The 282,226-nt window shown below is 37.9% G+C and overlaps 2 protein-coding genes and 2 pseudogenes across 11 annotated transcripts; 3 read left to right on the top strand and 1 right to left on the bottom strand.

The window, feature by feature from the left end:
• Positions 1–9,227: 9,227 nt before the first annotated feature.
• On the bottom strand, positions 9,228–91,219 carry NUP205 (nucleoporin 205). The gene is made up of 43 exons (XM_065883681.1): positions 91,192–91,219; positions 84,048–84,190; positions 82,640–82,811; positions 80,258–80,402; positions 79,711–79,870; positions 78,692–78,920; positions 77,301–77,465; positions 72,534–72,709; positions 69,787–69,903; positions 69,469–69,606; positions 67,445–67,595; positions 66,194–66,399; positions 64,094–64,276; positions 62,925–62,975; positions 62,194–62,403; positions 59,106–59,205; positions 58,523–58,660; positions 56,966–57,155; positions 55,860–55,980; positions 53,781–53,862; positions 53,346–53,510; positions 52,891–53,015; positions 49,815–49,929; positions 45,746–45,895; positions 45,106–45,177; positions 44,588–44,745; positions 43,989–44,069; positions 42,985–43,176; positions 42,213–42,480; positions 42,022–42,120; positions 34,468–34,616; positions 33,346–33,537; positions 32,330–32,451; positions 30,672–30,810; positions 28,469–28,595; positions 23,369–23,445; positions 21,226–21,354; positions 20,878–21,004; positions 13,462–13,628; positions 11,406–11,529; positions 10,810–10,938; positions 10,144–10,217; positions 9,228–9,572 (listed from the first exon to the last, which is right to left on the bottom strand). Exons 1-43 carry the CDS (start codon positions 91,217–91,219, stop codon positions 9,420–9,422), a joined length of 6,039 nt encoding a protein of 2,012 aa, XP_065739753.1. The 3' UTR covers positions 9,228–9,419.
• LOC136127847 (ras-related C3 botulinum toxin substrate 1 pseudogene) lies at positions 46,202–46,757 on the top strand (annotated as a pseudogene).
• Positions 91,220–126,571: 35,352 nt separating the features above from the next.
• On the top strand, positions 126,572–268,461 carry CNOT4 (CCR4-NOT transcription complex subunit 4). 10 transcript variants are annotated; one of them, XM_065883348.1, is made up of 11 exons: positions 126,572–126,770; positions 187,565–187,830; positions 202,176–202,373; positions 209,991–210,077; positions 210,843–210,944; positions 211,691–211,816; positions 214,565–214,698; positions 233,029–233,086; positions 235,676–235,925; positions 236,821–237,321; positions 267,903–268,461. In XM_065883348.1, exons 2-11 carry the CDS (start codon positions 187,657–187,659, stop codon positions 268,202–268,204), a joined length of 1,932 nt encoding a protein of 643 aa, XP_065739420.1. In that variant the 5' UTR covers positions 126,572–126,770; positions 187,565–187,656; the 3' UTR covers positions 268,205–268,461. The 10 variants fall into 10 exon arrangements, with proteins under 10 accessions (XP_065739420.1, XP_065739421.1, XP_065739417.1 ...); XM_065883349.1 differs by having other exon boundaries at positions 126,606–126,770; positions 214,565–214,689; XM_065883345.1 differs by lacking the exon at positions 126,572–126,770 and adding an exon at positions 267,007–267,219 and having other exon boundaries at positions 187,657–187,830; positions 202,176–202,307; positions 214,565–214,689; positions 267,903–268,204.
• On the top strand, positions 218,567–223,825 carry LOC136128496 (signal transducer and activator of transcription 2-like; annotated as a pseudogene).
• Positions 268,462–282,226: the final 13,765 nt, after the last annotated feature.

Here is a 282,226-nt window from a genome sequence, read left to right as displayed (position 1 = left end):
AATCACCTGTGGAGCTTTTGCGATATACTCCACTGGGGGCCCACGCAGAGTTGTATTTTTCAAAAGCTCCACAGATAATGCTGTGTAACCTGCGTTGAGGATCTGTGATAGAGGTTAAGATGGAGGCCTTTGGAGTCTGGCACAGCTGGGTTCGATTCATGACTGCCGTGCACTTCCTGGGGCAGCCAGAAACGAGTTACTTAACCTCCCTGAAGTTTGCTTTTCTTCAGTGTAAATGGGGCTAGCACCAGCTCCCTTGCTGAATTGTAGGGGGATCAAATGAGACAAAGTAAGGGATCCATAAATGCTTGTCTTGTGTCAGGTGTGGACAGTGAGCTCTGGAAGACCTCTTCCTGGCCTCTCTGCACACAGAGCTGCCACCTCCTACTCCTGGTCTTCGAATCCCTCTACAACCTCCATCAACACACACACTTACAAAGTAAGACCACCGTCTTCTCTTTGCTCTCAGCCTTTTGAATTCACCCTTATCTGCTATATTAAGTAGAACTCTGGTTTCAAATAGTAAAAACAAAATCATATTAGCTTAAACCAAATGAAAGTGTATTATACAGTAGACAACAAGGAGGAATAGGAAAGCTATTAGGAATTAAGCAGCATTTTCTCTCCATTTCTGCCCTTCTCCATACATGTCTCATTGTTCTCTCTCTTTGCTTTATATTTTTTTTCTGCTTTCCAGAATATGGCCACTGTTACTTAAATTTACTCATTAAATGGTCCATCCAATAGAAAGACTGGATCACTCTTTCATTACTATTTTCAGATACCTGGGAAAGGAATGATGATTGGTGTCAGTTGCTTTCCAATCAATTGTAACTAGAAGGGACAGGGTCTCTTTGAACTGAAGTGGCTGCCAAGAGGAAGGAGATGCTGGTAGATGGCTGTAACACACTCTACTTTCCAATATGTCTAGGTTAAAACTTGAGTCAGTCAAGTCTTGACCAGGGCTTCTCAAAATTAATATGCATTCAGATAACCTGGGGATCTTGTTAAACTGCAGAATCGAATTCAACATATCTGAGTTGGGTCCTGAGAGTCGGTATTTCTACTAAGCTCCTAAGAGATGCTGCTACTAGTGGTCTGTGAACCATGCTTTGAGTTACAAGACACCAGACTATAAGCTACATGAGGGTGAGGACTGTATTTGGTTCACAACTCCATTCCTAGTGCCCAGAAAGTGAACACAATATTTATTGAAATTCCTTGTATAAAACCTTGTCTCCTTACAGATAAAGCCTTAAATGAAGTCTGGCTTTTCCCCTAAGGCCTTTTCAAAGGCTCTCTCTCCATAACCCCAAATAACCACGAGGCATGGAAAAGGCAGGATTCTTTGACTACTTTCAGGTTATTACTTAAATGTTCTCATATTTTAAAAACCTCCTTTAAAATTCATGTCTTCCCTCTACCCCTTCACAGTGCCTTAACTTACTGACTTCCTTAGGCAGTCCCCCCATTCACTGAAGGTTTGGCATCTAACAGCCTTCCATTCAGTCGACTCCAAGCTATCATCATCATGGGTGACTTCAAAGGCCATGAACATTTGTATGTTCAAAGAATCCTTACCTCTAATGACTTTGATCCTCACACCACTTCAGCAATCCACCATCATGTTCATAACCCACACTTTGTCACCTCCTGGACCTGCTCCACCTGTGAAGCATTACATTTCAAAATCCTACCTTCTATCCTATCAACTCTTTGACCTTAGCCAGATGTCCAGTCTCTCAGCTGTTCCATATTCTCACAAGCTATGAGCTTCCTCCTGGCTTCACCCTTTTCTGTCTGGTCTAAACCCCCAAGAGATCAGAACTTCAATCAAGGACCATTAGCCTCAAATTTCATATCCATTGCCATTCTGTGATACTTGCATTTCAAAATTTTAATTCTTGATCAGTCTGCCTTTTTCAGTTCCATACCAGTGATTCTGAGCATCAAACACGTATAACATGGATCATTCAACAAATGATATTGATCTAATGAGGTTCACTGTTATTTTTCCACCTGGAAAGAATAATGTTGGGTTCCTACTTCACACTTTACACATAAATAAGTTACAATAAGTAACAACCTAAACAAAACAAAGCAAAACAAAAAAAATATTAATATCACTAAAAAGGGAGAAATTCTTTTATAATTTCCAAATTTGAAGGTTTTTCACATGATCCACATGGTACAAAACCCAGAAGCCATAAAAGAAAAGACTGATAAAATCAACTACATACAAATAAAAAATTTTCTGTATGGCAGAAAGGAAGAAGGAAAAACATTATTTGTAAAATAAGTGACAAGGCCTAATTTTCTTTATGTAAAGAGCTCCCACAATTCATTGAGACCAACAATCCAAGAAAATGTGGTCAAAGGATATGAACAGCTCATAGAAAAGGAAATACAAATGGCTCAAACATATGGAAAGATACTCAGTGACATTCACACTAAGAGAAATGTAAATTACTACCATAATGAGGTGTCATTTTTCTCCTGATTAGCAAAAATCAAAAAGCTTGATTATACACTGTATTGGAAAAAGTAGGGAAACAGGCATAGCCATACAGTACTAATGGGGATACAAATTTTTGTTGTTGGTGGGTTTTTTTTGGCTGCATTGGGTCTTTGTTGCTGCATGTGAGCTTTCTCTAGTTGCGGCGAGCAGGGGCTACTCTTCGTTGCGGTGTGTGGGCTTCTCATCGCGGTGGCTTCTCTTGTTGCACAGCACAGGTTCTAGGCGCGTGGGCTTCAGTAGTTGTGGCTCGCAGGCTCCAGAGCACAGGCTCAGTAGTTGTGGTGCACGGGCTTAGCTGTCCCGCAGCATGTGGGATCTTCCAGGACCACGGCTCGAACCCGTGTCCCCTTCATTGTAGGCGGATTCTTAACCGCTGAAGTACCAGGGAAGTCCGGAAACAAACTGTTAAAAACTTCTGTGGAGGACAATTTGGCCAAAACTATCAGAAGTGTAAATGAGCATATCCTTTATCTCAGCAATCGCATGAACTTGTGTATATTCAAAAACATTCATCATGGCAAAAAAAAAAAAAAAAAAGAAATGTTAATAAGTAACTGAGTAAATCATGCTATGTACATACTTTGAAATACTGTGTGTATATGTGTGTTTGTGAGAGAGACAGAAAGAAAGGGAGAGGCTTTATATGTGTTGATATAGAAGGATCTTCAGTATAAGTGGAAAAAAGCAAAGTGTTAGTATGGCAAATAGAAAAAGAAGAAAGAAAGAAAAACATCATTTGTACCTATGACAAGGGACTAGTGCCTTTATATAAAGAACTCCTACATATCTGAGGCATATGACAGAGGCAATATTACCGATCGGTGAGAAAGCACGGGCTATTCAATGAATCATAAAAAGAAAACTGGGAAAAAAGTAAGTAAAGTAAAACTAGATCATGGACATCCACATGCAAAAAATGAATCTAGACACAGACCCTTCACCAAAATTAATCAAAATGGATCATAGACCTAAATATATAACACAAAACTATAAAACTCCTAAAAGATAACATAGGAGAAAACCTACATAATCTTAGGTATAGTGGTGCCTTTTTCGATACAACACCAAACACACAATCCATGAACGAAATAAATGATAAGCTAGATTTTAATAAAATTTAAAACTTCTGCTCTGCAAAAGACATTATCAACAGAGATAGAAGACAAGCCATCAACTGGGAGAAAACATTTGCAAAAGATGAATCTGATACAGGACTGTTATCCAAAATACACAAAGAACTTTAAAACTCAACAATAAGAAAACAAACAACCTGATTTTAAAATGGATCAAAGACCTTTATAGACACCTCACCGAAGAAGATATACAGATGGCAAATAAACATATGAAAAGATGTTTCACATCATATGTCATCAGGGAAATGCAAATTAAAACAACAATGAGATACCACTACACATCAATTAGAATGGCCAAAATCCAGATCACTGATAGCAGCACCAAATGCTGGAGAGGATGTGGAACAACAGGAACTCTCATACACTGTTGGTGGGAATGCAAAATGGTACAGCCACTTTGGAACAGTTTAGTGGTTTCTTACAAAACTGAACATACTCTTAGCATATGATCCAGCAATCGTGCTCCTTGGTATTTACCCAAAGGAGTTGAAAACTTATGTCCACACAAAAACCTGCACATGGATGTTTACAGCAGCTTGGATCATAATTGCCAAAACTTGGAAACAACCAGGATGTCCTTCAGTAGGTGAATGCATAAGTAAACTGGTATATCCAGATAACGGAATACTATTCAGTGCTTAAAAGAAAAAAAACAAGAGCTATCAAGCCATGAAAAGACATGGAGGAAGCTTAAATGCACATTACTAAGTGAAAAAAGCTAATCTGAAAAGGCTACTTACTATATGATTCCAACTATATGACATTCTGCAAAAGGTAACTATATGACATTATGGAGACAATAAAAAGGTCGTTGGTTGCCAGGGCGGGTGGAGAAATGATTAGGCACAGGCAAATTGCGGAGGATTTTTAGAGCAGTGAAAATACGATGTACGATGTTACAATGAAGGACATATGTCATTATACATTTGTCCAAACCCATAGAATGTACAACACCAAGAGTGAACCCTAAGATAAAAACCATGGACTTCAGCTGATTATGATGTGTCAGTGTAGGATGTAGGAACATCCTTGGTAAAAATGTACCTGGTGAGTGATGTTGGTAACAGGGGAGACTATGCAGGCGTAGCTATAGGGAGTATTTGGGAAATCTCTGTATCTTCCTCTTAATTTTGTTGTAAAACAGAAATTGCTCTTGGGGCTTCCCTGGTGGCGCAGTGGTTGAGAGTCCGCCTGCCGATGCAGGGGACACGGGATCGTGCCCCGGTCCGGGAAGATCCCACATGCCGCGGAGCGGCTGGGCCCGTGAGCCATGGCCGCTGAGCCTGCGCGTCCGGAGCCTGTGCTCCACAACGGGAGAGGCCACAACAGTGAGAGGCACGCGTACCGCAAAAAAAAAAAAAAAAATTGCTCTTAAAAAAAGTATGACAACTGGAAGTGTTATCAATGGTGTGGACGAACAGGAGCTCTCCCTATGGGTAGGAGAAAATTGGTACGATCCCTAAGAAAAATATTGCAATGTCTAGTGAAATTGAAGCATTTAATCTCCAACTCAGGATTTCCATTTCTATTTGCATAATCCAGAGAAGCCCTCTTATATGTATGATAATCATTATTGCAGCACTGATGGTAATAGCAAAATATTGGGAACTTAAATGTCTACCAGCTCACCAATAGTAGAATGAATAAATTAGGGTATTTGTAAAATGCAATACTATAATTCCATAAGTATAATAAATGAGCATGAGGGATTATCAAAAACACAATGCTAAACAAAACAAGAAAACCAACCTTCAAATTGCTTCATAATATGATGACATACTACGATGACACAGACGGTCCAGTTGTCAAGACTCCACGCTTCCAATGCAGGGGGCACGGGTTCCATCCCTGGTCAGGGAACTAAGATCCCGCACCACATGCAGTGCAGCCAAAGAAAAGAAAAAAAAATAACCTGATGATACACATATATAAATTAACAACCTGCAAAACAATACTTTGTAATGCCTATGAATATACATATGTAGTGGAAGTATAAAGCATAAATGGGAAAGAACAACAACGAATGCTTGATAATGTTTATCTCCGAGAAGGAGGGAGGGGAATGGGATCAGAGAATTCACAGGAACCTCAACTGTATCTATATATTTTTTTAATTGAAGTATAGCTAACTTACAATACTGTCTTAGTTTCAGGTGTACAGCATAGTGATGTGATTCAGTAGTTTTGCAGATCACATTCCATTATAGGTCATTATAAGATAATGGGTATGATTTTCTGTGCTAAACCATATATCCTTGTTGCTTATCTATTTTATATAGTTTGTACAATATCTGTTAATCCCATACCCCTAATTTGTCCCTCCCCCTCTCTCTCCCCTTTGGTAATCACAGGTTTGTCTTCTGTATCTGAGTCTGTTTCTGTCTCACATATACATTCATTTGTATTATTTTTTAGATTCCACGTATAAATGCTAGCATATATTTGTCTTTCATTGTCTGGCATTTCACTAAGCATAATATTCTCTAAGTCCACCTATGTGCCTGCAAGTGGCAGTATTTCATTCTTTTCTATGGTTAATATTCCATTGTATATATACCACATCTTCTTAATCCAATTGTCTGTTGATGGGCACTTGGGTTACATCCATGTCTTGGCTATTGTAAATGGTGCTTCTATGACCATTGGGGTGCATGTACCTTTTTGAATTAGTGTTTTCATTTTTTCTGGATATATATCCAGGAGTGGAACTGCTGGATCATATGATAGTTCTATTTTTAGTTTTTTAAGGAAATTCCACACTGTTTTCCATAGTGGCTGCACCAATTTACATTCCCCATATTTCTTTCTTTAGAAAGAGCTATAGCAAATATAATTAATTTTAAGATTTGATAAAATTAGCTGTATGAAATGATAGAGTGAACAGAACACCCAGATGGGCGTTTATTACCTTGACTATATTATTTGTATGACTGAAACAGTATGCAATTTAATAAAAATATTTAATTGGAATGAATGATAAAAGCTATGGTTGAAAGATTTTTTAGAAACAAGATATTCATGGTCTCAGCATATCAAGCCACAGATTACTCATTGCAATGGGAAACAGAGAACCTTTACAATAGAGACGGTTTGTCGAATACTACCATAACCAAATGATCAAACAATATAATGGGACAAACTGATACGTACCTCCTGATATGACACGCCGAGGCATATCACCTGAATAATTGCAGTATTCTTGACAAAAATGTTTAACCTGAATCTAATAAAGAAAAACCAAATACCCTTTTCAAAACAGCTAAAAAAAGTTAATGTTGTAAAAGACCCTCTCCTCCCCCAAAAGACAGAGGAACTGTTTCAGAATGAAGGACGCTAAAGAGATAATTAAATGTAACGTGTGATAATTAAATCCTGGGTTTAAAAAAAAGTTCTAAAAGTACATTTTCGGGGCAACTGAGACAATGTGAATATGGACTAAACATTACAAAATATTGTTGGGAATTCCCTGGTGGTCCAGTGGTTAGGACTCCTTGCTCTCACTGCCAAAGGCCCAGGTTCAATCCCCGGTCAGGGAACTAAGATCCCACAAGCTGTGAGATACAGCCAAAAAAATTTTAAAAGGTAAACATCTTTAAGTGTGATAATTGTACTGTGGTTAGGAAGGAAATATCCTTGTTCTTACCTGCTGAAATATTTAGTGATAAAGTGTCATGATGTCTACGACCTACTTTTAAATAGTTAAGGAAGCAAACCAGTATATATACATATTAAAAAAAGAGATAAAGCAAATGTTCAAAATATTGATAACTGATGAAGCTAGGTGAAAGGTATATGGGTTCATTACTTTTCTTTCAACTTTTATGAAGATTCAAAGTTTGTCAAAATAAGTTGGGAAAACAAGAGACAAATACTTAGAAAAGACTAGATTGTGTATGACTGCGTTTATAAATAGCTCAGCTAAAGCTCAGACAGCTATATTTAAACATCACTAATTTATCAAAACTAAAACACTAATAACTAGGAAGAAGGTACTCACCTCTTTTTGATTTTCTAATTCCACCAAACTAATTAACTCAGTAAAAACAACATATTAAGATCCTATATTTATTATTGTTGAGGAACAGATGAATCTACCTTTAAATGCTAAAACATTTTTAAACAAGCCATCTAAAATCTCTTTCAATCTCCTTTGCTTTGCTGAAGAGCACATGCTGCATCCAACAGCCTCTCTCCACGCCCCAGGAAACAGTGCCGAGTCAGGCGGCGTGTGCCTTGAGTGCTAGCCTCTCCCCATCGTATTTATTACACAAACAGCATTTCTGGTCAGTCTTTTAAAGTAGCATACGTGCAGCTGCAATCCTTCCTTCTCCTCCCTCCCACACACTTCTCCACTGCCCTAACTTTTGACCCCCAGTCTGCTGTAATTTTGGAAGAAATGATGGGAAAACAAAATAAAGAAGCTTAGTAAATCCCAAATCTTAACTAATTCCAAATTAGCTAATATCTCTGTCCTGCAGAAGGCTTCACACTTCAGAGGTTTATAAGATGCTTTGAATCTGTGCCCCAGGCTCTTTTTGATTATTTCTGTGTTCATGCCTGTGTTCCACATGATAAAGTTTACCATATGCCTCAGCAGTGGAGCAACAGCCAGTATTACTATATCTTGGACCAGTTAATTATTCATTCACATCCCTCTAAGAATGCTCTTTATTAACAGGATGCTTTACAGCTAAGGCTTGATATCTATAAGTGGTAGGCAGTAGATTAATTTCAAAATACAATAACAATGACAAAGCCTTTTATAAATGCTTAAAAAGCCATGGAAATTTTATTATAAGGGTAAAACCCCCATAACACCATAGAACTAAGTGTTAATTTTCTGCCACTACCTTAGAGTCAAGACTCTTTCCCCTCTCAGCAGTCTCTTCTATATATCAGGCTGAAATAATTTTTGGCTGGAAACAGGAAAACGGACTTTCAGATGAGGTAGTCACATGCACATAAATACTATCAGGCAAGAAACAGAGTGGTGATTGGGTAAATTCTTTTTCTCTAACTGCAGCCATCCTATTAACTATATGAGAAATACAGGCAGATGATTTATTTGAAAAGTTCCACAAATATTTTAAGGAACAAATGCAAGTGATTATTTTATCATTTACATGCAGAAAAGAAAAAATAATTTTAGTAAAGAGATGGCTTGACTTTAAAGAGCATTATCATAAAAAGTGTAATGTAGGGCTTCCCTGGTGGCGCAGTGGTTGAGAGTCCGCCTGCCGACGCAGGGGACATGGGTTCGTGCCCCGGTCCGGGAAGATCCCACATGCCACGGAGCGGCTGGGCCCGTGAGCCATGGCCACTGAGCCTGTGCTCCGCAACGGGAGAGGCCACAACAGTGAGAGGCCCACGTACCACACACACACACACACACACACAAAAGTGTAATGTAGCTACAAAGAGAGAAGAAATTAGAATTTTCAGACCATGGCTTTAATTTAGCATTCCGAATAATACCCCTGGGGGGAAACCATCACTGTGGAAGGATTATTTGTTGAATTCCTGATAATATTGACCATATTCTAGATAAAATTTCAAGAGACTGACCACATATTTGTTTTTTTTAAAAAGTATTTATTTATTTTTTACTAGTGAGGATGAAACCAGGCAAAGAAGTTTACAGAAAAGAAGTCCATATATAAAGAAAGAAATAGCAAAATATCCTTTGGTCATAATTTAGAAAGAAACTATAAAAAGGAGACAGTTTCCCCCAATTCCTCTCTTCCTCAGAAGAGCATAAGCACGGGCTCTCAGTTCCGTGATATCCTCAGCAAGCCTCGGATACGTCTGACAAGAGCTTGTATGAAACTATAGCGAGATCGAACTTTTGAATACAATCCTTCAATGTCCAGAAGTTTCTTTTGTAGTGATTCTCCAAAAGCACTGATGGCATCAGCCTGAAGCTACAGGTAATGCAGGTGACATTTCATTATTAAGTAGTCTCAAATATTTCTTTTATTCTATGTCTTCCTATTTTAAATACCTTTGAATTTTTGTAATGTGGTCCTTTCCCATGTGCCAAATTAACTCAACATTCACATTTTCCACCCTAGAATTTACTGGTATGATACTAATGTTTTTCCTTCTTTCCCTTGTTGTATAAATGCGTAAAACTTAAAATTTGCTTTAAATAGCAATAGCTATTGATATACGGAGTTTCCAGGTCATGATGCTTACCTTTACTGAACTCTTACTATGTTCTAGGCACTACCCTACGAGTCTCACACATGAAGCCTCATTTAATTCTGACAAAATGCTTAGAGGTTGAATTATCATTCCCATTTCTGAGCTGAGGAAATGGAGGCTCAGAAGCTAAGTAAATTGTTCTGAGTCACGTAGCTAATAGGTGGCTATGCTAGAATTCAAACCAGGTCTTTGGATGCAAACTTGAAAACTATTATCTTACTAATATACCAGGCTTTCCCTTTTTACTTTCAAAAAAAAAAAAAAAAGAGTATGAGAATAGAACCTTACCTGGTCTATATCATGTTGGCTCACTATAGTCAGCCCACTTCTAAAATCCAGATTGCTTTCTGAAGCGAAGGAATCTAGAGATAAAGACACAGTCAAACCAGCTCTGCAGGTGTGTGTCTACTACACAATGGAAGAACCCGATGACAATGAACCACAGCACTGTGAAAAGCATGGGTCAAGACTGAGAACTCTATTTCAGCTTTCAGTAAATGGAAGCCCCTAGGAAGCACTTCACTGTTCTAGGCCAGGGTTCTCAAGCTTTCCTTCTGTTTCTTGCCACCTAAGGGATCCAATACACGCTCATTAGTCACAGAAGGTCCCTCGAGCAACAAGAATCATGGCCTAGGCTGACCCATTTCCATTCTTCTGGAAAATTATTTGTGACCAGAGGACTCTGGACCTGGGTCAGCCATTAACTGCAAGAAGCTGAGAAGCAGCTGAAGGCAGCCTCTACAATGCTCTTGTGCTCCACACAATTTCCCAAGGACAGAAGGGAAAATACAAAACATAGCTATGCCTAGTAACTAAGTAGCTCTTGATTACCTAGTCCACCCTGTGACTGTTCAGTAACCTGAACAGTAAAAAGCAGATTAAATGTAACTAGTTTTTTAAGGTGCTAAAATCTATAGGCATTTATGGTTCACTAATTTTCAGAATAAAGTTTACCTTGTAGCCTTCTGCTTTTAAATAAGGTCCTGGAGGCAAATAAGGAGTCTTGAGAATCCGTGGGTGTGCAATGTAACAAGTAGTACTCCAGATGGCGCCAGAGAATAAACAGGCAGGTCTCTGTGATAACTATCGAGAGCTCAGATTAAAGGAAAACAATCTCATCACATGATTTTGCAAAACAGTTTCTGAGCAGGAGGGAAAAGAAGAGACTGCACCATTCAGTGATGTACCACAGCCTCAGTCTAATAAACTGGACGTAAGGTCTCTCCAGAAAGCAGCAAGATGTGCTGAGAGGAAGGAGGTGGAAACTGTGGGATGCTGTGCCAGCACAGCCTTCAGTGTCCTTGTCTCCTGTCCGGACAGAACGTGTCTGTGTATATTATGAGGATTACTAGTTACTCTAAAAGGTAAGAAAAATATTTTCAATTTAGAAATATACCACACATTTAACTAGAAAAAAACTAACAGTAATTATGCCCCTTTCCATATGATTTTGATACCCAAATAATGTGAAAATAAGTAAACAGTTCCCACATTTGAAAATTCTCTTAAAGGTCACCCTTCCAGCCCCACTATGATTCCATTAAGGATACAAGAACAAAGGGAAAGCAGTTTAGCTCGATTGTTGATCAGCTTCACCAAACGGCGTCTTGCTAGAACATATTTCTGTGTAGTGGAGATTTTATCAACACCAGCAGGCATCACAGACTGACACAACTAAGAAAAAAAACAAACACAGTATTAAGAATGACATATATTGTAACAAAAATTTAATGAAAATCTATATACTGTAAGTAGTCACTTGTGATACGTACTGTGAAAAACGTTCAAATAAATTTAAACATCCTTGCAGACAGGAGTTAATTATCTAATTAGGAAGCTAGTTATTTTAAAAAACGAGAGCCAAAGAAGCAGTTGAATTCACAAATGAACGTTCATCTGCTGCTTTTTGAAAGTCCAGTCCCTGAAACAGACATTTCCAATCTGCTGAGGGGCCAACCAATCCTGAATTTCTTGTCAAATTAAAACAAAACAAAACAGTGGGATTTCCAAGCAGTAAGTGTCACAATGCCGCGTGGAGAATTTCTGTAACAGCTGTCGGGTATCTTCTGAAGAAAATGTGAATTAGACTTGTAGAGCATAATAAATATATGATCATCAACCAGAACCTCCCCTGATCCCTTCTCCATCTGGCATACTTGCAAGCACAGTGGGTCAATTTAATGTGCAGACACTGGGTTTGGCAGCAGGTGTTCTACAGTGGGACTGGTGGAGTGCCACATGCTTTACCGTGATGCTGCAGCTCCTCCTGTGTGTACTAGCATCACCCATAAGCTGTGCACGACGGGGAAGGACTGCCAGGTGTAAACTACACAATTTCAGGGGTTACCTGAACCCAGTCAATAACACCTGCCTCAACCTGTACTTGCTAGCTGTGTGGCTGTGGATAAGTTAGTCTGTCTTTCAGTGCCTCAGCTTCCTCATCTGAGAAATGGGAGACACAATATCTGCCTAAGGTATTCAGGTAGAATATGTAGCTCATGGCTTGGCACATCATAAACTCTCAATAAATGTCCCCTAGAATTATAAGAATGGTAAAAGGGAGTAGGCTCTGACTACTCTTAAGAGTGACATGGTGTTTTTCAGAAAACCTGGTGTGAACCAGGAATGGCAAAATGGCTCAACATGCAGGCTGCCACAAAAGACACCATGAAGCTTCAGCACTGGCCAAGCGAAGCCTTATAGCTCAGCTGTGCCACATGGAAAGAAAGAGCAGGCCCAGTAACTCAGCATCTTTAGTTACAATAAGTGCCAGGGTATGATTCTGGATCATTGAGAGAAGGTAGTCAAGTCTGATACGCCATCTCATTTGTCTGAAAAATTCACTTAACAGATACTGAAAATGCTGAAGGAACAGAGACATCTTACCTAAGGAGTCACTTCTAACTGAAAAAGCACCTGCACCTAAGTTTCTCAGCACAGATTTTTAGAGTCTAAATTACCAAACTCTTTATGCAAAGGCCAGCTACCGAAATTTCTACTGAATAGCAGGTGGTTTTCTTGAACAGGTACAACTTCCTGTCACTCAGTCACGAGTTTCTATGCTCATGAAGTGTGCTGCTTAGGTGAGGAGCTCTTCTTCAAGCCACACAGAGCTTTGAGTCATTGTAATTCCTTTCATCTCACTGCACGCATCATCTTTACCTACAAGTCTGACACCAGACCCCTGGTCCTTATCAGTAAAAACAATGGCTTCTCAAAAGTCTCCATCGCTTGGGACTTCCCTGGTGGTCCAGTGGTAAAGAATCTGCCTTACAATGCAGGGGGCGCAGGTTCCATCCCTGGTCAGGAAACTAGGATCCCACACACCGCGGGGCAGCTGAGCCCGCAGGCCAAAACTGGTGAGCGTGCGCCTCAACTGGGGAGCCTGCGTGCCGCAAACTGCAGAGCCCAGGCGCTCTGGAGCCCACGAGCCACAACTAGAGAGAGAAGGCCTGCACACCACAATGCGAGAGACCCGCACACCACAACGAAGAGCCCGAGTGCCGCAACTAAGACCCGACGCAGCCAAAAATAAATAAAATAAATAAATAATAAAATAACTCTTAAAAAAATAAAAGTATCTACCGCTCATTATAAGATTTATACCTCTTTTATCTCATCTGGGGGAAGTTGCTCCACGTTCTGTAGCTTGTTGACACTCCGTCGATGACTGTCATAATAGCTGAAGAAATCATTAGCGCTCTGTTTCAGCAGGTAGACAATAATGCCCAAACCAGGTAGGCGCCAGTATGGAACCACTGGAGCTTGGGTATCTAATAGAGTTGATAAAAAACAATGTTCTACTTATAGCCATTTCATATGAATCTCAAATGACCTGTTTTTTTAAAAAAAGGAAAGCCCAGGAATTTAAGGGCATGTAAACTATTATTAAAACCAATCCAAGACTACTTTTAAATACCACTGACAGTTCAAAGGAGTGGTTAGGAGCTACTGTAATGAGGTAGGTACATAAGGCTGGAGCCTTGAGACAATAAGGAGATCTGGCTGATGGACACTGAGACAGCTTACCCTTTACTGGGTGAAGACCTCTTTGAGAACTCTATAGAAGTTATAAACCTTTACACCTGTCTCTCCACCACCCCACACCCCGTGCACACAAATACAGTTTATAGTTTCCTGACCCCAGGTGAATAACTCCTGCCTCGTCCTGTGGCTCTACTTATATGGACTCATTTCCAGTCTGCATCTTTCTGGTTGCTGAGTTCCCAGATCAAAGTTATTCTTCCAAAGAGACAAGGAGAACGCTAACAAATAGTTAAAAAATAGATAATTAAATTTAAAGTTTAGTGAGTCTTCTACCACAATAACTCCATTTGGATAGCAAAACAAAATGACCTGCCTTTTACTTGACTTTCTGATGAAGGTATAAAAGAAAAACGTGATGTTGGAAAAGCTGTTTGTAGAGGGAAGAAAAACAAGGCGAGCAATAATGTTCCTATTCTATTGATAGAGATGGTTTGTGTGGTGCAAGTAAAGCAATTTCCTCTTGTGACTGAGGGATTTCTTTGAGAAACACCTTGGTAATTTCAGGTTTAATTTGGAGATAATCTTTGTTTAATGGCCCCAACTGCCATGAACACTGAAGGAGAGATCTACATTTGCTTCCTTCACTGCCACCCCCTTGAACTTTGCTCCAAAGTGCAATCTCATAGACCTTCATGTGGAGGGGAAAAGAGAAAAGAGTCCCTTGTCAGTGGATTCTGCCACCAAAAAAATATCCTATACTCATCTGATTTGCCAATTCTCCTTCACCAGTCTCAGTGAAGATATGACAATCTTTATGATACAGGTCATCACAGAGAGCCTTCTTCTAGTGAAATTAGGTATGCCGGTCCCCAGACAACATTTGTGTGACCTCAACTTGGTAGGAAGCTATCCATAAATATGATGGTCTAATGCTGAGAGTATTCCAAATCACTTCAGGAGTTCTTATACACTAACTTGCTTAAGCCTAGAAAATATTAAGAGCATTCAGAGGCACCAGACTTAGACATCAGATGAGGATGGCCCATGAGATATCTAACTACAGAAACAGATTCTGCAGAAAAGACCATGAAGTCAAAGAAGTGGAAGTGCTACAGAAAAGGGTCCCTTGATCACAGGTAATAGTAAATATACTAGAGGATAACAATAATACAAGAGCAATAATAAGAATAATAATAGCTAACACTGATGTCATGCCAAGCACCAGGCACTTTACACATATTAACACATTTAATCCTTACAATAATTCATCAGAGGGAGCTTGTTATTACTTCCACTTTATAGACAAGGAAACTGAGGCACAAAGAGATAAGTCATTTTTCTTAAGTCACTTGTAGCACTGGGATTTAAATCCAGGCAGTTCATCATCAGTCTGTGCTCTTAACCACTAGGTTAAACTATCTCTCTATAACTAAATATTCTAGAACCTACAAGATACTTACCCATTCATATGTCTAGAATTGGCAGAGAAGAATATGCTTATTAACCCTTAAAAAAGTCTGAAGAAAAATAAAGACCAATTTATAAGGTTTCATAAAGTTCATCTTTAAGTATTAAAGATCAAAAAACAACATGGTATGCAAAAGATTGGCTCAAAATGATAAGAAACTAATGAAATTTTAATAATTATTAGTGATATTAATGTTTTGAAGAATAAATGACAAAATTACAATTTCGTTTAAAAAATCTTATGCTCAGGTTAAATTTGTTTTAAAAAGTTAGATTCAAAGGGGAAGAAAAGGATTGCCCTCTTGAGGCAGTTAGAGGTCTGCATCAAGCTATAGACCTACAGGGATTAGTAAACAGATTCATGCTCATTTACAAACTCCCAGACAGAAAGGGGACACAGCAGGTTAAATGTCACTGCTATGTGGTAGGAAAACCACTCTTCTGAATGAAAAGGGGTCTCTGAGTAGGATTCCCAGTCATTCCATGCCCCTCCAAGTGAAGAAGACCTCCTTTTTCCTATTTGCTGAGCCACCTGAACTAGCACTTTTCCCGCATGCCGGTGAGGCTGCACCTTTGTAGTCTAGTGATCTTCCTGGCAGCAAATTTCTTGAATATAGGAGAAAGCTAGAACTATGTAGAATTAATTTGCTTAACTAAGTCAAAGAAATTGTTTTATATATCCAGTTTGAATGATTTAAGCACTTTACTCCATAAAATATTACTATAAATCTTTATTTTTTTAATTTCTTTAAGAAATTAAAATTTAAGAAATTAAAATTTCATTTCTTTAAGAAATTTCTTTAAGACATACTCTCACCCAAGGCTACTCCAAATGAATCACTGAATAACAGGTATTTTTAAGTAAAGGTATCTTATTAGGTTTTAAGAACTTCTGTTCCCAAATATGTCAAACTAAGACCATATCAGACAACAGCCCACTCCCTGCTCATGGCAGAAAATAAAAAACCTAGACATAACACAAAAAATAACTACCTAAAGTTACCAAAGTAAACAGAAGCAGACAGATGCTGGTAGGGAGTGCAGGCGCACTGGGAAGAGGGCAGATGGAACCGGTACAACTCTAAGCTCGCAGCTCATGGCCTTCGGCCTGGGGCTAAGTACACCCAGCAGTAGCACAAGCAACACAATGCAGAAGCAGGAGTGCTGATGGAAAAAGCACAGTCATTAACGCCTGACAAACCGAAAAAACAGCAGCTGAGAAGCCGGGAAACCATGACCAGTGAAGAAAGTTTTAGGGGAATCCCAGAAGAGTAGAGAGGGGATCCCTATAGCTACCCACATCACTAACTGACCCCTGAACCATGCACGTAACACACTCAAAACATCTCAGCTAAAGGCAAAAGACATAAACTGACGCAGCACCTGTCACCCAAGAATCAGTGTTCACAGGTCAAAACAGCCAAGGTAATTAAGCCAAAACAAAAGAAGAACACCAAACAGGGAAAAAATAATGGAATCTAGAAGCTTCAAACCTTTGTAATGTTCAGTATACAATTTTAAATACCCAACATATAAACAACTAAGAAAATGGAACACATTCTCAAGAGACAAGAAAACCAAGCAAGTCTAATCCCTGATAAACCAGATGTTGGTAACTAATGAATGAGCGTTTTAAAGTAGCTATTATAACTGGGGGAAAACAAACAATGAAAACATAGTTAATCTCAGTAAAGAAAATAAAAATGAGATAAGAGAATCAAACAAAAATTCTAAAACTGAAAAACACAATTTCTGAAATAAAAATATTCACTGGATATATTTTGCCAAATAGAGCTTATTGAGGAAAGAATAAATGAACTTGAAGATAAAGCAACTGAAGTGGTCAAAAAGCACAAACTTCCAGTTTTAAGATAAATAAGCACTAGGGATGTAATGTACCATGCAATAAATATAATTCACACTGCTCTATGTCATGCATAAAAATTGTTAGGAGAGTAAATCCTAAGGGTCCTCGTCACAAGGAAAAAAATTTTTCCCCTTTTATTTTGTGTCTATATGAGATGATGGATGTTCACTAAACTTATTGTGATAACCATTTCATGATGCATGTAAGTCAGATCATTATGCTGTACATCTTAAACTTATACAGTGCTGTATGTCAATTATATCTCAATAAAACTGGAAGAAAAAAATTCCAGTCTTCCATTATCTGTAAATATAGTTGCTAACGTAAAATTTACATATTCATGATACCAAGATATAAACAAAAAATTACAAGGAGGAATGGTTGCAAAAAATAAATGATCTTCCCATTACATTTACCTTCAGGGCCTTGAAATCATGCTAACATACATAAAATGCAATGCAACTTTACATGAGATAGTAAATCAAATAATTAAAAAGTATAGCAGGGGCTTCCCTGGTGGCGCAGTGGTTGAGAGTCTGCCTGCCGATGCAGGGGACACGGGTTCGTGCCCCGGTCCGGGAAGATCCCACATGCCGCGGAACGGCTGGGCCCGTGAGCCATGGCCGCTGAGCCTGCGCATCCGGAGCCTGGGGGGCTCCACAAAGGGAGAGGCTACAACAGTGGGAGGCCCGCGTGCCGCAAAAAAAAGTATAGCAAATGTTCTCATCCTATTTCTTATAAATAAAGAGCATTACAAAAAAAAAACATAGTATCAAATCATCTAATATATGTTTGAAGAGAAAGGGGCTGAAAATATTTGAAGAAAAAAAAGAGTCAAAATTTCCCCAAAATTGTATAGATAAAAAATTCTCAACAACACTAAACGGAATAAAAACAAAGATGCCCACACCAAGGCACGTTAACAGTCAAACTGTTTAAAGAGGAAGAGCACATCTCAAGAGCAGCAACAGAAAAACAACACTTTACATATAGAGGAACAATATTCCCATCAATGACTGACTTCTCATTATAAATCATGGAAGACAAAAGAAAGTGAAACCATATCTTTAAAGTACAGAAAGCACAAAACTACCAGCTCAGAATTCTATATCCAGCAGAATTATCCTGCAAGAATGAAGGCAAAATCAAGACATTTTCAATAAAAGAAAGTTAAGAGAATTCATCACTAACAAACCCATACTTATGTAAGAAATTTTTCGGCCTGAAGGGAAATGGCACCACGTGGAAACTCTGATCATTGAGAAAGAATAAGGAGCATCAAATGTGTTTAATATCTAAATAAATGCAAAAGACTTTTTTTCTTTTTACCCTTTTGTTCTTTACTTATAAAGCATTAAATTGTTTGAAATAAAAATTATTGTCTAAGGGAATTTATAGTGTATGTAGATGTAATACATGTAACAATTACAACGTAAAAGAAGGGGGGAATGTGGGCCTATACAGTTGTAAGAGTTGTAAATTTTGAATGAAGTGGTACTATATTAACAATAAATAGGCTGTGAAAAACGATGGCAATTCCTAAAAAAAAAAAAATAATACAAAGAAGTGTAGGTAAAAACCCAATGGTAAAATTAAAATCAAATTCTATAAAACAGACTTTTTTTAAAAGCAGGTAAGGAAAAACAAAAACAAAAAAACAGAGAAAGGAGGTAGAAAGCAATTAATAAGTAGAAAACCATTAAATGATAGACCCAAGTCCAATCATATCAATAATTATATTAAATATTAAAGGACTAAACACACCACTAAAAGCAGAGATAGTCAAAATGGATTAAAGAAAAAAAAGACTCAACTCTCTGCTGTGTACAAGAGATGCACTTTAAACATAAAAACATGGATAGGATGAAAATAAATGGACAGAAAGAAATAAACCATGTAAACCATAAGATATTTTGAAAAAGAAGAACAAGGCTAGAGGATTTAAACCACCTGATTTCAAGACTTACTGTTGATATAAAGCTATTGAAGAATAAGTATATAAAGACAGTGTGGTATTAGAGAAAGAACAGACATGCAGATTAATGGAACAGAATAGAGAGTCCAAAAATAAACCCAAATTTATGTGGTCAATTGATTTTTGAGAAAAGGTATCAAAGTAATCCAAACAGAAAAAGATAATGTTTTCAACAAATAGTACTAAAACTGGACACAGGCTCATCACTAGTCATCAAGGAAATGCAAATTAAAATCACAGTGACATATCACAACACAACCACTAGAATGGCTGACAAACCAAGCATTGGCAAGCATGTGGATCAGCTAGAACTCTTATACATGGCTGGTAGGAATGCAAAATGACTGTACTTTGTAAAACAGAATGGCAGTATCTTATTTAGTTAAACATACCACAGAAGCCAGCAATTGCATTCTTAGGCATCTAATCAAAAGATATGAAAACATTATGTCCACATAAAGATTTATATCCAAATATTCATAGTAGCATTATTCACAATAGCTAAAAATCTGGAAATAACCCAAATGTCTATCAACTAGTGAAGAGATATATTATGGTATATTTTTAATATGGAATACCAGCCAGAAATAAAAAGGAACAAAATAGTAATACACACATGGATGGATTTCAAAAACACTGAGCTAAATGAAAGAAGTCGAAACACAAAAAACACTACATTATTGTATGATTCCATTTATATAGAATTCTGGAAAAGGCAAAATAATAGACACCTTGACCAGGGGTCAAAGGAAACAATCACATGCAAAGGGACAAGAAGAAACTTTTAAGGATGAGGGAATTATTCTATATTTTGGTTGTGGTAGTGGTTACACACTGCATAAAATTACAAAAAGCACTCAAAACTGTACACCTAAGATGGGTATATTTTGTTGTATGTAAATAAAAAACCTCAATGAAAACATTTTTCTTAATCCCACTTGCTAGGACATTTTATAATGGAGTTAGACAAACAAGAGTTCTTGGTATAACATATTTTTTCATAATATTATTCTATTAAATAGATATTTTACATGATTAAGCAATTTTCAGAGAAAATAAGATCCTGAAGACAATGAAAATGTGACAAAATGATTCGCAGAAATCTCAAACATAAGGTTTCTTGAGATCATCACCAGTCCATCACAATACAACCACCAAGATCCAAATGGGCTTTGGCTTTTGAATGTCCCATGGGACAAAAGCTTTAACCAATCCATAATCCGGCCTCATATTCCTAATCTTCCCTACTGGGTCACTAGGGAATCATAGGCTACATCAGTTTACTAACTATCGAAATTTTACTTTGCTATGTTACAGAAATTTGGAGCTAAATACAAAACCTGAGACACTAAATTCAGCTTAACATGATTTAACATACAAACTGTCTATTTTCATACTTTGCACCTGGCTAGTTTACTCTCCAATCCTAGAGCCTTTTGGGTCTCACATGCTACATAAAACTATACTCTCCCCACACGGCTCTTCCAGATTCATCCTCAGAAAATCTTAAATTTCTCTATTCTTTCCAGTTCTCCAGCTGTATCCACAGGTCTGACAAGAGTACCTCCTCATCACTCCTTCTTAAAGAAGTCGTTTTAAAAATTTCCCATTCATTACTCATGGTAAAAAAAAAAAAAAATTGCATCTTACTGGGGCCAACTAGAGCTTGTCATAATCCTGGCAACTTAATTCCTCAAATACAGAAAGAAAGAACTAGCTAGCTCACCTTGCCGGGGCCCATCTCTATTAATGGTTTCTGACAGGCTAGGGGTGAAGAGACACACAGCATGCTGAAAGGTAGGGGAACTCTGTAACATGAGTGACTGGCAATATTCCATGACATTGGCACAAATCTACAAAGGAAGAACAAGCAGTAACAAAAATATTAGCTCCTCAAATGCCTCATATCATGGAAATCCAGATTTGAAGGAGAACAAAGTTATAGATCAGTTTGTAAAATTACAACAAAGTTACAAATCAATTTGTAAAATTACCCACATCTATTATTTTCCTCAAATATCTCCAAAAACATAAAAAGCTTAAAGAATAGCTATACAACTCTCACTCCTCTTACCTGCTGCATAGCCAGTTCGATCTCATCTTTCTTGCTCACTCTATCCCCCTCCACATTATCATCTTGAAATTTAAACTGACGCAGTCTGTCGGAGCCACCAAAGCGACTTAGTAGTCCTAAGCACTGGCGCTAAGGAAAGAAAAGATACTTTCTTATTCATATCTAGTTGTATATGTTTAAAGTTAGTGACCTATCTTTCTTGAGGGAGATAAAAAAGAAAAACTCAGTGGGGAGTGAAATCACTCTTTAAAGCATCTAATTTCTTACTTCCAACTGACTCAACTAAAGTTAGCAATATTAAAATTTACCTTTCTGCAAATGTATTTACTTGGCAGACAACTCATTAAAAGAATATTAATTCTTTTAGCAGTTAACCCCGACTAAAATCTAAGTGCTTGCCAAAGATTTTTTGTATCACACCAAATAATTCCTTAGTAGATTCCCATTAAATAAATACTAATCAATAAACAATGAGAAGCAAAATGAGATGGCAAACAGAAGCAGATTTGTGATAATTTTGTCTACTAAGGCTCAAATTTAAAGGCTCTTACTCCTGTGGCTGCTTCTGGGGACTTCAGAAAGGAGTTGGGAACACAGAAGAAACCTTGGCAGATAAATCGCAAAACTCATTTGTTTGAAATGTTGGTACTTTTCACCTGAGAATATAATTGTTCCTAAGGTTCTCAGTGGGAAAGGATAAGCTTTGCAAAATTGGCAGTATGTCCAGAATCAGAGATGTGGGTTCCAATTACAGGTACATGACTTTTTGCTATATGTCCTGGGACAAGTTACTTAACTTCCTCAAGCCTCTGTGTTCATATTTCTAGAGTGATAATAGCAATTCCTACCTTATAAGATTATTGTTAGGATTACCTGAGACATTGAATTGTATTTAAAGTGCTTAGTACAGTGTTCTGCACATAGTAAGTGCACAATAAAAACACGTTTAAAACATTGGTATTACACATACACACATTCACCCCTACATATATACATCCATATATATTATATAATATCTAACTTAAACTGATGTTAGTTTAAATAATAAGTATGGATAAGGCAAAACATACTAAGGAGATTATAATGTAAATTTAATTTGTCAAAATACTCTTTTTAAATCTTAAAACTGGCTGTTTGCTATTCTTACAGACAAAAACAGATGCACTATCACATTTCCAGAGGCTACCTTATGAAAGATGCATCAAAAATATTTTTTTCTCCCCACCAATGAAAAAAGTTAGAAGGCTTAAAAAAACAAAATAAAACAGAGTATTTTGGCTTGGTTAGAGAGAGTACAAGCCTTTCTGGAGTGCTATTTGACAATGACTCAAAATGTACTACTTGTATACCCATGCACGCAGTGATAACAATTATGCTGATGGCAGCATTTTTCTTTTGGAAACTTGAAAAACAGCTCATGAAAAGAGGACTGTTTAAGAAAATTACTGTATCAAAAATAATGGAATATAAATATAATTCTTCTGCAGCCAAAAAAAAGTGAAGGTGCTCAAATCAAAGCAGGCCAGGAGGCTCCCAGAAAGACTGCGATAAAATATCTAATTGATAAGCTATCTACTCTGTTTGAATATATTGAAAAGAGATTACATAACTGGAGGAGAGTTTGGGAATAAATTAGAAATAAGTACATAAAACCAAGCAAATAAAAAAAAGAAACACTTACTCTAGGAAAAACAATGTTGTATAGAAAAGTAAAATATGGTCCATCCATGGCTTATTCATAAATGACATTTCATAGTAATAAAAATATAACACTAAATATTAATCTAATCGAAATTATGATATGATTAGAGTTGGGGGTGGGGACACGTTACAAGAGAGGTATGTATTGTATGACAGAAGAACGGGAGTAAAGAGATCTAAATTCTCATCCTTCTCGATAGAAGGTCAACAGATGACTCTTAAAATTGGAAAATCAAGTAGTAGTAACATAAGCATATTATTTAGAGATATGAAAGAATCAATTAAAACCGTCGCTGGGTTTACCCAAATTCAGGGAGCAGAATGCGGAGGATCAGTGAGAGGACTGTTGTATTTTCTTACAAGTCTTATAGCTGCTCTTTAAAGAAGTAAAAAAAAATTTTTAATTTGAAAAATAAAAAAGAAGTAAGAAAGAATCAGTTACCTGGAATCTTCCAATATGTCCTTGTAGCTCCATTAGAGATCCTTCATTAACATCAACATCAAGTTCACTTAGTATACCTATAAAATTTGGAATGCTTTTAAATGTAGTGTTATAATCAAAAAATTAAAAACATTAAAAAACCAGGAATGGTAGTTTTACTATTTTATATTTATATATGTATAAATATATATATATTTATATATGTATAAATATATATTTTTTTATATATATATATGCATAAATAGACACAGACTCTGCCATGAAGGAGGTTTGAGAAATATGACTTTACAAAGATTGTGTACCACCACACAATATGTAAGTGTACCACACCACATATTCAGTCATATGCAAGCTAAATCTAGACTGAATCAGTAATTCAAAAAGGCACTTCAAAGTTTTTGAGAAAAATCGACTTTTTATTTATAAACATAGAAGTTAAAATTTTCTAAACTCAGCAGTAAATTACTTTCTCATGTAACAGTTCAGAATATAAAACACTAAAAATGAAATGCATTTTTTTTCTTTTATCTCATCTATGTATTGTACCATTTGATTTTTTTTCTTTTCCCTTAGGCAAAGTACAGTTTACATATACACAAAAAAGTTGCCATTCAATTTCTCAGTTTGGACCCATTACGAAATTCCTAAAGCTGATCAACCTTTTATAGTACCGTGGACTCCCTTTATTTCTATTGAGCCCTCCAAGCAAACCCATGGGTCATTCTCTCCACTGGTTTATTTCTTTGTTCTATGACTGTAGCCATGAGGAGAACCCAGCTGATCCTGTCCCAGCCACCCTAACTATCCATGTGTTTTCACAATCCCTTTAATCCATTTCTTACTTCCAAGCATACACTCCATAGCACATAACCTGGAACCTTATCCTTTGCTCCTTATAATGACAAGCCTTCCTCCTTTTAGATTTCTCAGCCCATCAACCTCTACACAAACCTACAGAAAATACTCATATCACTTGGCACATGCTGGCTTGTTACCTCACCTGCGCCTCACTGCTCCACTAGCTCCTTTCCCTTTCCCACCTCCACCTCCACGGGGAGTAGGCTCCCAGAATCACTTTATTTAATTACTTTCTAAAATTTACCCTACCGCAGAGGATTTTTCTGCACTATCTACAAATGTGTTCAGGTCTCCCTTGTACTCCAAAACAAAACAAAACCAAGTAAAACCCTGGTTAATATCAAATTCTTGAAATATTTTTTTCTCCATTTGTTGCTCATGATTCTTATGCCCTCCTTTTCCATCTTAACCCCTTGAAAGCTGGAGTTTGCACTTAACACTACCATGGAACTTTGGCTTTTTCCTGTTTGTCCTTAATCTTTCTGATCTCTGCAACCTGTGTTGCTGTTCCCCAGTTCTTTCATTCCTCCTGCACACCAACTGCTGCCTCTATTTTAAAAAACTAGCAATTCTCAGATTCTTTTTTCTTTTGGCAGCACCGAGTGGCACGCGGAGCTTCCCCAATCAAGGATCGAACCCGTGTCCCCTGCAGTGAAAGCACAGTCTTAACCACTGGACCACCAGGGAAGTCCAATTCTCAGATTCTTAAGACCTTTCTGCTACATGCCACCTGAGTGCTGTGGACCATATATATCATCCTCAACTCCAAAACACTTTACAGAATATCTGTGGGTCACAGATAAAAAATTAACCTGATGATAAGTAGTTGAGGAGGTACAACATATCTGGTACTGGGCTAAGCATTTAGGACAAAAACCATATAGTAAAATTACAGGATAATATAAAACCATATGTAATCAAGGGCTGAACTGGGCAGAGTAGGGTTAAGAGGAGTATAAATTATTTTTTAAAGTTATTTTAAAAAATTAGGAGGGTATTTGGCATTATCTTTTAAAATTATTTTAAAGTGTGTGTGTGTATATATATATACACGTATGTAATGGTATATATGTATGTACATATATATATATAGATATATATATAGATATATATAAAAGTATATTTATATCTGACAAAGCACTGCCAGGAACTTACCAAGCCTACCAGCTCAAATATATAAAAATGTATATGTATACGTATACACACACACACACACACACACAAAGTTATTAAATGCCATACTGTTTGACATTTTTAAAAAGATCGGAAACAGTCAACGTGTCATAGGGGTCTGGGTAACCACCTCACAATTGGAAAACTATTCCACCAATTAAAGAGTCAGGTAGGAACTATACATGCCGATGAGAAAAAATCCCCAAGACACAGTGTGGGGAAAAATTTACAGAGCAGTGTGTATGGTATTTCATTTGTGTAGGGAGGAAAAAATTTTTACACCACGAGCAGAGAAACTGCTAGAAAAACAAAGTATAAATTGATAATTGGTTCCTTTTAGGGAGCAGGAATTGCTGGTCAGGGTGCTTTATTCTTTTATTTTGTTTGAATATACCATGAGCATGTTAAAATAAACTGTGCCTTTCTGAAGATAATTTTAATACAGTGACAGGGTTAAATGCTGCTATTAGTAAAATACAGAATATTTCAAGTATTTTTAAAAAGTAACGAAAGGGGACTTCCCTGGTGGCGCAGTGGTTGAGAGTCCGCCTGCCGATGCAGGGGACACGGGTTCGTGCCCCGGTCCGGGAAGATCCCACATGCCGCGGAGCGGCTGGGCCCGTGAGCCATGGCCGCTGAGCCTGCGCGTCCGGAGCCTGTGCTCCGCAACGGGAGAGGCCACAGCAGTGAGAGGCCCGTGTACCGCAAAAAAAAAAAAGGAACGAAAGGAAAATTCATCGATAAAATCACCTTGCCAGAGGATCTGATAAAAGGTAAATTCTCTCTGTACTAACTCAGGACTTCTGGATTAAGATGGCAGAATGAAGTAGTATCATAGAATGTCCCTTCTATAATCAACCTACAAATAAATGAAATTCACCAAAAAGGGAAAGGGGCCAACTTACACCATAAATACTAAAGCATGGTGGTGCTTAAGGGAAAAAAAAAGGGGAGATGAAGAAAATTCCAGGGGAGTAAGTAGCATAATTCAACTCATGACCCTCATCCCACCCCTCAGAAGCAATACAGAGAAAAGAAGATAAGCCAACAAACTCTTGCAAATTCTCATGGAGACCCCACAATTTGCGAAGAAGCACATTCAGGTGATTAAGTAAATTAAGTAATTAGGAGAAACCAAGGTAAAAACCATTTGGAGAAGAACCACTACATAGCACTATGGGACCTTAGTAAAGGCAAGGGTGGCCTGTCTTGGTATCATCTCAGGACACTGGAATGAAGTGGGGAAATGAACATAATAAGCACACAGGACTAAGACACTCCAAGGCTGGGTGGAGTTGACCCTGGGATCTCCACAGAATGAGCACAGTCTCTAAGTACCTTAATATGCACTGCACTCTGCCCTTCCAAACTCTCTCCTTCTCCCAACACAAAGGGCTCAGGCACTGAGGCATGCCCAGAGAGGAAAAAATATTGCGGGTGTTGGGGCAGAAACAGAAGTTGGCCTCAGACTTCTCCACAGCAATATAAAGATGGAGGTAGTATAGGCTAGTAGTTAAGCACACAGACTCAGAAGCCACACTGCATGAAAAACCCTACAGTATTATTTGTGTGACTTTGGACAAGTTGACCTCTCTGTGCCTCAGTTTCCTCATTTGTAAAAAAAATATGACATTATTATTAATAGTAGGCCATGCTTTCATTCAAGAATAAAGGCAACCTTTAGATGTTTGTAAACATTAGAGAGTTCAGGGAAGATTATATACTTTTTCTTAGGGGAGGAGACCTCAATACAAATTAAAAACACCATGAGATAAATCAAAAGAAAGAACTCAGAAATGGTGAAGCTATAGGAGGAAAAAAAAGAATTGGTGTTTTTCTGTGAATCCATGTAAATATACAAGTATAACTAAATAGCTGAAGTTATTATGGTTACAAGACTGAATATAAATGATATTTACTTGATAAAGTAAAAATAATACAAGCAAACAACATGAGGGTGGAAGAAGAAGTGTAAAATAACTCATTACTTCATCTTTCACATCAGGAGTTAGTTGATTCTGTCTAAATTTTTTTTTTTTTTTTGCCATATGTGGGCCTCTCACTGTTGTGGCCTCTCCCGTTGCGAAGAACAGACTCCAGACGCGCAGGTTCAGCGGCCGTGGCTCACGGGCCCAGCCGCTCCGCGGGATGTGGGATCCTCCCGGACCGGGGCACGAACCCGTGTCCCCTGCATTGGCAGGCGGACTCTCAACCACTGCGCCACCAGGGAAGCCCCCTGTCTAAAATTTATACGTAGTAAAAAAAAATTTTTTTAATGACCAAAATATCTTAGTAGTTTATCATAATCTTTTTTTCTTCTTAATCATAATGATCTTTTAAGAACTAATATCTCTTGTACACTTGTAGTAAAGAAACATTTGTCTGGAATTCATCAATGTCTTCAGTTTCTCTTCAATTAGTTTTTCATCTGTAAAGTTCACGTAAAATTAAATAGCTGTTTTCTAAAACTGAATGTAAAAGGTATCCCATTCTCGTAAAGTACCTCTGTATTTCTGTTTCTCTCCACCGCCCCTCCCCCGCACCAATACATACATCTACATAGAGCAATGTTTGAAAAGCTACTTATCTATGTTAACATTTGATAATTTCTAGATAGTGGGATTTGAGTGTTAATTATTTTCTTGAACTTTTTGAATTTTTTATACTGACCATATATCACTTTTATAAACATATTACTTCAAATAAAGGCAGTTAAGGGGACTTCCCTGGTGGTCCAGTGGTTAAAAATCCACCTTCCGATGCAAGGGACGCAGCTTCAGTCGCTGGTCGGGGAACTAAGATCCCACATGCCGCGGGGCAACTAAGCCCACATGCCGCAGCAGAGGATCCCACATACCGCAACAAAGATCCCGCGTGCCTCGACTAAGACCCGACGAAGCCAAAAATGAAATAAATAACAATAATTTTTTTTAAAAAAGGCAGTTAACTCTGTTAGTTCCAATCTCAAATAAGTCATATATAGCTGCAAAGTAATAATAACCTCATTCTATTAAGTGTATGTCAGTCTGTAAAGCACTGGTAAAAATCCATTCAACATAATCAACTCACCAGGAAGTGCTGCTTTACTTATAATTCCTGTCAGCAGAGCCAATTCCTGCAAAGACCCAGCACTAACATCCTGACAGCGCAGGATTGCTTGTATGGTGTCAGAATGAGAAATGAGAAACTGCAACACCTAAGACGAAGAAAAGGAGGGGAAATGGAAAAACAGAGGTGGAAGAGTAGAAAATTGTATTATAAATTTATATCCATCTGTTTAATAACATTGAAGCAAGTAATTTAATGTAATGAAGAATATTAGATAAGCAGTTGTCTTTTGCATTTACGTAGTTTATTTCTTCAAGAAGCAAACATCTAACTAAATTTCGTAAGAAAGCTAAAGATAAGGATTATTTCAAAGTTTAGAGATTAATACATTTAGAAGCTACTATAGAAGAGTATAATATAACTTGGAACTACTGTATGAAAACTATTATTTGACCCCTATTTTTTTTTATTTTTGTCTAAATGGAACTAGAACATGAATTTAAAATGAGTGTGTTCAGAAATGACTTACTGGGACTTCCCTGGTGACTCAGTAGTTAAGAATCCGCCTGCCAATGCAGGGGACATGAGTTCGAGCCCTGGTCCGGGAAGATCCCACATGCCGCAGAGTGACTAAGCCTGTGCGCCACAACTACTAAGCCTGCGCTCTAGGGCCCACGAGCCACAGATACTGAGCCCACGTGCCACAACTGCTGAAGCCCATGCGCCTAGAGCCCGTGCTCTGCAACGAGAAGCCACTGCAATGAGAAGCCCACACACTGCAACAACGAAGAGTAGCCCCCGCTCACCCCAACTACAGAAAGCCTGCGCGCAGCAACGAAGACCCAATGCAGCCAAAAATAAATAAATTTATTTTTAAAAAATGACTTACTGAATTCAAGTTTGCTCTGTGAAAGTCTGACTAGTGTGACATGGGGACAATCACATAAAAGCTTTTGTCTAACTCTCCTTTTGATATGATGAAAATAAATGAGATACAAATCTTGACCTCTAAACTCTGCCCTTTCACCTTAGCATTTTACAGTGTACCACCATAGAAGACTCTACTCATTTTCACATTCCAACATCTTCTTAACTGGATTATAGATTCCCTGAAGGCAGGGACTACACCACAACTGGCTGAACATTTGAATCTCTCAGGAACTGTGCCACTTTTATTTTTTAATACAAATTCCTGGCCATCATTGTTGGACATGTTGGACATTGTTGGACATGTTGGACATTGTTGGACATTGTTGTCCATCATTGTTGGACATGAAACTCAGTAATCTGTATTTTTTAAAGAACCTACTCAAGTAATTCCACTATGCTCAGTATAAGACTGGCCTTGTATCACAATGTCCCACTTCTTCTAAAAAACCTTAATCTCGAGAAAGTAGAAGACAAAGTTTTTGAGTGTTAAAGAACTGACTCAAAGGCCGCATATGAAAGGGGTAGAATGTCACTTAGACTAACGCAATATAAAATCAGGTAGCACACTAGAAACAGCAGCATTCTATCTTGGGAAGGTATGCCTGAAGACTGATGGCAGGGAAAGCAGATAAAATCACCATAAATTATTAGGATGTGTCCTAATTCCTGAGGGTATCATAATTATAGAGCAACACAATAAAAAACTGCAGATTCTTAGTGATAAGCCTAATTAATCAGTAAAAGGTTAAATTGTATATTGCATTATTAGTCTAAGAAACAAACATATTTTTGAAGATTTCACTGAAAAGCAGTAAAAATAAAACTAATTTATGGTGTTTGAAGGAAAAATATTTTATTAGAAACTCACTTATTTAAATTACTCATTCTTTAAACATCACAACTAAATGTGGCATCATCATCTATCTTTTGTATTTTCTGCAAAGTCTAATAAAGGAACAGCATTCTCTAATAAATACCTGGTTAAATTACATTTTAGAAGACAGCTTATTTCTATCACAATAAGTGCTTCCTTTTGCACAACAACAAATTTAGATCTCTTGCCTTCTATCTCACTATTCTATTAATTAGCTGTGGTGTTTCATTCAAACAAGAGTACAAAAACAGACCGATAAAGTTCAGAGCAAAGTGCAAGGGGTCTATTTTCAATACCCAGCTCTGCCACAAACAGAACGGTTAAGGTAAATTCACGTTAAGCGTTCTATGCCTAGGGCTTCTGCATTTGTAAAATAAAGATTTTGCACTTGATGATTTCTACACTAAGGATTCCTCTTACCTGACCTGCTGCCTGCAAGTGCTGGGCCATACTAGACGTGAGGATGACCTGGCACAAGCGGAGAGCTGGAAGCAGAATCTGGCGGTATCGGTCCACTGGAGTAGGGATGAACACTGGGGCATCTCTCAGGCCAAACATGCTTGATTTGCATCCAGTGAACAAGGAGAGAGCAACAATCCAACAGTTAAAACAGTCCCCGACCATCTCCACGGCAAACAATCACAGGTGGCTAATTAAGATGTGAAGCTACTAATGAGGACTCTGTATCCCAGAGGTATAGTTAGTGAAAAAATCTGAATTTTTAAAAATCTTCGTAAAGAATAATTGCATAAACTTGAAAAGACAGTGCTAAAATTCCCCAAACATACTTATTCTACTCTAAATATTCCCTTGGGCCACAGAGACTATATGTGAGAAACAGACAGAAACAAAAGTTACTCTCCCCAAATTTCCCTCTTGTACACCCAAAGCCAAAAATGAATCTACATTGTCCATTACATAAAATAAAACAAGATTTTAAAAATTAAAATGAGATTGTAAAATCACTTAACCTTTAAGATGAGGTCTCAGAACACTATTAATAAACTATTATTTATTGTAAATATTTCTATTTAAATTTTTGAACAAAAAAAATGGTTGCCTGTTGAAGAGAAGAGAATGAAAGCAGAATATGGAAATAAAAAGAAATAACAGAAAGGCTTTCCAAAGGCAGGCAATAATAATGTGTCATGAACTGAGGAATACAATTTACTCAATCCTCTTCACCTAAGGTGAAAGTAATAACTCTCGTGTTTAAAACCTTAGAAAGTTATACTAAAAAAATTTTCTTTTCTAGAAGTAAAATATTTCTATAGTTAAGCCTGAAAAACTCAAACATACAATTTGGCAATGGATCTTTTGAGGAAAATTACTCAAACTGACCTAAATTGTTATTTAACAGTAGGAGGGTATGCTATAGGCCCTAACAATGCTGCAGCCATGTAGACAAAAAAGAAAAAATTTATATTCAAAGTCAACTGAGAAATCTGCTAGAAAGTTTGAAACTTAAAATAATTTCACTTGAAGCTTTCAAATTAGCAAGCAGTTGGTAAAATGTTAAAATGAGAAAAATATAAAATACTATTCAAGTCATCAAGAAAAGAAAATCCACAACAAATTATAATTTTATTACAATACTTTAAAAGACCAGTATAACTGAAAACATGTACTTCTACTAAACAGAACAATAAAGTTGGGAAGAAAAACGTCTAACAAAATGCTCTCCCATTTCCCTCTTATGTTACTGCTCTAAAATGGAAAGCACTAGGTCCCTACCCACTTTTACCATTATTAGCAACTTTCATTTATTAGTTAATGGCAGGGGTATATGACCAAACAAAACCATCAAGATGAGAGTACTGCTCCAACAGAATTATAAACGGCAAAATTATGTTTGAAATTTTTTTTTTTCCCTTAATAATCCTTTACTGGTAACTTTAAAAAAAGCGGCACGGGGTGGGGATGGTGGTGTGATGAATTGGGCAATTGGGATTGACATGTATACACTGATGTGTATAAAACAGATGACTAATAAGAACCTGCTATATAAAAAAAAATGAATAAAATTAAATTTTAAAAAAAACCATAAAAAAAATAAATAAATTGATATGGATGCTTACCCCTGTGGGTCCATTTCTGGGCGCATGTCATAGACTTGGCATTGTGCCAGCCTCACAATCACCCCAGACCTCAGCAGCTCTAAAGCGCCCTGTTGTATCTTGGCCACTCTTGTGAGAAATGCCTAAGAAGTTATGAAACAAAAATCATCAGTACAGAGATCAGAGCCAAGCGTCTCACATTAAAATGAGACTTTCTCATAGCACATTTCTGATCTGTAATCACCGGTGAAGAGAAATTCTGAGCTAGCTAGGAAGGGGCATATTATACCACCTTAACCATAGGATTTTTATGAGGAGTAAACGGCACAACGTATCTGAAGTGCTACATACGCCTTGCAAGGATTAAGCATTCAACTAAATCATCATGTGGGCTTATGGAGGGCAGGGAAGATTGTTTTGCTCACAGCTGTATCTCTACTACCTAGTGCCATACCTGGCATGTAACAGATATTTAATAAATACTTGTTGAATAAATGAATGAAGGAAGGAAAACAGAATTAATGAAGAATCTAAGACTTTAGTGCTTCTCTTATTGTGACATTTGTGGTATTTTTAAGCAGGAGGAAACAGAAATTAAAACAGATTTGGAGGAAGGGAAATGAATTATAGACACTGTACCGAAAAATCCTGTGTTTAAAGTAGAAGCAGCACATCTACATTGGAATTTCAACAGGCAACTAACAGTCTGATTTTCGTTGCGGAAGGACATTTTTGCTCACTCTTCTCCTCATAGACCACTGGGTGTCATGCGGCTTTGCCACCACCAGCAATCGAAGTGAGTAAGCAGCAGTCTCAGTACCCAACTAACCCTCTCAGGATCATTTCAACTCAACTTTGGCATGCTCAGAAGATACAGTTCTAGCACATGTGCCCAAATTTAAAACTCCTTAGAAATGATTACAGTTTGTATGATAGAAACATGCAAAATGCAGGCCACGTTAATTTTCTTTAATATATCCTTAACCTCAAGAGGAAGTGACCTGTTGATCTAACTTCAAGTGAATATAAAGCCTTACCATTTTGGATTCGTATGTATAAAGGGCTTTTAAAAGGGGAGGCTGTGGAGTGAGTAAGCTCTGCAAAGTACGGTCATCTTCTACCAAGCTGTCCACAAGCACCTTCAAATAGCCACTGTTAGAAAGATACAGAAGCCACTGCTGCTGCTTATCTACGGAGACAATCCGATCAAGTAGAGCCAGTGCCAGCATCTGACGGAAGAACACATCAAAATCCAAAATGTGGAGATGGCTACCAAAATCAACAACAGTAACTCCCTTTATCTGGAAATGTTTAAAAGTTTTCTTACAAGGAGAATGGTTGCCTGCAATACAATTCTCTCTTTTTTTTTTTTGAGAAAAATGTATGTATGTATCCAGAATCTTGATTTATTAATAAAAGAAAAAATTTCAGGGTAAAGTTACATTTCTGAAACAAAACCTAACACATTAAAATAATGGCATTAAATATATTTTAGCAAAATCTAAACATTACTTGCTGGAGGAAAGGGATTTTTAAAAATAGCTTTTCCCCCCGCTAATTGTAAAGTTTCACATGCTCCTTGTAGAAAACAGAAAACTTATACAGAAAATACATTATCTGAGAAACACAGATTACTTTGTTCTATGTCTTCCCAAATATTTTTTTAACATAATTGAGAGCGTACTACATGATTCAAACGCTATGTAATTTTCCACCAGCAGGGAATTATCTTCTCACTGTATTATCACCAGTATGACATAATATTTTAAAGACATATAAATGCAAATACTCATTGAAAAAGCAGAGAAAGATACACTCAGTATAAAAGCTACGTATCCAGTATTCTCTTATGCCAAGATCTTGATTAACCAGCATCTCTGCTGGTTAATTTCTACCAGTGTAAGGCAAATCTCAAAATTAGCAAAAAGATTATTCTGAGGGTACAGTCTGAACAAATAAAGGATTCTGAACGTAAGTAAACAAAACATATGAGTGAACAAAACAGAAATTCAAAATTATAGTAAATAAGAAAATTCACTAAAATATATTACAGAAAATAATTCCCAATATATAACATACATTTGAAAAGCTGATCTAGTTTATGCCTTAATAAGTCAAAATATCTATCCAATTATAATACTAAGCAGGAGTTACTGTACCCTTCCAATCTCATGACCATCACAAGCATCTCGACAGACCACTTCCATGAGGGCAGCACCATAGCTCTCAATGATGGCTATGTTTTCTCGCTGTAATTTACTAAACACATCTTCAGGGGCGGTCAGCCTTTCCCACATGGTTTTCTTGGCTAAAGGGTTACAATAGAAGACATATAAAACACTCCAGCACAAAGCAGTTTGGTAACTGAGTAATTACACCTCATACATGACGACAACAGAAAAATCCTTCCATTATTGCCTGCACACAAAGACCCATCAACCAATGAGTCTAGGCAGGTAAACTTTAAGAACACAATGCACTATGCCATGCATGTACACTGAGAACAATGGTATTAGGAAAAGGATAAACTATCCTTAAAGAAATCAAAATGAACTATGAAACCCCAGGAGAAACATTCCTGTATTTATTCCACTAATCAATCTGGTTTTATCTTTTACTGAGATCTATGAGAATTTGGCTACAAAGGAGCAGGTACAAAGTAGACAAAGATCTGCTTCCAAAAAACAGATATTTTATTCTTTTATATTTTTTAATTGAAATATTTATTAAAAAGAAAAGGTATACTCATTATGAAGATAATTTAAATTAATTAAATTTAATTTAATTCAAGGAACACTGATAAAGATAGGATCATATGCTTTACATAGATTCCTGTAAACCTTTTAGAAAAGTTTCATAAATACACTACATAAAGCAATAATCTGTATTTGAAACTAATCTTATGACTTTTCCCCAACTAGCACATGGTAGCAGGTTTTTTTTTTAACATCTTTATTGGAGTATAATTGCTTTACACTGGTGCGTCTCCAGTGTAAAGCAATTAAAAGTTTTTATAAGCTTACATTCGATGTGAGGATGTAAGCTTATAAAAAGCGTCTCCCTCCCACCCTCCCTATCCCACCCCTCTAGGTGGTCACAAAGCATCAAGCTGATCTCCCTGTGCTATGCAGCTGCTTCCCACTAGCTAACTATTTTACATTTGGTAGTGTATATATGTCAACGGTAGCAGTTTTTAAACTGAGGAAAGATTCTCAAGACAGGGTGATCAGAATGGAGGGCAAAACAAAGCAGGTTTAACCATGAAAAATAAAAATAACACACAAGGGCTTCCCTGGTGGCACAGTGGTTGAGAGTCCGCCTGCCGATCCAGGGGACACGGGTTCGTGCCCCGGTCCGGGAAGTTCCCGCATGCCGCGGAGTGGCTAGGCCTGTGAGCCATGGCCGCTGAGCCTGTGCGTCCAGAGCCTGTGCCCCACAACGGGAGAGGCCACAACAGTGAGAGGCCCGCGTACCACAAAAAAAAAGTACACACAAGGTGGCCTATATTCCACTATAAAGTTTGCAGCAGTCAAACCTTCAGAGTTTTTTTTTTTTAATTTTGTTTGTTTGTTTATTTTTTCCCTAAAATATCTTTACCACTACTCTGATTTTATTTTAGTCATAGTTAATTTCCAATAGTGTCAAAACAGGGTATGAGATTATTTTCTCAGCCGTGTCACTTCCTTTGGTCACCTGGTCCCATCTACTTCTATTTCACCTCCCTCCACTCTCCACCTCCACCCCAACGCTGCCACCACACTAGCCCTCAAATTCAGCACTTCCTTCAGTCTCAGGATCTTTGCACTAGCTGTTCTTTATATTCTTCCCCAGATCTTAGCATGACTGCCTCCTCTTCATCATTTCAGCCTCTATCAAATATCACTTCCTCAACTACATCCCAGCTTCCCTCCTCCTCCCACCCCACACACAATATATCACAGTACAATTTTATCTTCTCCACAGTACTTATTTATCAGATTTACTCAAATTATGTTATTTTTTAGTTTCCATGCTTGTATCTCTGTCTCCTCACATCGAATGTAAGCTTATTAACAATGGGATTCTGTCTTGTCTACCACTGTTTCTCCAGAATTTAGCACAGTGTCTAGCACATAGTAGAAGCTCAAATATTAATTACTGATTGATTGACAGCTTAAAGGCAAGTTTAGAAACTTTGCTCCAGGGATGCCACCAGATGCTCTCAGGGTGGGGTACCATGGTGGGTGGGTTTTCAGGAACCCAGCCTGAAGAGCTATGGCATCTCCTCTTCTGTTTTATGCATAGGACTGCCACAAAATTATCTGAATAAGGGCTTTGGACAAAAGTCTGAAAGCCACCACTTTATAGGTTTAACATTTTTTAGCCATGAATTCCTTAGTTCAAACATTCTTATGTAAATGCAACCCCACCAGAAGAGTCCAGCAAAACTCTTAATTTCTTTTCTCTTCTTAACTCTTATAAAACTTGTAATTTATACTTGGGGTTGGCAAACTAAGGCTTGTGGGAAAAATGTGATCTCCCACTTGTTTTTGTAAATAAAATTTTAATGCAACATAACATACGTCTCTGGCTTCTTTTGCACAATAATAGCAGAGTTGAGTAGTTGCAACAGAGAACATATGGCTTGCAAAGTCTGAATTAGTTATTATCTGGCCCTGTACAGAAAAGGCTTGCTGGCATCTGGTCTATATCATCCAATTTAAGGCTTATTGTTTTATAAACACATATATTGCCATTTTTACTAGGATAAAAGATTTTATGAAAGCAAGAACCCAATTAATGTTTCCTGCTTCCTGGAACAACTAAAAATAATCAACCACCAAATTATTACTGATTTTTGTTTGTATTGTAAAAAGGGGAAATAATCTAAATGTCTAAAAATGGGTAGGCTAAATAAATTATGGTATATCCATAAGTGGCAAAATCTATACAGGTATTAAAAATGTTACTTAATAAGGCAGGAAAAGCTGATAAATTACTAAATAGAGAGAAAAGGGAAGATTTAAATCAATAAAAAAAGATGGCTGGCTATAACCAAAATGTCGTGATAATTATCTTAGAAGGTAAAATGTGTGACTTTTCCTTTTGTTTATTAGTGTGTCCTAAATTTCCTATAATCAATATTTATTTTTAAATAAAAAAATAAAAGCTACAAGATTTTTTTTTTTTTTTCCAGTACGCGGGCCTCTCACTGCTGTGGCCTCTCCCGTTGCGGAGCACAGGCTCTGGACGCACAGGCTCAGCGGCCATGGCTCACAGGCCTAGCCACTCCGCGGCATGTGGGATCTTCCCGGACCGGGGCACGAACCCGTGTCCCCTGCATTGGCAGGTGGACTCTCAACCACTGCGCCACCAGCGAAGCCCTAAAAGATATTTTTAAAATATCTGATTATGAATTTTTAGCCAGGTTCTAAGGTTCTAGGACCTGACTCGGGTTGTAAAAAAAATAAAAGGAGTGGTGAGAAATGTACATCTAAATTCACATCAAGCATAAAGCCTGCACCCACTACACACATATATATAGCCTCAGCTGGTATTTTAATTTTTTTTTTATTTTTATTTTTTGGCCACACTACACAGCATGCAGGATCTTAGTTCCCCGACCAGGGATGGAACCCACGCCCTCAGCAGTGAAAGTGCGGCGTCCTAACCACTGGACTGCCAGGGAATTCCTGTAGCTGATACTGTTTTGTTTTGTTTTTTTTGCGGTATGCGGGCCTCTCACTGTTGTGGCCTCTCCCGTTGCGGAGCACAGGCTCCGGACGCACAGGCTCCGGACGCACGGGCTCAGCAGCCATGGCTCACGGGCCCAGCCACTCCGCGGCATGTGGTATCTTCCCGGACCGGGACACGAACCCGTGTCCCCTGCATCGGCAGGCTCTCAACCACTGTGCCACCTGGGAAGCCCCTGGTACTGTATTTTTAAGTCACTTATTGGAGTCAGATTCACAAGAACGGAGTTAACAACAGGCAAGATGCTCTATGAAATCCTTTTAGTCCCACTACTTTATGACTAAAATCAGAGGTGTACTTGTACTATAATTCTAGATCATACTAACACCTAGACCATAAAAACTGAAAATCTCATGATAGAATCCTAAAAAATTTAATAATGGCAAGAGATTATCTTTTCTAATCTCTTTTAAAAAGATGATTGGATGTTACGGTTTAATAAACAAAGAACAAAAGGAATATTCTTGATCAGAAGTCGCAACAGCCCAGAAGAATTATGAGCAGAGCAGAAAATTCTTCATTCTTATTATAATTCCTAATTCTTATTTATAAATAAAAGATACTACCGAGTACCATTAACTCGTCAAACTTAAAAAGAAAAGCCAGTTTAGAAGAAAATAGAACATATGAGAAAAACTTATAATAAAAGTACTTAAAATTACAATTCAAAAAAATTTTTTTTTCAAGAGTACTTAAAATTACAATTCAAAAAATTTTTAAATTAAAAATTCTAACTGACATCTTCCATACAGCTATATCAATCAACTATAAATTAAAGTTGAATGATAAGCTCCTAGAAAATAGAAAGTTAAAAATGAATCTGTTTTAAAAACAATATAATCCATTTTACTGAAATTACAACAAAACATACAAACAGGGCTAATCTCACAGAAATAAAATTAAGGAGGATGCACTATATCCTCTACACTGAGGTGTTAGCATAACTTTATAGGTTGGCTTTATAAACTTTTATTGAAAACATTAATCTGATTAAAAATATGCTGAAAAGTATATATCTTTGTCATTATCAATCTGTTTTTAAATGTGAAATATTTTTATAATACCAGAGCTTAAGGAACAGATCAATAGAGAAATTAAGAACATAATAATTGGGGTTCACATTAAACATTTAGGCTCTGGTCAAATTATCCACTTTTTCTTTCTAGTGGTCACTGGTAGAAAAGAGAGAGAATAAAAAGGTGAAAAAAATACAAAGAGAGATATTTGTGATGTCAATGGCTGTCAACTAAGCCCCAGGAATTACATATGCAAAAACAATGTCAGATTTGAACTACACTGTTCTTAATTAAGGAAACATGTAAGATCCTCCAAATAATTTTATCAGAAAAAATATTGGGTTGGCCAAAAGGTTCATTTGGGTTTTTCCGTATCATCTTACAGAAAAACCCAAATGAACTTTTGGGCCAACCCAATATATGCTTTGGTTCCTCCCCAGATCTACTGCATTGCCAGCTCAAAGTGATAGGATCCACCCATATGGATTTTCAGAAAATTAACTATATGCTTAAGAGACATTTGAATTTCCTTTTCCCTAAACTGCTCATATCCTTTGCCCATTTTTCTGTTGGGTTATTGATTTGTAGATGCTCTTTATTTATTAGAAATTAGTCATTTGTGATATGAGCTACAAATACATTGCTGATACTGAATTCTAATTCTCAGATCTGTCAAAAAGAAGCAAGTCACTTAGCCTCTCTAAGTCAGATTCCTTTTATACCAAACAGGGAAAATGGCTGCCCAGTATTCAGTACATATGTTTATGTAAAAATAAAGAAAAAGTGGTATGAAAAAATAAGTATATAAACATTAAAAATTCAGGTTTTGTTTTAAAACAACAGAAAATAGGTACACTAGCACAAAAGTATGTGCTCAACAAATATTTATTAAATATAATATTTCTAATTTGAAAATTAAAAACACTAGTATCTAGGGAATAAAGTACTTTGCTATCTATCTAAAACAAGTCAAAATAAGCAGTAATTACGACTAAGAAAAAAAAGCTATTTAAGGGATAAAATTGCTCTAAAAATAGATCATTTGAAAATTAAAAACAAAGGAGAGGGACTTCCCTGGTGGCACAGTGGTTAAGACTCCACGCTCCCGGTGCAGGGGGCCCGGGTTCGATCTCTGGTCAGGGAACCAGATCCCACATGCATGCCACAACTAAGGAGCTGGCGAGCCACAACTAAGACCCGGAACAACCAAAATAAGAAAAATAAATAATAATAATAATAAAAAGATAACAGATTTTTTTTTAAAAAAAGGAGAATCTTCTTTTATGGTCACACTGCTTTTACCACATCTTGATAATGACTTCTTAAAAAGCACGTTGTAGAGCTCCACCTAGTGGTTAAGTGGTGATTTTTGCCAATTCAACTAAATACAACGTTAAAAACTTTTTTTAGTCAAGAGGAAAATGGGGGAGGTGTATTGGCAGATTATCTCTCTTAAAAAAAGATCCTACTTCTTTAAAAAGTTTCTCTGAACTATTATTTTTAACGACCTTAAAAATATTTTTGTGTATTATTTATGCTGGTAGGAAATTCCTATAAATACATCATTTGGCTATTATTACATTCTAAGAGAGATATTATACAAAAATATATAGCCAGTAATGAATAATATGAGATAATCTAAGTCTTACACACAGAGTGGTTTTTAAGAATCTGTGTTCAGGACTTCCCTGGTGGCGCAGTGGTTAAGAATCTGCCTGCCAATGCAGGGGACACGGGTTCGAGCCCTGGTCCGGGAAGATACCACATGCCACGGAACAACTAAACCTGTGCACCACAACTACTGAGCCTGTGCTCTAGAGCCCGCGTGCCACAACTACTGAAGCCCACGTGCCTAGAGCCCGTGCTCCGCAACAAGAGAAGCCACCGCAATGAGAAGCCCACGCACTGCGAAAAAGAGTAGCCCCCCGCTTGCCACAACTAGAGAAAGCCCACGCGCAGCAACAAAGGCCCAACGCAGCCAAAAACAGATAAATAAATTTATAAAAAAACAAAATAACAAATACTCATTAAGGTTCTCAGAAAGCACAAGGAGCCCATTATGAGAAGGTACTTATGACAAGTTCTTAAATAGCAGAGTAACTCTGGCAAAGAGTATTATACGCTGGTCTCCTGAATAGTTAAAAACATTTTTCACATTTGGCAATGAAAGAATCCATATTATTAACTCTTATTTAAAAATGCTAACTATATGGGAATTCTTTGGCAGTCCAGTAGTTAGGACTCCGTGCTCTCCCTGCCAAGGGCCTGGGTTCAGTCCCTGGTTGAGCGGTACAGCCAAAAAAAGATAACTATAGTTTACAAAGTTGATTTATCATTGTTTTAAATACACAGATCTTTGACCAAGAAATTCTACTCCTTGGAATTTATCCAAGAAAAACTTCACATTAGTACAAAAAGACATATGTATACTACTGATGAGAATTTAAACTGGTAGAAGGCCATTTGGTAGAATCTATTAAAATAAAAACGTGCACCCTCTTTCACATGGAAATTCCACCATGAAGTATCCTTCTTGAGAAATATATAGGCATATAAAAGAATATTTGATGCAGCTTTTTTGTGATAGTAAAAAATTAGAAACAATTTAAACACTTATGAATAAGGCAAATGGTTAAACAAATGGTACTTCTATACTATGGAATAACAAAGCTATTTTAAAAGATATGTACTGTATGTATTGTTCAATGGGACCAGAGGTGAGTGGGAGTTACAAAAATATATAAGCTAAAGTAGTATTTGAGGGTCTGCGCTTACATTACTTTTGTACTATTGTCACAATTTTAGAAAACTAAACATTCTTCCTTGACTTTAGAGCAAGCACTTTGATTCCATAAAGACTCATTTATTATAGCTTTGCTGAGCCAAAAGATGAAAAGGTGATTTTTTTTTTAAATTTAAAGTAACCAATCTCTAAACACAGAAAAGACAGAAATCTAATTCTACCTGCTTCTAAGGTGTCTGGTTCATCCGGTCTCTGGGCAATCTGTAAGTAATAAAGCAGAGAGCCATACAGGTGTGTCCTCACTCGCTGGAATCCGCCACCTAGGAAAATATGGTAGCGTAAAAACCTTTTTTCAAATGAAGTTAAAACAAATACAGAAGTTGTAAGTTATAGAAAATTTAGATGAAAAAACCTGTCTTCAAAATGAAGTCTAACAGTTTCTTCAATATGATATGAAGTGAAGAATCTCCAATAGAAGCAAACCCCACCACTGCATTCTCTGCAGGCGGAGGTGAGGTGAAAGAGTTATCAAGCACAAAAGCATAATGAGCCTCTCCGGGTCCCAAGACTACTGGTTGCTTCTGTTCTGTGCGAACGGCTTGGCTTAGGTGAGCGGTCAGGGTGAACACAGCACCTGCTACCACTGGCATTAACTCCTGTGCTGCTTCATCATCCAGTATCTTAAAGCAGAAAGACAAATCAGAGTGAGCACCCTGCTTTCAGCTACAGTCATTAACATGTCTTATACATTTAGCTTTTCAATTACCATAAGAATATAAGAATGGAATTGTATTGTTCAAAGACAGTAGAAGCTAATACACAAAAAGAAATTTAAATAGAATGCTGGGTAACATGTTCTTAACCAGAAGGGAGCCCTATCAGAATTCCCTAGAGGTTTTTCATGGAAATTAACATAATGGCCTCACCACTAGAGTCTCCCATTCAGTAGGTCTAGGGTAAGATGTGTCATGTAGATTTTTTAAAAGCTTCCTAGAAAATTCTGATACACACTCTGGTTGAGAACCATTACTGTACAGAGTTAATACCTTTTCTCAAGAAAAGTCTTAACACTGGCATTGCACAACTCTGTTTACTCCAAATGGGAAAAAAAGAGTGGCAACCTATATGTTTAAATGATATAAATATTCATTTGGCAGTATAAAGTAACTTATGAAGCATGTCACCTTATCATGCACATCTTGTAAAATATCACGAATAATCAGCTGTCGATCCTCTGCCTGAATGAGGTCCTGAGGGCAAGCTGTCAGTATAATTTCTACCAGCTGCCTCCATGACTCCAGAGCATGCCGTTTTGCATGAAGACACTGCAACAATTTGTTTCTTCCTACCACGTACTGAAGTATAGTGCTGATTTCCTAAAGCCACAGAAATTGAATTGCAAGGTTAACACACAGGCAAATAACGTCTTTTAACCAACAGGTTCCTATTTTTAACACTGTCAGTTAATCCGAAAACATTTATAGAATACTCCGGAAACCTTCCACATGCTTGCAAGTCAGCAGATAACTTTTCACATTATACTGGTAGCCAGAGCTATGAAAAATAATAAATAAGGCTGTGTGTGTATGTGCACGCACGTGCGCATGTGTAAGGCAGAGGGCAGAGGTGATGTGCGTGGAAATGAGTTTTTAACCCCATCTTCTTTTTTCTTGCAACTGTCTAGTTATACTTACTCTGGAACACTAGAGTTCCCTAAAACCCAAGTTCAATGGCATGTTTCCTTGATGTGTCTTTTATTTCTTTGCCTCTTGCTTTGACCTCACCAACTGTGTTTCCATGAATGTGGTTCTTCCCACCTGCTCTCTGACCCGAATCACCCCATTTGTGGTGACAAATGACTCCTTCCTCGCTGATAGGGAGCAAGTGAACTCTATTACACAATATGAAAAGGTTACAAAATCCTCAACTAACTTAGCAGAAAAGATGTTATTTCTTCTGGCATCCAGACATTAACTTCAGTTCAGCTTTTAACAGTCACAAAGTCAAAAGTGAAAGATACAATTAAAATTTCACAAAGTCAAAAGTGAAAGATACAATTAAAATTTAACTTCTAAGTAGTTTACTAAAAATGAACTAGAAGTCAATTCACTGTTTTGTCTTCTAACTGGCAATTTAAGTAGTTAAGTAGTTAAAAGGTTAAAACTAACATATATTCAACAGGGCTTACCTCCATTAGTAGAGGTCTCTGTCCTATGGCTGCCATACCCTGAAGGGCATTTACTTCGGCTACAAGAACTCTATGAAGAAGCTATATAATTGAGAAATGAGAGAAAAATAAGACCATTTCAGACACTGGTAGAACAATAACCTAGCAATTACTCTAAACTGCCCTAGACGGAAAAGTTTCAGATACCTTTATATATAATCTAATAGTGGCACTGTCCAAGTTTCTGTCAAAAACAGTATATCCCTCACATGCTGGAGAGTGATACCAAAGAGCGTCTATGGCAGGAAAGTTAGTGGAACTGCACGGGATAGCTTCTTCCTACTAGTGAGGTGATTACCATTTACCTGGTAGAGAGTTAAATGGGTAAAACCACTCCATTGTGATAGCTGGGTAGCATGACTACTAAGAGGTAGGTGATAGGGAACCTTTTATAGAGGCAAAATTAGTGTGGCCTATTCAGTTTTCTTTCCTGACTGTTTGAAAAGTGAAAACCAGTCCAATAAACCAATATCTCTATTAGAAAATAAAAAGTTATTTTTTCCTTAACGACTCAAAGTCTGAACCACTTGATACCGCACATGCTCTAAAGCAATGCTCACCTTGACATTGCAGACTGTCTGTCCCCGTAAATTCTTGTGTTCACAGTTAGCAATAACTTGTTCAATCTGGGCCCGATCAAAGAAATCCAATTGCAAAGGCTCGGGGATCTCCTGACTGAAGTCAATGGAGTCGAGAATACTGAGAATTTTTCGACGTACTAGAAATAATAAAAAGTAGTTCTATTTCACTTGGGACACTGAAGAGAAGAGCTAACCACCGTACTCAGCTCACCCTCTAAGGCAGCACTATGTTCAGAAAGGACATCAGTCTGGAAATTGAAGACTGTGTTGAAATCTAAATTGGATTTCATTTCTAATACATTCATTCGCAAAAATATTGTTTTCCCATACTATCATCTTAGTTATAAAAAAAATTTTTTTGATGACAAACAATCCTTTATATAGCTTTTCTACATCAGTTCAGAATTTGCAGATGCAGGCATTAATTACCTCTTGAGATTTTATGCAATTTAATATATACGTATCTACAAATTTATTACAAATTCAAAGGGCTTTACCTTTTGTAGTAGTATCAAAGTGCAGGAACCCAGAGACAGACCGATTTTCATCTTCTATTCCTCCTTCCCCATCTGTTGGAGCATCAGTAATAAAAATCAGAAAAAGAACAACACACTTATAAAATTTATTTGGAAATAACAAACATAAGGTATTTTATTTCTAAGTCACTGTTTCTAGGTCAAAGAGCCCCTTGCAAACGGATAATTAAAATGCAAAGATGATGAGGACTTATCAACAACATTCATCTAACTCTTTCCATCTCTGAGATCCACTTCACAATTGTACAGAGCATAATCAGAACTCCAAGAGAGGCAGGACCCAACCATGCCAGTGAGATGACTAGAAAAGCATATGCTTAATTTGCATGTAAAATACGTATTAGAATATCTTGGGTCATGCTGGCTCAGTGTGACAAACTCCACTGTGTATCTGTGTCTATGAATACAGCAAAATGTGAATGCTCCAAATAACAATAAAATTGCAATTATGGGTGATTTTGTGTTTTAAGGAAAAGAATTCTAAAGGCAGAAAGAACTTGTTTGGCCTACAATCACATACTAACCATAAGGTTCAGATTTGTGCTTGCATTCACACAGACCAGTCAGCAGCATAACAATACTAACGCCAACACATGTTCACCTGAGTATGGTTTCACTGGCATGTCATCCAGTAGGAGGTGAAGGAGCCTCTGGGTGTGTGACCGTTGGCGATTCAGAGAAGTCACCCTTAGTTCTATTGAGGCAGTCTTCATCAGCCATGACATTTGGTTCAGCATAGATATTTCATATTCTGGAATTGAAATATGAATGTTTAGTTTCCCAGTATAATAACACAAGATCAGAACAGACCTAAAATCCATAACTCACCAGATATTTTCCCATGTAACATAGTCAATATTTTATGAAAATTGGCACCATAATAATTTATCGCTCTAGAAAATTAAAAAAGAAAAAAACAGATGCCAAGGGAGAAAAAATAAACTAGTATATGTGTATGAAAGTTGAGCAAAAGCAACTGAAGAACAAAAAAGAATCAAGTTTCTGTCAACAGAATAATTTCACACAGACGTAGAGGATTCTGAGTCTACCATACCAGATGCAGGCCATCAAGTGTGTGGTGGCGGGAGACGGCGCAGTAGGTAAAGCTTGCCTCCTCATCAGTTACACGACCAATGCCTTTCCTGGAGAGTATACCCCACTGTCTTTGACAACTATTCTGCCAATGTTATGGCGGATGGAAAACTGGTGAATCTGGGCTTGTGGGATACAGGTGGACAAGATGATTATGACCTATTACGTCCCCTATCCTATCCGCAAACGGATTCTTAATTTGCTTTTCTCTTGTGAGTCCTGAAAATGTTCGTGCAAAGTGGTACCCTGAAGTGTGACACCACTGTCCCAACACTCCTATCATCCTGGTGGGGACGAAACTTGATCTGAGGGATGATAAAGACACGATTGAGAAACTGAAGAAGAAGCTGACACCCATCACCTACCCACAGGCCTTGGCCATGGCCAAGGAGATCGGTGGCATCAAATGCCGCTCGGCGCTCACACAGCGAGGCCTCAAGACAGTTTTTGATGAAGCTATCTGGGCAGTTCTCTGCCCACCTCCCGTCAAGCAGAGAAAGAGAAAATGCCTGCTGTTGTGAATGTCTGGGCCCCTCCTGCCTGTCCCGTCCCCCCAGGACACTTTGTACGCTTTGCTCAAACGGTGGAGACTTTGCACTCAATGCCAAGTTTTTGTTACAGATTAGTTTTTCCATAAAACCATTCTGAACCAATCGGTAATTTCCAGGTTTTGTCTGTTTAAAGTACTTTCACATTCTATTAAAGTTTAGCCCTAAAATGGCAAGCTTCCTTAAAGCCTTATTTTTCAAAGCCCCTATTCTTGCTCAGATTAAGAGTTGCCAAAATACCTTGTGAACTAAGTTGCACTGCTGGGCTAAGAACACTAACCACTAAACTGTTTAAAGACCTTTGTTTGGAAGAGACTGTAGCTTCTGAGGCAGGAGATGCAGACGCTCGCTCCTGAGTTTCAGACGTGAAGAGCAGTACAGCCTCCTTCCTGAAACGCTGTCATTTAATGCATCCTGATTTACCAGCCCATGTTCACTACCTAACATTGTACTTTACATCATAATGAATGAATGTAACAGCTCAGCTCTTTGGATCAATCTTTTTGATTTCATAGTGAGTTTTTTGAACAAATTAGTGTATTAGCTTTTGTGAGATTTTGAACAGAGCTCTTACTCCCATGCTCCCTCCGATGAAGCATTCTGCTCTGGCCGTGGGTGCACTGGGTGGAGTGTGTGGAACACTTGTGATCAGATGAAGACAGTATTTTAACAAAATATGGAAATTTACACTACATTGTATACGTAATAATTAAACTATGAAAAGTGTCACAGGTAAAAGTTTTAAAAGGTTAATTTCTGTCAAATGCAGTAGGTGATGAAGAAAGGTCAGTATTATCAGTACGTGTTTTCTTAAGCTTTTCCTTTTCTTTAAACCTGCCTATCCCTCCTGAAATTGGGCATTTAATGCATCTTTGATCTGGTCATTCTCATAGTTGCAAACTTAGTATAAGTGCTTTTCTTATAGAACCCCCCCCTTTTTTTTTTTTTACAAATTTATTTATTTTATCTATTTATTTTTGGCTGCATTGGGTCTTCATTGCTGCTCGCAGTCTTTCTATAGTTGCAGCGAGCGGGAACTACTCTTTGTTGCGGTGCGTGGGCTTCTCATTGCAGTGGCTTCTCCCGTTGTGGAGCACGGGCTCTAGGCACGTGGGCCCAGCAGTTGTGGCTTGTGGGCTCTAGAGTGCAGGCTCAGTAGTCGTGGCGCACAGGCTTAGTTGCTCTGTGGCATGTGGGATCTTCCCAGACCAGGGCTTGAACCCGTGTCCCCTGCATTGGCAGGTGGACTCTTAACCACCGCGCCACCAGGGAAGCCCCTAGAACCCCTTCTTAATGAGCAATATGCCTCCTTGTATTATAAAATCTTTCTGAATATGCATTAAAAAATTTTTTTGTAGATTAGTAAAAGTGCATTCCTGTTTTCATGTTACTTTATTCAAAGCCAATAAGTGCTTTCCTTGGTCTTCTAGTAACTAGGTATAAAAATCATGTGCTGCAGCTTTACAGTTTTTAAAATACTTTAGATATTCTTAAACTGTAAACCTTGCCAGATCACCGACACTGCACCTGGACTAATAACACTGATCCCCCACCGCTTGCCTCACTGAGTGCACACACACTTCCTGTCTTTGCCCGAACGATGTTCCTTGGGGTCTGTGAGGCTCTGTAAACCCTGTGCTCATGCTAACGAAGTTCTGCACAACTTACCCACTGGCAAGAATATGAGCTTGGACCTTTCAACCACTAGAACAAAATCGTTTAAGCTGACAGTTGCAGAATGGTGGAGTGTTTTTACATTGATCTTTTGCTAATGCAATTAGCAGTATGTTTTGTATGTATGACTTAATAAATCCTTGAATCATGAAAATAAAAAAGAAAACTCAAGTAATTCGCAAATATTTAACTTGTTAAAAAAAAACTACCATAAAATTTGATTCTTATTTCAGAAACAAATACATTTTTAAAAACTAAAATAAAACTAAATTGCATAATTTTATGATGTCTTGAGATTATGAAGGACATTTGGTCTAATATATAATTAGGACTGGGAATCCCTTATACAATATAAGTTTTTGAATCCAATATTATTTCAATATGCCTGGCTTTGAAGTCCTAAATTAGGACAGTTTTATAAATATAAAATTCACCAAACACTACTACTACTGCTAGTAATAATGATTACAAGCAAAGCTAGATCAATTTTTAAAAAGTAGAAACCATAACAGGCAAGATATTAACTGTTTTTTTCTAATTAGGTATTAAAAAGGGTTTCTTAAAAACCTTGTAAACAAAATCTTAGGGCTAAAAATAAAATACACTTATTATGAAAATGAAGTGAAAATTTTCTACCACTAGGTAATTCCCAACAGTCTCTCACACCATACTCTAAAAAGTAAATAGAAGCTGATAACTACTAGTAATGGAAATTTATTATAAAATTTGTGAGCCTAGATTTCCTAAAACATAAAGAAGATACAAAATAAACTTTAAAAAACCTCAATAAAACCACTACTGTCTGGATATAATATGAACTCAGAACACTTATAACTTGATCAAAAAGAAAATTATATAAAATAGAATCCTATAAAACATAGGTAGCCTGGGATAACTGTGTTGATCAGGCCAATAAACTAAAGTTATAGTTTCCATCGTAATTAGTTTTCTATTTTTCATTTCAAGACCTGAATTCGTTTCAATACATACACAAGAAACAAAAGTAAAACAGATTTTTATGAAACAATTTCACTCAAAAAAATCTAAATTTCCAGAATCTTCTTATATATTTTCTTATCCCTTCAACACAATTTTAAATTTTTATTTGTTAGTAAATGGATCAAATTCCATCCTTAACAGGCTATTTTAAAATAATTTTATGCTGGCAGTTAAAACATCAGGTTTCTCAAGAACAAATTACAAAAGCAACCCAAAGGAACACAGAAGCAAAGTAATAAAATGAGAACAGAATTCCACAAATTCTAAAACCGCTACCCCCAACTGTTATGAAATTAAAAATCACTCAACACATACTTTACAGATTTGTTTTAATAATAAGGGAAAATAATGTCCTACCTTTGTTAGAAAATGGTAAATGTTGCAACTGAGAAAATAAGAAGTCCTGGCTGGTTCTCAAGTATCTCATAGTAGGACCAGATGTATCAGAGCATGCACATAACTGATATATCACCTAAAGAATTACAGTAAAATAAGAAAACTGCCAAATCAGCTTTTTATATTATACATTTTAAGAAAAAAGGCAAACTTAAACCTACTAAGTGGAAACTAAGACCCATTAGCAACTAAAGCAAAATGGATAAACACATATACATATAAAATAAAAGCTCAGAGTTACAAGCTGTTCTTGGCACACTAACTCAAAATATACTGGAATACAATTGGAAAATGCTGACAACAGTATTATGGGACTAATCTTGAAATCACCCTAAATATATTAATATTGAGTTGGCCAAAAAGTTTGTTCGGGTTTTTCCGTAAAACCTTATGAAAAACCCAAACGACATTTTTGGCCAACTCCAATATATATACATGTAGTTAATTAACAGTTTTAGTATTTTAACTATTATTAGTAGCAAATTACTCAGAAGTAACTTCTAAAAACCAAAGTTATGTATTAATCAGTTGATAAAAACTTTGGGATCAGAGAATCCCTTGCAGGCATCTAACTCTATGTATTCCCAAAGAGCAATGGTTCAGTATTCACCAATTCAGTGTTCGCTGTGACTATACAACTAGTAATGACAACAGACTGTAAATTCAATTTGTGTCTAGAAATACAGTCTTAAGAAAAATATAAAATAACAAAAGGTAACTAAAGATGTTGAGTAAAGCAAAGTAAAAAGACTAGAAACAACCTAATGTAATTTATACTGTAGCAGCATAGAAAGTTTACGGGGGGGTGGGGGGGACACAAAACTGTATGTCTACCGAACATACCTAAATAAATAACATGTATACCCAAGGAAAAGATAAGAAGGGAACACAAGGTAAAGCTTAAGTACTTGCAGATGTATGCTTGTCTTTCAAACAGCTTTGATATTGTTTTTGACACTCTATAAATACTGAACTTCTCAAAACAAAACCAAGTTATTCATATTAGATGGTAAGTTAAGAAGATTCAAGAACAGATGCTCAAATATGCTCAGATATGGGAGAGGTAATACTATTAGAGGGAGAAGGACACAACAGTGAGTTCCAAAAGCATGAAGAGCCACTTTGCAAGGGTTTGCGTGATACATTTCCTAGTTCCCAAGACCAGGTAGGAAAAATTTCCATCGTTAAAGTGAAGAGAGCAAAGGCACAAGATTCAGTGTCAACTCTTCAACCAGAAGACCTCATACTGCTGGATGATGAAAGTATCAGTAAGGCCCAAATTATTTCCCTTCCATATGATCAAATTTATTTATTTATTTATTTTGATCAAATTTGTTTTTAAACTAACAAGCTCTTCTTAGAGGTTTAATTTTTTCCTGAAGCATAGTGAAGTATAAACCTAGAGGTTGGAACTTCCCTGGTGGCGCCATGGTTAAGAATCTGCCTGCCAAAGCTGGGGACACAGGTTCGTCCCCTGGTCCAGAAGATCCCACATGCCGCAAAGCAACTAAGCCTGTGCGCCACAACTGCTGATCCTGCGCTCTAGAGCCCGCGCGCCTAGAGCCCGTGCTCCGCAACCAGAGAAGCCACCGCAATGAGAAGCCCGTGCACCGCAAGAAAGAGTAGCTCCTGCTCGCCGCAACTAGAGAAAGCATGCACACAGCAACGAAGACCCAACACAGCCTAAATAAATAAACAAGCAAACAAACAAATAAATAAATAAACCTAGAGGTAAAGGAAGCCTCTTTCATTAAAAATGGAGCAGTGCTTCTTGTTAAAATGCAGATTCTGACTCAGCAGGTCTGGAGTGGGGCCTGAGATTCTGCGCTAACAAGCTTCCAAGAGGTGATGCTGATGATGCTGGTCCACATTTTGAGTAGCAAAGTCATAGAGCACGTGTAATAAACTGGCGGACTGCTGGTTTAGACATGTTTTGTTTGGCCAGTACAGTGTTTCGAAAAGCAGAGGATCTGGCAAACCAGGGCCTGCATCCCAACAGGGTAAAAATGAGCAGGGGCTGAGTAGCAGGGCATGTGCTCTCCAGTCTGCCAGATTCTCCTCTCCCTCCCCTCCCCATCTATTTGTCTTAAATCTGGTTTCATTCACTTACTTCACCTGCCTAACTCCTTTAGCCCAGATGATTAACCTTATCAATTGCTTCTACCTAAATATGTCAAAATCTGTAACACTGTGCTAAAATATACATCAAGTTTGTTCCCAAATTAAGGGATTCAAAGGAAGACCTAGCTGTAGTACTCAGAAGTAAAGGGCTGTTTGGATAGCTAGAGGATAGAGGAAAACAGTAAAGAATTACAAAAAGAAAAACAGGAAAATAACAAAGAAAAATCTCCATGTTACTAGAAGTTAATGGCGCATTTCTTATCATGAAAATGAGAATCAGGGTGTCACTTAAATTGAGAAATTAGTCGTATCTTATAAAGCCTAGTTCTTAAAATACTTATTAAATGAATAAAACAAGAAATAAACAAAAGAATAAAACACAAGACAACAGTTCTCATTACAGTTTAAACTTACATTAATTTCACTGTCTACCACCTTACATATAGCTATAGGGCTGCATAATTTACATGGTTCTTAAAAAGTACTTTCACTTACATTCTTGCATTCTCATGTAAGTCTCACAACAGCCCATTTCACAGATTTAAAAACTCAGAGAAGTTTCATGGCATGCCCAAGGTGACGTAGCTAGTTAAGGGGCAGAGATAGGAACCAGAGGTCTTCTGACTCAAATCTACTACTCTCATCACCAAAAAGAAACAACTTGAAACACAGCATCCTTGAAAAGTTCCCACATTATCTGGTCTAAATGCATCCAACTTCCCTTATTTTTCAAGTGATCAACATATAGGATCATGTAGATCTACAGGATTTTTATCCATAAATGAAAGACTGGTCAAACCGCTAAATGAAACTCATTTCAATTCAGTCATACTGTTATACTTTCATATCTGCGATGGAATCAAACATCTAATTAAGCTTCTTCTCCTAGGTGCTACAAAGTACAGCCTCTGTATACCTGGTAACACAGCTCAGCGAGTTGAGGAGATTCTCTCACTGCCACCGGGCCTGTTCTCCCTTCAGTTCCCTTCTCCAAGATGTTTAAGATGGCATGAAGGCAGGTCCGAGGGCAACCTAACACTCCTGCATAAAACCAAAAGGAAATTCAGCTTCTCTTTTCAAATTTCTGCATTAAAAACCTTAATACCTTTATAAAACTTAAATTCCATATACATATACCCTACCATAAACATCCTTTCAAATATTGATACAGAAAATGTATTAAATACTAACTTTTCAAGGCTTAGTTTGTCCACACTTGATGTAAGTCCTAAAGATTGGCCCATCACATTACCTTTCATACATTATTTATTTCTTTCAATGAATTATCCCATGAGCCTGGAATTCAATAAATGACCATTTAGCAACATAAATATGAAAAGAAATAAATGCCTATGTGTCTTATGGCTATACCTGGGTCTTGAAGGTTTGTGGTACTGACAGGTTTCTTCAATTCAAAGCCCAATAGGTAGAGAGCAAGATTTGGTGGATTGCGTTCCAAAGAGGTGATGAGAAGATTCAAGATGTGGATTCTTGTTTCATGACGGATTCCAGCTAATTTCTTTTCAAGTTCTGATCCTTAATGTGGAAATCACAAAACAATGAAAAGTTAACATATAACAAATGGAAAAATATAAAACTTGTATCCCAAACCTCCATGTTTTCTTTAGTTTTAGTTTACTTGATTAGCTATTACATTAAGTTCAGATTTAAGAGGTTTCCCAAAAGCCTTATATACTTTTATGCTAGCAAATTCTCAAATTTCTCTTACATCACCACTAGACATCCAACAGTTTTCTTTACAGTAAGCATTTACATAAAAAATATACATGTTAATCTAAAACATACCCTCTTCTAGACGTACAAATTCTTCTGTATCTTCACTATCCAAACACTCCACAAATCCAGCCATCAGCTTCTGACTTACACTCTGAAGTCATATAAAGATTTTAAAATGACTAAATATTAGAGAAACTATGATAAATATGATATATATTTATAAACACTTTTCTATAAAGAAAAAAGGCAAATCTGCTCCAAGGAAAGTATTTAGGTTTTAGTTACATTTTTAATTAATATAAAACTGAGTTCCTTAACTGAGTGCCATTTAGCTTGCTATAGAAATAAAGAAACAAAAACTTTTAAAGTTTATTGGTTTTAAAACTTGCTTCACTAATTTTCTTTCCCAAAGAATCAAACTAGTTTTTTTAAAAAATAACATTAAATTGCTACTTCATAACTTCTTCATTATATACTCAATGCTATCAGATCTTAACTAAAATATAAAATAAAATTCTCATCTTCTCTCTTTAGAAATGTACACATACACCAGTTTTTTTTTTTTTTTTTTTTTTTTTTTTCTCTTTTGCGGTATGCGGGCCTCTCACTGCTGTGGCCTCTTCCGTCGCGGAGCACAGGCTCCGGACGCGCAGGCCCAGCGGCCACGGCTCACGGACGCAGCCGCTCCGCGGCATGTGGGATCCCCCCGGACCAGGGCACGAACCCGTGTCCCCTGCATCGGCAGGCGGACTCTCAACCACTGCGCCACCAGGGAAGCCCCTACACCAGTTTTTTATTTCTGGGCTGAGAGACTAGATACTACTTTACCTCCTTTAAGAACTCTAGCAGGAATGGGGACTTCCCTGGTGGTTCAGTGGTAAAAAATCCGTCTTCCAATGCAGGGGACACGGGTTTGTTCCCTGGTCAGGGAACTAAGATCCCACATGCCGCAGGGAAACTAAGCCCGCGCGCCTCAACTAGAGAGCCTGCATGCCACAGACTACACAGCTCACATGCTCTGGAGCCCGTGCACCACAACTAGAGAGAGAAAACCTGCACGCCACAACTAGAGAGAAGCCCGCGTGCCAAAACGAAGAGCCCGTGCGACACAACTAAGACCCAACGCAGCCAAAAAAAAAAATAAAAATAAACAGATACACTTAAAAAAAAAACAAATAAGAAACAAGAACTCTAGCAGGATGCTAAAATTGGTAATAACAATTCATACTCAAATGAATGCCAGCAAACTGAAAATCTTCATTCAACATCCCCTAATTAATTATGTGGTTTCATGAACTTCATCCAAAAACCAGATTAGACATCTATATTTTACTATAAATAATGGTTCTCAACTTGGGCAGTACTGCCACTCCAGAAGGCACTTAGAAATATGTGGGGGCATTCTGAGTCATCACAACTAGAGATTACTACTGACAGACAGTGGCAGGGAACCAGGGATGCTAAGAGTTCTGCAATTTGAGGGACAGTTACACATGAAATGAAGATCTGTCCCACCCAGAATGCCAGAAGAGTCCCTGTTTCAAAACACGGAAAGACAATAATATTCTTCAACTAGCAAAAGCAGTGATTACCAGCATAAAATACAAAAGGACAAATGTCTATAAAGAGAAAGAAAAACAGCAGATTCCCCAATTATAGCTATTCAGTGAATAGAAAGAGAACTATTATAAATTGGACTAAAAGAGGAAAACATCTAAAAACCTTCTCCAGTGTATCAAATGAAGTGACACAAATGTGGGTCACCAAAAAGCCATAGAAGTAGACAACTCACAACAGTGAAATCAGAATTGCAGAGGCTCACTCACCACTGAGGAAGGGTGAAACAAAGGATGCAAAAAACAAACAGAAGTTGCACTTACAAACCTAATAATCACTTTAATGTGCCTGGAGTAGCAACAGTCTCATTAGGCCATACAGTCACATACCATAATACAGAGTATAATCACATACTATAGTGTATGTAGTATCACTGGGAATGGTATTATCGTCAAACACAAATCACAGCCCAGCACATGGGTAGGCTTTCATCCATCATATACAGATATATTTACTCTCAGAATTTTTCCACATACAAGAATAAGATGTACTCAGGAAATACCAAAAAATAACAACAACAAAATCAGTTACCTGGTCATGTGTGAAATCTCCAACCAATTTTATCTGAATATTGGAATTGCAAGAGATACAGCAGAGGATCTTGGCACTTTCAAAAGCCAATTCTGGATTAGTATTGCCATGATATAGGTATCTTTAAAACAAGAGAACATTTGAGGAACTATGTGATGAAATTTTTGCTTCTTACTATTCTCGATACAGAACATTTAGGATCAGGGCTTCCCCTACTCATACAGCACTTTTGGGTAAATTAGACAAAGGTTTCCCCTTCTAACTAGATGTAACCTGTCACAGGTTGAATCATGTTTTCCCAAAATTCATATGTTGATAGCCAAACCTAGAATGACCTTATCTGGAAATAGAGTCTTTGAAGATATAATTAACCAAGCTAAGATGAGGTCATCAAGGAGAATCCTAATCCAATGACTGATAACCTTATAAAAACGGGAAATGTGGACACAGACACACACACAGGGAGAATGCCATGTAAAGGTGAAGGCAGAGATTGGGAGATGCTTCCACAAGTCATGGAACACCAAGCACTGCCAGCAAACCACCAGAAGTTCAGACTATACAATGAAAAGTTTGCTCCCCAGTCCTATCCTCCAAACATCCAATTTCCCAAGAGGAGACAAATAATATTAAGATTATGTCATTTTGTACTTAGAAATTTTTAGGACATAGAGTAAGTTAGAAAGGGACTTCCCTGGTGACGCAGTGGTTAAGACTCAGTGCTCCCAATGCAGGGGCCCTGGGTTCGATCCCTGGTCAAGGAACTAGATCCCACATGCATGCTGCAACTAAGACTTCACATGCCACAACTAAGGAGCCCACAAGCTGCAACTATGGAGCACGCCTGCTGCAACTAAGACCCAGTGAACCAAATAAATAAAATAATTTTTTTTAAATGTACTTAAAAAAAAAAGAGTAAGTTAAAAAGAAGAGAAAGATTATAAGGTTCAGAGTAATTAAAATCAGAGAAGCAAAAGAAGATAATAATAAAATGAGACAAAAAAAAATTTTAAGCGATGCATTAGGGATCTGACCAGATTTGGAAATCAAAGCTAGAATGCCATCTCATTCATTTCATCATTTCTCTACCTACAAATGCAACTTACCTGGCAATGTTCACCACATTATCAGCCTTCTTAGTTCTGGGATTGATTCCCTGCAATAGCTGTTCTAAAGGACAGACTATTAGAGCCAGCTGACTCTCTCTTAGAAGATCCATAAAGAGGTTTTCCTTTTGCAGAGTAAGATTGAGAAGTGCAAGGCAATGTTGCACTGCTTTCTCCAGGTGTTTCTTCCCTATAGAGCAAAATCAAAATTAGAAAGTTCTACATGAATCTTAGAAACTCATAATCAATTCTTAGGAAAACAAGATAAAGGACAAGTTCCAGATTCAAAAAGACCTCAAGTTTTCAAACCTTCAGCAGTAAGTTTACAAGACTCCTCACCCAGACAAGTCATGGTAACTTTTGTGACTCAGATTACTTTAATGCCATGGCTTCTCAGTAATTTTTCCTGTATCCTTTCCCTGATTATTTAGAGCAATGGTTCTCGGATGGGAGTGAGCTTGGCCCCAGAGGACATATAGCAATATCTGGAGACACTTTAGGTTGTCACAACAAGGGATGTGCTGCAGGCATCTAGTGGGTAGAGGACAAGAGGACAGCCTCTACATTAAAGAATTATTCTACCAAAGGTGCCAATGGTGCTGAGGCCAAGAAACTGATTTAAAATAATACATAACCATTGTGGAAAATCTGGAAAATAAAGAAGCAGAAAATATAAACAAGAGTCACCTATAATCCCACCATTCAAATTGAAAATACATGTGCTCTGGAGCCAAACTGCCTAAGTTCAAACCACAGCCCTGACCCTGGAGAAAGATGTGAAACCTCTTTATGCATCAATTTCCTTATTCATTACATGGAAATAATATCATCTACCACATAGGGCTTTTGTACAGGTTACATGTATTAATACATGTAACGTGCTTTTAAAATTGCCAAATGCAGGGCTTCCCTGGTGGCGCAGTGGTTGAGAGCCCGCCTGCTGATTCAGGGGACGCAGGTTCGTGCCCAGGTCCGGGAAGATCCCACATGCCGCGGAGCAGCTGGGCCCGTGAGCCATGGCCGCTGAGCCTGCGCGTCTGGAGCCTGTGCTCCGCAACGGGAGAGGCCACAACAGTGAGAGGCCCGCGTTCGGCAAAAAAAAAAAAAAATTGACAAATGCATAGTAAGCACTCAATAAATGATAATAACTACTAGTAATAGTAAATGAAATTTATTGAACACTATGTACCACGTCCAATAGCAAGGGCTTTTACAAATACTGTGAAGAAAACAAAACAAAGACTAAAATTTAATTAAATTAATTAAATTAAAAAATTTTAAGTTAGACATGTTAAAGATGTTAAAGTGATAAGAGATAATTATGATTACCTACCAAAGATCCTGCAATAAGACAGTTATAATGAGAGTCTCTGTACTTTAGTCTGCTTTCACTTTTAATATACTTTCATTGTATGACTCACTAAAACAACACTGTAGATACAGAGAAAATCTTACAGTGGAAAGGAAGTTCAGAGGTCATCTACTTCAAACCTTCAGTTTACAAAAGACAAAACCAGCAAAACTGTTTTCAATATATGAAGACATTCAGGCACATACCAGGGAAAGGAGCATAGGTATCAAGCTGCTTAACGCCTTCCTCCAGTAAACTAAGAGCAAGCTCCAACATTGGTGACTCATTCAGAAGATGATACATCAGACTAAATCCTGGTGGCTTATAGGCTATGATTTCTTCTCCTAAATAGAACATAACATAGTGCAAAAGATGGTGAATTAGTATTTTTGTCACACCCTTGATTTCTATGAAATATGTGAGATTTGTAAATTAAATGGTATCTAAACAGATGAAGGCAAGTTTCAATTTCGAGACAGTGACACCAACTATATACAGTGGTAATTTCCAAAAGAGCTGATCTGCACATAGCAGTTAGTTCACATGTTATATGTTAACTCACTGAAGAATCTGTAAGGCAATGTTCTTACTCCTCCATTCAGTGAAATTTTACTTTATTTTATCTTGCTCAGAACAATCAAAATGACTTAAACAATGCACCAAAAAACATAAAATTATAATTTAACTTATAACCAGAAACAATTTATAGCTTATGTATAATAATTTATAAATTATAAATAGGCTTATAAATAGCTGACACCTTGTTTGAAAGTGACAGAATTAAATTACCTTGTAGTTCCACAAACTGGTCTACAAAATCTTCAAGTTGAGGTTCATAGTCTCCGAGCAATTTATAAAACACCGCCAAAACAACCTCAGCGACTTCCCACTATAGAAAAACATAAATATTTCAATAACAGTAACAGTTCAAGGTGATAACCTTGCTAAGTTTTTCATTCCTCCTACTTTTCTCTAGAAAATGAGTGACGTCCCCTTTCTACTTTATTTATGCTAAGCAATATAGAAATCCCAGTTCATTTTGCTTTGTTTTGCTAAAGAACAATGGATTGGTTAATTTTTCAAGGTAAAACATTTGTAAAAGCATTAGTCTAAAAGAAACATTTCTATAGCAGATATTTGGGCTTTGTTAACAAATCTAAAGCACTCAGTATCTAGCCATAGTCAATTTATAATTAAACAACACCAGATTTGAACACCTCTCCAAAGTGTCAAATATTTCAGTTTCTCTAAGAATCTCAGCTGGACAGGATCGGAGAAATCATCTCATTTAATCAACACTTATTTTGCAGGTGAAGCAAGTGAAGCTCAGAGCAGTGAATGATATCCCCAAGACCATAAAGCTTGGAAGCAAACGTGCTGGAGGTCCAGCCCTGCACTTCTAATTCCCAGACCAGTGTTCATGGCTCTAGCCAAAGTTAAGAATCAAAAAAAAAAAAGTTAAGAATCACTGGTAGGCTTCCCCCAAATGACCTCATTATCACCTCTTTGTTTAAAATGTTTTTAAAAGCTAAGTAACAACAAGGAAAAATATTTATGCCAAAGGGAAAATATATATAACTGTACAGACAATAAAATTAAACTGCTTAAAAAATCCACTGCATGGAATTTTAATGAGGCTGAGTTTGGTAACTGTACATGGTGGTTTTTTAAATATTACTTTAGTCATTATTTCCACTGCACATTATTTTATCACGGCTGATTTTGAAAATTGGGATAATCATTTTTAAATTATTTTTAAAAAATTATTTACTTTTCTCTATTTTCCAAATTTTTCAAAATAATTTGTTTAAATGAAAAATGCTTATCACCACATAATAATGGATTTTAGGATTAATAAATATACACACTGCCTCTAACACTCTGTTTATAGTTATTCATCTCAATCCAAAGCACTGTTTTTGAGAAGCTAGTGTTCTAAAATACAAAGATGTAAGTTAAACCTTAAGAAGACTTCCTAGTGAAATAAATTCACAAAATTGAGGGAAAATTTCTTAGGGTAATATGTGGGGAAATAAATGGTAGCTGGGAAGAGCAGCAGTGCTAGAAATATAGAAATGCATGGGTGAAAAATAATAAACACGGAAACAAAGTTGCTGACTAAAGCTCTAAACCGTTAGGTCATAATGACCTTTGTAAGAAAAGGCAAATAAGGGCTTCCCTGGTGGCGCAGTGGTTGAGAGTCTGCCTGCCGATGCAGGGGACGCGGGTTCGTGCCCCGGTCTGGGAGGATCCCACGTGCCGCGGAGCGGCTGGGCCTGCGAGCCATGGCCGCTGGGCCTGCGCGTCCGGAGCCTGTGCTCTGCAACGGGAGACGCCGCAACAGAGGGAGGCCCGCGTACCGCAAAAAAAAATAATAATAATAAAATAAAATATCCTTGGATGTTTAAAAAAAAAAAGAAAAGGCAAATAAGATATTTAAAAGAAATGCCAAAAAGTATCAGAACATTTTGTTGAAGAGATTGCAATTATCAGCATCCATTATTCATCTGAAATGACTTCTATTAATGAGGCATGGCTGCTGTTATAGTTTTCATCCAATAAGGAAACATATGTTAATAAGGTAATTCTAGGGCTTCAATAAAATGTATGCCCCTCTCAGTGTTTATTTCTACCACATGAGAAGCAAAACTTCTAAGGCAACTGACAAAAAATAAACTTGTTATTTGGGACTAAATATTAGAAACAAACTATGTCCAATGATAAGGCAATGAAAAATAAACTATGCTAGATACAAGTAATGATTATGCAGTCATTAAAAAGACTGTTTTCAAAGAATCTTTAAGAGCATGAAAAAAATCCTCATAATACTATATTTGTGGCCAAAAAGGGATACAAGCTAATGCAGCTCATTATCTCAGTTTAGGTAGATATGCATAAGAAAAAGAATAATAGTTAACCTTCCCTTGGCAACAGGATTATGGGTGATATAATGTCTTCATATATTTTTCTATATTTTCCTAATTTCCAAAATTAGCATGAACTATACTATTTTATAGTCAATAATACAACAAATAAACCCAACAGGTTCAAAAACAGCAAACTATAAAAATAAAGCAGAAATGTCCCTACAAGATATATCCAAGGGTAGTCTGTGAACCAATAAACAGTATTATAGACTAAAGTGAATTACATCAGAACCTGGAAGGGTTTCTTACATAGCTTAGTGGTTATGAGCTTGGATCTGGAATCAGAGTCCTAGGTTCAAATCCTGGTCCTGAACCTTAACCAAGTTCCTTAACTTTGCTAAGCCTCCATCTGTAAAATGGGAATATTAATAGTACCTGCCTCACAGTAATATTAGAATTACATAAGCTGATATATACATTTAGCTCAGTTGTGAGTGTACTGCAACCAGAGCAAATATGTACATAAATGTCAGTGCTCCCTCAGCCGCTATCCACTGCAAACATACCTAATGAATCACAATATGCCTTTCCACTAAACCAGACTCCACAACTCAGAAGTGCTACTAATCATTAGAAATTAGTGTGCAAGTTCAAACTCATTTCAATCCCTAACCAAAATCATCCCAATAAAGAATAGTGTGTTTCCAACTGCCAACGGTGTAACACTTTTGGTTCAATTTTGGTCAAAATTTGTTCAATTAAGGATCTAAATGACTATGACTTCATATTAATTAAATTACTGATCACTAAAAAGTCACTGCTTTGGTTTTAATGCCTTAATTTATTTTTTAATGCATATAAACCAATCAGACCATGGATATGTCAGTATAAGACTATGAATTTTACTAACTTTCAAAAGCTAAAATGAGCTTATAGCATCTTGTACCTCTAATAAAAGAAAAAGCAGCAATAAATGAGTAAGGAGACAAAAGTTTTTCTCTGAACATAACCTTTTCAGCTGCTCTCCGGTAAGCTCTTGTACGGAATCGGAGAAACACAGAATCTCTAAGGAACTGCAAATAAGGGTCAAAGCCGGGAGGCCGCAGTCCAGCGCCCAAATTAGAAGGAAAGGAGCTCTCCACCAGGGTACTAATTAGCTGGCAAAAGGCACGAGTTAATGGGTATTCTTCACATCGGGATTCTATCTCATTTAGTTCCACCTTCCAAAGAAAAATAAAGGAAATTCGGTAACATAAAACCATCAGCTATAAAGTGCAAAGCATTTTTCAGACATTAACTCATTAATATCGGTATAATATCACACCCAAAGACCCACACAGATATTATCATTTTTTATTTAGAGGTAAAGACACAAAAGTTACAAATGGAAACCTTAAATGTTTCTTTAAAAAAGAGGAAGGGAGCGTACAGAGAAGAAAAGAAACTAAAACAAGTAAATCCTCACTTTAGGGTTGACCCAAGTAGCCTAATTAAACTGAGTTCAAACCAAACTTTCAGTTTGGATGGCTGCCATCTAACATGCCTTTCCAACTCTGAAACCAAAAGTATTTTGATTTCTTTCATAAAAAGTTTCATCTCCATTTCAACACAAAAAACCCTCAAATGAAAATACATTAAAGTTGAAAATTACAGAACCCTAATAGGGTAAGAATATTTTTTCTTAGTCTTTTTATCATGTGAATGTATGAATATAGCATTTAAACTAAAAGGAAAGCTTTACCTCAATACCAATAGCTTGCCTCTGGCTTGGAACTCTTACGGTTTGCAGTACCTTAAAATAATAAGAATTAGATGTTAGGAGCACTCATTTATCAATGAAAAGAAGCAGCTTTGCAATAATAGTCATATACAACACCCACCACATTCTACATCTTACAATGTCGATCAGAAATGACAACTGAGAAGTCTCTGATGAACTTTCACTAGCAATTGCGTCCAGGTTCAGGGAGAACTCCCAATTACCTGGGCTTCAGAAAACTGGTAATTTCTAAGTGCACACAAGATGTGTTTTCAGCAACTTTCCTCTCAGATATTTCAGGGATGAACCTTAAAAGGATTTATGAGAGGAAACCTCACCCAAACACACTTCATCTTAGGTATAAAGAAGCACTCAGGACAATTAAGTACTGACACACTCATGAATGAAAAAATGAAGTATCAACACTAAACTAAAAGTGGCCAAGCCTCCAGCACACACCAACTCCCTTAATTTTTGTTTTTATAAAGTATCATTAACATCTTCAGGACACGTATGTCACAAAACAACTAGAATACTGCTTCAAAACAGTAGTTTTACCAATGTGTCAGAATCATAGGCTCCCTTATGTGGTATTATTTCTAAGACAAACATATATTCCTCCTAACCATTTTACTAGAAAAATCTCTATAGGACACATTCTTATTTTCCTTTTTTTAACTTTACCACATATAGAATAACTCTATCTTGACATAAAAATTCCAACAGGGCTTATAACTAAAGAAATAAGAGTTGATAGAGACACTTCACTCGTCTGCTGTAAGACAGGAAGGGCACAGAAGGAAGCAGCAAAACAAATAGGCATCTCCCACATTTAATGAGTACAGATGACTTCGGAAGCCTTCTACCAGCCTAGTGTCAAAGACAGAGTTGAGGAATTTATTAATCTTACAAACACTGAAAAATAAAGAGAAGAACCAATCTCCAGTAACCCAGTGAAGCTGTCAGCTGATCCAAGAGAAAAACCCAAGCCTGTTAGTTTCTGACGCTATACTTAGTACCAAAATCATAACTTTCTATCTGTGAAGTTCGTGGTATACTATACGTTTCAACTGGATGCACTTGCTTGTACAATATTATCAAATCTCACTTCCAAACTGTAATAATGTAAATAAGAGAGCTCATAATACTACCTGAGTGTATTCCAACGACTGCCAGAGAGAAGCAGCAATTTCAGGAGATTTTCCAAACGCTGCAAGTGTCTTCAGTAGTTCGGCCTTTAATACAGGAGGGATACTGCATTGCAGGAGTCCCAGAATCACCACCACGGGGGTCCACTGAGGATGTTCACAGAGTGCCAAACGAGCATTTTCACTCTGAGTATTGAATTGAAAAGAACAAGAGAGACTTTCCATTTTCAAAAGCTAAGAAAAATGACCAGTAATCATCTAAACTGCTAACACTTACACTGAGTATTCATAGGCTTAATACACACTAAAACAAAGATAAGCCTACGGCAAATGCTTGAACTCTACCAGTAGATCAAATCAGATCACTAGCTCAGTCGGTGTAAAAAATGGAGAAACAATAATCCTTGTAGAATTACTTTGACAGCTCTAAGAATGGAAAATAATAGATACAAACAGAGAAAGTCTTCCAGGGTCACATAAATCTTACATAGGCATTTAACATCTTTTCTGGAACAATGTTAGATATGAATGAATAAAATACCTTGTCCTTTACTGAGAAAAAAATGGAAATACACACACATGCACACACACGCACACACGCACACAGTATCAAGTATCACTCCATTTTAATTCAACAAGAAATAATTACAAACTTTATGTTTCGACCTTTAATACTATTTAGCATTACTGGGAAAACCAGTAAGTTAGAAGACACTCTTCCTATCCTCTGGAGAGAATGTCAGACTAAGGAACTTAGCTTTGCTCTAGTGAACAAAAGAAACAACTAGAAGAGCAAATGGGACCTAATTAAACTTAAAAGCTTTTGCACAGTAAAGGAAACCCTAGACAAAACGAAGACTACCTACTGAATGGGAGAAAATATTTGTAAATGATATGACCAATAAGGGGTTAATATCCAAAATATATAAATAGCTCACACAACTTAACATCACAAAAACAAACAACACGACTAAAAATGGGCAGAAGTCCTGAAAAGACACTTCTCCAAAAATGACATGCAGATGGCCAACAGGCACATGAAAAGACGCTCAACGTCACTAATCATCAGGGAAATGCAAATCAAAACACCTCACTCCTGTCAGAATGACTATCATTAAAAAAAAGAACACAAAGGCGAGAATATGGAGAAAAGAAAACTCTCCTACACTGTTGGTGGGAATGTAAATTGTGCAGCCACCATGGAAAACAGTATGGAGGGTTCTCAAAAAACTAAAAACAGAACTACCATATGACCCCACAATTCTACTCCTCGGTATACACTCGAAAAAAACAAAAACACTAATTTGAAAAGATACAAGCACCCCAATGTTCACAGCAGCATTACTTACAATTGCCAAGATACGGAAGCAACCTAACTGTCCATCAAAAGATAAATGGATTAAGAAGATATGATATATATATATATATATATATGTATATATGAGAGAGAAAAAATATTCAGTAAATTTTCTTTTTAATTAAAAATACTCTTTATGTGTATATATATATATGTATATACACAAGAACCTATATATCCACACCTATGCTAGGAAACCTTCTAGAAGGATGTGTATCCAACAGCTCATTCTTTTTTTTTTTTTTGCAGTATGCAGGCCTCTCACTGTTGTGGCCTCTCCCCTTGCAGAGCACGGGCTCCGGACGCGCAGGCTAAGCGGCCATGGCTCACGGGCCCAGCCGCTCCGTGGCATGTGGGATCTTCCCAGGCCGGGCCACGAACCCGCGTCCCCTGCATCGGCAGGCGGACTCTCAACCACTGCGCCACCAGGGAAGCCCCAACAGCTCATTCTTATTTGCCCTTCTGATTATTTTCTTTCAGGCTTAGGCTATTATTTTCATACACATTTATGGCAGTAAGCAGGGGCTACCAGAACTATACCCTCTAAAGGTGAAGAAACAAAGAACTTAAGAATAGCATAAAATACTAACCACAAAAAAAAAATAAAAAAACAGAACGCCAAATATATATGCTAAATTTATCACTCATAAACTTTAAGCATTATAAGGAAACTTGGGGGCTCCTTACAATGCCACTGTGTTAGAACACAAAGTTACATTCTCACATGCAGTGGGTGGGTTACCTACCCAAGTAATGATGGTAGATGTGAGCTGTAAAAAAGCAATCAACCCGTCCTGCTCCTTCTGGGTGATGCCACGTGAAGGAAGGTGACGGTACTGGACACTATCTGCACTCGGAAGATCCTTCCGGAGGTGTTCATGGTAAAGCATCAAGGAGTGAAAGAAATGTTCCCAGGAAACAGGACTGCCGCCTGCCCCCTGAATATTTTCAACTGTAAAGAGACACAGCATAGAATTTCCTTTCAAAATTGTCTAAGCATTTGCTTGGAAATGGAGGAAGAAAATAAATTTAAAACAATAAACTTTGTTTGCCTTTGTCCTAGATAAGCTGTGTGTTGAAAATGGGTTAGAAACCCTCTTTAAACTAAACTCTGGATCAATTTATCCCTGGGACTAAAACTGGGTGGTGCCCATGTAATGCAAAGGTAAATTACTTTGGATGTCAGTTACCTACTTCGAATCCAGGACAGTACTCTGTGTTGTCATGTAACTATACAAGGCTGCTTTTCCCATGAGTAGTTCCCAAATGTTGAGCTTAAATTAAATTCCCAAAGAGAGAGAGAACTACAAACTAGATTTGCAAATTACAGTACTCTATTACATACCAAGCACTGAGAGCAAAAGCCGAGCAGATAAGACAAGGAAGGCTTGACAGAATAGTCAAAACACAGGTCTTGGAGCCAGACAGATCTCAGTTCCAATCATGGCTTCCCTGTGACTCGTGACCTTCGGTAAATTACTTAACTTTGCTAAACCTCAGTTTCCTCACGTGTAAAAACAAAGTAATAATATCTACCTGACAGAGGTGTTTAATAAATATTTCTTTCTCTTCCCTTTTGTACTATTTTTGGTGTAACCAGACTCCAGTCTGAAAATTAAGTGAGGAAATTGGGAGAGGGTTGAGAGAAAAACTGTAAGAACAGAAATTTAGAAAATAAGGACTTATGAAGATAAAGAAATCAAACTTATGTAGCAAAGGTGTATATTTTGCTTTGAGCACCAGATATGTTCTTAAAAATGTATATTAATTCTCATTTCTTAAACTGAACTGTATTTTATAAAGCAAATGGTAACTCTCCAGTCTGTGAGACCATAATCAAAGCATTCGCCATACATAAAACCAGCAGTGGGCTTCTCTCTGTTATAAAAATAACGTATACGCCCAGTAGAACCTAGCACGTATAACCAATATGCTTTAATAGGTAGAAGGATACTGAATGTCACAACAAACTTAGACAACAACTAGATTTTTCTTACCGTGACTGCTACCATTGACTTTGAGTAGACTAAAACAGTAGTGGGCACACTGGGGCCCATTAGCCAATCCCTGGAGCATTTTCAAATAAGGAATATAAATAGTTGGAGGCAACAGGTCACCCATTTGCCTAACAAACTTTGACAAGACAACCTGAAATAGGGAAAAACCAACAGTTTACATAAAGCATATCTTAACTTTAAGCCAACATGGACTAGCTAATAAAGACTACATATGAACTAAAATGAATTATGTACTCTCATTTAACTCCCCACCCAAGACAAAATAATCTGGTATTCTATTTATGAAAAATTGCATTTTCAAGTTTGTCATTAGCAATTTAATGCAATTATAGAATATCTTTGTGAACATAAAGTACATTTTTATAAACATTGTAATGTCACAAAACGTAAGACTACTCACATTCTAAATATGTAAAACAACTGAAGAAATTTACTCATTTAAAATTAACTAGCAAATTCAAAGGTACACTTAGAACCCAGAGTTCCTAAATCCCAGTCAAATTTAGTATGAAGATCTAGGAACCTGAAATAACTTTTTATAGTAACCTAAACATATTCTGTTTTGTGTTCTGGCCAATACATGTTCCTACACTCCTGTTCTCTAAGTCTACTTCTTAGATTTCTCTTTTCTCTTGCTTATGCCTTAAATCTATTATCAACAACTAAACATATTATTCAGACTAATTAGTTGGAACTCAGAACCAAAAATGTTACAGATCTCTGGAAATTATTGTTAAATCTGTTAGGTATAACAATTTTATGATTATACAGAAAAAATATCCTTATTTTTAAGAGATACTAACTTAACCAGTGAGAGGTGAAAGGTCATGCTGCCTATAATTTACTTTAAAATAACCCAGCAAAATAAAAGCAGTAGAAATAACAAGAATGGAAGTGAACATGGCAAGATGTTAACAGCTATTAAATTAAGATGTTGGGGAATTCCCTGGTGGTCCAGTGGTTAAGACTCCATGCTCTCACTGCTGAGGGCCCGGGTTCAATCCCTGGTTGGGGAACTAAGGGACCACAAGTCGCAAGGCAAAAAAAAAAAAAAATTCTTCTGGGGAAATTCCCTGGCAGTCCAGTGGTGAGGACTCCACCCTTCTACTGCAGGGGGCACAGGTTTGATCCCTGGGAACTAAGATCCCACATACCGCAACGCAGTCAATAAATAAATGATTAAATGGAAAGGGGCATTTGCTGTAAAAAAATAAAAATAAATTAAGATGTTGGGTGTTTATTATAATTATTCTCTCTTCCATATGTTTGAAAATTTTCATAATGGAAATTTCTTTTAATATTTATAAACTTTTAATAAACCCTTCTCCAAAACTTTTTAAATGGAAAAAAGTGAAACAATAAATGTAAGAAATACAGTTAAAAAAAGGGGGGGTCCTGATCTTAGACCCTAGCTAGCATAAATGAAAATTGTATTATATGGCATGAAAACATCTAGAACAGAAAATCCCAAAGAGATGAAGACAGATATGGCAATCCATCTGATTTGCTGCTGCACAGCACCCTTTAGTTACTACAGGATATAAAATGGACTTTTTCCTACATTATCTACTGACTCATAGGCATTCTGTCATTAATTATAACTTCTAAGCCTTTTTCCTGTAGTATTTTTACCTCTCCTATGTTCCTCAACTTGCTAAGAATGATGTATATTCTTTGTCATGCCTATAGAGGACAGAGTAAGTTAATAAATACTAATTAAATCCAAGTAAGTGACTCATAAAGAAACTAGACACTTTTCTGTGTCTAATGCTTCGATGCATAGCTAGTATCTAATAAAAGGCTGACTATATAAATTCCAAAATGATCAGATCAATTTAAGAGTTTCAATTTCCTTAAATAAAAGGAAAAAGTATAAATGTCTAAAGGTTACAATAGTGTTCATTTGCACGAACAGCAATAACAGCAGGAAATACCATTTTTCATGTTTTTAAGATTTCCAGTTACCATCCCACAGTACAAAAGCAGAAAAACTAGGAGCTCACCTGGCGCTGAGGGGGTCGCTGATGAGCCACCCCAAGGTAAGAACCCAGGATAGTGGAAGTCTGAAGAGGCTCTGAGGGACACCAGTATTCTAGTGCAAGCTCCAAATTAAAAGGATTCTTTTTATATAGCTCACCTATCTGCAAACAGTAAACAAAGACTGTGGGAAAATGCCTGTAACTCAAATTACTTTTAAATAAAAATTTACATTTTTATTGAATTCACTTGTATATTTAAGATATTAGATCTGAAATTTTCCAAAGGTAGGGAAAAAATAACGGAGAGAGGGAGATGATAGTCCATCCAATATAACAACTTACCAAGAGCATTAATTGTTCCAGATCCCTTCTAAGTGAAATGGGGGGTTCGTTGCCCATCTGCATACTCATGTGAATCATTCGAGCATCTTCATCTGCCCGATTCCTCAACTGCTTCACCTATTAAATTTATTATATAGTTTATATGTAAATTTATTATATGGGTTAATAATAATGAAATGAGAAAATCAGGCAACTGTCTAAAAGTGATTACATAAAAGAAAAATATTGTTTAAATATCTATTCCACTTTAATAATGTGAAGAAATATGCTAGGAATTTTACTGCAATATTAATCATAATTTATAATATCTTAAGACTTCAATGCATTTTCCACTACAGATAAGTTAATTTTAACTAAAGTGTTTCTCAATTACTGACATTTTGGGTAGGATACTTCTTCACTAGGTTGGATGATTCTAAACATTACAGGACATTTAGCATCCCTGGTACTACCTACTAACTACTAATACCACCACTATAGTCATGTAATGAGCAAAACTAGCTCCCTAAACATTTGCTAATTAAACAATGTACTTGTAAATAACTCAGCAATCAAAGAAGTCTCAAGGAAAACTACAAAATACATTAAATAGAATAAAAATGAAAACACAACATATCAAACTTTGTGTGACCCAGTTAAAACAGAAATCACAGATAAATTTATAACATTAAATGCCCATAGTAGGAAAAAATAAAGGTTTCAAATCAATAATCTAAGCTTCTGTGGTAAAAAACTGAAATGATTAGGGCAAATTAAAACCCAAGCAGAGAGGAAAAAAATAATAAAAGCAGAAATCAATAACAGTGAAAGAAAATATAAGAAAATCAATAAAGCCAAAGGCTGGCTCATTGGAGAGATCAATGAGATTGATAAATCTCTAGCCAGGTTAAGAAAAAAGGGAGAAGACACAAATTAACCAATATTAGGGATGAAAGAAGAAACATCACTACAGATCATACAGACATAAAAAGTATGATATTAGGAATACTAGGAATAACTTTATGCCAATCGATTTGATAACTGGAATGAAACAAATTCACTGACAGACACAAACCTTCAAAGCTCATTTAAGAAGACATAGATAACCTAAATAGTACTGTATCTATTAACAAAATTGTGTGAATAAGTTCATTGTTTACCCTATTCAAGTCACATATGACTTTTGTTTATTCAAACTCCTCTCAGCCTTTATCTTTCCAGATGACCACTATCTTTCCATAGTAAAAGTCCCTTCTGGACTAATAACTAGGAAAAAGTTAAAGCCTTAACCCTTTCTAAGGCTTCATTTCCACAAATGTAAAATGAAAGGATTTCTTCCAATTCCAAAATTCTATGATGTTCATCTACCACATCCTTCAAGGCTGATGAGGTCTCAAGTTACCTGTTAAACACTCCTTGACTATTCCAGTCCTGAGTGAGCTATCCTTAGCCTAAGAAATCCACTGTAATTTACTGTCTATACCTGTCATTTACTTACTGTTACTACCTGTATTTTTCTGTGTATATCTCATTTCTCCAATTAGACACCAGGGGTCCCCAACCCCCAGGCCGTGGACCAGTAGTGGTCCGTGGCCTGTTAGGAACCGGGCCGCACAGCAGGTGAGCAGCGGACAATAAGAGAAGCTTCATTTGCCGCTCCCCATCGCTCGCATTACTGCCTGAACCAACCCCCCCCAACCCCCTCCCCCCGCTTCCGTGGAAAAATTATCTTCCACGAAACCAGTCCCTGGTGCCAAAAAGGTTGGGGACCGCTGAACTTGACTATATATTCTTTGCTGGCAGGGAATCAATCTCCTACTTATTTGTTTTCTTCACAATTCCTAGCATGGTTACCTGGAATACAGGAGAAACTCAATGAACACTTGATTCATTATATCATGAGTAAGCACTTCATTCCTTGTTTGCTACCATTCTGGGTAGTTTTTCCATTTGCCTTATGTTTTTCAGTAGGTATGATATCAGAACTGCACATTGGTATTACAAGTGTAGACCCTTCGGGTGCTTTTTTTATGCACACACACACACAAAAGGCAGTTTTATAGGACTTTACCCCCTCCTTTACTTCCTGCCACCACTCTGATGGCTTCCTTGACACAAAATGGCACAAAGAACATACGCTATGTAGGAACTGTCTGAAATGGCTCTAAGAATTCCTTTTTGGATCAAAGTTATAGCTTGAGCACTTTATTCAAATGTAACCTCACTAAAGGTAGGCAGGGCCCCTGGGCCTTGTTATTAAGAAAAAAAGTAACCTTTGCCTTAGTGTCTTAAACCCATCACTTTACCCGTATCTATGTGGAGGTCTATTTATACACTATAATTAAGAGTCTAAACAATTATCTATGAAACTATAAAACTGGAGATTCTCCACTATACCTCTTCCAAATCATGTATAAAAGGCATTAAATAAGACAACCTTAGCACTGATTCTCCAGGGTAGCATGAAGTTAATAATTTTCTCCCCACAGAAGCATTTTCATTTGCCTATTATTTTCTCACTACAAACAATTCTCAACGCCAAATGTCTTCCTTTTAGCTTGTTCTCAGTTAATGGGTCTTACATTATTTCATTTTCATGAATCACAAACTAATTCACAAGCTGTAACATAACAACTACTGCCAAGTATTAGTCTACAGTAAAAGGTTTTATTAGTTTCCAAAACATAAAGTTGGTTAATTAGTCAATTTTAAATTATTTTATAAAATTCTTCTACTACTTTTTACTCATCCTACATTATTACACTTACCTTCATTGGCATAAGTGCCAGGAAATCTGTAATGAGATTATGGATTCTACGAATATAAAATTCCTCCTGATAGAAGTTTTCTGACACCACTACGGATTCAGTGAGGAACAGGAAAACACTGTCTGCAATTGCAAGCTCTGCCATTGCTTCATCTGCTTCTGTGAATTCAGCCAGAGCTAGGAACATATTTAGAAAAACAGCACATGGAGGAAAAATTACTAAACTAGATTATAGTATCTCAAAATATTCTGCTGATAGTTCAAAATTCAGATCTCTTCTCAACCTTCTAATATGTTCTGTACACAAAATAAGACAGTGTGTAACTGTAACTGACTCACAAACCCCAAAGAACTACAGAAAAAGTACATTAGAAAATCATCTACTCTTCACAATAACATCGAGAGTGATAAAAAAAATTACTTAAGGGATTTTCCTGGTGGCGCAGTGGTTAAGAATCCGCCTGCCAATTCAGGGGACACAGGTTTGAGCCCTGGATGGGGAAGATCCCACATGCCACGGAGGGACTAAGCCCGTACACCACAAATACTGAGCCTGTGCTCTAGAGCCCGCAAGCCACAACTACTGAGCCTGCGTGCCACAGCTACTGAAGCCTGCACGCCTAGAGCCCATGCTCCACAACAAGAGAAGCCACCGCAGTGAGAAGCCCCTGCACCACAATGAAGACTAGCCGCCACTCGCCGCAATTAGAGAAAGCACGCACACAGCAATGAAGGCCCAACGCAGCCAAAAATGAATAAATAAATATATTTTTTAAAAAAATTACTAGGTAATTTTGTGATAATCTGTCTTTGAAAAAGAAATGTTAAATAGCTTATTCTGCTTCACTGTCATAAAGACCAAATACATTCTGTTACTTAAAGTACACTTTCAATGCCTTGAAAAGGGTCAGGAATAGATATAAACCAGGATAGTCTCAACCAGAGGAAAAGAGATTGGTTGGTTTTTCCTTTTTTTGTTTATGTGTTGTTTTGCATTTTGAAATAAAGCCTGCATATCTACCCATATCATACAAACTCCTTGAGAACAAAATAGTTTCTTAATTCTTTATTACTACTAACAGTAATGATTACTAAAATTATTAATTATTAATATTAATTAAATATTAATAACTAGTTCCAAGCCTTCACTTGAATTCAGAAATACTGAAATTAAGAACTATTTCTTTTTCCCGATTTTTTTTTTTTAAACATCTTTATTGGGGTATAATTGCTTTACAATGGTGTGTTAGTTTCTGCTTTATAACAAAGTGAATCAGCTATACATATACATATGTTCCCATATGTCTTCCCTCTTGCAAGAACTATTTCTTGAAGACTACTTACTTGGGTAATAAAGCACACTAATATCTTAATGTAAATTGAGTTTTATCATCTCAAAACAGTATATAAAAATTTCAATCAGTTTAGTAAAATTCAAAACATACTTTTTATAAAATAATGTAATAAACATATTTTATAAAATGTCCAGAAGTCTACAAAAAGAGTAGGAACTAATTTTTCAAAATTCACATCTTTGTTAAAACTCGTCTGGATTATTTCAAGAAATGACCATTTCTGCAACATAAGCTATTCATCTTTTCTAGTAATTTTTAAAATATAAATTAACAGATTAAAATGTATACTTTAAAATGTTCATTATAGCGAATTCTCTGGTGGTTCAGTAGTTAGGACTCCACGCTTTCACTGCTGAGGGCCTGGGTTCAATCCCTGGTCAGGGAACTAAGATACCGCGAGCCATGCAGCACAGCCAAAAAAAAAGAAAAACATTCATTATAATACCCCTAATTTTAAAGATTATAAAAGGTTATGAGCATGTAAAACTAAAGAGATTAAGTAGCCAAAGATCTAGGACTTGAAACTAGGTCTGGATTCCTATTCTTATCTAGTGAAGTATATAGTATTTTCTACTGTGCCTCTCAAGATTAGGCCAATGGTACAGTAATTTACAGTATATGAATTTGATTAACTATCACATAGCTACTTAAAAGTATACAGTAATTTTATGCCAGAAAAGTACTGAAATAAGACTTGTAAATGAATAAGAGGTATAGCTGAGAAACAGAATTTGTACATGATTGTAAATGTCTAATTCTCCATCTACCAGCTTTAATATAAAAAATACTTGGCCAGGGACTTCCCTGGTGGCTCAGTGGTTAAGAATCCACCTGCCAATGCAGGGGACACGGGTTCGAGCCCTGGTCCAGGAAGATCCCACATGCCATGGAGCAACTAAGCCTGTGCACCACAACTACTGAGCCCACACGTCACAATTACTGAAGCGCATGCACCTAGAGTCCATGCTCCACAAGAGAAGCCACTGCAATGAGAAGCCTGCGCACCACAGCAAAGAGTAGCCCCCACTCCCCAAAACTAGAGAAAGCCCATGCACAGCAACGAAAACCCAATGCAGCCAAAAATAAATAAAGAAATAAATTTATTTATTAAAAATTTAAAAATACTTGGCCAAAGAAAAACTTGTAACACAAAAAAAACTTTCCACAGCAGTCTTGAGAGAAAAAAACGGAGCTGGAGGAATCAGACTCCCTGACTTCAGACTATACTACAAAGCTACAGTAGTCAAGACAATATGGTACTGGCACAAAAACACAAATATAGATCAATGGAACAGGATAGAAAGCCCACACAGAAACCCATGCACCTATGATCAACTAATCTATGACAAAGGAGGCAAAGATATACAATGGAGAAAAGACAGTCTCTTCAATAAGTGGTGCTGGGAAAACTGGACAGCTACACGTAAAAGAATGAAATTAGAACACTCCCTAATACCATACACAAAAATAAACTCAAAATGGATTAGAGACCTAAATGTAAGACCAGACACTATAAAACTCTTAGAGGAAAACACAGGCAGAACACTGTATGACATAAATCACAGCAAGACCCTTTTTGACCCACCTCCTAGAGAAAGGGAAATAAAAACAAAAATAAATAAATGGGACCTAATGAAACTCAAAAGCTTTTGCAAAGCGAAGGAGGCTACAAACAAGATGAAAAGACAACCCTCAGCATGGGAGAAAATATTTGCAAATGAATCAATGGACAAAGGATTAATCTCCAAAATATATAAACAGCTCAAGCAGCTCAATATTAAAAAAACAAACAACACAATCCAAAAATGGGCAGAAGACCTAAATAGACATTTCTCCAAAGAAGACATACAGATGGCCAAGAAGCACATGAGAAGCTGCTCAACATCACTAATTATTAGAGAAATGCAAATCAAAACTACAATGAGGTACCACCTCACACCATTTAGAATGGGCTTATCAGAAAATCTACAAACAACAAATGCTGGAGAAGGTGTGGAGAAAAGGGAACCTCTTGCACTGTTGGTGGGAATGTAAATTGATACAGCCACTATGGAGAACAGTATGGAGGCTCCTTAAAAAACTAAGAGAATTACCATATGACCCAGCAATCCCACTACTGGGCATATACCCAGAGAAAACCATAATTCAAAAAGACACATGCACCCCAATGTTCATTGCAGCACTATTTAAAATAGCCAGGTCATGGGAGCAACCTAAATGCCCATCGACAAACGAATGGATAAAGAAGATGTGGTACATATATACAATGGAGTATTACTCAGCCATAAAAAGGAACAAACAGGGTCATTTGCAGAGATGTGGATGGATCTAGAGACTGTCATACAAGGGAAGTAAGACAGAAAGAGAAAGACAAATATCGTATATTAACGCACATATGTGGAACCTAGAAAAATGGTACAGATGAACTGGTTTGCAGGGCAGAAATAGAGACAGATGTAGAGAACAAACGTATGGACACCAAAGGGGGAAACTGGCCGGGGGGTGGTGGTGGTGGGATGAATTGGGAGATATGGATTGACACATATACGCTAATATGCATAAAACAGATAACTAATAAGAACCTGCTGTAGAAAAAATAAATAAAATAAATTTCAAAAATTAAAAAAAAAAATCTTTCCACAGCCCACTTGGGAACAGCATGAGACTAGAGAACAAAATGTTCTGGAATCATACAATTGATAAGATACTGGAATCTGCTGACACTCTAAGACTAAGAAACATTGACATGGACTGTAAACTTTAATAAAACCTTTCCAGATTTACAGTAGAAACCTACAGAAGTGACAATTTTCAGGCCTTCAAATTACAACAAAAGCATAGCTCTCATCCTGTTAGAGTAAACCACTATTAGTATGATAATTACATGCACGTAAACAGCAGAAGAGGATATGCTATAGTGGGTAACAGATTGTCAGAAGTCAGATTCCACATCCATTATTGACTGAACCAAATATCACCTAATATACTGTAATTTAAAATAACAGTAGTTTTTAATCTGACACAATGTAAGAAAAATTAGTCTGTCTGTGAACAAAACCAAAAAGAAAAATGTAAAAAAAATATATTGTTATACTGTCATTTCAAATTTAAAACTCTTAAGGAAAAAAAGAAGCTAAAAGAGAATTGTCAGTGGCTGCAAGAAAGGGAAAAAAATTTTCAAATAATTTCTTTTGGGAGACAAGAAAAAAGGAAAAGGTCCGTACTTCTCAATACAAAATTTCAATTACCACAACTCTAGGTATCTTCCTAGGCTCATGCTTATACATGTCAAAGATAACACCTTTTCCTTACACGGCACAGTCAAAAAAAAAAAAAGATAACACCTTTTCTGAAATGCCATTAAACGCTGATATGTCATTTTCTCATAACAAAATGACCTACAATCAGTTTACCTGTCACATCAGGGAGCTGAGATATCCCCCTCAACGCCAGTGCCCAGGCAAGTCTCACAGTGGCTTGCAGACCCGGCAGTTTCCAAGGCTGTGAGTCTTGAAGACGAGAGTGAATTGTTGCAATGTATTGTCTCTCTGTCAACAGTGGAAGTTGATGAATCATATCTGAAAACAAAAATAGACAACTATACCAAAGTAGAGAAATTTTCACTTTTGATATATAGGAATAATGTCTAAGAATCAGAAAGTCAGAGTATTCCCATCAAAAAATTATGACTAATTATAATTAATGTTTGAAATAATAAGTATACTATCATAAAAACAGACTACACCTACTTAATTCTGTGATTCATTTCATTCAATACAGGAAATCTGACCAATGCATTAACTGGCAGCATTCCTATATGAGAAGCACAGGTACTGCTTGTTATGTGACACACAATGTACTATGTGACAATTCGATTGGAGGTAAGGGGTAGTTTTATTTTAAATAAGCCTTTTGTAATGGCTAAGGATGATCACCAAAGAGGAGTGGGAAGTGTCTGGTCTCCTCACATACCTAACGAAAGGAGACAGGGATGATACAATCAAAAGCGGACAGCGGACAACTGTTGGAATAATTATAAATATTTATGACATTAAATGGCAATAAGCTTCCTTTGTGGGAATCATTTTTGAGATCCTCGGTTCTAAGCAGTAACTGTTTACAAGGTTACCAAGAGAAATTTTATCTACTTCACAGAAAAAAAGAAAGTTAAAGATAATATATTACTAAAAATTATAGTTATCCTCCCTTAGAATGAAAGGTTTAAAATGTGAATAGTAAAGAAACAAGCAAGTGGGGGACTTCCCTGGTTGCGCAGTGGTTAAGACTCTGCGCTCCCAATGCGGGGGGCCCAGGTTCGATCCTTGGCCAGGGAACTAGATCCCACATGCATGCCGCAACTAAGAGTTTGCATGCCGCAACTAAGGAACGGGAGAGCCACAACTAAGCAGTCCACCTGCCACAACTAAGGAGTCCATGTGCCGCAAATAAGGAGCCCACCTGCCGCAACTAAGACCTGGCACAACCAAATAAATAAATTAATTAAAAAAAAAAAACAAACAAGCAAGTAAATTAGGCATGCCTAACTCAACAAACATATTGCAAATCCTTTAGCACGTTCCCATTCCAAAACCTCAAAAGATAACAGAAATATCTAACGGGGCTGCAATTACTCTAAAAATGTGATCTTATATCTAAATATTCAAATATGGATGAATTACACACAAAGGAATAAAATATACTATTTTTATCTTAGTTGTTAAAAAAATCACCCTTCTTAAATGTTATCTCCACAATTAAATCTGATTTTTGAAATAAATGTATTAATAGGTACAAAATCCAATACCATCACGTTCCTCTGTGCTTTGTTCTATAAAACTGATATCAAAGCAGTACAGAAGTGCCATAAGAAGAGCCAGATTCACTGCATCCAACGAGCCATTAGCCTCAACAGTCACTCTTTCCAAATGTCCAATAAGGAGCAGAGTGTCATCTTTGCCTAAAGGTGATTGGCAAGCCCAGGCAAAAAGGCTTTCTGCCAGAGACTGCCTGCACTCCTTGATGAGATCAGAAACCTAGAAATAAAGATGAATGATTATCGGTATAAATAAATTACACTGAAGCCTGATCTTATTCCAAAATGTAAACTATGTATCATAAAGGCAAACTATATAAATGTATCTGAATCCATAGGCGACCCTAAAATCTCACCTCTGCAATTCTGAACAAACCCTACTATTAATTCCTCAATCTTAAGTCCCAACCTCCTCTATAGGACAATTTCTTAAAGGCCTCGGGGCTTCCCTGGTGGTGCAGTGGTTAAGAATCAGCCTGCCAATGCAGGGGACACGGGTTCAAGCCCTGGTCTGGGAAGATCCCACATGCCATGGCGCAACTAAGCCCGTGCGTCACAACTATTGAGCCTGTGCTCTAGAGCCCACGAGCCGTAACTACTGAGCCCGCATGCCACAACTACTGAAGCCCACGAACTTAGAGCCCATGCTCTGCAACAAGAGAAGCCACCACAATGAGAAGCCCGCACACCGCAACAAAGAGTAGCCCCTGCTCGCCGCAACTAGAGGAAGCCTGCGCACAGCAATAAAGACCCAACGCAGCCAAAAATAAATTAAAAAAAAAAATTTCTTAAAGGGCTCATTCCAGAAAAAGTGCTAGCATGGCACATAGTGCCTAGAAAGAGGCTGAAACAAGTGCAAGTCAATTTCATGGACACAACTGCCTATACACTTTCCTAGGCATTGTTAATTTTCCTATGCCTGTATTAGAAGAATGTTCTAAGTGACATGACTTTTCTGCCTCCAAGATGTGACACAGACAACCCGTGAATTGATGTCATTGAACCCTTGCCTCTTTTCGATGTTTTTCACTGCCTAAACCTCTCTCACGCTGTAGTTTCTCAAACTCGTTGTTAACATCAATCTGTGACACAAGAGTAAGAACTTTGTAAGTCAATCCTTGCTCCATCAGCTCATCAGTAAACCGTGTTGTCATGGAAACCAGCTCTGGACTGTAATGAAAATAATCAATAAAGTTATAATGAACAGTAATGTTTATACTTTCTCATCACATGGATATAGCAAACACTCTTTTGATGATAATGTTAGGTTACTGGAAACAACCAGGATGAGTTATAACCTAGCTCTTGCCATTCTTTTTAGATCTTTGTGTTTCAATAAACTTCTAACCATAAATAACTGAATTACCTTTCATTTGTAAACAAAATAAAGCAGGTTTAAACTGTTGTGTCATTCTTGGCAGAATAAGGGAGTGATTTATTACTCAACTTAGGTTATACACTTAAATTATACATACTAAAGTGAATTTTTGTTTCTAAAATTATAATTCTTCAAGCAATTTCTAATTAACCCCTTGAAATCCTAGCATGCAAACAGACCTGAGTTCGAGGGTCCATGTCTTTCCTCGTCGAGACTGTATCAAGGCTTTCAGGGAATTTGCAATGCACCGCTTTCCATCCCAGTATAAAAGAACAGCTACTAAGCCTCTGGTGAGGCCAGGAAAATGTGGTTGCTGGTGCTCTCCTAGGAAAGGAAGTTGAGAAATAATTTAGTAAATAAACACATATGTGTTTAGGCTGAGACAAAAATCACTATACCAATGTTCAGTTCAAAGAAATCACAGAACCTTAGGGTTTAAAGGGTCTTAAGAGTCCTCTACTTGGGCTTCCCTGGTGGCGCAGTGGTTGAGAATCCTACTGCCAATGCAGGGGACACGGGTTCGTGCCCCGGTCTGGGAAAATCCCACGTGCCGCGGAGCAGCTGGGCCCGTGAGCCATGGCCGCTGAGCCTGCGCGCCTGAAGCCTGTGCTCCCCGGCGGGAGAGGCCACAGCTGTGAGAGGCCCACGTACCGCCAAAAAAAAAAAAAAAGTCCTCTACTTCAAACATCTACCCATTGTTTTATCTCTTTCACAAAAAGTCTTTCAAATATTTGTATGTTTCTTCCCCTAGTAAATTAAATAACATTTTCATATGTTTCAGCTTTCACTGGCCCTTTTTTTTTCGGTACGCAGGCCTCTCACTGTTGTGGCCTTTCCTGTTGCGGAGCACAGGCTCCAGACGCGCAGGTTCAGCGGCCATGGCTCATGGGCCCAGCCGCTCCGCGGCATGTGGGATCTTCCCGGACCGGGGCACGAACCCATGTCCCCTGCATTGGCAGGCGGACTCTCAACCACTGCGCCACCAGGGAAGCCCTACTCGCCCTTTTAAACTGCTCTCCTTTGAATAAGTTCTACTTTGTCTTTTCTGAACTACGTTGCCTATAGTTTGTTTCATTTCCTATGGTAATTTTCACCCCTTGGCCCAATCGCTCTTACACTCTACTCCCTTCTGTTCCCCAAATTCATCTCACTGCCTCACACCTCTTACAGGCGATTTCTTCTGTCTAGATGCCCTCTGTCTTCCTGAGTGCACACCTACTCCACCTGACATATGCCTACTCATTTTTCAACAACTACCGTAAGCCTCGTTATCTTTGTGGACTTCCCTGTACAACCTGAGGTCAATTTAAATGCCTCCCCTCTGGACCATCCCTAAACCAAGCATTAATCTACTTAATGGTGGCATAGTTATTGGTTTCCATGTCTTTCTCAATTACTAGACCATGAGCTCCTTTACACTAGTTGAAGTTTTATTCATCTTTATATCCCTGGAGTCTTAACACAGTGCCTGGCCCATAATATGCACAGAAAAAATAACTGTTAAATGAAGTTTTGAGTTAAACTCAAAATTCAAGCATGTCCAGTTAACATCTGCATCACAGAACGGGAAAACGACCTTAGTCATTCTCAATATCATATTTCTTTTAATGCAGGCTTAGGTCAAAAAGGATTCTGGCAGCCACATGCTATCTTCAGACATATTAGACTTTCTTTCAATTAAAATGCCCACCTGGCTTCTTCACATGGTTCCCTTGCTATAATTAAAATGAACTGCTTATTTTATGGAAATTTCAATCTTTTCTCTCTACAGCAGCCAGAGAAATAATTTCAGTTATTCTGGATTCTGCAACTCCTGCTTAAAGCCCCTGCCAACAGCCTCCCACTGTAATTAGAATAAAATCCAAATAATCTTCATGGCCTGCAAGACTATGATCCAACTCCTGCTCTGTCCTCGTCTTCCTTCATTCTCCCTAGTTCTGATGTTCCAGCCACAGTGGTCTTTGTATCCTTCAGCAGGCCTTTATTCGCACCTTGAGCTGTCTGGAACACCCTTCCCCAACAACTCTGGTATCTTGTCATCATGCAGGTCGCAGATCAAATGTCCCAATCTCAGAGAGGCCTCCCCTAAGTACCCTACTTACAGGTGCCCCCTATCATCCCCCATGTCTCTATATCCCACTGCCTTGTTTTATTTTCTTCCTAGAACTCAGTATTATCGAAATTATCTTATTCTTTACTCATTATCTGAATCACCCCCTCAAAACGAAACTCCAAAAAAGCAGTGACCTTACCTTCTTACTCATTATATGACAATAAATGCTTTCAGCTACAAAACTTCTGAGATGCAGTCATTCTTTGCTAGCCAATTACCATGAAAAAGTCTATCTTAAAACAGTTAAATTTCCTTTAACAACTCTAATCACTAAACTAAAGCCTTCCCATTAGTCAAAGATAAACAAAAGGAAACACTGTGAATATCAAATAAACTACACCTTTAGAAACTATTTTGGAATCTAAATGATATAGTATTTTAAATTACAAGTGAATAATTTTACATTTATGTACTACCTTACCATAGGTTCAGTTAAATGTCAACCTACCAGCAAGGAGAAGCTCAACAGCTGCCAATTCACCAATATCAAAAAGGTCACTGAGGATAAAGGCTTCTTTAATAAGCTGTTCAGGAAGAAGTCGGGTTCCCTGTTGACCCTGGATAGCAACTCCTTCTGTACTGGCTTTCTGAACCTTCTCATGTTGTTGAACATTTTTGGGCTACAACAATAAAAATAAATAAATAGGATCATGTAATGACAATAGCACATGGAGACAAGGTAAATTGTTACCTAGAGAAGTTTATTCACACGGCAGTCTGGTAAAGTGACAAACAGGAGTATTGCTTATTAGATAAAGGTCTAACTATCAGATATAGTTAGACCTTTATGAGGTAACATTTTACATCACTTTCAACTTTTTATACTGTTATTACCTTCTCAATAACTGCTTCTGCTAAACTCTGAACTAAAAAATGTTGAGAAATCACACAGAATAGCATACTATTTTTCAAATGTCTAAGAAACTTTCCAAGTATATCTTTAATAAATATAAAAACAATAAATCTTCAAGTGGGAAATAGCAAATCAAAAAAAATTATAGAATTAATTAGTAGGGCTAATGATAGCTTATTAGTATGTTACTTTAAAATGTAGTCTTATTTGCAAAAAGGCTTACTTGGTGCAAATATTTAACAAATAACATATAGTATAGAATTACTTGATAGATCATAAAATCTTAGGTATTTACACCTTGAAAAATGCCATACAGTCATTTAATTCAACTGCTCTATTAACAGAATGGGAAAACTGATGCCCAGATAAGTCAGGTGACTTGCCTGTGGTCATACAACTCTTTAGTGGTAGAGCCAAGACTGGAACTCAGCTCAACTGGCTCCCAGGCTAGGGCTCTTAAATAGTTCTTAGATGGTCTTGCTGGTCTATAAAAAAAAATTGTCAAGCAGCAGGGAAAGGAGCTTCCAAATATGAATCCCTGCCACTGAAGTACTCTACCCCTGGTTGAAAAGTACGTCAAGATGCAGTGATTAACAATATGTAAGAATTAACTGCTAACACAACTTACATAGCATTATGAAGAGTTAAAATGTTGAAGTGTACCTGGGAATAAATAAAATAATCAATCTTACTAAGCTTAGACAGATTAACTATAAGTCAGAAATTCCAAGGAGGCTCATATTTCTGAAATATACGGAACTTTCTAAATTGTATTCAAATACTATTAAGATATCTCCTAGCTAGAGATAAATACAATATTAACGTCTATGGAGAAGAGAAAAAAGATAATAATTGCTCCCAGGAAACTTCCATTTTTAGAAAAAACTTGAATCAATGGACTAGAACAAGTAACATTTCATTTACATGCATTAAGAATTTACTTGCTCCTTCAATCTTTAAAGGAAAAAGCAAATCCAAGAAGCAAAAAAAGAAAATTTCCTACTGGGTTTCTGAACAATGAGATGAAGTCAGGTTTGTGTTTCTTCAAAATCATGTCAAGAAGGTGAACAGCTTCAGGTTGTCTTCTCCAAAGAGCATTTCCCACAGTCTGCCAAATGTCTTTGTAAGGACCCCACAGACTAGCAGCTTAAAGAAAAAAAATAAAAATCAGCATCAAATAAAACATATATTTGGAAAATAAGGTAAGGTTATCGTCTATACATTTTAGTCATGCTCACAGCTCCTTTTTTTTTTTTGCTCACAGCTACTTTTAAATATAAGGAGTTATATACACAAACCAAAGATTAATATAAAAGAATATTAGAATTCACAAGCAATAATATAAATGTCATTTTACCTAACTTAATATAAAGTAAATCCTGACTTTAAATTGGAATATCAGCTGAACCTGGTTTTCTCACTTAATATTAGCTATGTGACATGGAGTGAGAAAATAACCTCTTTGAAGTTCAGTTTCCTTTTATATAAAATGGGGAGATCACCTGCTTCATAGGGTTGAATGAATTAAATGAGATAAACTAGGTAAAATATACAATATAGTGTCTGGCATATCATAGTCACTCAATAAATGTAACTGCCTTTCCTTCCCTCCCTATCATCCAGAGAAAAAGCAAGAATCGGGGGGAAAAAATCAGATTCTATAAAACTTGGAAGCTGAAAAAATACGTTTTTGTTTTGGCTGGGACACTAGCTATTAAAAAACAACATAGAAATATGGAATTCTTTTGTAAACTCATATAAAAAGGATCACATTTTCCTTTGTAAAGGTAATAACAATAATAAGTAATACTTAGAGAGCTTTTGCTACTAAGCATGGTTAGAAAAACACGACCTGGAAGCCCAAAGTTTCTGTTTGCAAACAATCAGATATGGCACCCCTGTGTTTATAAAGACTCTGAAAGAGAAACTAATCAAAACCACTCACTCACTCAACAGATGAACTAACAATAGCTTAAACCGTAAAGGGTGGTCTGCAAACATGTTTAACTGCCATCTGAGAAAACACAAATCCCACTAAAGTCACCAGAACAGTCAGAATGACATGCAAGATAACCTAACTAAATGCATTACAATCTTATGAAAATGTTGTCAGAAGAAGGCAATTTACTGGGCAAATTTTTTTTTTTTAAAAAGGATGTGCAGGGACTTCCCCAGTGGCTCGGTGGTTAAGAAACCACCTGCCAATGCGGGGGACATGGGTTCGAGCCCTGGTCCGGGAAGATCCCATATGTGGTGGAGCACCTAAGCCTGTGTGCCACAACTACGGGAGCCCACGTGCCCAGAGCCCGTGCTTCGCAACAAAAGAAGCCACCGCAATGAGAAGCCCATGCGCTGCAACGAAGAGTAGCCCCCGCTTGCTGCAACTAGAGAAAGCCCGTGCACAGCAAAGAAGACTGAGCACAGCCAAAAATAAATAAATAAATAAGTAAGTTTAAAAAAAAAAAAAAAAAAAGGATGTGCAGGTTGGGCTTCCCTGGTGGCGCAGTGGTTGAGAGTCCGCCTGCCAATGCAGAGGACACGGGTTCGTGCCCCGGTCCGGGAAGATGCCACATGCTGCGGAGCGCCTGGGCCCGTAAGCCATGGCTGCTGAGCCTGAGCGTCCGGAGCCTGTGCTCCGCAACGGGAGAGGCCACAACAGTGAGAGGTCCACATACAGCAAAAAAAAAAAAAAGGATGTACAGGGAGAGGATAGACTAAACCAGTCAAGCTGGATCAGCCATTCACTCAACAAACATTTACTGAGGGTCATGCATGTACCAGGGACTACAGAGCAAGCAAGACAGACAGGATCCCAGGCCTCAGAGAACTAAAGATTGACAAGAAAGACAGGTATTAAATGCAGGATTCAAAACACAACTAACTACCAGGGCTTCCCTAGTGGCACAGTGGTTAAGAATCCGCCTGCCAATGCAGGGGACAAGGGTTCGAGCCCTTGTCCAGGAAGATCCCACATGCCACGGAGCAACTAAGCCCGTGGGCCACAACTGCTGAACCTGCACTCTAGAGCCCGCGAGCCACAACTACTGAAGCCCGTGCGCCTACAGCCCGTGCTCTGCAGCAACAGAAGCCACCGCAATGAGAAGCCTGCGCACTGCAACGAAGAGTAGCCCCTACTCGCCGCAACTAGAGAAAGCCCACGCACAGCAACGAAGACCCAACACAGACAAAAATAAAAATTAAAAAAAAAAAAACAACAGAACTACCAGTCTAAGGGAGAGGTACAGAGTGCTATGTGAACATATAAAAGGAAGACTCTAACCTAATCTGAAGGGCAGAGCAGGAAGTTTTGCATCAGGTCTTTGGTGTGGGGATGTGGAGGAATGGGAATCACCATGTCTAGACCTTACATAGAGACAACCAACCAACTCCCTGCTTTGCTTCTCCTGTTTTGATCCTAAACTTGCCAATCTTCTAATGAAAAATGTAGCTTGTCATATAAATTTCTAGAATTAAAAATGTGCTGATGAAATGAGTATCCATGCAGATGTAATTCCCACTAAAGATCAATTAATTGACATACTGGTTTATATATCTGTCTTTTCCCAATGTGATCAGAGAACATCAATTCCATAGTTGGAATCTACTCAACTGTGGATACACTAACAAACATCACAGTTCCAGGCCTGCCAAAATGAGGACCTGACCCTGGATCCTGGTGACTGCCTGTGAGGTGCTAGTTGGATGGTGACTAACTGACTTCCCTAGAGATCATCTTCTTGGCTCTTTCCAGCCGCAAAGGACAAAGTAGGTTTGAGCCTTGTATTCCTGACCAAGATGGAAATTTTCCTGTTAGTAAATGGGAATGTTTCAAGTAGTAGATGACAAAATGAAATTGGACAATGGTGTGACCAATGGACTAACTAGAATATGAAGTGTCAGGACCCAAGGATGTTGGGTAGTAAGCTACTCATGAGGTGATGGAACCTTAACCAGGATGAGGGCAGTAAAGTAGAAAGGCAAAGTCTGTTGGTAGAGTCAGAACTGGTAACTGATTGGCACAGGGGATGAAGGAAAGTTATCAAAAACGACTTGTAGGCAAATGTGAAACTTGCCTTACCACAGGTATTTTTAAATCCTGACAAAAAGCGAACAAAAGTAAACTGTCTATAAAAGTAATACTCAATAGAACCCCTGAAGAATAACTTTCTTTGCACTATACATACTTAGTTTGAATAAGCTCAGTGAATTCTAGAGAGAATTCCACTTCCCCCCATTTGTGGGGAGGCATCCAATAACTGATCAAAAATCTACACTAAAAAACCCCACAGATACCAGCCTCCTGAGTCCATCATTAACATCAACACATCACAGAAGGTAGTTGCAACAAAGATTTATATTCATTATGTCTTTGGTTTGACTAATTTTGGTAAATATCTCCCTGTTATTGATTACAGATGAAAGGAGGCTATAATTTTTCCAAATTACTAAACATGTATTTTTAACATAAGTCATTTGCTTGTTTGAGAATACATTTACTTTCCTAAATTTTAGGAATACCTCCAGCAAGTCAAATTTATTCACTCATTCATCATGTACTAGGTATGGGTAAGCTCACAGCGTAGTGAGGAAGCACATTTACCATATAGTCATACAAAAGGGCAATATCCATTATGGATGTGCTATGAAGGTGAAGTACCCAGGGCAACGATCACATAATAGGGGAATGTGACCTAGCCAGGGAGATCAGGGAAGGGAAGGATTCACTGAACAAGTGATAACTGGGCTGAAATGTGAAGGATAAAAGTAGGAGTGGGAGGGGCTTCCCCGGTGGCGCCGTGGTTGGGAGTCCACCTGCTGATGCAGGGGACACGAGTTCATGCCCCGGTCTGGGAAGATCCCACATGCCGCAGAGCGGCTGGGCCCGTGAGCCATGGCCGCTGAACCTGCGCGTCTGGAGCCTGTGCTCCGCAACAGGAGAGGCCACAACAGTGAGAGGCCCCCGTCCCGCAAAAAACAGAAAAAAAAAAAAAAAGTAGAAGTGGGAGGTGGTGGATGTACACTCCAGGAAAAGAGGAGTTCCCGAGGCAAGAGGAAATGCTGCACTCTCAAACCCCTGAAAATGCCGAGAGCGAGAGTACCAAGAAGGGATCAGCAAGGGAGGCAACTGCCATACCATGCAGGGCTTACCTGCCCATGTTAAGGATTTGGGTCTTTACCCTAAAAGATCAAGGAGATAGATTTCAAGTGTCTGGTGGACTTAGTGAAACAGAAAAGCATGTAAATGTTGAGAGCTGTTCAGGAGGATGGGAACAGACTAGAGTGGGTAGAGGAGGAGAAGGTATGGCAACAGAGTCTGAACACTGATGTATCTTTGAAAGGTTTGACTGTGAAGAGGAGCAAGAGGACAGTAACTGGAATGAGGCATGAGATCAAGATAAAGATTTGGGCAATTAGTGGAAAGAAGAGGAACAAAAGAGAGAGGAGGGGATAATGGGGAGAAGAGTGTAAAGGGCAGGATTTACCTTAGACAGGAAGATACAGGGAAACTGACTCGAAAGAGTACAGATACATCTAGGTTTGTAGGTTCAAGGGTGAAAAAAAGAGTTCATGCCTGTTGGCTTTTATTTTCTCTGTGACTAGGAGACTGAGGGATTAGTTGGAGCTTAAAGATTTGAGGAGTGTGGAAAAGGTCTGAAATACACAATGCTATGAACAGGACAGGGGTTACCAGACAGCCATCCAAGGATTGTCAGTGTAATGGTTGCTTACTCACAAGCCTATAGGTCTACTCAGCCGGGCTGCTACAGGTCACAATACTAGTAAATCATGCCACTGAAACTCAGGCATAGGCCTTCAAACTCTACCTCTACTTTCTTCCCCTTCTACAACTCTGAGATGTTTATTTTTTTTTTAATTATGGTAAAAAAAAAAAGCGCATAACATAGAATTTGCCATCTTAAAAACGTTTTGAAGTGTGCAGTTCACACTGCTGTACAACAGATCTCCAGAACTCTTTCATCCTGCAAAACTGAAATTTCGTACCTGTTAACTCCCCATTTCCCCCTCCCACCAACCTCTGGCAACCAACATTCTTTGTTTCTATTACTTTCAATCCCTCATACAAGTAGAATCATACAGTATTCGTCTTTTTGTTACTAGCTTACTTAGCAGAATGTCTTCAAGGTTGATTCATGCTGAGCATAAGACAGGATTTCCTTCTTAACGCTTAATAACATTTCATTATATATCTATAGACCACACTGTTTACCAATTCACTCATCAATGGGCATTTGGGTTGCTTCGCTGCACGTTTACTTTTTTTAAAAAAATATTCTCCTGACTGGGCTCTTAAAAATGTTTCCTTTCGGGCTGCCCTGGTGGCGCAGTGGTGGAGAGTCCGCCTGCCGATGCAGGGGACACGGGTTCGTGCCCCGGTCCGGGAAGATCCCACATGCCGCGGAGCGGCTGGGCCCCTGAGCCATGGCCGCTGAGCCTGCGCGTCCGGAGCCTGTGCTCCGCAGCGGGAGAAGCCACAACAGTGAGAGGCCCGCGTACCGCAAAAAAAAATGTTTCTTTTCTATGTAGCCAATTAAACACTCCTGCCACAAGGCCTTGTTATACAATGTATACTCTTTGCAACTGTTGGCAACTCCTTTTCCTTCAATGATTTATGTTTAATGATAGTAACTTAAGACAAGTACATACTAAAGTATATAACCACACATACTAAAGAAAAGTATATAACCACACATACAACACACAAGCCTTGTTTTAAGTTTACATCTGTGTGGGAGGGCAGGACAGCAGTACTAAGGAAGTAATTTCACTACTAACATTTAGATATATGGAAATATTATGTAATGAAATGAATTAGGTTTTGCTTAAGTAGGAGCATGTAGACGTTTAAGTATCAAAGACTGGCTTCAAATCATTAGCTGTATAACCTTGGAGAAGTTACTTAACCACTCTAAGACTCTATTTCCAAACCTGTAAAATGGGGTGTTTAATAGCAGCTACCCCAGAGTTGTATAAAGGGGACTAAATAAGATGAAAGTACAATGCTTAGTCCAGTGGCTGCGAAAAAGGAGGTACTTGATAAACATAATCATTCATTATTATAAAACAATTTATCGTAGTGTTTCCGAAATGGTTTGATTTGCAAAAGTCAGGTTTAGACAAGTTTTCAAGAATATCAGTCGTGTGAAAAGAACAAACTAGCAACAAAAAGACTGTATAAGGATGGAAAGAAAAGGCGCCCAGAAAAGACTCCTCTTGAGTGAGATCCTCTACAAGCATTTACCACACAGACGTGCTCTTAACCGCCCATTAAGTTTAGTACGGCTCAATCAAGGCATTCTGAGCAGGAAATTCTTCATTTTCAGGCCCGCTCCGGCCGCTGCAGCACTGTTGGCATCCTTGGCCCGCCCACGAGGAGCCAGCGGTGCATCCCAGGAATTGTGACAGTCAAAATGCACCCACTCTTTCAAACGCCCCGATGGAGACGGGGGGGTTCCGCCCCTGATAGAGAATTGCCCAGAGGACCCAATCCAAACCTTCCAGAGTTTCTTTACTCCCTTCTAGATTCTGCCCCTCCCCGAAGATCTACAGCTCCGAAGGTACAGGAGCATCCAGGGGCGGGCCACACACGCAGAGCTGGGAGTCACGGCACTCCTGGGCCACCTTCCGGATTGCAGGCTTCATAATCAAGGGGCCTCTCTTCCTGTAGGACCCCACCCACCCACCCAACCTCCAAGAAGGGCCCCAGTGTCCATTTTGAGGTGCGAGTTTTCAGCCTGCGCTCGTGGCTGAAAAATATCTCAGGTCTCCCGGCCTCATTGCCGGAGAACTGCAAATCCTGCAGGAATTCGGACCGCAGACACATAATGGGGTGGGGAATGGAAGGGACCAGACTCGGCCCTGGGCTGCGAGAACTGCACGCCCGGTTCCAGGGGACCAAGCCTCCGTGCCTCGATCCTTAAGCCCCAACGCTAGGGCTAGAGCCGCAGCGCCGACGCGCGCCATTCAAACTGGGGAGGGGCGGGACTCTAGGCCCAAAGCTAGGGAGAAGCGGGAACTATGCACAAGTGCGGACCTGGACTCCGAGGAACCTCACTGCCCACGTCTCTGCCTGAAGAACGGACCAGCACCCTGCCCCACAGCTTGCCTTCTGGCCCGGCCGTACCTACCCGAATTTACCGCCAACAGCGTCGCCATCTTGGAGGCGAACTAACGGAGCCCTCCCGCCGCACGGAAGCCCCAGAAGAGGGTGAGGCTGCCCGGGGCCACGCCTAATCAGAAAGATACCACGCTGTCCCTTCCGAAATGCACGCTCGACCGACACAGGCGTACAAATACTCCAAAATCTGTTCTAAGTCACAGACGTCAATTTTCGCCGGGATTGACGAAAATTCCCATTTAAGTCAGGCAAGGGTAAGACCCGAGGTCCTCGAGTTGACGTTAATCGTGCAGTGCATCCTGGGACTTGTAGTTTATTTCTAGTGATTCAAGTTGGTTAGCTGGAACAGAAAAAGACCGCTTATTGAAATGACGCCCACTTATGATATTATGAAAGCCGTAAATCCAAATAATTATCTCCATTTCAAATTAAATCTTCCTTGCGTTACTCCCTTACTTTGGGGAGTGGAGTGGGGTGTAAGGTGTCTAAACCTCAAAACTCCATTTGATGGGTTGCAAACTAAGTTCATTACATTTCATCTACTGTATATACCAGTGTATTGCGTCAATATAGTTGCATGCAGTTAAACAATCATAACTTTTTATTATGAAAATTTCAGATGTATACAAAATTAGAATAATGAACGACCAGCTTCAATAGCTGGTCAGTTCCTGTTCCTCACCCCCAACACAGGAGATTATTTTGAAGCAATTTGCTGACATATCATATCATAAACACCAAATATTTTTCTACCTAAGCACCCCAAATAACTGGACCTACTTTTTTCACTTGCTAAATTTTAGTTTGCTAATTTTCAAACTAAAATACAGTCATTAGCATTTGCTATCATATGCCAGATAATTATTAAGAATTTATTAAGAATTTGCTTTCAAACAACAAGGTCCTACGGTATAGCACAAGGAACTATATTCAATATCCTGTGATAACCATAATGGAAAAATATAGGAAAAAGAATGTATGTATATATGTGTATAACTGAGCCACTTTGTTGTACAGCAGTAATTAACACAACATTGTAACTCAACTATACTTCAATAAAAAATAAATTAAAAATGAATTTGCTATCATATACCAGATATTTATTAAGAATATTTGTTAAGAATGTTGTTGTTGTTACATTATCTCATTTAATCCCTGAAACAATCCTACTAGGGAAATATAATTATAGCTGCTTACTTCATAGATGTTCCATGTACCTCACAACCTCACTTTATCAACTCCTCCAACATTCCACTGAGATTGGGAGAAAATAGAGTTTATAGTCTCATTTCACTACTGGAAATCAGAATTAAATAATTTAAACAAAATCACAGAGTACATTGTTAAGAATAGCAAGCATATTCGTTCTTCTGAACAAATAATATTGAATGACACAATGTCCATTAGGTGGAACACAAAAGTCACGGGTAATTTTTTTGAAAGTCACTGTTATATAGAGACAAATGCCGGATTACAGTGAAAGTGGTCTTAAGGAGTGAAGGGGAAGAGAGAATGAAAAGGTAAAGGGATTTTTTCCGAAGTTTAACATGAAAGTGAGAAAAATATTGAGCAGAAACTTGGCAGGAAGTGGCATTCAAAGAAGATTTTCTTTCTCAGCACAACTATTATGAGCCTTCCCCTCACACACTCTTTAAGCCCACACATTTCCCTCTTGGTAGATCACTTTCGATGAAGGAAATCTAACTTCCTGCAACTCCCCCTCACCCATCATCTCACATAACAGGCATGCTCTCGCTTGATTGAGGTTTACTCAATCCACAGCAATTGGGTTATTAGCTCCTCTAAAACGGCTCTCAGCATGGTCACCAGTGATCGATTGTCAAATCCCACAAGCACTTTTCCGAATACCTTAGAAATTCTTTTCTCCCTTGACTTATGGGGCACCACCCCTCCTAGTTTTCCTCCTGTCTTTATAGTTCTCCTTTTTAAGTTTCCTATATGGCCTTCTCTTTCTTTTAAATAAATTTATTTATTTTATCTATTTATTTTGGGCTGTGTTGGGTCTTCGTTGCTGCTTGTGGGCTTTCTCTGGTGGGGCTACTCTTCATTGCGGTGCGCGGGCTTCTCATTGCAGTGGCTTCTCTTGTTGTGGAGCACCGGCTCTAGGCGCGTGGGCTTCCGTACTTGCGGTATGCAGGCTCATGTAGTTGTGGCTCACGGGCTCTAGAGCACAGGCTCACTAGTTGTGGTGCACAGGCTTAGTTGCTCTGCAGCATGTGGGATCTTCCCAGACCAGGGATTGAACCCGTGTCCCCTGCATTGGCAAGCCGATTCTTAACAACTGCGCCACCAGGGAAGCACCTTCTCTTTCTCTTCTCATCATTAAATGTTGTTCTTCCCTTTTGGTCATTCCCAGCCTCTATTCTACCATTCTACATGCTTCTGGGATCTATGGCTTCTTACCACCACCTGTTTGTTAATGAATTTTGTACTTGTATCTTTAATCCAGTCCTCTCTCCTAGGATTCAGATTTGTATATCCAACTTGTCTACCCACAACTTCTATTGACTGTCATACAGGCATCTCAAAATCAATTGATCCAAAGCTTAAATGAGCACTTTTCTCACAAAACTCAGTCCCCTGTATCTACTCAGTTGCCAAAGTTGGAAACTTGGGATTCACTCCATATTTTTCCTTCAATTGCCATATCCTATTCACCTTGCCTCATAAATATTTCTGGAGTCCTTTTTCTTTTCTCTGCTCTCTATGCCACTGTTCCATTGATGCCTCATCTTCTTATACCTGGTATTTTGCAATAGCTTTCTCAAGGGTCTTCCTGATTTCCATCTCACCCCTTCTCATGGTCTCCCAAAGTGATATTCAAATACACAAATCATATCATGTACGTGCCCTAATCAAAATTTCTCAGTGACCTAGTTCCTATGGGTAACATTTGAAACTTCTTAGGAAGGCACTCATGCCACTTCCTGATCTGGTTCCGCCTCCTTCTTCAACCTCCTCACGCTTATTCTCCCTCAAGTGCCCTTTACTCTAATCACTCTGAACTATTTGTTATTCCCCAGGTACAACATGCTTTCTGGTACGTACTTGTACATCTGCTTTCCTATCTGCCTGGAATACCTATCTTTCTTTCTATGTCCCTCTGTCAACCACCCACAAATTTACCACCACCCACGTCCCTGAATTCAAGCCATTATGTAATCATCTGCCACACTGAATCTGGGTGGGCCTTCTGACTTGCTTGGACCAAAACAGTACAGTGGAAGTGGCGTTGGGTGAGTTCCAAGCCTGGCATTTGAGAGGCCTTGCTGCTTCCACTTTTGCTTTTTACTGCCCTGAGATATCATGAAAGGAAACCCCAGCCAGCCTCCCTGAGAATGAAAGACCAGGAGGAGAGAAGCCTAGCCAGCCTCCAGCCGTTCCAGCTGAACCAGCTGAGATGCTAGACATGAGTGAGGCCATCTCGGATGCTCTAGTCCTAGTTGAGTCATCACTTGACTGCAGTGGGTAAGTGAGTCCAGCCCAGAGTTCGGAATTGTGAGCAAGTAAAAGGCTGCTGTTTTAGACCACAGTTTTGTGGTTTGTTATGTTCAATAAACAATTGATTTACTCCCAGAGAGCAACAGCTATGTCTTTTTACATTTGTATTCCCTGCTGCTGCCACATCCCTGGCTTACAGTCACAATTCAGGAAAAAACAAGTAGCACACCTTGGTGCTTGCAAGATCTACGGGCGGAGAGAGAGGCCACTTGTATGCGATTGTGGCTAAGAGCACAGACCCTAAAGCTAGGCTTCCTGTATTCAAATTCTGTGTCCCTTACTTATTAGCTGTGAAACCCTCCTTAGTGGCTCAGTTTTCTCATCTCGAAAGGCGGGTGATAATATTAGTATCTACACTGTAGAGTCATTAAGAGGCTTATTCATAAAGTGCTTAGACTGTGCCTGACATTTAGTGCTCTGTGAGTGCTGTTTAAACAAAAATAAACTTTTTCTAAGGCAAAATAAGTGCTAAGTGGAGGTATACTCAATTAATTAGGAGGAGTTTAACCAAGTTGTGAGAGTGCACTGCAAACATGGAAGTAATAGCAATTAACCAATTTGTGATTTATCTGGGGTGAGGGGTAGAACTGTGCCCTAGTCTAATTGATCCATTGTTTGTAACTTCCTTCATTGCTCCAATTAATTGTTTTAACTGTATACACAAAATTCTTTGAAATCTTAAAATAAGAACAGTTAATTCTTTTTTCTTTCTTGAAAAAAATGAAGTATAATTACATACATTACATTAGTTTCAGGTGTACAGCATAATGGCTCAACACTTGTGTGTACTGCAAAATGATCACCGTATAAGTCTAGTTAACATGGTCACCATACACAGTTATAGAATCCTTTTTCTTGTGATGAGAGCTTTTAAGATTTACTGTCTTAACTTTCATATGTGCAATACAGTATTATTAACTATAGTCACCATGCTGTAATTCCATCCCAGTGGCTTATTGATTTTATAACTGGGAAGCTTGTATATTTTGACTCCCTTCACCCATTTCACTTATCCCCCAACTTCTGCCTCTGGTAACCACCAATCTGTTCTTTGTATCTATGACGTTTGGTTGATTTTTGTGTGTTTTTTTTGGCTGCACCACATGGCTTGCGGGATCTTAGTTCCTGGACTGGGGATTGAACCCTGGGCTCCCGGCAATGAAAGAGCTGAGTCTTAACCACTGGACCGCTAGGGAATTAATTCCCTGTTTGCTGTTTTTTTTTAAGACTCCACATATAAGTGAGATCATATAGTACTTATCTTTGTCTGTCTGACTTATTTCACTTAGCATAATGCCCTCAAGGTCCATCCATGTTGCTGCAAATGACAAGATGTCATTCTTTTTTTTGGGGGGGCACGTTGTTTCCATATCTTGACTGTTGTAAATAAGACTGCAATGAACATGGGGATGTAGATATCTTTCCAGGACAGTTAACTCTTATTTGGAGTCCAGGAAATAAAAATTGGAAAATTACATGAAGGAAGTGGCACATGAATGGACAGATGCTAGAATTTTACATGGTCACGAGAGCGTATGGGGGCTGGGAGTGGGGGAACAGATCAGTGAAAAAGTGACAAAGTCCAAGGTTTCACATTTACAGAGCTGCCAGAATTCCTCTGGACAAGGCTTAGAAATTTAGGTGAGTTTCAAGTTCTGTGATTTTCCATATCCTGCTAGTGGAGGACTCCAGGCATGACAGATTCACCGTCATGTTTGCCCCCAGTCAGTGGCCAGCTGTGGGTTTACAGTGGCAGAACTACTGGCCTTGGAACACTGGCAGTCTCTGGTGGAGTAGGAAACAAATTTTCCCCAGATTTTCCCTGAGAGAGTCGCAACCACAATGCAGCAAATGACTCTGTGTAAAAGCCTCCCTTCGAAGGCAGGATAATTCCAACAGCCCCCTAACTGGTCTTCCTGCCTCCAGTCCCACTCATTTCCAGTTTACCTTCCACAGTGTGACCAGAGGGTCCACTTCATCCTCCCCCTAAAACCCTTCAAGTTCTTGTCACTATCCTGAGGACAAGTCCACACTTCTTACAATGGAATAGAAGGCAGTTCTTGACCTGGTCCCTTCAGACCTCTTCAATTATACTTACACCTACTCCCCTTCGGCGCTTTAGTGATTACTGGGTTACTTAGATACACACTCTGAGCCTCTTCAGCTCCTGGAGCCCTTTACCAGGGCAGCTCCCCTCTTCATGGGGTATTCCCTCTAGCTGCTGGAGCCACACCTTCTTCCCTCCAAATCTTTGTTGGCACTATCTTCTCGTTCAGGAATAACTTTAGCCCCTTCATCTGGTTACTCTTCTCAGGCATCACTTCCGCCCCGCCCCTCCTACCTCAGCCTGGACTACACACCATCCTGTGCTCTCCAATAATGTACTATAATTTCCCAAAAGTTTGTCTGTCCTTCTGGACTGAAAGCTGCACGCAGAAGAGTAGAGGCAGCTAGTAGCCAACAAACGTTTGTTGAATGAATAAAGGTAAGGAAAGGTCAAGCTGCTGCCTTCTACCCATTGCCAGACTATACCGTGGGCTCCTTGAAAACGGCTTCATATACCACCATCTCTCTTGCAAGTGCCTGAAAACTCTTGGAAAAGAAGGCTGGTCCCTCTTTTCCTCATGCATGGATTGCCAATATGGACCTGAAGGGGATAGGGTATTCCATACTTCACTATATGAAAAACACCAGGGCTCCAGCTAAGGAATTAGCTGGTTGAATCCTCTTGAGAGGTTTTCCTATACATACATGTGAGAACTTGTGTCCTGACAGGAGGCATGTGCCACAGAGGTGTGTGACATAGAACAGGAAAACGAGCAGGAGCAAAGGAGTGTAAAAGTGCTGGTGGCAAAGTCAATTTACCTGATCAAAAAAGAGTCTGGGTTGTATTCTGGGAATTAGCATGAATACTTGGCTCCAGTCTTGGGCAGCAGTGTGTGAAGGACAGTGGGGAGTTACTGAGGAAAGCAGAGCTCTGTCTGAGTGTGATGAAAAAGCAGGGCATTCATCCTATCAGAAGAATACTCAAATGAAACTATGTACAAGGAACAAGAAAGCATTAATTGAAATAAACTACCGTACTGTTCAGGACATGATGTAAACTCAGAAACAAAGGACAATAGGAAACATTCCCAAGTGCAAACAAATGCAAAATAAATAAATTAGAGAAAGAAGATTTTAAGACACCAGATTACCGTGAAGCTGTTGTGTGTGTCATATCTCTGCTTCCATTTTGGCCTAGGGCCATTCTTCAGTGATGTGTATTGTGTATCTTCTCTTCCTGCTTCATGGAAGAGCTGAGATTTTAGGAAGGAACTAATCAGCAGTGTAAGGTTTACATGCTGGTGGAGTTGAGGAGAGACTTTTGAGACAGGTTGCCCTGAATCTAAATTTCTACCTTGGGCTTCCCTGATGGCGCAGTGGTTAAGAATCCTCCTGCCAATGCAAGGGACACAGGTTCGAGCCCTGGTCCGGGAAGATTCCACATGCCGTGGAGCAACTAAGCCCATGCACCACAACTACTGAGCCTGCGCTCTAGAGCCCAGAAGCGACAACTACTGCGCCTCAACTACTGAAGCCCATGCGCCTAGAGCCCGTGCTCTGCAGCAAGAGAAGCCACCTCAATGAGAAGCCCACACACCACAACAAAGAGTAGCCCCCACTTGCTGCAAATAGAGAAAGCCCGTGTGCAGCAACAAAGACCCAATGCAGCCAATAAATAAATAAATTTACTTAAAAAAAATAAAATCTTAAATTTCTACCTTGCCAGTGACTCACTGTGTGATAGTAAGCAAGTTTTTCAACCTCTCTGAGTTTCCTCATCCATTAAAATAGAAATAATACTTTCCCTGAATTGCTGTGAGGATTCAGTAAAATAACATATGAATTTAATATAAAACACTTAGAAGATATTCCGCTGTTGTCATAGGACGATCAGTATAAAGAACAATGAGGGTAAAATATGGCGATTAAATAAAGAAAAAAGGAGCCATTGAATGAGTGTCTGATAAAGATACATTGTATTAATTGCAGTCAGCCCTCTGTATCCGTGGGTTCCACAACTAAGGATCTAACCAACAACAGATCAAAAATATTGGGGGAAAAAAAATTACAGAAAGTTCTAGAAAGCAAAACTTGTATTTGCCTTGTGCTGGCAACTATTTGGATAGTATTTACATTGTATTAGGTATTACAAGTAATTTAGAGATGATTTAAAGTATGGTTGGGGGGAGGACATGTGTAGGTTATATGCAAATTCTATGCCATTTTATATAAGGGACTTGAGCATCCTCAGAATTTAGTATTGGTGGAGGGTCCTGGAACCAATCCCCTGTGAATACCCAGGGGTGACTGTGTTAATAATAGCATAGCATCAATGAACTCTTTTAATGAGGCTCTCATGGCAGCGTTAACTCAGCCATGTTGCATAACCTTATACATTTTAATTTACACATTTCATTTAATAAGCATATAAGTAGTAATAAGGCTAATTTAGATGCTTTTAAAATTAGACAGAAAATTAATGTAGCTTCTAGAACTTAGTTGAGTATATTGTGATTTTAAGATTTTTTTTTTTTTTTTTTTTTTTTAAGATTTTTTAAAAGTATATTTATTTATTTTATTTTTGGCTGTGTTGGGTCTTCGTTGCTGCGCGCTGGCTTTCTCTAGTTGCAGCGAGCGGGGGCTACTCTTTGTTGCGGTGCGAAGGCTTCTCACTGCAGCGGCTTCTCTTGCTTCAGAGCACGGGCTCTAGGCGCATGGGCTTCAGTAGTTGAGGCTCAGTAGTTGTCGCTTGTGGGCTCTAGAGCACAGGCTCAGTAGTTGTGGCTCACGGGCTTAGTTGCTCTGCGGCATGTGGAATCTTCCCGGAGCAGGGCTCGAACCCATGTCACCTGCATTGGCAGGTGGTTTCTTAACCACTGCACCAGGGAAGTCCTGATTTTAAGATTTTTAATCTCCAGTCATAAGCGTGACAATGCCAAAGCAAGATAATCATTTTTAAAATGTAGTTTTTTTTGAAAAAAGGTACTTTCTAGCATTAAAATATTGTTGCTTCTTGGTTTCTAAAGTTACACCTGCACAGCACCTAGACCAAGTCTGGGTATTCATTATTTTTAATTGTGATAAAATAAACATAACCTAAAATTATGACCATGTTTAGGTGTACAGTTCTGTGGCATTAAGTGCATTCACACTGTTCTCAAAGCATCACCACCATCCATCTCCAGAACTTTTTCATCTTTCCCATCCAAACTTTGTACCCATTAAACAACTCCCTATTCTCCCTTCTTCCCAGCCTATGGGCAACCACCATTCTACTTTCTGATTCTATGAATTTGACTACTCTAGGTACCTCATATAAGACGAATCATACAATACTTGTCCTTTTGTTACTGGTTTATTTTCACTTATCATAATGTCAGTGTTCATCCATGTTGTAGCAGTTATCAGAACTTCCTTCTTTTTTAAGGTTAAATAATAGCCCCTTGTATGTGTAGACCACATTTTGTTTACCCATTCATCTGTTGGACACCTGGGTTGCTTCCACCTTTTGACTATGGTGAATAATGCTGCTATGAACATGGGTGTACAAATATTTCCAGTTCCTACATTCAATTATTCTGGAATTATACCCAGAAGTGGAATTGTTGGATCATATGGTAATTCTGTGTTTATTTTTTGAGGAATCACCATAACGTTTCCACAGCAGCTGCACCATTTTACATTCCCACCAAACAGTGCACAAGCTTTTCAATTTCCCCACATTCTCATCAATACTTGTTATTTTCATTTTTTTGATAATAGCCATCCTAATGGGTATGAAGTGGTAACTCATTTGGTTTTTATTTGCATTTCCATAGTGATTAATGATGTGAAACATCTTTTCATGTGCTTATTGGCTGTTTATATATTTTCTTTGGAAAAATGTCTATTCAAGTCCTTGGTCCATTTTTTAATTTGATTTTTTGTTGTTGTTGGATTTTTAAAGTTCTTTATATATTGTGGATATGAATCCCTTCTCAGCTATTCATGTTTTGGTTTCATTTTATATGTATTTGATTTTTTACTGCATTATTTTAAAAACTATCATCACTCCACAAGTGACCAGGAAAAGTTGTTAATTATGTTCACAGTTGTTGGAGAGTCTCCTTACTTTGTTCATTTTTCAAACAGTGAAAGTATAAAAGAGAAAGTTTAAATCAGCATAATCCCAGAATTTTTTTTGTTGACAATGTTAGGAAACCTTGGTTATGATTCAATCCTAAAGCTAGCCAATGCTTATGAAAATTCAGTCCATCTTCCTGAGTTCAGACAGAACAAGGCATAAATACGACAGAGAAGAACACATCTCCCAATAAATACCATCTCTCTCAAAAAGATGATTATAAATTTAGGAAATATATGCAGACAGGAGGTTTGAATCTACTGTTTAAGTATAATATAAATAAGAGGCATTAAGTACTTTTTAAATGTAAAAGTCACTGGTATCATTTCATAGTTGTAAATAAGTTCTGTAAAGTCATAAGGAGATATAGGAAGGAAATAGTATGTCAAGACTTCAAAAGGAAGGTGACCCTTTGATAGGAGTAAATACAGGCCAAATCATAAAATAGTAACTCCTACTAAAATATATGTTCTGTGTGGTCAGGGATACTTATTTTATTCACTCTTGTCTCTGAAGTACCTAGAACAGTACCTAGCACCTCACAGCAGGCAATCAATAAATATTTGTTGAATGAATGAATATACAGTAGAAAAATGTTGGTGCACAAGGCAGAGTGAGATTGAGAGAGAAAAAACTACTGAGAAGGACCCAAGGAGAAAAAAATCACAAGCAAAATTAGAAGATATTTTAAACCGAATGAAAGTTAAGCATGTCTTACTCAATATTTTATAATAACCTACACTATTGGTGGGAATGTAAATTGCTACAGCCACTATGGAGAGCAGTATGGAGGTTCCTCAAAAGACTGAAAATAGAGTTACCATATGATCCAGCAATCCCACTCTTGGGCATATTTCCCAACAAAACTATAATTCAAAAAGATACATGCACCCCTATGTTCATAGCAGCACTATTTACAATAGCCAAGACGTGGAAACAACCTAAATGTCCATCGACAGACGAATGGATAAAGAAGATGTGTTATATATATATATATATATACAATGAATACTACTCAGCCATAAAAAGAATGAAATAATGCCATTTGCAGCAACATGGATGGACCTAGAGATTATATACTAAGTGAAGTAAGTCAGAAAAAGAAAGATGAATATCATATGATACTCTTATGCGTGGCATCTAAAAATTGATACAAATGAACTTATATTTACAAAACAGAGAGAGACTCAAAGACATAGAAGACAAACTTATAGTTACTAAAGCAGGTAGTGGGAGGGTGGGGAGATAAATTAGGAGTTTGGGAGTAACATATACACACTTATATATAAAATAGATAAACAACAAGGTCCTACTGTATAGCATGGGGAATTATACTCAATATCTTGTAATAACCTATAATGAAAAAGAATCTGAAAATGAATATATACATGTATAACTGAATCATATTGCTGTACACTTGAAACTAACACATTGTAAATTAACTATACCTCACTAAAAAATAAAGAAAAAGAAAAGAAGAAAGAAAAAAAAGGAAAGGTATAAAATCCTTTCAACAACGAAAACCAGTCCAAGACCTGAACATAGATGTGAGTGGCAGTACTACCTACAATTATGCAGGGCGACATTTCTACTTAGGGCCAACCAAAAGAGATTAGAGTAACAACACCTGCATCTAGGCCTCCCCAGAGGTCACTCCTGCAACAGGCCTTCTTGGCCTTCTTGACCTCTAACTCATCTCAGCATTATCGCCCCTACCCCTAAACTGCTCACTGGTGGGTGACCTAACAGAGCTCTGGGAAGCATTTCCCTTTTTGCTGTTCTGGTAGGAAACTTGGATCAGTAGCAAGCGGAAAAATCTCCAGGGAGAAACCTCACTTGCAGGGGCTGCTGCTGGCCTCCTGGCTCCTGGGTGTTTCAGATCATGACTCTAATTTGCAGAATCCTCATTTCACCCGCAACCCAATCAGTCCTGGACATCTGCTGGAGGTGGAACTGCGTCCTTATAGCTAACCTTAATTTGCTGAATGTGAAATATGCAGCTGAGTAGCACAGTTAAACTTTGGGGCATAGGCTGTTAGCTGCACAGGTGACTCATTCTCTCATTTTGTCCTGCCCAGAGTGAGAAAGACCACTGTTGCTCAACAGGGTAAAGGCAAGGTGAGGTTCAGGGCGGAGGCAGTTCAAGCAAGGTGCTACCCATCACCTAGGGCCTGAGCAGAGACCGGGAAAAAACTGCAGCAAGGGAAGGCCCCCAGCAGGGTTTGGAGGATAACGGGAGACAGAGCCTGGGGCCATTGCCAGGAAATGTGAAAGCCAGGAAGTTGTTGCAGAGGGCAGCTGGCAGCCTAACCCTGAATCTAGAGGTGCTACCGATGCATCATCCCAAACTGGACCATCACAGTGTGATGCCAACTAGCATTAAGATGATTTGACTCTGATTTTGAAATTGCAAGCTGTCACACATTAGTAGATCTTGAAATCAATTTATTGGGCCTATGCCTCAATATTTTTTTACTGAAAAAAGATAGAATACAACAAAGTATCAGTGTCTCATGAGTAATAAGGGTATGTTCTGATTTGTAAAAATTTTGTTTCAGCTCTATTTTGCGTGGTGTAAACTAGGTCTCCATGTAAAATGTACTTCCGACTAGGGGTCATGCCAACAAAGTTTGCTAGCAATGGCTAATTCCCCTCGCTCTGATTTTTTGCAATCCCGTCAAATAATCTATTGACTTGAATTTAGCTACCCATGTAAAAAGATGACATTAATCAATAAACACAAGAATTCAGTTGCCTGACTGTTTTATTTTTCATTGTGAATTAATAAATGGCATTTTGATTCTACTATTATCACTCTCTTGTGAATTTTTCTAGCATGAGTCAACTCCTTACTGCCCACATTCCACTGCGTAACTAATAAAACAGATTTCTAAGTCAACCAATGCGAGGACTCTGTATCAGAACGGGGTTATTTCAAAGCAATCACATCCTTACTGATCTTTTCCCTGCCCTCTGACCTGCCTCCCATCTATCTTCCACCCAGCAGCCAGGGTGATTTTTTAAAACATAAATCCAGTCATTGCAGCCCCTGCTTAGAACTTTTAAAGGTGTTTAACTGCATTAAGTTGAACCAAGTGAAATAGAAATCTAGCAGGACTCTGTGGGGCTCCTGGGCTCAGAAGCCTTTCTGTGTCCCCTGTTACTTGTTTATAGGGAATAGAATCCAGCCTCCATGACCTTCCCTGAGTCCCAAAGGGCAGATTGGAAGGGTTGCTAATCAGAGAATGGAGGGGATGCAGAGACACAGCAAGAGCAGCCAGAAACAATAGTGCAGCCTTGGGACAGGGTCCTGGTTCAGCCTCAAGGGATACACATAACAACATCTTTGAGCTCTTTACAGGACTAAAATCCCCAACAAATAGAAGATGTTATTATTCTTCATTCCAGAAGAAGACCACCTGAGGCCAGATTAAAGGAGTGCAGGCGCTGCATACACCCTAATCTTTATCAGCAATCCCGCCCTTGAACCATTGTTGTAAAACCGCTCACCAAATCTTCCCGGGTTGGGACACACAGTTTTGAGGGGCACGAGCCTGCTGTGTCCCCCTTTGCCTGACAAAGTAATAAAGCTATTCTTTTCTACTTCATCCAAAACTCTGTCTCCAAGATTCAGTAGGCACCGGTGCACAGAGGCTATGTTTTCAGCATCAAAATCACTGGTCAAAAGTGAAAATCAACAATTTTATGTTGATCAATCTAATAAAAATAAAACAGAGGGCTTCCCTCGTGGTGCAGTGGTTGAGAGTCCGCCTGCTGATGCAGGGGACATGGGTTCGTGCCCCGGTCTGGGAAGATCCCACATGCCGCGGAGCGGCTGGGCCTGTGAGCCATGGCCGCTGAGCCTGCACGTCTGGAGCTTGCGCTCCGCAACGGGAGAGGCCACAATAGTGAGAGGCGCGCGTACCACAAAAAAACCCAAAAAACAGAAACTCCTCCCCTATAAGGACTTGTATGATCTGGATCCAATCTTGTCTCTTTGTTTTACGCATGTTCATATCTTCATCATGCGATGGTTTTCCTTTTTTTTCTTTTGACAACCCACAATAAGAAATACATTTACATCATCATCCAGGATCCACATGTATATAAGAAAATGTAATGTGCTTCTGGCCTTGATTGCAACATTACTTCCTAAGAGAAGTTTTCTTTAACCAACTTATGTAAATGGATCCCACCCCATCCTTGATTCTCTATCATTGCATCCTATTAATTTTGTATAGTACTTAGCATAATCTGAAGTTCCACATTTACTTACTTACTTGTGAGAAAAAGTAGCCCCCTGATATCCACGAGCTGGTCAGATATAATCACTTAGGCCTTGGTGTTGCTGTGAGTTGGCCCAGTGCTCATAACTAGGTCTTGATGTTTTCCCACTGAACATAAACAATGTCACACAATATCAACAGCAGATAAAGGCACTCTGTGACCATGATGAATCAAGACCAAACTAAGACCACTCTGTAATCACATCTGAATAGGAGAGAAAATGATAACATTTTCCAAGCTATAAAATGCCAAATATCCTCCCTCCAGCTAATGTGAGTGACTGTCACTTCTTTCCCAGCTACAGTTTTAGCCTTACTCCAGTCTGCCCTCCCTATAGATAAGACAGATTGATATGATGAATCATAGAATTATTCCTGCTTCCTGAAAGCACCCAATCCAGACCAAACCTCTGTTTCCTTGAACCCTCCCCCAAATTACCCAAACAAAATCCAAATCTTTTAAGTCCTTTCTAAAACCTTCTTACTGAAACGACCCTCGTTTCCCCATGGTGTTATTAACCCATTTGCAACAATGAGTTAATAAACTCAGCTTGTTCAGCGATACCTGTGTTCCTGGTATATTGTTCACCAATATATTCCCTGGACTTTTCACAGTGCCTGGTACTTATGAGGTGCTTAATAAATATCTTAAATAAATAAATGAGAATAATTTGTTAGTTTCCACCTTCCTGGGCAGAGGTGGGGGACCTGTCTGGGTGACTGGCTGACCTTCCCAGGACACTGTTCTGCATTGCTGTGTGACTTCATAGCTGTTAGCTTTTCCTAAACTATTGGTGCTCTCTTCTCTGATCCTCTGTCCTACAAGACAGAGGGGTTTTCAATTCTTTTAAACATGTTCAAACCAAATTCTTCCATGATCTTGGCTTTCTGAGTTCTCAGTGCTTAAATGTTCTCTGGATGGCAACAGGCAAAGCCCAGCTCTCACCTCTGGGTCTGCAGAGTGGTCCACTGCAATGCTCTTTCCAAGCAAGAATTTTTTTGACAAACCTCTCCTGACTCCCTCACTCACCCAACCTGGTTTCTAGTATAATAGTTTATCTCTGTGTTGAGGTTCACTGTTATGCATCCATAATTTTAAATTATTTTTTTCTGATTGTAACAATAACACATGCTCATCACTGAGCATTTAGAAAATACAAACTAGTTCAAGGAATAAAAACTGAAATTAGCTGTAATCCCATCGTTAGAGATCTTGCTTTAACTCCAGCTGGACATATTGATATTAATATAAATTATTAATACTATGCATTTACATTGTTTCTTATGTGTAGTTTTTTTGGGGGGCTGAGCAGGATCCTAGTTCCCCAACCAGGGATCAAACCCAGGCCCCCTGCAATGGGAGTGTAGAGTCCTTAACCACTGAACTGCCACTGAAGTCCCTCTTATGTTCTTTATCATTAAATATTCTTCGAAATCATCATTTTCAACTTTGTCATTCTGCTCAGAGAACATTTATGTACTAAGAATTCAAAAGCCAGTGTATTAATCCAGTGCATGGATATACAGTCCTAAATTTATGTAGCTGAGCTTCTAATACTGAATATTTAGATTTCTTCTAATTTTTCATTGTTATAAATACTTTGATGAATATCTTTATGTATGAATCTTTGTCCATATTCTTTAGAAAGGTTTCCTAGCAGTAACATTATTAGTTTAACATGCATGAATTCTTAAATGCTCTCAATAGATATTGCAAAATTGTTTTAAAGAATTTACTTTCCTTCCATAGAATGAACCTGATTCTCCAACCTTCACCCACACTAAGTATTATAACTTTTAAATGTATGTTATTAGGTAGTTTTTTTTTTAAGTGATATCTAATTTTAACTTGCATTTTTTATTGCTGGTCAAGTTCGGTAATTTGTTGAAATATATTTCTTTAGGAATCCAAATAGTCTCCCTACCTTATGTTTAAAAACATAATTAAATAAATCATAATACCTTAAAAATAATGTCAGCTAGTCATTTTCTCACATAAACTATTTATTATAGGACCCCCGTAAATATGAAACAAAAAGGAAACAAGTCTGATACTGAGATAATATTTTAAATCAAAACTGTGGTGGAAAAGTCAGGATATGCAGTTGCCATATTTATATTCCATGTTGAATTCAGAATTATTGGTGGGGGAAGAAATTGCCAGGTCGTAATTTCAAGGGATGAGGATTTAGAAAAAGACTTCTATAAAATTTGCATATTTATTATGTGCTACTGGGTTAAGCTATGACTAAGATTAGAGACATGAGGGAAGAGAAGGAAGTGTATTCCAGACAGAAATACAACTCTGCCAAAGGTTCAAAAATACCCAGACATTTCCCCAGTGGTGTTTTGCAATTCTTCATATTTGCATTTTTCTCATTACAAAGACCCTAGCTTGCAGCAAGAGCTATTTTACCCCCTCAAAATTCTCTGAACAAAACTGCCTGGATCCAGATCTCTATTTTTACCCTCCCATGAAACTCTTTTTGAATAAATCACTTGATCTAAGTGTGTGAAGTACGCTCTGAGCTCTGAATAGCTTCAATTATATTACACTCTATTCAGGTAAATTCAATCCAACAAACATTTATTGAGAACCCACCATGAAAAACAAACAAAAAAAGAGATCCGTTGGAATAACAGATATATCGACACATAACTTCAATACACCATGACTCTCTATGTGATACAGATGGAAATAAAGGACCATAGAAATACAGATAAGGGACAGAAAGAAAAACTCCTCTTACCTCTTTTCCTTTTGTCGAATGGGTGGTTCAAAGGTTTTTCAGGAAGTAAAGGAGAGAGAGAAGAAACAGAACAGGGTAAAAAGGAAGAAAACAATTTTAGTTTCTTTCCCATACCCACAAACCTACCCCTCTCACAATTTAAACCCTAGTTAGGCCTCTGAGATTGATCTGGAATTGATGTAAGTAGCCAAAGCTTTGGGGCAGATGGCTGAGGATTTATTGGGCAACATGAATGGGCCACAGGAGTGACCAGCTATGTGGAAAACTAGATCAGATATTCTAAGAGGTATATTCATGTGGTTGTATTTCTAATTTTCTTACCACCTGGTTGAGATATGATTCATATGTAAAAAGCTGTACATATTTAATGTATACAACTTGATGAGTTTGGGTTAAGTATATACCTGTGAAACCACCACCATCAAAGCCATAAATATATCCCACATTTTCCTCCCACCTCCCTCATTAGTATTATTATTGTTATTTGTGTGTGTATGTGTGTATGTGATAAGAACACTTAAGGATTATCCTCTTAGAAAAATATGGAGCTGGAGGAATCAGGCTCCCAGACTTCAGACTATACTACAAAGCTACAGTAATCAAGACAATATGGTACTGGCACAAAAACAGAAATATAGATCAATGAAACAGGAAAGAAAGCCCAGAAAGAAATCCATACACCTATGGCCAACTAATCTATGACAAAGGAGACAAGGATATACAATGGAGAAAAGAGAGTTTCTTCAATAAGTGGTGCTGGAAAAACTGGACAGCTACATGTAAAAGAATGAAATTAGAACACTCCCTAACACCATGCACAAAAATAAACTCAAAATGGATAAGGGACCTAAATGCAAGACCAGATACTATAAAATTCTTAGAGGAAAACATAGGAAGAACACTCTTTGACATAAATCACAGCAAGGTCTTTTTTGATCCACCTCCTAGAGTAATGGAAATAAAACCAAAAATAAACAAATGGGACCTAATGAAACTTCAAAGCTTTTGCACAGCAAAGGAAATAATAAACAAGACGAAAAGACAACCCTCAGCATGGGTGAAAATATTTGCAAACAAATCAACGAACAAAGGATTAATCTCCAAAATATATAAACAGCTCATGCAGCTCAATATTAAAAAAAACAAACAACACAATCCAAAAATGGGCAGAAAACCTAAATAGACATTTCTCCAAAGAAGACAGACAGATGGCCAAGGAGCACATGAAAAGCTGCTCAACATCACTAATTATTAGAGAAATGCAAATCAAAACTACAGTGAGGTGCCATTTCACACCAGTTAGAATGAGCATCATCAGAAAATCTACAAACAACAAATGCTGGAGAGGGTGTGGAGAAAAGGGAACCCTCTTGCACTGTTGGTGGGAATGTAAATTGATACAGCCACTATGGAGAACAGTATGGAGGTTCCTTAAAAAACTAAGAATAGAATTACCATATGACCCAGCAATCCCACTACTGGGCATATACCCTGAGAAAACCCTAATTCAAAAAGACACATGCACCCCAATGTTCATTGCAGCACTTTTTACAATAGGCAGGTCATGGAAGCAACCTAAATGCCCATCAACAGACGAATGGATAAAGAAGGTGTGGTACATATATACAACAGAATATTACTCAGCCATAAAAAGGAATGAAATTGGGTCATTTGTAGAGACGTGGATGGATCTAGAGTGTCATACAGAGTGAAGTAAGTCAGAAAGAGAAAAACAAATATCGTATATTAACGCATATATGTGGAACCTAGAAAAATGGTGCAGATGAACCGGTTTGCAGGGCAGCAATTGAGACACAGATGTAGAGAACAAACGTATGGACACCAAGGGGGGAATGCAGCGGGGTTGGTGGTGGTGATGGGATGAATTGGGAGATTGGGATTGACATATATACACTAATATGTATAAAATAGGTAACTAATAAGAACCTGCTGTATAAAAAATAAACAAAATTAAATTTAAAAATTAAAAAAAAAAGAATTACCCTCTTAGCAAATTTTAACTAATCAGTAGTTACCTATAGGCACTATTCTGTATAGCAGATCTCCAGAACTTAATTATCTCACATAATTGAAACTTCGTACCCTTCAACCATTACCTCCTCATCCCCCTCTCCCCCCGGCTCCCGGCAATCACTTCTACTCTCTGCTTCTATGAGCTTGACTATTTTAGATTCCACATATAAGGGAGATCAGCTGTATTTCTAATTGAATGGATCTTTACAGGTTACAAAGTCCTCCTTCCTTCCTATGTATTCTCATCTGTCCTCGTAACAACTCGGTAAATGAGGAGTTTTATTTATTTATTTATTTTATTTATTTATTTATTTTTGGCTGTGTTGGGTCTTTGTTGCTGCGCGTGGGCTTTCTCTAGTTGCAGTGAGTGGGGGCTACTCTTCGTTGCAGTGCGCGGGCTTCTCATTGCAGTGGCTTCTCTCGTTGCAGAGCACGGGCTCTAGGCACGTGGGCTTCAGTAGTTGCCGCATGCGGGCTCAGTAGTTGTGGTGCACGGGCTTAGTTGCTCTGCAGCATGTGGGATCTTCCCTGATCAGGGCTCAAACCCGTGTCCCCTGCATTGGCAGGCAGGCAGATTCTCAACCACTGCGCCACCAGGGAAGCCCAAATGAGGAGTTATTATTCTCCAGTTTTACAGATGAGTAAACTGAAGATCAGACAAATTAGGTGACTTGCCCAAGACCAGAAAGTCTTGCCATCCAGAAAGTGGCACAGCCAGGCATGAAACCTAAGTCTTCTTACTGCAAGTTGGGTGCTCTTTCAAGAAGCGGAAAGCCAAAATACATTAGAAGGCATGCTGGTATTATCCATGCATGCAATGGCTCCAGCTTCTAGCATTTTAAAGATCCCTTTTAAAACCTGTACTAAAAGCTGGACTTCAAGAACTTCCCTGGTAGTCCAGTGGTTAAGACTTTGCTTTCCAATGCAGCAGGTGCGGGTTCGATCCCTGGCTGGGGAGCTGAGATCCCACATGCCTCAGGCAAAAAAAAAAAAAAAAAAAAAAAAAAAATGAAACTAACAAACGTAAAACAGAAGTAAAATTGTAACAAATTCAATAAAGACTTTAAAAATGGTCCACATCGAAAAGAAAAAACTTATAAAAAAAAAAAACTTAAAAAAAAGCTAGACTTCAAAGGGGAGGAAGTAAGGAGGAAGTTTTTAGTTATACCACGGATTTAGGCAAAAGATGCAGGAAAAACATAACGCTCTAAAATGCTCTAAAATTTTCACCTGTCTCATAAAAGGAGAAGTAAAGCTGAAGAAGAGAGCTAGATAAGATCAACTACAACAGAGACTTCCGTGGTGGCACAGTAGTTAAGAATCTGCCTGCCACTGCAGGAGATACAGGTTCGAGCCCTGGTCCAGGAAGATCCCACATGACACAGAGCAACTAAGCCCATGCTCTGCAACACGAGGAACCACTGCAATGAGAAGCCTGCCTGCAACTAGAGAAAAGAAAGCCCACGCACAGCAAGAAAGACCCAACGCAGCCAAAAATAAAGAAATGTATATTTTTAAAAAAAAGATCAACTACGACAGTATTATCATATTATCATCCTACTTTCAATTATTACTTATTATTAAGTAATAATACTAATACTCAAGTAATACTCATTATTAAGACACTTAAAATGTACTTACAATATTCCAGGTACTGTTTAAGTAACTTAGATGTGTAAACTCATTGAATCCGCACTACGACTCTAAGAGGCAGGTACAATTATGATTCCCATTTTGTAGATGAGGAACCTGAGGTACAGAGAGGTTAAGTAAGTTGCTCAAGTTCACATAAGCAGTAAGCGACAGAGATCCATGATACAGACCCAGAAAGCTGGGCTTCTCAGGGCCACTTAACCACTATACTGTACTGCCCCTCTGGTGCCTGCAAAGCTCCTCCCAAGAACAGCCAGACTTCCATTTGACATAGGCTAGGGATGTTCCTCCACACTGTGCTCCCATAATGCCTTATACATTCCTGGCCAAAATACTCCTCACATTTTCTGTTATCACGTGTTTAATTGTGTCTTTCTCCGTCGTCTTAAAGTTAAGGCGGCAGATTCTGTGACTCTCTTATTAACCACTGTAACCCAAGCATCAGGCTCAATGCCTGGACCATAGTAGTTGCTCAATGCATATTTGTTAAACTATTGAGTTAAATTAATCTAACAAGCACTTCTATAATGTTTACTATGGGCCAGGCACTGTTCAAAGAGCAAATATTAACACCCTATGAAGCATTACGTACTATTTTACAGATAAGGAAACTGAGGCACAGAGAAGTTGAATGATTGGAACAAGGTCACACACTAGTAATAAGTAACAAAGTCAAGATTAAAAGTCAGGCAGTCTGACTCCAGAGTCCACATTACTACTAAACTGAATAAATACATAAATGGATGAATGAAACATCTATCTGTATGCACTATGTAATCTGGGACTGCTGTTCCTTAGGCTTTTGTGGTCAATTAGCTTTCCTAGTGGCTTCTTGATGGCTCACACTTATTTTTCACTGGCTTCCCCCAGTGGAAAGATGATGAACATTACAATTGCAACTTGGCTGAGTAAAGTACCAGATATTTCTGTCTCAGTTACGCTGCTTTTTATTTAGTCTCTACAAATGTCCCAAGGTGGAAATAGCTGTCTAAATTTTTGGAAAAGAACGAAAGAACTGGATTTTCACAGCATTGCTAGATGTCAGTAGAGTGCCAAATGGGAAAAAAAGGCTAAAAGAATGATTTTATTTCCAAACATGCAGCATTATTTTGCTGAAATCCCTCAGGTCCCAAGTAAATTTTGTGATAAAATGTTGAAACAAAATTAAATATACATATTTAAAATATTCAAACAAACTTCTATGACATTTTCTGCAGTTTATTACTTACTTGATTTGTCCTACAAAAGCTTGTGGCATGAAAATAGGATCTGGGTTTCTTAAAAATTATTTAATACCTACTGGAATATTGGGAGGAATAAAAGCCATAGTTTGGAAGTAAATGTGCCCGAACATAAAAAAATTTTTTTAAATTCTTGAGTCTCTTTACTGGTATTTCAAGGACTTAGAATGAGAAAATCACACAGAACTGTGTTCTCAGTGATGGAGCAAGAGTTATTATAGTCAAGTTTATATTTTCTCCCACTTTATTCTCATCAGAATATGAAACCTGTTTGCAGCATATGGGCCACTTCAGTGTGTAGCACTGGCCCTGGTATCCCCACAGGTGTTCAATAAATACTTGTTGAAGAGAGAGTAACATAGAAGGTTAGATATCCAACTCCTGTGTTCTAGAATGGCTCTTCCAAAATGCAGATCAGCTTCTCCAAAGAGATAAAAGTGAAACCCCAAATCCTGTTTTCCCCGAAGTTTTTGTGGCAATCAAACCCAAATGAGAAATCAGAAACCATGAACCCAAAGTCTTTAAATGGAGTTGTTTCTCAAGGTCTTTCAGATGAATCATAAATTATTATGGTTTTTGTCTCTGTGTCTGAATTTCCCCCAAGTAGAAATAATTTATTTTATTTTGGTACCACATTGAGCATGAAATGAAAAGAATCTCTCCCTCTCACCTCTTTCCCCAGGCAACAGATTCCTTCTCCAGAGGGAATTACTATTACTAGTTTTTTATATATCCTTCTGAAGACATTCTTTGCACATACATAAAATGTTTTTTCACAAATGATAATATACCATACACATACTTCTTGTCTCTCTTTTTCACATACCAGGACATGATGGACATGGCTCCACACCAGCATATATGGATCTATATCATTCTTTACATGAACTACACAGAGTTCCACTATATGAATATACTATAATTTCTTTAGCCAGTCTACTATCATTGGACATTTAGAATTTTTATAAGCAATTACCAGCTATTATAAACAATACTGAAAAGAATGTACCTAAACATACAGACCACAGGTGTTTCAGAGGGAAAATAATACTAGGTAAACACAGGAAAAAAAGGCTCTTTGAAATCCTTTTAGGGGTACTTATTTTCAAATTTTTAAAAAAAGGAAAAAAATTTAAATCTCTAGTAATTTAGTAGGACATTGAAGTATAATAGAAATTAGAGGTTTGTAACATGCAGAAGAAAACTGGATTTTTTTGGAATGAATGTTCTCTTTATGAATAGGTTGGTTTAAGAATTAAGTGAAGGGCTTCCCCGGTGGCGCAGTGGTTGAGAGTCCGCCTGCCGATGCAGGGCACACGGGTTTGTGCCCCGGTCTGGGGAGACCCCACGTGCCGCAGCGCGGCTGGGCCCGTGAGCCATGGCCGCTGAACCTGCGCGTCCGGAGCCTGTGCTCTGCAACGGGAGAAGCCACAACAGTGAGAGGGCCGTGTACCACGAAAAAAAAAAAAAAAAGTTAAGTGAAGTGTTTGGATAGCAGCACAAGACGGTTGAAGTGAAACAACTTTAGCTACATGTGTGCAGATTTTTCCATTGTACAAAAGCCTTAAAGCTGGAAAAGGTATAAAACGTGGGACTACAAGTTTGAAATGATTAAGGCTGGGAGAAGGGTCTTAGTCATGAAAACAAAGTAGAATGAACAGGTTCAAATCGTTTTGCAGAGAAGCATGGCAAAGGGAAAGGCAGAGAACAAGAGCAAAAGAGTTATAATGGAACTAAGGGCAAGTCTTGAGTTGAAAAGAAAGGCTAACTATCCAGAGGATGGCTATACAATGATCAGTCCAAATAGGGTCAGCATGAAATCCATGGAAGGCTCTTTGCCAAAGTGATTTTGCATCTCCATGACCGATCCTGATTCTTTCAACTTGGAGGAGTATCAGCCAGGGGAAGCCAGTGGCAACAAAGCAAAAATACCAATCAATATGCCACCAAGTTTTGCCTGAGTATCTGGACAGCTAAAGACCATGCATGTGACCTAGGGTCTGCAATTGGATGCTCTTTCTAGGACTCTGAGTGATGCAAGGAGGAAGGGTTAGTCAGATTTACTTGTGGCAGTATGCAACAGAGGCAACAGAACAATGGTGATGGATGCGATGCCCGTGACATTTGTGTTCTTAACCAGACTGCTTCAGCTGCCAGCCCCCTGGTTCCTGCCTGTTTTCTGCATTTCCAAGCCAGCTGAGTGAGTCATCCAATGTTCTTCTAATACATTTATTTTCCACTTTTGTTAGCCAGGACCCATCACTGTTCTTTGTCTTCAAGAACCCCAACTGATACAGTGAATGTGAAATGATTGGGGCCAGCCTCTGAAAGAAATAAGGACAAGGGCAGAGATCCCCAGAACTGGGTCCTAAAAGGGAAAACCTCTGACACTGGGCTATAGACTTGGTCTCAACATGCAAGGCCAGAAAAGTAAAAAGCAGGGCAAAGGTACATAAGGGCTGCACTGGTCTCTGGGGATTAGATAACACTCCTTCCTTCCGATGAGGTTAAGACTATTGGAGGATAAATGTCTGAATGCTCTTCTCTCCAGCAAATGGGAGCTGGTTGCATGCAGGAGAGGGCAAGGCCAGAGAGTGAAGAGGAAATTGATGAAGATATCCAGGGTAAAACTGCAGATTCCAAGTCCAATTGTTCAAGGGGAGCTTGGTGGAAGGCGGCAAAGGATCTCTAACTTGGAAACAGTAAGACGCTAAAAGCAGGCTGAGTGATTCTTTGTGAAACTAGTACAGAGGGAGTTGAGCCCTTGAACTCATTTGCTTTCCTCGCTGCCATATCCTCAGTGGTGCCTGGCACATTGTAAGTCCTCAATAAGTATTTGTTGAATGAATGAAAGAATCTTTAAAATTGGACACCCACCGTTAGTTGGCACTTCATCAGGGCACCTCATGTAGGTAGGATGGGATAATATTTGGGGTTTCAATCTAGACCTGTCTGATTCCAAAGTCCAAATTCTTAATCATTGGTACATATTATTTACTTCTTGGACTCCAGCAGCAGTAATTGCTCAGGGTTTTGCCACCTGCCAAGCCACGTGAAGGCTCCCATCATGGCTACTAGTGCTCACCAAGCTGTCACTTGCCGTAGTTGCCATCGCCTCCCTCTCTGAGCATCATCATGGAAGATAGGCTGGATTATTCAAGGTGCCAAAGCTCCTCTGCATTCTGGGCAAATGTGCTTTGGATGTCATGCTTTATGAATGAGTATTAATGACATGTATGCTCGTATATCAATGTCTCACAGAGATTTTAGGGACACTGCTCTTTCAGAGTTGACTCAGCTCACACTTCCTCCTCTCCCTGGTACATACACCTGCACTTGGGTGCCCACATTACTCAGATATGAGTTTATGGAGGGGGCTGAACTGGGACACAAATCTGAGTAACACACATGAGTCAGTATCATCCCCTGTTCCTCCAATGACTAAGGCTCTGTTACAATCCTGTATACCAGGTTCTTCCCTGGAGACTCATGTCTCTCAGGAGATTTTTGGGGATCTTCTACAGGTAGAATTCTGGTGGCCATCCCTCGGTCTCCCAGAGGCATCATACTTGTATGAATCCTAGCAGTAGATACAAATGAGATTCTCCTTGGGGTCCTTCTTGGACAAAATTAGCAGTTTCAATCACATATAATAAATTCTCTTTAAACTTCCATGCAATAAAATCAATAAGATGAAAAAAATTTTAAATCAAGTTTCCATTTTATATGTAAAAAGCAAAATGATAGTTATAGAAAGCAGGTCTGCAGTTGTTTGAGAATTGCATAGGAGGAGAGGATTGACTGCAAAGGGGTAAGAGGAGACTTATTAGGGTGAGGGCACTGTCCTATATCATGATCCTGCTGGGGGTTATATGATTGTATATCTGTTGTATGAGTTTAGAGTCTTCAGAAGCGGACCCAGAGGTAAGAACTTGGGTGAAATTAGTCATGTGGGAGATGGTTCCAGGAAGTGCAGAAGTACAGGAGAAGTATAGAAAGTAAGAGAGGAAAGAGAGAAAAAGTGCACATTAATGATCAGTTTACCGTAGTGGGCAACTGGTGCTCAATCCTGCTTTGTTTTGACTTGAGGTATATTCCGTAATCTCTCAGTGTTTCTTAGACATTTTAATTTAAACATTACCTTTAGGATTAATTTAATTAATGTTAGTTTCCTCCAGAGGATTTTTGTTTTCTTCTACCAAGTACCTGATGGTACTAGAAGTCAAGGGCAAGACTGGGTTACTGAGATGACCCACTGAAGGCTACCTACCCTTTTTACCTACTTTTTGAAGTAGGGCATTTCAGGGCCCCCAGCCAAGGGCAGAGAGTCTCCACCTTCAGATGTGTTGAATTCCAACCCCTGTTCCTTAAACCCCAGGTGTCCATGAAGCTACTCCACTTTTCAGCTGTTCCCCTCAGATTAGCAAATGGCACCAGGGTAAAATCAGTAGCTCTTTAGCATATTTAACAAGAGGGGGATCTTTTTTTAAAAATTTATTTAATTAAGTTTTTTGGCTGCATCAGGTCTTAGTTACGAGCACGCGGGGTCTTTGCGGAGGCATGTGGGATCTTTCGTTGCGGTGTGTTGTGTGGGTCTTCTCTAGTTGCGGCACATGGGCTCCAGGACGCATGGGCTCTGTAGTTTGCGGCACGTGGGCTCTCTCATTCAGGCGCATGGGCTCAGTAGTTGTGGCTCGTGGGCTTAGTTGACCCACGGCATGTGGGATCTTAGTTCCCCGACCAGGGATTGAACCCGCATCCCCTGTATTGGAAGGTGGATTCTTTACCCCTGGACCACCAGTTATGTCTTTGATGCTTTTTAGTAAATGCTTCTGGTATTTATCCAACTTTTTTTCAGTTGCCTTCAGTGAAGGGATAAAGGGAATCATATCTAATGAGGCCCCAAAAGCCAGGAAGTAGAGTGAAGAGAGGCAAATCTGGATGGTCCTAGAGGTTCATTCCTGTCCCTCTTGCAGTATTGTGGTAGATTAGATTACTGTTCAGCAAATATTCATTCCACCCAATAAGAGGAGTCTACTTCCCAGCCCTTTTTTGTTTTGTTTTTAGCAGAGTAGCATGTAGGACCTTAGTACCCAGACCAGGGATCCAACTTGCACCCCCTGTATTGGAAGGGTGGAGTCTTAACCACTGGACTGCCAGGAAAGTCCCTTTCCCAGCTCTTTTGATGTTGAACTTGGCTGTGTGACTTGCTTTGACTACCGAGATGTTGCCAAATGTGTTTGCACATTTGGACTTGCCCTCCTGCATCTATCTCCCCAATTGCCATGAGAACTTTCCTCAGGAAGCTGCTGCCCCTTCAGCCTGGGCCCCAGAATGAACACACATGAAAGCAGTCCTGAGCCCAGCCTACAGAAGAGCCAGCCCCAAGTGGACTTGCAGCTGAAAGCAGAGCCACCCAGATGACCCCGGTTTAGATACATTGACCCCAAGCTGACCTATAGTTGTATGAGAGAAAACAAATGATAAGTCTTTTAAGTCACTGCATTTGTGGGTGGGGTTTGTTACACAGCACTTTTGCTGCAATAGATAATCATACAGGTAGCCTAACACGAAGCTGGCTCAGCAGATGCAAGTTATCGCAACAGATTAAAAAAAAGGCTATTATCGGAATCTGAGCTCCAGAAGCTTTACTTTTCTCACAGGTCATTCCCCAACCAGGAGGTTCTCATTGTTACATAATTGCCTAGATGCCCCCCATTTCCCATTTTGTATAAGTAGTTAAAACATCAGAGGAGTGTGGTCCCTCACCTGGAAAACTCCTTTTCGGGGTATACCCACTCTATTTATGCCAGGCTTAAGCATGCGCCCGTGCGGGATAATGAGGAATAATGCTCGTGCTGCATCTCCAGAATGTTTTCCCCACTAAATCTTATTTTGTATTTATACTACACAGAACTAGGAGTGTGTGTGGGCCTCTGCTCGCTTTGCACAATAAGGGGAAAGGTTGGTCAGAATCGTCTTGTATGCTGTTACCAAAAACCAGAAATCCCAATCTCTCTGTTGAAAACCAATCACCCAAATTTAACAAATATCACGGTTTTATCATGTGCATTTTTTGCAGTTTCATATTGATATTGTTGATATATAGGAATGCTGCTGATTTTTGTATGTTGATATTGTATTCAACGACCTTGCTGAATCCTCTTTAGTTTTCATTGTTCATATATTCTCTTGAATTTTCTATGCTGACAATCATAATATTTGTATATAATGAGAGGGGTTTTTTTCCTTTTTCTTCCTAGTTCTTGTATCTCTTGTTTCATTTTGATGTCTTTTTGCATCGGCTAGATCCCCCAGTATGATGCTGGATGGTAACTATGATAACAGGACATCCTTGCTGTGTTTTAAAGAAAATGCTTTAAAAATTCCACTATTATGTGTAATGTTTGCCGGAGGTTTCTAGTGGATTAAGGAAGTTCTTTTTTATTCCTGTTTTGCTAAAGTATATATTTTAATAATTGAACATTGCCTTTTATTGAGAGCTTTTTCTGCAACTATTAGAATGATCATATATATTTTCTATTTTAATCTGTCGATGCGGTAAATAATACTGCATTTATCTCCATAAGTGAAGGAGTTGAATAAGAGAGGCATTATCGATTTCTTGAATGATTGGCAAAATAAGCCTGTAAAATTATTCAGACTTGGTGCCTTTCAGCAAGGGAAACCTGATTACTATTCAATTTTTTCATGAGTATGTCCCTGAATAATATAATTGTTTTCACCGTGAAAGAAATCACACAAAGGAGAGTACAAAATGCATTTGCATCTCTTAAAAATAATGGTAACATGAACACCTGTAGGTCTACAAGATAGATTAAGAAATAACATCAGTTCTTTAGAAGTTCCCTGTGTAACCCTCCAAGGTCATGTCCCTTTTTCTCCGTGTAGGGATAACCATGTCCTGAATTTCGTATAAAATATATTCTTATTTTTCTTTGTAATTTTAACTCTACCTATATATCCCTGGATAACATTATTTAGTTCTGCCTATTTTTGAACTTCATATAAAATGTATCATACTGTTATATGTTCATCTGTGATTTTCTTCCTTTGTCCTATATCTTGTTTTTGAAATTCATTCTTTGAAATTGAAATGTATACCTGTAGTTATTCCTCTTTTTTTTGCTGTATAGTAATACACTGTATTAAATTACTCAATTTATCCATTTTACTATTGATTTACATTTGAGCTATTTCCAGTGTTCTTTAAAAAAATTAATTAATTTTATTTGATTATTTATTTTTGGCTGCTATTTTCAGCAAAGAACTTGCCAGCCAGCTACTTATCTTGGTAAAAAAACTTTTATTGGAACCAGGGCCAGAATTAGTGGGAGGAAAGGGAGGCAGGGTTGTGTAAAACTCAGGGTCAGATTTTGTCTTTATTTTACATTTTAATATTTTGTTCATCATGGATTTGTTTTGCATTAATGTTGATTTTTAAAAAGTGTTCTATCAAAATGTTATTTACCTTGATGACTGCATCTTTGAGTGCTTGCTTAAATTTTGTGCCCAAGGCAAGTGTCTCCCTCACCTCATCCTAGTTCCAGCCCTGCCATAGTCTAAACTACTTATTATCTCCAGGCGGTACTTTTGCAATCGCTTCCTAACTGGTCTCTCCACTTGTATATTTGCCACCCATCTTTGATCCATTCTCCGTGTGGCTGCCCCCCTTGATCTTTTGAAAAGACAAACTGATTATGTCACTTCTCTTTTTCAAACCATTCAGTTGTTTCTCTCTTTTTTTTTAAATTAATTAACTTATTTTTGGCTGCCTTGTCTTTTCGTTGCTGCTTGCGGGCTTTCTCTAGCTGCAGAGACCCGGGGCTACTCTTTGTTGTGGTGCGCGGGCTTCGCATTGCGGTGGCTTCTCTTTGCTGAGGAGCACGGGCTCAGGCGCGCGGGCTTCAGTAGTTGTGGTGCACGGAGTTGTAGTCGCTCCGTGGCATGTGGGATCTTCCTGCACCAGGGGTCGAACCCGTGTCCCCTGCATTGGCAGGCAGATTCTTTAACCCCTGTGCCACCAGGGAAGTCCCCAATTGTCTCTTAATCTAGAACAAAATCCAAATTCCATGTAAAACCCTCCTTCGTCTGGATTTTACCTTCTTCCCTAACTTCATCTCCTACCACTCTTTTGCACAGGCTCCGGACGCGCAGGCTCAGCGGCCATGGCTCACAGGCCCAGCCGCGGATGTGGGATCTTCCCAGACTGGGGCGCGAACCCGCATCCCCTGCATCGGCAGGCAGACTCTCAACCACCGCGCCACCAGAGAAGCCCCTCCTACCACTCTTTGAATGTTACAACTTCACTGGTTAACTTTCCATTCCTGGAATATGCTAAATTCATTCCTGCATTGGGGTCTTAGCCCAGGCCATTCTTTAAATGGGTGATCCCTTCCAATTTCATATTGTCATCTCTTTAGAGAGGCTGTCTAAAGTAAATTCTTTCCTGATATATCTATTACTCTGTTCTTTTTCCTTCTTAATCCAACAAATAAGTAGAGTTTTACTTGCTTATTATTTAACTTATATTCTGTGTTTTCTCTTAAACCCTAAGATCTTTGAGGGAGCTTAGTGCTTTGCTCACTTACATATACCCAATATTTAGCACTCAAATATTAAATAATTAAAACTAGAAAAGATAAATAATAACAATAAAACTCCAAGCAAATGGATTTTTGGAAAAAAAGCCTCACATATAAAGTGGCATTAATATTCATTAATATTAAAGCAATCTGGTCATAACAAGGACCATAAAACTGATCATTTCCTTTGGCCCAGTAGGTCTACATTTGAGACTATATCCTAAGAATATAACTTGAAATTTTTATTTATTTAAAAATCCATATATTAATAATTTGTGAAGGTTGGAAAAATGGGAAACAACCTCTGTTTTCATTCTCCTTCTCCAGCCTAGATAAGCCAAACTGTAAGTTGTTTCTTTGGCAGAACCCAAGCAGAAAAGCATTATTAGAGAAAAACCACTAAGTTGGGCAAAATACAATCAGCATGAATTTAAGTTCACCAGTCTCAGATGGGCAATCATTATTTCCCTGAAATGCTGTTGTTTTTCTGGTGAAGCTGTTCTTCTCTCTACAGATGCTATTTTAATAGTCACCATTCTCCTTGGACCAAAGAAGCCACCATCTACAAGGCCATTTAAGTCAGAAAACATGAGAGCTATTCATGGGAACGCCTCCTCCTTATCTATTACATCACCAAGTCCTATTGTTTCAACCTCACGAAATATCTCTTGAACTCATCACCTCTCTTCTATCTTCACTGCCACCACAATCAGAACCAAGAATATTCTCTTAATTAGTTGCTCCATTTTCATTCTTGCTTTACTCCTATCCATTCACCACACAGCAGAGTGACCTATTTTTTAAATGTATAAAACTAATTCATACACATAATAGATCAATATAGCAATTCATAAAGGCAAAGTTGTATACTCCCTCCACCCCTTTCCAACTGCAGTCCCCCCAAGTAAGCAATCACACACAAAATATTTGATGTGTTCGTATTCTCCCATTCTTTTTTCTGTGCTATAGATAAACATTGATTGATTCTTTTTTATTTCTAAAAAAATGGGTAACATTATACACAATATATCATGTTATAATTTACTTATTTATTCTTTACCTAATAACATGTCATGGACATTCTTTCAGGTCAATATATAGTTCTTTCCCTTTCTCTTTTTCATATAGCTATGTATTATTCCAGAGAATGGAAGTACAAAAATCAAGTTAATAACTTCCTCAGTGATGAACATTCAGTAGCATTTTCTTCTAAAAATGTAAATGAGATCATGCCTCTTTCTTCAAAGGCTTTCCTTTTCCCATGGAAGAAGATCCACATTTCCTACCATGGCCTGCAAGGCTCTGGAATGATAAGGCCCTTGCCTCTATTTAATCCACCTTACACCCCACCTCCGCTTGCTTGCCATAACTCACACTAACATTCTAGTAAGGTTTTTTCCACCTCATTCATAATCCCTGCATATTTTCTACTCTTAACCTGTAAAGATCTTCCCTGACTAGCCTCCTCTTGCTCACCAATCTAAATTAGGTTCCCCTCAAAATAATTCCATTTGCAGCAACAAGGATGCAACTAGAGATTATCATACTAAGTAAGTCAGAAAGACAGGGACAAATACCATATGATATCACTTATATGTGAATCTAGAACATGGCACAAATGAACCTATCTACAGGGCAGAGATAGACTCACAGACATGGAGATTGGACTTGTGGTTGTTGCAGGGTAGGGAGAGGGATGGACTGGGAGTTTGGAGTTGGGAGAGGCAAACTATAAAAAAAGAAAAAAGAAAACAAATTAGGTTCCCCTCTTAGACAGTCTCATAACATCTTGTAAACACCTTCACAGTACTCATCACCAGTTATAATAATCTATAAGAAATTATATGTATATACTTGTATTTACTTATTTATTTAAAATTTATTTATTTATTTATTTTTGGCTGCATTGGGTCTTCGTTGCTGCATGCAGGCTTCCTCTAGTTGCGGGAGCTACTCTTCGTTGTGGTGCGTGGGCTTCTCACTGTGGTGGCTTCTCCTGTTGTGGAGCTCGGGCTGTAGGTGCACGGGCTTCAGTAGTTATGGCTCGCGGGCTCTAGAGCGCAGGATCAGTAGTTGTGGCACACGGGCTTAGTTGCTCCGCGGCATGTGGGATCTTCCCGGACCAGGGCTTGAACCCATGTCCCCTGCATTGGCAGGCGGATTCTTAACCACTGCGCCACCAGGGAAGGCTCACTTGTATTTATTTAAATGTCTGATGATTTCATCTCTGCCTCCTCCACGAGGCACCCTGCTCTATGAGGACAGAGACAGTGTTTTGCTGTACCACCATCACCTAGCACAATACTCAAAGGTAAAAAACATTTATGGAGTGAATGAATGGTATGTCCTACACCAAGGAATCATTAGGCAGCTAGAATTGCATATTAATTAACCTTTTAAATGATATGTGTTACATGGATGTCTATATGAAATTACACATACAACATACACACACATATATATGAAAAATTTGTAAAACAGTGTAAAAGGAGCATTGGCCTGGGAGGATAGTGGCTCTGTCACTAATTAGGTGGTGACCTAGGAAATGTCACTTCCTTACTGTTAGTCTCCAGGAATAAATGACTGTCAGTAGGTATGGGATTGCCCCCTAGTGTTGGATACTCTGAGAGGTACTATTGACCTTTAGAGGGTAGGGGCCAGGTAAGCTAGACTTTCTGCAAAACAGGGGACTGTTCCTTACATGAAAAATTATTTTGTGTCCCTCATGACTTTTAAAGAGGGCTCTTTTTTTAAAATTAAATTAATTTATTTTTGGCTGCGTTGGGTCTTCATTGCTGTGTGCAGGTTTTCTCTAGTTGCGGTGCGCGGGCTTCTCATTGGAGTGGCTTCTCTTGTTGCGGAGCACGGGCTCTAGGTGTGGGGGCTTCAGTAGTTGTGGCACGTGGGCTCAGTAGTTGTGGTTCGCGGGCTTAGTTGCTCTGGCATGTGGGATATTCCCGGACCAGGGCTCAAACCCGTGTCCTCTGCATTGGCAGGCAGATTCTTAACCACTGCGCCACCAGGGAAGCCCATCCCTCATGACTTTTAAATGCCCCCAGTGCAGGTGAGAAACCTGTATATATGATCCGTGCCTAAAACCTGACCTATTTTGCATATGAACACAAAGCTGTTTTAAATTATTACAGAACTCTAAAAGTGAGTGTTTTAGGAATGCATCTACACTGGACACTGAGGACAGATTAGTGTTGTCACCAGAGGTGGTCAATCACCATACTTGTGTCAGTTGGTATTTGGAGCTTTCACATTCATGGGGATTTATAAGTGCCAGCAAATGAAGATTTGATTATATTTTCTAGAATTGTCATGTCTGAGCATTTATATATTGAAATACAAAACATTGTATTATAAATTACTTTTATATCATATATAGGACATTATTTTGATTTAAAACAAGATCATGTGTGTAGATGAAATTCATAAATTATCCATGAATTTCATTTTAGGCTAATACAAGAGATATTGTAAAGATACTGTTCTTAAAAAAAGGTGTGTAGGATAAGATGATGGATTAGATGATGATTAAGATCCTTTCCAGTCTTAATGTGGTGCTTCTTATCTTTAATAATGGTAAGGATTCTGTTTATTTTGTTCTTTTCGTTACTTGGTTTACATTTCACTGTAAAATTGGTAATATAAAAAACACACATTAAAATAATACATGTCTCCTATACTGAATGTTTAAATAGTTACCTAAAGGTGGTGAATCCAAATGATTTCCCAAGTTTCCTTGCTAGGTAATAATCTCATGATTCTACAATTTCAAATTTTTGGTGAATTGTGAGTTTATTACATATTTTAAGTTTTCACCAAATAATTGACTCTAGGCTTTATAGTAAAGCACAAAGAACTAATGTATTGTTAAAAAATGAAATGAAACTTCTCACTATGAGATTAAGTTCACAGATTTTATACTGAAACCTTCCCCTATTCTCCTTCTGTTTAGAATTTTTCATCAGTTACAATATACTATGCATTTCAATCATATGTTCTATAAATTGCCTCATCTCCCTTTTCTGTCACCCCAACACACACACTAGAATAGACACAGGAATTCCTAGAATAGGAACAGGGAATTTTTTCTATTTTGCTCACCGTCTCCTCCCCATGTATAGAACAGTGCCGGGCACACACGAGGAGCTCAATGAGTATTTGTTGTATGAATGGGTGAAGAATACACACAATAAGCAAAAACGACTGCGTCGAGCGCCACTTCCACCAGAATTCTAGGAGGCATGTGGGAGGGACCAGTAAATTGACTGATTTTTTTGTGTATGTGTGTGACTGATTTTTGAGATTGAGGATTCCTCGGCGCTCGTAGAAATTGCTAACGCGTTCTTATATTTGTTGGGATGTATTGATGTGTGAAGGGTTTGTGAACTCCGCGCGCAGAGCTGTGCGGGCTGGAAATCGAACTAACAATCTGCAAAGTCCGCATACTGTTCTCAAATTTATATCATTAGAAACACATTTTTGTAAACGCGTGGGTATTCCCTTCTCTTGTACTTCTGTAAAGGACAATTTAGGATATCTCTTCACTGGAGATTAATGGTGAGGACTGGATCAAGGGTGGTGACTCCAAAACGCGCAAACAGTGGCAACGAGTTAACACTTTTCTTAAACAAACGCCAATTCAGTATCCAATTCCCACTCTAGATCAAATCCCGCGCTCCTCCTACCTCCAACCTGACTGTACCCCGCCCTCTTTAATACCCATGGTGGGCAGAGCAGAGAACGGTCTCGGTTCCCCCAAAATTGGTTACGCCCGCCCCGAGTTTTGGTCTCCCATATTTGAGCAAACACCGAGGAAACGGAACCACTAACGACGGCCGCCGACCAAATGACAGCGGAGCAGCACACGCGGGTCAAGAAGGTAGCAAAACACGAAGAAAGGCAATAGTGTAACAGGCACGTTAGGTGGACGATCCCATCCACCCTCGGAGTGAGAACACCAACTCCCGGCTTGCCTCTGGGCTGTTACCCTCCGAGGACTACAACTCCCAGGATGCTGCGGGAGCAGCACCCCCCCCGCCGCTCCTCCCGCCCCTCCCCCGCCCCTCCCTGTCGGATCGGCGTGCGCCTGCGCACCGGAGGCCGGAGGAGTCTTACCCTAATGTAAGATGGTGGCCCGTCTGGCTGTGGAACCCACCGAAAGCTGAGAGTCTCTCTCTCAGCCGTAAAGGTCGGACTCGCTGAAGCAATCAGGCCCGTTTCTGAAGAGTTTTTTCCCCGACACTCGTTCAGTGGTCTCTTGTGAGGACGCGGCAACGCGTGGAATCGGATAAGGGAAAAGCGAGGCAAGGCAGGCGGGTGAGTCTGTGTGGGGCTGGGCTTAGGGGAAACCCGGGGCTCACCGGCTACGAGAGAGCGGAGGCTTCGCTGGGACTGTGCAGGCCGCACCCCCCTTTCTCCCCACCCCCCGCCTCATCTTCAGCCTCCTTCTCGGTCTTCCTCCTCCTCCTCCTCTTCCTCCCTCTCCCCTCTACGCCACAGCAGTTACCGCCGGGAAAAGGGAGCGGGGCAGAAGGCTGCGCGGCGGCGAGCCTCGACTGCTTCAAAAATCTCTTCAATTGGGCAGCCGAGGCGGCTGCTCGTCTTCAGTGCTCTCCCCTACGTTTTTGTAGGGGCAGGAATCTTAGGTCTCAGGACTCCCTGTTTTCCCAACCCCCTTGCCCCTCTCTGATGTCCTTCTCCAGTGGCTCCCGTCTCCCAAGACCGAAGCCATCACTTCCACTGTGACCCGTGGTGCTCATTAATCCCACTGCTCGTTGCCCACTCGGTCCTGCAAGCGCTTGTTTTTTGCTCCGCTGCTACCACTGTGGAGTTAGCCTTTGCTCCCCCCTGGTGCTTGCCATTAGTCCCCAGCCTATCTGCTACCCTAGAGCTTCTTCCGATTTGCAGTCTTTCCTTTAACCACATCTGTCATTTTAAAGCTGCCCCTTAAGTATCTAGATTATGCTGCTGCTCGTTCTGACCCACCTGTTTCACAGCGTTCTTGGGTATTGTCCGTTCCTTCCCTCTTTCCTATACAGATTCTTTCAGCATACACTTCCAGAAAAAAAGGGATGCCCCGTGTTGGCCCCTGAAAAGTCAAGGAAGTTGGGAAGTGAATGAAGTGAGGTAGGATACTGTTAAACATTTTGAGTGAAGCTCGTTTATTCAGGCTACTCCGGAGAGGAGCGTCTTCGTTTTGCTTTCAATGATCTATTTGTGGATTATTCGCTCTGTTGGGACGTGTTTTTTTTTTTTTTTTTTTTTCATTTTGGACCGGTTTCTCCATGCTACCAAGCATTCTTCTGAATTGAGTCTCCCCAGGATACTTAATGTGGGCTCTGATTATACCAACAAATATTAGCCTGGGCATTTAAAAATAAGATAAATCTGGCACACAACCAAATTCATCTGTGAGCTCCACAAGCAAATATAAGTGGTGTTTTGATTATATGCAGGTTATATGTGGGTTACAGATTCCTTCCAAATTGAGAATTGATTATTGACTCAGTTTTATTGATGTTCAGCTTAATTGATGACATTTTATTTATAGTTTGAGTGGAAATTTCCTCTCCAGCTAATATCTGACTGACTTGATATTTTTGGATTTGGGAAGTTCTTTCTTTTAACATATCTAGAATGGTAGGTATCTGAATAAATTGTCTTCTCTTGAAAACCATTAGGTCTATAAGCAAAGGAAAAATCGATTTTTTTTTTCAAAACTAAATCTCATTTTTTCCATAGAAAAGAAGGGGGCTGGGAAAGAAATGACAAAGCTGTGCACATAAATGCATTTGGTAACACTCAGTGTCATTATTATTTACATTAAAAAGCAGAAAACTAGAAGCCAGTGGTGGCTTATGATGTCTGTTTTGTGAAGAAGGAGCTTTTGCTATAATCAGACTACTGTGAAGTAAAGAATTACCAGAAAAACGAACAGGATTACATAGATCAGATACATACATCTCAAATTTAAACGTAAATAAGACATTGTGTTCTTAAGATGTATGTAAAAATATTAAGTCATAGTAGCAATCTCATGCAGCAGTATACCTCTTATTTGCAAAAGTAATAATACCTCAAGTGTAAATATAAATGCATATAGTTGTCCATTAAATCACTTTTGGATATTACTGCATAATTGTGATTTTTTTTTTCATAATTGTGATTTTTTTACAGATTTTATCTGTAATACTTGATGGAATCTTACATTTGACATTATATTCACTTGATTGTGATAAATGGTCTGTTTCATCAAATGTAAACCGAGGTTAGGAAAGCTGTTTATAAAACTTCATTTTTCCTTTCAGCCACTTAAGCCACAATTTGGGGAAACTAAATAAATCCCGACTTTTCTGAGAATTGGAAGCAATTTATATAGCAAACCTTGTCCTAAGTTATGACCTGAGATTTTTTTTAAAAAAGTATTACTTACTTTTAGTTTATCAGTAGGAATATATTTAATACAATTGATCTTCAACTCTAAGCAAAAAATTTATTTCATTTTTCTTTGTAATACACTGGTGGAGAAGCTTTCCACTTTGAACAAGCCTAACACACGAGTTTAGAAACCCTTGGCAGTCATACTTGGCTGAATTGTAAGCAGTGTGTTCTAGGAGAGGACTGTTTGTCTGGCAGAAGAGGGTAAATGATTTTAATACATCTTTTCTTTTGTAAAGATATTTTGCTTCAATAAAAGCATTCTCAAGTAATTTTCTCCACTCTATAGTTTTTTTCCTGCCATCATCAAATTCTTAGTTTCAGCACTGTGAAGTCAAAATGAATTTACTTTGGGATCTTTAACACATGTGAAGAAGATATCTAAAGTTCTTTGATATTTTGATAGGAAATACAGAGCTGAGAGTTCAAAGTATTTTTGTATGGTTTAACTTTTTTTTATTTTTATATATTTATTTATCCTTGGCTGTGTTGGGTCTTCGTTGCTGCACGCGGGCTTTCTCTAGTTGCCGTGAGTGGGGGCTACTCTTAGTTGCGGTGCGCGGGCTTCTCATCGCAATGGCTTCTCTTGTTGCCGAGCACGGGGTCTAGGCGTACGGGCTTCAGTAGTTGTGGCTCGCGGGCCCTAGAGCGCAGGCTCAGTAGTTGCAGCGCACGGGCTTTGTTGCTCCGTGGCATGTGGGATCTTCCCGGACCAGGGCTCGAAACATATCTCCTGCATTGGCAGGCAGATTCTTAATCAGTGCGCCACCAGGGAAGCCCGTGTGATTTAACTTCTTAAATGTAACATTTTGAGTATTGTAGCTTCATAATTTCGTGGGGTTCTTTTTTTTGGATAGTTTGGAATACTTTCTGCCGGTTTCAGTAGTTGAATTCTTCAATTGAATAGATTATTTCTACAGAAGCGTTTTTGAACATGAGTTACTTGAGGTTGACTTGTTATGAAATTTGTTTTCATAAAGTTCCATAGACAAATCTTTAATTTTATTAGGATGAGACAGTTATAATCAAATGGCAAAATACAGAAAAATTGTTTTGTAATGCCCTTCAACTTCAGTCTGATTGGAGCACTAGTGATAACTTGCAGTTTATTACTTTGTAAAAGAAAGAGGGCATTGCTTAAGGATGAACTCCTTGCATTAGGGGAGTTTTATTTTTAAAATGATGTTATATGTATCAATATAATGAAAACATATCTTCTCAGTTTAAGCAGTATGATTTTAGGAATCTTCCCTTTCTCTCCTTCGCTACTCCTGCTTTAAGGTTAAGCTACACTCTTCATTAGAAAAAAGTTTCTTTTTTTTTGGTGCCTGCAGATAGCACTTGATTGAATCTATTTCAACTCAATGTTATTATTTTTTTTTTTAATTTTTTTAAAAGTTATTTATTTATTTATTTATTTATTTAGGCTGCATTGGGTCTCCATTGCTGCATGCAGGCTTTCTCTAGTTGAGGCAAGCGGGGGCTACTCTTCATTGCGGAGCGCGGGCCTCTCGTTGCCGTGGCTTCTCTTGTCGTGAAGCAGGAGCTCCAGGCACGTGGGCTTCAGTAGTTGTGGCTCGCAGGCTCTAGAGCGCAGGCTCAGTAGCTGTGGTGTACAGGCTTAGCTGTTCCCCAGCATATGGGATCTTGCCGGACCAGGGCTCGAACCCGTGTACCCTGCATTGGCAGGCAGATTCTTAACCACTGTGCCACTAGGGAAGCCCAATGTTATTATTTTTATAGACCATTCAAATGAAATAGAAAGTTTTAGTTTATGAAAACTTAAACCTCTGCTGAAAATTCAGTTAGCTTTCTGTCATTAAGTATAGTACTGTCTTGACTTTTTGTGAAGGAAGTTACATTCATCTCAGTTAGTTCTAAAGAAAAACAGTAGGGAAATAGGTTATAGAGATTTTTAGTGCTCTAGAAATAGTGTAACTAGAATGTACTACATACTTTTCTCAAAGGATTTCTTAATCTAAGTGGAACTTGTAAATGGTTTTCATCCCACTGGAATAGCATGTATTGGATAAAACTTGTTAACACATTTTGAGATTTAAAATATTTTGTGTTACCTCAGAGATATTAGGAAAAATCTGCAAATGCCCATTCTTATATAAAATGTGGCAATACCACTGATATTTAAAGAGAGTAATATTTTTTTCTCAAAAGTTGAGAGTACACAAATTATAAAGATGGCATAATTTTACTCACTTACTTAGTGATGCAATGAAAGAAGATAGTGGGACTGTTAATCCTATATTTAGTGGTTTTCTGAAAGACCTTTTTTCAGAATTGTTTTTAATCTGATATTTATGTGGCCTTCTTTATTAGAAAAGATTGTGTAGTAAATGTCAACTTTTTCACGTGTAGTAATATTAATCCTATGGGTTTTGTCACATTTCTTTTTTGTAGCATGATTCTTTTATTTTTTAATCAGAAAGTAGTTTATAGAAGAGAAAATTTCAACACTATTTTGGCGCCTTAGATTAGCCTTACCGTAACTGTTTTTCTTTTACTAGAAGAGAGAAATTACATGCTACTAAAAAGAAGATGATTACTTTCACTTGCTAGGAAAATGAAACTTTAAAGATAGGGCAAGTACAAGGCAATTTGAGTATGAGTTTATTTTTCTCCTAAGGAGTTTATATGTGAGGATGGTTTCATTCTTTCTAAACTCTGTTTATACAAGAGAGTTGTCCTGTTTTAAACTTTAATTGCATTGGGTGACGGGCAGATGATGTATTGCTATTGGGATAAAGCTTGCTATTTGTATACATCGGATATCTGTTCACAATCAAATATGTTATTTAGTTATGGTATCTAAAACCTCCCCTCTTGAGTATTTAGAGAAAATAGGGAGAAGGGGAAATCAGAATAATCAGATTGGTTTGTATATATGCCTAAAACCAGTTTTGGGGAAAAAAAAGTCAAGGCAAAGAAGCAGTGTAATTAGAAGACTAAAATGCCAGCATTTAAAGATAGATGTTTGTATCACTGCTTTTGGAAGGAATTAGTGAACGATGATGTAGGGAAATAATGGTTGAATTTTGAAGAGTAGTTATAGACTGAAATATCAAAGGGGTGGAGCTATATGTTCTCATTAAGCCAAATATCTGGAATTTCTTAAGCATATTTTTCAGTTCTCAGAATAAAGAGGAAGTGCTAATTTTCCTGATTATTTAAGAACCTACTAAATCAATCCCTGTTAAGGGCAGTTGGTGTCTTCAGATAGTGAATTTCTTGAAATAACATTGGCTGATTCGGGTTATTGAACATTGATTTTAGCAACTTTTTTTGTTTTTATTTTCTGCCTTTCATATTATGCTTTTTCTTTTTTTTTTTTTAACAGTGTTTTGTGATTTTCAGCTATTGTTTGGGTGGACCCTTTTGTGAATGCTGTAATTGAATGAAAACTTGAAATATAAGCAGTATTGCTTTTTTTTTTTAGCATCTTTATTGGAGTATAATTGCTTTACAATGGTGTGTTAGTTTCTGCTTTATAACAAAGTGAATCAGTTATACATATACATGTTCCCGTATCTCTTCCCTCTTGCGTCTCCCTCCCTCCCACCCTCCCTATCCCACCCCTCTAGGTGGTCACAAACCACCTAGCTGATCTCCCTGTGCTATGCGGCTGCTTCCCACTAGCTATCTATTTTACGTTTGGTAGTGTATATATGTCCATGCCATTCTCTCACTTTGTCACAGCTTACCCTTCCCCCTCCCCATATCCTCAAGTTCATGCTCTAGTAGGTCTGTCTTTATTCCTGTCTTACCCCTAGGTACTTCATGACCTTTTTTTTTTTCTTCCATATATATGTGTTAGCATACGGTATTTGTTTTTCTCTTTCTGACTTTCTTCACTCTGTATGACAGACTCTAGGTCCATCCACCTCACTACAAATAACTCAATTTCGTTTCTTTCTATGGCTGAGTAATATTCCATTGTATATATGTGCCACATCTTCTTTATCCATTCATCTGTTGATGGACACTTAGGTTGCTTCCGTGTCCTGGCTATTGTAAATAGAGCTGCAATGAACATTTTGGTACATGACTCTTTTTGAATTATGGTTTTCTCAGGGTATATGCCCAGTAGTGGGATTGCTGGGTCATCTGGTAGTTCTATTTTTAGTTTTTTAAGGAATCTCCATACTGTTCTCCATAGTGGCTGTATCAATTTACATTCCCACCAGCAGTGCAAGAGTGTTCCCTTTTCTCCACACCCTCTCCAGCATTTATTGTTTCCAGATTTTTTGATGATGGCCATTCAGACTGGTGTGAGGTGATATCTCATTGTAGTTTTGATTTGCATTTCTCCAATGATTAATGATGTTGAGCATTCTTTCATGTGTTTGTTGGCAATCTGTATATCTTCTTTGGAGAAATGTCTGTTTAGGTCTTCTGCCCATTTTTGGATTGGGTTGTTTGTTTTTTTGTTATTGAGCTACATGAGCTGCTTGTAAATTTTGGAGATTAATCCTTTGTCAGTTGCTTCATTTGCAAATATTTTCTCCCATTCTGAGGGTTGTCTTTTGGTCTTGTTTATGGTTTCCTTTGCTGTGCAAAAAGCTTTGAAGTTTCATTAGATCCCATTTGTTTATTTTTGTTTTTATTTCCATTTCTCTAGGAGGTGGGTCAAAAAGGATCTTGCTGTGATATATGTCATAGAGTGTTCTGCCTATGTTTTCCTCTAAGAGTTTGATAGTGTCTGGCCTTACATTTAGGTCTTTAATCCATTTTGAGTTTATTTTTGTCTATGGTGTTAGGGAGTGTTCTAATTTCAGCAGTATTGCTTTTGGTAGTAAGATTAATTTTTCTTTTGATGGAGATCCCCTCCATTTCGATTAGATTTTTTCCTTTAATTTTAAAATTAATTCTTAGTTGAGAATTAGCTCTTACAAGTTCCCTGTCAAATTAGATCTTTCCAGAATTCTTTTTCATACTTTAAATGGGGACTTAGGTATTTGTTGGGTAAAGAAAAGTGTTATGATATGCCTTGGTTTTGTCATTTAAAATGAAGTAAAGACATTATTAGTGTTAAAAAATTGACTTATTAACAAGAAAAATTTTAAACAAAAGTAGACACAAATCTCTATGTGTGTGTCACTTCAAAGATCATCAACTCATAGTCAATCTGGGTTTACCTATGCCCCCACTTAGTTTACCTATGCCCCCACTTAGTTTACTCTTTGACCTGGATTATTTTGAAGCAAATTCTTGTCATCACAATTATTTCATTTGTACTAGAACTCTTTTTGACATATAATATCCTTGATTTTTTAAAAAAATCAGGATTATTCAATCAATTTTTCAAATAGTCTTTAAGTACTTATTATAGACCTACTTCTTGGGAGATGGCCCAGCCTCTTCTAAGAGTTTATTATCTTGTTGGGTATACTTTCATAATAATACAACTAGCACTATCCAAAGCATTATACAACTAACGCTTTGATACATGGGTCTGAGTCCATTATGTTAGTATAGGGTTATCTAGGAGTAGGGCTTCCTTGAGAAAGTGGGACTTGTATAAAGAATATGTACTGTCTGCATAGGCAGATCATCTTCAGAAGGAGAACATTCCATATGTTCCATGTGGGGCTTGGAAGCAGGAGCAAACACTTGGTGGGAACCAGCATGATGTGAGAGAGGTGTAAGGAGTCTGATCTCAGTAGAATAAGGTGTTAATTTCTGAGAATGGTGTCAGAGAAATTAGTATGCTAGAGTAGGGCTAGATTATGAGGTGTATTCAGTGTCAGGTTGAATCTGATCAGCTACGGTAAGGAGCCAGTAGTTGGTTGGGGGCAGGAGATGACATGATGAAAGTACTCTTTAGAAAAGGATTCCTTCTTCAGTAGTATGCAGCATATTTTGGGGTTGACAGTTGAATGTGAAAAATTAATGAGTAGGCCATGAGTAGAGATGTTGGTGTGGATATTCTACACGATTTGGCACCTAATTGATTCCATCTTCTCTTCAGTCCTTATATCCAGAAACGACAACAAGGTTTTGGAGAATAGAGGACTGAAGAAATGTCTATTTGTCTTTGATAGTAAACTGCAATTTGTTATCCAAGCCCAGCTTTTGAAAAGGAAGTGATGCATGATTACTCAAATAACAATCTCAAGAAAATTCAGCAGAAAATAGCTAGTAGTGTTTTCAAATAATTTTAGATATGTATTCACTGGGAGTTTGGAAAATAAAGAAAATCTTTATTACATGATAATGAGATGGAACATATTTCATTTGTAAAAGGGAAATTGATGCCTCATCTGCTTCTTATGTGTGTAAGAGTTCAGAAGAAGTATTAGGAAATGTATATTTGAACAGCTTGTAACCAGTATATATTACTGGATAGCTTTAAAGTTTAATAATGACCTGATTAATGCAGAAGGAATGGCATAAAATTCTGATGAATAGGGCACTAATATTGTCAGCCCCAACCTCCTTTAAGGATGGATAAGGATAGGTCAGCAGGCCAAAGAGGAATGTAGGGACATTATTAAGTGAGAGTTTATTCTTTGATTTATTTTGATATACTTTGTTTTGCAAAGGTATTATTAAAAACAGATCTGGTTACACAAAAGCCATATTTATTTTATTTGAAAATGTTTTTTTAAGTTCTCAGACCCTTGAAGTTATTCTTTTCTTTGTTTTGGTTTGTTCACTCTTCATTAAACCAACTTCCTTCATCTATTGTGTATTTCTGGATAGCATGCTTGCTTTGTTTTGTGAAGGATAATTTCATTTGTTATCTTAAAGCAGCAGGGGAAAAGTAGATTTCTTGTTTCTGGCTTTGTAAATAGTAGATGAATAATACTGTATTGCCATTGTTCTCTTCCTGCTTCCCTCATTCCCTTTCTACAATATTTAGCATGTGGATCTCAAGAATTCTTATAGTTGAGTCTGAAAACATATCAAGCTTAGGTGCTTACAGCTTCAAAATTTAATTTACCTTAATTTACCAATCATTTTCTTTCCTATTATTATAAAAGGTATAACCTACAATAATGCCATGGACCTTTCGGGTACTTGGGAAATATTAATAAGGATAAAGATAATGATGCAATATAGTGCATTGTTGGGAAATATGTGTTTTTCATGGATGTTCCCTCCATCCTAAACCTCCTTAATCCTGGTGATGTGACAGAACTATTTTTCACATTTTTTTCCTTCTTTATCTAGCGGGTTATGCGTACTATCTAATATGGTCACTGGAATAGAAAGCTATTGCCTTCTGCTTGGGTATGTTTTAACAGAGCCTTTAATATTTTAATTGTGGATTTAAGATTGAATTGCTGTCGCCTTTGTGCAGGAGAATCTTGCGGAGGATTATGCTTCTTTCTCATTACCACCCAGTGTATGTGGGAAGGAAGTAAATATCAAATATGCAGTATAGGAGAACCTTAGTATTTGAGAATATTTTCAGTGGTAGCTGCCAATCCATTCTTTTCCCCAAGAACTTTTAATTTAATGCCTTGAGTGTGGAGCCGCTTGAAAGTGTCACAGTGGGTGGTGGAGGGGAGAGGAGAAAATGGTTCCATGCTCCAAAAATCTCTCCCAGATTTTAACAACTTGAATTAATCTCAAATTATTAGTATTTTGCATAGTTTTATTCATGAAATTCTTGGGAGGGAGCCCTTTTGTGTGAGTGGCTTTGGGGTGTCTTGGGTAGCTGGGAGGGCAGGTGCATTTCAAACCTAGGAAGAGGGAGGAGAGGCAGAAAATACAGTGAAACACTTCAAATTCTAGTAATGACCACGGTGCATTTTTGCCTAAGGCATTGATGGCACTGGCTCCTTTGCTGCCTTTGGCTACATACTTTAGGTTTTCTTTTCTAAGTTAGGCTTCTAGTTGGGAAGGCTACAGACTTTAGCCTTTTCTAAGTCAGACTAGCATCCTTGTCCAGGCTTGTGCATTTTAACCTCTCTAGCTCAAAACCTGACCATTTTTGTGTCTTTTATCTGCCAGAAGGAAGGGGGAAATGGGAAAGAGAAGAAAATGATATGTGTGATACTCCTCATTTTGCTCATGTATTGGCGTAAGGTTATTCTAAGATTGTTTTATAGAAGAACCTCTTCCTTTCATTTTTAATTTTATGTAATCAGTTATAAAGTAGTTTCATGAATTTACTAAATTAATACTTAGAAATCTTTTAAAATGTCCTTTAGCAATAGAGTTGGTGATAGGTTGAAGAGTACTGATGTTAGATGCTTCGTGGTACTTTCTTGGAATTTCTTGCTTCTACTAAAATCTTTTCTGTTGTCCTGGACCTAGTCCTAGATGTGAACTTTGCTTCTAAAAAGTAAAGCTAGTAGTCTTTTTTAAGGTCGTTACCATCCCTGCACTGTATTCAAATCTGTTTGATCCTAATGAAAACAAGTATGACAGTAAGATACTTTAATATAGCTGTGCTAACAAAAGAACATTTGTTAGTCATGTGTCGCCCTCTATTTTTTTGTCATGCCTAGCAAGTTTTCAGCAGCTTTGGAGAACTCTGAATAATATATGATGTGTTTGTGTTTACAGATTGTGCTTTTTATTATATACTACTAAATTCTGTAATTTTTAAAACTTGACATTATATTAAAGGAAATATTGCTCTTGGAGTAACGGGCTAACTTAAATGATTTTTTTTATAGTTGAACATAGTTTTCATTGGTCTATAGATTTGCTTGCCAGCCCTCTCAATTCCCCCTATTTTTATTTATGGCTTCTGCTGGGAGCATGCAGTTTAGTATGGAACCAGACTGCCTGAGCCTGAATCTTACTCCTACCACTTCTTGTCAGACCTAGGGCAAGTTACCTTATGCTGTCTGGACCTCAGCTTCCTCATTTGTAGAATGCAGCTATTAAGATTGTTGTGTGGAATAAATGAGTTAATGTATATAAAGTGCATGGAATAGCGTTTGGCATATAGTAAGCCCTGGATACGTGTTTGCTGTTTTTATGTTTGAAAGAATTTTTTAATAATCTGTTTTTGAAGACTTATCTTTTATTCAGTGTACTTTTTAATGTCTGGGTAGTAGACATATGTTTTTAGTAGTTACTTGACCAGCTGGAAACACAGGTAATGTGTTTTAGGGGGTAATCAAAGGACTGACCTACCTGGAATTCTTTTGAATCAAAGAGTAATGGAAAATGAACCTGGACAGGTATGATAGAAAATAATTATGGAGTATTTTGAACTAAGGCAGAGAAATTTAGATGTGGTTGATAAGAGGGGAATCATTGCAATCACTGCAGGTTTGTTTGTTTTAAGTCAGGGGTGTGATGTGTTTAAAATAGTATTTAGGGGAAGATGGTTTTGAGTGTCCTTGGTAGCATAGAATTATTTGATTTTACGTGGATAAGAGGATTTTTTTTTTTGGTCTATTCTGTTCACTGATATATCCAAAGTGACCCAAATAGTGCCTGGTAGATAGTAGGTGCTCAATAAATACTTATTGGATGAATAAACCTTAAGGGGGACTGAGTTAACAGAGACAAGCACAAAGGAAAGTAAGCTTTTGGATACCTACCTTTAAAGGGTAGAAGTGAAAAAGTTTGTTCTTTTAAAATATTTGTTTATTTATTTGGCTGCGTCGGGTCTTTGTTGCAGCACGCGGGATCTTCATTGCGGCACGCAGGCTTCTCTCTAGTTGTGGCGCACAGGCTCCAGAGTGTTCAGACTTAGTTGCTCCACGGCATGTGGAATCTTAGTTTCCTTACCAGGGATCAAACCCATGTCCCCTGCATTGGAAGGTGGATTCTTAACCACTGAACCACCAGGGAAGTCCCTGAAAAAGGTATTATTAAAGGAACAATTAGAGAGGTAAAAGGAAGATGGAAAAGTTTGTCTCAGAAAACAAAGGAAGAGATTTTCTGGGAGAGAGAAGTCACGGGGATAGGAAGATCTAGGATGATACCACTTCAACTTCAAGAAGAAAAAAGGAATTTACATAGTTCAATGCAACATTCAAGCAAAATGAGAATAGAGAAAGCCCTTTGGCTTGTGTGTGACAATCACTAATCACATGAGAGCGATTTCAGTAGACTGAGAATGTAAATCAGATTGGCGGGAAGTTAAGAAGGATGTTAAGTAGAGACTGTAGCTAAAGACTATTCAGTAGTAGGTAATGACTATAAAAATGGCAAGAAGACAAATTATAATAGCAGCTTTCACAGTTATTGAATGTGTAATATGAGAGATTCTATTTATTAGAAATGAGAAAACTTGAGGCAGTCTTTGTGCTGAATGTTCTTAAGTTTCACAGTACAGAAGACTTATTACACATGCTGCTTCAGGGCTCTGCTACTTGCTAACTCTGTAATCTTGAAGAAAGTTGCTTAATCTTTTGTGCCTCAGTTTTCTTCCTTGTGAATGATGGAGATCTATTTCATAGATCTGTTATGTTCATAGATCTATGTTATTTCATAGATCTGTTAGATTACTTAATCTTTTTAAAACTCTTAAAACAATGCTTGGTATATAGTAAATATTTGATAAATATTAGCTGTTATTATCATCCACTGCTGAAGTAACGTAGAGAGTAGGATTGGACAATAGAAGAGAAGAAATAGGAAAAAAAAATAATAAAATTATTGCCAAGTAGTGGTAAGAACTAAATGGAAAAGCCTTAGAATCTTTGCTCTGACTGTCCCTCTGCCTGGAGAACACTTATCTAATTACTACATAGCTGTCTCAACTCCCTCAGAACTTTGTTCACATGATGTCCTTTTCACTAAGGCTTGCCCTATTTATTTACAGTTAGCATCCAGGCCCCTCTCCCCTAATATTAATATTTGCATTTTAAAGCTTTTTTTTCTATAATACTTATCTCCAAACATATCATATAATCCACTTAACTCATTATATATGCTGTTAGTTGTTGATCTCCATCTACTAGGATGGGGATGTTTGTTCTTTGATGTAGCCCAGGTTCTTGGAATAGTACTTGGTACATAGTAGGTGCTCAGTATATGCTCATTGAATGAGTAACTTATTTTACCATTGAAGTGGGGTGGATGGGGCAATCAGTTTAAGTGGTGGTGGGGATACATTTTTGGAGGAGAGCCAATTTTCTGAGATTGATGGACACTACATAGAAGTTGATCTCAGAGGCTTTGTCTTCTCCAATGGGTTTTCTGAGTCCATTTTGGTACTGGTTTTCCTGGAAATCACTTGGGATACTCATATAGCTGAGGAAAAAAAATGTAAGATGTATCTCTTTTTTTTCCCTATAATAATTATATTTTATATTTGATTAACTAATAAAAGCTTATATTTGTGTGCTTATTAGAATCTAGGAACTGTTCTAACTTCTTTATATTATTAATTTTTAAAAACTCTACAGCCTTACAAGTACATTACAGTTTCCTTGTAAGCTGTCATTAGGGGTGAAGGAAAAGCCCTTTGCACTGAGACAAAGGGCAGTGCTTCCCCAGATTTTTGTGTTCCACTGACAGGGAGCTTCTGATACCTCCCTCTAGCAGTCACAGCCTAGACACTACTGCTTGCCTAAAGTCCATCAGGACTAATCTCATTATATCTTTTATCCCTTTTTATGTCAGTTACTACCATCCTCCCAGGTGACAGTTCATGTCTCACACTTGAATCCTCACAATTTTCTGAATATTTCTTATCTTTTCACTCCTCTCCATCATCAGCAAAATTTCTTGTATCCTTGTTTTTTTTTCCTGAACACTTCCTCTACTTTCTACTTTTCTGAAGACACTGCCTTGTACGTGTTGGCTATAATGTTTTTCATTTTTTTCTTATATACTATCATCAGGGGTCAGTGAGGAGTCCTTGCACTGAGATTTAAGACTGCATTTCCCATTCTGACCTCTTCCATGGAATAGGAGTCAAAAAGTGAGCCTGGTTATATTGTTCAAAAACCCTTATGTTTGCTGGCATTTCTTGCATTCTGAGTTACTCATCTCTTCTTCACTTCTAGATCTTAACTTACTGTCATTCTTGCTAGTAACACTATCCCTTTTTTTTTTTTTTTTTTTTTTTTTATGGTAAGCAGGCCTCCCACTGCTGTGGCCTCCCGTTGCGGAGCACAGGCTCCGGACGCGCAGGCTCAGCGGCCATGGCTCACGGGCCCAGCCGCTCTGCGGCATGCGGGATCCTCCCGGACCGGGGCACGAACCCGTGTCCCCTGCATCGGCAGGCGGACTCTCAACCACTGCGCCACCAGGGAAGCCCAACGCTATCCCTTTTTAAATTCTTGGTAATTTCAACATATACCATCTGTGTTGCTTCTATTACTGTGACCTCTTAAGTTCTAAAATTCTTTAATGATCTTGCTCTCCGCCCTATGTCAGTCACCACTCCATGGTCATATCTTTCTTTTTTTGGCCACACCTCATGGCATGTGGGATCCCAGTTGCCCAACCAGGGATCGAACACATGACCCCTGCAATGGTAGCACAGAGTGCTAACCACTGGCCCTCCAGGGAAGTCCCCATGGTCATATCTTACACCTTGTTATTACCAATAACATGAACCCCCACCCCACCATGACTTGCAGTTCATGCAGCCCCTCTCTGACCACCATCCGTCTTTTCAGCTCCTTCCACGTACTTCCCAACTCAATAAGCTTACTATCATTAGGACCTCCAGTCCAGTTTCTATTCCCTTTGCACTGTCCTTTGCCACCCTTGATTTCCTTTCTTCCCTTCTTACCTAGTGTATTACATTCATTACCTAGGTATCAATCATTATATTCATTTGCTTTCATTGGCCTCACCTCTCTTGCTCCTTTCTTGCTTCTTCATACTTTCTTGGCGAAACCTTAACCCTAGTTAAATCAGATTCTCTGAGTTCTTCATGTCTGCACCTGTGCAGCCGACAGGGACTAAAGACTGAAAGTTACTGAAAAGCCCTTAATATTGTCTGGAAATTGTAGTCTATTTCCTTAGTCCATTTGGTTTCCCCTCTCCTAGATGACCTAGTTTATACCTTTGCCTTTCTCCTCAAACTTCCAACTGTCCTCATACTCACTCTCAGTTTTTGGACCTGCTTTCTACTTCATTGAGAAAATAGAAGCAGTCAGAAGAATATTTATAGACTCCACCACCTATGTACCTACTGATATGACATTGCCTGCCTTCTATTACTATGGATGAATTGTCTTTGGTTCTGTCTAATCCCAGTTCCTCTGACTAATGCATTAGAGCCCATCCCCTTTCATTTACTTTAGACAGTACTCCAGCAATTCTCCTCCCTCTCTGTACATCCTCAGTTCTTCCTTCTCTTCTGGATCATTCCCATCAGTGTACAGGCATACTGTTTTTCTCATCATAAAAATATCTTCTCTTGATCACTATTCCTTGCTCTTTTTTATTTCCATTGCTATAGAACCTCTTAAAGCATTGTCTAAGTGCACTTGTTCTAATTGTTTTCTCATGTTCTTTCTTAAGCCTATTCCAATCAGGCTTTTGCCCCTACCACTATACTAACATTTTTTTGTTCAGGTCTCCCAACAATGACATTATTAAATCTAGTAGTCAGTTCTTTGTCTTATGCAATCAGTCTACATTTGACAAAGTTACTTTCTTCTTCCTCTTTGATACACTTGTTTCACATGCCTTTTAGGATACCACATTCTTTTGGTTTTCTTCAAAACTCATTGGCTGCTCCTTCTTAGTCTTTCTTGTAGATCCCAGACAGGGCTTACTCCTTGATTATCTTTATCTGCTCTCACTCCCTTGGTGATCTCTGCTAGTTTCATGGCTTTGAATTCTAAATATTGATGAGACTCAAATTTATTTCTCTAGTCCAGACCACTCTCCTGAACTCCAGATTTGTATGCCCAGTTGCCTACTCACTATCTCCGTTTGAATAATTATTAAACATCTCAAACTCAACATGTGCAAAATGGAATTCTTGCTCTTCCCCCCACCAAGTCTGCCCTTTCATACCTGCATCACCCACAAAGCCTTCCTCATCTTAGTTGTTGGCAGCTTCAAGTTGCTCAGGATAGAAACCTTGGTAAAATCATTCTTGATTCTCTTGTTCTCACATCCCACATTCATTTCATCAGGAAGTTGTTGGCTCTACCTTTAAAACATACCCGGAATTCAACCAGTTTTTCCCATCTCCATAGCTGTCATCATCTCTTGCTGGGTAATTGCAACAACCTTTTAACCAACTTCCCTGCTTTTACCCTTTTCTTTATAGTCTGTTAACTAACAGCTGTCAGAATGATCCTTTGAAAACATAAATGAGATGGCAAGATTTGCTCTGAGTTTAAGAAATTTCATGAATTGATAAGATTAGAGATTATTCTAGTCTATCTTATCTTACTAAATCTTGAAGGCACATTTAATGTAGTCTTTGATTATGCCAATTTTTATGGCATAAAATTGGATGGGGAAGTTGTCATTGCTGGATCATGGCCTGCTGCTTTTCTCCTCACTAACCCTCCTCTCCTCTACCCTATACACAGAAAGACTTGACACCTATCTCCCAGAGGAAATTGGAAAGAGAAGCTATGAGTTGGTTGCTATTGCAGAAAGTTGCTTTGAGTAGAAGACTGGACCACCCTTTTAAAATAGAGATCTGTGGGGACTTCCCTGGTGGTCCAGTGGTTAATTCTCCATGCTCGCATTGCAGGGGGCACGGGTTTGATCCCTGGTTGGGGAACTAAGATCCCAGATGCCACGTAGCGTGGCCAAAAAAAAAAATAGAGATCTGTTGTTATTTCACTGCTACCTCTAACCTCCTTTAGCAATACTTGCTTTCTCCCCAACCCCTGCCAAATTAAGTGTCCACCCTCTACTCCTGCCCTTTCTGTTTTTCCCTACTTCCAGATGGATATATTGTATTTCTTAAGACTTTTGGCTCTATTTGAATTAGTATTTTATACTCTAAACTCTTTTCAGATATCTTGATAACCCATTCTTAAGTCTCTGATGTGAGTTGGTTTTACTTTTATTCATAAAGGTTCCAGCAGAATGATGCTGAACATGACAGTAAAAGGGAAATTGGTACAAATAGGTGAAGAAGACATCATGTGTAAAATTGTGGGGAAAATGAAAGATATGTTTTTTGGGTACTCTGAATGCACTTGTCATAATGCTAATGATTTCTAGAGGAGTTATACTGTAATGCAACATATAAAGAAGCTTGGAGATTAGTTGAAAAAAGAACTTCACAGTTCATTTCCTTTATGTCTTTACTTCTGTTCTCTGAAGGCAAATGTTCTTTAATTAGTTTTCTTTTGATTTCCTTTCAGAGTGTTCTCTTATACTGGGATCAGCAATGATATTACAAGTTGTGATATTGTGTATACATTACTACTGATATCAGATCTTTTCTTATTATGGTGCATAGTACCATAGATTGGTACCAAGAGATTGGTCTGAAGGTAGATACATGCCTGTTTTCTCAAGCTGTTTCATAGACTTGTGTTGTTCAGTATGGTATTTACAAGCTACATGTTGGCTGTTGAGCACTTGAGATGTAGCTAGTCTGAATTAAGATGTGTACTCAGTGTAAAATAATGATTACATGTTGAGTTCATAATATTTTGGATATATTGGGTTAAATAAAATTAATTACTGGTTCTTTTTTCTTAATGTGGCTGGTAGAAAATTTAAAATTCTGTGTATGGTTTACATTATATTTCTCTTTGACAATGCTGTCTTATACTTACCTTTCTTTTTGTCCTAACACTTTGAGTATTTTAACTCAGTTAATAATCTGTTATGTATTCACTAAAAATGATTTTGGTATTATGTATTATAAAGGATTTTTTCCTGAAGTTTAATACTTTTATGTTGCTATCCTTCTTAGTATTCACTTTCTTAAGCTCTGAGTTGTCTTTTTTTTTTTTCAACCTTTTGACTTTTGTCATACCCTTCTCATGGTACTACATAGGCATAAGTGATTCTTTCTGTATATTGCCTGGGAAAATTTTGGAGGAATTTAAAAGTTGATCTTTTATTTACTTCTTAAAATAATATTAGGACTACTAATAGTGTATTTTACAAATCATTCTGTTACTAATGTAAAATTTTAAAATTTAAAGTAAAGGCAGTTTGTATCTGGTAAAAAAGAAAATGGATTGAAAATTTCACATGTGAGGAAAGACTGATTGAACATACAAATAAATTTGTATGATTGAGCAAACAAATAAACAAGCAAAAAATACCTGCACTGACTTAGTCTGTTGTTACAGGTTTTTGTTTTTTTTTTTTTTTTTGGTGGTACGCGGGCCTCTCACTGCTGTGGCCCCTCCCGTCGCGGAGCACAGGCTCTGGATGCGCAGGCTCAGCAGCCATGGCTCACGGGCCCAGCCGCTCCGCGGCATGTGGGATCTTCCCAGACCGGGGCACGAACCCGTGTCCGCTGCGCCGGCAGGCGGACTCTCAACCGCAGCCCCACCAGGGAAGCCCATGTTACAGGTTTTATACACTTTCATAAACTTGGACCTTAGCATCATTACTATTGTTTTTCCCTCTGTGTTATAGTCCTTTAAGGATTTAAGCTTATGATTTTATTACTCTTACCTTTTTTGATCTGTTGAAAAAAAGATTCATACTGGGTTCAGTGAATCCTTTATTTAGGGTTAAGCCTTGAACTGTGTTTAAACCCAAGTGGTGTATAGCTCAGATCTGGGTAGTTTTTAAGTGAAAAACTGATTTGGGTAGCTGTGGATTATTTAAAGGGGGATTTTGATTTCTGAGCTCCAAAATATATTTCAAAGTAATCCATGATATGTTGTTACCATAAAGGTATTAATAAAAATGGGTTTGTTAGGCATTTGAAAATAACTTATTTACTAGAGAGCTATTTTATTAGTTTCACCTACTCAGAGAGTCCACAGCACCTAGGTGTTGAAAATTATGTAAAAGCACATTCAGAAGAAAGTGTATAAGAAACAAGTTTGGGCCAAAGGCTTGAATTTTTAAAAAAATTTAATTTAATTTATGTATGCATCTATTTATTTTTTTGCGATACGTGGGCCTCTCACTGTTGTGGCCTCTCCCGTTGCAGAGCACAGGTTCCGGACGCGCAGGCTCAGTGGCCATGGCTCATGGGCCCAGCCGCTCTGCGGCATGTGGGATCCTCATGGACCGGGGCACGAACCCGTGTCCCCTGCATCGGCAGGCGGACTCTCAACCACCGCGCCACCAGGGAAGCCCCTAATTTTATTTTTTATACAGCAGGTTCTTTTTTTTAATAAATATATTTATTTTATTTATTTTATTTTTGACTGCATTGGGTCTTTGTTGCCGTTTGTGGGCTTTCTCAAGTTGTGGTGAGCATGGGCTACTCTTCATTGCAGTGTGCAGGCTTCTCATCGTGGTGGCTTCTCTTGTTGCGGAGCACGGGCTCCAGGAGCGCTGGCTTCAGTAGTTGTGGCACGTGAGCTCAGTAGTTGCGGCACGTGAGCTCAGTAGTTGTGGCTCGCAGGCTCTAGAGCGCAGGCTCAGTAGTTGTGGCGTACAGGCTTAGTTGCTCTGCGGCATGTGGGATCTTTCTGCACCAGGGATAGAACCCGTGTCTGCTGCATTTGCAGATTCCTAACTACACTAATATGTATTTTATACATATTAGTGCATATATGTCAATCCCAATCTCCCAATTCATCCCACTACCACAAATCCCGCCCCCCCCTTTTCCCCCTTGATGTCCATACGTTTGTTCTCTACATCTGTGTCTCTATTTCTGCCTTGCAAACTGGTTCATCTGTACCATTTTTCTAGATTCCACATATATGCGTTAATATATGATATTTGTTTTTCTCTTTCTGCCTTATTCACTCTGTATGACAGTCTCTAGGTTCTTTTTTTAATGACTGGAATTGATAAAAAGTAGGTTTGAAAATGACAATTAGGGGAGAAAAGATAAAAGATATCTAGGGAGAAAAGATAGAGAAATAGAGATAATAGGGATTGTGGGAAAGAAGAAGAAAAGTGAGCTCACTAAAGTTCACATTCTTAGATGCTCAGTGGAAGGATAATTTTGATAGACTCTTTGATAGAGTGAAACAAAGATTTTGCTACCTGTCAAGTTTCTGTATCTTAGAATACCCTATTAACCTGTTTGGTTCCTCCTAAGTTTTGAGGCTAGGCCTGATTTCTGTTGGCTGTGCAGACTTAGATTTGGGTTGATCTATAAGAATAATTTGTGAATCCATCTGTGTTGTTTATATCAAATGTTTGTACTTTTTTATTGCTGAGTAGTATTTCATGGTGTGGATATATCACAGTTTATTCGGGTTTTCAGTGTTTTTGGCTTTTACTAATTGAGTTGTTATGAACGTTTGTGTACAGATTTTTGCGTTAATAGACGTTTCCATTTCTCTGGGATAAATGCCCAAGAGCACACTTATTGGATCATCAGGTAAGTGCATATTTAGTTTTAAAAGAAACTGTAAGACTATTTTCTAGAGTTGCTGTATGATTTTGCATTTCCACAAGCATTGTATTAGTGATTCAGTTTCTCTGCGTTCTAATCAAAGTGGGTGTGTGTTAGTCCTGTTTTTTATTGTAGTCATTCAGATAGATGTGTAATGATATCTCATTGTAGTTTTAATTTGCATTTCCTTACGGTTAAAGATGTAGAACATCTTTTCATGTGCTTATTGGTCATTTGTAATCCTCTTTGGTGAAATGTCTGTTGACGTCTTTTGCCCATTTTCTAATTTGAGGGCTTTTTTGGCCTTGAGTTGTGAGTTCTTTATATATTCTAGATACAAGTACTTTGTCAAGTATGTGGTTTGCAAATATTTTTTCTCAGTCTATAGCTTGTCTTTTCATCTTCTTCATAGGGCTGTTCACAGAGCAAAAGTTTTAAATTTTGATGGGGGCCAGTATGTTAGTTCTTTGTTTTATGTATTGTGCTTTTTGTGTCAAGTCTAAGAACTCTTTACCTAGTCCTAAGTCTTGAAGATTTTCTCTTAAGTTTTTTCCTAAAAGTTTTAGAATTTTACATTTTATGTTTAAGTGTATGATCCATTTTGAGCTACTTTATGTATAAGATATGAGGTTTAGGTTGAGGATTTTTTTTTTTCTTTTTAGTCCATTTGTTGGAAAGGCTGTCTTTCCTCTATTGAATTGCTTGCATACTGTTGTCAACAATTAGTTGGGCATATTTGTGTGGGCCTATTTCTGGGTTTTCTTTTCTGTTCCATCCATCCATATGTCTATCTCTCCATCAGTACCACACTGTTTTGTTTTGTTTTAATTTATTTTTTTATACAGCAGGTTCTTATTAGTTATTTATTTTATACATATTAGGGTTATATGTCAATCCCGATCTCCCAATTCATCCCACCACCGCCCCCCTACCCTGAGTACCACAGTGTTTTGATTACTGTAGCTATATAGTAAGCCTCAATATCAGGAAAAGCGATTCCTCCCACTTAATTCTTATTTTTCAAAATTGCTTTAGGTCTTGTAGGATCTCCTCTCCATACAGATTTTAGAGTAAGCTTATTTATACCTATAAAAAATCTTTCTGTGACTTTGCTAAGAATTACATCTATATCAATTATGGAGTATTGTTCTTTACTATGTTGTGTCTTCTAGTCAGTGAACATGCTAAGTCTCCAGTTCTTTAGGTCTTCTTTGATTTTGTTTATCAGCATTTTGTAATTTTCAGTATACAGACCTTGCACATTTTGTTAGATTTATAGCTAAGTATTTCATTTTCTTTGGAGTGATTTTAAATGGCATTGTATTTGTAATTTAGGTTTTCACATGTTTATTATTAGTATATAGAAATGTGGTTGATTTTTATGTATTAATCTTGTATCCTCTGACCGTGCAGAACTCACTTATTAGTTCTAGGGCATTTTTTGGATAGATTCCTTGGTATTTTCTAGGTGGAAAGTCATGTCATCTGCAAACAGGGACATATTTTTTTCTTCTGTTCCAATCTGTTTGCCTTTCATTTCCTTTTCTTAACCTTATTTGCTAGCTGGAAATTCCATTAACTATGTTGAAAGAGATTGGTGAGAACAGCCATTCTTGCCTTGAACTTGAGCTTATGGGGGAAATACATAGTTTTCACTGTTAAGTTGTGATATTAGCTACGGGGGAAGCATGGAAACTATTAAGTTGTGATGTTAGCTATGGGTTTTTTAATATATATTCTTTACCAAGTTGAGGAAGTTCTCTATTCCTAGTTTACTGAGAATTTTTGTTTTGAATTTGGTTAAATGCTTTTCTCTCAATTGATATGATCATATAATTTTTCTTCTTTAGCCCTTTTATCTCGTGGATTACAGCGATTGATTTTCAAATGTTGAACCAGCCTTGCACCTAGAATAAATCCCAGTAGTCTTTTTATATGTTTCTGGATTTTATTTGCTAACATAGTGTTTAGGATATTTGCATCTAAGTTCATGAGGAATAGTGGTCTGAAGTGTTTATATTTTTTGGTACCGTGTCTGGTTTTGATGCCAGAGTAATATTGGCCTCATAAAATGAGTTGGGAAGTGTTCCTTCACTTTTCTGGAAGATGGTATAAAAATAGAACTAATTCTTTAAATTTTTGGTAAGATTCTCCAGTGAAGCCATCTGGACCAGGGGATTTCTTTTTCCTGAGCTTCTGAGCTATGGATTCAATTTTTTTTTTTTAATGCTTAAAGGATTATTCAGATTATCTGTTTCATCTGTATTGAGTTTTGGTGATGTGTGGTTTTTTAAAAAATTGTTTGTTTTTATCTTTTTTCTTTCCGTTTTATTGAGATATAATTGACATATAGCGCTGTGTAAGGTTAAGGTGTACAGCATAATTTCACTTACATCAGAAATGATTATCACAATAAATTTAGTGAACATCCATCATCTCATGTAGGTACAAAATTAAAGAAATTAAAAAAATTTTTTCCCTGTGATGAGAACTCTTAGGATTTACTCTCTTAACAACTTTCATATATAACATACAGCAGTATTTTATTCATCATGTTGTACCTTACAACCCTAGTATTTATTTACCTTAAAACTGGAAATTTGTACCTTTTGACCACCTTCATCCAGTTCACCCTCCCCCCAACCTCCTGCCTCTAGTAACCACAGATCTCATCTCTTTTTTATGAGGTTGTTTGTTTTTGAAGTATAACTGACTTACAATACTACTTTAGTTCCTTTTATACAACGTAACGATTATATATTTCTATACACGTCAAAATAATCACCATGATGTCTAGTTATGATATGTCACCATACAAAGATATTTACATGGTTGTTTATTGTATTCCCCACATGATGTATGGTTTTTTAAGAATTTTTCTAAGTTGTTGAATTTATGAGTATGAAGTTGTTCTCAGTATTTCCTTATTGTCCTTTTAGTGGCTGAGAGATCTGTAGTGATCCCCTGTTTCCTTCTGATATGCTTCCAGTCTTTGCTCTTTTTGTTAGTCTTGCTAGAGGTTTATCAGTTTATCTTCTGTTTTCAATCTTATTGATCTCTGCTCTTTATTTTCTTCCTTCTGCTTGCTTTGAGTTTATTTTCCTCTTCTTTTTGTAGTTTATTGCAATAGGAACTAAGATTATCGACTTATGGCCTTTTTTCCCTAGTGTAAACATTTAGCGCTATAAATTTTCCTCTGGGCACTGCTTTAGCTGTGTTTCACACATTTTGATATGTCGTATTTTCATTTTCACTTAGCTCTATGTATTTTTTAAATTTTCTTTGAGTCTTCCTCTTTGGCTCATGGATTATTCAGTAGTATCTTTGTTAAATTTCCAAGTGTATGGAGATTTATTGAATTCCAGTTGGATTCCATTATGGTCAGAGAACATAATCTGTATGATATCAGTTCTTTGAAATTTGTTGAGGTTTTATGGCCCAGGATATTATTTATCTAGATGAATGTTCTATGGGTCCTTGAAAAGAATATATGTTCTCCTACTTTTTAAAAAAAATAATAAATTTATTTAATTATTTATTTTTTGGCTGTGTTGGGTCTTTGTTGTGGCGAGTACAGGCTACTCTTTGTTGTGGTGTGCAGGCTTCTCATTGCAGTGGCTTCTCTTGTTGCGGAGCATGGGCTCTAGGTGCATGGGCTTCAGTAGTTGTGGAGCGCGGGCTTCAGTAGTTGTGGCTCGTGGGATCTAGAGCTCAGGCTCAGTAGTTGTGGCGCACAGGCTTAGTTGCTCTGCGGCATGTGGGATCTTCCTGGACCAGGGATTGAACCTATGTCCCCTGCGTTGGCAGGTGTATTCTTAACCACTGCACCACCAGGAAAGTCCCCTCCTACTTATTTTTGACTCTACATAGTCTTACTGGAATACCACCTACCTCTCCCTATGCAACTCTCTTCTTACTCCCTGCCGCATCCATTCTGTTTGGTTCATGTTCCTTATTATTGGTTTGTATAGCATCATTAACATTTATTCTTATTTTCTCCCTTTATAATTTTTTATTTCTCATAAATTCTTTATTTTTATGTACCATGTCTCATTTGATGTTTTCTGTAGTTTTAAACAAAATTTAATATTCTTTGTTCTAAATAGTCACTAGTTTTTATGTTGGCAATGTAATTTGTGCTTACACTAGTGGCAAATTGACCTTGAAATGTTACTACTTCAAGGTGAAATATGGTGTGTGTTTTTATTTTTCTTTAAAAAGGCAATCACAAAGTATGATTCTGTGGATAAACTTAGACTGAATAGGAATTATGTGCTAGGCATATTGCTCTGCATTAAATGGGAGGAAAATTTGTGTTCTCAAGGCACTTCATGGGGCACAAGATGAACACTTATGCAATGTTTCTAATAGTATAAGACAGCAGACACCAGCTGCTTAATGGAGAAGTACTATAGAAATTCAGAAAAGGAGTAATTAAAGAATGTGGGCAGGATTAATTTGTGTGGTCTTGTGAAAAGAATAATACGATTGACCCTTGAACAATGTGATGGTTAGGGACACCGACCTCCATGCAGTCGAAAATCCACATATAAAGAAAATTAAAAAAAAAGAAAATCCGTGTATAATTTACAGTTGGCCCTCAATATATGCAGTTCTTCCATTTCTGAGATTTCTCTTTATCTGAGGTTTTGCGTTTGCGGGTTCAACCAACAGCAGATCATGTAGTACTGTAGCATTTACTGTTGAAAAAATTTGCATGTAAGTGGACCTGTGCAGTTCAAACCCATGTTGTTCAAGGGCCAACTGTATTTCAATGAGTGGTAGACGGAGTGGGAAAGGAAGTTGTAGTGAAACTGGGGAACATTATATAAGGGGACTGCTGAACAAAAATGAGTATGACCTGTGAGAGAGAGTGAGGGGGACGTTTTGTGAGGCAGTGGGTTATTCAGTAGTTGACCATTGAACAACTTGGGGGTTTGTGGTGCCTAACTTTACAGTTGGCCCTTCATATCCCCAGTTCCAAATCCGAGGATTCAACCAACTGCAGATTGTGTACTGTAGTATTTATTGGAAGAAAATCCATGTATAAGTGGATCCCCAGTTCAAACCCATGTTGATCAAGGGTCAGCTCTACTAACAAGTAGGGGGAGGGTTCCAAATACAAGAAAGAGCTTCAATTTGAGCAGGAGGCAATAGCAGATTTAAAGGTTCTCATTCTGAAGAGTGACTTGAAGAATGGAGTATAAAGCGTTGGCATAACTTGAGAGCTTGTTGGAAAAGCAAATTTTAATACCTTACCTCAGACCTACAGAATCAGAATCTACATTTTTAAAAAAAAATATTTATTTTGGCTGCACGGGGTCTTAGTTGCAGCATGCGGGATCCTTAGTTGCGGCATGCGGGATCTAGTTCTCTGAACAGGGATCAAACCCGGGCCCCCTGCATTGGGAGCACAGAGTCCCAACCACTAGACCACCAGGGAAGTCCCAGAATCTACATTTTTAATAAGATATTCAAGTGATTTGTATGCATGATCAAGTTTAATAAGCACTGGTCTGAAGGGAGGTTAATCAGACAGAACTGTGTGTGAATTGGATTCTAGAGGAGAGAGATTTCATGTAGATCCTATATTAGTTATCCAGTTGAAATGGCGACCAAAGGGCATATAAGAGAGTCTTATTAAAGGAATACAATCAGTAGGATTTAATGACCTTTTTAAAGGGTTTAGAGAATGGAGACTGCTAAATTGAAGATTATGATCAAGTTTTGGCACTGGGCAACTGAAAACTGGGTGGGCCATTGACAGGAAATAAAAAGCCTGGGTGGCATAAAAAACTGATTATTCTTTGGTCTCAGGCTACTAGAACTTTTTGTTAATGGAAAATCGGCATAATAAGTAACACTGGAGAAAATCTTGAAGAACGAATGGAAAAAACTTATAATTACAAAATCCTAAAATAAACAGCATTTTCATTATTTTTGCATGTTATCTTGATTTTTTATTAATATGTGAACTTGTTTTTGTATTGTTGTATACTTTATTTATTTATTTGTTTATTTATTTTAACTTTTGGCTGCGTTGGGTCTCTGTTGCTGCACGGGGCTTTCTCTAGTTGCGGTAAGCAGGGTCTACTCTTTGTTGCAGTGCGTGGGCTTCTCATTGCAGTGGCTTCTCTTGTTGCAGAGCACGGGCTCTAGGGCACGTGGGCTTTAGTAGTTGTGGCTCATGGGCTTAGTTGCTCCGCAGCATGTGGGATCTTCCCGGACCAGGGCTCGAACCTGTGTCCGCTGCATTGGCAGGCAGATTCTTAACCACTGCGCCACCAGGGAAGTCCCTGTTGTATACTTTAAATGTTTATTATATAAATGTTTTATATTTCTTCATAATTTAATTAATTTAAAGTACTTTTCCCATTATAAAATACATACTCTCACCCAAATTTTTAAAAATGCAAATTAAAAATAGCAATGATTCCAGTATTTACATTTTAGATTGGTAAGGATTAAAATGTTTGGTCCTAATAGGCTTTAGTGAGAATATAAATTGGTGCAACTTTTATATATACATACACACACACATTTACTTATTTATTTATTTTTGGCTGCATTGGGTCTTCACTGATGCGGGCAATCTGTCTCTAGTTGCGGCAAGCTGGGGCTACTCTTCGAAGCGGTGCACAGGCTTCTCATTGCGGTGGCTTCTCTTGTTGCGGAGCACAGGCTCTAGGCATAGGGGCTTCCGTAGTTGTGGCACATGGGCTCAGTAGTTATGGCTCGCGGGCTCTAGAGCGCCGGCTCAGTACTTGTGGTGCACAGACTTAGTTGGTCCATGGCATGTGGGATCTTCCCGGACCAAGGCTCGAACCCATCCATGTCCCCTGCATAGGCAGGCAGATTCTTAACCACTGCGCCACCAGGGAAGTACTGGTGCAACTTTTTTTTTTGCGGTACGCGGGCCTCTCACTGTTGTGGCCTCTCCCGTTGTGGAGCACAGGCTCCAGACGCGCAGGCTCAGCAGCCATGGCTCACGGGCCTAGCTGCTGCATGGCATGTGGGATCTTCCCAGACTGGGGCACGAACCCATGTCCCCTGCATCGGCAGGTGGACTCTCAACCACTGCATCACCAGGGAAGCCCCGGTGCAACTTTTTAAAGGGCAATTTGCCAGTGTTCGTCAAAATTAAAAATTGCACATACCATTCTTGATCTAGCAATTTCACGTCTAGGAATGTGTTCTGCAAATATACTGTCTCTAGTTCAGTTAATCTACAAGGCTGATTTGTCACATACACCAATTCTTTGTATCTATGTATTCAGGAAAATATTTTTCTAATGAATATATACAAAAGAGCATTTTTTATTTCATAGGAGAATTTTTCAGTTTACTCTGATTTCTTTCCAGTCCTTTGAAGAGTTATTTTATGTTTCTTTTCTAGCATTTTGATATTTTTAGGATTCTTTTGTCAGTTTCAAAAGGCATTTACCAGGCTTGGGTTTTATGTATTTGACTAAAATTTACAGTTATTTATATTGGATGGAATGATTTTAATAGCTTTTGAAGATTTTTGATGGGATTTGGTTTACAATTTTTCCCCCATCATTTTAAGGAATATTGGAAGCTAAGGGTCATAGGTTAGTTGATTTTTATGAATACATTTAATATTCAGAAAAACATTTCACAATCGGTAATTATTACTTCACTGTAAATCTTACATGTATTTTTCAGATATCTGAAAAATATCTAGAACAACCACATCAGTAAGAAATGCTAATATCTTGGTTATTAATCGCTATAAAAATTAAGAATGTCTTCATTGAGGCCTTGGGGAATAATAATAAAATTACCTAAAGACTGGAATAATGAAATATTTCATTCAAACAAGCGTGTGGAAGAACTTGAAAAAGTGGCCTAAATCTTGCCACAAAAGACAGATTAGTAAATTTAATGACTAGAAATACAAAACTAACAAATCTGTTTATTAATAAACATAAGATACTTATAGAAATATTTATAAATAAGTATGAGATATCTATATTTATTATATTAATAAATATACGTATTCTTACATATAGATAACTGTAAGTACAGATATATCTATTAAATTAAAAATAATTTATACATACAGGCTATACTATAAATACATATAACAATGTATTAGTCAACCAATATGGTATATATTAATATAAAATATAATCAGGATCATGTGTCTGATTTGTTCAGATCATTGAGATGAATATATAAATTTGGCAATTTCAGTGAATTTATTATTCAGCAGACTGAATTTTGGAGAATTGGTTGGTTTCTGATATACTAACATACTGGAACATATGTTCAAGGGTGTATATTGCAGTATTGTAATACCAAAAGACTGAAATTAATGTCAGTAGGGCTTGTTAAATTATGTGTGCATCTATATGATGGAATATGTTGTAGCCATGGAAAGGAAAGAAGTAGAGATATATGTATTAAGATAGAAAAATTTCTAGTGTCTGTTAAGTGAAAAGGGAAGGTTCAGAACAATGCACACAGTCCTTTTCATTTTCAGTTTAAAAAGGAGATGCATATGAGTATATGCTTATATATACATTGAATATATCTGGAAGAATACATAAGAATTATTTACAGTGGTTGCCACTAGGGCCCTAAAAGGTGGAAACAAAATTAATAGGTACCCTTATTGTGTTTTAATTTTGATCAGTTTTACTAACTAGTAAAAGTAAAATTAAACATTTACAGCATATATTCACTGTAGAAAATGTGAAAATGACATGTAGAAGTCTCCCAAAGCTGACGCTTGTTAAACATTTTGCTTTACTGTGTTTCCTTTCAATCTTTTTATTTTCTCTCTATATATTTTTTGTATTAGTTTATTTACTGCAACATTAGTGTTTGTTGTATACACTTTACCATACTTTCTGAAATAAGATGGGGATGTAAAATAAACTTATAAGAGCCAGTATTAAACATAATATTCCATTATGTTTCTGATGGGAAGGCAGTATGGTTGTGTATGTTACCACATTGATTTCCTGGGTTGATGGCTGATCTTGGTGGGTTGGGTGCGTAATGTCTTCCACATGGTTGCATGTATGTCACTCTTAAAGCTCCCTAGTGGGTTGAAGACAGAGCCTCCCGGGGTAGGAAAACTTTCCCCTCATTGGACTTCTGGGTATTTCTGTTTTTGATGTTAGAGTGTACCCTTTTTTTTTTTATACAGAGGTTCTTATTAGTCATCAGTTTTATACACATCAGTGTGTACATGTCAATCCCAATTGCCCAGTTCATCAAGAGTGTACCTTTTTAATTGAGTATCATTTTGACCCAGTGGACATACTGATCCTCCAAGGATACTGCAAATGCAAGCGTTTCAATCAGTTACACCAACATGAATGAATTTTAATTAGATTATTTTCTGTGGAAAACTGTATTAAATCATTTAAATTTATTGGCCAGTTTCTTACATAGTGACATTAAAATTTGTTTGACTTTCTTTTTCTAGGTTTTTTTTTTTACTCAAATTATTTTTACTGGGATTTATTCTTTTCCTTTTACACTTTAGAATAAACATACAATTTATTGATTAGATTTTTATTCTTAATTTTGAGGATTATAGCTTTGGTATTTGTTAGTTTTCATTTGAAGTTGCTTCTACCAAATTCACTTTTCCTACATTTTTTTTTTTTTTTTTTTTTTTTTTTTTGCGGTACGCGGGCCTCTCACTCTTGTGGCCTCTCCCGTTGCGGAGCACAGGCTACGGACGCGCAGGCTCAGCGGCCATGGCTCACGGGCCCAGCCGCTCCACGGCATGTGGGATCTTCCCGGACCGTGGCACGAACCCATGTCCTCTGCATCGGCAGGCGGACTCTCAACCACTGCGCCACCAGGGAAGCCCTTCCTACATTTTGTACACTGAAATTTAGTCAAGAAGAGTTGACCCATCAGTTTTTAGTAGGATGTTTTACCATGTGCAGTTTTTGTCATGGTCTGCTTAATTTCGTTTATTAACTCTGCCATTAATATTCTTTATGAATTGGGCAAAAAGCTGATGCTGTATTTCCTAGCTAATCAATGAAAAAGTTGTAAGCAACTTCTGTTTGATACTATAGGACTGCTAACTCTGTGATGTTCACTGAGTCTCAGAATTCTTTCAGTTCTTTTGTTATTTCAGCTCTTCTTCACCCTAAAAGCATTGGGCATGATTTTGACCTTTTATTTTGGAGGCTTCCTGTTCCAATGATAAGATTTTAAAATGTAGAATTCTGTCTGCATGTGACTTATTCATATCTTTGATAAAGTTTTGTTCCGTAGTTGCTATTGGTTATTCTACCACATAGATAAAGCCTTCGGAGTAGTGCAAGACAGTTTCGATCTTGGAAATACTGATCTTCACACTGACTGAAATCAGACTTCAGCTGGTTTAAATTGACTGCAAAATTATATTAACTGGACTCTCGAGTGCTAGGCAAGGTCGAAACAACTTATATTTCTTTTAGCTAAATTATTTGCTTAAGCTGTGTTTCCAGACATGAAAATACTGGAGCAGAGGACATCATTATATAAGGCTTTTGCATTGTCTTTGCATTGTATTCAATCCTATTTTCAAAAGGATTGAATCAATTTATAATGCCATCAGCAGTGTATAAACACCTCAATTTCAATGTATTTTCTTTAGAATTAGTTATCATTATTTGAAAATATTAACTAGGAGTAAAATGGTCTTGTGGAGTTATATTTTCATTTGATTTGTGTAGAAATTCAATAGGAACAACAAATTAGAAGCGGCATGGGAAAATGTTAACTCCTAACTAGAGCATTTGGTTATGCAGCCTTCACTACATTATTGTTTTGAATCAAAACAGCTTTAAAAGTTAAGATTGGTTATTAGCATAATGAAAGAGAGTGTCCCTGGAATGAATGTCATGAAGAGTACTGTTGTACTGTTGGAACAGAGGAGTTCTTTTGTCTTATGTCCCTCTAGGCTCAGAATAGAATAATATGCTTCTTTTATCCAGGAGTTTGACAGTCACTGTGCTTAAATCTGTCTGTGTGTCTGCTTGGTTCAGTCAATTAAAAAATAACTGTTTGTTTCTTTGCCAAGTTAGTAATGCCATAATATAATTTGCAAGGAAGTGAATAAAAAACTATTTTTGTCATGTTTTAATAGCTTTTCTTGTTTATTCTTTTATATTTAACAAGAAAATTAGTGTACCCCCACTTTTATTGTTTTTGAATGTAGTTTTTAAAACTATAAGTAATTTAAGAGAAACTTAGAAATAATCTTTTAAATTCAGCACATCACTACTTCAGTTGTTAGAAGGTAAGGAATACTTAAATAGGTTAAGTGAATACTTTTATTTACTTTCCCATTTATGATACTTTTAAGACTTATTCAGCCTCCAAGCCATCCAACAATTTTATTAAAACCTGATTCTAAGGCAGGTTAATCACTTTTTTTAATATTAGCAAGATAAGAAATTATAATTGCATCTTTTAAAAGATTTATTTTTAACTGTTGTTTAAAATTTCTTATAATTTGTGAGGTGGATACTTAAGTTTCTTTTTTTTTTTTTCTCTGTTTAATTTCTTGTGGAGCCAATCATTATCTTTAGAGCTAGTTTGAAAGGGTTGCTTAAGTGCTATTAGATGCTTTCTGCCATCACTTACTTGTAGTGAGGAACCTTTGATATGCTATATAACAAGAGCTCATTTGGCTACTAAGTGTGCCTTCCAGCTCTGTGCTAGGTGTAGGGACACTGCCTTCAAGGCACTGGCATGTAGGCTAGCTGAATTACAAGATTCACAGATATAACGTAAGAAAATTATGAGTAATACAAATCATTGTGTACATAGGAGCTGAATAAAGAGAAGGAAAAGAATAATCAATAATTTACTTTCACGGCTATTTTCTACCTTTAACTTTGCTTATCCCTTGGTGATTTTGCTTCCCCAAACATAATTTTATCAGATCTCTTTAAAATTAGTCTTAACATGATTTTTTCGTAAGTACTTAACTTATTTACAATTTTAGTACCAGTTGTGAAGGTGCAGCTTCTAGGCCTGTGTCACTACTCTCATAATAATTCATAATTGCAAAGTATTCTATAGTTTAATAATTTTTTTGAGGAATCTCAAGTTTTATAAGATAGGTGCCTTATAAAGTCACTTACAATAGAAAAGTTTCTTTAAAATATCAAGTTTTTCCAGTAGTTTGAGTGGTCTCTGATTGGTTTTGCATGCATAGCGACTTTTTATCAACTAGAATCCCCTATCTCTATTCCAGTCCACAGACCAATGGTACGTGGGCCTCTCACTGTTGTGGCCTCTTCCATTGCGGGGCACAGGCTCCGGACGCGCAGGCTCAGCGGCCATGGCTCACGGGCCTAGCCGCTCCGCGGCATGTGAGATCTTCCCGGACCGGGGCACAAACCCGTGTCCCCTGTATCGGCAGGCGGACTCTCAACCACTGCGCCACCAGGGAAACCCCTAAGTGGAATAATTTCTTGTACTTAGCATAATGCTTCTGAGATTGTGCATGTCGTATCTATCAGCAGTTCCTTTTTACTGCTGAGTAGTATTGTAGTATTCCATTGAATAAATATACCGCAGTTTGTTTATCCATTCATATATTGGTGGACATTTGGGTTGTTTTCAGTTTGGCAACTGTGAATAAAGCTGTTTATGAACATTCATGTATAAGCTCTTATGGACATGTGTTTTCATTTTTTCTTGGGTAAATATCTAGAATTGGAATTGCTAGGTTATATGGTAAGTGTCTGATTAAAAAATGTTTTCCCAAGGCCAGTGTTTAGAGGGGAATGGAAGTGAGAGACACCTTAAAAGGCCATACCATGGGGCTTCCCTGGTGGCGCAGTGGTTGGGAGTCCGCCTGCCAATGCAGGTGGCGCGGGTTTGTGTCCCGGTCCGGGAGGATCCCGCGTGCCGTGGAGCGGCTGGGCCCGTGAGCCGTGGCCGCTGGGCCTGCGAGTCCGGGGCCTGTGCTCCGCAGCGGGAGGGGCTGCAGCGGTGAGAGGCCCGCGTACCGAAAAAAAAAGTCTATACCATGAATGACCTTCTAGGTCATATTAAAGAAGATTTATCCCGAGTACAGTATAAAGCCATGGAAGGGTTTAAGAGGAGAGAGTAAAATTATCAAGTATATAATTTTACTCTGACCGCTCTTTGAAGAGTGGATTAAAGGTGAGGCTGAAGAAGGAAGATCTTGTGAAGAGGACTCTTTTATTGCAAATGACATAAAACTTGACCCAAACTGGCTTAAACACAAGGAGAATATTTTGGGTCACATAAATGAGAAAGCCCAGGTAGTATCATCAAAACCTTAAATATTAAATATGTATCTGAGTTTAAAATTTATATTTTAATAGCCCTCATATCACTGAACTCTAGATAGGGTTATTCAAGTGACCCCCATGCTTAGGAAAGTGCATTGTGTATATTAGATGCTCAGTAAATATTTTAATGAATGAATGAATGTTCTTGGGCATCGCTGAGAGTCATATTGAGAGTCATTCTTAAAACCTCTTTCTCTTCCTTTCTCTAACATCTAGTCTATCCTCCTGCCAGAATATTTCTCAAACTTGTTCACTTTTCTCAGTCTCTACTGTAACTATGCTCTTTTTTCTCCTGCCTCTCTCTCGAGTATCTTCATGGTCTTTATATGCATCCCTTTCTCCACTGCAGTCTCTATAAGGTTGGAATCACTCTGGTCTTGGTCCTGTGGCCTCATTTCTTTCTCTCTGCCCTTCCCTGGGTATAAGGTAGATTTTTTAAAAAAGGAAGGTTAAAGGTGTGGTATTTGGAGTAAGGCGTGGGGTTTTAAGTGATTGTGATATACAGTGAGCTACATACTGATTTGCTTTAAGGAGAAAGTAGAAAATATACCAGTGGTTATTATAAAACTTCAGGGAAGGAATAGATATGTAAAATTTGAAGGAAAATTTCTAGTAGAGTTCTTTCTGGTTTGCTTGAGAATTGGGAAAATATATTATTTCTTTGCTTTCAGTCTACAAATTAAATATCCAAAATATAATCTTAATGTACATATCAAGTAATCTGTAACCATTTTATTTTTCCAAGCCAATAAATGACTTTAAAATCTGTAAAGGAGATGAAGAAAAGAAATGTGTGCGGCCTAAATCAGTTAAAGTACCAGCATTTATACTTTCTTTTTGCTCTTGACTTCATCATTACCACTCCACCCTTTATTTTCCTCAGACATTCAGATTTTCTGGAAAGTTTACATCTTTACATCACAGACTGTTAACTAAAAAGGGTTGACTCATAGTGATGATGGGGAAAATCACAGCAGCATGGAGTAGACAGAATTGCACAGTAGTTTGCACAGCTATGTTTAGAACATAGCTGATTTATTTTTAAATCTGGAAGAACCTGAAATTTGCCTGTGTAAATAGAGTAAAGGTCATTGAGTGTATAATAAATTTATTAGTCATTACTTTTTCTCCCCCAAGCAACAACAACTTCATTATGATTATCAACATCATCATCATCTTCTTCAGTGCCTAGCACTGTATCTGACACATAGTAGGTACATAGGATTTGCTGCTCTAAAAGTGATGAACTTCAGTTCCCTGGAAAATTCACAGATGGTGAAAGATAAAGTAAACACTGCTAAAAATGCTCAGTCCTAGAAATGGAAATGTATTTTAGGGAGGAGTAAGAATTTGGTCTAAATATCTAGTCTATATAAAGTTCTTTTTTTTAAAATGTGAATTTATTTCTTGTCATTTATCTTTTTTCTAGACATTTAAATATAGCATGTAAACCTGCCCCAACCAGTGATCATTGTATTGTAGTAATACGACGTTTTTCAAGTGTATTTTTCTGAAAAACTTTGTACTTAAAAATTTTTTAATTTACCTTTAGTCACACAAGCTATGAATTTTTAGAAAAATTCAAACTGTGCAAATAAAGCAAAGTCCCTCTTAATTGAACCCCACTGCCCTCTGCCCATCCAGATCACTTAGATAGCTAACTCCTCTGGTCAGTTTGGCATTTATACTTCTGAGATTTTATACATACACACAAATACACACACTTAAAAAAGTGTTTAAAATTATAGTTTCCCTTAAGTGAGTTTTAGGAAGCTTTCTGCACTTTCTCATCTGGTTTTATTACATATATGATACAGCACTCTTGGTTTATGTAACCAAGTCCTATCCTTTTATTTAAGATTAATTTACTAAAACTAGACAGCAGCAGCCTAGAAAATAAGCCAGACTTATCTAAGAATCTGCTTTAGTAGCCAAGCTGTCTTCCATATCACCTTTGGTAATTTATGCCATCAATAGCAATCCTAATGTATTAGATACAGTGTGTATACAAAGAAGTACTCTGCTAATTCAGACTCTCCTCCAGTCTAAATTAGGAAAACTGTGTTTGTATAGGAAAAACTTTTTTTATACAGTAACTTTTTAGATTTTTCTAGCTATTTAACACTAAAATTAAGAGCCATTTGTTAACATTAAATGTCAAAACATTGGGCTTTATTAAATAAATCTTACAATTTTCTTGAGAATGGTGACAATTTTGAATTTTAGAATCACAAGATGCTGGATTATCAGTAAATGTTTCCTAAGTAACATTTTATTTTATTCCTATTTTTGGCCATTATATAATCCCCTTAAAATACTTTGTGCTTAATTGTAGGAGGTTTAATCAATTTGCATTTTTAGAATTTTTAGAACCAGGAGAGACCTCAGTGATTTATCTAATACAGTCCCTTTATAATACAAAGAAGCCTCAGGCCCCTAGAAAGTCAATAACTTGATCAGTTTCCCAAAACTAGTTATTGTAAGAATCAGAACTGTAACCTAGATCTCCTGCTATATATACCTTATTTTCTGACCCTTTCTAACTTTGAGTTTAATTGACATAGAGAATGAGCTCAGTATTTGCATGTTTGTTTCTTTAATTGGTAAGAAAATCTGCCAAAACCTATAACGGCCAAAAGTAGTTTGGGAAAGTGAAATTTCCTGTGAGAAAGAGTCTTAAGTCTTTGTCTTAGTGATATGTGGTTGATAATTATCCAGTCTTTTATTATTCCATCTCTTTTTTACTTCTCTCCCTTCTCCTTTCTCTCTTTGAGTGCAGATAGCAAGACTGTAAAGTAGACCTATTATAGGGAGATTGGACCTAGGGAGACAGGGTCAAACTGGAGTAGGTTAATTATGTTTTGTAACTTTCCATACTGGTTCTGATGTTCCAGCCCAGTCACTAGAAACCAAAGGAACCAAAACCAGATTTTTAGAAGCATCCCCGACTTAACCAAAGTTGGCAGTGTTATAAACGTATTGAATTCTCTTTCCATTAGTTTTCCAGCCTACACCTGTAAAGTCTATCTTCTGTGTTTTCTTTTTTAAAAAACTCCTTTTATCCTTCTTCAAACATTGTTTGCTTAGTAATTTTTTTTTTACAAAGGAACATAAAATATAAAGTGAATATACTCATAAGGCAGATATTCTTTTAATTCTTTGAAAGGTCACTGGTAAACAACTTACTTTTTAATATCATCTTTATTGTATTTCTTCCACTTGTTTTTTATAAAGATTTTATAGGTAAAGCGAGGACACGCTATGGAATAAGATGGGTACAATTAGGTGACAATGTTTATTCTTATAGCTGTGAGTCATTATGTAGCCACAGTTGGGAGTACAGTGTTTGTTGGCAGTAGCCTTTCAAAGAGTATCTTCTGAATATTTGGTAAAAGTAGTTGAAGAGTTATGAACATTAGCAAAACCACTGATTCTGATATGCACCTTTAAAATTGTTCATCTGTGAACAAACTGTGGCCTGCAGACCAAATCCTGTCCACGGACTGTTTTTGTAAGGTCCATGAGCTAAGAATGGTTTTTAACATTTTTAAAAGTTTGTAAAAACAAAACAAAACAAAAAAAGAATATGCAATAAAGATTGTACGTGGCCCTCAATGCCTAAAATATTTACTATCTGGCCTTTGAAGAAAACAGTTGTCGATAGCTGAACAGAATCATAGAGAAGGCTCTAAATGGTCATAAAGAACCATTTTAAGCCATTCAGATTTACAGTAAAAATAATAGAAATGAAGAAAATCGGGGCTTCCCTGGTGGCGCAGTGGTTGGGAGTCCGCCTGCCGATGCAGGGGACATGGGTTCGTACCTGGGTCTGGGAAGATCCCACATGCCGCGGAGCGGCTGGGCCCCGTGAGCCATGACCGCCGAGCCTGCGCATCCGGAGCCTCTGCTCCGCGGTAGGAGAGGCCGCAGCGATGAGAGGCCCGGTACCGCAAAAAAAAAAAAAAGAAAGAAAGAAAGAAAGAAAATCAACACAGATGGACTGTTTGTTATAATATTGTTCACAGTAATAAAAAGTTGGAAACAAATTTTTAGTAACGGCACTAATTAAATAAATTACAGGACATCTGTATAGAAAAATATTACACATTGAGTGACATCACCCATGACTTATGCAAGGGAAGATATGAATTGCATTAAGCAGGGGGCTAGATTCCAGAACAGTGTGCAGGATGATCCTCCCCCTTTCAAAACACACAGACATTTATAATATGTACTTCAGGTGTGTGGGTACAGAAAACTTTATATACTAGAATATTGGATTGTGGATGACTTACACATTTTTTTTTGAATTGTTGCAGTTTTGTAACTGCTAATTATTTTATAGTGAAATTAAATAATTGACTTTTTGGTATAGAAAAAAATTAAACTTGAATAGAGTTTTAAGTCACAAAGTTCTAGAAGAGATAATATATTAATATGTAACCTAGTATTAGAAGTATGGATACTCTGATGAAACTTAGAAGTCTTTGGACAAATGAAAGAAAATAGAACTGCTGTCAAAATCCTCTTAATATATTATCCTTGGACAGTCAGTAGGCTGAACATGTAACAATGGCATTTCAATGGGCTATTCAAAGAAAATAATACAATTTTGTATCATAGAGAACACTCCCACAAAAGAGTTGTTGGTGTCCCTAAATTTTGATTTAGACCATGAAATTTAGATTAAAATGGCACTTCTTTCCTTCACCTCCCTTTTCTTCTTTTCCTTTGCAGAGTGCATAATTGAGGGACAGTTCATATAAAAGTAAACATTTGACCTTTTACATATGTATGCACACTTGTCTCCGACACCCAGATCAAGATATGGAACATTTACAGTCACTTTAGATAGTTCACTTTTGCCTCCTTCCAGTCAGTATCACCGTTCCCACTAAGAAGCAAGCATTCTGACTTTTGATTAGCTTTGCCTATTCTCAGACTTTCTGTAATGAAACCTTGTACCCCTTTGTGCTTGGCTCCTTCCTCTCGACATAATACTTTTGAGATTTATCAAAGTAGTTATTTGTATTAGTAGTATCTTTTCTGTTGAGAAGTAGTATTCCATTGTATGAATATAGCACAGTTTATCCACTCTTCTGTTGATGGACATTTGAATCATTTCCTTTTTTCGTGGGGGAGGGAGGGGAAGCTATTATGAATAATGCTATGAACATTCTTGTACAAATCTTTTTGTAGGCATATGCACTCATTTCACTTGAATATATATCTAGGAGAGGATTTTCTGGGTTATAGGGTAGGTGTGTGTTTAACTTTATTAAAAACTGCTAGTTTCCAGAAATAGTTGTCCCATTTTATGCTCTAATCAAAATATGGCAGTTTTTTAAAAAAATTAATTAATTAAAAAAAATTTTGGCTGTGTTGGGTCTTTGCTGCACATGGGCTTTTCTCTAGTTGCGGCGAGCAGGGGCTACTCTTCGTTGTGGTGCGCGGGCTTCTCTTGTTGCAGAGCACGGGCTCTAGGCGCGCAAGCTTCAGTAGCTGTGGCACTTGGGCTCAGTAGTTGTGGCTCGCAGGCTCTAGAGCGCAGGCTCAGTAGTTGTGGTGCACGGGCTTAGTTGCTCTGCGGCACGTGGGAATCTTCCCGGACCAGGGCTCGAACCCGTGTCCCCTGCATTGGCAGGCGATTCTTGACCGCTGCGCCACCAGGGAAGCCCAAAATATGGCAGTTATAGTTGCTTCATGTCCTCACTAACACTTGGAATTGATTATAGCTATTCTGGTGATTGTGTAGTGATGTCTCAATGTAGTTTTAATTTGCTTTTCTCTGATGACCAGTGGTGTTGAACATATTAAGTGCTTATTGACCATTTGTGTAAATTGTACTGTCTTTTATTATTAATTTGTAGGAGTTCTTTATGTATTTTGGATATGGATTCTTTGTTAGATGTGTTGTGATTGTTTTCTTGCAATATTAGCTTGCCTTTTCACTTCATTATTGGCATCTTTTGATGTGCAGAAGGCTTTAATTTTGATGAAGTCTGTAATATCAATTAAAAAGTTTATGTTTATTGCCTTTTGTGTGCTGAGAAATCTTTTCCCTGCCCCAAAGTCATGAAGATATTCTCCTAAATATTCCTCTAAAAGCTTTATGTATATTCTCATTTACTTTTTAATTGAATTATTTGTTCCTTTATTTTTTGTAGGAATTTTTCATACAGTTGAGATACGAGTCTTTTGTCAACAATATATATCAATAGCTTGGCACGCAAATTTAAATCTGTGATTCACCTGAAATTAATTATGTATATGATGTTAGGTAGAGGTTCACTTTTTCCCACATCGATATTCAGTTTCTTCAATATCATATATGGAAAGCACCTGTCTTTCTCTGAATTTTATTGGTGTCTGTCCAAAAATTAATTATCAAGAATGCCAGCACTGTTTTTACTTACTGTAACTTCACACTGAGTTTTGAAATCTGGTTGTGTAAGTTCTCCAACTTTGTTCTTCTTCAAGATTGCTTGAGTATTTTAATTCCTTTACATTTCCATGTAAATTTTAGAATCAGCTTGCCTATTTCTGTTTTTAAAAAGTCCATTTGGATTTTGATTTGGATTGCATTGAATATATACATTAATTTGAGGACAATTGATATCTTAAAAATATCATGTCTTCCAATTCATAAACATTGTGTATCTCTCCGTTTATTGAGGTCTTCTTTCATTTCTCTCTGTAGTATTTTGTGATTTAATGTAGATGTATTTCACATCTCTCGGTATATTTATTCCTAAGTAATGTTTTATTTAATTCTATTATAAGTGGTGGTGTGGTTTTACTTTATGTCTCTATTGTATGTTACTGGTATTTAGAAATACAATAGATGTTTGTGTATTCCTTTTGTATCCAGAGGTCTTGGTAAATTCACTTAGTAGTTCAAGTAATTTTTCTATTCCTTTGGATCTTCTACGTATGAAGTTACATCATTTGCAAATAAACAATGGTTTTAGTTTAACAATATTTGTTTGTTTACTTTTCTTGTCTTGCTGTACTGGCTAGGACTTCTAGTAAAATGTTTGAATAGGTAAGTTGAAAGCAGACTGTCTTGACTTGTTTTTGACTTCAGGGAAAGTGTTCAGTGTTTCACCATTAGGTATGATGTTAGCTGTAGGCTTTTTATAGATACTCTATCACATTGAGGAAGTTTCCTTTAATTTGCTGAGAATTCTTATCATGAATAGATGTTAAATTTTCTTACTTTTCTACATCTTTTGAGGTGATCATGATTCTTTTTTATTTGGTTAATGTGGTGAATTCCACTGACTTTTTGGTGTGTATGTGAACTCGTAATGTTTATTTCACAAGTATTGTTTGTAGTTTTTAAATACCTTTTTGTCTTATACTTTATAAGACATTTATAATATACATATGGATGAATAAATGAGGATGAATGTAATGGGTCATTAGAGCCCACTGATAATTCAAGGTTTATATCCAAGCAGCTTTATTCTGATTCCGTGTTCATCAAGCAACTTCATCTTCACATGAACTTGCTCACTGAGGCCGTGGGTTGTGCAGGCCAGTCTTCACACCTGGTCTGCTTGACATTATATTCTATTCTTCAGTGTCACTGGCATCCTGGTATACTCTCCTTGGCAGTTTGTACACTTATCCACTGACTAATTTTTGAATGTTAAATTAATTTTGCATCCCTGGGATAATCACAGTCATGATATATTTCCTTTAATATATTTGCTATATTTTATTTGTTAAGTTTTAAAGAAATTTTTTTTTTTGGTCTATGTTCATGAAGATTCTTGTTCAGTAATTTTCTTGTCATGATTTTGTCAGGTTATGATAACAGTGTGCTGCCTCATAAAATGCCTTGGGAAGTGTTTTCCTATTCCACTCTTCTCTAAAAGAGTTTGTCTAAGTTTGGTATTACTTATTTTTAAAATATTTTGAGGATTCACCCATGAAGCCATCTGGGAAGGTTTTAAAATATATATTAAATTACATTAGCCTTTAGAGGACAATCTAGATTTTCTATTTCCTCTTGAGTCCGTTTTATTTATTTATTTATTATTTTTTGGCCATGCCCCGTGGCTTGTGGGATCTTCATTCGCTGACCAGGGATCAAACCTGTGCCCCCTGCAGTGGAAGCGCGGGGTCTTAACCATCGGACTGCCAGGGTCAGTTTTAGAAACTTGCGTTTTTACAGAATCTAGGCATTTCCTTTTATGCTTTTACTTCCTCTTATGGTATCTGTAATAATGTTCCCATTTCATTATGTTATTGGTAACACATGTTAGTCTTCTACATTTTGTTTTTAATTGTTCTTTACATATAATAATATTGCTTAATTTTAAATTTTTATATAGCATTGACTACAACTTCTGGAATAATGTTAATAGTAATGATAGCATCCTACCTTATTCCTGATTTTAGTGAGAATCCCTTTAACATTTCATCATTAGAATGTATTGGGGTAGATATCCATTATGACGTTATAGAATAATCTTTTTATTCCTATTAAGAGAGGTCATAAGGACAAGATAGTGAGTTTTATTAAGTGACTTTTTAGTATTTCTTGAGGTGGACAGTTTTTTTGTTTTGACCTTTTGAGGTGATAAATAATTCCCTATTATGAAGTCCTTGCACTGCTGGGAAAACTCTACTTAGTTTAATATTGTTGAATTTGCTAATATTACACTTAGGATTTTTGTATTTATGTTTTCATGAGAATGATCTGTTGTTTTCTTTACTCAGATTTTGATATTAAGCTTATGATATAGTTCCCTCTTGTGTGTTTTATCCTTTTCTCCTTCCCTCCCCATTTTATCGAACTTCATCCTTCTCTACAATTACACCTACAGAGCACTTTATACTTGTTCCTTACTGTAAGACTAATTTGCTTATTAGTTTTTGTTTAGGAGACATAATCTTATAAATCCAATTTTGCTACTTGAGCAATTTTTTTTCACCTAGTAGGTTGTAGTCTAGGTTGCTACTCAGAAGCTTCAAGCTAGTTCTTCTCTGATTCTTAGTTTGATGTAGATTTCTGCTTGGTTAATGTATTCTTATACATTTCTATTGCTTTAAAGCAGAATTTTCTTTTTTAAAAACAATTCTTATTTTGTGCATTAAAGCTTCTAGGAGCATTGTAGGTGTTCCAAACAGTTTACTGTAATTTGCCTCGTCCCACCAAATTGGTGGATAAGTGCTGAAGTTCTAGCCATTATCAAAAGTTAGACCCTTTCACAGGTTATAAGTGTAGTAACAGAGTTTACAGTTATGTACAGCAGTTTATTATGCATGCATATTATTGATATTACCAGCTTGATTCTTAAACTTTCCCCTTAATAGGTATACTGTGATTTTTACAATAATTGGAAGGTAATGGTTGCATACTTCTATATAATGACTACAACTCTATTGCAAAAATGATTGGAGGTGGATTGTAACTAAATGGTGACTTAATTTTAATGTTCTATTTTGATTATTTTCTTTTTTATTCCCTATTTCTCCTTGCATCCCTCACCACCGTTATTCATATAAACTGTTTTCTCTTTAATAAAACCCAGCTGCTTCCTTTGTGATGCTAAGCTCAGTAGGCTACCTTTGGCTATTCTTCTTTCTTGTTAAAACATAACTTAGACTCTAATAATTTTTTAATCTCACTTCCATACCTTTACTTTCTTTGCTCTTGCATTTTTCGGTATTCATATTTTATTTTCATTATTACTCCTTTTTGCACCCCCAACAGAATTTCTTCCTTCTATGAAATATGAAACTGTACCCAATTCTAAACTTCTAGATAACTTTCTCACTCTTTGTATTTTTATATACAGATAGTATGAGTTTTTAGAATTTTACTGGGGCCCTCAACATCAGGAACATTTTGTAAACGTTTAGTTAGTGCTGGTTAACATCACTAGGGACAGTTTTACTTAATGCTTCAACATGTATTATTGAGAATGATCTTGGTTTCATTGTAGTTGTCATGTGGTAGGTAAGTATTTCATGTCAGTATTTCTCAGTTACTGTATTTATTTCCTGAATTTTGTCTAATTGGAAAACAAGGCTGTGACCCCAAATTATTTCAAGTTTGTGAAATTTTATAGTTAAGAGTATGAAGATGCAGAAAGAAATTTTTTTTTTTTTGCCGTACGCGGGCCTCTCACTGTTGTGGACTCTCCCGTTGCGGAGCACAGGCTCCGGAAGCGCAGGCTCAGCGGCCATGGCTCACGGGCCCAGCTGCTCCGTGGCATGTGGGATCTTCCCAGACCAGGGCACGAACCCGCGTCCCCTGCATCGACAGGCGGACTCCCAACCACTGTACCACCAGGGAAGCCCCGATCATGAACTTTTAAAGTATGTGTATAGAGTGTACTTATATGTGCAAATTAATTAATTATATTTTATTTTTTGGCCGTGCTGTGCGGCTTGCGAGATCTTAGTTCCCCAACCAGGGATCGTACCCAGGCCCCAGCAGTGAAAGCGTCCTAACCACTGGACCACCAGCGAATTCCCTTATATGTGCAATTTAAAGATTACTAAAACAAGCACATTGGAAACACAGCCTTTGAGTTGGTTGAATGAGTTTCCATTTCTATGCAGATTTGAAGCCACTTTTTTTTACATAATTCTTTTCTTGGGGGGTAATGATGTGTGTTTTACTATTGTATTGGATCTAATGTCGTGTAACAATGGTCCTTTATTGTTTATAAAATGTTTTATTATTTAAAACATTCTAACACACACATTCTCTTTGAGACTTTCTCCAGAAATACAGTTTGCTTAACATTTTCTGTTTGAAGTAGGAATGAACTAGTTGTACATGTACAGAGGATTCTGAACTATGTACTATTTTTACTTGGCTTTATAGTGTAAAACTGTTACCATTCTGGATTTTACTGCGTCACAATAGAAGCAGGACACATGTCGAGATTAGGGAGGAAGAAAACAAATTGAAACATTGATTTTTGTCTTCTTTTTAAAGGAGAATTATTAGCTATTATTTCTATATCTTAGGCTCCTTAAATACCCTTATTATTAATCTTTTAATTTTATCCTGGGTGGGGTGCATGGTAATGTGTCTAGAAGTACATAATACTGACAATTCCGGGAGTATTCATATATAAGCTTGATTCCTGTATTTGTTTAGCATTAATGTTTAAAATTCATTTTTTCCATTTAAAAGGCACTTTTAAACCAGACTATCTCATATCTTTCCTGTCTACTGTACCCTTCTGTGTCTCACCCAGACAAAAAATTGAAAGGATGTACTTCCTTATTAGTCGGTGCATAACATGAAGTGGGAACACCAAAGTGCTGGCAGGATAAAAGAACTTAGGGATGGTTGAATTGGAAATGATCTCATGGTGGAAGAGGAGCATTTGATTGGCACCATGTGATCTGGGATCAGAATTGAGGAGATGGTAGAATCTAGATTTGGGTAAAGAAAAGGTCACACTTAACCATGCTAATAAACATTATTATTTATTTATTTTTTAATTCTGAGAGGATGATCCTGGCCCTTGCACTTCAGTTTAGTATTTCTCCTTGGATTAATTTTTTTCTATCTTATCTGTTACTACTGGTATATTGTAAATTGATATACAGAAGCCTCTCTAAAAGAACTAATTTAATAGGTCCAGAGTGACTTGGAGGGTTTTAAGCTTTTGGTACCTGGATGCATTTGTTTCAGATAGTCTCTGGGTCAGTTCTTAAAAACTATAAAATAGGCATACACTTCTACTAGGCACCTTCCCCCAGAAAATCTGTTCTTTTTCCTGAATTGAAAATACGTTGATGTAGGCAACTACTTCTGTTAACAACCTGCCCAAGTATGACAGAGAACTAATTGGCACATTAATGAGTCTCTGCTTTGATTTTATACAGATTTGATTTTATCTTATTAATAAGACTTTCATCAGGCCTTTAATTTTTTATACTCCTAGCCTTCTTCTGAGAGAGCATTAAGTTAATAGGAAACACATTAATGCTAATTCTCTAATTATACATTTAAAAGTTTTTTCATCTCATCACTTTGTTTCTTTTTATTTGTCAATTGTACCTAGTTTTTAACTAATTTAAAATAGCTTTTCCCATTGTAAATATAAATGTTTATTTTCTAAAAATTGGGAAATAGAAGAAAATAAAAGGAAGAAAAGAAGCTACTTATAACTGCTCTACTAAGTGATAAAAGTCTGCTACTTTGGTATATTTCTTTTGAGTCACTCTTCCATATCTCCCTCCACCTCTCCCAGTTGTGGGAACCTATTATTTGCTATACATTTGCCCGTGGTACAGTGTTGAACACAATAGACACAATCTTTAAACGGAAAGAATTCAAAGTTTAATGTCCCTAAAGTTATTTTTAAAAATTAATTTGTTGTTATAGAGAAATGCATAAATATAGTCTGTCTTTACAAAAATCATAGACAAGGCTCAAGTTTCCAATCCATCCCATTTTCTTCATTGTTTCATAGGTGTAGCCACTATTACCACCTTGTGTTTAATTTTTTTATGTGATTTTGCATATAAAATTATATATTTTCCTTGACTTATTATGGGATTATATTCCAGTAAATTGAATATCTTGTCAGTCAAAAGTGCATTTAGTACACCTAAGATGCTGAACATTATAGCATAGCCTAGCCTACCTTAAATGTGCTCAGAACACTTACATTAGCATACAGTTGGGCCAAAACACCTAACAAAACCTTTTTTATAATAAAGTGTTGAATATCTCATGTAATTTATTGAATACTGTACTGAAAGCGAGAAACAGAATGGTTATCTGGGTACAGAATGGTTTAAGTGTATCGGTTGTTTACCGTTCTGATGGTGTGGCTAACAGGGACATGTGGCTGACTGGGAGTTGCGGCTCACTGCCGCTACCCAGCATCACAGGAGAGTTTTGTACTGCATATCGCTAGCCTGGGATAAGATCAGAATTCAGAATTCGAAGTATGTTTTGTCTTCTCCGAACACACATCGCTTTTGCATAATGATAAAGTTGCAAGTTGAACAATCATAAGTTGAAGACCATCTGTATGTTTGTATATAAAGAAAACATATGGTTTCTTTTTAAATGTAAAAACTGTCGTATAGTACCTGCAATTAGCTTTTTTCATTCAGTATGTTTGTATGTACAGATCTACCTTAGTCTTCTAAATTGCTGTAGTATTTCATTTTGTTGATATGCCATAAATTTGCCATTTCCTATTGATGGACTTCTTTTGTGTGTGTGGCCTCACTGTGGCATGCGGGATCTTAGTTCCCTGACAAGGGATCGAACCCATGCCCCATGCAGTGGAAGCGCGGAGTCCTAACCATTGGACCACCAGGGAATTCCTTGACGGGCATTTAGATTTCCAGTTTTTTTGCTGTTACAAACAGTGCTGGAACTATTTGTACATGGTGCCTCATTAAAACGTGCACTGGTTTCTCTAAGAAAGATAAAAGGAAGTGCAATTAGTAGATCTTAGAGAATATGTGGTTATCCTTGAAATTTTACTATTTGTATTGCTCTCAAAGTTGGATCTTATAGCAGTTTATCTTATATCAGTCCCCTCTCAACTGCCATGTTGTTTAATGTTTTATTTTATCCTTGTTAAATCCAACAAGTTATATTATTTTATACAGAAATAGAATATTCTATAGAAATATGATTCAATTTACATGTATTTTTACTATATTCTTTCCTGACCATCTTCTTTAATCTCTGACTGTTCTTCTGAGATCATTTTCCTTCTTCCTGAAGAGTAACTTCACAAATTCCTTTAATGGATGTCTCTTACTGGTAAACTGTCTCCATTTTTGTTTATTTGTTTTAATTTTAATTTAGCCTTATTTTAAAATCAGTTATTTTTATCATGGAAAATTTTAAGCATATGTGAAAGTAGACCAAATAGTGTGATGAAACCCAATTATTTCCATCCCTCAGTTTCTGTAGTTACAGACTTTGGCTATTCTCATTTCATCGCTTCCCCATTCTGTGCCTCCTTTCCTGCTAAGATATCATACCATGAAGTCTGTAAATACTTTAGAATGTATCTCCTCTAGAAGAGCTTTTTAACAAAATAAACACAATACTACTATCATATTTAACTAATGTCTTCTAATAATCAGTCCATGTGAACAGCTCGATTATCTCAAAAAATGTTGTTTTATCATTTACTTTCATTCTTAAGGGTTATTGTTTTCAAGGACCAGAACTGTAGGTTGACAGTATTTTCTCTCAGAATCTTGAATATTGTCTTTCCCTTCTGGCTTCACTTGTTGCTATTGAGAAATCTGCTATAAAGTCTAATTATCATTTCATTGGGTGAACGGTTCTTTTTAAATGTTTGCTTTTGAGATTCTTGTTGCCTTTAGTGTTCTGCAGTTTTACTGTCTTGTGTCTGGTTGTGGATTTATTGATCTCACTTGGGTATGTTGTGCTTTCTGGGGCAGGGGGTTGTTTATAACCATTCTGGGAAAATTGCAGCTATTATCTTTTCCTTTTAAGACTTTGAAAAAAGTAAGAACTGTATATTCAGAAACATAAAACATATACATGTAAAACATGTAGACTTTAATTATATAGCAAACATCTTTGTAACCATTTCCCAGGTCTAAAATAGAATATTTCATTGAAGGTGAGTCAAAGAAGGTGAGCAAAGTCAAATCCCATGCTCTTGGATTGAAAGAATTAATATTGTTAAAATGGCCATACTACCCAAAGCAATCTACAGATTTAATGTGATCCCTATCAAAAATATCCATGATGTTTTCCACAGAACTAGAACAAATAATCCTAAAATTTACATGCAGCCATAAAAGACTCAGAATTCCCAAAAGCAGGAGGCGTTACCCTCCCAGACTTGGGACATTACTACAAAGCTACAGTAATCAAAACAGTGTGGTATTAGCACAAAAACAGACATGTGGATCAGTGGAACAGAATAGAGAGCCCAGAATAAACCCACACACCTATGGTCAATTAGTCTTCGACAAAGGAGGCAAGAATATACAATGGAAAAAGACAATCTCTTCAACAAGTTGCGTTGGAAAAGTTGGACAGCCACATGTAAATCAATGAAGTTAGAACACACCCTCACACCATACACAAAAATAAACTCAAAATGGCCTAAAGACTTAAATATAAGGCATGACACCATAAAAATCCAAGAAGAAAACATAAGCAAAACATTCTCTGACATAAATCGTACCAATGTTTTCTTAGGTCAGTCTCCCAAGGCAATAGAAACAAAAGCAAAAATAAACAAATGGGACCTAATCAAAGTTACAAGCTTCTGTACAGCAAAAGAAAACATAAACAAAATAAAAAGACAACCTACAGACTGGGAGAAAATGTTTGCAACTGATGCGACTGACAGGGTTTAATTTCCAAAATATAAAAACAGCTCACATGTCTCAAAAACAACAACAACAAAACAACCCAATTGAAAAATGGGCACAAGCCCTAAATAGACATTTTTCCAAAGAAGACATACAGATGACCAACAGGCACATGAAAGGATCCTCAACATCGCTAATTGTTAGAGAAACGCAAATCAGAACTACAATGAAGTACCACCTCACACTGGTCAGGATAGCCATCATTAAAAAGTCTACAAACAACAAGTGTTGGAGAGGGTTTAGAGAAAGGGGATCCTCCTACACCGTTGGTAGTAATGTAAGTTGGTGCAGCCACTATGGAAAACAGTATGGAGGTTCCTCAAGAAACGAAAAATAGAGTTGCCATATGTTCCAGCAGTCCCACTCCTGGGCATATATTTGGACAAAATTATAATTCAAAAAGATACACGCACCCCCTATGTTCACAAAAGCACTATTTACAATAGCCAAGACATGGAAACAACCTAAATGTCCATCAACAGATGAATGGATAAAGAAGGTGTGGTACATATATATACACAATGGAATATACTCAGGCATAACAAAGAATGAAATAATGCCATTTGCAGGAACATGGATGCAGCTAGAGGTTGTCATACTAAGTGAAGTAAGTCCGAAAGAGAAAGACAAATACCATATGATATCACTTGTATGTGGAATCTAAAATATGACACAAATGAGCCCATCTACAAAGCAAATAGACTTGCAGACATAGAGAACAGCCTTGTGGTTGCTGAGGGAGAGGGGAGTGGGGGAGGGATGGATTGGGAGTTTGGGATTAGCAGATGCAAACTATTATATATAGAATGGATAAACAACAAGGTCCTTCTTTATAGCACAGGGAACTATATTCAATATCCTGTGATAAACCATAATGGGAAAGAATATAAAAAAGAATGTATACATATGTATAACTGAATCACTTTGCTGTACAGCAGAAACTAACAACATTGTAAATCAACTATACTTGAATTAAAAAAATAGAATATTTCAAGTACTTCAGAACACACACACCCCGCCCCCCCGCCAAGCATACACACGTCTTCCTGTTCATCTCTTCATAACCCTCTCCCTTTCACCCAGAGGCAATCGCTGTCCTGACTTTTTATCACCTTATGTGCATCTCTAAAAGTTTTCTTTTATCTGTTGAAATTTATATGAGCACAGTTATATTCTACTTCTTGCTTCCTTGTTCAGTACTGTACTTCTGGGATTCATCTTTGTTGTGTAGCTATAGTTCTTCATTTTTATACCATTGTTTCTTCAAATATGTTTCTTCTTTTCCTTTTCTCTCCTTCTAGTATTCCCATGATGTGTATGTTGACGTGCTTAATGGTGTTTTACATTTCTCTGAAGCTCTGTTCATTTTTCTTCATTTTCCCCCCTCTGTTCTTTGGATTGCTTAATCTCTATTGATCTATCTTCTCTTTCACCAATTCATTCTTCTGCCAGTCTACACGTACAGGCTTTGAGTGACTTTTAAATTTCAGTCATTGTACTTATAACTCCAGAATTTCCATTAAAAAAAATAGCATCTATCTCTTTATTGAAATTCTCTATTTGATGTGACATTGTCATTATATATTACTTCTTTAATTATGGTTCCCTTTAGTTTTTTGAACATACTTAAAATGGCTCCTTTGAAGTCTTTGTCTGTTAAATCCAACATCTGGTGGCTCTCACAGGCAGTTTCTGTTGCCTGTTTTTTTCCTGGCGTATGGGTTATACTTTCTTGTTTCTTTGCACAGTTGTAATTTCTGGTTGGAAACTGAACATTTTATATAATATTATAGCAACTCTGGGTACTAGTCTCCTCCTACCCTTCCCAGGGTTTGTTATTGTTATTTGCTTCTTTGTTTAGTGCCTGGGTGGATTAATTTAGTGAAGTCTGTTTCCCTCTTGCAGTGTTAAGCATCTGTTGGTGTCCCTGGGGTGTGCAGATTTGGGTATGTCCACATGCATACTGGGATGACAGTGTTTCGGGCAGGACCCTCTTCCACTGTCTCTTTCATTGACCACACCCAGATGTTAAACTCCGCACTGACTGCTCAACAATGCCCTAGGACATAAATTGCTTCTCAGCCTGATTGAAAAAAAAATTGAGCTCACTTGAAGGCATAGTTCTTGAGGTCAGAGCTTGAAATTTGTTCTGACCCCAGAAGGGTTCATCCAACAGTTAAGAACCTGATTCTCCTTATTCTTTCCTGCAAAGTAGCTGGTTTACAGTTCAGCCTGTGTCTGACTCTCCTCCCAGTTGTCTTTCACTACAGCCTTTGTGGTTTTGAGATTGTGCTTGGGTTTGGACTTCAGACACCATTACAAATGAAGTCAGTTTTTTGGGAAGAGATTCAGAGCTATCTGTTTTAAGACCTGCTTTACCTTCCTGTTAAAATCTGGCTAAGCTCTGGCATTGAGTAGGGGGGGCAGTGGTGCACTTTTTTCTCCGTGTGACACTCCCAGTTTAGTAACTGAGCACTCATTGGAGGGGTATACAGTAACCTCAAGTCTCTTGCGTTTCCTGGTGCAGGACCCCAGCTTTATGAAGTAGCTGGTTGGAGGGCAGTCTGCGGTCATGGTATTTTCAACATGCAGCAGCAACATAGGTCCTCTTTCCCATGAGTGGCAGTTGGGTGGAAGAGGGGAGCCTCCATCTATCGGCTGCACTTAACGTGGAACTTTAGCTTCAGCATCGGGTAGCTTTGGGCAGGATGAGAAATGCTAATATCCTGCCCCTCCTAGGAAGATGGTTCTCTGAGTGGTAACCCTGTGTTCTTGGCAGCGCCAGCCTGGAGTGAAGTTTGAGTCTCACTGAACTGAGATGGGGGAGGGAAGGAGAGAGGGAACAGTTTTTAGTCAGATACCACATAGTATTGTTGTTTTTCCTGAGTTTTAGTAGATTTTCTTGAATAAGCATTTCTTCATTTGCCTTATGCTCTTAGCATCATTTCTGGATAGTTTAAATGGTTGGTTTTAAATAGTTTTCAGCAGTTTTGCTGGGGAATGAGCTCATGGAGCTCCTTACGCTGTCACGTTGGAAGTGGAACCCAGAGAGATCTTTTGAAAATATAAGTCAAATCCATTGCCATTCCTCTTTCTAAAACTCTCGGGTCCTCTTCATGTATTTCGCAAAGAAAGCCAAAGCTATTCCAGTGGCCGATGATGAACCCTTGCCAGTTCCTGGACCTCCACATTGCTCTGACCTTATCTCAAATTGTTCTTCCCTCGCGTATTCTACTGTAACCACTCTGAATTTGCTGTTCTTCAAGCATTTCAGGCAGTTTCCCTTCTTGGGATCTCCCTACTGATTTTTTCCTTGCCTTGTCTGTTCTCAGTGTATGCATGGCTTACTCAGGTTCCTCTGTTAAATATTACCTTTTCAATGAAATCTACTCCAACTGGCCCACTTAAATTGCAGCCTGACTCTGGTACCTTCTCTCACCTTTTATCATACTTAATTTACTGACTTATTATGATTTTTGTTTAGATTTTGAATTAGAACAGGAAACAAAGGTGGAGATATTTGCCTGTTAGGGTCACTAAAGTATCCCAAAGACCTAGACTAGAATTTGAAACAAGGGCTTAATAACTATTTATTGAATCACTGAGTGAATGAAGGTAAAAACAAACTCTTAGATGGCAAAAACCTTCAGTGGCCAGCCATCTAAGTTTTCTAATAAAGTTAAAACTTTTTACCTAGAGAGAATAATAAGTAATGTTATTGGTATACTGGGTACAATTAGAATAATCAGCTTTCTTGATAAGAGAGCCTAAATGTGCTCTTTTTTTTTTTTAAACTCTCTCCCCCTTTAAAAGACTAATCATTGTTAAGTTCTGTCTACTATGCTTTTCATGGTAGAGATCTTTACCAAATTGGCTTGAATTAGATATTTTTACTTGAACCATTTTAAATGTGTTTGAAAACTTTATTTAAAGGAAAGTTGTCACAAACCTTTTTTCTTTAAAATTGATTTTTCACAAAATGTTCATCTTCAATTTTTTTTATACATTTATATTTTCATAGTGTTAAGTTTTTGAAAATATATTTGTATGCAGCAGTTGCATTTCTTTATGGCTTTGATTTAAATGGTTTGTCATCTCTGTTGTCTTTGTACAGCTGATAAATCGGTGGATTTTGGTGAACAACTCTCCCAAATCAACATCACATTGCTCTAACTATGCAAATGAATACTACATGCAAATTAGGAATTACTTTTTTTAGTAGTGTTACATCATAAGAAAATAGAAAAACCTTTGCCTTTTCAGTGAGGCATTCACAGAAGTCTGTTACTATGTCTAATGTGTATTTGCTACATGTAGACTTGTAAAGATTAGCACAGTTTTGTTCAGTGACTCTTACAATATGTGCTTGCACATTTATGGATGAATGAATAGGTACTTCCCTTTCCTTCACTCCCTTTCTTCCTCCATCCCTTCTTTCTTGTTTTCCTTCCATTTGACACATATTTGTTAAGTGTTTGCTATCTGCCAAGAACTCTTCTAGGATTTTTGGATACGCTAGCAAGTGAAACAGTCTCTGTCCTCATGGAGGTTGCTTTCTATTGGAAAAACATTTTTTGTCTCCTTCCACCCTTATCTATCTACCCCTTCTCCTGCAAAAGATACTTAGGGGACATGATATATTATGTGAGAATACTTGTATGCTGATTTTTATTTACATCTTAAGAATATAAAGTACAGGGAATTCCCTGGAGGTCCAGCTGTTAGGACTTGGTGCTTTCACTGCCTGGGACCAGGTTCAGTTCCTGGCTGGGGAACTAAGATCCCACAAGCCATGCAGCGGCCAAAAAAAAAAAAAAAAAAAGAATATTAAGTACAAATAAGTTAATAAATAAAGAACAAATTGGTGAGGAGGTAGAAAGCAGCCCCACATAATCGATTTTTTTGTATAACTGCAACTTAACCTTTTATGAGAGAGACTTTAAATTCTTAGGTAGATTTTTTTTCTATGAGAAAATGTCTAAACGAGATGTTTATTTCTATGAGAAAATAAATACGCTTTCCTGCCTTCCTAACTTGGGTATAGGCAGTCTTAAGTTCCGTTGTAAATGTACATTCATGGTATATGTATATTGGTATTTTGGTATTTAATTTAAAAAGGCGAAGAGGTATTGGTGCTGATATTTAGTCAGTTGACTTACCTTGCTCTTTCACTTTCAAACTGTTCATAGCTACTGTTCAATCTGTTTTTGCCTTTGTGTAGTTTATATGAGTAACATGCTTTGTGAAGTATATGCCTAATACAGAAACAGTGAACAACCTGGAGCATTGTTTCCTACTTTTGAAGAGTGTTGTCAGCCAAAACTGACATATAACAAATAATTCTTTCCTCCTTTTATTTATTATTCATTCATCAAATGCGTGAGTGCTTACTATTTACCTCCAGTCATGTTGTAGCTGCCTGGTATACCATCGTAAATGTGATGCACCAGTTAACTTCTCTCCTGGAGCGTCCATTGTATTGAGAATGGACTGATAGTTAAAGAAACAAGAATTTCTAGTTATAAAACATTGGCTAAGTAAAATACAAGCTGTGTGGTATTGTACGTAAACTTATTATAGGTTTTTAAAAAATGTTAGTTTCTAGTTATATGTATATATTGAATTTATGGTTTTTATGGAAACTTAAGATGCTATTCTAGTTACCATTCAAAGTGTGTGTGTGTATATTTCATATCTATAAATAGCTTTTCTCTTATGTGTAATTATAATGTACATATAATTTGGGGTGTATAATGTATTCAGGAATGTAATTTCTATGTAACTATTCAGTGGAATTGCATCATACACACATTTATCACAAATTCACTGCCACATTGGCAGAAAATTAAAGGATTAATTAAATTAAGCAACCAAGTACTTAAGTTTTTACAAAAGTGCTGTTTATTACATATTGCATTTAAGTGTGTATATTTTCATTTAAAATTTTTATTGTAAAATATTTGTAACGTAAAACTTGTCATTTTAAGTTTTTTTTTTTTTCTTGCGATATGCGGGCCTCTCACTGTTGTGGTATCTCCCGTTGCGGAGCACAGGCTCCGGACGCGCAGGCTCAGCGGCCATGGCTCACGGGCCCAGCTGCTCCACGGCATGTGGGATCTTCCCGGACCGGGGCACGAACCCGTGTTCCCTGCATCGGCAGGCGGACTTGCAACCACTGCGCCACCAGGGAAGCCCCCATTTTAAGTATTTTTAAGCGTACAATTCAGTGGCATTAAGTACATTCACAATGTTGTGTAACCATCACCACTTTCTATTTCTAAAATCCTTTTATCATCCCAAACAGAAACTCTGTACTTATTAAACAAAAACTTCCCATTCTCCCTCCCCCTCCCAGCCTCTGTTCTGCTTTCTGTGTCAATGAATTGCCTATTCTAGTTACCTCGTATCGGTGGAATCATACAGTTTTTGTTTTTTGTGACTGGCTTATTTTACTTAACATAATGGTTTTTTTTGTTTTTGTTTTTTTTATGGTATGCGGGCCTCTCACTGTTGTGGCCTCTCCCGTTGCGGAGCACAGGCTCCGGACGCGCAGGCTCAGTGGCCATGGCTCACGGGCCTAGCCACTCCGCGGCATGTGGGATCCTCCCGGACCAGGACACGAACCCGTGTCCCCTGCATTGGCAGGCGGACTCTCAACCACTGCGCCACCAGGGAAGCCCCTAACATAATGTTTTTAAGGTTCATCCACACTGTACCATGTATCAGAATTTCATTCTTTTTATGGCTGAACAACATTTCATTGTATGTATACACTGCATTTTGTTTATTCATTCATCTGTTGATGGACACGTAGGTTGTATTGTGAATAATTCTGCTATGAATATTTGTGTACAAGTTCTGTTCAAATCCTTCCTTTCAATTCTTTTGGTATATCCCCCAAAGTGGAATTGCTGGATCAGATGCTAATTCCATGTTTAACTTTTTGAGGAACCACCAAACTGTCTTCCATAGCAGCTGCAGTTCTTGACATTTTATAGTGTTTTTTTTCTTTTCTTTTAATTTTTATTGGAGTTTAGTTGATTTACAATGTGTTAGTTTCAGGTGTATAGCAAAGTGAATCTGTTATACCTATACATATATCCATTCTTTTTTAGATGCTTTTCCCATATAGGCCATTACAGAGTAATGAGTAGTTTCCTATGCTATACAGTAGTGGCCCTATGTTTTGGTTTTTTTTTTTAACATCTTTATTGGAGTATAATTGCTTTACAATGTTGTGTTACTTTCTGCTGTATAACAAAGTAAATCAGCTATATGTATACATAGATCCCCATATCCCCTCCCTCTTGAGGCTCCCTCCCACCCTCCCTATCCCACTATAGTGTATTTTATACAAATCTTTTGAACAGGGTCCTAAGTACAAAACCATGTATACAGCACTTTATGAGTGATAAGGAATTTTTGAGCATGATTTTGAGTGTATGATTTTTATTTTGTACACTTACTACATGGGAGGTTTTTGGTGATGCAGGAGCATTTTTATGTATGTCAGAATTTGTACTGTGTTGTCTGTTTACAATAGCCAGGACATGGAACCAACCTAAATGTCCATCCACAGATGAATGGATAAAGAAGATGTGGCACATATATACAGTGGAATATTACTCAGCCATAAAAAGAAATGAAATTGAGTTATTTATAGTGAGGTGGATGGACCTAGAGTCTGTCATACAGAGTGAAGTAAGTCAGAAAGAGAAAAATAAATACCGTATGCTGACACATATATATGGAATCTAAAAAAAAAAAAAATGGTACTGAAGAACCTAGTGGCAGGGCAGGAATAAAGACATAGCCGTAGAGAATGCACTTGAGGATCTGGGGTGGGGGGAGGGGAAGCTGGGGCGAAGTGAGAGCACCATCGACATATATACACTACCAAATGTAGAACAGTTAGCTACTGGGAAGCAGCAGCATAGCACAGGGAGATCAGCTCGGTGCTTTGCAATGACCTAGAGGCATGGAATAGGGAGGCTCAAGAGGGAGGGGATATGGGGACATGTGTATGCATGTGGCTGATTCACTTTGTTGTACAACAGAAACTAACACAGTATTGTGAAGCAATTATACTCCAATAAAGATCTATTAAAAAAAAAAAATGACCGCTTAGAGTTGAGCCCAAGAAAAGTCTGCCCCAACCAACACATGCTTGCTACCCTGTTCTCTGTCTCTGGCTCACTCTTAACCTGAAGTGGAGGACTGCCCTTCCCCCAGCTCAGTGTGGTCCCCCTGCGCGCCACCCCCCTCCATTTCTGGGATTTCTAAGTAATAAATCTTGTAACTTAAAAAAAAAAAAAGAATTTATACTGTGTTGCGTTATTAGTTGCAGGTGATATAGAGAACAAGAACTTAAATAATGAAGTAGAGATTTCCTGTAGAATTTAAATTTTTGAAAGAGTAATGTCACTTTTACTTTGAGGACATTTGCACTATATACCGAAGAATATGCGACCGAGCCTTCAGTAATCATAACTTCTGTCTTACCATATTGGAAAGAACATGGGCTTTGAAGTTGGCAGTCTTACTTTTGCATTCTTTAACACTCCTCATTTTATTTATTTGTTTGTTTGTTTCTTTTTGAATTTTTATTGGAGTATAGTTGATTTACAGTGTTGTGTTTCTGCTGTACAGCAAAGTGAATCAGTTACTCAGTTATACATATACATATATCCACTCTTTTTTAGATTCTTTTCCCATATAGGTCATTACAGAGTATTGAGTAGAGTTCCCTGTGCTATACAGTAGGTCCTTATTAGTTATCTATTTTATACATAATAGTGTATATATGTCAATTCCAATCTCCCAATTTATCCCTCTCCCCCTTTCCCCCCCTGGTAACCATAAGATTAAACCCCTCATTTTATATATGAGGAAACTGATAGTGGCAAAACTGTGTCTGCAGACCAGGATTCCTGAATTGTTTATAAATACATATACCATTTTTTTCTTTTTAAGAAGCTTATATTTTGAAATAATTATAGGTTCATAAAAAGATATTTCATTTTTCTTCTAATTATTAACAAAAGTCAGATTTAATTTTCCTAAAAGAGATGAAAATAATTTCTTTTTTTAAGTTTGGCCATTTGAATTGCAAAAATGTTTGTTGTAGCAATACAGATAATACAGATTTTCAAAATAAAATTAGTACCTCCATTTTGTCTTTTGTGATATGGATAACATTTTGGTGTATAACCTTCAATGTGCTTTATTTTCTTCGAGAAACAAATCAAATATATACGCATAGAGTTTTTATATTTACGTGGAAGTAGTTATATATTTACGTTATTCTCCAATTTACTTTTACAAATTAAAAAATCCTATATAATAGACATCTCCTGATTCAACACACATCAACCTTACGGCTATATCATTATTTACTTAATGATTTGCCAACTGATGGATAGTTAACATTGTTTGCAGTTTTCTACTCTTATGAACAATGCTGCAAAACATATAGCAAAGTACTTGGTGCACATGTGTGAGTATGTAGGATAGAGTCTAAGGTGGTTTAAGGGAGTGGTTAAAAGCACAGATGTGGGGCTAATTCCTGGAATGAATCCAGGCTGCACCACTTAATAGCTGTGCAATTTAAGGCAAGGTACTCTTTGTGCTCCCATTTCCCTTTGTAAAGAGGAACTTAGATCAGTGATAATCTCTGCTTTGCCGGGGGAGACTAACTTTGACAGGCTGGTGGGGGAAAAATGCTACCTCACTGTTTACTAACTAAAGAGGTTGATCATCTTTTCATATGTTGTAATCATTTGTAATTCTTTTGTGAACTACTCATCATATTCTGTTCTCATTTTTTCTTTTGACTTGTTTGCCTTTTAAAAATTGCTTGTAAGATTTCTATATATTCTGGATAGTGACTCTTGTATACAGTGAATATATCCTTTACTCTGTTGCTTGCTTTACTCTGTTGCTTTAATTTGTCTGTTTTTTTCTTTTCACATTGCTAAGTTGATCATATCTATCTTTTATGAATTTCTGTTTCTGCTTAGGAAGACTTTCTGTATCCCAAGATTTTTAAAAATTCTATTTTCTTCTAACTTTAATAGTTTATTTCAGTGTATAGCTCTTTAGACAGATCATACGGGATTTGTTTTGATTGCAGTGTGAGATAGCTATATACTGTTTCTTTCTTAAAATGGATAGACCAGGACCCTGTTACTGCTTTTAAATTGGGTCCATCCTCACCATATTGATTTGTTATGTCCCCCCACACCTTTTTAAAATAAATTCATTTATTTATTTTTGGCTGCGTTGGGTCTTCGTTGCTGTGCATGGGCTTTTTCTAGTTGTGATGAGCAGGGGCTACTCTTCATTGCGGTGCATGGGCTTCTCATTGCGGTGGCTTCACTTGTTGCAGAGCACAGGCTCTAGGCGCATAGGCTTCAGTAGTTGTGGCTCGTGGGCTCATTAGTTGTGGCTCACGGGCTCTAGAGCGCAGGCTCAGTAGCTGTGGCACACGGGCTTGGTTGCGGCATGTGAATCTTCTCAGACCAGGGCTCTAACCCATGTCCCCTGCATTGGCAGGTGGATTCTTAACCACTGCGCCACCAGGGAAGCCCTTGTTATGTCCCTTTTATCAAATATTAAAATCTCATTAGTTCATGGTTCTGTTTATAGATTCTCTATTTAATTTCTTTGATCTTTTGTCTGTTTTTGTACCGATATCAAATTATTTGTTACTGTAGCTTTGTAGTACAGTTCATATCTGATAGTGCAGATCCCCACATTTCTTCCACAAAAGTTTCAAAGCATGTCTCATGCATTTACTCTTTCATGTAAACTTTAGAATTAGTTTGTCAAATTATGTAAACAAACAAAATATCTCCGTTATTTTGACATAGCGTTTTAATTTAACAGTGACTTTAGCCTGAAAATTTTCAATTCTCCATAATCTAAAAAGATAAATTATTTAATTTTTAAAAAGACTTTGAGGCATGGATATCTATTTGTTCTCTTCCCCCTTTCTGTAGGCTTTTTGTAGCATTTCTATAATAAAAAGGAATATTTTAATTTTGTTTAATACGTGTGTATTTTCCCAGAAGTGAATTTTTCATTGGCATATTAATACATATTTAATTGTAAACAATTAGGTTCTATGGCATTTTTTTTTCAAGTCTTATGTTTTCTGTGGTAATGGTTTGACATTAACATGTAATTACAGGTAACTGAAACTGCTCTCCTTCATTAGTTTTATTTTGTAAATTAGGACACATTTTAGACTACCATAATACTCTTCTAGTTATGTGGCAGTATTACTACTAGCTTTTAGGTGAAAGCTAAGACAGTGTACAGTATGTTTTAAGGTGAAGATGTTTCTGCATAGTATTTATTCCCCTAAAATATGCTATGATTAGTACTGGTTAGTATTAAATGTTTTAGCTAAAAAAAGGAAGTTCTTTTGTGTTTCTGTTGAATCAAAAAATTTAACAACCTCATGCCTTTTATCTTGACATGAAGAATATACAGAATTCCATCTTCTGAGATAGCAAAAATTGATCTGTTTAATATTTTTCAAATTTTTTATGAAATTTGATTCTTGATCATTGAATATGCCATATTTTTTCAGTAGTAAGCAGTATATTTTGTTTTTTCTTATGCAGGTCTTCGAAGTTCTACAGTTTAGTTCCTAGCGCTGAACCTCCTTCTCCCTTAAATTATTATAAACTTTTGCTGCTGTTTAATAAACGTGAAGATGTCTCGCAGTCCTGATGTGAAGGAAGACCCTGTGGAATGTCCTCTTTGCATGGAGCCCTTGGAGATAGATGATATCAACTTTTTCCCTTGCACCTGTGGCTACCAGATTTGCCGATTTTGTTGGCATCGAATTCGCACTGATGAAAATGGGCTTTGTCCTGCATGCAGAAAGGTAAATACTCCAAAATAACTTTGTGTTTAGTTTTTTTCCCCATGCCTATGAGTAAGTAGATTTAAAAGAATCTACAAACCTCAGATGAGATAATGTGTAGCATTGTATTTTTAAGATTTAATGAAGTGGAAAGAACACTGCCCTGGGAGTCAGAGTCTCGCCTTTATTGTTAACTAAGTATATGACCTTGGTGAAGCCACATAACCTCTCTGGTTGGCCTTAGTTTTCTTATCTGAGGAGATTGACAAGGTTGGTGGTGCTGGCTGTTTAATTGGATTAGGAGTAGAGAGAGGCAGTAGATTTAGGTAGGATGGTGTGAAATTGGAAAAGCACTATCAGGATTACATCTGGGGGGAAATTTGCTTTAGTTTTCTAGTACAAAATAGTAGAGAAGTTTTGATGTTTACTAAAAAAGATCATGAGTTAAAATGAAAAGAGAAATCCTGGTTTAGAAGGTAATACTTAACTTCATTTGTTGGTCCTTATGGCAATCCTAGGCTGATAGTGCTATCCCTATTGTATGCTTAAGGAAACTAGGCCTTTTAAGTAACTTATCGAAGGCATCAACTAATGGGTAGTAGGTTTGGGGGTCAAATGCAAGTCCTTTGAATCCTTTCTAAATCTAAAGTATCTATGATTTTTAAAATAGTATTCTGGGTTTTGTTGTTTTTATAAGCAGATGCAGCAGTTACAGTGTAGTAAGTGACCTATTAGGGTGAGTAGGATTGCTGCATCTCTGTTTTGAAGGACTTTGTTACCACCTTAGGGATTAATGCAAATAGCTATTTTTTGCCTTATCTTTAATGTCTGTTTGTATGATTTAAACTTTCTTTTGTTTACCCATTCAAAGAGCTCTTGGTTCATTATTACCAAATTCTGAGAATTGGAAATGTGCTTTAGATACCTAGGTTATTAAAAAAAATAATATCTCAGAAGGCAATGCATTGTCCAGTTTTTTTTTTAATCTAATGGGCAGTTAACGTAGATTATATGAATGAAAAAAGGTGAGCTCTACTTAAATGTTAATTAATGTAGTTTATATATATATATATATATATATATATATATGTTATATAACAGGTGTTTATAATATCTTTTTATATAGTTCATATACTTTAAGAATGTGAATGGAAAGGTAAATGAAAACGATAACATTAGCTTTTTAAATTTGTGTTAATGAATTTTAAAACATTCAGTTGTATTTAAAAAATCAGTTTCCCATCATTCCATTAGAGGACAATTGTACTGAACTCTTATGTTGAAAGTGGTAACTTTCAGGATAACCTAAGACTATTTGATGAAATGGCAAAGAAATTCATTTCAGTTTTAAGGGATTACCTAGAATCACCTCAAATCCTTAGAAAGTGGAGCAAAAAATAGAAAAAAATTTAAGATTAAAAACTAAACAGAGTAACTTCAGCAAAGCTGGTTGTTAGTAAAAGGGTTCCTTTCTGGGAGGACTAGTGTGAGGAATCTGGAGGGCAGAAGGCCATTGGGATCAATTTAAAGAAAAAGTGTTAACTCAAAACATATTCAGGAGAAGACTTGAAAAAAGGTAATAATAGTGGTGCTTCAAGATCCTCGGAAAACTGTCAGTGTGGTTGGTTGAGTACAGAGGCATTGGAACAACAGTCCAACTATTATGCCAGGTAGCAGGTACAGATGCCCTCTGGGTGGAACACTGATTATAAATTTAGGTCAGAGCCTTAAAGGGGATAGAAATACCCTGGAGGAACTAGGACCTCCTATGCTCAGAAGATGAACTATTAGCCTACCCCTTTGAGCTGTTTTTCCTCTCTGTGGTCACAAAAAAACATCCTGCAAACAGAAATAGTATTTTATAGACTGGTTGACAGAGTTCTTACATGTGCAACAACCAAGAATCAATAGGTATTTCAGGAAAGCCAACATTATGGAAGAGAAGCACAAAAATCAGTATATAGAAGAATCTAACATAAGTAAGCAAACAGAAAGAAACTTTTTCAAGTGTCATTGGTACCTCTCAAAGAGGTAAGAGAGAATGACATATTCATGTAGAAGGAACATTTTTTTTTAAAAAAACAGAGATCTTCAAAATAAACAATCCTATAGATACGTTGAAGAAAAGAATGAACACAGTTCAAGAGCAAATTAGCGAGTTGGAAGATTGTGCTGAGTATTTTTTTGCAGGATATAGTGCAGAAATTTAACAAATAGAAAGCATGAACGAAAAGTTAGGCAATGTAAAAGAGAGATCTACTGGTTCTAATCTCTGCTAAGAGAAGTTTTAGAAGCAGTGAGCTAAGAATGGATCAGAAGAAATAATGAAAGAACTAATAGAAGAAAATTACTCACTATGAAAAGCAGTTGTCCTCAGATTAGAAGGGTTCTGTAAGTATGAAGCAAGATGACTGAAAAATACCAACATCTGTTTACATAATTGTGAGATTTTAGAATATCTAGAATAAAGACAAAGTTCTGAAAGTCCATGAGAGAAAAATACATAGATCACAAAGGAACAAGAATAAAACTGACGTCAGTGTTTTTGTTTTACAACCATAGAAAAGAGAACACAAACGAAAAATTTGTTTTTCCAAATTTTTGAGTGAAAATAAGTTTTAATGAATTCTCAATTTCATTCAGATTTGAAAGCATAATAAAACATTTTACAGACATACAAAGATTAATCAGGTTTAATATCCACTATACAATACAAGTAGAAGAGTTGAAGATGACTGCAAGAATTTGAACTGAGCAACTAGAAGTAGAGAATGGCCATTAACTGAGATGGGGAAGACTGCTCTTCTAGGAATAGGGTTTTTGAGAAGATCAGGAACTCGGTTTTAAACATGTTAAGTTTGAGATTCCTGTTAGAGACTTAAATGGACATATTGACTAGACAGGTGAATATTCAAGTTTGGTTTGGGCATGGAGATGTAAATTTGGGAGTTAATCAATATATAGAATATTTTTATAAATTAATGACACTGGATGAAATCACAGAGAGGGTCAGTGGAAAAAATGAGAGATTGTCTAAGGATGAATACCAAGGCTCTCCAACATTTATAGAAAGAAAAGAAAAAAAAATCCAGATTAAAGAAATATGAGACAACCTCCTTTTGAGTCTCCAAGTTAGAATCTTTAGCTGAGGCACTTATTGTTAATAGTCAGACCAGGAGGTTTTTTTGTTTTTGTCTTTGTTTTTTAATTTCTTGTTGACTTAATATCCACTTAATATCCACAACTCTTAGAACCTCTCCTTAGTCTCTTAACTACCAGACTTTGCTCATGCCTGTCTCATGGCATGAGTCACGGAAGGCAGACAGTGCAGGACACACAAAGTCTTGGAATCTGGCTTAGCTTTGCTAGAGAGTGCTGAACACACATAATTATGAAGCTGCCCATCTCAGTCAGGGACCAGCAAATCTTTACATCTCTGGAGCCCAGCCTCAGTGGTTGTGTTAACATGGAAGGAAACCACAAGTGTTTCTGGAGAGGACCGTGAAGCTACAATTTAGATACAGCCCAACCCTGCAGGGAGAAGCCTGTAGAAGGCGTTCTGTGAGATGTCAAATTGAGATGATTTAAATAAACTTGGAGATGCAGGTGGCGCTAGTTGAAGCCAGCTCCTGATTTTGGCTCACAAGATGAAACCTGTCTGCAGAAAGGGCCTCTTTTGTTTTAATAGCTTTGAAAAGCAGAGAGAGAGGCAGGTTTCAAAAACATATGAAGTTGAATGTTTCTCTTTGGTCCTAGTTGCTGAGCCTAGTGGAGTCAAAAGGACCTTAGTGCTTCCCTAAACAGGTGCAGGTCATTCCTTAGACTGCCTTTGCATGTCCTTTTAGTGCAGCATGTCTGAGAAAAATATCTGGTGGAAACAGCAGATGTGGGAACATGAGTGGTTTACTGATATAGCACCATACAACATTGGCTCACATGGAAATTAGAGACTGGCCAAGGAAATGAAAACTTCAACAAGAGTATTATTTTCACCTCAGAAATAATAGAAGATATTGAATCCATGAAACAAGAACAGTATGGTATAAAAAATTCAGTGAATAAGAAACAGTTATTGAAAATTAAAATATGGTAGCAGAAATAACTCAGGCAAAGAGTTGGAAGATGAAGTTGAGATGATCTCTTAACAAGTAGTGCAAAAAGGCAAAGGAGAATGTATGAGAGAAGAGATAACTTTTATTTGAGGATCAGTCCAGGAGGTCACATAACAAATAAGTTAGTATTCTAGAAAGAGATCACAATGATACAGAGGAAAATTGTCTTCAATAGTATATGATTGAAGAATATTCCCAGAACCAAAGGACATATTTTCAGATTAAAAAGGCCCCAAAGAATACGAAAACATTAATTCAGAAAGATATATGCACTGTTATGTTCCTTGTGGTATTATTTACAGTAACAAGATATGAAAACAACCTAAGTGTCCATCAATGGATGAATGGATAAAGAAGATGTGTATTCCACACACTGGAATACTACTCAGCCATCAAAAGGTGGAATCTTGCCATTTGTGACAGCATGGATGGACCTTGAAGGGTCCATGCTAAGTGAAATAAGTCAGATGGAGAAAGACAAATACTGTATGATTTCAGTCATATGTGGAATATACAAACAAAACAAAATAAATGAACAAACCAAATAAAAACAAACACATAGATACAGAGAACAGAGTAGTGGTTACCAGAGGGGAAGGGGCGGAGGGGGAGGGTGAAATAGATAAAGGGCATCAACTGTTTGGTGACAGATAGAAACTAAATTTTTGGTGGTGAGCACACTGTAGAGTACATAGAAGTAGAAATATAACGTTGTACACATGAAACTTACAGGTTATAAACCAGTTACCGCAAAAAAAACAGAAACAAAATACAAACCACCAAAAAAGCAAAAATGCCCATCAAGTGCCAGGCACAAACTTTTATTTTTAAGTATCAAAATACCAAAGAGAAAGAAGTCCTACAAATTTCCAAAGAGGAAGAGGTAGGTTGCACATAAAAGATCAGGAATCAGTCATTTCAGACTTTTCTAAATCAAGTCTTAAAGCTAGAAGACACTTCTGAAGGAAATTTATTTTCATTTTAGAACTCTGTATCTGCTTGACTGTTAATTAAGTTTGAGGGAGTTATGAAAAGACATTTTCAGACCTGAAAGTTCTCAAAAATATTTTACCTTCTGTGCATTCTTTCTCAGAAATTTACTAGAGGGTATGCCCCATCAATATAAAGAAATGAAGAAGAGAAAAAAAAATACATGGGATAGAGGAAATAGGTAATTAAACATAGACAAGAAGCAGTGGGATTTCTTGGATGATGGGGAAGGATGAAAGATGTGACCTGTAGAGGGCAGTTAATCCAGAATGTGGCAAATCAGAAAGCTCCAAGGGGAATCTCTACAAAAAGATCAAAATGAAAGAATACTTGGTGTTTTTAAAGAGAAATGTCTTGTGAAACCATTTCAACAAGTGGAGGAAATTTGATGGTTGAATTAGTAATAAACACATAGAGATCTAATCAGACAAAACACAGTTATTAACTCTACGGGAAACAAAAACTTGTACAGAAAAAGTAATCATATTATGCTGCAATGGCTCAGATATGAAGTAGGAGTTGAGATTTATTTTTTTCCATACAGATATCCTGTTGTTACTGCATCTTTTGTAGAAAAGACTGCCCCTTTACTTTTGAATGGTTTTGGACTCTCATGAAAATCAGTTGCTGATAAATGTGTCAGTCTATTTCTAGAGTCTGTATCTCATCCACTGATGATTATGTCTATCTTTTTGTCAATACCATACTGTCTTGACTACTCTAAATCTTCAAATCTGTTATAATAAAAGCTTTCAAATTTGTTATTCTATTTAGAATTTATTCTGTGTATCTGAACCTTAGCCTTTCCACATAAATTTTTTAATTAGCTTGTTATTTTGTACAAAAAGACTACTGGAATTTTGGTTGAGATTGCATTGAATAAGCAGGTCAATTTGAGGAAAAACGACATCTTGAAAATGTTGACTCATATAGGTCATGAATAAGTTTTATCTTTCCATTTTTCTAGGTTTTAAACATTTCAGAAACAATGTTCTGTAGTTTTTATGTACAGAGTACAGCATATTTTGTTATATTTGCCTATAACTTTTTTTAGGGGGGGGAATTTTTTTTGTTTTTTGGGCCACACCACGTGGCATGTGGGATCCCAGCTCCCTCACCAGGGATCAAACCTGTGCCCCCTGTAGTGGAAGGGTGGTGTCCTAACCACTGGACCACCAGGGAGGTCCCTGTGATTTTGAGCTTTGGCACATGATACTGTTTTTAAAATTCCATTTTCCAGTTGTTCATTGTCATTATGTAGAATAATTGATTTTTGTTAAATAGATTCATTAGGACTTTCTTAATAGATGATCACATCTTCTGTGGATAAAGACAGTTTTATTTCTTTCCAACCTTTATTTCTTTAAATTGTTTTTCTTGCCTTATTGCAGTGGGTAAGCCCTACACTATAACCTTGGATAAAAGTGGAATGAACACATATCCTTGTTTGTTCCCAATCTTAGTGAGAAGATGTTGAGTATTTCACTATTAAGTATGTCACTGTTTTTTTGTAGGTGGTCCTTATCAGGTTGAGGAAGTTTGCTTTTATTCTTTGCCTACAGAGAGTTTTTATCGTGAGTGGGTGTTGCATTTTATCCAGTGCCTTTTCTGCTTCTATTGAGATGATCGTGTGTTATCTCCTTCGTTCTGTAGAAACAGTGATTCAGGTTGATTTTTTAAATCAACTTTCCCTCCCAAGGGTGAATCTCATTTGATCATGATGTATTATCCTTTTTATTTTCAATTTGCTAATATTTTCAGGAGGAGTTTTGCATCTGTGTCATGAGAGGTATTTATCTGTGGCTTTCTTTTATGTTGTTTTTAGATTTGGTACCAAAGAAATACTGGTTTCAGGGGATGTTTCCTCCTCTATATTCTGAAAGAGTACATGTGACTGGTGTTCTTTTTTATTTCCTCCCTAAATTCATTGTTTACGCTCACTGTATCAGGGTGTCTTCAGGAGGGCTGTTATGAAAACTGGCTACCGCAGGATTCCTGTATGTAGATTTCTGGAATTCTTTTTGTACTAGTTCCCCCTGTGTGGTATTTTGCCCCATAAATTTCAGTTGCCTCAACGTCTTCAAATTTTGAACACTGTCCCCCTCTGCTCATTGAGACCGTTGGACCCAGTGCCAATGTCCAGTAAGTGCCAGAAGAGCAGAAAACTGGGACACTTGTGGTTTTCATCTGTCTTCTTTCTTTTCTCTCAGAGGTCATAGACCTGCTGTTCACTGTCTGTCGTTCAGTGTCTGAAAACAGTAATTTCATATATTTTGTCTAGTTTTCTAGTTGTTTATGCTGGTAGCCCTAGTCTGTTACCACCTAATCTGCCATGGCTGGAGGTTGAAGTGTATAAATAATATTTGAACTTCATAATAATGTAATTGTGACCCTTGACCTAACCAAAGGTTGGAAAGTGGGCTTGGAATGTATGGTTAGGCTGGCTGAAAGAAATCTAAATCTTCAATTTGCATAATGTAATAATATTTAATACTGAAAAATCAGGAAGTAGCAATACAAGCATGTTATTTAATGATGTGATAGTAAATGACAAAAGAATCATCTGAAAGAATTAGCAGATCATTTTTAGGGAGAGGCAACTGTTGAGGGGGAGGAAGGATATGGGGGACTGCTCTTTTTCCTAATAAACCTTGTAGAACTGTTTGACTAGGAACACATATAAGAAAAATATCAGTGAAACTAGGGGAAAAACGATAGAGTGGGCAAATGGAAATCATAGGAAAGAAAATATAATAGTACTGATATTGGTTAGTCATAATCAAATTCAAGATCAAACACATTTTAAAAAGATAAAGAGGATATTTTTCTTACTGATGAAAGTCACAAAACTTTTATTTACTTAACAGAGCTAAGAAGTATATTGAGCTGATGTAAATACCAGGAGAAACTGCACCTACATGCGTAATGGAGAGACTTCTAATTTCTTTATTTTAGAAATATATGAAGTACACAATAAAAAGGAAATGGAAAATTTGATTAACACAATTAGCAAGCATGTGTGTGTTTGTGCATGCACACAACTCTGTACAAATAAATTTGTACAAAACTTTAAAATACAGATATAGTGGGTACAAAAATTGACTGTTAGGCCACAATGGATATATTAATCAGTTCCAGAAAGTAGAACTCACTTGTGTATTTCTATTTATTCTTCTTGGGGTTTGTAGGGCTTCTTGAATCTGTGGATTTGGTGAGTTTCATTAGTTCTGGAAAAAATTAAGCTGTTATCTCTTCAGCTGTTGCATTTATTCTCTCTCTTTTTCTGAGACTCTGATTAAATATTTTCCAGGTCTTTTCACTATCTGCCATGTCTTTTAATCTCTTTTCTGTTTCTTTCTATTTCTTCCTTTCATGCATTAATGGATGATCTCTTCTGATCAATCAGAATTTTTTCTTTTGGGTCTAGTCTACTGAGTTTTTAAATTTTGCCATTGTGTTTTCCATTTCTAGAAGTAACGTTTGTTCTTTTTTGATACTTGATTTTTTAAAAAGCTTTTTATACCATGCAGATATTTTCAAGTTTGTCATATATTTGTTTAAACAGATTAGAATTATTGTTTTAAAATCTGTCCAGTAATTCCAGAAGCTGAAGTCTTGTGAGGGATGTTTCTGTTGGTTGTTGTTCATGTTTTTTTTTATTTCTTTATGTGATTTGTTGTCTGTATCTGCTTCATGGTTGTCATTGAATTATTTGTAAGGTTCTCCAAGGCCCAAGATGAATTTGCCCTCCGATAGAGAGGCTTTGATTTGGCTTCTGCTGGATCCTGTAAACATTGCCATTAGGGATGCCTTAAACATAAAGGTCTTTTGTTCTCCTGGATGCACATCTTCCCTGGGATTGGTTTCAACTTCTCTAGGATGGTTTTCTTCACACCCTTTTCCTTTTTTCTTATCGTGTACTGACCTCTGTGTAGTTTGTACTTACCCTGAGACAAAATGAGTTCTTTGAGGGTGGGCTGGGTCTCACCTTAATGTGGGAGTGATCTCCCCCAAAATTCTTCACCTTGATTTGGCCTTGGACTTTTAATGCTGTCTCTCTTCCCCCATTTGTTCCTCTCTCCCATTTGTTGTTACTCAGACTTCCACTTATCTCTCTGGGTTTTGACTTTTATCCAAAAATTGTCTTGGGACTTCCCCACTGCAGATCATTATTGTTTTTAAGATGTTGGTTAGGAAAAAGTTTCATACAGTATTTTTCGTTGTCTTTAGCAAGAGGAAGAGATAAAGCTGTAAATGCATTAATTAGAAAATGAAGAACAAAAATAGATGAACTTATTTCCAGGTTAAGAAACCAGAAAAAGAATAAACATTGCGACAGTGGAAAGTAGGGATTAAGTAGAATTTAGTGAAATAGGAAAAAAGCAATATTTCAGTAATGGTTAGAGCTGGTTCTTTGAAACAACGAATAAAATAAAGTCCTGGTAAGTCTGATCAGAAAATAAAACAGAAGACACATGTAAATTAGGAATAAAAATGGAAACATAACTACACATATGAAAGGAATTAAATGATTACATTAGAGACTATAAACCATCTTAATTAGTAGTTTGGCAATTTGTTTGCAAATTAACACCATTAGAAATATTTTACACATTAAAAATGCTTCTCCACAGGTGTCCTATTTAACACTAGTTTGTAACATGCAGTAGTACCTTTAAAGAAAAAATTTTTACTTGTAATTTTTATTTGATCATATATTCCTAGAAAATTAGGTTTAACCTATCTGTTTCAGTCAAAAAGTAGACCAGATATATTTTTCTTTATATTCATTTTTAGTACTATTACTAGCTTTGTGGGTCACGGTCTCTTTCTGCAGCTATTCAAATTATGTGTTTTCATATCCCATCTTTAATCTACCTCCGTTCCTCATCTACTGTATGAGCTTATTAACTTTCTATTATTGGATTTGTAGAGTAGGTTTTTATGGTGGTGTGTGTGTGGAGGAGGAACCATCATGGAATTCATGGTAAACTAATTTGTTCTCCTGTGTTGGTATCTTTCTGTATTGGTATGTGTAATGTATCACTATGTAGCAGTTATATTCCAATAAAATTGACTTTAAGTTGACTTTGAAGCCTTATGGAAGTATATTTCCATAGAAAAAACTTGGAATAATATAGAAGAAGATTGGGGTAACCAGTGTTATATACTCAACATGGTGGTGCATCAGTAATATACTTGATGAGAAATGATACTGCAACCCGATTTTTGGTAATTGTCATTCTCCATTTTTGTGTGTGTATGTATTTTAATTTTTTTGGCATTTGTATTATTTTGCGTCATCTTTTATCAGGATTTTACAGTGTCAGAGATTGTTAGCAAAGAAAAAAACCAGAGTGTTTGTCAAATCCTTCATGTTTTCAGAAGAGTTGAAAGTTACATCAGTGTTTTTCAGACTATCTCTGATGCAGGACCAGATTTTTTGTAACCCACCCCCACCCCCAACCACAGTCTGTTGGTGACTGATACAGGGTCCTATTAAGCGTGCCTAGTACCCAGCTTGTGTCATGTGATTTACCACCTAAGTTCGATAACAACCACACCGATAACTATCTTATTCTTCAGAGCCCACTGATGAGGTACTTGAATGTTGTGGCAATGTTCAGTTGCTATAAAAGTTTCCAAATGCTTTTTCTCAATTTTTATACTTCTCTTATCATGGACTGGTAAGATCCAGTGCATGGATTAGACTTTGAAATGGAACTAGGAACAATCTATATGCTTGATCCACTCAGGGAGTAGACTATCACCACTATAGATGTTAATGAAGGGCAACAGCTTTCAAATAAACTTAATGATAAACGCTCGGAAAGGAGCTACCCAGAAATCCTGTGGTAGAAAATAGCTTTTCCATGTGCAAATGAAAATTTTAAATGATCTTCTGGAAAGATATTTTAATTGGTTTGTATGTAGTTCATTTTTATACTTGTGCCCATATAGCTTTGAATAGCTTCATGGAATTAAAATCATCCAGGCAGATAGAAAGGAGATAATATAGGTACAGAAGGGTGAGTGGAGAGAGAGAAAAGATTTAAATTGGGAAAATTACATCATTGATTGAAGAATTGAATTTATTGTAATAGATCCTTAACCATTTGGTTCCTCAAATTAAAATGTAAGAACACTTTGAAATAAGTTTGTTTGTTTTTTTAAAGATGGTAGCCAATCCTTTTTATTTATTTATTTATTTTTGGTTGCGTTGGGTCTTTGTTGCTACGCACGGGCTTTCTGTAGTTGTGGTGAGCGGGGGGCGGGCTACTTTTCGTTGTGGTGCACGGGCTTCTCATTGCGGTGGCTTCTCTTGTTGCGGAGCATGGGCTCTAGGCATGTAGGCTTCAGTAGTTGTGGCACATGGGCTCAGTAGTTGTGGCTCACCGGCTCTAGAGTGCAGGCTCAGCAGTTGTGGGGCATGGGCTTAGTTACTCCACGGCATGTGGGATCTTCCTGGACCAGGGCTCAAACCTGTGTCCCCTGCATTGGCAGGTGGATTCCTAACCACTGCACCACCGTGGAAGCCCAACGTAAGGTTTTTTTTAAAAAAGAAAATTAGTAGTGCTAAATTTCCACTTCTAGAGAGTAGCTTGGTATTAAGGTGGCAAATATTTATTGAACCCCTAAAATGTGTGACATAAACTTTATATTTGATCCTGGAGAAAGCCCTCAGGTCATGCAAAAGTCAGGGAAATTACTGAGTCCTCTGTTTTCTGTGCCTCCCACTCACTAGTAAGTTGGAGTATGCCAAGTAGATTCAAATTTTTTTTTTTTTTTTGCGGTACGCGGGCCTCTCACTGCTGTGGCCTCTCCCATTGCGGAGCACAGGCTCCGGACGCGCAGGCTCAGTGGCCATGGCTCACGGGCCCAGCCGCTCTGCAGCATGTGGGATCTTCCCGGACCGGGGCACGAATCCGTGTTCCCTGCATCGGCAGGCAGACTCTCAACCACTGCGCCACCAGGGAAGCCCTATTTATTTATATTTTATTTTTGGCTACATTGGGTCTTCGTTGCTGCATGCGGTCTTCCTCTAGTTGCGGCGAGCAGGGGCGACTCTTTGTTGCCGTGCGCAGACTTCTCATTGCGGTGGCTTCTCTTAACTGCGGAGCACGGGCTGTAGGCACACAGGCTTCAGTAGTTGTGGCACGTGGGCTCAGTAGTTATGGCTTGCAGGCTTTAGAGCACAGACTCAGTAGTTGTGGTGCATGGGCTTAGTTGCTCCGCAGCATCTGGGATCTTCCCGGACCAGGGCCAGAACCCCTGTCTCCTGCGTTGGCACACGGATTCTTAACCACTGCGCTACTAGGGAAGTCCCCCACTTTTTGTCTTGGCGGCAAGATTTCTGTTAATCCCCACTTCTGATATTCTGATAGGCACAGTTTCCCATTTCTGGGATCTCTTCACATTCAGCTTTTAGATATTATTATTTAGTGTGTTCCATCTTCCATTTATTATTAACTGTTTTTTGTAGTAGTTCAGTTGTCCCTTGGTATCTGCACAGGATCGTTTCCAGGAACACCACACCCCACTCCCGCAGATACAAAAGTCCGTGGATGCTCAGGTCCCTTATATAAAACAGTGTAGTATTTGGGTATAACTTATGCACATCCTCCCATATACTTTATTTGTTTATTTTTTTTTTAAGCTGCTGCAAGTTTTTATTTTTTATTTTTATTTTTTTTACCAGAATCTGAAATTTTTTTTTTTTTTAAACATCTTCATTGGGGTACAATTGCTCCACAACGGTGTGCCAGCTTCTGCTCTACAACAAAGTGAATCAGCTACACATGTACATATGTTCCCATATGTCTTCCCTCTTGCATCTCCCTCCCTCCCACTCTCCCCATCCCACCCCTCCAGGCTGTCACAAAGCCCCGAGCTAATACCCCTGTGCCTTGCGGCTGCCTCCCCCTAGCTATCTACCTTACTACGTTTGTTAGTGTGTATATGTCCATGACTCTCTCTCGCCCTGTCAAAACTCACCCTTCCCCCTCCCCATATCCTCAAGTCCGTTCTCCAGTAGGTCTGCGTCTTTATTCCTGTCTTACCCCTAGGTTCTTCTCCCATATACTTTAGATCATCTCTAGGTTACATATAATATCTAATACAATGTAAATGCTATGTAAACAGTTGCTGGGTGCTTGGCAAATTCAAGTTTTGTTTTTTTGGAACTTTCTGGAACTTTTTACCTCAAAATATTTTCAGTCCATGTTAGTTGAATCTGAGGATGTGGAACCTGCAGATATGGAGGGCTCGCTGTTATAATAACTGACTTATTGAATGCTTCTGTGCAGGACACAATTTTAATTACTTTATAAGTGTGTTGTCTTTCTTAATTCTCACAGAAACCCTCTGAATAAAGTACTCTGATTCCCATTTTACAGAATAGAAGACTGAGGCAGACAGATTACATAACTTTGCCAAGGTCTCTTGGTAAAGAATGATCCAAGATTCAAAGCCAGGCAGTGTGAGCCCACAGCTCTTATTCAGGCCATCAGTAGTCTTGGCATTAGCAATAGGAATGAAAACAAAATTATAATGGTGAGAGAGGAAACCATTGTAAGAGTGTAATTACTAGTATTTATTGAGGGATTACTGTGTGCCAGTTACACATAATAATTGCTTTATGAGTGTTATTTTTACACCAGCCTTTAAGATTATTTTCATTTTACTTATGAGGATATGGAGGCATAGAGTTTAATTGACTTGTCTAAGACCACGTGGATAATAAGTGTTGAAGCTAAGTTCAAACTCCTGGGCCAGAGGATCTATGTATTGCTGTTTATTTGCTCATCTGTGTCCTTAGACTGGGAATGTATTAAGGAATAAGTACTTCATTAATCTCCAAGCACATAGTAAGTTTTCATTAAATATTTGTTGATTGTAATACATAAACCCATATTTAGATGAGAGAACTTATACTCTTTGCCTCTTACACAGTACCTTAGAAGCTTAATTTTCCTGTAAACTGTGTGCTAGGCATTGTAGGGAATACCAATATTGTTGTTTTAAATTTTAGAACCTTTGGTGATGTTTCAAATTTCAGCACAATAAGTGGTTTAAATAGTATTTTAAAACAATTCTATATAACATTTAACTTTTATTAAATAAAAACTGAAAAGATTCATAAAAAGGGAGTTGTAACAAAGGGAGATGTGATGTGCATACACATCATCCAGAATTTGATAATTGTTATTCATACAGTTTTCTGTTTATTTAATGCTAACTTCTATACTTGTTTTATGCCTACAGCCATATCCAGAAGACCCAGCAGTTTATAAACCACTCTCCCAGGAAGAACTGCAAAGGATAAAGAATGAGAAAAAACAGAAGCAAAATGAGAGAAAACAGAAAATATCAGAAAATCGCAAACATTTGGCTAGTGTACGTGTTGTACAAAAAAACCTCGTCTTTGTTGTAGGTCTGTCTCAGCGCCTAGCAGACCCAGAGGTAAGTCTTCTTCTCTTTTCTTTCTCAACTTGGCATTTTTTCTTTTTGTATATTTGGAAATAATAGCTGACTCTGCCCAACTGCAGGATTTACCTGAAAATATTAAAACTTAGGAGAAAATGGGAAATATTTTTTTAATAATCACTAAGAAACCAATGACCAGTTGTGATCTTAGGCAAACGTATTAATCTTCCCTGGCTCATTTTCTTCAGTTGTAAAACTAAGCAGTTGAACTAGATCTCTAAAGTCCCCTTTAGTGCTAATAACCTGTGAAAGTTGGATAATGGTTCTATTTTGCTCTTAAGGCTAATGTGACATGACTACTCTGTGTGTTTCCTCTTCTCTGTAGCTGTATTAAGGACCAACAGTGGAGATGCAGTTTCATGAACCCACCAAAGATCCATGTTTTTTTTTTTTAAATCGTGCCCAAGTAGTGAACCTCGGTTATAGAACAGTGATAGAACTGTTGCTATACTGTATCATCATTCTTTACTCATTTATTTTAAGCCAGTTTTGGGGAAAGAGGGAGAATTTGATGAAGGGAAACTGTGGACCAGGTTCTTTGTCATTCGTTTGGAGGCAGGGGACGTCTTAACCCTTTTGTTTATTACTTAACTCTTTTCTCTCCTTCCTCCACCAGCCTTATTAGAATAATGTTGAACTCATAACTTTCCTTGATGCCCATGGATACACATCTGCTAACTTTTAGTTTCTGATATACCAGGAGGTGCTGACTAGATTGTTGGGAAGGCAGATAGAAACTGATTGGCAACCAGAATGTTGGAGAGAGCCGAATTTGGGGGATCTGTCAAAAGTACTCCTTGAGAAGGGTTTGAAGTAATGCTCATGATGGTCGCAATCAGAGGGAGGATTGTAGTGAATATGATTAGGGAGGTGGGAATCTTTGAACTTGGCTAACCGGGCTAAAGGCCCCAGAAGGAGGAAATTTAAGGTGTCTATACATTGATTTTGTACAAATGAGTTTAGAGACAATAAAAAATATTTATTGCTGATAAGTTTACTGTGTATTGAGGCTGTGAAGGGCTTCATGATCAGTAGAGGAGAAAAATCAGGGTGACCTTACTAAGAAGGCTTTATCATTGGTAATAAATGTGGAGGCAGCTCAAGAATTACTAGGACCTGGGTCCAGAGATGCTGGCATCAGTGGGCTACGTGATCTTCCGGAGACGTTCTTTCCAAAGTCAGAGGGTTCATACTGGAGAAGACTTCTTTAATAAGAGATGATAAGGAGAGAGCTCATTTTAGGCCTATGACTTAACCTCAGCAGCCACTTCTTCCTTTTTCCTAAATCTAATACTTAACTCCCCAGACAGGCAGAATCCCACTTCACTCTTGAACACTGCCACAACTTTGTCCCAACGCTTCTGTCTCCCTCTTTCAACACTACTTTTTTCCAACCAGAGAGCATTTCTTGCCTCTGCAGATTTTTTATTTACCTACCTCTATTTATTCCTACTAATTTTTTTTTTTTTTTTTTTTTTGCTGCACCATGCAGCTTGTAGGATCTCAGCTCCTTGACCAGGGACTGAACCTGGGCCATGGCAGTGAAAGCGTGGAATCCTAACCACTAGGTGACCAGGGAATTTCCTGCTATTCCAGTAAATTAATGGAACTTTTATTTTGGTTTTATAACTCTTGGATATGGATGTACTTGCTTTTCTTAATACAAAATCCAGTCACCTGTGGTACTGGAGGCATACAGAGCTCCAGTACCATACTGGAGCATACCCAAAGGCTGGATAAAATTAAGCCATAGTCTCAGTCTGATGTTTGGATTATAGGTTTCCTACCTCTTCTTTAGAATCTGTGGTTTGTTTTTACTTATGTACAGAGATTTCTAATTTTCATTTCAAATAACATGATGTTAGTAAGATTAATCTGAAGAACTATTACACAGAAAGAAATTAATCTAGGGGTTGGCTAGTGAGAGAGAACATTTTATGATGAGTCTAAATATACTTAAAAATCACTGTCCTGGTTTTATACTTTTGAAATCATTGTGCTTGGTGAGAGGACAGTGAATTTTCTTTTTTTTTTTTTGCAGTACACGGGCCTCCCACTGTTGTGGCCTCTCCCGTTGCGGAGCACAGGCTCCGGACGCACAGGCTCAGCTGCCATGGCTCATGGGCCCAGCCGCTCCGCGGCGTGTGGGGTCTTCCCTGACCGGGGCACGAACCCGTGTCCCCTGCATCGGCAGGCGGACTCTCAACCACTGCGCCACCAGGGAAGCCCGTGAATTTTCTTAAACATTAGTTTTTCTCTCTTATTTCTCTTGAAAGCCTAGGAAGACCAGAGATTAGTGTTTTAGTTATTAAATCCTACTCCTTCTAAATATTATCTTTAAAATTTTTCTTAATGTAACTGTCTAACCCTTTCAGATTGGAAAAGTTAAAGTCAGCTTCATTAGAAAACTCGAAGTTTCAAATTGTTAGGATAACTTTTGAGACAAAGAAGATCCCTGTGATTTACTTATTTTTGGATGATGACAGTTTGATATTTGACTGAATTCTGATTAGCAAAACAGGAACATTTAGGAAAATTTAAAGCTTGTTTTGAAAATAATTTTTGTACATCTGAAAACTTCATGCCAAGATTGATAGTCAAATGTATTTATTTATCGCTCAATAGAAAAAAAAAACTATCTTAGAAGATATGGTAATTAGAGGTAATGATTAGAGGTAATCATCTCCTAAATCCTAAAAATTTATATTGTCAGAACCTAATTCATTCATTCTATAAATTAACTCTTGAATACTTACAATCTGTTAGGTACTTTGATGTTGGAGATGAAGTGGTTTAGCAAGCAGACAGTCTCTACCCGTACAAGCTTACAGACAGTGGAGAAGACAGAATTAAGTCCTTGTAAGCATGCTGAGCATTTATAAACGGAAGTACAGGGCTTTTTGAGAACATGTAACAGTGGGGAATTTAGCTAGTACAGAGATCCACAAAAAGCCTCCCTGCGGAAAGGATGATTAAAAATGATTAGGAATTAGCTGGGCAGCGAATAAGGACAAGGATGTTTCAGGTTCGTGACTGCGTGAAAGAGCAGCTTGTTTGAGGAACTGAAAGACTTTAAAGACGCAAACATTTCATTTTACAAAAGGGAAACCGAGGCACAAGGAAGTTGAGTGACTTGCCTAGGATCACTCAGCTATTTCATAGCAGAGCCAGGGCTAGAAACCCACCCCCATCCTCCCCTCCCTGGTCTTAGAGCTCCTATTCCAATGTATTTTACACCAGTGAATGGTCTGTTGTTCCTCCATCTGTCCATTTATCCATCCATCCTTCCATCTGCTTACCACATTTTTTATTTTCTCTGTGGTGTTCATGAACACTTGACTGTGTTCTCAAAGAATATATAGGAAGACATTTTACACATTAGGTATGCCATTGGGAATTTATACTTCTATCATGTGGCCTTTTATATGGTAATGAGTACTAAAGTTAGCTCACTGTGAAGTAAATATAGGACATTAAATATATGGGTAATGTGGCGATATGCAGGGAGTTCTGCCTGCTACCCATACTCTTTACCTTTTTTATTTACTAGAGTATTGTTTTGCTCGTTGACTTATGTTCAGACAGAATCTGTAATGTGCAACTTAATATAGAGCGTCTAAATTATTTAAATTTCCCTTGCCTGGGCAAACCATTTCTTATCAGCCATAGGCCATTTTCTAATACATTAAGGCCCACTAGTGTTTTACATCCATGTTATTCTTTTTGTTTTTTTAAGATTTAGATCTGTATTTATTTATTTATTTGGCTGTGTTGGGTCTTAGTTGCAGCGTGTGGGCTTAGTTGCCCTGCAGCATGTGGGATCTTAGTTCCCTGACCAGGGATCGAACCCTCATCCCCTGCATTGGAAGGCGGATTCTTAATCACTGGACCACAAGGGAAGTCCCCCATGTTACTCTTTTTGTTCAATACTAAGACAGTTTAATTTTTCAATAAGCATTTATTAAGTACCTACAGTGTGCCAGGCATTGTGTAAGACATTGAACATAAACCAATAAAAAGGTAGCCCCTGTTTATTTATAAAAGCAATGTTAGACCCAAACGGTCTACGAGGGATTCCAACTCGCCCAAGAACCGCCAAGAGTCGAGAGCCGCTGCAACATGCAAGAGGTTTATTAGGAGCCGATGCACCGGGGTTCCCTGAACCTCACGCAGGAGGCCGATGGGGAACCCCTAAAAGCGGAATCACATACTTTTTATAGGTTTATTTACTCATAGGGCGGGTATATTCTCACAATGATTGGGTAAATGTGGTGACTTTTGAATTCATTGGCTTAGGAACTTTTGTCCCACCTTCTGGCCGTTATAGTTGTCTGTTCATTGTGGCGGTTAGGGCGTATACCTGTTACGGGCAACTGGAAAATTACCCGCTGTCTGGCAAGTCCCCGTCAACTGAAAAACTCCAAGAATTGGTTTCGATAGGGAGAAGGAGTGGCGCACGATAGGGAGAAGAATTGGTTTCGATAGGGAGAAGGAGTGGCGCACGATAGGGAGAAGAATTGGTTTACGGGAACATGTGAGGGGGTGGAAAGTCCCTAAAGGCCCCACAGCAACAGTACACTATGAGGAGTGCTGTGTGCTGTGGAGGCACAAGAGATGGTACCTGACCTTGGGGGGAAGTTGTGTACTCTCCTGCTATCTCTGGGGTAAAGTGCTTCAGGTACAGGAATTATACAAATGCTTCTGGATGAGAAAGAGCTCAGTCTGCAAATGATTTGTTTGGCTGGAAAATTAGAGTGAAATGGTGAGAGGAGGCTGACAAGGTAAGTGGTAAGGGATAATGAAGGGCTTTTAAAACATGCTAACGAGTTTGCACTTTATCTTAAAGGCAATGGGAAGCTATTCACTATTCTTAAGAACAGAATGACATGGCTAGATTTGTGCTTTGAAAATATTATTCTGGCTGCTCAGTGTAATTTTGTACAAATCTTATGTTGTTATGAAGGTGTTACTCAAATACTGGCCAGAATTTATTTCCATAAGCCAGCTTTTAACCTTTTCAGACCCACTTTTTTTTAAACTTATATTTTATAACACCCTTTAAGTTTCATGCAATGACTTCTTGATAATATCTGTCTGTGTAGATACATAATTTGAAAAAAATGAAGGAGAAATTAAAAATTATAAAAAGACTATTTCTGCATGTAAATACTTCGGTAGCTCTGCTCTAGAACCTTGCTACTCAAGGTGTGGCCGCTGGGCTGGTAGCATTAGTATCACCTGGGAGCTTAATTATGCGGACTCTCAGGGTCTGAAATATGTATTTTAACTAGATTCTCAAATGACTTGTATGCATATATAAGTTTGTAAAGTACTTTTTTTCCAGTATGTTATAAAATAGGTGCTTGCATCTGTTTGTAGAATCACTGTGAATATGACAACTACAAAGGCAGATTGTTACAGGTGTATGTATTGGCACCTCAGGTACCATGAAGTGCCAATGATGTGACTTTTCTGAAGCAATGCTTAGTAAAATTTCAAACAAAGCACTTGTGGTAGTCCCTTAATTACACACTATTTGCTTTTAAATTCAACATATGTCAAAACTGTGGGGAACTACTTTATGTTTATAATTTGTTTCTAGGTTCACTTAATTGTAAACAGGCCTCTCAGCTAGATGAATGTCTTGTAGAACATTCAAAAGTGGTGCAGGACAATTCTTTGTGGTACAGGGCTAGCCTGAGTGCTGTAAGCTTTCCCTGGCTCCCATCCACTGAACACGAATAGTGTCTCCCAGTTACTTTGACAACCTCCCCTAATAAAAGCTCCCACAGAGTTCCACAATGCTCCAGCTTCCCTTGATGCTGCCTTTATTGAGAACTACTGCCGTAAACTTGGATATGATATGAGCTGCTGATGCAGCACAACTTGTAACCAGCCTGAATCCTTTGAAGCAGGTATTTTGGCTGAGGCCTTTTGCTGAGTTGGTATGCATCAAGCTGGAATATTGAATACAGTTCTGTACTCCACTGGCCAGAAAGCTTTTCAAGGTATACTCTTCCCTAACCCTCTATTCTAAGACTTTTTTGTGAACAACCCAAGAGTCATTGCCTTTACCACACTTACCGCCATATCCCTTGGGGGATTTGGGTAGAAGAAAGATTGAAAGCCAATGTAGTCACTTCACCTTCTAATCCATTAAAATTGGCTGTAGAAAGCATAAGGCCTAAACCCTATACTTATAAAGACCTAAAATAAAATAAGGTAAAAAATTTTAAATAAATCAAGTTGAAAACTGTTAAGAATTAATGACACCCCCAATCACAGACTGTTTCACAAAGCTTTGGTTCTGTCAGATGCAGAACATATTAGCTAAGGTGCAAGTATGTGAGAATATTATCAAGAGTGTAAGAGTATTTGAAAAGGATACTTTGCACACACTTGAACAGATATGTGCATAAAGCTTTCATTGAGTGGGAAGCAGCCTCATAGCACAGGGAGATCAGCTCAGTGCTTTGTGACTGCCTGGAGGGGTGGGATAGGGAGGGTGGGAAGGAGGGAGACGCAAGAGGGAAGAGATATGGGAACATATGTATATGTATAACTGATTCACTTTGTTATAAAGCAGAAACTAACACACCATTGTAAAGCAATTATACCCCAATAAAGATTTTTTAAAAAAATAGCTTTCATTGAGAGAGAGCTTGCTATTTGGAGAGATTGTAGGAACAGTAGGTCTATAGATGAATTCTAGGAAAAGAACAAATTTAATTTTGAGGTAGTTGCAAATCATGAGAGAGGTTTTTGTATCAGGTTAGCCAAGGTTAAGTAAGTTTTAGAGAAGCTAAGTGAATGCATATAGTGATCACATAATAAAGGAGATGACACAAGTATGAGGGAAAATGACCACAAAGAAGTAACCAGGTAGTAGAGAAAATATTGTATAAATTTGTTTCCCCAGTTTTTTTTTCATCCATAACCTCACATTTGTTATTTATTAGGAAAAAGAGAGAAAAAAAACCAGGAGACAGTTGAGAAATGGTGAAATTGACATAAGGAAAATTTATTGACACACACAGAGTAATAAAGCATAGAAGTTTGAAGAACATTCTGTTACCACATTTGGAATGCATAACTTATAAACAATGCTTTAATATATATAAAATATTATATACAATAGATTTATGAGTAAAGACTGTCTCTACTGGTGTCTGTTCTTGAGTTTCTGTTTCTGTTTAATACATAATCTTGGTCATTGTTCTGAGAATTACTTTCTTATAATGATCATCTATTAATGAAAATGTGGTTAAGATATTTGATCTGTTTTGTGTTTAAGAATACTGTGAAGCTAAAATCCCTTAGATTATTGGTGTAGATATTAGAATGTAATAGATAATACTGAACTTAGTAAGTCTCAGTTTCTATTCAGTGGGTCAATAAAGAATAGCTTTTAGACTTTGTTGATGTTTTCCTGTAGGTTAACCACACAAATTGTAATTAGGAAGTAGTCACATTTACTAGAAAACTTTAAAAATTATTTTATTTTCACTGAAGAGGGATGGTATATGTCCCCATTGTAAGGATAAAGTTGATGAAATGGAGACAGTTTATACCTTATTTCTTCTTCTTTTATAGGTTTTAAAACGACCAGAATATTTTGGGAAGTTTGGTAAAATACATAAAGTTGTCATCAATAATAGCACATCATATGCAGGCTCACAGGTAACTAATTATAAAGGGATTTTTGCCTTTCCTCCCTATGGTCTGGGCTTGACCTGGGCTGCTCAGAAGGAAAACTTGCTTTCTGTGATTAGAAAGCTTAAGGGTCAAAGATTTAAGCAGTGTAGTGACCTCTGTTGGTGGGGTGGGGGAATTTTTGGTGCTTATTTGACCTTTTCAGGACTTAACTGTGAATTGATAGTAATAAGACGGAAATAGTAAAACATAGATCTAGTGGTGGTTTGAAGGGGAGGGGGAATTGAGTCTATTATCAGGCAGTTAAATTATATAATGATTTCTAATTAATAATGTTTTGAGATATTGTGAACTTAATACAGCATCTTTGTTATGCTGGTATTAGCAGATAGAATACGCTTACAGACTGCATTTATTTTGGGGAAAACATAGTTTGACACTGTCTTCAAATCTTATTTTTTTTTAATCTAACTTTCAAAGTATGTTTTATTGTAACCTTGACGAGCCTGTCAGATGACTTTTTAAAAAAATAGATGCCAAGCCAAAGATAATATTTTATTCATATTTATTTTAGTCTACTTAAAATCAGATAAAATTCATTAAGTATGATTATCTTAAGATGAACTAGTATATGGTTTAATCAAAGCTACTACTACTTCTAATCATTGTCATTATTATTAATGAAAGTAGTAGTAAAGGCCTTTAGAATTCCTTAGGCAGGTTGCAAGATAATTTTGTTGTTGTTAAGTTTTTGTTGAATTTGATACTAATAACAGTGGGTTTTCACTTTAGGGTCCAAGCGCCAGTGCTTACGTAACCTATATCCGGTCGGAAGATGCTCTCAGAGCCATACAGTGTGTCAACAATGTGGTAGTAGATGGCAGAACACTTAAGGTAATACGGTCCTCTTGATTTTTTTTTTTTTTAAGGGGGAAGGGATAACATGTATTAACTAGAGAAGAGCGTAGCTTTTACATATTACATGAAGGGAGTCTAATTTGAAGATTGCTTCTTAGGCATCCATTCCAACCTATGAGAGCTAATTTGTTTATAGCTGACCTATGTAGGGTCCTGTTTTACCAGCTAGGAGTAAACACATTCATTATTAAGGGATAATCTTTAAAAATCTCCTTATATTTACACATATTTTGTGAAAATGGATTTATTACTCTCCTTGTCAGAAATAGATAATTGTTCTGATTTGTTGTCCTTAAATATTTGGGCATTGATCAGTTCAGGTTTGCATGAAGGGTCCCCCCAAGCAATGCTTTTAAGTAAGTGGAAGAAGGATGGCATAATTAGAAAAAGGAATTTGCCTTATGTGCCTAACCACTTGAAACATGGAACAGATTTTGTCTTTCTACTCTTCTGACCTCTAGGGGAATAATCTGGGTGCTCAAGCTCTGGAAACCATAGGCCGAGATTTTTTTTTTAAGTCCTTTTAAATGATCATCATCTTTAATAAATCCTGCTAATAATAGTTTAGTTCTCTAGTGTTCACAGCTATACTTTGTTTTGTTGTGCCTGTGCCTCATTTTAGGTGAAATGAAAACACTAAATACGGAAATTTTCATTGTGGTGTCAGTTCACATTTTGGGTCTTTTTCCCTTCCCCCCTCCGCTTTCCTCCTCTTGCTGCAGGCATCTCTAGGTACAACAAAATACTGCAGTTACTTCTTAAAGAATATGCAGTGTCCAAAGCCTGACTGCATGTACCTACATGAATTGGGGGACGAGGCGGCCAGCTTCACAAAAGAGGAAATGCAGGTAGTAAAGTAATGTGAATTATCAACTTTGCAGAAAAGGAAGTATTTTTCTTTATAAGTTAAAATTACAAAAGCAAAAACTAAGAATTTTCTTTTTCTTTAAACTGGTATTACTTTAAAGTAGCATTTTCCAAATACATAGTGTTCCATGGAATATCAGTTCTGCAGGATATTGTTACAATAAAAGTGGTTCTGTGGTCCACTAAGTTTGAAAATGCTTGATTAATGAAGATAAATAGATTCCCCCCACCAACCCCAGCAACACTTCTTAGAGTCTTTAATATGCTAATACATATCCCAGAGGGTTATGTACAACCAGGACTTAATTGACCAAGGAAAGCATTTTGGTAAATGCTACTTTAGGGGAAATGTCAGCAAAATGAAAGCTAAGTGGGATATTGTAATTATGAGGTCCCCCACCCCATCTCTACTCTTCACAGAGTATGCTAGAAAATAATACTCTATTAGATGCTGCTGAAAAGCTAACATTATTTTTATAAAATGATTCTTCCCATGAAAGTATCCAGTGAGTCAGTGTCCTGTAAAGGGTGAATTGAAGGCTTATTTTCCTGTGTTCTTTTTTACATTTCCTGTTCTCCTGTCTCCTTTCAATTTGTAGTATAAACATGCCTTTACAAGTAAAAATGTTGACCATACGGCATATTAAATGAGGATTATGCCAAAGCACAATACTGCACTTCCCTGTTATAGGTGAGGACTTCAGATTGTTGCTGTGGACTTTTGCAGGAATACTTCTCATTTAGAAGGTGGGGGGCATTGATTACTGCCTTTCATTCTCCAAGTCAAACTAGAGACAGTCTAGGAGGGGCTCCTTTCAGAGCAGATTGTTAAATGAAATGAAATATTACCTTTTTTGACTTGGAGTTACTACAGATTAAATCCCATTATAATAAATATATTGGGATTTCTTGACAGTATGTATTGTCTTTATGATCTAAAAACAGTGTTAAAATAAGTTCTCTGTGATATTTAACGGGGATGGATGACTTACTTATTTCTTGCTTATCCAATAAATGCATCTTGATTTTTTTCTTCTTTTGGATGAAGTCTAAGGTTGAACCATTTCATGCTGAATTTTGACTAGTGGGAACTGTGCTTTACCTATGGGTACTATTACAATGAAAATCTCTGTCAAGGAATTTCTAAGCCCCAGTTGATCTCACTTAAGTATTATTGAAGAGTAAAAGGACATGGATGGACAGTCCCTTAGAATTTATTTGTAATGGGATTTAACCTGTCTCTATGAACTGCCCCTGTTAAATCATTTGAATACCAATTTGAGCTCTTTGTGGCTAACGAAAGCCATAATATCTCCTGAAGTATTGCTTGCAGAAAGAATTTTCAGGGCTTTTTATGTTTTAAAGATGTAAAATCCGCATCTAAACTGTGTTTTTTCTTAACAATTTAAAATTCATTTCATATTGTTGTCCTGAATCCATCTTGCTCTTCTTTATCTTAGTTCAGAATTACTTTGAAAAGGGGTTTCCTCGTTAAAACACTTTGTCAATGTAGAAAGGAAACTTGAGCAAATTATATCATGGCAAAAACCAGATCTTTCCTTGTTACTGCATAACTCAAAATTTAGTACCATATGAAATATTTATAGACCCAGGTGAACAGGCAAGAGCCCTCTCAGAACAGGGAGCAATGCATTGTGCAATATATATGATACAGTTGTGCTCAATTAGATGATACTGCCCTTGTTTTTATTGTTTTGTTTTTGCTTTGATCTGTTCTGTTCTGGTTTTGGTTTTCCCATAACATCTATTTAGACCACACTTTTAAAATAATTAACAACCCTGCAGGTAAGTAAAAAATGTCATTGCAGTCATAATATACATGCAGGTAGTAAAAAGTTATTCAGAGTAATTTCATTGTATTGTAATTTATTTTTTGTATGTGCCTAGTTTCCACAGTCAGTCTTTCTGATTTATTCCATCACATTTGTGACACTGCCTTCTGATAGACAGCTACCAACTCCAGTAAATACAGAGTTGTCTTTGTTGTGTATAGAGCAGGGATTCACAAACTTTTTATGTAAAGGGCCAGTTAGTGAATATTTTATGTTTTCTGGGAATATGATCTCTGCAGCAACTACTCAACTTTGCTGTTGTAGCACAAAAGAGGTCATAGATAACACATGAATGAATGAGCATGAGTGTTCCAGTAAAACTTTATTTATAAAAACAAAGTGGCTGGCTCTAAATTGCCATCCTCTGGTCTAAAGTTTAAAATATATTAACTTTTATGTAAAAACAAATTAATGTGCTAATTAGTGTTAGTATAATGAAAAATATAGTAAAATTCTTCATCTGTGTGTTACTTACCAATCTTCTAAAAAGAGAGACTAATTTTTCAGTGATTTTCAGAAAATTCTGTAATGACCTGTTAGAAGACTTAATTCTTATGTGAAAGATGGGGAAGTAAGTTTAAAAGGGCCCCTCTAGTTTTTTAAACTAGCAAAAATGTTGTCTGTTAATATTCTTTTCTCCACATAAAGTGGGTGATGAAATGCCTTAGTTAATGGAATATGTCTCCTGTAGTTTTGTTGCAAGAACTTTCATTGGTCTAGAAGTTCTGTGACATTTTCCTCACAGGTTTCTCTGACGCCATGACAAATCCTTATGTGTTTTATTTAGAATAGCTTTAGTAATTCATAAAGTACATCAGCATTTTATACCAGCCACTTTGTGAGTCCCACTGCAGTTTTAATTTCTTCTTCTACTAGGCGGGTAAACACCAAGAATATGAACAGAAGCTACTTCAAGAATTATATAAATTAAACCCCAATTTTCTTCAGCTGTCTACGGGTTCAGTTGATAAGAATAAGAACAAAGTGACACCACTGCAGAGGTATGATATGTAAGTACCGATATTAGTGTAATCAGATACCTTACCTTCACGTCTGTCAATCTTCTCTTTTCATTCTACATCTTTTACAGGCAGGATCCTTCTTGACAGTGTCTGTCATTTGTGCAGAATTGTTGTACTATATAGGAAATGTTGAGTCACAATTTCTGGGTTTGAATATTTGCTGCCTGCTGCTCCCTGGTAATACTGCAGATGAGCCTCTTGATGCTTCCCCTTTGCATTGATTTGCAGACTACCCTGAGCCCTGGGAACACTCTCCTTGATAAAAAGGAAATTAAGAGACGTGGGCTATTTAAAAGGCTCTTGTCATCTAATTGGGGTTTCCCTCCTGATGTAATGAGGGGGAAAACACTGTAAAAGGGACAGTGGGCGTTATCTGAAGCAGTTTTTGTTGGGGATAGAAGTATTCATGGTTGTCTAGTCTCAGGAATCACCAAAGTCTTATGTCCTCTGAGTGAGGAGGGTATCCCATATTCAGATCTTATTCATCTTGGAGACAACTTATTTTTGCGTAGACCTATATTCTGTTGATGTTTAAACAAATTTATAATTTTATGTATTGAGTCTTATTCTGATATGGTGATCTTCACATCTTGGATTGTATTTGGTTATGGCCTGTGAGAAAATGGTATGATTAATAAAACGATAATTTGGGGGTTATACTTTATTCTGAATGTACCTTAAGTTTGATGTGTCAGGATCTTTTTTTTTTTTGATAAGTCTGACTTCTGTAAAGTGAATTCATTTAAAGTAAATAGCTGTAATTAATTTAAATAGGTCGATTTTCTTTTTAAAAAAATTTATTCCAAAGTTAAATTCGTTTAAGTGATGTTTTAAATGTCTGGTTATTACATAGTCCCATTGTAGTCCCATGTTTATTTAGCACTAAAATAATGTAAGGGCCATTTTTTAAACATAGCTAATAATAACTACATGAATTGTTATCAGAGTCAGTTTCTTCAAAACTTATTCTTGTATTTAAATTCTTGAAGTCCTTGTTAAGTTTATTCACTTTGATAGTAAAGATTATTTATAAAGGCAATTCAAATTTAAATACTTCCTATTTATTTGCACACACATATGTACATGTGTATATAAATATATGAGGCCATAGAGCAAAACATAAAATTACTATATAGTAAACTATGTGAAACTTGTTTTATCAAAGCTAAGGATAAAAGCTAAGTTTAAAATCTTTTTGGGTTGATAAGCTTTGACCCTTTCCGTTGATCTTTTTGTCCCCACCCCGTATGTTTATTTTATTATGAACCTATGCTATTATTTACCTCATTGGTTGCTAACTCTGTAGTGCATTATATAAGAATGAGGTTATTGTAGTAAAAATTTATTTCAGATGCTTTTAAATACACATCTTTATTCTCATTAAAAGTGTTGTCATTCTAATTAAAGTCATATTCTGGTTTAGAGCCCCTTGAGAATTCAGAGCAGAAACGTAAAATTTAGATGATCTCTTTGCTACATTTGTTATTCCCTGAATATAAAAGTCATGTTTCTATTGAAGGAAATCTGAAAAATATACAAAAGCATAAAGAAGAAAGTAAAAATTGCATGTGAGCTCAATACTCAGACGTTTTCACTGAAAATGATTTGATGTATCTTCCTTGCAGTGTATATTTCCTTGTAGTCCTTTTCCTTCCTGTGAATGTATATATACACAAAACACATTGGTTTGTTACATTTTAAAACTTAATACCCATTATTATGAATATTTTCCCATGTTATGAAAGCAATTTTTATGACTGTGTAGTATTCCATTATATGTGAGTATTTAAAATTTATTAAACCAGTCTCCTGCTGATGTATATTATCTTACTTTCATTTTGGTGCTATTATTTATAATACTGTGATGAACATTTTTTCATGTAAACATTTTGGTTATAGTTTTGATGCTCTTAGAACCTCTGAGTCAATGATTGTGAGTACCTGTTTACTTGAATTGAGTATTTTTTTTTGCACATTTACCAATTCGATAAACAAAAAATCTCATTTTGATTTATAGTTGATTAATATAGTGAACTTATGCATTGTGAATTCGTATCTCTTTGCCATGTTTTATTGGTATTTAAGTGTTTTCTGTGCGGTATATAGACTGGCTTCTCCCATTAGTTGACCAAGTCTGTTTGTTTCAAAATACTTGAATTTATAGATCAATTTTGGGAGAATTTATATTCTACAGTATAACATTGAATCCTCTCAACCATTAATGTGGTATATCTCTCTATTTAAGCCTTTTGTGTCTCTCAGGGAAGATTTTTTTTGGTCTTTTCCCTGCATTTTAAAATCGGATCTCCCACCATCATCTCTGCCTACTTGAGAATCCCTAGGCTAAAAATTAAAGAACAGTGTTAGAAAGTGGTGGTAGCAGGCATCCTGTTGCATTACTTTTATAGAGATCTCTCCAGTGTTTTATTCACTCTTAAATATGATTTTAACCATTTATTTGAGATAAATTTTTAATCACAATGGGAAAATATCTTGCTATTTTTAATTTATTGAGCTTTTTTCTTTAGATTGGAAGTGAAAATTGGAATTTACAAATGTCTTTTTAGCGTTTTAACAGTAGTTAGCTTTCTTTATTTTTTGTGTGATCCCTTATTAATAGATTTACTAATATTTTATTGACTTTGCCTTCATATAAAGTGTAGTCAGAGCACATTTGTAACTGTTTCAGTAACAGGAGAGGAGTGTTATAGCAGCCACAAGTTGTAGAGGAAAAAAAGAAGAAAAGGGGGAATTTAAAACAGTATTCCCATTTGATAACTTTGCCCAAAACCAGTGCAACTGAACTTCAGCAGGGACCAGAATAAATTTTGACATAGTTACCTTTGCTTTTCATAAGTACATGATACAGGAAGGTTTTGGGGGGAGGGAGAAGGGTTGTTTTTTGTTTGTTTAATGCAAGTCCCCCAAATTTATTAAGGACAGTTAATGGCCCAGGTTACAGAGAGTTGTGGGTTTGTTGTTTTGGTTTTTTGGCAGCTCCTATAGTTTGTTTTCTTTCCATGCTAACCCCTGTAAGAGAGTAAGTTTGACTGTCAGTATTACTGAAAGTCTGCTTTGGTCTTCATTTCTACGTTGCCACCATACAAGGTACAGTGGTAGGGATGAATTTGTAGATAAGTTTGTATAAAGTTATATAAATTTGTAGATAAGTTTAGTCTGCCAAGTTAGAAAGATGAGCCGTACAACTCTTTCTATGGTCCTACCCTACAGAGAACATTTTTCTTTTTCAAGATAAATTGAGAATTAGACTTTCCAGGGACACAAAGAAAAAGAATGGTTCCTTTTCCTCTTTTCTTGGCATTCCTGAGTAGTGAGTAGCAGTTTTAGAAGAATTGCAAGAAAGCAAAACTTGGAACTTTATAGATTGACATTAAACTTAAAATGTACTTTTTTCATTTGTAATTAATCCAGAGTACAAATATTAAAAGTATCATAGCTACTAATCGTCACTGAACCCTGACATGGTCCCATGATGCACATTAATATTAGTAAGTGAAATTTTCTATAATATGTCTTATTCCTGTCTCACTTGAATAATAAATTAGAGGATGTGTGTCATTTGTTCTTCACACACACATCCCCATTATTATGAGTTTGAGAGTGTATTAGTCAGATTGAGTATTGACTGTAGATATGCTGTTTTTCTATATTAATAAGTTACTTTGAAATGATGACTACAAATGTAAAGAATGGGGAGTAAGGGAGCCATGCAGTAGTGATGCTTGTGGACTGGATATTATGTTTTTAAGTTTGGGGCTTTGAGATACCTTTATTTACATTGAGGCACTATTTGTGCACCAACTGTGAAGACTGAGACAGGAAGAGTAGTAGCTAGATGGCTGCTGTATGCCCAGGACAGTGCATAGGCCTACCTACAAGTATGTGGGGGACAGATTATGGGGTGTGCAGATCACTCAAGGTAAGTGGTTCTGACTTTATGTGGCTCAAAGAAGCCACCGTTGAAGGAATCAAGATGTTCAGCTTTAGATTTAGGTAGAAAGAGGGTTGAACAGAAATTTGGTGTCTTCTGTGTTCATTTAATCTCCTCAGTAGTCCTCTGTGGTAGCCATCATTGGTATTTTACTACTGGCAAGAATACTAAGTCTCAGAGAGTTTAGGTAATTTACCAGTATCCTACACAAATAAGTGATAGACCAGATTCTGACCTAAAGTCTCTGTCACTTTTAAGCCCAAGCTCATTCTCCCACTCTGCCATTTCTTAGTCTAGAATAGGTGAAATTTAAGACTCTAACATGAATTAAAAACTCTGACATGAATCAAACTAAATCAATTAAATGAAACTATGCCATAACTGTATGTAGTTTGACCTTAAAGATCTCTGGTACTTAAGGCTTAAATATAGTGGATGTACTATAAATTCCAAGGAAGGTTAAGCAAAACCTTCCCTAAACCACAGATTGGTGGCAGTAGAGGATAAGCTAAAGAAAAGATGAATGGAAAACTTCTATAGAAATTTGTCAGTTTTTATCACATTGAAGGAAAATGTACATCTTTAAAAAATATATACAGCTATATTTTTATTGAAAGTCAAATATAAGCTCTGATAGACGGAAACCATAGCCAGAGTGCCTTATTTATTTAGCAGAATGGGGGTAGTCACTGCGTGAATCCTGTTCTTCTGTCCTAACATCATTTGGTAAATCCCTGAGATTTAGAAAGGATATGGTCCAGAAACTTGTACAAAATAGTCTCAGTAGAGCGTGTTAAATCACGCATAGGCTTCTGAGTATCTGTGAACTCTGAAATTTTATGTAAAATGTGTGTGTGTGTGTGTGTGTGTGTGTGTGTGTGTGTGTGTGTCTAAATTTTTCTGGAGGAGGAGCAGTGTAAAGCAGTAATTCTCAAAGTATGGCCAAGTGCCATGAAAGGTAGCCTACATTTTTTTTTGTAAAATGGATCCCCAGAAAGGCATTCCCATTTTTGAAATAGGTAAATGATTTGCATTTCCCTACTTTTATTTTTGTATAAAACTAAGGGCTGCTTACTAGTAAATTAAGTAGATAGTAAAGTTTGCTAAAATTGGATATTTACATTAAAATTCATGAATTATGAGATTTTTCTGAACTTATTTCTCAGTCTTTCCTTATTTTTCTTAAATTTTATTCCCATGATGTATTTGGATATATAAAGTTACTGCACATGTACACATACATACTTGGAAAACTAGTAAGTCAACTCTGGTATCTTGCTCCACCTAAGTAGAATATTTTCAAAAAGGATAGAGAGCTACTGGTATTTTTTCCAGAGGGTGGGTGTAATGAGGGAGGGGAAGGGAGGGGAAGGGTTATGTTGGGAGGGATGGGAGGAAACAGTTAGAGATAGAGTTTTTGGTGCCCTTATTTCTTAGAATAGAAGAAAAGGCACATCAAATGAGCAATTGTGTGTTTAAATTCAACTTAGTATCTTTTTAAGATCAAACTTTATTACTGAAATACAAAATTATAATGAATAGATGGAGATTTTTCTGTTGTTTTTGAAAGCTTGCCACAGTCTTATGATATGTTTAGGATGGTGGATGTCCATCCTTCAGTTTTAATATTAATGATAATTAATTTTTTGTGCTTACTAGTAATCAGAACATTTATTTTCATTCATATTTGGTATGTCCTGGAGTTATGAGAAAATTCCAGTTAGAATCATATTTGCCACCTACAGTTAGTCTAGGTTTATTGAGGCATTTTTTTCTTGCCATGTTAATTGTGTCATGTTACTTAAGATGTGGCCATATTTTAGTAGCAAAGTGATATTTTCAATGTTAATGTATATTTGAAGCCCCTGTATCAAAATAAATTCTATAAAAGCAAGCTTCCTGTCTATAACTTAAATTCGTCCTTTGCAGTAGCAAATGTTTATCTCAGTTATTTAAGACTCTGGTGAGCATGAAAAATTAAAATGAATTATTCTCAATAAGTATGGGAATATTTAGGAGCGGTGTGAATATGTACTTGGGTATATAGTAACATGACAGAAATTTGGAAATGTCCATTATATTGACATCTGGCTTAAATTTTACCTTATATTCAAATGCAACAAAAATTAGTACAACCATGACTACTATTTTTCTCTTGTGAAAGTGAGAAACAAGGGAACTAGACTTCCTCAGTATTTTTCCTATCCCACTCCCAGTTCTTAAAAATGAATTTTTCTTTGATTCTTCTACTATGTGACTACTTGTTTTATGTTGCAAATTTTAGAAAGCAGCCAAGAAGACTATATTTAGGAATTTGGTGCTGTCGCCACCAAGGAAATAAAAGGAAATCAAACTCAAAACTGCCCAAAGGGCCAGTTAGAAGGTAGCAGAGTTGGCTGAGCATCTGAAGATCCAAACAGAGGCACAGCAGTGTCACACTACCTGCTTCAGATAGTTGCGAATTTTGGTTTCTTTATCTGTAAAACAGAGTATTTCAATTTGATATTAATGATTCCTTCTGGCTCTAAAGTCTAATAACTTCAGAGACTTTGAGGAGACTTGATGCCTTTTCACTGTGTTCCTTTTGCACTAGTGCAGTGATCATCAGACACCAGGTATCTCAATTTGGACTAACCGAATCAGAATCTCCAAGGACAGAATCTAGATATATATATATACTCTATACTTTCAATAGATAAATATAAATATTTATATTTTGAAAAGCTCCATAGCACCAGATTCCAACTGTTGGGTTAGTTGGAAAATATTTAATCCTGAGAAATCTGTAATTTCGCCATAGGTTTCAGAACTATTTAGGACTAGAACTTAAAAAAGATTTTTAATGAGACTGTATGAAAACACGTTTACAAATTTTTATCTGCAGGGATTTATACACACAGCATTACCTTCTGGAAATAATATCTTGATTGTTATGAACCCTAACTACCTATTAGAATTTCTCAATCCCACTTGAAGCCATTGCTTTTCAGTCAACTGTGTGGTTCAGGGGTCTCAATTTCTCTATCCCTTCGTATTATTACTGGACAGCGATGATTCCAGGGCTAACATGCTATTCTTCCACTTCTTAAACCAACTGAACTATGAGTGTGGATGCAGCCAGGACCTTGCGTGTTTGTTACCACAGCACAACTTGCAAAAATTCTGTTGGGACATTCTGGCCTTTCCTTGGGGCCATACCTAATTGGCTGAGACAATCTTTGATCTCTTTAATTCTGATCCAGGCTCAGAGGGCTCATTCGGAGCAAGGAGAGGCAGACCTCGAAGCACCTGTGGAAAGCCAGCAGCATGAGATTGAATCCTGGACCCTAGAATTAAGGGCTATGATGGAGAAGCTGGTGAAATCCATCAGCCAACTGAAAGACCAGCAGGATGTCTTCTGCTTCCCATGTAAGACCCAGACCCCAGTGAGAATACCCTCTATGGGCGCCCGTCAGACCAGACAGCAGCAGCTTTTGCAGGAAATTCTCAGTGAACTGGACTAAAGGAGAAAGGAGGTGCTGGATGCCTCCAAAGCACTGCTAGGCCAATTAATCACCCTAATTAATGGAAGGTCCAGCAGCAAAACACCTGCATTGGAGCCCCCCTGGACGATGGGTTGAATCAGCTGGAGAAGTATTCACAGCTGGAGCAAAGTTGTTCTTTCACCTGAATCAGCTGCTGAAGGAACTCAGTTGCCTGGTTAGCTATCAGGATGACCTTCTGACTAAAGGGGTGGACCTGTGGAAGGCCCCATACACAGAGTTGCTTTTAGATCTGTTCCTAGCCTTTGTGGTAGAAACCCAGTGCTGTGTTTCCTAAACTCCCCATTGACCCCTCATCCTCAAGATGGGGAGGAAGTTCACTGTCCAGACGAGGCTGCTGATGAGATTCCAGGAAGACAGTGGGTCACTGACTGCAAAAGTCTCCACTGACTGTAAGCTTCATCAATTACAGTCATCCTTCAGTATTCACGGGGATCAGTCCCTTAGGATAACAAAATCCTCGTATGCTCAAGTCCCTTATATAAAATGGTGTAGTATTTGCACATAACCTACACACATCCTCCTGTGTACTTTAAATTATCTCTGGATTACTTATGATACCTAATACAATGTATATGCTAAGTAAATAGTTGCACAAGAGAAATTCAAGTTTGCTTTTTGGAACTTTCCAAAATGTTTTCTCCTCTGAATATTCTTGAATCTGAGGATGTGGAACCCATGGATATTGAGGGCCAACTGTACAAAGTTTCCAGAAGTTCAACATTCTGACTTCAAAGCAGAAAACTTTGTACCCCAAGAAGGAGCAGAGTCAGGCTTTAATTTGGTACTCTGGCTGCCTGACTGGTGGAGCCGTGTTCAGGTCGTTCTGGAAAGGGCAACAATAGGGGACTGCTGGGTGCAACAGGAATCACACATTTATCAGCTTCATGGTCAGATACACCTACCAGGATCTGAAGCAGGAGCTGAAGACAGATACCCTCTGTGTGGTGATTATTTCTAACATGAACCTACTCTTGATTGCCTGGTCCTTAGTTCTCTGGTTCAGTCTGGTCAGCTCACATCCCTAGAATTGGCAGTTCTTTTCCAACACCGCCAGGAATGCCAGCTGCTGAAGACCATCTCTGATACCTTTCTGTTGCACTTAAGTGAATCATTGGGAGGGGGTATTACCTGTTCTTGGTTGAACGATGATGAAGTGCAGCCCTGCACCAGGAGGTACTGCAGTCATTCGTGCTAACTGAAGTCCACCACTACCAACCTCTTACTGAGGCGGACTTACCCGAGAACCTGCTGTACTTCCTCTACTCCTGAAGCCCCAGGGATGAGGCTTTTGGGTGCTACTACCAGGAGAGAGTTAATCTTCAGGAACAGAGGAAATAACCTGAAACATAGGCTCATTCTGGTCTCTAACAGACAAGTGGATGAACTAGAACAACCACTAAAGCCAGAACTTGAGTCATTAGAGGTGGAGCCCACACTGGCACAGGGGGCCAGAGCTAAGCCTGGAGTTAGAGCCACTGCTTGAGCAGGGCTGGATCTGGGACCAGCACTGGAGCCCACACTAGGCATGGTATCACAAAGAGTGCCAGAACCAAACCCAGGACCAGTACTAAAGCTGGAGCCTGTTCTAGAGCCATTCCCAGGGAACCCCAGGAAATAGGTTTCTATCTTCATTAGTAAATGTGATATTTATTAAAGTTTGCTTTCCTTTCTTAACCATCTTGGCATGATAATGGGTGGATGGATGTTGAATGTAAAACAACAAATTTGTTAGTATGACAGAGCTTAATGGAATTTGGACACCTGATGCCAGGAGAGTTGTGAGAACTCTGACCTGTTAGTGGTAGCTTTGAGATACGTGTTTTCTGTTCAGCCATCAGAGTGCAAGAAGTTCACATTTATTGCAATTAGACTTCAAAAATACACCTTTTCTTTCTTTTGGGTTTATACATTCATTTGCAGGGAGTCCCCCATCTTTATTTGCCATTTTTGCACTTATAGTTGCACTTACTATGGCAGGTTTAATTTTAATTGACCTTTTACCTAAAAAATAAAACTTTCTAGTTATATCCTTATTTCTAAAGCTCTCATTTATTATTCCTTGAATTTGTTAATTCTTAAAATAAATTGAAGAATATACTAAAACTGAATGGAACTTAAGCTTACTAATATCTTGCCCTGATCCTGATTTTTCAGCAGCTGTCTTTGGATTGATGACAGTGATCTAGAAATTTTGATCTAGAGATCTTTGATAAAACCTTCCCAGGTAAAGCGTTAAGTGTCAATGAATCACTGCTTATGAAACTGCAGGTGGCATGGTGGAAAAGATGATATAAGTTATCCTAATTAGTTGTAGTCCAGAAGCAGTCTCAAGATTTAATTCTGAATGTCATAATATTTTCATATATTGCCCTTGACATTAGCAAGATTGACCTCATCTATACTGAAAATTATTATTTAGTGTGTTTTAATGGTGGCGACTGAGGAGGTGAACCAAGATCAAGACACTGAAGTTCTTGCTATGTAATAGCTTGATTTCATCCATCTGTTTCTATGACTACTCCTTCCTCTCAACTTGAAGCCTGTATTCCCTTATTATAAGAATAGTGCAAATTTGGGGAAGGTGGCAGAGTAGATAGCCCCAGGAATCACTCTCCACCTGGACAACAGTTGCACTTGCATAATCTGTCTGATGTAACTATTTTGGAACTCTGAGGTCTTTTGAAGGCTTGCAACTTCCAGGGAAAGACTTGGCAGTTAACTTCGGTCAGTATCAGCCTTAGCACAGTAGCAGCTACCCCTCCCCCACCCCCAGCCACATGGCAGGTGCTATGTACATGTTCCTGGAGCAGCCTGCATATAGCTTGCGGGAGACAGGGTGGAGAAAGAGGACCGTGTTCTCAAATATTGAGGATCTCTGCTCTGAATGCTGATTATTGCTTCCAATCACAGGTGCAGACGAAGAGGCAGGCAGTCGTTGTTGTACCTTACCCAAGGTGCAAGTCCCTTCCTCTCTGAAGTGATTTCAGGGGATTTAAAGGACTGACACCCTCCTGCCATACTCCTTTAATTTTTGCTTTTTCCCCTTTTGGGAGCCAGACACTAAGACTTAGGACATTCAAAAACAACCACATATAATGGGGAAAATTAGAAAGTGACTGCATGTCCAGGGAAGGCTCAGAATAGACCTGAGAAGACCTTAAGTTTACCCCTAAGACCGATTCTCAGCACAGAGACAGCCTACAACAATCAAAAAAAGAAAAAAACAAACAAAACAACAACCAGTAACAAAAAGAGCAAACACTGGAGAAGGGGAAGAATCTGATTTCCAGAGGTACCACGTTACTAGATAGATTTCAAATGGCCAGTGTTAAACAACAAATCAGACGGCATAAAAAGAAACAGAAAAGAATGGTCCATTCAAAAGAAAATAAAGCAACAGAAACCATCCCTGGAAAAGACCTAATGGCAGATATACTGGACAGAGTCTTTAAAGCAACTCTCTTAAAGATTCTTAAAGAATTAAAGGAAAATGTGGAGAAAGTCAAGAAAGTGATGTGTGAACAAAAAAGGAAACATCAATAAAAGGTAGACTTCCCAGGTGGTCCAGTGGTTAAGAATCCACCTTCCAGTGCTGGGGCCATGGGTTTGATCCCTGGTCCGGGAGCTAAGATCCCACATGCCGCAGGGCAACTAAGCCCACATGCTCTAGAGCCTGCGTGCCACAACTAGAGAGCCTGCGTGCCACAACTAAGACCCGATGCAGTCAAATAAATAAATATTTAAAAAAATAAAAGGTAGAAAATTTTAAAAGAAACTAAAAAATTCTGGAGCTGAAAAGTGTAATAATTGAAATGAAAAATATTCTAGAGGAGTCATGCAGATTTGAGCAGGCAGGAGAAAGAATCAGCAAACTTGAAGATAGGGTGATGGAAATTATCTAGTCTGAGGAACACACACACACACACACACACACACACACACACAAAGATTGAGGAAAGGTCAGCAGAGCCTAAGGGACCTGTAGGACTCCAAGTGGACCAGCAGATGCATTACTGGAGTTCCAGGGAGATGAGAGAGAGAAAGATGCAGAGAGAATATTTGAAGAGATAATGACTGAAAACCTCCCCAATTTGCTAAATATAAACATCCAAGAAGCTTAACAAATTCTAATTAAGGTGAATTCAGAGATCCACAGTGAGACACTGAGACATGATAATCAGGACAAAGGAGAGAATCTTGCAAGCAGCAGAAGAAAATCATCACATAGAAGGGGATCTTCAGTAAGATTATCAGCAGATTTCTCATTAGAAACTTTGGAGGCCCGAAGGCAGTGGGCTAATAGACTCAGAGTGCTAAAAGGAAAAAAATACATATATACACCAGCCAAGCATCTTCTGTACAGCAAAACTGTCCTCAAAGAGTGAGGGAGAAATTAAGACATTCCCAAATAAACAAAAGCTGAGGGAGTTCAGGACCTCTAGATCTGCCCTGCAAGAAATGCTCAAGGAGTCTTGCAAGATGAAATGAAAGGACACTGGATGGTAACCCAAAGCTGTATGGAGAAATAAAGATCTCAATAAAAGTAAATAAGTGAGCTGTTATGAAAGCTAGTGTTATTATAACAATGGTTTGTCACTATACTTTTTTCTTTCTTTATGACTTGAGGTTAGTACATTTAAGGTCCAGTACTTTAGTGTAAAAGCTGGTATTACTGAAACTTTGGTTTGTGACTTCAAATCTTGTTTTCTACATAATTTAAGAAATTGCATTTAAAAGAATTATTGGGGGCACACAATGTATGAAGGTGTAATTTTGTGACATCAGTAACCAAAAGGGATAGGGATGAAACTGTAAAAGAGCAGAAATTTTGTATATTATGAAACTTAAGTTAGTATAAATTTAAGGTAGACTGTTGTGACTTCAGAATATTAAATGTATTTCCCATGCTAACCACAAAGAAAGGAGCTCTAGAATATACACAAAAGGAAATGAGTAAGGAATTTAAACATTTCACTACAGAAAAATCAAACATAAAAGAAATGAGTGTGGAGGAAGCTATAAGGCATATAGAAAACAAATAGCATGATGACATAATAACTCCATATCACTAGTTATGTTAAATGTAAATGGGTTCAGTTCTCCAATCAAAAGACAGAGATTGGCAGAATGGATAAAAATACACTATCCAGCTATATGCTGTCTACAAGAGACTCACATTAGACCCCAGAACACAAACAGGTTGAAAGTGAAAGGATGGGAAAAGATAATTCCGTGCAAATAGGAACCAAAAAAGATCAGGGGTGGCTATACTAATATCAGACGTCATGGACTTTAAATAAAACAGGATTATATGAGACAAAGAAGGACATTATACATTAAGAAAAGTTTCATTACAGCAAGAAGATAGGACAGTGATAAACATTTACATACCCAATGACCACCAAAATACATGAAGGAAAAACTGACAGAATTGAAGGGAGAAATTGTTCTGCAGTCATAGCTGGAGACTTCAGTATCCCACTCACAATGATGGATAGAACAATCAGACAAAGCATAAGGAGAGGATTTAAACAATACAAACTAACTAGATCTAACAGACATATACAGAACACTGTACCCAACAACAGAATACACATTCTTCTCAAGCGCACGTGGGACACTTTCCAGGATAGACCATATGTTAGGCCACAAATTAAGATTCAGTAGATTTAAAAAGATAAACATACCAAGTATCTTTTCTGACCACAATAGGATGAAATTAGAAATCATTAACAAAAGGAAATCTAGAAAATTGTGGAAATTAAACAACACTTTTAAACAACTAATGGGTCAAACAAAGAAGAAATGACAAGGAAATTAGAAAATACTTAAATGAATGAAAATGAAAGCACAACATACCAAAACTTCTGGGAAGCAGCAAAAGTGGTGCTAAGGGGGAAATTTATAGCTATAAGTGCTATTATTACATTTAAAAAAATAAGAAAGATCCCAAGTCAACAATCTAACCTCACAATTTAAGGAGCTAGAAAAAGAACAAATAAGCCCAAAGCAAGCAGAAGCAAGGAAATAATAAAGATTCGAGCAGAGATAAATGAAATAGAGAATAGAAAAACAGTAGAGAAAATCAATGAAACCGAAAGTTGGTTCTTCAAAAATATCAACAAAACTGACAAAGCTTTAGCTAGGTGAACTAAGAAAAAAAAAAGAGACAGCTCAAATTACTAATATAAGAAATTAAAGGGGGAACATTACAGATTCTACAAAAAATAAAAAGGATTATAAGAGCGTACTGTGAACAGTTTTATGCCAACAAATTGGATCACCTAGATGAAAGAGACAGATTCCCAGAAACATAAAACCTACCAAGACTATGTTACAAAGAAATAAAATACATGAATAAATGTATAACCAGTTAGGAGATTGAATTAGTAATCAAATATCTCCCAACAAAGAAAGGTCCTGGATCTAATGGCTCCACTGGTGAATTCTACCAAATATTTAAAGGAGAACTAATACCAATCCTTCTCAAGTTTTTCCCAAAAATTGAAGAGAAGGGAATGATTCCTAACTCATTCTTTGAGGCCAACATTCCCTGATAACGGAAGCCAGACAAAGACACTGTAAGAAAAGCAAACTTTGAACCCCTAATGAACGTTGATGCATATATCTTTAACAGAACATGAGCATACAGAATTCAGCACATTAAAAGGATTATGCACCAAGACCAAGTGTGGTTTATTCCTAGAACGCAAGGATGGTCTAACGTGTGAAACTTGAGCAGTTCAATATGCCACATCAACAGAATGTAGCATAAAAACCACAGGATCCTCTCAATAGATGCAGAAAAAGCATTTGACAAAATTAAACACTCTTTCATGACAAAAACAATTAACTTAGGAACAGAAGGAAGCTACTTCAGCATAGTAAGAGCCATATATGAAAAACCACAGTGGTTTTTCAATGGTGGAAGGACTGAAAGCTTCTCCTCTGAGGTGAGGAACAAGGTAGGGATGCCTGCTTTCACTACTTCTGTTCAACACAGTATTGTATTTTCTAGCCATAGCAATTAGCCAAGAAAAAGAAGAGGCATTTAAATTGGAAAAGAATAAGTAAAATTGGACTTCTCTGGTGGCACAGTGGTTGAGAGTCCGCCTGCCGATGCAGGGGACACGGGTTTGTGCCCCGGTCCGGGAAGATCCCACATGCCGCGGAGCGGCTGGGCCCGTGAGCCATGGCCGCTGAGCCTGCGCTCCGCAACGGGAGAGGCCACAACAGTGAGGCCTGCGTACAGTAAAAAAAAAAAAAAAAAAAAAAAAAAAAAAGAATAAGTAAAATTATCTCTTTTTGCAGATGGTATGGTTTTATATGTAGAAAATCCTAGAGATCATACACACACACACACACACACACACACACACACACACCTGTTAGAACTAATAAGTGAATTCAACAGTGTAGCAAGATACAGAGTCAACACACAAAAATCATTTGCATTTCTATACATGAACAGTGGACAATCTGAAAAGAAATTACAAAAGCAATTTCATTCACAGTAGGATCAAAAGAATAATCAAAATAACCAAGGAAGTGAAAGACTTATAGAAGAAAACTATGAAACATTGCTGAAAGAAATTTAAAAAGCCACATAAATAAATGAAAACAACATCTCATGTTCATGGATTGGAATACTTAATATTAAAAAGTCAATTCTACCCAAAGCAATCTACAGCTTCAATCCCAATCATGTCAGAAATCCCAGTGACATTTTTTGCAGGTAAAAAATCCATCCTAAAATTCATATAGAATCTCAGAAGACTCCAAATAGCCAATATAATCTTGAACAAGAAGAATAAAACTGGAGGACCCACACTCCCTGATTTCAAAACTTATACAAAGCTGCAGTAATCAAAATAGTGTGGGATCTACATAAAGATAGACGTATAGACCAGTGAAATAGACAGCCCATAAATATTAACTCACAAATATGGCCAAATGACTTGACAAGGGTACCAAGGCCAGACTACTGGGGAAAGGACAGTCTTTTCAACAGATGATGCTGGGAAAACTGGGTATCTACATGCAGAAGAATGAAGTTGGATCCTTACCTAACACTGTATTCGAAAATTAATTCAAAATGGATCAAGCACCTAAATTTAAGACCTAAAACATCCCCCCCCCAAAAAAAAACCTTAAGAGAAAGTATAGGACAAAAGCTTCATGACATTGAATTTGGCAGTGATTTCTTGGATATTACACCAAAGGCACAAAAGAAAAAATAGACAAATTGGACTTCATGAAAACTTAAAAATATTTGTAAGTCGAAAGACACTATCCACAAGCTACAGAATGGGAAAAAATATTTGCAAATTATATGTCTGATAATGATTATTAACCAGGATATGTAGAGAGCGCCTAAAACTCAACAACAAAAAAATCAAATAACCCAGTTCAGAAATGGGCAAAGGACTTGAATAGACATCTCTCCAAAGAAGATATGTAAATGGCCCATAAGCATATGAAAAGATGCACAACATCACTAGCTCAAAACTACAATGAGACATCTCCTCATACCCATTCTCCTCCCACCCGTTAGCATAGCCACTATCAAAAAAGCAGAAAACAAGTGTTAGAAAGAATGTGCGGATATTGGAGTCCTTGTGCACTGTTGGTGAGAGTGTATAATGGTACAGCTGTAGTGGAAGACAGTATGGCAGTTCCTCAGAAAATTAAAAGTAAAATTACCATATGATCCACCAATTCCACTTCTTTATATACATGTAAAAGAATTGAAAGCAGTATATTAAAGTGATATTTGTACCCTTACATCATAGCCCCATTACTCACAGTAGCTTAAATGTAGAAGCAATCTCAGTGCTCATGGACAGATGAATGGATGGACAAGCAAAATGCGGTACATATATACAATGTAATATTCAGTTTTAAGAAGGAAGGAAATTCTGCAGTATGTTACAACATGGATGAACTTCGAGAACATTATTTATGGAATAAGCTAGTCACAAAAAAGACAAATACTCTGATTCCACTTATATACAAGGCATTTAGAATAGTCAAAGTCATCTAAATAGAAAGTATATGGTAGATGCTGGAAGGAGGGGAAGATGGGGAGTTGTTGTTTAGTGGGTATAGAATTTCATTTTCATAAGATTAAGAGTTATGCGGGTGGATGTTGGTGATAGTTGTACAACAAGGTGTGTGTATTTAATACCACTGAAATGTACACTTAAAAATGGTTAAGATGGTAAATTTTATATTAAGTGTATTTTACCACAGTAAATTTTTTAAAAATATTGCAAGTTTATCTCAGATTATCTGAATTATATTCCAGCCTGTTCTTCATGGTATCACCAAATTAATCTTTCTAAAACACTGCTTTATTTATTACATAACATTTCTGTGCTCAAAAAAATTTCCATTGGCCTCTGGTGTCTTACCTTTCTATCCTTACCTCCCATTGTTAAAATCATCCTATATGTTAGCTAAACTACTTACCTTTCTCTCAACCTTTTCTATGACCTTTTGATTCTTGAAACACTTGCTCTTCCTACCTTTAATGCCGTTTTCCCCCCTTTCCCTTCCTCCTCCCAATGTGCAAATCTTTTTAAGGACCTAGTTAAATTTGAACTTCCCTAGGAGACTTTTCCTAATTGCCCCACTTGGGGTGGCTTATCTTTCTTCTAAAGATTTATGGCATTTAATGTTTAAACAGTTCATTTAATAGTTGACACTGGCTGATATTTGTTGGTGTGTACCTGTTTTGTTTCCCCAACTGCCTCTAAATTAAGTGGGCTCAGTGCTGTATCTTAAAATTATTTGTATTACCCACTTGACAATATTATGAATTGATTTATTGATATACTGTGAATAATAAGAAGTAAATATGCTCTTCAAGTAAATTTCAGACTTACCAATCAGATTCAATAGCATCTGGCAGTGTTTCTGCAGAAGATACACTTGGTATTCAGGTTGGGTTCTTGTTAAATTTTTCTAGAACAATTAAATATGGTACCAGTAAGTTGTCTATTTGTAAGGTGACTTTGTATATGTTTCCAGGCAATAAAATAATTTTGAGAAATTTGGAATCTTAAATTTTTTGCTATAATATTGTATCAGAAATAAGTATTAGTGTATGGGTACTAATACTTATCTTTTGTTCATGTGCTGGGTTAAAGTTAGTTGTAGAAATGACTTGCTAGGTCAGTGTTACTATGTTTATAAAGATTTTTGTTTTTAAGTCAGATGAGTTAAAATGGACTTGAAGTTAGCAAATCTGTGTTACTTTACTGTGATACTGCATTTTCTCTTGTGGAAGTCAAGTTTTACTGTTTTAGTTTGAGGCAATAGTTTGCACAAAAGTTTCTTTCTGTTAGTCTCGTGTGTGTGTGTGTGTACACTTACATATGCCTTCTCTAGGGTTATGATTAGGATATTGAAGTATTAAAGAAAGGTATTGCCTTTAAGAAATGTAGATAGCATTTCAGTAACTTTTACGCCCTCCATTCAGCACCTAGAAAAATAGGTGAGTATTATTTCAAGAATTTTAATGGAGAATGTGTTTATCATGGGCACAAAACTAAATAATGGATTAGTATCCATTTTAAGCAGTACTTTTTTTTTCATAAGCTATTGTTTCACCCGTTGTTTTCTGAGAATCTAATTAGACTGTAAATTGCTCAAGGATAGAGATTTTATCTTATACTTCTTTGTGTCCCCAGCATCTAACCTAATGTCTTACATCAGAGTGCTTCAATAAATGTTAAGATGATAAAATGTCTATTTTTCTGGCTTTGGTTGTGGGGAGTAAATGTACTCTGATTTGATTTTATTTTTTCCAATTTACAGCCCCATTGACAAACCTTCCGATTCTCTCAGCATAGGGAATGGTGATAATTCCCAGCAGGTAAGATTTTGATACTGTATTCCTTCATTTATCTGCCATCTGCTGAAACAAGACATTCTATGCGAGTGAATTTTCTAGATAGTGAAAAATACTTTAAATATTGAAACAATTTAAAAACACTTTTAGTGGACATCTTTGTTAAATGTATTAGCCCTCTTTTTCTCCACAGAATAGAGCATAATTTAACCCTTTCTTGATGACTCAGAATTATCATTATGACCATATGTTATTGTACTGTGTGCCAATACATTAGTGTCCTTGGAGTCCCTGATATTCTTGGTCTTTCTGACCCTACGTGAAATGGTCCCAGACTAACATGCCTTCTGCATTCTTGATTTTGAGTTGTTTCTCTGCCCCATGCTCCCCTTGTCCCTTGCTGTCAACTTTAATTTTCTTTTCTTTTTTTTAAAATTTTATTGAAGTATAGTTGATTTACAATGTTGTGTTAATTTCTGCTGTACAGTACAGTGACTCAGTTATAAATACATACATTCTTTTTCATATTATTTTCTACTGTGGTTTATCACAGGATACTGAATATAGTTCCCTGTGCTATACAGTAGGACTTTGTTGTTTATCCATCCTATAGATAATAGTTTGCATCTGCTAATCCCAAACTAACTTTAATTTTCTATTTCTCTCGGTGAACTTGACCCCAAGTTTTACCCCTTCCCTCAAATGACTTTTGGCTTTGAAATGATGAACCAAATAGTTAAGTTCAAAGTTGCATCCACTATGATACAGAATGAGGTCCTGATCTTTAGAGCATGCCTTGTATCATCTTGTCTAGTTGCTAGCTTTTCACTACTTAAGTTTCTGTACACCTCTTACTTTGGTTTAAAAAAAAAAAAAAGTGTAGTTTCTAATCTCTTCCGTAAAGAACAGCCAGTTCCCCACAGTGTGAGAAACTTAGAGATCTAAAATACATTGTTTTTCTAAACTTGTTGTTCACAGTTTCCATGAAAGAATTTGAAAATCTTTATATCCCCTTGTATATTTTAAGTTAACATGAAATTTTTTTCATAATAAGTTAAAAATAGCTGCAAAGGATGTAATTTCCAGCTTATTATAAATTTTGGTATTTTTAAATAAACATGCTACATTGGGTTTTAATAAGTATCTGAGAGATTTAAGTATCAGAATGTTTTGTTACTCCCTCATCCATTTACACAGGCTATTCTTTAACAATCAGAAATTTTACATCATTACTTGAACTCATTTTTTAATTTTCACTGGCATTACAGAATTTTTTCTTAATGCAATATAGTTTATGCTTGGGACTTCCCTGGTGGCTCTGGTTAAGAATCACCTGCCAATGCAGGGGACACGGGTTCGAGCCCTGGTCCAGGAAGATCCCACATGCCACGGAGCAACTAAGCCCGTGAGCCACAACTACTGAGCCTGCGCTCTAGGGTCTGCAAGCCACAACTACTGAGCCCGCGTGCTGCAACTACTGAAGCCCATGTGCCTAGAGCCCGTGCTCCGCAACAAGAGAAGCCACTGCAATGAGAAGCCCGTGCACTGCAACGAAGAGTAGTCCCTGCTCACCGCAACTAGAGAAAGTCCATGCACAGCAACGAAGACACAACACAGCCAAAAAGAAATTAAATTAAATTAAAAAAAATATATATATATAGTTTATGCTTGATAGGCATTCTCTCAAATAAAAGTAGACATATAAATTTTGAATTGGAAATAAAAATATTTTGCTGACACAATGCCAAACTTCTTTCTTCTGAATTTATTTGTAGTATTGATTTGATCAAAGCAATATATATATAAGTATAGATTTTGATTAAAATATTAATCATTAAACATAAACACTAAAATTGTATTGGAAATTTACCTCTTAATGAAGTGGATAGGGCATTTTAAAATTAGTTTTTTTGTATGCATGGATGAATATTACCTATTGGTACAAGGAGATGTTTCAGCAGCAATCTAGCCATGTTTTCATTTTTCTAAATACAGGTGCTGAGACATCTTGTTCATATAAATAAGTAGGTGGAAGAAAGAGTTATTATATCAGTATCACTCAAATTTTTGAACTCCTTGTGAATTAAATACCTAAGAATCATATTAAGATTTCTTATAAAAACTATTTTTAATGATGCTTTTGGAAATAGCTTGATTAGATCTTCTTTCCATTTTGTTTAAAACTGAAGTATTGGGAATCATCTAGTTTGCCAAAGAATCTAGTCATTAGAGTCAGTCACTGTGTCATCACTTATCTTAATATTTCTAATAAAGTTTTGTTTGGCTCCCAGAAAGTTTTCACACTTGGGCAAAATACTATAGTTAGATCCCAGAGAGTGAGAAATAGTATTGTCTTTGTAAAGTAAGAGAAATTAGGTTGTAAAAGGAGAGGATACTGGCTGTGTCTTTTCAGGAGGGTCAGTTTTATAAAAGAGTACATATGTAAGTTGATGGAGTTTTTTGAAAATTTATGCTCTCATAAAAAAGTCTTTAAGTACCCCAGTTTTTGAAAATCACTATTCTAATACCTTTCATTGCAAGCCTTTTAAACTATGGCTTATTACATTGTATAAACTTATATTGATTATTCTTTTCTTTTTCCATTTTATTTAGATATCTAACAGTGATACACCTTCACCACCACCTGGTTTATCAAAATCCAATCCAGTCATCCCCATCAGTTCATCCAATCACAGTGCACGGTCTCCTTTTGAAGGGGCAGTAACTGAGTCACAGTCATTATTCTCAGACAATTTTCGCCATCCCAACCCTATCCCAAGTGGGCTTCCTCCTTTCCCCAGTTCCCCACAGGCATCCAGTGACTGGCCTACAGCACCAGAACCACAGAGCCTCTTCACATCAGGTATATAACAATACTATGTGTGTTAGTAATTATACTCAGACTAAAATGAGACCTTTGCTGGATGTGTTTTTATCCCTTTTTTGTCCACTCCCTTTTTCATAAAAATGTAAACTTTTAAATGGCAAGGAATTGGATGGTTAGGTAAGTAGTTCTGTGACCTAGAACTTACCATGTTAACAGACAAACTTCTCCAAAAATCAAGGGTTAGATCATTTTTCCAATAATCGAATGCTTATTCCTCTAGGAAGTATTAAGGGCTTACAATTTTTAATTAGATTTATGTTTGTGTAGTTATATTTTTTAAAATGTTTCCCCAGCTGACAAAGAAGTATGTTAGTTAATTTTTAAAGTTACATTTTGAGACATTTCCAATTTCATTCATTGTAAGTTCTCATTAATGTGAAGGATAACACAAAATCAAGACAATTTTTTAAGACAATTTAAAAATATACAGATTAAATGGATACTTTTTTCATTAAGTTATAGTAGGAGTATGTAAAGCATATATTCAAACTTATACTTCATCTTTGATAAATACATTTCAAAAATAAACTTTACTAATTGAATTCTATTATATTTATTACTTTATTTCATTTAAATGACTTACTTTGGGTTTTGATGATGAATAGTTGAGAGTATAATTTGGGTTTCAAGTAGTACTTTGTTTTCTTTGATCAGCAAAATCAGTCTATATCGTTCAGTTTTTGAAGTTAGTAACTTATGGATGAAATCATTGCTAGAAATATCTGAGGCCTTTTGTAATTTTACAATCGTAATGTTCTAAGAAATTATGTAGATTTTGCATATATTTGCCTTTGTGTTATAGTATGATGTTGCACTAGTGTGGAAGTGAGCTATATATTTTAAATTCATCACTCATTCTTTTTCCCACCAGAAACAATCCCAGTATCGTCTTCTACAGACTGGCAAGCAGCATTTGGCTTTGGTTCTTCTAAACAACCAGAGGATGACTTGGGTTTTGATCCCTTTGATGTCACTCGAAAAGCCTTAGCAGACCTGATTGAAAAGGAACTGTCAGTCCAAGACCAACCTTCCCTTTCGCCCACATCTCTTCAGAACTCCTCTTCACACACTACAACCGCCAAAGGTCCGGGCTCTGGATTCCTGCATCCTGCTGCACCTGCAAATGCCAACTCGAGTCTCAATAGTACCTTTTCAGTCTTGCCACAGAGGTTCCCTCAATTTCAGCAGCACCGAGCGGTTTATAATTCATTCAGTTTTCCAGGCCAGGCAGCCCGCTATCCTTGGATGGCCTTTCCACGCAATAGCATCATGCACTTGAACCACACAGCAAATCCCACCTCAAATAGTAATTTCTTGGACTTGAATCTCCCGCCACAGCACAACACAGGTCTGGGAGGGATCCCTATAGCAGGTAGGTTCATTTATAGCCTTTGAGAATTTGTGAATAACTCATGCCTTCAGGTTGTTGGGTGGGTAGGGAGGGAACTTTTGAATAACAGAAAGTATTTATCATCAGTCTTGGAAATTTCAATGGGAAAAACTATCATAATCTAAAAAAATTTTAATTGGATGGATGCCTTGTAATAGTGAGCTTTATAAGGATGGTGGAGTATTATACCTAGTTATTGCTTGGAAGCATTTTACTTAATAGAATAGTTACCAGACTTTCTTATGGCATATAAATGCAAAAAGACAAAGAAGAAAGAAGGGCTCTGAAATTATGGTGCCATAAAGTCCAACACCATGGTAAAAATTCTGATTATACATTCTAAAAGTAAACTGGTTCAAAAAAATTTTTTAGAGATGGTAATTAGTGAGAGCATGAGGGATAAAGCCACTCTCTTAACTCCTTTTGACAACTTACTTATTTTGACTGATAGACACGTACAAACACACACACACACACACACACACACACACACACATCAAAACTGTGCTATATGTTAATAAAGGACTTAATATTTGAGAACTCTCATTATTAGTGTTTCACAGACATATGTGTATAAGTATACTTTCTGTGAAAAAGAAATTGTTCAAGGAGAGATATTTTTTCTTTTGGTCTGTCATGTTTTTATTTCTGGGGTAAATATTAGGTTCCTGTAAGTGATGCCAGAATACTTCTGGTTTTGTACTGCTACCCTTGAAGGTTTCAGAACTTTTGGCTTTTAAGGTCCCATATGATATTTATTAGATCAAGTGACCTCTATATCTAAAGGAATCTTTCTTATTAATAGTTTTTTAAAATTTAATTTGGGCTTTAGATATGACTGGTTAAAGAGTTTGTTCTCTCCTGATTCTCTCAAGTAGAATAGAATAGTCCTTCACTCTGTTACATAACTTATAAAATTTATTTTTATCCCTCTTCATGGCCTTTGTGATATGACATGGCACAGCATTATTGTAATAATGTGCTGTTACCAGCAAAGCGTTCGTTCTCTTGTTTTTAGCAAGGTTGATAGATAAATTTACAGAGATCCATCAAAATTCTTTGGCTCTATTCTCTTTGTGACCAACAACATTTCATTTTCAAGACAAGTAGTTGGGTTAAGAGAGTATGGTTTGTGGCTGTTGATACAGTGAAGTTAATTTACATATAAGCATGATAGCACCTAATGTAGTGGTTTGCACATTGGTGGGACTCATGTTATTTGTTCATCTGTTATGGTAGTTAGTAGGTAATCGAGAGTGACATTTTTCAGTCCTCTTCTACATGATATTCACTTGTGAAACGCTAAGTGTTCAGTTCCTGGTACTCTTTTTTTCATCCATTGTAGACAGCATATTAGAACGTAATTGTGTTTTGTTTTGCTTTGTTTCAACCATTTAGAAATGTGGCATTTAAATTACTAGTAGTGTATCTCATAACATTATAACACTAAAAGTTAAACTTAAGTTCCCCTAAATATTCTAAACATTTAACAATAAAATATTAAACCAATACTATAAATATTTGGGTATCTGTTTGCCCAACAATGAACTGGGCCATGTGGATAATACAGAACAAGTATAAAATATGGCTACTATTTCCAGGTACTGTACAGTATAGTTGACGAGATAAAATAAGACTGTGTATGAAAGTGGTAACCATATGATACTGGAATCCAAAACACATCAATGGAGCCTATAAATTGTTGGGGAGGCTTCATTGAAGAAATAGGAATTGATCTGTATCCTGGATTTGGGTTAGCAGGAGGGAAAGGAAAAAACCTTTTATGTTGATGGAAACTCCTGAATGAAGGCATAGAGGCAGGATTTAGTATGTCATTACATTAAGAAGCATTAGAACTGCCTTCTATACCAGGCGGTCCTTCATATATTTTATACATAGAATGGATGAGAGGACGGAGAGTTCTGATGGTGAGGCAAAACAGTATGGACTTGATCTGATAGGAAGGAGGGTGCCTTTGTGGGACTAGTTCTTAGCTGTCTTCATTGTGTACTTTTATTTGACTTATTACATGACCATCTTCAAAAATTATCTGTTCTTCTGATTTAATAGTTATCATATTATCCATTAGTACAAAATGAGCAGTTTTAAACCAGATATTTCAAGCCAGTATATATTCTGGAGATGCCACAGGGGTGATGAGTAATCACTGATTTTTGAGTGTAGTTGTCCTCATGTTAGTCATTTGAAATCTTCATCTAAAGTAGGTGCTTTATGAAAAAAATGTGGCATTAAATTATGGTCCTATCTTGCTGGGCTTTTCTTTTAGCATATACTCAACCATAGAGCATAAAATACATTTTTTTCCCAGAAATTCTAAGAATGAAGTCACCGACTATAGGTTCTGAATCATTGTTGTATTTTGTGGGAGGTGGGGAGAGTTTGTTATTTCAGATTTTCAGTTTTTGACTATGCATACTAGCTTGGTATTTAAATGGTGACTTATGATTAAGCTTATTGTTAGATTACTTTTAAGGCTCTCACGACTAGAGAAATTTTAGTTTTAATGTACCAAAATATTTTAAATTGTTATCAAGAGTTATAGAATCCTTCCATGGCTTATAAATATTTGGCAGATACCTCAGAAAGCTGAATGTGCTGAGCCTCAAAACAGAATAGTTTTATAATTGTAGCCAGATGATTGAGGATTTTCAGTAACAATTAGAAATGACAAAGTAAAATTATGAAAAACTGTGTACATCTTAACTGTGAATTATTTGAAGCAATTTAATAGGTAGGCAATATCTGCCTCCCACCCCTAGCTGTAACTCAGTTGTACTTGAGTTGAACTATTGAAAAAGGCCTAACTCTGTATTCTGCAGTGAATATCATGGTATCTTACACAGGTAGCTGTCAAGTGCTTCATAGTGGAGAGTACATACTGTTTTAGTGAGGCCTGCCACTTTAAGATATACTTAGACAGTATTCAATACTAGAAAAGGCATGTATATTTATTCTTTAGATATGTAGAGCAAAATGAGGTTCCTGACCTTTAGGAGTAAATACTCAGAGGTGTCAGTCTTCTGTGTATCATACAGAAACTATGTCTATATTTATTATATATTTGTATTTAAATTTTAAGTTTTGGTTTGTTTCAGTTAATTATTAAAATTTGATACACTGAAACCTGTCATGGGAAGGACAGTTGCCAGAGGTTTGACAGAAACATGGTTTCCATTTCCTCTGCCAAATTGAAATCATTTTTGTGTTTAAAATTAGTTATTTCCTTAATTAAGTGAAATCTTTTTAGCAGCATTTTCTTGGCTGCATATTCAGTTTGCTAAATTTAGAAGGAGTTTTGGAATAAATATTCTTGAGGGGAAACTTGGATCAGTGGGCAGTAATAGTGAAGTCCATTCAGACCTTTTTTATTATTGGAACCACGTGCTTTTGTTTTAAAAAGTGACTTTTCTAGTCCTAAAAATTGACCTACCTTGTTCAACTCCTTCATTTTAGGAATGACAAAGCTGTGTTCTGGAAAGGTTAAATAATTTGTTAAAAGTCACACATTCAATTAGTAGTAGAATTAGGATAAGAACCCAGATCTCAGATTTAGTAACTAAAATGGTTTTTCATTACAACATTGATGTTCTCTTTCATAAGTGAAACTTACTGGCATTTACTTTAACATGGCTTTCTTCCCATAGTAAGTAATTTTTGCTCTCACACAGTTGGGAGGTCCCTTTTTATCAACAGTATCTATTCATGAGACAATTGGCCCATCTCAGGAATATGACCTGTAGTTACAAAATAGAATGAATTTCATTGACTTGATGAAAATTAATCTCTTGCTTAGTTCTTCTAAGTACCACGTTCTCACCAAGAACTCTAGTCTAAAATTTCCTTTACACAGCCTCCTTCCTATGTATTTGGGATTTATAGAATCTTTGCCAATTTACTGAAACACTATGAAATAACCTGTTCTAAAGACTGAAAGTCTTTGTCTTCATGTTATCAGTTAAGCTGTCTTTCCAAGTGTAACTTTGCAGATTTGTTTTTCAAAGGACTCCCTGCCAAGATGTTTTTATTCCATAATGCTAAAAATTATCTGGAAGACAAATAATAGTCTAAGTCTGTAAACATTGTTGTTTCGGAATATACCTAGAAAAATATTTGAAACTGTTTAGGATTAGATTTTTGTTCGTGTTTTTGTTCATTTGAATTTTACTTAAGAGAGGGCATTAAAAAAAATTCTTAGTTTCTGAATTAACTGTTTTAACAGTGACTTGATTGAATTTTGAGTCACGTGTGAAACAAGTCACTTGTAGTCATTATCAATTATAATTGGGAGAACTGATCTCATTTCATGTACAGTTCTCTGACCTAGAAGTAGTCATCTCACTTTCAGTCAATTGGATCATTGTATTGTTAGCATTTTACTATTTGCTGATTACTTCAAAAGTGCACATTGAATTTTCAGATGCTGTATGGTAATTTGCCAAATTAATATTTACATCTTTTTATTTCTTTTTTCTAAACATAATTACTGCTTTTAAAACATGGATTTGTCATTTTTCCCTTTTAAAAAATCACATTTTCACTTCTGTGAATTTAGTTTTAATTTTTTCACAAAATACTGCTTACTATTAGGAGTGTCTAAATATATAAGGGGTCCAATTGGCTTGGAAAAGAATGGCTTTCCTGGTCTCTTTTTTTTTTTCTTTTTGTATATTTATAATTCTAAATCTATTATATTTGTTCTTAAATCTGACAGTGTTAAATTTAAGGGTGTGATTGGAGTATAACTATTTTCTAGGTACTTGATAAGTTTATATTTTAAAATTCATGTCTTGTTTCACACCCGCATTCCAGCCATTACGCATGTATTTTATATATGTATCAGTATTCCAAATATTGAAGTCATTTTTAAAGGGACTGTTAACAAATCTAGTCACCCATAACTAGACCATGACTGACTTTTCCACAGGGGAAGAAGAGGTGAAGGTTTCGACCATGCCACTGTCAGCCTCTTCCCATTCATTACAACAAGGACAGCAGCCTACAAGTCTCCACACTACTGTGGCCTGACAACAGAACTGAGAGGAGAGGATTAGACTCTGGGGTGCTTGCATGGGCAACCGGATTTTTGCATGATTCCTTTCTGATTTTGCATTTAATGTATACACCCAAAAGAGCCAATATAAACGTTCCTCATGCCTACAACTAGTGTGTTACCTCATAGTTGCTAAAGTATTTCTTCATTAGGCCTTTAACACAATTTATTAGCATAATAATTTTGGCATTGTTTCTCATGAGTGATACTATTTTTTAACTCACACAAATAAACTTGTAGTACTATAATTAAGATCCCAGATGAGATTAGCTAGAATTGTTATTTTGGCTCTATTAATTGAAAATATTCAAAGATAATGGTAGTTCCTTGTTTTCTGATTTGTGAAAAAATGGTAATATCCTAATATATTCATGAAAATTTGAAAATTAAGAAGATAATGTCTTGCATTCTTTGAATACTTGAGAAGAAAGAATACATATAAAACAAAATTGGTGGTGTCATTTAATGCTCAGAAGAATGTTGTCAGCAATTGTTTGTAGTTGTATGGATTTATCCTATATTATGCATTACATGTTTAGAAACTGTCTTTGTTCTCTCTGATTTGCACATTTGCACTTTCTTTTTGAATGGTTGTTAATTATATAGAGACGCTTAAGAGATAATTATTATAGACTAAATGCAATATAATCTCTTTTCTAATGCACTGCCTAGTATACCGGGAAATTGCCTCAGAAACAGAATTTCAACTTACAGTTGATTTATCAGAAACTTGAATATGGGGTAAATATTGTATGTGAGAAGCAACCATAGTAGTGTAACATTTTTATTGGAAAAACGGTAGTTCTGTGGGATATTTGTTTGGAAATTTCATTGTTTCACAATTGAAGTGTGATAATAAAACTATATTACAAGTACCTGACCAGAATGAGACTAAGGTGGAAGAGAAGAGATTGGGGATCCTCTAAAATTAGGCCACGTAAGTTGTCATAGGTAATTTTAGTTAATCACAGAGAATAGTGGTGTACTTTATTAGGATATAATGTTGAAGTGATGTTTTTGGATAATAGACAATTTCTTGAAATAGTTCTAACGCTGATAATGAAAGAAAATAAACTGAATTCAGTTCTAAGCATTAGACAAAAGCTGGTTCAGAAAACATGACTATGTTCTGCCTAAATTAAGCATCTGGGAAAAAAGGGGAAAGTCAGATCTCCTCTTGAGATTTAAAAAAAAAATTGTGATATAAAACATACGCCTTAATTTAAAAAAAATATTAAAAGAGTAGCATGAATACCAAAAAAGGAAGCCTAGAGATTTAAAATAATAATAATAATGAAATACCTTACTAGGAGTGATACTTAATATCATGTTGGAGTTGGAGTTTTCAGGGTTCCCTCTCTATGTAAAGTCTAATAACTTTCTATTAGATATAATACACAAGTTAAATGGGTTTGTCCTGAGGTATAGTGGGTAAACTAAAATCTATTCTTAGATATCCTTCAATTTGGTTAGCTGAGGGTGTAGAAACAACTAATTATCTAGCCATTTTAATTATTTTTGTAAAATTCTGCATAAATGATAATCTCTAACTTCTATCTAGAAGTGACTTTAAGACAGCGTTATGAGAAATTTAGAAAATACAAATAAAATATTGTAGATTTGTTAGCCTTTTAGCATGTGTTGAATATGAAGTCTTTTAGTATGTGTTGATTATGGTTTCATTTTTGCTGTGAGAGGCCAAGACATCCACTTAATGTCTCCTGTGGTGCTGAGGCTCCTTGGCTTTGTGAACAAACTTGGGCTCCCTGTAATAGGGCTTACTAGCGCATAGTTTTCTCCAGCCTTCAGTGCAAGCCTTTCATCACTCAGATCTTCTTACAAAAACATGAGGTGGTTAGCTTCCATTTACTTACTGTTTTGAGAGATATACTTGTTAAACAAGGCTTTTTTCCTGTGGTAGCTTTCTCTATCCTTTCTCATTCCTGGCCATTGCCATAAAACTGTCAGGTAGTTTACCAGACTTGCTAGAGCCCAGGACTGTCTTTCTGCCTGCTTCCCCTTCTGCCCCCACCCCCACTTTCCACATACACACCATAATGGGAAAAATGCTTTCTTGGGTAATTAGGCTTCAACTTAGATATTTTCACATATACTAGCTAAAGATTATCATTTAACTAACTGTAATTCCAAGACTTTGTGAGCCTAAACAAGTAAGCTTCGCTGTTTTGCTTACTTAATATATATATTATGGTTTTAAAAAGTGAAGTCTTAAAATCAGTCAGAATTAATTATACTAAAACACAGAAAAAGTTACACAACATGTGAAAGAAAGTACTGCTTCACTTAGCAAGTAAATTGATGAAACCAAATGACGGTAAAGAATGAAAAATTCTAAAAACTTCAAATTAGTTTTTGATAAATTCCTTCCTGATTGATCTGTCATACACAAGGGAAACTTTATATGCTTTTATATCCTTAACTTTTAAAAAAACATTTCAGGGCAGCAGTTCTTAGTGCCAGTGTGTAGGATATAGACCTGGGTTGAATGATTTTGATCTTATGATGAATGTCAAGTGCCTCTTTTTAATTTCTTAAAGATTCCATTAGAAAATATTTTCTGATTAATAATACTTTCCTTTTCATTCTGCTGTTGCATTTTGTTTTTACAGGTGGTGCTTTTGTATACTCTCCTCTTATTTCAACGAAGCATTAATATTTGAGTGCCTATTCTTTGTAGTGACTTGAGCTAGATCTTGAGGGATACAAGGCTGAATAAAGTATAGATCCTATTATCAAGGATAACAGTCTAGTGACAGTTTTATTTCAATTATTTCTATAGGGTCAGCTCTTGATATATTTTAACCACAGGAACAGCCAGAGCAGTCCAGACTCATTTCATTATTCATTGCTCTGACAGTGGCAACAAAGGGTATTGAATACTGATATTTGAAATTTTAAAATATATGATAATTTGGAGAGAGTGAAAAAAATTTTAACGGGAGAGACATACATTCATTATTCTAATTTAAGTATTTCTCAGTCGTGTGTGTGCTCATGTCTTACTCTTAGTGTTGTGGCGATTAAGTACAGCTTCCTCTATATATGTTCTTTTAAAGAAAACTTTAGGGCTTCCCTGGTGGCGCAGTGGTTGAGAGTCTGCCTGCCGATGCAGGGGACACGGGTTCGTGGCCTGGTCTGGGAAGATCCCACATGCCGTGGAGCGGCTAGGCCCGTGCGCCATGGCCGCTGAGCCTGCGCGTCCAGAGCCTGTGCTCCACAACGGGAGAGGCCACAACAGTGAGAGGCCCGCGTACAGCAAAAAAAAAAAAAAAAAAGAAAACTTTAATGCATTGTGTGCACATTTTTACTGACATGGCTCCTACTTGTACAGTATTCCAAGCACCTTCAAGACTGACAGAGCTCTCCTCTGCTGTGATACAGGTACATAGGGAGCTACTCCCACAGAGGCCTTACCTCAGAAAGCCAAGAGAAAGGAACGAATTACAGGTGCATTGAAATCTTACGAAATGAAGACCACCATGTTATTTATGCATATATAAAAACGGGGGGACATTTTATCCTATATTGAGTTGTAAGGTTTTAGATTCTTTTGTTTATTTGAGCATGAAGCTTTCCCATATTTGCTTAAGAGATGTATATCATACAATTGAGAGCACAATAACTTAAAAATGTTTTTTTCTTTTAAAGAGGTAATATCACAAAATGATGATATATATGTCTTTTTCTACAAAATATAACCAAGTCAATTACCTGGTTTCAAGCTAGTCCTTCTGCCATTAGTGCTATCTATGTCTCTTCTCTCAGTCTTTTTATTTGAATATCTACTACATTGTCTCCTTGTGCTGAATAAATGGTAGTAGTATATACAGGTATTCACACATGAAATGTTTAGTGAGCTAATCAGATACTTTGCTGATACAAAAGTAAAAATAGGAGTTAGAGAAGTTACTATGAGCAGATTCAGGGAAAACCTTCATAAAAAGTGTGGGGCCTTTTGCTTTTGAAGGATGGCTTGAAATTAAATGATGGAAGTGGAAAATACAGTAAAGGCAACATATTGAACAAAGAATCGGGAATGGAGATTAGCGTGGTCTGCTAAGGGTCAGGAGGGAAGGATAGTAAGGAGATGGACTCGTCTGAGGTATTACAGGTCATATAGGAAGGTGGGATAAGTGTGCAAAAGCCTTGAAAACTAGGAAGAATATCTCACTGTTGTGGCCTCTCCCGTTGCGGAGCACAGGCTCCGGACGTGCAGGCTCTGGACGCGCAGGCTCAGGGGCCATGACTCACGGGCTCAGCCGCTCCGCGGCATGTGGGATCTTCCCGGACCGGGGCACGAACCCGTGTCCCCTGCATCGGCAGGCAGACTCTCAACCACTGCGCCACCAGGGAAGCCCAATAGTTTAGTCTTGATGTGGATGTGGTCAGTGTTAGAGAACTACACGTTCTTTGGCAAAGATGTAACTTGATTGTAGCATTTTAAGAAGATTAATTCTGTAATACATTTGCTTGAAATTAGGACCAGTTAGAAAGCAATTCCAGTATGTCATTGCAAATAAGATGGCCTGGGCTGGAATAGTAATAACTAGTAGGATTGGAGAAGAAATTATGAATTAGAAGTCAGAAAGAATGAGATCTAGGAAACGGGCTTTGGGTTTGGCCAAGTCTCTAATGACCTTTAAAAATGTTACTTTCAGGGGCTTCCCTGGTGGCGCAGTGGTTGAGAGTCCGCCTGCCAATGCAGGGGACACGGGTTCGTGCCCTGGTCTGGGAAGATCCCACATGCCGCGGAGCGGCTGGGCCCGTGAGCCATGGCCGCTGAGCCTGTGCGTCCGGAGCTTGTGCTCCGCAACGGGAGAGGCCACAGCAGTGAGGGGCCCGCGTACCGCAAAAAAAAAAAAAAAAAAGATGTTACTTTCATAAAAAGATACAGATGGAAAGCAGATTTCTAGGATTCATGAGGAAATGTCAAGGATATGGATACAGCAGTCATTGACTGAAGGCCTTTGGCAACAAAGGGGAAGAGAAAAACAAGATGCTAATTAGATGGGTGGTAGATCTTAGAAGGCATTGCTTTAAGATAAGGGAAATAGCTAAGTATTTAAAGGCAGAGCATATAGAGTCAATTGAGAGGACACCCTAGACAGTGCGGAAGAGAAGATAGGCTAACCAGTAGAGTAACACATTTCTGTAGGTGCTGGGAGGAGATAAACTCCTGAGACGGAGTTAGGTTATGGGTTTGACTTAAAAGAGATGGGATATATCTTCTTTTGCTATTTGTAAAAACAATCAGAAAATCTAGCAGAGAGAATGTGAGATTAGAGAAAATGAGAATAGATGAAGGTGCTCATATCAGTAATTATTGAATGCATATTGTGTGAGAAAATGGGGGTGAAAGAGTGGAGTTGGGAACCTATTAAAAAAAAAGAAAGAAAGAAAGTAAATAAGTCTGTGAGAATAAGCCTAGAAGTGCATCGGAAAGAAACTTAAGAATTGCTGGGACTTCCCTGGTGGTCCAGTGGCTAAGGCTCTGCACTCCTAATGCGGGGGGCCCGGGTTCATTCCCTGGTCAGGGAACTAGATCCCACATGCTGCAACTAAAGATTCCCACATGCTGCAACTAAAGATTCCCACATGCTGCGACTAAGACCCAATGCAGCCAAATAAATAAATAAATAAATAAAGAATTGCTGAGTCAAGATAAGAATCAAATTTAAAATTTTAGTGTCCAGATATATATGGTTTTGTATGTTCCAGCGATTCAACACAAAGCATCAGGAGTGGACAAAGCAAATATGAGAGTTTGGTTAGAGGGTGAAGAAGGAAAGGACACAAAGATATTTAAGAAGACAAAACTGATATAACCTTGTGATCAGGAAGAGTCCAGTAAGGCAGGAAATATCCAGTGGTGTGAGTGTGTTGAAGGGAGTTCACTGATTTTAGGTTTTGATGAGGACAAAGAACAGGCATAGTATTGTTAAGGGAAGGACAAATTAGGAGACTGTGGTCAGTATGATAACCACTCAGTGCTAAATGATGAGTGAGAACCAGAGAAAGGATGGTAGATAGATGTCTAACATTAGGGCTAGAGGTTGGAAAGAAGGCAAGCTTTCGTTACCCCTGTGGTCTTTTCTCTCCCTGCTTTCCCTCCAGTCCTTTTTTGAGAGTAGGAAGTCAGACTGTGTGAGAGAGAATTGCAGAAAGCATGGTATTGCCTGGGGGAACCTGGATCACGTTTCCTGTAAGTTGAAGGTGATTCAAAGGAAAACGTCCCACAGTGGAGTAAACATTGCTTCCTCAAAGCACAGTAAGAGGATGTGAACGTAGAGTGCAAGGGAATGCCTGGGAAAAGCCAGAGATGAGATTGGACAGGTGTACGTATGCCCAGTGAGTGTGTTACTTATGACATGAAAGGTTTAGACAGAGGGGGTAGGTGTGCCATATGATGAGTCTGCTAGCTTGAGGAGCCCATATTACAGGTGTGAACTAGTTTCTCCGAAGCTTAAATGCAAACTGGAAAGAATCAGCTTTCCACCTACATAGGGAAAGCATCTCTTCTTAGTTGGACTAGGTCATTCTGCTTTAATTATATGACAAGTTGGTATTAAAAGCAGTAGATTGGTGAAAGTAGAGAGAACTTAAGAATTTTATTATAACAGGTTATAAAAATATTTTGACAACTTTCCCCAAAAGAGAATGTGCTTTGTAAATAGACACAAACCTACAAGTTATTGAACTCAGAGATGAAGATATAAATATATAATATATATTTTTTCTCATTCAATTAATAGCAAACATGCCTAGTTTGAAAGCATCCTTAATTTCCTGACTAAATTAAAATCCTGCCTGAAGTCCTACTAAAATATTTTTAAACTCACTGGACTTGTTCCGTATATGTCAGCTAAGATATCACCTGTGACATTTAAAAATGATAATGCTTCAAAGTACAAGTTATTGCTTAAGAATGCTAAGTTTGTGGAACCATGTTGATGGATTGAGAAGCCGCTGCTCCTTGGATCTCCTTACTGCCCTGTGATTTATTAGTCTTAGCGACCTTGTATTGCTAGGCATATTATACCACAGCTTCTTTAACCAGGAGCTTTTTCTAAAAAAATCACTCTTGGGAATTCAAGATTAATTAAGGTGTATCTACTCTGTTCTGGTGCTTTGGGGAGTATACCCTGGGTTTGAGTTATATAAAAATCTAGTTTATACCTATCAGGTACCTAGAATTGAAGGCAAGCTTAAGTAATATAAGCTGCTTGAGAATTGGACAGAAGTACCTAGAAGTTCCATGAACCAGCTGGTAATTATTGTACTTGAGAGCCAATCTATTTACTCCAGCTTCCTTCACACCAGCCTTCATAAGGCACTATTGACTTGACTTTGTTCTTAGCCTGCCTCACATTTTATGGTTATTTTTGAGGTTCCTGGAAGCTCCAACCCAACCCCTAAGAACATACTGTGCTTAGAACAGTTTTGTTGTTCCAGCTCCAGTTTGGTCCTAAGACCCACTATTGTGTAACACCCCAAAAGTTTTTTTTCCCCTCCATATAATTTATAAAGCCTTTAAAGCACCCAGTACCTTTTTTTTTTTTTTTTGGTGAAATTCACATAACATACAATTAACTACTTTAAAGTGAACAATTTGGTGGCCCAGTAGGACTGTTCTTTAATTATCTTAATGTTAAAATTGAATAAATAACCCACTGTGGCTGTGAGAATTTTGGCCTGTCCTTGTTGGGGCTGTGTGGTAACAGCTGCATCTAGACTCGGGTAAAAACGTTTAAAGCAACTAACTATCTGAATAGTTCTTAAGTGGTAATAATAGTCCTTCTGTCTTCATGACATTTGATTAGCACATCACCTAAGAGAAAGCTTACTTAGCAAAGGAAATAAATAAGCGTGGCTCTGTGTCTGGGGGTGAGGTTGAGTGTTGTGTGTGTGCATGTACATTCGTTTATATATAGTAATTTTCATTTAAATCCTCCACTTAGTGAATGTGGCAGGTGAAAAAATCTCAGACCATCTCTCTGTGACTTTCTCTAAAGGTTTTTTTTTAAAAAAAGAAATTAAGACCCTGTTTAAATGCAGCAGGGTTACAGTACAGGTGCCCACTTCACCCCTGGTCATGCTTTTATCTGAACAAATATTTTCATAGCTTTTTCTCATCAGTTTTCACTTCCACTACTAAGCATATCCATCCCATGTCTTACTCTTTTGGAAAACCTAAGGAAAGGATAATAAGAAAAAGACGTTTTAGAATCATGAAATTTCAGAGCTATGAGACATACAGTCTTCAACAATCCACTTTTAAAGACCAAATAATAATAACGCTATTAATAAACAAGGCTCAGAAGGATTGTGATTGCCCATAATCACATTCTAACCACAGTTTTATGTTTTCCTAGCCCTCACCATGTGAATATGCTTTTGTATATGTAATTCAAGGAGAAAAAAACTTCAAGATTCAGAATATATCTCTTCTCTAAACTTTGTTGTGTCTTACAGTTTATTTTAGTAGTTCTCACAAGTCAAGGGCTTTCAACTGTGAATATCAGTGCAAGTAATGAATTGAAGACTTTCAGATTGTGTATCTGCTGGCAACTGTTATTACAGATCCTGTAAGTTGTTAAAACAGCCTTGTGTTAAATGTGGCCCAATGATCTTGGAGTAACTTTAGTGGGGGGAAATTGTAACCTTGCAGGTACTCTTAATGTAGACTTAAAGTACAAATGTCAGAACCAAAATAAACAGTAAAACAGGTGGAATTACATTTACCCAGCATTTTTCTGCAGTGCCAAAGAGCATTTAAGGATCAACATGCATGACCACTAGACTGGTGATATCTCTAATGTTACAGAATGAAAAAAATGCTTATAGTAATGGCACCAAGATGTACTACACCCACACTAAAGGGGTGATTTTAGATTCATCTTTGAAGAGCTACTATATGCTACACTATGTAAAATGATAGCATATCTGCTGATTTTTTTTCAATCAAGGAGGTTGTTGTTTTCAGCATAATGAAAAAGAGGGAAAGCTCCACAAGGATTTAAAGATGATAATACCATCATCATCTCCAAGAAGAAATGCAGGAATGCTGACTGCAATCAACTTTTGTAGCCTAGTGATGTTTCCTAATATGGTGAGATCTCTTCCCAAGGACTATACTAGCGTTTATACTCTGTTATCAGTCTTGCGTACTGAAATAATGTGTCTACGGAGCAGAACATAGTGATCTGGAACATTACTGGGATGTTTTTAAACATTGTCGTTTTATATGTTGGCATTTGCAAGAAGACTGACACCCTGAAACCATTCATTTTTTTCCTTTACTACATCTATAAATTGAGTATTCAGCTTAAGGTAAAAGGAGGCCCTGGGTTATGACTTCATCAACAAAGTAGGAAGGTTTATTATTGGCCTTAAGCTGAGTGTTGGGCTACATACCATTGTTGCACTTATGTTTTATTAAAATACATTTTTATAAAGTTTGTGATTATGGATTACTGATATATATATGCCCTATTTCCTCATCCCTCACTTAGGGTATGATTTGCTACCAGGTATTGGTTTTTTTGGTTTGTTTTTTGTTTTTACATCTAAACTATTAGCATTCACTAATTAACCTAACAGTGGCCTTCCCCAGTCCCAGAGTCACAAATAAGAGCGACATTTCTTGAGTCTTAGTGTAGTCAATGCTGCAAAACCTCACCTGTATTTTAAATGGTAGGTGATTGGAATGAAGCTTATTACTAAAGTAAGCAAAGATCTTACATAATTTCCAAATAAATACCTACAGCCCTGCAACCTTTGTTTTAGAACATGCTTTCAGGTTTTAATTCCTGACTAGCTGGAGTCTTATTCTGATAGTTTGTACTCACCTCTCTATCCAGTTTCTTTTTCTTTCTTTGGACAAACAAGAAATTGTTTCTATCTCTGTGTAACTTAACCACAATTAGAGGGGGCGGTCTTGACTAGATCTTAATGTGCACTACCTGTGTGATTACCCTACAGGATCCCTGACAGGCCTGAATTTTCCCATTTCAAAGGAGAAGAAAGTGCTCTGTCAGGCTGCTGTTTACTCAGAGTCTCTGGTCATTTACCTCCCAATTTCCTTCTCAGTATCTGGTCTTATTTCCAAACTAGCTTTTGATTTTAAATGATCATATTATTTTTTTCTTCTCTCTTTTAAATCAAAACAGCACATTTAAGCAGAAAGCACAGTCTGGGTTTGGAGTAGATTGAGTAACAAGTGTCAAATTGGTAGACTTTTGACATTGTAAGATTGGTGTTATTCACTTTCTCCTACTTCTAAGTTATTCTAGCTCTTTAAAAATACATTCTAGACAATACTACTAAAATTCAGTGCTTCACAAATATGTGTGATTTTTAATAGAACTAATTTTTTTTTCAGTAAAATGTTCTAGTTCAGTATAAACCTGGATATGGTGAAATAGGAATTGTAGTTTCTTATTTATATTTAAGATTGTGTTCATATGATCTTCCTTCCCTCGTTCCTTCCTGCTTTCCTTTCTTCTACACTGATTGAGATTTGGTTCTGTCAAGACCATCTCTGGCATTCTTTTGCAACTGAACTATAATAAATCATAGCAAAGGATGAACACTTAAATAAGTATATTTCAAAAATGATTTTTAAACTAAGGCCCCTTAGTGAACTGATGGTAAGCATATAGCTCTTTAAATTCATCAGCATATAGGCCTTTTGAAATGCTTTCCTCCACAGGAGTATCGTCTTTTGTAGTTCTGGAAAGGATGCAGTCTTACGTTAAGTCTTTCTAAATTGAAGCATAATTTGAAAATTGGAGGCAAAAAGTTTCTGTATTTTCCCCCAGTATAAGAATAAATAGTAAGGAGGAAGAAGAAGCAAAATAGTCTTATTTTTTCTTAAATCATACATTTCACATAGCTAAAAAATAAGTAAATTTCAAATTTGCATTCTTGTTTTGAAAAATCAAATGTTTATTTATAAAACAACCTCAAAACAAACTTTAACAAATATCTCTGGTTTGTGAAAATAGTGAGGGAGAAAGATGTATGCTTGGTCAGTTGGGTTGGAAATGTTTATTACCATGACTATACCCATATCTATGTTATTTAGTTTCAGGATAATGAGGAATTTACTTCATTTCCTAAAAATAATCTTTTTTCTAAAATTAAGAAACAAAGCAAATGATTATTTTAATGCCTAAAAAGATACTTTCTAAAAATAAAGCTCAGAGTTGGGTTATGAAGAATTTGTCCATTAAAATCATGTTTCAGAGCATGGATAATTTTATCTTCTTTTGGGGGGATTTTTATGTCTTTGATATAAACCCTTAAGATAGGAGCCATCTTTCAGAAAAAGATGAGACTGATCTTCACTGTCAAAAGTGAGCTGTGTAATCAAATGGAGTAAAGACTGGCTGTATGTTTTTAAATAACTTTTAGAAAATTTAGAAATCTTTTAGTTTGGAAAATTATGACCATCAGAAACCTTAGGACTTTCAGTAGACATATAACCATATGGGGATTTGCTGCACAGGTAGCAAAATACTTTGGTCTTAGTGCAAGTTCCTCTTCAGCCTGGAGAGGAACTTATACTCGCATAAAAATATTTTATTGGCACTAAACGATCAAAAGCTATCACTGCTTTGTTCCGAATAGCCAAACTCCAGGGATCCGTTGAAGAAATACAAAACAAGCAGAGCAGCAAGACTTCTAGGAAGCTGCTGTAAAACGTTATAGCATCAAGCCCCAGAGAAAATAATAGAGTAGATATTCGATAAATGTTTGTTGAATGAAAACTCATGGTTGAGAGAGTAATGTTAGTGTCTGATTATTATTTCTGGAGGTCTGCAAAGCCTGGATCTAGATCTGCTTTGTGTTAAATCTGGACTTCTGGAGACCTTAATTAGATTCGTTTCCACATGAATTATCTCACCTCTTGGGTGAACTGTGGCCTTCAGTTCAGTGTTAAGATCCCCCTCACCATTCTATGATCAGTCCTTCTCTTCTGTCTTCTTTACCTCTGAACTCTGGAAATTCAGCTCTTGACTGATCCTTATTTTCCCAAGGATCACACACTGCTCCCTCCCTTCACACACACAAACTTGAAAAAGTTTCACCTAACCAGTACTTTTCTTACCTCCAATTTCTCATTTGTGATACTCACAAATATATATATATATACACACACACACATATATACACATACATATACATACATATGTATACGCACAATTCAGAAAGTCTTTCTAAATAAATACCTTATTTTCCAGAACTCTCTGTGTGGGTAATGAAGAGCTGTTTGGGGAACTTAATACTTTCCTAAGTAGGGAGCTCTCTTTAGGGAACTTACAATTGTTAAAGAATTTTTTCTCTTGGCTAAACCAAAGTCTTTTTCCCATTTATACTTCTTGTCAAATATGTGAAGGCAGTTTCCGCTTGTCTAGTAACTACTAGACCTCAGTGAAACAAACTTAGTCCTTTTAACCTTTTCGCACCTAACATGGTTTCTAGTTCTCTCTGTAGCCCACTTCTCCTCTACACATATTTTGGCATGACAATGAATGCCTTTTTTAAAAATTTTTATTTATTTTATATGTTTATTTTTGGCTGCATTGGGTCTTCGTGGCTGCACGCGGGCTTCTACTAGTTGTGACCAGGGGCTACTCTTCGTTTAGATGCGCATGCTTCTCATTGCGGTGGCTTCTTGTTGCGGAGCACAGGCTCTAGGTGTGCAGGCTTCAGTAGTTGTGGTGCACGGGCTCAGTAGTTGTGGCACACAGGCTTAGTTGCTCCGCGGCATGTGGGATCTCCCCGGACCAGGGCTCAAACCCGTGTCCCCTGCAATGGCAGGCAGATTCTTAACCACTGCACAACCAGGGAAGTCCCTGAATGCCTTTCTTAAAATATGAAGCTCACACTTTAATAATCCAGATGTGATTAGATAATCTCCTTTTTCATTAACACTGTTCTTATTACTAAAGTTTGTATATTCCTTTAGAGGTTACAGAGTCTTTTTATAAAAATATCCTGTGGGGGGCTTCCCTGGTGGCGCAGTGGTTGAGAGTCCGCCTGCCGATGCAGGGGACACGGGTTCGTGCCCCGGTCTGGGAAGATCCCACATGGCGCAGAGCGGCTGGGCCCGTGAGCCATGGCCGCTGAGCCTGCGCATCCGGAGCCTGTGCTCTGCCGCAATGGGAGAGGCCACAACAGTGAGAGAGGCCCGCGTACCGAAAAAAAAAAAAAAAAAAAAAATCCTGAGGGGTTATTATCCCTATTTTGTAAATGAGAAAACTGAGGCTCAGAGTGGTTATCATTTGTGATTTGCTCAACGTCATACCATTGCTAATTTAGACACTTTAATGTTACCTATTTAGAAGATCCATTACCCAATTGTTATATCAAATGATATAAGTGAAACCACTAAACCTTTTTTCATAGACATGACTGGTTAGATCTCTTCCATCCTACACTTTGCTAATGAATTTTTAAAAATCTGAATGTATACATGTTAAATTTTATGTGTTTGGATTTGGTGTAGTTGGAGTGTATCCTGTTGTACATCACCATCTTACAAGTTTATCATATGAAAAACTACATGATTATAAAGTGATAGATAAATGTTATTAGTAACAGTAATAACATTTGTGTGAAGATTTTAAGAATTTTAATTTAAGAATAGGTATAATTTTAATTATTGATTCTGTCCTCTCTAGAATTAGTTTTCTGTTTGCATATTTAAATAAACTTTGTAGGTTTTGTTAAATATTATAAAAAGCATGGAGTCAAAGATAAGCCAAGCACTATCTCAGGAACTTTCAGGCTAACACACAGTATCTTAAATTCTGTGACAGTTCATCTAAACACTTCTGTCATCCATGCTGTACTTTACTATCATATACCAAAAGGTTACCACTAGAAAACTTTCCAAAAACTGCTGAATTCAACATCTGTTGTAGTTATGACAATCCTAGAAAGCCTGTCCAAAGGATAAATTACTTTGATGTGGTTGGTTCTTTATGGAAATGCATTTTGGCTTTCATTGATCACTCTATTCCATTTGTTTTATGGGATTGATGTGTCAGTGGGTTGGAAGTGGAGTTTAGCTGCAAAGTTTTTGAGTTTGGGCAGGCAATAGAAGAAGAAAGGAAATGGACCATAGCATTTAGAAGGAGGACATTTCCAGTAGAAAACGATTGTCAGTAGAAGCTGCCTCCATGACTGCTGTTCCACCTCAAAGTTGAACTTCCTGTGTATTTCATTTGGAAAGGAGCTGAGGTTTTAGCCAAAATGCTACATATTATTTCTCACAAAAAATGCCTGCAAACGTAAGCAGTAGAGCAGTGCTTGCTAAACCTATCATATTCATTTCTAAAGAAATCCAGCTTCTAATCTGTTTCCGAATTTTCCCAAGAACTCATTTTATATTAATTATGTAGCTTCTAGAGTCTGCCTTTTCTTCCTTTCCCGGCACTTCTCTTTCTTTTTTTCTTGGCTGCGTCAGGTCTTCATTGCTGTACATGGGCTTTTTCTAGTTGCGGTGAGCAGGCTTCTCATTGTGGTGGCTTCTCTTGTTGCACAGCACAGGATCTAGGCACGCAGGCTCAGTAGTTGTGGCATGTGGGCCCTAGAGCGCTCAGGCTTCAGTAGTTGTGGCACAGGGGCTTAGGTGCTCCGCGGCATGTGGGATCTTCCAGGACCAGGGATCGTACCCGTGTCCCCTGTGATGGCAGGTGGATTCTTAACCACTGCACCACCAGGGAAGTCCCGGAACTTCTCTTAACAGTGGTTTTGTGATGACATCTGTGAGGATTAACACCCTGGAATAGAATCCATTTTGCACCTGGAAATTTTAAACCTATTTAAATTGAATAGATGTTCTTTTATTGTCTTTGCATCTCTTCTGACTTACAGTTCTCTCTCCACATTGCTTAATCTGTCCTTTCTGTTTTGAGGATCATGCTGTTTTATAAAGAAGATGGAAGGAAGCAAAATGAAGATGGAACTACATAGTTCTGGCTTTTCTCAGGACTTAGCATTATGACAGGCTGAGCAGTGGCTTTTCCTAATTTTCTCCTTTTCCAAACTTAGCTTTTTTTTGCCTTCAGCATTTTTCACAAGCTTCAGGTCATTATGGATTCTGATTTTAATCCTCAAGGATTATGATACTCTTATCTACAGGTAGGTTACATAACTCTATCCAGCTTTTCTAAGCTTTCTTTTCACATCTTATCCCATGAGATTCTCCCTGCACAAGAACTGGTTTCTTTAGATTTCACCCCAATTTCTTTTCCTTATTAGAATTATTTATTGCATAGTCAGAATGTTCATATTTTAGCATCCTCTGTGGCCTATGAATCACTGTCTCCTGTAACCAGGGGACCATCCTGACCTACCCTTCCTTTTTTTTTTTTTTTTTTAAACCTTCTTTGGAAAGATGTTTTCTCAAAAAAACCTGGAAGCAAATGTTCAGGGCTGTTCATTTAGGAAACATTAAATACCTCTTGAGGTTCAGGTTCAGTAACTATTCACTATATACATAGAGGATTAAATCAAGGCCCTTTCCTGGAGGAGCTCACAGTCTAGGCAAAAGAACTAATATATAAACCGGTGAATGCAATACACTCTGGTGATTGCAAAAGTAGCCAGGATGCCAGCCATCCAAGAACTCAATCTAGTTAGTCTCATTCCTTGCTTCTTAAAGTCCTAAAATTACGTCACATACTCTTAGGGCTTCTGTTTTTTAAAAAATAAATTTATTTATTTATTTGGCTGCATTGGGTCTTCACTGCTATGCGCGGGCTTTCTCTAGTTGCGGTGAGCGGGGTCTACTCTTCGTTGTGGCATGTGAGCTCATTGTGGAGCATGGGCTCTAGGCACGTGGGCTTCAGTAGTTGTGGCATGCGGACTCAGCAGCTGTGACTTGCGGGTTCCAGAGTGCAGGCTCAACAGTTGTGGCACATGGGCTTAGTTGCTCTGCAGCATGTGGGATCTTCCCAGACCATGGCTCAAACCCGTGTCCCCTGCATTGGCAGACAGATTCCCAACCACTGTGCCACCAGGGAAGTCCTTAGGGCTTCTATTATATTCACAATAGCCAGCCTGTTCTTTGTTGGTCAGAAGTCCAGAATAAAATTTTCCCTCCTTGTTTCCAACTTGGGAAAGAAGGGTGGTCAGGAGGTGAATTTTCTCAGGTTTATTTTCTTCTGGTAGATTTAGATCTCAGAGATGTCAGGGTGGTTGACATCCTCCATGTCTCTGCAGTTTTATAATTCAGTGAAATCATATTCTGGTGGATCTGTATATCTTCTCCTGGATGATAAGTTCCTTCAGTCATCCTTGAATGTCCTCATGGGGCTTTTGTTCATAGTTCTCAGTTTTGTGCTCACCTAAATGCTTTCCTCCAAGCTTCCAATTTCAGATTTTATAGATTTCTTATAATGGATTTTTGTCACTCCCCATCATTTAGTTCTGTTTCTTGCTTCCATCTAATCCAGTTTATAATGCTTCTAAGAATGTATTTATCTTCTGCATTAACTTTTAAGTTTACTTTTTCTTCATTCGATGTACAGCTTTATATATAGACTTCTTTCCATAGGTATTTTTTCCTGTTTTTTTTTTTAAATAGATTTTACTTCCTTAGATCCTTCATAAAGCAAACATCTAGATGTTTTCCTGGTTCTCATTAGATGGTCTGATTCTTCCCCCAAAACAAACATAGATCCTCGTAGGAACATTCTAGAAGAGAAAAGTACACATTGTGTAAAACACATCTACGTATATCGTGCAGTGTTCCTACTGTATTTTGTGATTAGCTGCTTCTCCTGCTCTCTCTGTACGGAATGGCGTTTCCCTTTTCCATATCAGCTTCTCTTCCCTTGAGCTTCTCCAGTCATCATTTATCCTGCATGCAGAATGGCAGAATTGTTCATTTTCTTCTTTGTGCCCCGCAGGACTTTGTTCATACCAGAACAACACTTGGTGTAGTTGTTTAAATGTGTCTGACCTCCCCTTCTCTTGGCCCATGAGTCCTGCCAGGACACGGACTAGTTGGTAGTGTGCTCAGTGGTGAGAACAAACACTTTGGAGTCAGAATGGATATGATTACTGACTTCAGCACTTTTGAACTATATAACCTTTGGCAAATTCTTTAAACTACCAGAGTCTACTTAGTCTCCTCATTTGTAAAATGAAACTACTACTTACTTAGTTCATTGTATTGTTGGTACTAAGGTAATCAAGTACATCAAGTGCATAGTGAGTGAATGAATAGTGTCTAGAGTAGAAAAGTGGATAGAATGTAGCTAATAGGCCTGTTTACTATCCTGTACACATAATATTAGAATATCTTTTTTAAAAAGCATTCCTTATTTATTTTGGTGCATTGGATTTTAAAAATTATATTTGCTTGTGTTTTGGCATCTCAAGCAGTATTGAAAACAGCATTTTAGTGGCCTCTTTTTTCAGAGAGTCCTTTTGGGCCCCCAAATTTAGCTCATTCCTGCCGTCAGAAAGATTTGCATCTTTTTTGAGAGAACAGCTTGATTCGTAGCATTATACAGATGTGAAATAAATAGGCTTTTGGGGGGAAGGTGGTTTTTCAGCTCCTCTCAAGTTGGATCTTTGACTCAGCAGATATCTTGAAACACATCAAGTTTCTAAGACACTGAGCTACATGCTCAAGTGTCTATAAAATAGCCTATTGCAGGCCTTTCATTAGAGTTGTGAGAGAAGATGTGAGTACACATAAAGGTGTACATACTGGATGTCACAGCGCAGTGTGTGCCACATGAGTGTGGTTCAGACCACAGTGCTGTCATCCAGAATGATCTGAGCGGAAGACTTGGACTTTTGGAAGATTGAGTAAAAATTAGTCAAAGAGATTGGGAAAGCATTCTAGACAAAGAGAAAGGCAGGAAGTAAAGACAGAGTCCAGAAAGCCTAAATCATATTTAGCTAATCCTCAAGGCCTCTCTTTTCCTGTTTATGTCATTTCTACTTCCTTCTGCTAGTGGGAATAAAATTTGACTGTTTTTTGTTAATACATTGTTCAAGTTCTTCTGTTCTCAGAACTCTTTTTCATTGAGTTCTTAGAATTTTTCACATAGTTTAATCTCTACTTTCAGATCTATTAAATCCTTAAGATTTTGTGCCCCAGCAAATCTGCTCTGCAGTAGTGGTCTATCTTGCTTTTTATAATAAAGCATAATCTTAGAAATTTGAGGGTCAGTTCTTTTTAAGTAGAATAACATTTTTTCACAAACTGATTTTATAAATCTGTTTGAAAGAATTCATTCATATTTTAGTTAATAAGTTGAAATGATTTTTGTGACTGTCCTAAAGGACAACATGCCTATGTCATGTAGGGTTTAAGTTCTGATAGGAGAAATTTTGTGTGCTCTTTAAAGTTTGGTTTTGCATATAGGACAAGCATAATTCATTTATATTTGAGTTGCTTAGAGATATGTTGAAGTTTGAGAAAGTTTAGGCTTTCTTGAAATCATATACTGGTGGAGATGGACTCTGTCCCCAAACTCACAGGAATTAGTATCTAACAGGGCTGGGGGCAGAGTGGGGAGTGTAGTGAGGGGTAGAGTGGCTGAGACAGGCTGTACTGTATGTCCTTCTAAAAATGCATGAATATTTGAGAGTCTAACTGGTAAGAACTAACCATAATGGGAACTAGATTTCTGATGGACCCCTTGTACCAAGAAAGATTTGTTTCACTAAGTAACCTACCTGTTGGAAGTAGCCTCTGGCTTCAAACTGTAAAGGACAGCGGTAAAGAAAAGGAAGATAAATCTTGTGAGAAAAAAAGATCAGATTGAAGACTGAGGCTTTGGTAAGTAGCTATGAGATAAGGATTAAAAACGGATGAACAGAAGAAACTCTTTCAAGAATATTTTGTGACTGGAACGCTCAGTGACTACTTCCCAGTTGGCGGAGACTGCTACCAGAAATATATAATAACTTGAAATAAGAGGTCTCTGGTCCTAGGGACTGCAGTCGGGAATGGAGTAGCCTAAGGATCAGGGCCGAATATGTGAGCCAGTTGTCCCTGCCCAAACATGAAAGTGGACAAATTGGTGGATTTGTGACTGTAGTTACATCTAGCTAGTTTAATTAATAAGGCCTATGTGTTTATAATAAAAAGACCATGTGGAGGAGATACCAAAAAGAAGGTAGAGGCAAAATTCCAAGCGGAGACAGAATCCCGACCTGGTGGTGTAAACTGTATTAGAGGAAACAAAAACTTGGAATAGCCTTTTGTTTTAGGGTTCCCCCTTAAGTGTGCTTTATTTCACCGTGTTGTCATTATACATAGATCTTCTGTCTTCCCTCTTAGCAGATCTTGTTTTTCAAATGGAATCTTATTGCTACCCTAAAATGGAAATAGATGAAATCAGGAGGTGGGAAGGATGTGTTGTCCTACTACCCTGTCCCCTTCCTCCCCAGTGGCTCCTGAGGTGGTTTTGCAGTCCGTGAAACCAATTTGAAAATTGTTCTTTTAGGTGAAGATTTTATGCAAGCCAGAAAAACTCATTGGCTTGTCAGCAGTGACAATTTATCACAAGGAGCAGATTTTCCACAGTCTTGTTCTCTGTAGCAAAATTTTACATTTTATAACAATATATTGCAGTTAATCTGAGGAAATCCACTTGGCTGCTGTAATGTGTGCTCTTGCCTAAGCCATTCGTCTTTTCCTGCTTTATGATTTTCTGTGAAAGGCCTGATGTCAGACACAGCTTCATTTTATTTTGTAATATAATCATTGCTTATAAAATGTGTATGTATATTTCCTAGTAAGTAGTTAGACTAGTTTAGTGTTATGTAAAAATACCAAAGATAGTTTTAACCTGTCGTGGGGTTTTCAGGCTCAGGGCGTCTACGAATTTTAACTCCATGAACTTAACTCCATGAATGAAAGACTGCAACTCTTGTTCACCCACCAGCACATTTCAACACGTGTGCCTAACTAGCCTCTCTTTTTACTAAACTTTTATGGCCTTTATTAATCATGTACAACCCCGTGACATTTCTTCTGTTGGTTTTTCAGGTTGTGGTTATTGAGTTTTTCCCATATTTGCATTGTCTCACCATCTAGACTTTAAGCTCCTTGAAAACAGGAGTCATGGCTTAAGGGCTTTGTCCTCCTTAGACACTGTAGGCATTCAGTAAATAGTTGCTTTGACTTTTATCTTGGCAGCTTTAACACATACATTTTTTGTTGTTGCCACTGTTGCTAAAATGTAGACTTGTCAGCTGCTTTGTGAGCGATGATTGGCTTGTTACGGACTGGGTGTTAGGCTACCAGCAAACTGGCAGAATTTCAACCATAATTTCTTCTTTAATAAAATGTGTTCTGTGCTAGGTAAACTGAAGTATACTGGTACTTCTTACACAATGAAATATGAGAGTGTGGTATATGGCATCTTGAAAGTACTTTAAATTCTGTCTTTGAGTTCTACTCTGAAAAATAAAACTACTACAAACAACTTCACCTGCTCTCCTGCCCTCAAATTATTTAGAACCGAAAACAGTGGTTTTGTACATATTTGGAAATTATAAATTAAAATTAATTTTTTAACATCATAAAACATTTAAACATATTCGCAATCCTTTAAAAATATACAATCCTTCCCTAATGTATTACACTACTACTAATTAAATACTTTAAAAATAAAATTAGTATCATTTAGTATAAAGTATGTTCAGTGACTTGATTTTCATTGTAGTTTGCTTATGGAAAGTTTAAAGGGCTTTCTATGTCTTCTTTGTCTTTGTACTGTGTTGGTGGTGAGAAGGCTTGTTAGTTAGATTGACTACACAGTACCTCTGTGAGAATATCGGGTATTATCCCTCCATTGCTAGGAGGAGACTGTTGTGCCCAGAGCTAGTTCCTGGCAAGTGAGAAATCTTCTTAGCTTGGCTTTTTGGAAACTACTATCTATTCAGTATTGAGTATTAGAAAAAAATTGTTGTTAGGCACCTATCAAGTAATAGATGGTCTTCAAATTGCTTTCCCTTCTCTTATTTTATCCTTACGAGAGAAGAAAGCAGATGTTATTCTTACTTATGAAGCATACTAAGAGACTTACATGCTCAAGGTTATATTAATTACAAGACTTACTTACATGCTCCAGGTTATATTAATTACGGTTGCCTTATACAGCCCATCTGCAATTTTCAGCCCAGTGTTTTCTCCATTAAGACCTACGGACTTGTACATAGTGAATCGTATGCCAGTGTGAAGTCCTATATAAATAAAGGGAAATGAAGTTGCATCAGGTTGCATCCAGGTGTCCTGTCCTGGTACTATTTAAAAGGAAATGTGTATTCGAGTGGAATTATTTAGAGCCCTGGAAACAAAGGAATCAGCTTCCTTTGTGTCAGTGGTTATCAGCCAGGGATGATTTTGCGCCCGCCCCCCCAGTAGCCATTTGGCAATGTCGAGACATTTTTCATTGTCAGAATTGGGGGTGGGGGGGTAGTTGTGCGCACACTGCGGGCATCCAGCGGTGCTGCTAAACATCCTACCATGCACAGAACAGCCCCCTCACGACGAGGAGTGAATTATGTAGTCCAAAATGTCAGTAGTGCTGAGGTTAATCAACCCTGCTGTATGTATTGCAAGGAATGGAATTACCAGAAGCCCTCTCAGCCAAAACAAATTTGGGTCAGAGGTGGGGTGGGAGGGTGGGCAGGGAGGTAGAGGAGGTGATTTCAAGTGTGGCTGTTGAAATTTTCATGGGGTTAGGATTTATCTGATTTCCTTTTTCTTGCCCCTTCCTTGTGCCAACACTTGGCATAGCAGTAGTAGAGAAAACAGTGAAGAAAACTTCTTTTCTTCTTGTAAACTACTTAGAATAGTGGTCCCATTCCCAGAGCTAATGCGTCAGTCCAGTTCCTAGTGACACTCACAACTCCACTATAAACCAATCCTCCATGCTATCAGGCTCCCAAGATGTCTAGGCACATGACTTTGTTTTTGGCAAGATTGTGAGAATTATAAGCTAGCTAATTTATTCCCCAGGGTATCTTATAATCATAGTTCACCTGGGAGGATCTAAGTTTCTCACTGTTTCTATATCATGTGCCATCTGTGAATGTCTTTGGCTAACATACTCTTGCTTGATTTCATTAGCCTAAAACCAGAGAAACAAATATCTGTTTTTTAAATAGATGTTATTTTTTTAGAGCAGTGTTAAGTTCACAGCAAAATTGAGTGGAGAGTACAGAGAGTTCCCATATATCCCCTGCCTGTGAACAAATGTCTTTCGATTTTATTGTAATATTGATTTTCAGATAAACTTTATATAAATGCAAATGTTATTCTGTTAATGCAAAGTTCCTTAGTTCCAGTTCTCACTAACTGTAAAGCAAAAGTAAGGAGAAAATGGGTTTTACTAAGTTACGGGTTTTTTTATTTTTCCCTGTGCAGTGAAAGAGGGAACCTCAAATCATCCGCATAGGCTTCTTATTGACTTTGGCTACCTAAAGTTCAAGAGCATTAATCTTCCTTAAAATTTTCCCATGTAGTTGTACATCACCTTTTTATATCAGGGAGATTTTATTTCCCTCCTGTGAAGTTTTCCTTGTTTAGAGTTCAGTTTTTGGTTAATTGAAAACAAGTTAAGTTATTCAGTCTGACAGTGTGACTACTTTAAAGGTTAGAATGTAGCCACCGAACCTTCCTGTAATTGGGGGTATTCTAGGACTTTATTAGTGTCATCTTGTTAATGCCTCATGCAGCTGGAGTGGACTAGGGGGTGGGGGGAATTGATGATTGTGTTGTTGATTAGAATTTTTCTCCCCTGGCTGCAAATTCCAGTTTGTTCCTCTAGCGAAATATTTCTCCTACTAGTCATGGCTGATGGACATACTATAATGTTTCCGTGTTTCTTTTTTGCTTCCTTTTCATCATGGGTCTCACAAGCCCCTGGGATTTGCCTTAAACATTTAACCTATTAAAAACCCAGTTAATTGTCTATACAAATATAAAGTAAATAGTCTATATAAGAGTGAGAGCTCGGTGTTACTAAAAAAAAAAACAACTCAGGTTCTGGGTTTCAGGTCTTGATGGTACAAGTCATGTGACATGTGCAAATTATTCTAGAGTCTATTTCTTTATCTGTTAAATGCACACTATTCCCCCTGCTCTGCCTATCTCACAACATGAGGATCAAATGAAATAATAATGGACTATAAGAGTGCTTTGTGAATTGTACAACACAATGCAAAAGTCAGATAGGATGCCAATAGAAGGGTAAGCTTCAGGAAACTACACTGATTGTGAATTGGAATTCGGTTTGAAGAATTTATTTTCTTTTCTATTGACTAGTCTGTAGTATAGATTGTCTTTTCTTCATCTAAGTAAATTCAGAGATGACTTTTGTTGCATTTGGTTGTAGTTTTTTGTCTTTTTATAAATAACATCAATAGGGTCAAAAGCTTCACTTGCTGAAATGTTATAATTTGGCATAGGTTAGTGATTGGTGCAAAGGAAACATTATAAAAAGAAAACTGTGAATTCACCAAATAGCATAGACTGTACCTGATCGAATACCGTTGTCATCGTCGTCATCATCATCATCATCATCAGTGGTGATTGCTCATCAATTCTGTAGAACCAGAAATAATTTTCTATGCTCTTCTCAAAAACCACAGTTAGTAGTTTGACCTACTGTCCTATTTTCAATAAAGCAGTTATTCTAAGTAGTAGTTACACTTTACGCTTCCCCTCCCCTCCCCCCAGCCGATTAGTTATATACCATGTGGATTCTGGATGGCAGTAGATCAAGTGAGTTTAGTCACATTTATGAAAGCCTTTTTATCTTGATAGTATTTTATCACATTTGATGCTGTTTGTAAATAGAACCAGAGAACTAACTGTAGTACTCCAGGACTTGTGTTTTAAATGATGGGTAGAACTGTAAGAACAGAGTGGGCAGACTGCTGGAAATGATTCCATCTAAAAGGTAGCTTCGCCCTTGTCTCCTTGGCCTTTGTGACTAATGGAAAAATACTCTTTTCAAATTCAAAAGCCTATTCATTACTGCCTTTCTCCTCTGAAATACATGATCAGTTTTATAATCAGAAAGAACGTAATTATTTTTCTTTTTCTATTGTCTTATGTTTATTCTTCATAAAATGACTTTTCTTGCACTTAATGGGCTCAGAATACACTCCTGTATTGAACTTTACAGCCTTGCTTTTTTTTATAGCGTAAATCAGCTCAGCTGGCTAAATGCCCCACTAACTGAAACTTTATAATGTAGCTGGAACTAAATTGTGCTCTGGAGCATTGAGTCTTTAAACTGGATTATTGACTTACAAGTGAAAATGGTAAAGAGTCTGTAAGAAGGACAAGGATCCCTCTCCTGATCCTTGAGCAATTTTTTCCTCACTTATCTCAGGGGCTCTGAGCTCATGAGCAAAATCCTAACCAAGTTTATCTTGCTAGGAAAACCCATTTTAAATGCTCAATAAAGAAAGAATAATTCTTCTCCCGCTTAACCACTAAAGAACAACATATGTTTCTAACGTCAGCTTTTTATTTTTTTTTTTTTTATCTTTCATTTTTTTGTTGGTAAATCTCCCAGACAACAGCAGTTCTGTAGAGAGTTTAAATATGAAGGAATGGCAGGACGGGCTAAGGGCACTTCTACCCAACATTAACATCAACTTTGGTGGACTGCCCAATTCTTCTTCCCCCTCCAACGCCAGCCACAGTGCACCAACGTCCAACACTGCCACCACCGACAGCCCGAGTTGGGACAGCCCTGGCAGCTGGACAGACCCAGCCATCATCACAGGTAACTTTCTCACTCCTTCAGCTCCACTGACTGCCATCAGTTTGGTTTTTAGCACAGATTAACTAAAAACAAGAGGTCTCTTCAACGTAATCTTCCCAAAGCCACAAGTGTGTGGTAGCTTGTTTCGTTCTCCGGGGGCACGTAGCCTCAGTTAACTCTGTTGGCCTAGTTGTGTAACAAGGCATTTCGTACCTAGGTTGCTTCTTTTGGTGTAAGTAGGTGCTAACATCTGACAGAATGTGTGTATTTTGTAGGTCTCAAAGTACAAAAGGATCTGACTTATCCTCTCAAAGGAACATACTCCACTTTAAAAAATAAAGCTCTCTATTATAAGGCTATCTTGTTTATGTATCCCTATTAGAGAAGGAGAAGCACAATTGGGAAATAACATCATGCAATCCTGGGGACTCATTTTGGCAACTCTGCCTCTGTGACACTGGGGGATGATGTCTGTATAGTTGAAGAGGAGGCATGGGTTTGTGTGACAATAAATCGTGGTCATTGTGGGTGGGGAATAAAAGGAACATAAGATTGAGAAGGTATTATTTGGAAGGAGTTTAAAATTGTAATTCTTTGTTTCTTTTTGGAGAAACTAAGCGCCTTAAAATTTTTTGTTTGATGAAATTCTTATGCTTTCTGCACAAACTCACCATTTTCCTTCTTGTTTTCTTTTCTCTCCTTAGGTATTCCAGCATCTTCAGGAAACAGTTTAGACTCTCTTCAAGATGACAATCCTCCACACTGGCTAAAATCCCTTCAGGCCCTCACAGAGATGGATGGCCCCAATGCTGCTCCATCACAAACCCACCACAGCGCCCCCTTCAGCACACAGATCCCTTTGCACAGAGCCAGTTGGAATCCCTACCCTCCTCCTTCAAATCCTTCCAGCTTTCACTCGCCACCCCCAGGCTTTCAGACAGCCTTCAGACCCCCCAGCAAAACCCCCACAGATTTGTTACAGAGTTCAACACTGGACCGCCATTAGGGAAAGAGGAGAATTCATTAGAAAATGCAGGATTTGTCCCACCCTGTTTTCGCCCTCTCAGCCGACCCACAGCTCCCTTCTCATCTCTTATGTTCTGAAGAATCCAGCTCCTGATCAGTTTTGTTTCTCCCTACCCCCAGATGCAATGCGATCGCAGGGTCATTACCATCTTTTTTTTTATTGTAAAAGTTTCTGTTGATCCAGCATTTGAGTGACACTGTTGAATGTTTTCTAAAAATGCCTTTTTAAGGAGGAAAGAAAAGAAATCAAAGGGCAGTCTCGATACTTAGAAAATTACTGCTTGTCTGTTGCGCATAATAATGACATAATCTGCTTAGCAGGAAATGATGATTAATTTATAGGGAAGGTGAAGTAAATGCATTATCAACTGCAGAAGTTTGAAAACCAGGTTGATTGAAATGAGATGGCTAAATGCATGGGGGAAAGCAGTGGTCCTGGCATCCATCTTGTATTCGACTTATCACTATTGCAGGGAAAATGCTTTTAATTTAATTTTTAATTCTTTTGGCAAGTTGATGGAGAGGACTCGATTGTGTTGTTAAGCAAAAGAATTTATCGGAAGTTGATGGAGAGACAGATTGATCTGCGGTAGTAACTGGCCTGTTGCTAAAGAGTTTATAAGGAGGGGAGAAGTGATTTTTTAAAGGAGAAAAAATTTTGGCTTTAGATTTAAAGTAAATTCAAATGTTTTAAAGAAAAGTATTCACAGATTTAATACCTATGCATAATATAAGTGCTGAAATATAAGTGATTTCTTCAATCTTTCTCCTCTGTCAGAATCTTTTTTTCTTTTTACCTTAAATTCACCTGACTAAGGGCACTCTGAGATAGCGTTGCTCTGGGGCCATCTGATCACCATCAGGAGCAAATCTCTGACGACCTCGCCTGCAGCTTTTACTTAACCCTGTGGTTTCTGGACATTTGTGCAGTATTGAAAAGACAGGAGAAAAGAAAACAGAAACCTGGTTATAACCTAATGCTAAAACTAAAAAAAGGAAATGTACCTCTTTCTTCAGAATTAAAACTAAAATCTTAAATAAAACAGAAAACTTGATGATGACCCTTGGGTTGTTCTTGTTTTTGTTTTTCCATTTTATTGCATGTGAATTTGAAACATTTTGTGGTGACAGTCGTCAGGTGTTTCCATTGATTTTGCATCTTCAGCAATAGGGAGGATGGGTTAGAAGAAGAAATCAGAAAAAAAATTCATTTTACTGTCGGTCGTTGCCATCTTTGAAGGTCAGCCCATCTTATCCTCAAGAATTCCTCTTCCGGTGGCTTTCAGTAGAAGATGCTTCTTTGTGCTGTTGTGTTGTGCAGACCAGAGCTTCCCAACTCAGAAGCTTCTCAGCTTCCCAACTGAGAAGCCTCATGGGCCACGAAGGAGCAGATAGGCTGGGTTGTGCTGAGATGTTGGTTGTCTCGGGGAGACCTGGCAGCCCCAGCAGTCAGGGTGCCGTACAATTAGCAGCACGTGTGAGTGCCGCGACGGGAAAGAGATCAGGAAACACTGATAGAGGAAACCCACAGAGAAGTCTTTCGTGACCAACCATTCATTCTAGGGAGTACCTAATGATGGAGAGATGGTCACACCACTAACCAAAAGAGGGTACAAGGTTGCTAGGAATCTGTATGATTTGGGTTACATTCAGAAGTCCAAAGCTGGAGTTGGCATATTTCCAGCTACATCCATTAAGGGAATCTTTGTAGGATGAACTAAGTAGATCTTTTAAATTTTACATTCTGTGCTTTCAGATTGATTTTCTCCTTCTTACATTTACTCTGTACTTCAATTTGCTACCAAAAACAAATTTTTAACATAGTTTTTGAAAAATGTAAAGCAGATTGTCTCAAATAAATGTCTCTATAGGCTAGGCTTTCTCTGGTCTGTAGGCTTTGCTTCAGTCACCTGAATCTTCACATTGTACTGGAAAGTGGTGGCCCAACACACAAGCAATATCAGGTAGTAGTGAATTGTAATCAAGGCTTTGGGGGATTGTAGGGGGCGGTTTGGATATTCCTGACATCAGTATATCAACAAAAATGTGAAGGGAGGGAAATTCTGTTTTGCATGGCTGTGCTGTGATTGTGTGTATGTTTAATGAATCATACAGAAGACTTTATAAAATACGTAAATATCATTCACAGAATAATAAAACAATAAAAATCAGTGTGCCTACCACCCAAGTTAAAAATAGAACCTATAATATCTTGAAAGACCTCCTATCTGTTCCTTTCCAATTTTATTTCCTTTTCTTTCCTTACCATCCACAAATCACCATTATCTTGATTTCTGTGCCTGATCTTTCTTTAGAGTTTTGCCACTTACATATGTACCCCTGGATAATGCATTGCTTTGTTTTAAAAAGCTAAGTAGCAAATCAAAACTTAGCTGTGTAAGTGAAGGGCAGTATTGTCACTATCAGATCAAGCCTTTTAGGAGAAGATAAATTGAACAGATTCTTTAGGTCATAGTTTGGCTTTAGTTTCTCTGATAATTTATAAAAGCCAATTCTGGGGAAGACAGTGTGCAAGGTCATGAATGAATCCTGGAAAAGAGGGTCCAGTGCAGTCAGGGCATCCAACAGGGCTGTTGTGAGCCCGATCCTGGATGTCTGGCAGAGTGGTCTGCTCTCTGTTTCCTGTGTCTAAGCTCTCCGTGGCTTCCCTCAGCCCTCTGGAGTTGATCAAAGCCCAACCCATGGGAGTGGGGTGGTTTAAAATAAGCGTCAGCTGATCAGTTCACCAGGGCGTGGAGGGGAGAAGAGAAATTTCATTAGGTTTGGTCAAAATCAGATAAGTACAGAAAAGAACCTGGACCAAACTGATTTAGGCAGTCTGCTGGTATTAACAGCAGTGGGAATCTTGGTCCTGACAACCCTCGATGTCTGTCTCGCTCACAGTACTCAGATCTGGTGCACAGCTGACATTCCCAGTATTTCCTTTCACCTCTCTCCTTTCTTGGGTCTACTTTCCCCTGTATTTCTATATGCCATTTCTTAGTCTTTTTTTTTTTTTCTTCTTCTCTGATTTTGTTGAAGTGCATCCTCCAGTAACTTCTTGAGAAATGCATGTGGGAAATATTTTAGTAATTTGCATATACAAAAAATTCTGTTTCAGTTGATAGTTTGGTGGACAGACGATTCTAAGTTGTAGATATTTTTTCCTTTAGAATTTTGAAGGCATTACTCTATTGTCTTCCTGCTTCCAGTATTGCTTTTAAAAAGAAATCCAAAGCCACGCTGATCCTTTATATGTAATCCTTTTGTCTCCCTCTCTGGAAGCCTGTAGAAATTGTTTTCTGTGTTCCTTGGTGTGGGTCTGTTTTAATTCATTGTGCTGAACACAGTGGATACACACTAGGTTTTTAAAATCTGTTGGCTCCTGTCCTTCAATTCTGGGAAATTTTCTTGACTTATTTCACCAGTGAATTTCTTGCAATTATTTTCACTGTTCTCCGTTTCTAAAAATCCCATTATTCTGGACTTTCTCCTATTCTTTTATCCAGTTTGCCATCTTTGTCTTTTGCTCTTCTTTCTAGGAAGTTTTATCTCAACTTTGTTTATAGTTTTATTCTCCTTGCATTGTTTCTATTTCTTCAAGTTGGTTTTATCTGTTTGTTTTGCTTTGATCTCTATCTTCTATATTAAGAGACTTCTCAGATCCCTGGTAGTCCTTGATACCTGCTCTTGAATAAGACTAAAAAGCTGATAGGAAGTTTTGTAAAACCTGAAGCCATGCCAACTTTGAACTTCACTGTTGGAAGATCTGGATGGGCTCTGTGTTGGGGAAGCCCTAATGTCAACGTCTTTGGGCTTTTTCTCCTGGGCTGGTCAGATTCCGGTCTGACTGCCGGAGCTGTCGCGGTGGTCTCGGTATTCAGTATGAATATATTTACTTCATCCCTGTTTTCAGTCCTTTTCTCTCCAGAGTTTGTCTCCAAATATCTGCCCACTTAGAAGTGTGGTTGCACTATGGTGTGGAGTTGGGGAATGAATTTTGGGAACTAACTTCTTAAAACAGCTTTCTCAGTAATCTTTATTTTAGCCCCACCCTGCAGAGTTTAATCCTTGGTTCTAGGGATACCTGGCACTGTCAGTTTATGTGCCCTTGAGGATTCTGTGGTGTGAATTGTGTTGCATCTCAGCTTTCCCCGCTGTTAGCTTGAAGCTTCTCAGATCAGCCAAGTGAAGCTCAACCCGCTGCTTTCTCGGTCACCACATTTTGTTCTGTCGTCTGCTCTCAGGGTTTCCCTACTTTTTTCTGTATTCTAATTTTAAGTTAAGTATGTAGGTTTAAGCTACCACCTTAGTGCAGATTTGTGCTCTGGTTTTATAAGCTAATAGGCATAGTTTGTCGGGCAGTAGAGGGAACTTCTTGCTATTGACCTTGGTTTGAATAGCACCTGCCCACGTGTTTGTTTTGTTGAACTTGAAGTGGTTTCTCTCCTTTTAACATCGTCTTTTCCGATGAAGCTCTTTTGATTTACAATCAACAGTTTGTTTTCCAAAAGCTCATCATACAGGGTATTGTATTAATGGTTAAAATTTTAGTCGAGATGTTGAAGGCAACTTTTACTGCAGTCTTAGGGGAGGTTGCAAGTCAGATGGCTGTGGGTCATTTTCTAGGCGACATTGAGTTAGAGCAATTCCAGAAACTGCAGAGGAGGAAAGAATAGCCTATCCTTAACTCTATATGAATTGTATTTTGTGAACAGGTAATAAGTGTCAACAGTGTGTTTCCACCAGGATTATGCTATGATGACCAAGACAGAGCTGATCTCCACCAATGCTTGCCCAAATTTGAAGACATGGCATATACACTGCACTTGTTATTGGAGTTTTCTATCAAGTTTTTACCAACATCATTTGATTTAAGGTCCTTATTATATTTAGGGTGTGTAAACTTTCAAGAGCTGACAGCTTATGTACCTTAAACATAATTGTGAGACATATCCTTTGTCACATGTGGCTATTTCCGCTCAAGTGTTCTATCCAAGTGAAAGATGACCGAGGACATTAGCATGAATTCTTTAAAAAACCAAATACTTACTTTGTCACAAAAATCAGTACTTACTTCTTTGTGCTGAACGCATTATTAACATAGTCTAGACATAGCCTTTAGACACACAGGCAATTTCCTACCAGGAAGAGCCGCCTTTGAAAATTCATTTCTAAAATTGTTTCTGAACAAACTGATTTAAAGAAATGAGTACATGATTAGAAAAATATCCCTTTAAAGGGTAAGATAACTGTTTCTATTGGTGGTAACCCAAATAATTTGGGAAAGAACATAAACATTGGCCCAAATGTTCAAGGCACATCTAATAAGAATTGGTCATTTTAAAGAATATATTCTGCGTTTGATCCATCTCTGAGGGAAACTGGGTGTGTTAGGCAGCTGTTTGTAAGTGGAGTCCTTGCACTTCCTTCCACAGCTTCCCTTCAGAGTTGATGGAAGTAGGTGTATAAAACCAATAGAGGTTAATAGGCCATATAGAACTTTTTTTGTGTAGGCTGGGTGATTTTAAAACTCTAAGGCTCATAAATAACTCTTAAGAGAATTTAAAGAAACAATGATCTATGGCTTTTTTGTTTTCAGCTTTCGTATTTGCAAAACTGAAATACAATTGATAAAATGCCTAAGGTCCAGAAGATTACATATAGCCCAGAAGATTTTTTTTTTAATGTTGTTTCAGTGGTGTAAATTCCTCAGCTTTTATCAGTCTCCGTAATATGCAAAAAGTAGGTAAACAGGCCCCAAAAAGTTGGGTTTTGTCCTGGGTCACAGATTTAATAGCAGATCTAAAGCTGGTTGTTAACCATTCTCAGTTACATTTATCCAGAACTTTGGTCATACTCCCTTTCTGTTCCAAAGCTCCAAGTGCTTTGCCACCTCTCTTGTGTACAAGAAATGACTAAGAAATGTTTACAAGAAATGACTAATTGTAAACAATTTCTTGTTTACAAGAAATGACCTAAATGACAGGGTGAGATGATTTGTTTCCCTCTTATTTTAGCTAAGTGGTGGTAGAAGAAAGGGTATGAAGAGATGCTGCTTGCCCCAAATCATAGAGTGTGAGTCGAAGGTTAGTTGGGAAATAGAACCCTTAGGGACTTCTTGACTATCTTGTGCTTATACTGACAGTTGTTGACATTGAATTAGATCACCAAGTTAGCCAGGATCTTCTGGATTTTGTGCAGATAGGGAACAAGGGACAAGGTAATCGTCTTCAGATATTTGAAGGACAGTTATGTAGGAGAGGAAAAAGCATGAAGGACACAAGTGGGACTAAGATGTGAAAGGGAAATTTGAGTTTAATTTAGTCTAACATTTTTTCCAAACATCTGCTTTGGGCTGGGCATTATGCCAGGTGCTTCAGGAGGTACAAAGATAAGATGATTCCTGCTCTCTTACTCTGAAAAAGTTTGGATAATCAACTCTAAAACTAAGACCGGATGTAAATGTCTGAAGTACAAAATGTCAAAGTAGCTCAAAGAAGTGAGAGCTTTGGATAAGCTGAGACTTGGGTGAGGGGACAGCCTGAGCAAAGAAAGCCCTCGTGATGAGCTTGCGTAGGGCGTATTTGGGGGTTGCATCTCAGTTTGGAAGGAACCTGGGTTTGTGCAGGGCACTTTTGAGAGAGAAGGCCTGAGGGTGTACTGGGCACTGCTTTTGTTGAAAATGGACCACGGACAGTTTCTGTTTCAGGAGAGAGACATGATAGGATTGTGCTTTATAAAGACACAGCACTAGGCAGGAATGGTGAAGATGGGAGAGACACTGAGGTGGGGTTCTTTAGGTTAATGAGAAACCCCAAGAACCTGGAGTTTGGCCTCAAAGGGACTGTTGATGACCCCCTGAAATTTTCTGCAAAATACTGTATGTGCATGTGTGTTTCATCAAAACATAAAAAAGCCCATGATGCAATAAAAGGTCTAGCTAGTAAACTAGAGAAATAGTCCAGGTGAATGTTACTGGTTGATAAGGGGGGTGGGAAAGAGAAGGGGAAATAATTCAAAAGGTATTTCAGAATCTTGAATTTTTGCAAGTTACAGGTAAAGGATTTTTTTTTAAGGTATTTCAGAAATGTGTTTAGGTTTCTTCTAGATCCTCCACTGGACTTTAAGCTCTGAGAGCAGGGAACACATCTACCTGTTAACCATTCTAGTCCCAGCACTTAGCAAAGGGCCTGGCATATTGTAGCATCTCAATAAATGTTTACCTGAATGAGCGTGAAATGTAGTGTGCCTGTGGTTTTCAGCCAGATAACTGGAATAAATAACTGTATTGTGCTTAAAAGAACTGTGGACTCATGAAAAGGAAGTAGTTTAAAAGGAAGGCTATTCCTTTTTTTTTTTTTTTAAATAAATTTATTTATTTATTATTTTTGGCTGTGTTGTGTCTTCGTTGCTGCATGCTGGTTTTCTCTAGTTGTGGCGAGCGGGGGCTACTCTTTGATGCAGTGTGCGGGCTTCTCATTGTAGTGGCTTCTCGTTGCAGAGCACGGGCTCTAGGCGCATGGGCTTCAGTAGTTGTGGCACGCAGGCTCAGTAGTTGTGGCTCGCAGGCTCTAGAGCGCAGGCTCAGTAGTTGTGGCCCATGGGCTTAGTTGCTCCATGACATGTGGGATCTTCCCGGACCAGAGATCGAACCCGTGTGCCCTGCATCGGCAGGCGGACTCTCAACCACTGCGCCACCAGGGAAGCCCTAAGGAAGGCGATTCTTATCGAATTTGTTGAGTTAGAGGTTTCAGCAGGTCATCCAGGTGGAGGTGTCCAGGAAATAATTGGAAATTTGGATGTGGAGCTTAGGAGAAAGGCTAAAAGTTAAAAAAAAAAAAAAAAAAAAATATATATATATATACATATATATATATATATATATATATAGTTTTGGAGTCATCTTTACAGTGGAGAGAAGTGAGATAGAAATCTTGGGAAAAATAGAGATTAGTGGTCTGACATGAAGGAGAACTGAGTATATGGTGTCGATGTAGGACCATTTCTAGGCAAGACTTATTCAAAATGGCATCCTGTATCAGGGTTTCATCAGGAAATCAGGGATGTTACAACCACTGGAAGGGCTGGGAGAGGAAAGATCAAGAGGACTCGCTGGCTTTCAGGAGATATGGAAGCGCTGTGGCCCCAGGAAAGCCTTCGCCAAGGAGCTTTCCCTCAGCTGCCTGCAGCGCCAACTTGGTGATTCTCAGGAGGGCTCTGGAAAGTAGCTACCAAAACCCCACGTTTGCCAGTGGCCACCCACCGCCCACAGCTGCCAATTCTAGGAGTTAGACTTCTTCTTTCTCACCTTACAAATTTTACTTTTTTAATTAATTTATTTATTTTTGTTGTGTTGCGTCTTCGTTTCTGTGCGAGGGCTTTCTCTAGTTGTGGCAAGCGGGGGCCACTCTTCATCACGGTGCGCGGGCCTCTCACTATGGCGGCCTCTCTTGTTGCGGAGCACAAGCTCCAGACGCGCAGGCTCAGCAGTTGTGGCTCACAGGCCTAGTTGCTCCGCGGCATGTGGGATCCTCCCAGACCAGGGCTCGAACCCGTGTCCCCTGCATTAGCAGGCAGATTCTCAACCACTGCGCCACCAGGGCAGCCCACAAATTTCACTTTTGTGCCTCTTATCTGCAGGGTCTAACCTGGGATCCTGTTGGAGGGAACCTGAGAACTGTGTTGTGGAAGGGAGGGTAGCAGGATGTAGGGTTGATGATTAATTGTCAGCAGACAAGCTAGCACCTGCGGTTTAGAGCATCTAAAATGGGTTATGTCACTTCCCTTCAAAACTCTCCAAAACCCCCCACCCCCAATACCTTCATAGTGAAGTTTAAGTTTTGCTAGTGTGGTACCCAGGGCCTTCTCTTGGACAGACAGTGATACTCTCTGTTTCATGTGACTGTCTATCTTTTCCACACATTTCTGTTCTCTCAACCTGGAATGGAGAACACCAGTCTTATCCTCACCCTGGTAATCTCCTTGAAGACGTCTCTCAAATTTAGGTGGTCCTACTCCTGTTGTACCTTTTGTATGAAGAAGGGATGTTTTGTTTCTTTCTGTCCGCGTGTTCCCAGGGCTTAGCATACTGCCTGCCATCCTGTTTGAATAAATGAGGCAAGGAAGGAAACTTTGGGTGGTGGGGTACTAGTAAATTCTACAGGTAGGCGATCAGTAATGATCTTCCAAGAACTGGTTTTAATCCAGAGGAGGTACTGAAAGCCTGTGGCAGTAGGTTGAAGAATGAAGGATGAATAGGAATTAAAGGATTAGAGATAATGTATGGCAAAGATGTTTGATGAAGAGATGGTGACAACACAATCTGAGAGGCAAAAGCAGAGTCAAGGCAGCTTCCTGCCCGCCCCCGCCCCGCCCCGCCCATCCCCAGGAAACCGTAAGCCTGTTAGAAGTCAGAGAAGACAAAACTATTGGGAAAAGTAAATTTGAACAAGAATGCCAAATTGACTCAAGAGCACACATGGAGGTTTACTCTAAGGAAGAGGGATACTTTTTCCTCCAAGATAGTAGCAAATAAGACAGAGGGTTTTGAGGTAAATACAAGAAATCTTAAGGGAATCCATAAACTCAGTATAATGAGGAGGCCAGAGGTAGAATCAGGATTTGGAGCTTAAGAACATACAAAACGTGCAACTAGCACTTTGGAAAATGTAGCAGGAAGGCAGGAGAATGCATAAAAAAAAAAGTGGTAAACAAGTAGCAAGGGCCTAGTTGAGGTTAGCATAGATCTGAAATAGACCCCATCAGAATAATTTGATGCCGCCCCAAAATACTTATCAGTCTTACAGCAAAGACAGGAAAGGAGGTGGTGGAGAGTACCAGGAGTTTTAATAAATAGACGTGGCAAAAAAATCCTGGGTTTGGGGCTTTGGGAGGGGTGAAGGTGTCAAAGTGCCCTCACCACCAGGTTTGGGCCCACAGAAGGCTGACAGTAGGGGGTGCTCTTGAACCATGCTTCAGTCTCCTGGGACAGGGCTTGGTGTTCATGAAGCTGTACACAAACTAAACAGCCTGTTCTCGGGGCAGAGCCGTATGGGGGAATGCCACACCAGCTCAGAAGTTGGACCTCTCTATGATCGCTAAAGGTTCTTCCAAAATTCAAGATCTTATCATTATTTTGGGATGGCTGTAGAAGTTGGCAATGTCCAGAATTCAAAATTAAGTGTGAGGGCTTCCCTGGTGGCGCAGTGGTTGAAAGTCCGCCTGCCGATGCAGGGGTCATGGGTTCGTGCCCCGGTCCGGGAAGATCCCACATGCCGCGGAGCAGCTAAGCCCGTGCGCCACAACTGCTGAGCCTGCGCTCTAGAGCCCGTGAGCCACAACTACTGAGCCCGTGCTCCGCAACAAGAGAAGCCACCACAATGAGAAGCCCGCGCACCGCAACAAAGAGCAGCCCCCCGCTCGCCACAACTAGAGGGAGCCCGCGCGCAGCAACGAAGACCCAACGCAGCCAAAAATAAATAAATACAATTTTTAAAAAAAAGAAGAAGGACCTTTCTTTTGACACAGTGAAACCTGCTGACACGGGCGGAGCTTGCAGCCAGCGTCTCGGGCTGGGGTCCTGTACTTTCCAGCCATCCTAGAAGAGGTCTGGATTGGGCCCCCCGGGGGATGGAGAAGGCAGGACAGATGGCCGTGAGGGAGCGACAGTTCCCATCTCCGGCCTCACTCATCGCAGAACCCGGAGGAATGCCTCCATCCAAGGCAGCCGGCATCTTGCTGCTGCTCCTTCCGGCTCTCCCGGGGATCCCAGGCTCAGGGGCCCTCGTGGAGGTGTGTCTTCCGAGGTCTGAGCAGCAGGGCGGGCCGCTTGGCCCCTGAAGCAGGTGGCTGCGTGTCGGAGCTGCCGGTAGGGCCCCTGGTGCAGGCTCCATCAGGGGAGACTCTGGCCTGCCTCTTGGCCTGAGGAGACATCCCTGGCCCTGCGGAAAGCAGAAAGGAGGGAGAGAAAGAGACACGAGGGGCCCCGGACAGCATCGGCTGGGGCCTGCGGCAGGGTTGAGTGGGTGGCTCTCTGGCTTTGCGTCCGCCGCTCTCTTGACCTGTAGACACAGGTGCTGCCTCTGCCCGTGGGGGAGTGTGAGCCTCCTTCCCTAGTCTTTGCTGCTGTAGGGGAGCGGCACTTTCTCCTGTGATGTGTCCCTTCACTGCTTTCTTCCTGCCTTTCCTCATAGATGGTAAAAGCCAACAAGGGCAGAGTCTGCTACCCATTCCAGCCATTTTCCAGTCACACACTCCCCCTCCCCACTACTACCATCACCACGGAGATATTTACCGTCTAATGAGAGGCACTGATTGGCTATAGGAGTGAGGTCTGTTCCTGCTGTCTCCCTGGTGGCAAGGCGAGCGAAGTCCATGTAGCCCGTCATTGGGCATGAAGTGGGAGGAAGGGCATTTTCAGGGACAGGCTGTGGAGTGGGGCCTGCTGCTGGGCCCCCGCTCAAGGCCCAGGCGCCCGCTGAGAGCCCGGCTGCACAGGAGGAATCTGCGAGCATCCCGGGCAGGGCAGGAGGTGCTCCAGCAGGTGAACCCCACCTCTGTGGGAGGCTGAGTGTGTACTGGGCCTCTGACGAGGAAAAGCTGGGCTGGAGGACTCTAAGGCACTGGCAGAAAATATGGGGGCAAGAAACAAGTTTCTGAGTCCACGGTCTGGACCACATTCAGCACCCTCATCCCGTCACTCCCCAGCCTGAAGCAACAATTCCAAGCTGGTGATGGGGCCTCAGTGTGACCCGGACCGCCCCCTTGGTGGGCTGCTCAGGCCTCCAGGCCCAGAGATCAGGGTGTGGTCCATCTGAGAAAGTACCTCTGAAAACCGCAGTTATCGGGGTGAAAAAGCTATCAGGGTAAAGGGCAGGAAGGTGACTCTGTGTCCCCAGGCCAACCTCGTCCATCAGCCCCACGTGCCTCCTCCCGTGTAGGGCCGCCTTCCTGGGTGGAGAGAAGTGGACTGGTCCTGGGAGAGGCACTTGGAGCCAGGTGTGGCTTCGTGGGCTTCCCTCGAGGCAGCAGAGGTCACATGTCAGGCCCTTCCGGCACCTTCCAGTCAGCTTGCCTTTCCTCCCACCCTGGGATGTCAGCACCACGGACAGGACTCAAGCCCAGTCCTGGGAAGGTGAGATCTGTTCAGGATTCGGGCCAAGCAGAAGGCAGGCCAATTCCCGTCTCCAGGAAGGAGAGAGATGGTGATGATTCCTCCACTGGGTGTCACTGCTCCCCTCGTTCTCTATCACACAGGCTCTGGCAGACTGCAAGGTGATAAAGCGAAGGAGGCCCCAAGTAGGGAACAGGGAAGGAATTGTCTGGGTCAGTCCAGAGAACGCTGGCTGGGAGCGCAGAGGTGGGTTTTAGTCTTCGAGTGCTACTTACCAGCGACCCCACTTGCCCTCAGTGGTAAAACTAGGGTCGGGGACACTCCCTGCTGGCACTCTGCTTGCAGCAGTTCCCTGCAGCCACGATGCCCCCAGCTCTACTGTCTTCCTATCATACCTACCACATCCCCTGCAAAATCTGAACAGGGAGACGGGCATGAACAAGGAGGAGTGTGGGAGACCTTGTTCCCCTGCTTCCTCGGGGCCATCCACCCACAGGGTCAGCACAGGCGAAGACAGCGGAGCCAGCCAGGTGAGCGCCCACGACCGAGGCACTCATTGCCCCGTGGAAGCCATCCTCAGAGGGCTCAGGAGTTCCACGAGAGCTGAGGGTCCTGGTGTGTCCCCCTTGCGTGGAGAGAGTTCACCGTGTGCTGGTGTGCTGTGTGCTCACCCTCTGGAACTCCAGACTGCACCACTGTCCCCAGGGACAGGTCAGCACAGTGCAGCCTGTTAGCTGACACCCCATTCAGCATCAGAGCCCAGAGAGTGGCCTGAGCCTGCCTTGATGATGTCCGAGCTGAAAGGAGAAGGCCAGCGGCCTGGGTCCTAGGGGTCCTTAGAGAGACTCCGAGGAGCTGCCGGAATTAAGAGAACTGATGCCAAAGAGAGCAGCCCCCCAGTCCCGCAGAAAACATATTTCGGGGCAGAAAACCCCACAGGCATTTCTATCACAGAACATCCCAAATGATCTCCGTGAAGTCACTCGACAGTTCCCCCCGTCCCCAAGTTGGTATATGGATCTGTTTCATCTTCCGTTGGGCATCCTAGAGTCGAGTGAAGCAATTCCCTTATCTCTATGCCAGGAAGCAATTACGGAAGAAAGTGTGTTGTCAAGTGTAAAATCAACCAAAGTGCCATCCACTGGAACCATGACATGGTTTCGCCCCACAGAACCATCCTGTGAATGGCAACGGGGGCCGCTTCAAGGGGATGCGGGGGGCGATGACAGAGAGGGCAGGCGTGTAACCTCTGCGCCTTCAGCACCAGCCCCTCCGGTTCTCCCGCAGCATCCCTCCCAGCCCAGCCTCCTTTACGAAGCCCTCCCTGACCGAACAAGATCCGGCACAAATGCAACCCGCCCCGCAGGACGTTTTTCTTTGTTCCCTCCCAAAACCATTTTGTTGGATTCGAATCATCTCCTTTGTTCTCTAAAGGGCTAAGTGCCCCATCTGGGTTCCCAGAGCGGTCATTGGTCTGGGAACACATTCTAGACTAATTATTGGAGGCATGGTGACAGTTCGGGGGGCCAGGCTGGTCACTTTTCAGTGTTGGGGAGCAGGGTGCTGTGTTGCATTAAAACAACTAACTTTGGGTTCAGGAAATAACGGGGTCAGGGCTTCACTGAGGGGAAGGATACCTTGTGAGGGCTGGTGGTTGCCATTTCTGAGACAGGAGGGAAGGTAAGACCTGAGCGACAGGTCCATCAAGAGGCTCTTATTACAAGGGCTGTCCTGGCCTGGGTCTAGGTTTATTCAAATGCTTCTGTCATGACTTGATCATTTTATGCCAAGACTATTACACTGTACTTCGGATTCGCCAGCTTCTGAGCCTCCACATACACTTATAGAGTGTATATTTTAAGCCTAAAAAAAATTTTTTTCGGCCAC

The sequence above is a fragment of the Phocoena phocoena genome, chromosome 9, assembly GCF_963924675.1.
Source record: "Phocoena phocoena chromosome 9, mPhoPho1.1, whole genome shotgun sequence".
Lineage (NCBI taxonomy): Eukaryota > Metazoa > Chordata > Mammalia > Artiodactyla > Phocoenidae > Phocoena > Phocoena phocoena.
Note: the sequence above shows the minus strand (reverse complement) of the source record. Positions and strands in the feature narration are given on the sequence as shown.

What these genes read in the sequence shown, in the direction of transcription:
- NUP205 (XM_065883681.1), bottom strand. Translation starts at nt 91,219, where the DNA reads ATGGCGACGCTGTTGGCGGTAAATTCGG. An exon ending in AGTCAATGGTAGCAGTCACG is followed by an intron (nt 66,400 to 67,444) that starts GTAAGAAAAATC and finishes GTCTCTTTACAG; the next exon opens with TTGAAAATATTCAGGGGGCA. An exon ending in AGACTTCATTTTGAAGACAG is followed by an intron (nt 42,121 to 42,212) that starts GTTTTTTCATCT and finishes ATATTTTCCTAG; the next exon opens with GTGGCGGATTCCAGCGAGTG.
- CNOT4 (XM_065883343.1), top strand. Translation starts at nt 187,657, where the DNA reads ATGTCTCGCAGTCCTGATGTGAAGGAAGACCCTGTGGAATGTCCTCTT. An exon ending in ATGGTGATAATTCCCAGCAG is followed by an intron (nt 233,087 to 235,675) that starts GTAAGATTTTGA and finishes CATTTTATTTAG; the next exon opens with ATATCTAACAGTGATACACC. An exon ending in ACAGAGCCTCTTCACATCAG is followed by an intron (nt 235,926 to 236,820) that starts GTATATAACAAT and finishes TTTTCCCACCAG; the next exon opens with AAACAATCCCAGTATCGTCT.